Source organism: Mastigoproctus giganteus, chromosome 3 (assembly GCF_048544385.1).
Source record: "Mastigoproctus giganteus isolate SK-2022 chromosome 3, ASM4854438v1, whole genome shotgun sequence".
Lineage (NCBI taxonomy): Eukaryota > Metazoa > Arthropoda > Arachnida > Uropygi > Thelyphonidae > Mastigoproctus > Mastigoproctus giganteus.
Genome location: NC_143577.1, coordinates 80,242,589 through 80,530,946, shown reverse-complemented (window position 1 = coordinate 80,530,946; position 288,358 = coordinate 80,242,589). Strand labels below are relative to the sequence as shown.

The 288,358-nt window shown below is 37.0% G+C and overlaps 2 protein-coding genes across 4 annotated transcripts in view; one reads left to right on the top strand and one right to left on the bottom strand.

The window, feature by feature from the left end:
• LOC150088107 (cyclin-A2-like) overlaps window positions 1-101,210 on the bottom strand; it is a 106,708-nt gene extending 5,498 nt beyond the window's left edge. The window contains exons 1-7 of the mRNA XM_090370023.1: window positions 100,851-101,210; window positions 61,934-62,288; window positions 46,077-46,195; window positions 30,732-30,955; window positions 17,975-18,179; window positions 14,378-14,491; window positions 4,864-4,997 (exon numbers count right to left, since the gene is read on the bottom strand). Coding sequence (XP_090226149.1) covers window positions 4,864-4,997; window positions 14,378-14,491; window positions 17,975-18,179; window positions 30,732-30,955; window positions 46,077-46,195; window positions 61,934-62,288; window positions 100,851-101,021 — 1,322 coding nt within the window. The 5' untranslated portion in view covers window positions 101,022-101,210. The remainder of the gene's footprint in view (window positions 1-4,863; window positions 4,998-14,377; window positions 14,492-17,974; window positions 18,180-30,731; window positions 30,956-46,076; window positions 46,196-61,933; window positions 62,289-100,850) is intronic.
• Window positions 101,211-136,452: 35,242 nt separating this feature from the next.
• LOC150088106 (LON peptidase N-terminal domain and RING finger protein 3) lies at window positions 136,453-286,638 on the top strand. Of its 3 annotated transcripts, none has more exons than XR_016546776.1 (12): window positions 136,453-137,143; window positions 140,965-141,083; window positions 162,246-162,368; window positions 165,198-165,425; window positions 169,074-169,167; window positions 187,549-187,630; window positions 195,754-195,868; window positions 203,328-203,449; window positions 225,958-226,134; window positions 248,365-248,549; window positions 264,149-264,597; window positions 286,413-286,638. XR_016546776.1 is itself a non-coding variant. In XM_090370575.1 (12 exons), the coding sequence occupies exons 1-11, from the start codon at window positions 136,558-136,560 to the stop codon at window positions 264,433-264,435; spliced, it is 2,118 nt and encodes a 705-aa protein (XP_090226701.1). In that variant the 5' UTR covers window positions 136,453-136,557; the 3' UTR covers window positions 264,436-264,468; window positions 286,413-286,638. The 3 variants fall into 3 exon arrangements, 1 of the variants encoding a protein (XP_090226701.1); XM_090370575.1 differs by having other exon boundaries at window positions 264,149-264,468; XR_016546777.1 differs by having other exon boundaries at window positions 136,938-137,150.
• The last annotated feature ends 1,720 nt before the right edge of the window (window positions 286,639-288,358 follow it).

Here is a 288,358-nt window from a genome sequence, read left to right as displayed (position 1 = left end):
CAAGGAAAAGAAGAAAAGAAGTCTCGCAGGTCATCCCATTTTGCATTCTTGTAATGCCAAACAACACGAGGTTGGGAATGGCCATGAGATAAAGGTTCCATTGGAGAAGAGAATCACCAAGTTGTGATCTGAAGTGCCTAAAGGACCTCACTTCGACCATGTACTTAGAAGGGTTGTTTGTGAGAAAAAGATCAAGCGTATTGGCTGTATGATTAGGACTGTCCGGTATTCTTGTAGGTAAATGAACAATCTGTGCTAGGTCATTAGTAATTGCAAAAGCCTCAGCATCTCGATCTGCTGGGTCGGTGTGACTAGAAAACAGAAGCCAGCTGGAGTTGTGAACGTTAAAATCACCAAGGAAAATTACCTCACTGTTAGGAAAGTTGGACTGGAGAAAGTCAAGTTGCAAAGAGAGGAAGTCAAAGAGCCCCAAGTGATTAGTGGAGTAGGGAGATCGGTAGAGACAACAGATGAATTTAACACAATGAGGTAGGGAGATTTTAAGCCAGAGAAGATCAAAGAGAGGAGATTCCAAATTGCCAAGTCTCTGACAGGGAATATCAGAATGGACATATGCACAAGTACCACCTCTGAGGCGAAAGGAATCATACAGCGAATAATTTGGGCATCTGAGATGAGCAGTAGTTGAATCAACCGATAACTGAGATTCTGTCAGAAAAAGTACATGGAGTTTGGCAGACTGCAAGTGGAAATGGACATCGTTGAGATATGAATTGAGACCACGTATATTTGTGAAATGAATTAGGAAGTGCTTGGGAGGTTTAGATCTTTTCGCAGATAAGCTTGCTCTATTAGTTTGACAATTCATGGTGTATTCAATAGTAAGAAAAAGTGGGTGGGACATACTGTATGAAGTAATGAAATTTTTGGATATGGCTTACATGTGGTAAGAATATACCCAGATCCTTGACATAACGTGGCCTCGACAATGCTCCCCCGCATACACACTACTCGGACTCCCTCCAGTCACTATCTGGCAGAGTAGAGGTAGCAAGATTATACACTAGCTGATCTGGAAGCCTCCTATAGTTACCAATAGGTTCGGTCCAGTGTACTAACTAGCGGCCGGCCTGCGAACACCGTTTTAGAGCTGTACCCTTGAAATGTAAGGAATATTGGATCTTGCCACGACATTCGTCAATTGCTTGACTATCAGTAGAACATCCAAGTTTCCCAATCCTGCATTCTTTAATAAACTAGTCCATAGGCAAACTATCACCATTTTTCATACAGAATTGTCCTGAAATCATAGCTGGTTCCCCAAGAATGCCCTGAGGACTTAAATCTGGCAACCTATTGGTTGAAACCACCATCCACAAACACTGAGTCTCTTAGTTCTCAAACACCTCATTTGGTGGAGTTAGGGTTAAGGTGTAATTTCAGAATGGAACCTAATGAATGACTGAAAAGTAGAAATTGTCCAGGAACTGCAGGATCGGGTTACAAACAAAAAAAAAAATTATGCCTAAGAAAGGTGGCAAGCTTATTCCAACTCACAGCAGCATACTGACATTTAGTTCACCAAACCTACCTTCATCAGTGAAAGCTGGGTATTTGAACCGTTACATTCATCCATACGTTCCAAACCCAACAGGATGTTATAAATGTAAAAAATTCGGACACTCACACAATGTTCTGTTGAGGTAACTCGGTATGTCCAAGATGTGCATCAAAGGATCATTCTGAAGCTGAGTAATGCCCAGTCTTCACTTTGCCCAACTGTAAAGGCAATCACCCCACCTTTTCTGAAACTTGTGAACAGTGAAAATTTGAGAAAAAAAATCCAAAATCCAGAAATACAAGTTAGAAAAGAAAGTTCCATATTCAGATGCAAGAAAACAATTACAACAACACATGCCAAGATATACATGTGCTGAAGCCTTCCAAAGATTTCATTCATTCTCTGTTCTGCCAATAATCTCTATTTCTGAATGGGCTTGATCTTTGCTCTCTTTGACAACTAGATACTCAAAGCAAAAGACTGCAGATACAACTAACAATACACCAGTGTCAATACTACCTGCCATTCATGCAACGTGTAGTTACTCTAACACAGCCCATGTATTTACATGTTCCATGATGACCAACAGTCCCCACCCCCCAAGTTATCAGTTTTCCAACTCGCCTTGCACTGCCTCAATAGCATCAGCAAATATTCTTGCACCTCTTCTATTTAAGTGTATCCTATCCCTGTTAAAACAAACTGTACTATTAACAAGCACAGACCACGCTGGGAAAAATTTTACCCTATGAGCCTTGCAGTCTCTCCAGGGCTGAATTGATTGACAAGGCTCTCAACAAGTACTTCTTCCTATCATGTTTTGGCAGGATTGCAGACACTTTCAAATTTAATCCTAACTCAACTTTTTCCCAACACTGCCATGTGCTTGTTAATTAAATCCTCATTGAACCAATGAAAGTAATGTTTTTGAATGATACTTGGTTATTCTAGAGCATAACTCTGCAATCCTGCCTATATAATTTGAAATATACCAGGCAATGTTTCTTTTTTTTCTTTTTGAATTCTTCTCTAAGAAAATTTAATAACTGAGCTTTTAATTAAGATTACATTAATCAAATTTTATTACCGATTTAGACTTCTTTCAGGTAGAAAATTGTAGTATTTTCAACACAAACTATTTTGATAGCTAAATATATTACCATTAAAAACAAGTTTTTTATTGAAGAGGGTTTACTAATTTAACAATCATAGAGAAATGGCATGTACATATTTATATTTCATAAAATTGTTGCCAATTCAAGATCAAATCTGTGAATTGAACAAGTAGTTCAAAGCAGTATTAAACCTGTTATTATATCACATCACTACTAACTACTGGTATCTACCTCCACAATGGGTGTCAAGCTCTATTTTCTGTGCATCACAATAAAAATTATTTATTTTACTAGCATGTGACTGATGTGTACACAGAGTGAATGAGTGAGGGGAAGGCAAGGGAAACTGCCACAAAGCCTATCTAATTTTCCTGAGAGAATGTTTATTGCAATATACAATTTGTGCTTTGTCAAATTAACTGAAATATTTAAATGATTACCCATAATAATGGATATTTTATATCTTAATGTTTAGGAAAACGTTACAGTTCTTGTGTTTACAAGTCATTCTATTAATTTAAAACACTTCTTTTGTCTGGTGAGAATTTGCACTATAGCAGGGGTGGCCAACGAGTCGATCACGATCTACCAGTCAATTGCGGATTTAATTTCGGTCGATCACTACAAATTTTAAATATACAGTCATCCCTCGATTTGTGCACCTTGTGCAATGAAATTTTTGAGATGGTAGATCGTAGCACATTTTGAAGGAAAAAAGTAGATCACATCACAAATTAAGTTGGCCACTCCTGCACTATAGATTATAGATAAATAGTGCCATACCTCACTAGTATTCTCTTGAACCAACTTTGTTGGTAGGTTGGTTCTGAGTGGATTAGCATGGTAATAGTATGGTAGGCTGGTTTTCCATGAAGAAATGGTCACTGTTTATGGAGAAGATTGTCCAGGTTACAGCATTGCACATTGGTCAAATGTGGAAGAACCTCAGTGCATGATAAAAAAATCCCAGGATGCCCAGCAGCTGCTGTAACAGAAAAGTGTTGCAAAAATTGAGGCATTAATCCTGGAAGATTGCCATATTAGCATCAAAGAACTAGCTGCAGAGATCAAAATTAGTGTAGGGTCTGTGGACAATATCATCCATCAACAGTTGCACACAAGTCTGCTAGAGTGGTTCCCAGAATTCTGACCTCTTACCTGAAAAAGGAAGAGCACAATGTGCACATGAAATGTTGTTGATGTGCCAGGAAAAGCAAGAGGAGTTTTTTCACAGCTAGTCACCAATGATGAAATGTGGATCCATCACTATGATCCCGGAACTAAACAAATGTCAAAACAATGAAAGCGTGCAGAATCACCACCCCCAAAAAAGGCGAAGGTGCAACCAAGTGCTGGAAAGGTGTTGCTATCAGTTTTTTGGAATCAGCAAGGTGCAATATAACAGATTACCTTCAAAAGGGCTGTACCTCAACAGCAAAGTATTATTCCAACTTCCTGATAAAGCTATATGCTGCTATAAAAGAAAAAAGATGGGAAAAGCTATCAAAAAGGTGTGCGCCTGCTCCACAATAATGCCCCTCTGCATTCCTTGCATGCAGCAGTGAGGTGTGCCCACAAATGAGGGTTTGAAATAGTGCCACATCCTGCTTATTCTCCCAACCATGCACCCTTGGATTTCTTCCTCTTTCCTTCCCTCAAGTCCTTTCTTTGTGAAAAACACTGCTGCTAATGAGGTGATTTCTGCTGCCAAGTTGTGGTTTGAAGGACAGTCAGTGGTGGGCTTCTACAAAACTGGACTGCAGAAGTGTATTGAAAGGTGGCAGAAATGTGCCATTTTGCTTGTTATGTTGAAATAGTGTAATACACTGTTTGTTTCAACCTTCTATTCAACAGCTACTTCTGGTTGAATAAAAATCTTTTTTGAACCCCTTCTCATACATGCACTCATCAGAAAGTTTGGTTTTTAGTCCAACAAAATAGGCAATCAGATCACAGAATATGTGCAGTTTACAATGTAGTGATACCTCATGGCCTTAGTTGCCTTTGTGAATTCAAAGCCATCTGGTTCTGAATAGGGTTACTGTGAAAAAGCGCTCTGGTTTTTTCAGTCAGGTATGGATAATATGTTTCAATTCACTATTAACCATGGGCAGCCAAAAAGTCAGATCAGATCAAGCAAAATTCAAAACTTTTGGTTTGTGCAGATACCTGATCACCGGAATAAGTGTGCAAAAAATCTGAGAAACACTAATAACAAAAACTTACTTTAAAGCTTTGTACTTTTCACGAACTGCTTGCTGGCAATAATTAGGCGCCTCACAAAAACTTTTATGCAAACAGTGCACACAATCTCGAAAACTTTCTACTGTATATCCACTATAGGCATAAAGTTCTTCACTCTAAAAAAATAAACAGATAGCAGAAATTAACATTGTTATTTCATAACTTTATGGACTTAAATACACTCTGAATGATTCACAACAATGATTAAAATTAGAAGGGGAGGAATACTAGAGTGGTTCAAAAATTCTGTAGAATGACTTAGATATATTATTTGGATAACTTTGAAACTTTATACACAGGAACTATCATTCGCTAGCTATATCACTGTATTAACAATAGTTTTCCCTTTCCTGTGGTGGGGGGATTTTGTAAGCCTCTGTTGAAAATGTCAAAATGCTGGATGCTTCAAACATACACATTTTTCTTATTTCTTTTAAATTTAACTTCTATTATCATAATTTATAGTACCCACAGGATTATAAAAAAATAAATTTTTCAGTAAAATGTGTTCATACATGGTGCCATGGTTGCATTATAAGCTTCAAAAAACTTTGTGTGTAGAAATTGGTCTCCACAACCACTATGTTTCTAGAATTAATAACACTGGACAATGAATTTTAAGCTTTTGATTTTTTTCCCCTCTTGAAATATAGTACATCTCTTATGTTCTGTTCAACTGAATCAATTTTAAATTAAATATTACCTAGCCTGCACAAAATTAGAAGGAATGTAGATAAGCTTTCTGCAATTTTTAATGAAATTTTAACAAGTACTACAATAAATGATATAAAAACATTCAATTTTTTTTCATCTGCTTTCTCTTTTGTAATGATCAGAAGCCTCTTTAATTAATTTCCAGCAAAATTTGTCTATGGTAGCATTATCTTGATGAAAACATTCACAATGTTCATCATTAATGTGTCCAAGGTTATCTGGGAAAAGGTCTAAATGGAAATGGAGGAGGTGTGATTTTAAAGACATATTGAAAATGAGATTTTCATAGACATAATCAATTTCTCAATCAAGATTTTATAGTTTTCTGCTTTGTATTGTTGCCCAAAAAATATTTGCAAACTTCCTTGAACAATTTCCAAGCCTCCTCCTACTTTCAAAGGATTTAACACTTCACAATTAGTGCATCATGTATGAGGAACCACCCACTTCTTGTCCAGATCACCAAATTTGCAGCCAAAATAAAGTTCATATGCTTTCTTTAATAGGGGCTTCATACACTGCCTGTGAGATTTAACAGTATTGCAGAAGTTTTTCATACATTTCAATTAGTTTACAATGATAATTATTTTTCTAAGGTAAGCTATGCTTATGTTTGTATACACTGACAATCATAATTTGTGAAGTCATAGGAAAGTTGACTGAAGTGTCAGTCAACGATCTTCTATGAGAATTTAATTTATTAATTGTCCTAAGCAGAAAGTTGTATTTATTACTTACTAAGCTGCATATTTATTTTTATAGATAAAGCATCTTACATTATTTGTAAAAACAAAGGTCCACTCTAAGTAATTCATTTGTATTGATGATAGCCTATTGAAACCACTGGGGAGATGTCAATCTCAACATTCTCTCTCTCTCTCTCTCTCTCTCTCTCTCTCTCTCTCTCTCTCTCTCTCTCTCTCAGAGATCACTACACAATGACCATTGCATTGTGTAGTGATCTCTCAGAGAGAAGGATTGAATGTAAAATTGTAAAAATTTTACAATTTTTAAAAATGAATGTAAAAATGTAGCAAGTTGGATATATATTAAAAGATGGCTGTCTGAACAAAACACGAAAAAGTAAAATAAAGCTAAGTTAATGCCAAATAAATGTTCCTTATTTTCTTATGGTTTGTGAATTTTTTTTTTTTTTGTCTTGAAGTACAAAATATTAAAAAATAAATACCCATTAGTAATGGCTCCCAAGCATGCACACATAACCATAAGCATATTATGGTCTGTATTAAGACAGCCATCTTTTAATATATATCCAACTTGTTACATTTTTACATTCAATCTTTCTCTCTGAGAGATCACTACACAGCGCAAAAATCATTGTGTAATGATCTCTGAGAGAGAAATGTTGAGATTGACATCTCCCCAGTGGTTTCGATAGGCTATCAATAAAAATGAATACAAGCAAATTTGCAAACAGAATAATTCATGGGGGGAACCCTACACTCTCCACCTGGGTTCAGCTAACTTCATTTTCCAATTGTCAATTTTCCAAATGGGAATTGAACCCAGACCTGTCCAAATGAGTGGCAGACAGCAAAGTAATATGTTGTGCCAACTAGGCTTCCATGAAGGGCTATCCTGAAGTACAAGAAATGAAAGTTACATAACTAATACAATTTATAAAAATGAATGTAAAAATTTTACACTGATCCAAGCCTGAGGCGGGATTCGAAATTAGAAATTTATATTTCTAAGTTTTTCATTATTTTTAAAACTTGTACAATTTCGATGTTTAAAGGAATGCCCCTAGAAGCTGCGACAAATGATGCAAGGCAGCAAACATCATTAGCAAAAAAAAAAAAAAAAAAAAAAAATTTCCGTATCACCTGTCCACTTCTACATCAGATGAAAATTTCCTCAACAATCAGTTACCCTCTGGCTGAAAACAAATTTTGACATATCTAGTAACCATCCTTTCTCAATTTAATAATGTTCACTTATGTGTGTTGCGTGAGCTAGACTAAGGATGTCATCAGCATTTAGTTTACTCAGCCGTAAAACACCTCAATCAGATCTCTTCTAAATGACTAGTTTCAGATACTGCAATTTGCACAACTGACATTCCTTGGTAGGAGCACCTTTTTGAGACGCTGACTAATCTTTTATGGTTATACTTACATATTGAGAGTTTCATTCCATCACACTTGGGTTTTTTTTTTTTTTTTTTGTTAGTTGTTGGTGCACCGGCTTCTGTGACCATAATGCACCTCCCAAAGTTTTTGCATTTTACACTGATCCAAGCCTGAGGCGGGAATCGAACCCGTGACCTTTGGGTTGCCAGGCAGGCACTTTACCCTGGCTAGCCCGGTAAATGCACTTAAATTTAGCATATTCTATCCTTTAGCAGATAGAAATAGGAAATAACCTTGTACAAAAATTTTTAATCCATGGCTGTCCATGGATTTTTTCATTAATAAATTATGTTAAAAATAATGGCATAAATAGATATCTAATAATTTCTGTTGAAGACAGACCACCACCTCCCAGAAAGAAATATCTTACTTTCTTACCATATACCATCAGATTTTGATAAGTTAAAGTCCTTATTTCATATTACAGGCTCCACCCATTATAATGGCGAGAACTTATTGTTATTTTTGGTTTTTTTTTTTTTAGGAGCATTAGCAACTAAGGCCATATTGCTTCGGGAAATGCAGTGGTCATCCCCTGACCTTTCCCATATTTGGTGGTGACGGGCTCGAACCCCGGTCTAATCAAGAAGAGTGTGCTACACGCTGCTGCTCCTTCCCACCTGGCTACGGAGGCGCCCACCAGAATTTATAACCACATAAAATCAGTTTAAGGCTGGCTGCTTGGGAGCTTCCAAACTAGCTAAGCATTCATCATTTTTAATTCTGTGCAGTGGGACCAACTGATGTTAGCAACAGCAAATTCTAAGTGGGAAGCATTCAAAGAATTAATAGTGGAAGCTACTAAGTGTTTCATACCTATTAAGAAATATGGTTCAAGGTTTAGGCCTAAATGGTTGTCAAATGAACTAATGAGACTCGTGGCAGAGAAGAAAAATGAATGAAATGCATATAAATTATCTGGCAACACAGAAGCCTATGATATACATAAGCTATGTCTGTAATCAAGTCACAAAGGAGGTTAGGCGGGCAAAGGCAGATTACAAGAAATCTTTGGCAAAGGATGCTAAGAAAAACAGCAAGGATTTCTTTACTTATATAAACTCTAAAAGGAAGGGGATGAATCTGATTGGTCCATTTGATATCGATGATCCTGCTCAGATAGCAAACAAACTGAATGAGTATTTTGCATCTACATTCACACATGAGGAGTTATTAAGGTTTGAAAATGCCAAAAGGTTATCAAATTGTAATAGAGTGCTTAATGATATTTTAATAACTGAGAACAATAACTGTGTTGAAATTAAACATAAGAATGGCACCTGGGGTGGATGGGATCTATCCAGTTATATTAAAGGAGGCAGCAAAGGAAGTAAGCAAACCCTTAGCCATAATTATGAGAGCATCCTTGGACTCAGGGGAGGTCCCCACAGACTGGAGATGTGCAAATGTGTCCCCAATTCACAAAGGGAGATCGAAGGGTGACACAAGTAATTACAGACCAGTTAGTTTAACTTCTGTTCCGGGTAAAATAATGGAGTCACTGGTTAAAGACTCATTGCAGGATCATCTAGACAAGACTGAAGCAATAATTCAGACACAGCAGGGGTTTGTTAAGGGAAAGTCTTGTCTAACAAATTTGATTGGTTATTATGATGTGGTTACAAAGCAACTGGATGCAAAAAATAATTTTGATATCATATACTTAGATTTCAGGAAAGCTTTTGACACTGTTGCGCATGGAAGACTACTGTAAAAATTGGAGCAGAATGGTATTAAGGTTAAGTTGCTACAATGGATAAAAGGATGGTTGAGTGGGAGAAGACAGAGGGTGGTAATCAAAGGGTTCGGTGTTGGTCCAGTGTTGTTTTGTATATTTATCAATGATATTGATGAAGCTATATAAGGCTTAGTATCGAAGTTTGCAGATGATACAGAGGTTGGCAGAGTTGTTAATGGCAGTGTGTTACTGCAATAGGATCTAGAAAATTTGGGCAGATGGGCTGAGAAGTGGCAACTGAAGTTTAACATTGAAAAATGCAAAGTACTACATATGGGTAGAAGTAACCCCAGAGAAACGTACCACCTGTGTGGTACTACACTTAAGGAGGTAGAAAACGAAAAAGACCTGGGAGTAATTGTGCAGTCAGATATGAAGTTTTCTGAGCAATGCTGGCAGGCTGCCAGGGCAGGTCATGGGGTGTTGTCAATGATATACACTAATTTTGCTAGCAGGGAAAAGGAGGTGATTGTCCCTCTGTATAAGGCAATGGTCAGGCCACGCCTTGAGTACTGTGTGCAGGTCTGGAGGCCTCATTTTGGGAAGGATGTAGATTTGCTTGAGCATGTACAGAGAAGGACAAGATTGGTGAGGGGAATGAAGGGATCCTCTTACCAGGAGAGGCTTAAGTTCTGCAAATTGCAGCAGCTAGAGACTAGGCACCTCCAAGGTGATCTGATTGAGGTGTATAAGGCCTTGAATGGGTTGAGCACGCTGAATTCTGATGGGATTCTTCCACTTGTTCAGATTACGAACCTAAGGGGGCATAAATTGAAATTGAGGAAGGACTGAGGTAGAACAGATGTACGGAAATTTGCCTTTAGCCAGCGGGTGGTTAATTGCTGGAACAAACTTCCATCTGTCATTGTGGAAGTTGATAGGTTAAATAAATTTAAGGAGGAACTGGACAAATATTTAGAGGGGATTGTTTTGTAATTTAATATTACAATTCTTGATTGCCTGACTAATTTAACTATTGTAAATTGCTCATTTCTTTAACATAGCATATTAAAATCCATGAAAGCTCAATTTTGTTGCCTGTTCATTATATCCAGTGTGTGGAACTATACTAACTATGTATGAAAAAAATTTCCCAGATCTTCCCAACCCATCCCTTAATTATAATAGCAAAATTCTGGATGAATAAATGTATGTATGAGTACATGATTACATTGTCTTTTGTTCTGACTTCTCTCACTTGACAACTCAAAAAGTCATAGTCCTACTTCAGGAAGATTTTAGTTTTAAGCGATTGGGCAATCATGTAAATAATGAGAATGTTCCATACTTTTGTTGTTATTGGAAACATTAGCACTGGATATCTCAGAGTTCTCATATTCAATGTGGAAAAATATCAATTATACATAATCAACTTTGCATAACTCTAATAAATAAATAATGGGACTTTAAATTATATTTTCTGTAATTAATAAAATTTTCTGTAATTAATAACAAGATTAATAAAATCTACAAGTCAAAAAAAAAAAAAACTGATATCTTAACCAAGGCTCCAAAATGTAATGTTCTGATCTAATTTCATTCCTGTTCCTTTGGATACAAAATTAATTTTTCAGAATACTTTCTATTGGCAAATTTACTAGTCAAACTTTTGGTTTCAGTTCAGAAAATGCTGCTGCTAACAGCCCATAATAGTTCAGTGTGCTGACAGAATCAAGCAGTTAATTTCATATGCCTTTACTCTTACACCACTTATATATTGACTGCTTAAGAATGACTGCCTATATGTATTATAGCACATTGGGTGCAGTGCTGTGTTGTAATACTTATGCATTACAGTATAACTGTTGAATGCTTATATGCATTGACACAGCAAATGTGACTTCCAGGAAATTCTCAACTAGATGAAGAAAACCTAGTTAACTTCAATCCTTCTAAAACTTGGTCTTCTGTTATTTCTCACAAAAATAGAACTGTCGCTACACATTTGAATAAAAGTTTAATTCCAGATTGCCTTGTTCTTTCTGTGGTAGAGCAAAAACTTTTGAAATATTCCAAATCTACAATTCAAATATAGTTTTACTAAGCTTTTCAAAGTGGTTTGGACATCTTATTAGCTATTGTTAGAAAGAGAGTATAGCTTGTGTGTTGATATCTGCATGATGGCAAAGCTTCTGCTTTGCTACCATGCACGTACCAATCTAATGTAAAAACTATTTAAAGTTGTTAATTTAATTTTTTTCAACTTTAAATATAATCAAAGCATCTTCTGAAACTCTCCACATTGACCGCTTCAAAGTGAATAACTCTTTATAGTGGACACTTTATTCTGATTGTCTGTCACTGCATACTGATCCAATGTAAAAAACTATTTAAAGTTGTTCATTTAATTTTTTTCAGCTTTATATATAATCAAAGAATCTTCTGAAACTCTCCACATTGACCTGTTCAAAGTGAATACCTCTTTATAGTGGACACTTTATTCTGATTGTCTGGTCCACTTTGGAGAGGTTTCACTGCATCATGGAATACTGATCAGCAAGCACCCTATATCATTGTGAAGACAGTTCTGAGAAAATGTTTAATTTTTTTCAAACAAATGGTTTATAAACATGTAATATGTGCAACAAAAGTAAGTTTGCTATGTAGAATTAAGCCTAGGAAGTGGATTACACTGGTGACTGGAATCATATGTGCTTTCAATATGAGTTGAGAGCAGATGTTACATTAAAAAAAATAACAGTTCACTTAGACAATAGCCATAACTCATTATCCAAAGTTCGTAGTTGTCAAAGGGCATCTTCTGCAAATGACATGAGATGGTAAGATAGTCTGCATACAGATACGTTTCTACAGTATATAAGATAATCTGTAATTCATCTGTAATGCTACTAAATAATACTGACTAGAATCCGTAAAACATCTTTATTATAATAAAATAAAATAAGTGCATACTGTTGTACAATACAACTCTATGCTAAAATATTAAAACAAAATAAAATAAATGTTGTGTAACAAGAATAAAATTCAATAAAATATATAAAAGTAAAAGCAATAAAAGTTGTTTAAAACCACTAGTATAGGAGCTTTCGGCAGCAGCGGCCGCCTTTATCAGCTATAGTGGTTGCAGGATGACTGACAATCTATATGTACCACACACATCTCGGCAGGTCTGCAACGTGAACTATGGAGTCTACACACGGTTCACTTTTCATGCATTGGAATGGGAAAATGGACGGGCCACTCTAAACCGTTCATCTCTTCGTAGGATAAGGGCTTCAAAGAGTGGATGAATGCAACAGACCTTATCCCTATTAAGATTATAGCGCTCGGAAGAACATATTCTTAAACTCTCCAGCCAATATGTATACCTGTATACCAATCATTCTGATTGGTATACAGGTATACAATCGGTATGCATGTATTTTATTTTATTTTAATAAAGACGTTTTACAGATTCGAGTCAGTGTTATTTAGTAGCATTACAGATGAATTACAGAGTTCCTGACTCCAGAGGCCTTTTCAATGAGATAATCTGTATCAAATTCGTTATTCAAATTGCAAACAATGTAGCACTTAGTATAAACCATTGAGAAATGCCTTCATATTGAATAAATAATGGGATAGAACATGTCAATAGCAAACTTGAAAAGTTTAGTATAAGAGATTTTATATAGGACATGGTAATTGTCAGAGCAGTCCTACAAGGTGGAGGTCCAAAAGGTTACCAAATCTCACTGCAGTATCAAAAGCTTTTTCCTACACTGAAACTCACAATGGCTAATGTTCATTTCTGACAAATGCACTACGGATATTTGACTCGGCTTTGACTACCACAGATCTAGTTGGGTAAAACTATATCGATTTTCACTTGATAGATTAAGTTTTGCAAGACCAATATGAGCTGCATTCTAAGATGTTGCCTAGGCAACGAGAATGATATCAGTCAACAATTTTGTGGAAGTGATTGGTCTTTGATTACAGATAGGCCAAGACAGACAGACAAACATTGTCAAAATTGCAGAGGGGCCCCCCCCCATTAAGATTTGATTATAAAAAAATCATAGAGCCTTGAAAGATCTATATTTCTTGTGTAGATGGCAAATGTGGACAATTACCATAAATTACATTTAGAACCAACTTTGGGATTCATTTTCATATCTAGAGAGTTCAGGAACACTGCAATAGCTGCAGTGCAGTTACTGCAGGTGTCTAGCTAGAAAGCAGAAGCATTCCTGAATTCCCTAGACTTGAAAATAAATCACAAAGTGAGTTTGAAACATTGTCAAAATTGTATAGAATCATTGAGTTAATTGGACCTCTTTTATAATTATTACTTAGAACCAATAAATGAACAATTTTGATAAGTATTTACTTGGTGAAAAGTGTTCAATAATTTATAGAATTCAAAGCAGTTTCAATGAACTGTTTTAATATGAAGTTATATATTCAACCTAGACATTTATATATTCCATCTAGATCGTGACATCTATGACATCCAACAGTGGTGCTGTTGGATGTCATCATGTTTTTGCCCATTTGCCATGGGAGTTTTTAGGTGTTATTAAAAAATAATATCAAATAATTAAAAAAAAAATGTGCTAAGAATGTTCAAATTTGATCGTATGTTCAAATTTGATGTTTAGAAATTTTAGAAAAATGTGCATGTTTTGTTTACTTCAAAACATAGTACATCACCTCAGTTATGAATTACTCCATAATATAATGCTTAATAGCATTGTTAATGGATTATTAAAATCTTTGAAAATGTAAGCTGACAAACTTTTAATCTGTGTAATTAAAGAAAGAAATATTTTCATACATTACACTTTAAAGAATATGCCACTGAGAAAATGCAGAACAGTAAAAGTGAATATCTTACAGACACTGTAAAAATAAACTTAAATCTTAAAATAAAATGTACAGTACAAACCCATGGTTGCCTTCCTAGAGTGTAATTTGCCAGCGATAATGCAGCACCTGCTATTTCACTTGGGAGAAACTGTAGAAATGGTTCAGATTCCAATAAAGATAACTCACATAAGAACTACAAAACAAAATAAAAGAATTCTTGAACCACATTTTTTAAATCACCAACATTTCAGAAAAATACAGTCGATTCCAGTTATTTGTGACACATTGGGACTTGCATTTTGGCCTGATTAAGCGGCTGCCCCAATTACCCAAAGTTTCACGTAAATAGTTAAAAATACAATGGACCCCCCACTTTACAATTGATTCACTGTACAATCAAATCACGTTACAATGGACTCACCATAGTAAAGTACCGTTCACTATAATGATGTGTAGTAAGCGCCGGTCATTGTGATCACATTTGTGAATTGAATTTTAATTCTATTAAACAGCAATTCTAATTAGCAAAAATAGGAGGAAAATTATCCACAGGCTATAAAAGTAAAGCTTATATTAAGCACAAATTTACCCTTTATTACCTTACCAATTAAAAAAATTAAATGATACGTGAAAATCAGAATAATTAATACGTACTGTAATATGTACATACTAACGAGTTGACATTTCTGTTCACTAACATTTATGGGTGGAGGTTAAAATTTAAAACAATAAAAAAGATAAGCAATCAATAACAAAGAACACAGCACACACACACACAAAGTGCAAGTGAGAACGGAGTAACAAGTTATGAAGCTTTAAAAATAGAAATGAAGAGAAGATTCTGAAAATTAATTTTTTTATATGATTGAAGATTTCATGGAAGTGTAAACACATTTCACCAAATAGCCCACAGAATTCCAGCTGTCAGTATTATCGCAAATTCAATAAGATTGAGTTTATTATCCGTTTATGATAGATTGCACTAACAGAAAAGCCCAATAAACAGGTGACTGCTAATTGTTTTATGGTTGTGACCTCCAGAAATCCGACCGAACCATGTGGTACAGTAGGGTAATCTCCAGTGCTGCTGTCTCCTGCCCCGATTAAACAGCATGTTGTCCCAATTAAGGGAAGTAAACCCTGGCAATTTTCTCGATTGGGTTATGTTTTTTAAGATTTGCCCCAAATAAACGGCTGCCCTGACTAACCGGTGGCCAAAATAACCAGAATCCACTGTACTAATAAATCACTTGACTAGTATCAATACTGATTATCTACAACAGGTATTTCAGTCAAAAATTAAAACCCATAAAAATGTTATTATGCCTATGTTCATATTGTCTGGTCCCAAGAAATTCAAATTCTGTCCCTTTAAGATGTTTTCCCCTACTTAAATTCAAATTACATCCTTCAAAAACAGTTTAAACAGGTTTCACTGTATTACTGAAGCAGAGCATACAAAATTAATCTCATAAAATTCATTTTAATCATGTTATTCATTCAGATTCATTTTTTTTTTCTATAGCCTATGCTTTCTTATAAATAAAAATTTTATTGTAAATTAAAATTCTTATTCATGACAAAATATTATGCTATGAAAGGGGGAAAAAAAGAATTACCATATAAAAACATTTTTGTAAATTTCAGATTAACATCTATAATGACTGAATACAACTTACCAACACATCATAACTTGATGAATTTATTACATTTACATTTATTATTATTATTCATAAATATGTTAAAGCACCTTTAAAGCCTTGATCACAAGGCTTTGGCAAAGGTTTTAAGGACATAATTTTGATTTTTAAGAACGTTATAACTGTTCCATTTGAATGGAGGTATGTAATAAAATTTCTGACAAAATCCAAATATCTGATGCTGCTGAATACTACAGCAAGTTTGGATTCCAATAAGTGCTCATCAGACCTAGCAACCTTTGCTGGCATGCCCACCTGTCCATCAGTTTTGTAGCTTGAAGTTTAGTTTTTGCTGTTCCTGACACTTTAACAGCAATGACAGTTTAATTTTCAGTGAACTGAATGAGTTCAACAATTTTCAGTCAAAAAAAAAATTAAGATGCAATGATTGTGGTCAATAGAAGATAAAAGGTTAAAATAATTTTTTTTTTTTTTTTTTAGTTGTTTACTTTTCAGTGATTAGAATCACTGTTTTTTTTTTTTAAAAATAATGTTCATCAAGGAATGAAAAAACATGATTATCCAATAAAGGCTCACGTGCTGCTTATTTTTTTTTTTCCCCTAATGGCTCAAGCAGATAAAAGAACAAAATTTAAAAAGATAGGTTTCCTCTTTTATTATTATTAAAAATTTGACACTGTTAATTGTAATCACTTTGCCATGGCTGATGAGCACAATGGGCTGCAAAAATTTTCCTCGAAACAGCCAAACATGTGCAGAAGAAAACCGTTTTCTTCTGCACATGTTTGGCTGTTTCGAGGAAAATTTTTGCAGCCCATTGTGACTCATCAGCCATGGCAAATTGATTACAATTAACCAGCTGTTCAAATCTTTCTCATAACTAAGTAAAAGCTAGGTACCTCCTTATATGTTAGTAAAAATTTGAAACATCAATTTGCCATTACCAATAAGTGTATTGTGCTGAGAAAATTTGGTGTGAAACATGGCCACAACACATGAGTATGTAAGTCCAGTCTAACAGCAAGAATGAAAGATGTCTGGACTTTCACATGTAAAACAGCAAAGATTGAAACTAAAGTCAGGTACCGCTTGGAAATTTTTTTTTTAGCAATGATTCCACAGAGAGAAATAAATGTTAAAAGTTAGGTATCCTCTTATGCTGTTGATAAAAACTTGACACATCACTTTATCACTGCTGAGGTGAGCTGCAAAAAAAAAAATGCCATGAAACAATGGCCATAACGTGTGTGGATTATTCATTTATTTATTTATCATACTAGGTGGTCCAAGCCAACTTTCCTGGTGCCCCCAGTTACACTTCTGACACAAATGTAAACAGATTTTATTAATATTTATACGAGGGCAGTTTGTGTTGCCTCTAATTTTTATTCAAATAAAATAATTTTATTTCAAAAGCATGCCAATGATGTTTTCAGGTAAAGCCAAGAGTGGGGAGAGACTTTCCCAAAAAAGGAGCTGATTAAGCAAAATTTAAAAAGTCGAGAAATCTAAATCCAAATGGTAACACTGTCCAATTTTAATTATCAAAACTTTCATACAAACAAAAAAGGTCCGGATGATAAATAATCTAAACCTAAAAATAACTGAGATAGATCCCAGTGCCCATTATTTGAAATACCCTGTATATGACCCATTAGTAATGGCCACATGATGCAAGGAAGCCTATAGCTTATGCTGCACCAGCCAAAAAAAATAATAATAAAATAAAAGAAAATAACAAAATTAAATAAAATAAAATAACAAAAAATAAATAAAATAAAATAACAAAAATAAAATAATAAGAGAAAAGGAAATAGACAACCTATGTGTTTCCCTCCTCCCGTAAATAATTATCCAGCTGCCCTTTGAATTTCCCCAAACTGTCAACCTCTACCACCCAGTAGATAACTTAGTCCAGTAATTTATAACTTTCTGGCTGTTATTTGAATAAAGCAATGTCTAATTATAACACTAAAAATTTTTAAAAATTGAATTTGAAATAAATGTTATCTTACCTGTGATAAAAACTGAACAATTTCAGGAATATGACCTATAAAGCAATATCTTTGCAAAAAGGAATATATTGTTGGAACAGCCAAATCGAAAGAAAGCACTTTGAGTATAAGATGTTCCATTCTAAGCACTTGTTTTTTTGTATATGTATCATCAGTAATATATACAAATTCAGCAATGTCAGGTGGATAAATCTCCTCGTATTTTCTGAAAAATATGAAAACAAAAAGTAATTAAAATCTTTTTGCTTGAGCAAAAAGATATTATCAAAATAATAAATTCTTAAATTTTAAATTGAAATCTTTTTTTTAATTTAATTTAATTCTTTTCAAAGGAGGCTTTTCAAAATGCAACTCAATGAAAAAGAACCAGATCTGATATTACACACAGATGTGAGGTGACCGAGTCGGAGTAAGCTTCTACCGAGATTTCGAAATTTGCCGAATGAAATTAAAAAATTTGTTGATCACAGGGGAAATGATTAATCATCAGCTACAAGATACGGAGTGGTTGTGTGATCTGGCTTTTTTTGTCAAATTTTACCAGTAAATTAAGTGATCTGAATTTGGAATTACAAGGAAAAATAAAAATACCAGTGACATGATTAGTAATATTTCTGCATATAAATATCAATTTTTGGCAATGACTACGGATCTCAAAGGAAAAAAATTAGACCATTTTGCAAATATGCAAGATCATTTGCAAAACTATCCTGTTTTTGATTTTAACAGTGAGAAATATGTTTCTAAAATTGAGAATGTTGTGGACAATTCTGAAACCAGATTCAGTGATTTTAAAACAATTGAAGACATTGTTCAATATATTTCTTATCCATTTAATGTCGGCTTAGATACGAAACAAATTGCAGAAAAAAAAACGCTGCGATTTTTCACATGAAGAAAATAAAATATTACTTGAAAATGAAATTATTACGTTGTGAAATGATATCTTCCTAAAAGCCAGAAAAAGACTTGGAAATATGTTTGCCGAGAAAAGTACCCAAATGTAAAAAAAAAAAAAAAAAAAAAAAAGCAGTGAACTTTTAAATTCACCGTTTTGGTTCCACATACCTATGTAAATCGGCCTTTTTGTATTTGAAACAAACAAAGACGAAGAATCTCCGTACTCTTATGGACTTGCATACAGAAGATTCTTTATGGTTGGCCTTATCACAGAATATGATAAGGGAAACGGGGAATATTTTTTATAATAAAGATAGGTGGAGCAGAACCAGGGTATGTCTGCCGGGAGCAACTATTGATGATGTCACCAACAGATTATCAGATTTTAAAGGGGGTAAAGAAAATATTATTATTCATGTGGGGACAAATGATATTAAACGTACACGATCTGACGATTTGTTAGAAAAATACAGGACCATGCTGAGGAAATGTCGCGAGCTAGGCCATAATGTCTATGTGTCTGCAATTCTGTCCAGACACGATAGGAGGGATTATATGTTAAGAGCCTTGTGGATTAACTCAAGACTTGAAGGAATCTGCAAGGCTTTAGGGGGTAAATTTCTATCAGCATGGCCCACACTTGTAGGTAGAAGGAATTTGTTTTGTAGAGATGGGATACACTTAAAGGTGGTGTAAAAGTTTTTGCCAGTATTATTGAGGATACCTTAAAGGTTCAGGGAAACTGCTAGTTAGGGGGGGATGTGGGTAATACTGACACGCGTTTATCTGATAATATTGGTCAATGTAACTCTTGCACATACCTTAAGAGTTCTTATCTGTTACCCCAACTGGACGTATTATCTAGATGGTCTGGGGGCAAAGACGTTTCACGTGAGCGGGTAGCTAATATCAGGGAAGAGAGCCTACAAAACTTCAAGGGTTGTTAAATATACAAGAACAGTAAATCTTAATTGTTTATACAGTAACGTTAGAAGTGTCGTCAATAAAATGAGCGAATTCGAACTGCTGGTTAAAACAAGTAACGCGGACATAATAGGGCTTACAGAGACAAGGTGCCACCCGGAAATTGGGGATGATGAGTTTCAGTACGGCTTGTATAATGTATTTAAGAAGGATAGGTTAGATAGAAGGGGTGGTGGGATAATGCTTATCAGAAGCAGCCTGAGTGCGACGATAGCTTTCCCGGATTCAGACATTTCAAATGCTAGTATAGAGTCTGTATGGTGTGAGATAGTTGGAAACAAAGGTATAATGCGAGTAGGAGTAATCTACAGACCAGGTGATTGTGAAGATTATGACAAAAGCCTCTACAAGCAAATGGAATAGGCAAGTAAGCATCAATGCCTTATTATGGGTGATTTCAATTTGCCTCTAATTGATTGGAGTAAATGGGAAGGAAACTCGACATGGGGAACAAAATTTTTAAATCAACTAGATGACTGTCATTTGTATCAACATGTCAGGGAAAGTACTAGAGAAAAGAATATCCTAGACCTCATCATCACACATGAATCAGATGACATAACAGGGCTGACAGTAGAGGAACCAGTAGCAGGAAGTGATCACGGAGTTCTACGGTGGATGATGATGAGAGAGGTAGCAGAAGTAAAAGGCAAAGGAATGGGTTTTAATTTCAGAAAAGGAAATTACGATGCCTTAAGGTACTACATGGCCTCTATTAACTGGGTAGATATCGCGCAGAGAATGAATACAATTGAACTGTGGTACGCATTTAAAACATTAATCACAGATGCCTTGAATGCGTATATACCATTATAAAAATACTCCACGAGAAGGGTTCCAAGTTGGATGAATAGTGAAGTTGCCGCATTACTTGTGCAGAAGAAGGTGGCATGGAAAGGTTACAGAGCAATAAAAAGTACTGAAGCCTATAACAGCTACAAGATGATCTATAACAGAGCCACAGAAAAGGTTCGACAGGCAAAGACAGTTTATGAGAAATCACTAGCAAACAGAGCAAAGAGGGAGGATAAAGAATTCTTCACATATATAAATGCCAAGAAGAGCAGGACAAACCAGATCGGACCTTTACGTAAGGGAAAGGGGATAGTAATAAATACACCAGCTGCCGTTGCAGATGAACTCAACAGTTATTTTGCATCGATATTTACAAATGAAAAGCCTTTTGTGGCAATGGGAAATTGTGGGAGCGAAGTTAAAAAATATGTAATTAATGATATTGAAATTTCGCAAGATTATTTAATGAAAAAACTTTCGAGCATACAGACCAGTAAGGCTCCTGGATTTGATGGAATATACCCTATAATCTTAAGAGAGACGGCAAGCGAGTGCATTGAACTATTGAGGCTAATTATGCGAGCATCACTAGACTCTGGGGAGATTCCCTTGGATTGGAAAAGTGCAAATGTATCTCCCATACATAAGGGTGGCTCTAAAAGTGAAGTTGGAAATTATCGACCTGTCAGTCTGACTTCAGTAGTAGGGAAAATCATGGAGGCAACGATCAAGGGTGGAATTCAGGATCGTTTGGATCGAATTGAAATTCTCAAGGATACTCAGCATGGTTTTGTAAAGGGAAAATCATGTTTAACAAATCTGGTTCGCTATTTCGAAAGGGTCACTCACGAACTGGATTTAGGGAATAATTTCGACATTGTTTATTTATATTTCAGCAAAGCTTTTGACTCAGTCCCACATGAGCGGTTGCTTTATAAGCTGGAACAGGTTGGAATCACTGGGAAAATCCTTAGATGGATACAAGGATGGCTTCAGGGCAGGAGGCAGAGGGTTGTGATAAATGGCTATTCCTCAGATTGGGTTGATGTAAGAAGTGGGGTTCCCCAAGGATAAGTATTAGGACCACTGTTGTTTTTAATTTTCATAAACGACATTGATGAAGGGATAGAGGGCGTGATGTCTAAATTTGCAGATGATGTTAAAATTGGTAGAGTAGTTAATGATCACTGTCAAGCTGAGCTTCTTCAGAGAGACCTAGATAGACTTCAGGAATGGGTCAGAAAAATGGCAGCTGTGCTTTAATCCAACAAAGTGTAAGGTATTACACCTGGGAAACAGTAATCCCAAAATAACTTATTCACTTGGTGGAGTTCAACTAAACCCAGTACTGGAGGAAAGGGACTTGGGTGTTATGATACGGTCAGACATGAAATTCTCTGAGCATTGTAAACAGGTTGCAAGGAAGGCCCATGGTGTCCTATCGATGATCTATCGAACTTTTGCAAGTAGAGATAGGGACATGATAATCCCATTATATAAGGCGTTTGTCAGACCACACTTGGAATACTGCGTTCAAGTATGGAGGCCGCACCTAAATAAAGATATCGAGCTTCTTGAAAGGGTGCAAAGAAGTTAACTTGCCTGGTGAGATCAGCAAAAGGGCGTCCTTATGAAGAAAGACTTCGAATATGTGGGTTGCAGAGTTTGGAAACTAGACACCTTAGAGGAGATTTGATTGAGGTGTTTAAGGCTCTGAGAGGCATGAAGTAAAATGAATGAGGAAAAAATTTTCAAGATTATAAATGATGCTAGAACTAGGGGACATAAATTCAAGTTAAGGGGGGAAATATTTAGATTGGACTGCAGGAAGTTTTATTTTAGCCAGCGAGTTATAAATTACTGGAATAAGTTGCCTTCATGGGTGGTAGAGGCCGACAGTTTGGGGAAATTCAAAGGTCATCTGGATAGTACTTTCGGGTAAGGGAAGCGCATAGGATGATAGGTTTAATTTCCTTTTTATTTATTTTTTATTTTATTATTTTTTTATTTATTAATTATCATTATTTATTTAATTTATTTATTTTTTGTTTTTATCATTGTTTTGTTTGGATTTTTTTTTTTTTTTTTGGCTGGTGCAGCATAAGCCATAGGCTTTCTTGCACCATGCAGCCGTTACTAATACTAATACTCCCGATTACGAAAGTTTGGCAGATGACATGAAGACAAAAACTTCGCATAAATTAATTTTATTTTATGAATTTCATATGAATTTAAAATAAGAATTCTGAATTGTATTGAATTTTAAAATTTATAAACATTTTTCAATATATGTTGATTAACTTTTTTAACCTTGGGCAATGAAATTTTTGAGATGGCACATTTTGAAGGGAAAAAGTAGATCGCATCACAAATTAAGTTGGCCACCCCTGCAATATAGTATAATCTAATTCAGAATAAAGTATTAAACGAGAAAATAAAGATTGTACTTTTGCACTCACTGTACGGTATAGTAAGATTAATGTGTAAATTATGTATATATAGTAATAAATACTCTGTAGTTCCAGTTCCGATAATCTTTATTTCCTTCCTTCCTTCCTTCCTTCCTTTTTTTTTTTTAATTTGGAAAATAGTACTGTTTAGTATCCATATCATACCATACTCAGCATGCAATACAAGGATTATTTCCTCTTTTTCGTGTTATTTGTCAAGTTACACATTCGTTGTTGAACAATTATTTGTCTCTCTTATTTTATAAACTTGACAATGGGTCTTTTGGGCACTATCATAAGAGCTTGTTGCTAAGCATTGTAATAGTCGTTTGTATCTCTCTTCTGGGGTGTTGCTAGAACAAGAATGGGTCTGGCCCAATCAGATATGGAGATGGCACCCAAAAGAGAAACATCTGTTTGTAGAGCAACTGAACACTTATTTTGGAAAGTTGCAGGATATGTCAGTTTGGTAATGGCCGGCGACAAAAGTTTTTGGCTTCTTGGTATGATACCATACTATCTTATATTTCTATATCTTTCTTCCAATTTTCCAGCATTCACAGACTTAAGACCACACCAAATAATTTCTGCACTTTGGACATTTCATAATTTGTGGAGTATATTATGATCTGTTGCACTACATTTTGGATTCCCCAGCATGTATTCTTTGAGAAATAATTTGATATTGAAAACTTAATGGTTTGGTATGCAGAACTGAACAAAGTGGCGAAGGTAGCCAGCTTTCACAGAGTTTGGAAGTGTTGGAATGTCAAATGTTAAGACGATGTTGCAAGTAGGAGTGAGATACCATCTACCTTTGTCCTTAATTCTTTTAATTTCAGTAACTTGATCTTGCAGTTCTACATATTCCTCTTCCATAACATTCATGTGGTTCCATTCAGATATGATCCCCTTAGAATAGTTGAGAATGACATCTGTCATGACCTGCATGTTCGTCCGTCTAGAGATGGTTAAGTTAAGTATGATGCAGCTTGCTTGGTAGTTGCAGTTTTCACAAGATCTCCCGAGCATAGTTGCCATTACTACTTTTGGAGAATGTGCAGCAGTCTCACAGTAAGCTATTGCCTTTTGTATAACAAAAGACAATTTTTGTACACTCAATAAATACACCATAGACAACTCTTAAGAAACTACGATGGTAGTGCAGGAGGCATCATTTGCTCTGTATCTCATTTTGTGCTCTTCCTTCACGAGTTACCATGGTATTGCACTACCTCGAATAAGTAATGCTTCACTAATAGAGAAAATTATTGTTACTTATTCTCAGTGAGTACCACCACCCAGACAGCACAGTTTGAAAGCTATTGGCCGATCATCGGTGGGTGCGCAGGTACCCTGGTATTGCAGACAATGACAACCCAGTTGTAAAGATAATCACACAGTATGAAAGATTTTATTCTCAGTGAGTACCACAACCCAGACTGCCATCTGGGCGGTGGTACTCACTGAGAATAAGTAACAATAGTCTTCTCTATTAGCAAAGCATTACTTATTCGAAGTAGTGCAATACCATGGCAACTTGTTGTGAAGGAAGAGCACAATATGAGATACAGCAAATGACGCCTCCTGCACTACCATCGTAGTTTCTTAAGAGTTTTCTATGGTGTATTTACACCGATATTATATAGATATTAAATTCTTACTCTTAACGTATTATGCCTTGTTGCATTTAGTTATTTTAAATATTATCATATAAACCTTTTGGCATCGCTCATATTGTGTGATTATCTACACAACTGGGTTGTCATGTCTGCAATACCAGGGTACCTGCACACCCACCGATGATCGGCCAATAGCTTTCAAACTGTGCTGTCTGGGTGGTGGTACTCACTGAGAATAAGTAACAATAGTCTTCTCTATTAGTGAAGCATTACTTATTCGAGGTAGTGCAACACCACGGCAACTCGTGAAGAAAGAGCACAATATGAGATACAGAGCAAAAGATGCCTCCCGCACTACCATCTTAGTTTCATAGGAGTTGTCTATGGTGTATTTACACCAATATTATACATATATTAAAAACTCTTACTCGTAACATATTATGCCTTGTTGCATTCAGTTATTTTAAATATATATAGTGTACAAAAAACCTCCTTGTAGAACCAGGGGACAAATTCAAACTAAGGGAAAGAGTTATATACTGGATAGTAAAAAGTTTTTTCAGTTTTCCTTCAGCCAACAAATGTTTAATCATTGGAATAAGTTGCCACCATGGGTATTTAGGCCAATAGCTCTCAGAAATTCAAAGGCCAGCTGGTAAATACTTACAGAAATGTGGGGGGGGCTCTTGGGGTATTGTTTTATTTTATTTTTATTTGGCTGATACTGTCACTGGCTTCCTTGAACTATATTGCTAGTACTAATACTGTCCAAAAAACAAAAATTAATAAACATAATAAAAAAATTTCAAAGTTAACATAAAACTTTTCTCCAATGTAAAACACACTGCAAATTGCAGCAGCTAGAGATTAGGCACCTTTAAGGTGATCTGATTAAAGTGTTAAGGCCTTGAATGGGTTGAGCATGCTGAATTCTGATGAGATTCTTCCACTTGTTTAGATTACGAACCTAAGGGGTCAAAAATTTGCCTTTAGCCAGTGGGTGGTTAATTGCTGGAATAAACTTCCATCTGTCATTGTGGAAGTTGATAGGTTAAATAAATTTAAGGAGGAACTGGATTTAGAGGGAACAGTTGTGTGAATTTTTGTTTTTTTTTTTTTTGCTGATGCTACATAAGTTCATATGCTTGCTTTCTTGCATCACATACCACTATTACTACTACTACTAGACTGTACACAGGAAGAAAAATAACAGAGTACACATAAAAGTATTATATTTTATGGTACAATAAAATAATAAAATAGTTGTCCCTTCAAAAATATATACAGTATAGCATGCAAAGCTGATAAATAATTGCAAACTTTAACCGAGTTGCTTCACCAATTTCACTCTTTTTTTTAACAATGCAATCTCCACCTCAAAAGTTAATGACTTCTGTTTTCTTTTAGGTGGTATATTTAAGGGCAAATGATGCATCCAAATTAAGAACAGCTTTGTTCATACATATGGTATGAACACTGAACACAGCCAGTTTAAGATATTTTATTTACAGATAACCTTGAAATGAGACACAAATAAACAATCTTATCTTTGAAATTTTTTCCCTTGCCAATTGGAAAAAAAAAAGTTACTAGTTTATGTTCTTTGCAAATACAATGATCTAAAAGTTGTCTTTTGTGTATGAATTGGAAGCCCTAGAAACTGAGTTCTTCATCACTAATTATCAATAATTCATTAACCTTGTTCATGAACAGCAGCAAATAATCCAGTGACCTTTTAATAGAGTTCCCTACGCCCAGATTATTCTAACAACTCAGATATGCCTTAATTTCAAAATATTACTGTGTGCCCTACAAAGTGTTTGAAATGCAATAAAAATTGCACTTCAAACACTTAAATAACCAACTGATGCTGCTGCTGCTTGGGTCAACAGCCAACCCAAAAACCAAATTTGCAAATTCTCAAGAGATCTGACAGATTTAGGAGAGTATAGCAAGTTCAAAAACAATATACTGACCTAAAGTTTTTCTGTTTCATATAATTAAGTCCAAGAATCATGTAAATACTGCAGCAAAAGAATATTCATTTTGGAAAGTCATATTAGAAACTTGAGTTAAATAAAGCTACCAGAGAAAAATTTGCAAAAACCATGACACTGAATGTATTCCTCTTAACATGTTTATCAAACAAACACCCAACAAATTTAAGAAAACTGGAGTGTTGGAGATGCATACAAAATTGCAAGTATTTAAAAAAAAGAAACCTGTGGAATTTCATGCTTGTATGATCAAGAACCTAAGCAAGTCTTTAAGAACTTTATCCCAGCATAGTAGTTTGTCTAATGGCTCTGGTAATGTTGAAAGCCATTGCACAAGTATCCCTATAAAATGAAGATGACAAATAATTTGTTGCTGTGAAACCACAAGTTTTCCAGTATCATCAATAGTTCTACAGGACATATCTCCTTATGCTGAAGAACTGGATGACCCTTTCTGTACAGATAAGACTGGTTCCATTTGGATAGGTACATTAGTGCTCAGAGTTCTTGGATATGGTCAATAGTTTCCATTATATTTCTTTACAATCTTAAAAAGTTGTATTCTTATACCATTTCTTAAAAGAGACTACATTACTTTCTTTAATGAGACAATCAACAGTGAGTGTTATGCTGCCATCATGCAAATATTTGCTGAAAATGTATTACCAGACTAATTCCCAAGTATGGTTTTCAACAAGACAATACAACTATTCAAAACTCCTACCAAGAAGTCAGATCTTATCCTACCCAGCTTTGTTTTTATGAGATACAGCTGAACCAACCTCCAAGATCTGAAAACCACTTGAGTTGTCTCAGGTTGGCCATTTATCCAAGTGGCATACTAGAGCTTTCTTCCTATTAGAACTCCTATCTTCATTTGGTTTACATCAGCATCTCTAATGTTTACATCCATTTTACTAATGTATAAACAGAGAGAGAGAAAATTGCAGTGTTCTAAATGCAGAAAAAAAAAATAATAAATAAAAAATATAATAATAATTTATTATTAAAAAGATTATATTACTCAAAAAACTCAAGAGTGGAACAATTTTGTAACTTTGCATTGGTTCATCAACTGTTCATCAACTATATATATATATGTGTGTGTGTGTATATAAAGTGTACTGCATATTACTTTTTTCCCAATAAAGACTGGGGCAGCAAATACATATTACCATGTGCTACTATCTATAATAAATTTCAGTACAGAAATGTATTTTTTTTGCATTTTTCCCTTTTTTAATACATGACTGTTATAATAAGAATACCCAAAACAAAAAAATTCCAAAGTCTGGATTTTGGAAATTCCATTGTACTGCAAAATAAAAATCACCCTCATTCACGGAAAGAGCTAATAACATTTCTGCATGCAAAAGATGCCATTTTTGACAGGCACATTACAGTGAGTATTTTTTAACATAATTATCACATACACATATGCAGAACATAATGGCCACTACTTCCAACAATTTTTATAACGTACAAGTAATATCATGTGTTTCTTCCATGGTTGCATTTCTCTTCATACACAAATCTCATTAAGAATGTTGAAATCAAAATATTAATATGTAAACCTGTAATGCTAGAACATCAAATTTGATGCAAAATTCAGGTAAAATACAGTGTGAAGAGTGCAATACTTTTACACTTTTGCAATTTAGCATATAGTACAACTGCATAACAACTACTGACCAATACATAAACAAGTTCAATTAAATTAATCACTCTTAAACCATGTGAAATTAATAATGCTGAAACACCACATTACATACTTAGGTAACTACTACTGTTACCATATAAGAACAAAAAATAATTAACAAACCAATCAAAATAAATTAAATAATTAAACAGCTTTTGTTGTTTAATTATTTAACTTTTTCCATGGTGGGAGTACACTTTTGTTTACTCCCCCCCTTGGAAAGAGTCCCTCAGTCTTCCACACAGTTGATGATACTGCTGCCTCTGTTAAACAGTATTAGATCCCTGAAGACAAATGTAACTCTTGACTAAGAAATTAACTAAAACCAAAGAAAAAAAGGAAAGAACTAAAATAATAAGCAAATCATAGGCTTGATTTCTTCACAGCAGCATCCACTTCAATTAGCCCCCAAAAGTATTAAGAAAATTAAATTACCAAAGAACTAAACTACTAAAGAAAATTTTCTTTAGTTTAGTAACCTGATTTGGTAATTTTATTTTGCATATTTGCATTTGTTTTGGCTCTGTCAGGTCACCATTGATCAACTCAAAAAAAAAAAAAAAAAAAAAATTGTGGATTCCAGTTATTTGGGCCACCAGTTAATCGGGGTAGCTGTTTATTTGGGGCAAATCAAAAACAGAACCCAATCGAGAAAATAGCCGGGGTTTACTTCGCTTAATTGGGATAACATGCCGTTTAATCTGGGCAGGAGACCGCAGTACTGGAGATTACCCTATGATTGTCTCCAACCGTACCACGTGGTTCGGTCGAATTTCTGGAGGTCACAACCATAAAACAATTAGCAGTCACCTGTTTATTGGGCTTTTCTGTTAGTGCAATCTATCATAAACGAATAATAAACTCGATCTTATTGAATCTGTGATAATACTGACAGCTGGAATTCTGTGGGTTATTATGGTGAAATGTGTTTACAGTTCCATGGAATCTTCAATCATATAAAAAAATTAATTTTCAGAATCTTCTCTTCATTCCTATTTTTAAAGCTTCATAACTTGTTACTCTGTTCTCACTGGGCGTATTGTGTTTTGTACTTGCAATTTGTGTGTGCCATGTTCTTTGTTACCGATTTCTTATCTTTTCACTGTTTTAAATTTTAACCCCCACCCACAAATGTCAGTGAACAGAAATGTCAACTAGTTAGTATGTACATATTACAGTATATATTAATTATTCCAATTATCATGCATATTCTTCCTTTTTTTTTCACGTATCTTTTAATTTTTTAATTGGTAAGGAAATAAAGGGTAAATTTGTGCTTAATATATCTTTACTTTTATAGCCTGTAGATAATATTCCTCCTATTTTCGCTCATTAGAATCGCTGTTTAATAGAATTAAAATTAAATTCACAAACGTGATCATAATGACCGGCGCTTACTACACATTGTATAGTGAACGGTACTTTACTATGGTGACTCCATCGTAATGCGATTTGATTGTACAGGGAACCAATTTTAAAGCAGGAGTCCATTGTATTTTTAACATTTTTTTAAATGAAACTTCAGATAATTGGGGCAGCTGCTCAATCGGGCCAAAATGCACTAGTCCCGATGTGTCCCAAATAACCGAAATCGACTGTATTCGGATTTTTAAGTTAGTCTGAAGAGGCTTTGACACTGATGAACTAAACTTGTTCTTTTTGCAGATAAGTTAGAGTTCTGTTATAGATCATATAGGGGCACTAGGTGAATGCTTGGCTGCTTTTCAGCAGCTCAATAGGGAAATATGAGCTTTTGGGGAAGGGATAACAGGTGTTCCCCTGAAGAAATAATTCCTGTGATTCCCTTATAATTTCAAGTCTTACCTATTTTTTTGATTTTAATTAATTTGTTATTTGGGGATGTGCATTTCTCTTCGGGGATGGAATTCTACAGTCTTCTTGCATAACAGATGCAGTAGTATCCGTACTAACTTCGCAGAAGCCCAAGCAGCTTTTCCCATGGTGCTAGTAGTCTTTTGTTGTTTAATTAATTAACCAACTAAATTTTATTTATTTTAGTTGGTTTGTTACTTATTATTTCCCCCAACCTTAATGGTAAAGGTTAGGGGAAATACATACATATCCTAAATATGTAATGCACTATGGTTTCATCATTATTAATTTCACAAGGTTCGAGAGTGATTAATTTAACTATTTATTTACTGGTTAATCATACCATGAGTTTTCTTTTCCTACTTTCTTCAACTTGAAGTTAATTACCTGACCAATGCACACTATATTTTAAATATAAAAATACACATAAGACCTACATGTTAATTTATGACAGGAAGAAAATAAATAAATACTTACGCAGCAATATACATGCTTGCAGTCCCTACAAGCTGAAGTTTACCTCTTAAAACAGACATAGATGAAAGAAACCTGTCAATATACGATATGGCCAAATAGAGTGTTTCTGTTTGTAATTTATATTCCTCTGTTACTTCCACAAGCCAGTCAATCAGAATACTTCTCATGTTTAAGTTGATATCAGGTTGTTTCCGCATATAGAAAGGCTTCGGCCTGAATTTTTGCTAACCAAAATAAATAACTTTTAGAGAATTAATATAAAAACACAAAGAAAAATACTGATCAAAAAGAAAACAAATGTTTCTTGAAACTATAAACTAACAATCTGCATTCAAAAAAGTTAAACAAATAACTGAGTATGTTGGGTTAAATTTCACCACTGTTTGTAATTACTGATGCATATTATTTTCATCATCATGAAGCTTTTCTAATTGGCATGGCTAAAGGTTTTGTTATGATATCTTTCTTACATTTGGTAGTTCCTTTTAGTACAAATATCAGACAATAGGAATAATTCTCTGCCGACCCGGCTAGCCGAGAATTATTCCTATTTTTGTTGGGTTGCCTGCCTGGCAACCCAAAGGTCGTGGGTTCGAATCCCGCCTCGGGCTTGGATCAGAGTAAATGCAAAAGCTTTGGGAGGTGCATTATGGCCACAGAAGCCGATGCGCCAACAACTACCAAAAAAAAAAAATAAATAAATAAATAATGCTCTAATAGAAAGAAAAAATGTTTTCTGAAACCAAAATTCCAGGGTTGTGTTAGGGTTGTTAAATATACAAGAACAGCAAGTCTTAATTGCTTATATAGTAATGTTAGAAGTGTCATCAATAAAATGAGTGAATTCGAACTGCTGGTTAAAAGAAGTAACGCGGACATAATAAGGCTTACAGAGACGTGGAGCCACCAGGAAATTGGGGATGATGAGTTTCAGTACGGCTTGTATAATGTGTTTAGGAAAGATAGGGTAGATAGAAGGGGTGGTGGGGGTAATGCTTCTTATCAGAAGCAGCCTGAGTGCAACAATGGCTTTCCTGGATTCAGATGTTTCACATGCTAATATAGAATCTGTATGGTGTGAGATAGTTGGAAACCAAGGTATAATGCGAGTAGGAGTAATCTACAGACCAGGTGATTGTGAAGATTATGACGAAAGCCTCTATATGCAAATGGAATAGGCAAGTAAGCATCAATGTCTTGTTATGGGTGATTTCAATTTGCCTCTAATTGATTGGAGTAAATGGGAAGGAAACTCTACATTGGGAACAAAATTTTTAAATCAACTAAATGACTGTTATTTGTATAAACATGTCAGGGAAAGTACCAGAGAAAAGAATATCCTAGACCTCAATCATCATCACACATGAATCAGATGACATAACAGGGCTGACAGTAGAGGAACCAGTAGCGATCCCGGAATTCTACGGTGGATGATGATGAGAGAGAGATAGCAGTAGTAAAAGGCAAAGGAATGGATTTTAATTTCAGAAAAGGAAATTACAATGCCTTAAGGTGCTACATGGCTTCTATTACTGGGTAGATATCGCACAGAGAATGAATACAATTGAACTGTGGTACGCTTTTAAAAAACATTTAATCACAGATGCCTTGAACGCACATTTACCATTAAAAAAAACATACTCCACGAGGAGGGTTCCAAATTGGATGAATAGTGAAGTTGCCACATTACTTGAGCAGAAAAAGGTGGCATGGAAAGGTTACAGAGCAATAAAAAGTACTGAAGCTTATAACAGCTACAAGATGATCTATAACAGAGCCACAGAAAAGGTTCGACAGGCAAAGACAGTTTATGAGAAATCACTAGCAAACAGAGCAAAGAAGGGGGATAAGGAATTCTTCACATATATAAATGCCAAGAAGAGCAGGACAAACCAGATCAGACCTTTACGTAAAGGAAAGGAGATAGTATTTAATACACCAGCTTCCATTGCAGATGAACTCAACAGTTATTTTGCATAGATATTTACAAATGAAACCTTTTGTGGCAATGAGAAATTGTGGGAGTGACGTTGAAAAATATGTAATTAATGATATTGAAATTTCGCAAGATTATTTAATGAAAATAACTTTCGAGCCTACAGGCCAGTAAGGCTCCTGGAGTTGATGGAATATACCCTATAATCTTAAGGGAGGCGGCAAGTGAGTGCATTGAACCATTGAGGCTAATTATGCGAGCATCACTAGACTCCAGGGAGATTCCCTTGGATGGGAAAAGGGGCAACGTATCTCCCATACATAAGGGTGGCTCTAAGAGTGAGGTGGGAAATTATCGACCTGTCAGTCTGACTTCAGTGGTAGGGAAAATCATGGAGGCAATGATCAAGGGTGGAATTCAGGATCATTTGGATCGAATTGAAATTCTCAGGGATACTCAGCATGGTTTTGTAAAGGGAAAATCATATTTAACAAATCTGGTTCGCTATTTTGAAAGGGTCACTCACGAGCTGGATTTAGGGAATAATTTCAACATTGTTTATGTAGATTTCAGCAAAGCTTTTGACTCAGTCCCACATGACCGGTTGCTTTCTAAGCTGGAACAGGTTGGTAAAATCCTTAGATGGATAGCAGGATGGCTTCAGGGCAGGAGGCAGAGGGTTATGATAAATGGCTATTCCTCAGATTGGGTTGATGTAAGATGTGGGGTTCCCCAAAGATCAGTATTAGGACCACTGTTGTTTTTAATTTTCATAAACGATATTGATGAAGGGATAGAGGGCGTGATGTCTAAATTTGCAGATGATGTTAAAATTGGTAGAGTAGTTAATGATCACTGTCAAGCTGAGCTTCTTCAGAGAGACCTAGATAGACTTCAAGAATGGTCAGAAAAATGGCAGCTATACTTTAATCCAACAAAGTGTAAGGTATTACACCTGGGAAACAGTAATCCCAAAATAACTTATTCACTTGGTGGAGTTCAACTAAACCCAGTACTGGAGGAAAGGGACTTTGGTGTTACGATACGGTCAGACATGAAATTCTGAGCATCGTAAACGGGTTGCAAGGAAGGCCCATGGTTCTATCGATGATCTATCGAACTTTTGCAAGTAGAGATAGGGACGTGATAATCCTATTATATAAGGCTTTTGTTAGACTACACTTGGAATACTGTGTTCCAGTATGGAGACGGCACCTAAAGAAAGACATCGAGCTTCTTAAAAGGGTGCAAAGACGGGTAACTTGCCTGGTGAGATCAGCAAAAGGGCATCCTTATGAAGAAAGACTTCGCATATGTGGATTGCAGAGTTTGGAAACTAGACACCTTAGAGGAGATTTAATTGATGTGTTTAAGGCTCTGAGAGAGAGGCATCGGTAAAATGAATGAGGAAGAAATTTAAGATTATAAATGATGCTAGAACTACGGGACATAAATTCAAGTTATGGGGGAGGGAATGTTTAGATTGGACTGCAGGAAGTTTTATTTTAGCCAGCGAGTTATAAATTACTTGAATAAGTTGCCTACATAGGTGGTAAAGGCTGACAGTTTGGGGAAATTCAAAGGTCATCTGGATAGTACCTTCGGGTCAGGGAAATGCATAGGATGATAGGTTTAATTTCCTTTTCTTTTATTAATTATTATTTATTTTTTTTTTTATCATTGTTTTATTCGTTTTTTTTTTTTTTTTGTTTTATTTTGTTTTGGCTGGTGCAGCATAAGCCATAGGCTTTCTTGCACCATGCGGCCATTACTAATACTAATACTCTACCAATCTTTATATCATCTGCAAATCTAGACATCATGCCCTCTATCCCTTCATCAAAGTCATTTATGAAAATCAAAAACAGTGGTCCTAAGACAGTTCTTACATCAACCCAATCTGAGGAATAAAAATATATCACAACCCTCTGCCTCTTGCCCTGAAGCCATCCATCTAAGGATTTTCCCTGTGATTCCAACATGTTCCAGCTTATAAGATGACCACTCATGTGGGATTGAATCAAATACTTTGCTAAACAATGCTGAAATTATTCCACAAATCCAACTCTTGAGTGACCCTGTCAAAATAGCTAACCAGATTAGTTAAACATGATTTTTTCTTTACAAAACCATACTAAGTATCCTTCAGAATTCCATTTTGATACAACTGATTAAAATTAATATAAGATTGTCTTCTTTAACTCTTTTCAAGGTATAATTTAATTATTATAGAAATCCAATTTTACAAGTAAATAATTTCTGTATTCTCTTCCAACTTACAGAGATAGATATTATTTATAACCATAGGTGAACACAGATTTTAAGAAGAAAAAAAAAAGTATGTGATATACAGCAGCAATTAGAAGCATAAATATTTTACAGCTCACTTTGTTCAATTCATCAAATTTAATGTAGTGCAGTGTAAAGTACTTTATTTTTTTTATTTTATTTTATTTTTTTGAAAACATGACAAAATACAGTAATACCCCGAAGTTACGCGATAGGTGGGTCCGACGAAAATCGCGTAAGTCGAATTCGCGTAAGTCGGGGTACAACTTTGCATATAAATACATATAAATTTTGCTTAATTGGGACCAAGGACTAACAAAAAGACTAGTTTAGAAGAAAAATATTAATAAAATTGCAGTTCTTTATACATATTAATACAAAATATGTATTAAAAAAACAAATGACTTACGTAAAAAAGTTATTTCGATGTCGATGGCTTCATAAAATCTAACAAATTCGTCTGACGACACAGCACGTTCTTTTTTTCACGCAGAATTTCTTCGTTGCAAGCTAATAATTTTTTTATTCCTTGCTTTGTAGCTATAATGCGTTCTTCGTTGGAGTCTATGTTTTCTAAAATTTTTAAGCCCTTTACAATTGAGCCCTTTTCAATTTTCAACCTGTCAAGTTTGCAATTGTCATGTGCTTTTCGCCGTTGCTTCATTTAGGCCTGTAGCACGTGCAATATCACATGGTCTTTCATTTCGCTCAAAGCGTTTCACAATTTCATATTTTTTCTCTATCGACAGAGGTGGACTGGCCATAAGCCCTACCGGGGAAACCCCGGTGGGCCAGTGTGATTTTGGCCATAAACCATAGTATGAGGCCACTATAAATTTTCCCGGTTAAGAATTTTTGACCCAGTCCGCCTCTGTTTATCGATAATTGCTTTTCTTTTTCTCTCTGAATCTGCAGTGTCTTCACCAGGATGCTTCCTTTTCACACCTTTTAAGCATTTTACTCATTTTTAGGGAATAAAGCACAATTACAAAACGAGGAGGCACGCTTGATACGCATAAACAAAGCTGCGCGCGTGTAGCAACTGAATAAACAACACCATAAAGGCAGAGATACACTATTAACACCTCACATTTCTAGGGGTTACTACCATAAAACAATAAAAATCCAGTTGCGTTTCTGCTAGTGAACTCGATCTAATTGCAGTTGCGATTATACCGATAGCTGGAATTGTGTTGGTTTTTACGTTATTACGGTGAAATGTGTCATAAAAGCAGCAAAGTTGAATTTTGTTCATCTTTCGCTCTCATTCTCCGCCGTCGCACCGCATATCGATAACATATGAAAAACGACCTTGAAGATAGTGGGCGGCCAAACGAAAAAAATCAAGAACCGCGTAACTCCGAGTTCGCGTAAGTCGGGGTAGCGTAAGTCGGGGTATTACTGTAAATGAAAACCAGTGATATAATAATGAGCACTTCAACTCTCTCCTAATAGAAAAATGTATAGGTAACCAAACAGTCATTGGTACTATCATAAAGTTTAACTCCAATCACCTCAAGAACACAAAAATAGGGATCCTTAAACATTTCTTTCTTAGAACTTTATGGACAGTGTCCAGAAAGTTCATCTGACAAAGAACCAGAAAAAGCAAAAAAGAACACATTAACATTCTCTACATCCCCCAAATTAGTGAACAGATTAGAAAACATAGCCAAAAAATATGGTTGTACACCAGATATACAAAAACTAACACCATAAAAATATGGTAAACCCCCTTCCAACTTCATTCCTGACAAAGACCCTTTCCAATAAACATCCAGTGTATACTTTACAATGCAATGATTACCAAATATCATATACTGGACAGATTAGAGGGAAGTTATTCAAAAGAATTAAACAACATAAATATAATAAATAAATTTTCTGTTTATACTTTGGGATGACCAAACGGTCAGAGGAGTTCACAAATTAGATAGAATACAAGAAACAGCACCGTATTCAGTAGTCACGGGCTTGAACCGCGGTCACTCAAGGCACATGTACTTATGCACCCGTGCGCCTGACCACTAGGCTACGGCGGCCTATATGAAATATCCCACATACTAATAACAAAATCAGACCTTGCATTCCACAACTGGTGTGAGGATCACTTATGGAGATTTCAAGAACATATCACTGAAAGCATTAGCATTAGTTGAAGCATACGATGCAAGAAAGCAAACTTATAATACAGCATCAGCCAAAAAAAAAACAAAACCCTCCCATTTCACCCATCCTTTCACTCCAAATGCCTGTCTAGCTCAGCCTCAAATTTATTTAAGCTTTCAACTTCCACAAGAGATGGAAGTCTGTTCCAGCAGTCAACTACTAGCTGGCTAAAGACAAATTTCCACATACCTATTGTACAACTGTCTTTCCTCAATTTGAATCCATGCCCCCTCAGGTTCATAATCTGAGCATGAGGAAGAATCCCATCAGCATTGAGCTTGCTCAAACCATTCAAGATCTTATACACCTCATTCAGATCACCTCGCAGGTGCCAACTCTCCAGGCACTGAAATTTGCAGAACTTATGCCCTTCTTGGTAAGAGCACCCCTTTGTTCCCTTCACCAATCTTGCTGCTCTTCTTTGTACTCTGCTGACGGGAGTCTGCTGACGAGGCTACTAGTGACGGTCGTGTTCAAAGCCGCTAAGTGGATTTTTCTTATTTATTGATTTGAAATTGTTTTTCTAAAACTTTTGATTTAAATTTAGTAGTATAACATTATTTTGTGATTTTTTGATTAATTTGGTGTATTTATTCTTTACTCGGCCTTGTAAAAGTATCGGTAAGGGTTTCCACGTGTTCGTAACTACCGCTACCGTTAGTAACTTTCCCGCCATTGTGATACCGTACTAGATATACCGTAGGTTATATACCGTACTAGATAGCATTAGTTGAACTTCGTTAGCAGTTAAATTGTACGTTTAAATAAATACATATAACGACTTAGATTACAAACTTAATATAATTAATAACATAACATAATTAATTAATAAATTAATAGAATCATGACTCAGACCAGAGCAGCAAAGCAAAAGGCTCAAGCTAATGGAAGTGCTGTGGCTCAGAGCAGAACTGAGGGGGGCAGTTGTCCTCTGACTCACAGCCTTATAAAATGCACTGTTTGCTTGATGTTTGCAGAGCAATTGGGTACGGGACATGATACTGCCAAGGGGGATGTCTTTGTGTGTGCGCGATGCAAGGAGTGTATCGATATCAGGCAACAACTCGGCGTTCTTGTGGGCCTATATGAGAGCTTGAAGGACAGGGTGGATGCCCTCGAAGAAACTAAATTGAGGGGCCCATCAAGCTCTCAGCTGCCCACATCAACTCCAGAGCTTGCACTTGGGCATCGCGTGACACAGAGACAACCCCTAAGGCAGAATGCGCTGGTCCCGAAGGAACTAGTAGTTGTTGGTGACTATTGTCAGGGAAACGGGGAACATGCTTTGTAAAAAAGATAGGTGGAACAGGACCAGGGTATGTCTGCCAGGGGCAAAGGTTGATGACGTTGTAGAGCAAATATCATCTTTTAAGGGCACAAAAGGTGATATAGTTGTACACGTTGGCACTAATAATATTAAGAGTAGGAGACCGGCAGAATTACTTAACAAGTACAGGTCACTGTTGAACAAAAGCCGAGAATTAGGGTTGAATTTGAAAGTGTCTGCAATTCTGCCCAGACACGATAGGAGGGAGTATATGATGAGAGCCTTGTCGATCAATTCGGCCCTGGAAAGATTGTGCAAGGCTCAAGGGGTAGAATTTTTTTCAGCCTGGACTGTACTTGTTAACAGGAGAGATTGCTTCTACAGGGATGGGATACACTTAAATAGAAAGGGTGAAAGAATATTTGCTGATGGTATCGAGGCAGTGTTAGGTGGGTCGGAAAACTGCTAGCTTGGGGGGAGACAAAGACCAATAGATTGACAGTAGCCACTGGCAGAGGCGAAAGAGATTCTGGCACTGCTTCTATTAGAATGAGCAGAAGCCTGAAAAACAAGATGCATGGTATTTCAGAGACTGCTGGGAGCCATTGCGGTACAAGTAAACACATGGGTTGTGTTAGGGTAGCTAAGAATAGAAACAGGTGCAGGTATACTTGCGTGTACACCAATGCTAGGAGTTTAGTAAATAAATTTGATGAATTTCAGGTATTGCTCAAAACATCGAAGGCAGATATTGTTGGGATATCAGAGACGTGGTGTCACACAGATATAAGGGATGCAGAACTGCAATTTGGGGAGTACAACGTCTACAGAAAGGATAGACAGGATAGGAAGGGGGGTGGGGTTATGCTATTAGTTAAGAAACACATAAAAACCAAGGAAGTGAAGCCAGTCGACATCGCTGGACAGTGCAGTGTGGAGTCAGTTTGGTGTGACATAAACATTGGGAGATCAAAATTGAGAGTAGGAGTGTGCTATAGGCCTAATGACTCTGATGAGTATAATAAGGAACTGTACAGGGAAATAGAGTGGGCCAGTAAATCAGAGTGTCTTATAATGGGAGATTTTAATTTCCCAGATATTGACTGGAATTTGGGGGCTGGTTACTCACACACTAGCAGGGCTTTTGTGGATTTATTGGATGATTGTTTTCTACATCAGCATGTTCGGGAGGCAACTAGAGGGAGTAATACTCTTGATTTGATTATCAGCAGTGATTCTTCATGCCTTAAGAATCTGCAGATAAATGAACCACTAGGTGGCAGTGATCACAGTGTGCTGAAGTGGGATTTACTCAAAGAGGTAACTACCATTAAGGGTAAAGGGAAGGGTTATTGCTTCCGTAAAGGCGACTACGATGGACTGAGACAATATTTAAATTCTATACAGTGGGACCAACTGATGATGTTACCAACAGCAAATTCAAAATGGGAAGCATTCAAAGAACTTATCTTGGAAGCTACTAGGCTTTACATACCAACTAAGAAATATTGTACAAGGTTTAGGCCAAAATGGATGTCAGATGAACTAATGAGGCATATGGCAGAGAAGAAAAATGCATGGGATACATACAAATTAACACATGACACAGAAGCCTATGATAGATACAAGTTGATATGCAACCAAGTTACAAAGGAGGTTAGGCAGGCGAAGGCAGATTACGAGAAATCCTTGGCAAGGGATGCAAAGAAAAACAGCAAAGAGTTCTTTACTTATGTAAACTCTAGAAGGAAGGGGATGAATCAGATTGGTCCACTTGATATTGATGGGTCAAGTGTTGATGATCCTGCTCGGGTAGCCAACAAACTAAATTAATATTTTGCATCGACATTCACACATGAGGAGTTATTCAGCGAGGGGAATGCCAGAGGTGTATTCAACTCTAGCAGTAAGCTACAGAATCTTGAAATAACTGGGAGTAAAGTGGAGGAGAAACTGTTGAAGATAAACACAAGAAAGGCACCCGGGGTGGATGGGATCTATCGAGTTATATTAAAGGAGGCAGCAAAGGAAGTAAGCAAACCCTTAGCCATAATTATGAGAGCTTCCTTGGACTCAGGGGAGGTACCCATAGACTGGAAATGTGCAAATGTGACCCAATTCACAAAGGGGGATCAAAGGCTGACACAAGTAATTATAGACCTGTGAGCTTAACTTCTGTTCCAGGAAAATTAATGGAGGCACTGGTTAAAGAAGCACTGCAGGATCATTTAGACAAGACTTCAGTTAGAGCTCAGACACAGCATGGTTTTGTTAAGGGGAAGTCTTGCCTGACCAACTTGATTGGATACTATGATGCAGTCACAAAAGAACTGGATGCAGGGAATAACTTTGATATTATATACTTGGATCTTAGAAAGGCTTTTGATACTGTTGCACATGGAAGACTGCTACACAAATTGGAGCAGTGTGACATTGGAGGCAAATTGCTGCTATGGATAAAGGGGTGGTGAGGGGGAGAAGACAGAGAGTGGTAATCAATGGACACTGCTCATCGTGGACTGATGTTATTAGTGGAGTCCCTCAGGGCTCAGTGTTGGGTCCATTATTGTTTTCTTTATTTATAAATGATATTGATGATGGTATATCCGGCTTAATGTCCAAGTTTGCAGACGATACAAAGGTTAGCAGGGTTGTCAAGGACACTACGGACACTATGCTTCTGCAACAGGATCTGGAAAGGTTGAGCAGATGGACTGAGAGGTGGCAAATGAAGTTTAACATTGACAAATGTAAAGTACTACACATGGGAAACAGCAACCCCAGAGCAACGTATCAACTCTGTGGTACTACACTGACAGTGGTAGAGAATGAAAGGGACTTAGGGGTGGTTGTGCAGGCAGATATGAAGTTCTCTGAGCAGTGCAGACGAGCTGCAAGAGTAGCTCATGGAGTATTGTCAATGATATACAGGAATTTTTCCAGCAGGGATAAGGAGGTGATTATTCCATTGTATAAGGCGATGGTCAGGCCACACCTAGAGTACTGTATACAGGTCTGGAGGCCTCATTTCAAGAGGGATGTAGAGCTGCTGGAACGAGTACAGAGAAGGGCAACAAGATTAGTGAATGGAACAAAGGGGTGCTCTTACGAAGAAAGGCTTAAGTTTTGCAAATTACAGTGTCTGGAGACTAGGCACCAGCGAGGTGATCTGATAGAGGTGTATAAAGCCTTGAATGGTTTAAGCATGCTCAATGCTGATGGGATTCTTCCTCTAGCTCAGAAAAATCACCTGAGAGTGCATAAATTCAAATTGAGGAAAGACAGATGTAGGATAGATGTGCAGAAATTTGCCTTTAGCCAGCGGGTGGTTGGTTGGTGGAACAGACTTCCATCCCTTGTGGTGGAGGTTGATAGCCTAAATAAGTTTAAGGCTCAGCTGGACAGGTATTTTGAACGAACAGAGGGGTGAAGTGGAAGTGGGCTTTTTTTTTTTTTTTTTTGGCTGATGCTGCATAAGCTTGCTTTCTTGCATCAAATGCCTCTACTAATGCTAATACTCGTTCTAGCAACTCTACATCCTTCCTAAAATGAGTCCTCCAGACCTTGTACAACAGGATAATCACCTCCTTGTCCCTGCTAGCAAAATTCCTATATATCATTGACAAGACTCCATGATCTGCTCTGGCCACCCATCTGCACTGCTCAGAGAACTTCATATCTGACTGCACAATTACCCTCATGTCTTTTTCATTCTCCACTTCCCTGAGTGTAATACCACACAGTTGGTACATTTCTCTTGGGTTACTGCTACCCATATGCAGTATTTTGCATTTGTCAATGTTAAACTTCAGTTGCCATTTCTCAGCCCATTTGCCAACTTATCTAGATCCTGTTGCAGTAGCATACTGCTTTACTGTCATTTACAATCTGCCAACCTTTGTATCATCTGCAAACTTGGACATTAAGCCTGATATACCTTCATCAATATCATTGATAAATACACAAAACAACAATGGGCCGAGTACCAAACCCTGGGGAACTCCACTAATAACGTCAGTCCACAAAGAGAAGTGTCCATTGATTACCACTCTGTCATCTCTCACTCAATCATCCCTTTATCCATTGTAGCAACTTGCCCTTAATGCCATACCGCTCCAATTTATACAGCAGTCTTCCATGTTGAATAGTATCAAAAGCTTTTCTGAAATCCAAGTATATGATATCAAAATTACTTTTTGCATCCAGTTCCTTTGTAACCACATCATAGTATCCAATCAAATTGGTCAGACAAGACTTCCCTTTAACAAACCCATATTAGTTAAATGTTAGTTAACTATTACTGCAGTCTTGTCTAGATGATCCTGCAATGCTTCTTTAACCAGCAACTCCATTATTTTCCCCAGAACACAAGTTAAACTAACAGGTCTATAGTTACTAGTCACTCTTTGAACCCCCTTTGTGAATTGGGGATACATTTGCACACCTCCAGTCCATGAGGATCTCGACTGAGTCCAAGGAAGCTCTCATAATTATGGCTTAAGGGTTTACTTACTTCCTTTGCTGCCTCCTTTAATATAACTGGATAGATCCCATCCACCCTAGGTGCCTTCCTTATGTTTAACTTCAACAATTTCTCCTCAACTTTGTTATTATTTTCTCCTCTACTCAGTTATTACAAAATCATTTAGCCTCCCCATTAGAGTTTGATAAACTTCTGGCATTCCCCCTCCTCGTGTGTGAATGTAGATGCAAAATACTCACTCAGTTTATCAGCTACCTAAGCAGGATCAGCAATAGTCAACAGGTACAGGAAATGCACCTATACAAAAAATCCATTATCGGCATAACCAACAATATTAAGTGAAACAAAGATGCAGGTAGGCCAGTGGTTCTCAAACTTTTTTGGTTTGCAGCACACTGTAAAACAAATATTTTCTGGAGCACTTAGCATTCAAAATATATTAATATATTTTAAACTATGAATAAAAATAACTTAAACTATAGAAAACTATTACCTTGTTTTAGTAAATTAAGCATGGTCATGTGAGACATGAGCTTGATGTATTTTTGGCAACCTTTTCAAGGTCAGGACATATATGAGATAAACATACCCTCATTTCATCTTCAATGCACTGGAGTCATTCTCTTTTTTTTGTGTTTAATGTTAGTTAGTGGAGAAAATCCTAGGGTTTCGTCTCATTTTTAAAATATACTTTCATAATATTCATGGCACACATAGCCACCTCTTGGGGCACACCTTTTGAGAATCACTGAGATTCACAACCTCATGCATGTTTTCAAGAGCAGAGTATAAAAAAGATGAAAAACCAAAATACAAACCATAACAATTATACCTCAAAGAAAGAATCCTCCAAACATAATTTTGAATCCACGCACACAATAAGGCTGATCTGGGCAGGCATTTGGAACGAATGGAGGGATGAAATGAGAGGGATTTTTTTCTGTTTTTTTTTTTTTTTTTTTTTTTTTTTGGATGATGCTGCATAAACTTTCTTTCTTGCATCATATGCATCTACTAATGCTAATGCAGGTTAAATAAGAATGCAAGAAAAGAAATTGAACTACAGATGGCAGTATGAGCAGTGCATTAGCATCTCAGTTCACTACTAACCATATAATATACAGAAAATAAACTTTAATTAAAATGAGTAATAAAGAAAATAAGATTGTTGTGATGTTTTTTTGTTTCCATTTATAGTGATATTTCATGCAATTTGGACCTAGTGACACCAAGTGGGAATAGCTAAATTTCTATTAATTGGCATTTTTATAAATTTATATCTGATTGGTATGTTTTATAAATTGGCAATTCTAAATGATTTTTGGAACACATTCCTTTTGAAACACCCTATCTTGATTTATTTCCTTCTCCCTCCCCCTTCTTTTATATTTCAATTGTTATTAAAAGCCATCCAAAATTAAATAAAGCAAATCTTAAAAGATCATAGTATCAGCATACTATGAACTTATGTAATTGCCGTTTGTTTAATTTATTACATTACAGGCTATAAAATAAGTGCTGCATTTCTTCTGTCATGATCACAAAGTATTAAAAAAGTTTGAATAAATATTATACATCATGAGGCAAATGCAGTGAAATGAAACAGTTAATTTTTATGTGTTATTAGTTAATCAGTAACTGATTGGTAACAAGGTGATTGGTTATTTACTTTTCATTTCTATTGATCACAAAAAGAAAATAATTATTCAATTAATTTAAGAAATCAAACATGCCTGAAATGTAATACACTACATACATTACCTAACTTGTTTTCATAATGTAAGTATTAAGAATTTTTTTCCTCTAATTTTTTTTTTTTTTTTTTCCAATTGGAAATAAATATTTGGCAAAAATTATTTTATTGTATAATTATAAATTAATACTACCTACTTACACAGACACAGTATACTTATACTCATATTCACACATGAGTGACATCTTCTTTCAAGACAGAGGATTCAAAGACAAGTAACCCTATCATGGTGTGCACCCCCACCAAAAAAAGTACTGTAAATTGTTTGGATTGGACTGTAAATACATGTTCTAAACAGGCAGTGCTTATATCAGATGGTGGGTTTCAAGATAGTGATTCAAAATACTAATACTCCCCTGCAGTATACCCTCATAAGACCTACAGATTTTTTACAATCCACACTAAACAGATTGCACTTAGAATTCCAGTGGCAGCAAGAATGGCTGTTCCAAATTTAAGCACTCCACTGAATGAGATTGGACTGTAAACACGAGTTCTAAACAGGTGGCACTTCTACTGAATGGCAGCCATCTTGTTTAAAGATGGCAGATAAAAAAAAAAAACTAACTTGGTTAAATTTCAGGAAACATGAACTGTAGCAAAGAATTTCTGCATTTTAAAATCAAAACAGTTTAACACAAATAATCCAAACTGTTTTCTTTCTGACATGACTGAAGACACTCATGATCTATATTACTATGAGAAAAGAAATTAAATATTCTGGCACATTTCAAAATTCCATCCACTTCACAAATAAGCTAACTTATTTGTGGAGTGCATCAACACTATCTTCTAACTTATTTTGAATCAACGCTATCTTCTAATGCAATAGCAGTAATAGTTGAAATATCTATCTCAAGAGTTGCAAATTGATTTTTAACTTCATTTGAATTAGCTTTTTCACTTTAAAACAAAACAAAACAAAAAAAAAAAAACAGCACCTTATGTTTCACATACTTAATAATTTATTTATTTAACTCTTTAGTGGGGGCTCAAGTTGCATACAGCCAATCTCCTCCTCCAATAAATTTAAATATTCAAAAATCCATTAGAATTACATTAATGTTAATTTTAATATATATATCCCATTAATCTTTAATTTCAATCTACATCACTGATTACTTTTTAAATGGAAAAATGTAGCTAACATCTGTTTTTAAAAAACATGCATCACCACCATCCTCTGTATAATTTTTTCTGTATAGTTCAGATTTATACTTTGATTTTGCTCAATATATCACTGTGCTTTGGAAGTGAGGCATTAAGGAAATCAATTTCAAACTTTTCTTCCTACTCCAAAATATAGTCTGCTGCATGCATTACAGTAATATACTTGCTCATGTGACTTTTTCTTTTTCTGCACTAAATGGTTAATAAAAAAATAGAATTTGTACCATGATCAGAATAATTATCTATAAAAACAATTTAACTGGACATGAAACATATACCTCAGCTTCTCTAAGATAGCAATAGACATCCTGAAGATATTCTACATTTTCTAGATCTCTTTCATAACACAATTCTGCAGAATTATCTTCTTTTGACACATCCAATACCATAGGAGAATCTGCAAAAAATAAAAATATTTTTTCTCTTATCCTATGCACAAACACACACTACCTCATAATTCCTTGGTACTTAGTGTAAGAATGAAGTCTTAAAATCAGTTATCGTTAATGCTTGTAATATGCTTCGAAACAATGGTCTGCACAACTTTTATTACAGGTGAGCTCTAAACAGATGGCACTTATACTGAATGAGCTCTAAACAGATGGCACTTATACTGAATGAGCTCTAAACAGATGGCACTTATACTGAATGGCAGCCATCTTGTTAAACAAGATGGCTGCCATTCAATGCTTCAAAGGTGGCAAATACTAAATACCATTCTGTTTAAGCTCTTGAGCACAACACGGCAGTGCAGTGTTAATTCATGGATGTTACTGCTATGCACATTATACCACTATGCCATAAAAAAATATTGCTTAAAATAAGAATTGTAATTTGGGGAGTACCATGTGTACAGACAGGACAAAAAGGGAAGAGGGGTTATGCTGTTAGTTAAGAAACACAAAATTAAGGAAGTGCATCCAATTGATATTGGTGGACAATGCAATGCTGAATCTGTTTGGTATGACATAAGCACTGGGAAAGTATAATGAGTATAATGAACAATTGTGCAGAGAAATAGAGTGGGCCAGTAAATCAGAATGTCTTATAATGGGGGATTTTGACTTTCCAGATATTGACTGGAACTTGTGGATTGGTCACTCGAACACTAGCAAGATTTTTGTGGATTTATTGGAGGACTGTTTTCTACAGCATCATGTTGGAGAGGCAACCAGAGGGAGTAATACTCTTGATCTGATTATCAGCAGTGATTATTCATGCATTAAGAATTTGCAGATAAAGGAACCACTGGGTGACAGTGATCACAATGTACTGATGTGAGCATTACTTAAAGATGTAACTACCACATCAAGGCTAAAGGGAAGGGCTATTGCTTTCATAAAGGTGACTACAGGGATCTCAGACAGTTTTTAAATTCTGTACAGTGGGATGATCAACTGATGATGTTACCAATGTTGAATTCTAAATGGGAAGCCTTCAGGGACTTAATTTTGGAGGCTACTAACCTTTTCATTCCAACTAAGAAATACTGTTCAGGGTTTAGGCCTAAATGGATGTCAGATGAACTAATGAGGCTCGTGGCAGAGAACAAAAATGAATGGGATGCATATAAAGTATCAGGTAACACAGAAGCCTATGGCAGATATAAACTAGTCTGTAATCAAGTCACAAAGGAGGTTAGGCAGGCGAAGGCAGATTACGAGAAATCCATGGCAAAGGATACAAAAAAAAAAAAACAGCACAGAGTTCTTTACTTATGTAAACTCTAGAAGGAAAGGGATGAATCAGATTGGACCACTTAACATAGATGGGTTGACTATTGATGATCATGCTCAGGTAGCTGATAAACTGAATGAGTATTTTGCATCAACATTGACACATGGAGTTATTCAATGAGGGGAGTGCCAGAAGTTCAAACTCTAACAGGGAGCTAAGTGATTTTGTAATAACTGAGAGCAAAGTGGAGGAGAAATTGTTGAAGTTAAACATAAAAAAGGCACCTGGGGTGGACGGGATCTATCCATTTATATTAAAGGAGGCAGCAAGGGAAGTAAGCAACCCCTTGGCCATAATTATGAGAGCTTCCTTGGACTCAGGGATGATACATTTGCACACCTATAGACCTGTTAGTTTAACTTGTGTTCTGGGGAAAAATAATGGAATCACTGGTTAAAGAAGCATTGCAAGATCATCTAGACAAGATTGCAGTAATAGTTAAGACACAGCATGGGTTTGTTAAAGGGAGGTCTTGTCTGACCAATTTGATTGGATACTATGATGTGGTCACAAAGGAACTGAATGCCAAAAATAATTTTGATATCATATTCTTGGATTTCAGGAAAGCCTTTGATACTGTTATACATGGAAGATTGCTGTACAAATTGGAGACGTATGGCATTAAGGGTAAGTTGCTACAATGAATAAATGGATGGTTGAGTGGGAGACGACAGATTGGTAATCAATGGACACTGCTCTTCATGGACAAATATTATTAGAGGAGTTCCCCACGGTTCGGTGTTGGGCTGATTGTTGTTTTGTATATTTATCAAGGTATATCAGGTTTAATTTCCAAGTTTGCAGATGATACAAAGGTTGGCACGTGAAATCTTAACTAGTTCCAGGAAGCAAATGAACAAAAAGAACAATTAAGCAAATTTCAATTTCCTTATCTATATCTACATCCATGCATCATGAATAGTCTAACACTAATGGAACATACTTAACTGAAAAAAGATCAAAGCCTCCAAAAAAAAAAAAAAAAACTAAAACTTTCTAATACAGTTCACAAATATGTGGTCTCTGTTCAAATCTCAATGATAACCATTTCCAACAATCTGCTAAGCCTCTCATTTACTGACAGAATTTAATTCTCAGTTGCTTCAGCTGCCACTACTCATTTGTCCTCACTATTTCCTCTGATATTCCTTGACACCATTAAAGTGTGTCAAAGAATATCAGATTGGGTACATACACAACCATTTATGTGTGTCCACTCTGATACCCATTTTCCAAAACTTCCTAATCTGAAATCTTTCTGATTTCAAATTAGGAAGGGTTAAAACCTCCTCTAGCTTAGTCTCTTTATCCCACTATGCAAAAATTAATTTGTTGCCTCTTGCAGTCTCAACTCCACAAATCACTTAGCACTTTACGATGGATAAACACCACTGCACAACATGCCACATCAAAGAAGATAAAGATCTCGCCCCTCTCCAAAGCCTGGTGGAATCCAGAAATACACATGGCTTTTCTATTAAAACAGCAGCTGCACCAGATTTGGAAAAGTACTCAACAGGTTTCTGACTGTAAATCTTATTCAAGAGCATGAGCACAATTTAACAGGGAGAAATCAACGACAATAACAGCACACCTGGGGACCCAACTTCAAAAAAGGGAAATATCCCATATTATTTCAGATATCCCATATCTTCCCTAGTCAGCTGAACCCAGCTCAAATGTCTACATCATATCACCAAATTCAATACACCCACAGGACAGCCAAACCCTCTTTTAGGTCCCAACCATGAATCACAACAAAACATCCTACATTCCATCACCATCTCTACACACCAACTGATAGCAGCAATAAATTCACTTCCAGTGATTGCAACTGTGGGGGCCGACAAAGTGCCACAATTCACGATAAAATGCCTCAACCCCCTCATCCTCCAACAGCTCAGGTCCATCTTCAAAGGAATTATGACCACAAGAATCTTTCCTAAAGCTTTGAACAGCTACCTTATCAGACCACATCCAACAGTTCGAAACCACACTCTACTTAAGCACTTCCGGCCGACATCTAATCCCAACAAAACTAAAAATCCTGGAAAAAATTATGCTGTCCATCTTAATGAATCACATCCTTGGAGATAAACTGCCACAGATCCACTATGCCATCAGAAACCGGTCCACAGTAACAAACCTCCTTGCAACCACAAGTACTATATGTCTGCTTTTGAATGGCACAAGGAACTCAATATAACATACCTGATATTGAAGCTGCCTCTGATGCCATATGTCAGCACTACTTGGCTTACTTGAAGCCCACTATCTAATGCAAGGTAATATCCTCTGGTTCATAGCATGACAGGGTATTACAGATTGATGCCCATAGACAATTGCACAAGAATGCGATCTCTGCTGGTGTTCTACAAGGAGTCTTATCTGGCTTGTTATTTACAGCCATCATCGCACCTTTTGTCGGTAACATTGAGAAAATCATCATGTATGCAGACGATATAAAAATCCTAAATCCTATTGCTTCCAACAATCACCTTGAGGCTACAGCATGTATCAATAATAGTCACATCAACGTTGCCTCTTACCTAAAAAATATCAATCCTCCTAAATCCTAGATATAAAAATCCTAAATCCTATTGCTTCCAACAATCACCTTGAGGCTACAGCATGTATCAATAATAGTCGCATCAACGTTGCCTCTTACCTAAAAAATATCAATCCTCCTAAAACAAAACCTTTAAACCAACCCCTACAGTAATAGTCCCAGCACTCAATGGAATTCTGATATTTGCCACTCCTACCACACAGATTTAGGAATAGTATTTGACCCAAAACTTCAGTTTTTTTTTTTTTTTTTTTTTAATGAAAACCCCAAACACAAAAGGTATCAAAACCTATAGTACTTAGTACTGTGCATGGGTTGAAGAAGTATGGGGGGGGGGGGGGGCGGAAACTTTGCTCTAGAGACTAAACATGGGTTTCACCACTTCAAGCCTCCAATAAGCAAAGTGGTGGTATTTCACCAGTTGATGAAAGTCATCTACCACCTAAAGAAAGTCATCATGCTCATGTAGACAAGCTCACGTCCAGAGCAGACTCTCTTCAATGAGGAACTAAACAACAATTAATCTATGTTAAGGACCCTCATTTAATTAAGAAATTCATTAGAAGAGTAATTTATTCTCCACTCCTTTATGCTTCTGAAGTATGGGCATCAGCGGCTACTACAACCAATCCTTGCTGCAGAATTCTGGCTCCTTAAATGGGCTAACCGAAAAGCTTGTCTCCCACTGCAGGACAGGACTAACCTTAGCTACTTCTCTGGGGATACAGCAATTACCTGATATTATTGGAGTACAGCAACTGGTAGCCACAGTTAAGATGGTCACAGATCAAATCTCAACTCAATCCATTTGGGATTAGTGTTACTGGCACATAACCAAGCCAGAACTTCAGTCAACCCTAATGCTCTGGGCGAAGCATCAGAGACTTCATATCTCGGATGACTTCCTCCCAAATCAAATGCTAATGGAAGCACAGCACCTCGATGCCGACTTGAATAAGTTCTGCACCAATAAAACCTATGGGAAAAAGGTCTTAAGCAGCTCACACGAATCACAGAACAAGTTCATGCTCCTCTTCACACCATCTGCCAGGCTCTCCTATGCTATAACAAAACTCATTTGCAATGTTTGGGGGCAAGTCTCACCATACCCACACATCTTTAGACATGAGTGCATCAATGCACCTCTACAGAGAAGGTATGAGTGCCATTCCTGTATATTATTGTAAATTTATACCTTATGTGATGCTGCATGCAAATAGTTAACACTGCATTATGTAAGGAATCATGATAACATCAAAATATTTCTCAACTAAATGCCTAAGTGTATGAAAGTTGGTTTATGCATGGGGTACTGCACTTAAATCATTTCTACTACCAAGATAGTATGAATTCATTATTTAATTATATCAGTTGCAACTTTACTTATTCATCTATATTGTATTCATCTAGTTGCAATAAACTCTCACTCTCTCTCTCTCTCTCTCTCTCTCTCTCTCTCTCTCTCTCTCTCTCTCTCTCTCTCTCTCTCAATTGAGAACTAAAATTCAATGGAAACCTTCCAGCTGATCAATGAAAAGGTTGGGTGAAACTGAAGCATTTGCTCTTGACATTTCAGACTTTTGATCCTGTCTAGCATAATAAAGGCCTTCTAAATAATCTTCCATCTCATGGTTTGCCAACTGTTTTTTGTAATTGGGCATCCAGTTTTCTCTCTCATCACTCACTGCTTGTTTGTTTGTTTGTTTTGTTTGTTTGGGTTTTTTAGCGCATCAGCAACAACGGCTATAATGCGCCAAGACTAGGTAATATTTAAAAAAAATTTTAAACTCTCGGTGACCTAATTAGTAAGGCCACCGTGTCCAGATATATAATAACAAAGATATAAGAAATAAATCAATAGAGACGTAACAATAACATGAATTAAATACAATTAAAAACTTTTATTGATTTAAAATAGCTAAAAACAGCAGACACGTTGTCATTGTCGGATAAAATCTGACCGAGTGTATAAGGCTCAGTCAGATGATTAAAAGCGGTAAAACGGGTGCTGCTAAAATCTGGACAGTCAATTAAAAGGTGTCTGATCGTTAAAATTGTGCCACAGGACACACACATAGGAGGGTCATCAGCCCTCAGCAAAAACGAATGAGTTAAATGACTGTGTCCTATGCGGGTCCGGGCAAGAACAACTTCCTCCTTACGATTCCTGCGCAGACTAGACTGCCACGGCTCAATTACAGGCTTTATACAATATAGTTTATTTCCAGTCTGTCTATTCCATGAGTCCTGCCATTGGGAGTGTATGTTTTGGTGTATTATTTGCCTGTAGTCTGTATAGGGGACTGACAGGCAGCGGTTATTATTGGGAATTGCTGATTTGGCTGCGGCATCAGCCAAATCATTTCCCCTAATCCCAATGTGGCTGGGAATCCAGCAGAAGCGGATGTCATATTCGCGTTCATGGAGAACGTGAATCTTCTGCTGAATGCTAGACAGAACTGGATGAGGATTATACCTCACAGATATTAAAGCCTGTAACACACTGAGAGAGTCGGAATATAAAATGAACCGTTGGTACTGGCATTCACTAATGTGATCCAAGGCTAACTCTATAGCATGCAGCTCTGCAGTAAATATACTGCATTCAGAGGGAATCTGCTCCGATGTAGTGCTGTCTGTAAAGACAGCAGCAGATCCCAAGTATGATTCCGACTTCGAACCGTCTGTGTAGACTGGCACGAAGTCAGAATGTTCAGCTCGGTGTGCTGAATGAAGCTGCAGGTAGACACATGATGGAGTGTCCGACTTTGCCCAGTTTCTAAGTGACAAGTCGCATGCCGGGACACGAGCATGCCAGGGTGGAAAGGGTTGCTTTGATGTTTGGGCAACCTTGTCTACCTTGATATTAAGTTCATTGAGTAGCCCTTGGAGACGAATACCAAAAGGACGATTGGCAGTCTTACGGGTATTGTACAAGTTTTCCCATCGTGGCTCAAAAACGAAGGGCCACGTAGGATGGTCTGGCAGGGATTTCAGTTTTAAAGCGTACTTTAAAGACAACTGCTTACGTCGAAGCGATAATGGCGGTTCGTTTGCTTCGACGTATAAGCTCTGGACAGGAGATGTGCAATATGCTCCAGTAGCAATACGTAGGGCCTGATGATGGACGGGGTCCAGCCACCGCAGGACACTGTCTCGGGCTGAGGAATATACCTGAGACCCATAGTCTAGTTTGGATCGCACAAGTGCACGGTAAAGCCAAAGAATGGTACATCGGTCTGCTCCCCAAGATGTAGAGGAGAGCGAGCGGAGAATATTAAGCCCACGTGTGCACTTTGTGCGGAGTTGACGAATATGATCCAAAAAAGTTAGTTTTTTATCGAATATGAGTCCCAAGAATTTTGTGTTCGCTGCTACTGGAATAGCATTTTGTCCGAGCCTTAATTCAGGTTCAGGATGAAGATTACGCTTGCGACAAAAGTGTACGCAAACGGTCTTCTCCGGCAAGAACCTGAAGCCATTAGCGAGTGCCCAGGAATTCAGACTATCAATGGCTTTCTGCAGTTGTCTTTCAATAACCCTCATGTTGCACGACTGGCAAAAAATGCTAAAGTCATCAACATAGAGGGCACTGTTTACAGTTGGAGGAAGTTGTTCTGTGATGGAATTTATTTTGATGGCAAAAAACGTGACACTTAATACTGATCCTTGTGGTACTCCCTCCTCTTGGCTAAAGGAGCGAGAGAGTGAGGATCCCATACGAACTTGGAAAGATCGATTGGCTAAAAAATTTTGAATAAAAAAGGGCAGATGCCCTCTTAGGCCTAGGCTATGTAAATCGTTTAAAATGCCAAATCTCCAAGTTGTGTCATACGCTTTCTCCATGTCAAAGAACACCGACACCAAGTGTTCGCGTTTTAGGAAAGCATCCCGGATGGATGCTTCCAGTCTAATAAGATGGTCCAAAGTGGACCGGTTCCTTCGGAAGCCGCACTGGATGTTGGAGAGAAGGTCATTTGTTTCGAGATACCAAATTAAACGAGAATTAACCATTCTCTCCAGGATTTTGCACAGACAGCTAGTCAGAGCAATAGGACGATAATTGGTGGTGACTTTTGGATCCTTTCCTGGCTTAGGAAAGGCAAGAACGATTGCCTTTCGCCAGGAGTCCGGAAACTGCCCTTCAGTAAAGATTCTGTTATACAGAAGGAGCAGACAATCCATAGATTTTGGTGAAAGATGTTTAATCATTTCATAATGGATGCCATCTGGTCCAACGGCACTTGCTTTGGAAAGAGCGAGGGCTCTTTTCAATTCCAGAATAGTGAAATCCCCATTGTAGGGATAAATGCCCTTAGTTTTAAAGTTAAGTGCCTGTTTTTCGATTTTATATTTCAGGACCAGGAACTCTGGGGAATACGAAGATGTTGCAGAGATGTTAGAGAATGTTTCCCCAAGAGCATTGGCTATTGCAGTTGGATCTGCAATAGCGCATCCATTATAATCTAGGATTGCAGAAGGTTGGGAGGTATATTTTCCCTTCATTTTCCGGATTTTATCCCAGACTACCTTAGAGTTGGTAGACTGGTTAATAGATGATGTAAAACGGATCCATGATTCCTTTTGACTCTGACGACGGATGTAGCGTGCTTTGGCTCGTGCACGTTTGAAGGCTATAAGGTTGTTCGTGGTAGGATATCGACGAAATATCCCCCACGCTTTGTTTTGAGCCTTTTTTGCTGCTGTGCATTGTGAATTCCACCAAGGTTTGGGAAATGGTGGAAACCGGGCTGATGTTTTTGGGACAGCGTTAGCAGCTGCTTGGACGATGATTTCTGTGATGTACTTTACTGCGTCATTGATAGACTCTTGACTGACTGTGCTAAGATCGAAATTTGCCTGTTGTTGGAAGGCAGTCCAGTCAGCCTGATCAATCTTCCACCGTGGTAACCTAAAAGGAAGACATGGTCTCCCACTGTGTAACAAGGTTATCACAGGGAAGTGATCGCTTCCGTATGGATTCTCCTCCACTTCCCAAGTGAGTGAAGGGAGTAGAGAAGGGGAGCAGATAGAGAGATCAATGGCAGAAAAGGTACGGGTAGGCATGTGAAAGGTGTTTGTTCCAGTATTTAGAAGGGAAAGGTCATTGTCATTCAGCATACGCTCAATGACTCGTCCCCTTCCGTTGATGTTAGCACTACCCTACAGGGTGTTATGTCCGTTAAAATCCCCGAGAAGTAAGAAAGGGGGAGGCAGCTGCGTAAGGAGATCATCAAGGTCTGCCTGGGGGATGTCAGTCCCAGGTGGCAAATAAATGGAGCACACAGTTAATAGAAATCCCACTGAAAGGCAAATTGCAACAGCCTCTATGCTGGTTGTAATTAGCAAAGGCTGCACTGGGGTCTGGTTACCCACAAGGATAGCCACTCCCCCATGTACAGGGCCATCCGCAATTCTATCCTTTCGAAAAAATGTGATGTTGTGCATGGTGGGATCATCATTTGCCTTTAGATATGTCTCCTGCAAGCAAAAGCAAACTGGCTCGTGCTTTTGCAGGAGGGCCTTGATGTCGTCCATATTTTGCTGGAATCCACGACAATTCCATTGTAGGAATTTAGCCATTATTTTGGCTTGGTGGGTCCATCAGGCAGCTTCCGAGGTGCTGAGGGCTTACTTTTATCAGTCTTGGATTTATCTTTTTCGGGGAAGAATGGACGCTGTCCCGTGTCCATGTCTTCCTCCGCAAAGAGTTCCAAGACTGATTCTTCGGGTACCTCCTTTTGCTCGACATCCATCTTTTCTTGGGAACTAGGGGGGACTTCCCCTTTCTTATTCTTTTCTTTCGTAATTACCTTTGTTAATTGTGGAGCATTAGGAGGTACCGATATAGGAGTGGCAGCTGATTGGTCCTTCTGTGTAGGTTTTTGCGAACTTAAGAGATACCGCGCGATAGGAGTGAAAGACTCCTTTGGAGGAATGGTCATGTCCGTCTGAGTTCCGACGGAACATCTCCCTGCTACCTTCTGGGCATAGGTAGGTCTGTTGATATTCAGGGGTTTGACCGATTTCCTTGCCTCCTGGTATGATATATTTAGCTCTGCCTTCAGCCGTTGAATTTCTTTTCTTCTTTCCACCTCTGGCATGCTCGTGAGTAGGCCGGATGTTCGCCCTCACAGTTAATACAGGTGGGTTTTGCGGCTGAACATGCTGTTGTTTCGTGGTCCTCTGCACCGCATCGTGCGCATGCAAGGACTCCACGGCAGGCCATTTGAGAGTGTCCATACTTCTGGCATTTAAAACACCGTAAAGGGTTCGGAATGTATGGACGCACTGAACAATTAATGTATCCAGCTTTGATCTCGTCAGGAGGTTTAGGAGAGTTAAAAGTCAGGATAACGCTCCTGGTTTTAACTATTTTTCCATCCCTTCGCGCAGTGATTCTCTTGACGGCAATGACTCCCTGTGGTTTTAATTCGGAGCAGATTTCCTCCTCGGTGACGTCAAGAAGGTCCCACTCCGAAATGACACCTCTCGATGAATTGAGTGTTCTGTGTGGTGTCACCGTTATAGGGATTCCTCCGATTGATGTTACTCGGAGTAGATGTTCAGATTGCCTGTCATTTTTAGTTTCAATTAAGAGGTCTCCAGAGCGGAGCCTCTTAACTGATTTGGGTGAACCTACTAACCCATCTAACCCTTTCTGTATAAAGAAAGGTGACATTTTTCCAATCGGTTTTTCATTGGTGGAGTGCATGATTAAAAACCGCGGGATAGGACCTGATGGTAATTCAGTCCGCTGCCTCTTTGAAGCAATATTGCTGTCAGTGTCTGTATTTTCAGATAGGGACTGGGTTGGGGCCCCTGAAGAAGTAAGTTTCTCAGGATTCATGAAGTTTTTTATATGGTTCAGTGGCCGGGCTCCCCACCCACCACGGAGCCCAAAGGGATGCCCACTACCCGGCATGCAATAAATGCGCTCGGGAGTGGGACGCCAGGGCTACCCAGACACTATACCCGCACCGCCGCCAGCCTGAATCCTGTCCCTCGGACCATGAGGGTAGGGGCGTGGCATTGACACGGTTGACCCTCGCAGGCGAGCCTACTAGCCGATTGATCCTAGCCGGGCCTTCCAGGACCACCCGTCCTGTCGAAGCAGGGGCCAAAGTGGTGTATTGAAGCTGGGCCCCTCAACCACCAGGATCCCCCTTTCCGAATTTCCACGGGTCGCAGCGCACGGCAAACACGCCGGATTCCATTGATGTAAGCCTGGAACCTGGGCTGTGGGCGTTGGATCCCAGTGATGCTAGTCTGGAAGTCCAGCAGCGTCACTGGGAGGTCCCCTCACCACGTACAGGGGCATCACTCACTGCAGGTGATGGTAGATGGCTCTCTGTCTTCTAACTTCTCCACTAATGCTGGTGTTCAAAGTTCAGTTCTTTTTTTCCTCTTATATATTAATGACTTTCTTCTATTAACTGGAAATCCTATCCATAGTTTTACTAATAACAGAACATTGCATTCCACCTTCCAGTTTGATAAAACTTGTCCTGCACAAACAGCTTAAACTTCTCAAATATCCACTACCAATTCCTTAAATGCTGAATTCTGGATAAATCAGCAGTGGAGAAAAGGTAACTTAGTTACCTTTGCCCCACTTTCAATTTTCAATTCCAATTCTTCTAAAATTGAGTTCTGTCATATTTTGAAAAAAGGATTTTTCTGCAAATGTGCAAGTTTAGAGTTCAGGCTCACCTCTAACAAAAAAGTCCACACCCAAATGTCAGCCTGGAAAGTGTTACTCAGGTTAGGTTAGATCAGCAGTTCCCAGCCTTTATTGACTCACAAACCCCTTTCAAGATAATATTTTTTATTGCAAACCCCCTTTCAACGTAATATTTTTAAGGCAAACCACTAAGCCTATATTCTCTGAAATCGTATAATATTTCTGAATTTTCATTACAAAATATTACTACGTTTTTATAAGCGACATAGCATAATAATAATAATTTTTATTATTAAGTATCATTTTTGATTTGTGAAGCAGTTATTAATCAGTCAAAACAATTTCAGACAGGCTAGACAAGAGTAGAAAACTTGTCCAATGGTAGCAACCATTCTGGTCTCTTGCCAAAACTATTAGCTGCAATTTTTGTCCATCTCTGTTCCCACTTCTGTCAAAGCCAGATGGTTCTCTTCAGCCAAAGATAAAGCTGACCTGCTGGCATCCTATTTTTCTTCCAACCCATGTATTGATGATCTTGGTAAATCACATCAAACCATTCCCAGTACACTCCATTCAATGCCTCTTGTGGTCTTCGTTCAAAAGGATGTCAGAAGGATTTTGATGAACCTGATGCTAAGAAAGCTCCAGGTCCTGACAGTATTTCTCCACTTATTCTCAAAACCTGTGTTCCTGAACTTACGTCTGTTCTTTGCCGCCTTTTTTCACTTTCTTATTCCAAAGGTGTTTTTCTTTCTGCTTGGAAATTAGCTCATATCCAGCCAGTTGCTAAAAAAAGCAGTGACAAATCCCTCCCATCCAATTATCGTCCCATTGCAATTACTTTTACTTTTTCTAAAGTAATGGAGAAATTAATTAATCGCCAACCCTTAAATTATCTAGAAACATTCTGTCTGATCAACGATCCCCAGTATGGATTCCGCCAGTGTCGAATCACTGGTGATATTCTGGCTTATGTTACCTATTTATGGACAAATTCAATGGAAAAGTTGGGTGAAACACAAGCAATTGCTCTTGACATCTCAAAGGATTTCAATCGTGTTTGGCATAAAGGTCTTCTAAACAAGCTTCCATCTTATGGTTTGCCAACTGTTTTTTGTAATTGAGTATCCAGTTTTCTCTGTGATCACTCACTGAAGGTGATGGGTAGACAGATCTCTGTCTTCTAACTTCTCCACTAATGCTGGTGTTCCCCAAGATTCAGTTCTTTCTCCCACTCTTTTCCTATTGTATATTAATGACCTTCCATTGACCAGAAATCCTATCCATAGTTTTGCCTATGATAGCACATTGCATTCCACCTTCCAGTTTGAGAGACCTTGCCTTGCTCAAACAGCTTCAACTTCTCGAATATTCACTACCATTTCCTTAAATGCTGATATCCAGTGGGGCAAAGATAACTTAATTTCAATCCTTCTAAAACTCAGTCCTGTTTATATCTCGCAAAAAGGATTCTTCTGCTCCTATGTTTATCTTTGATGACGCTTTGATTTCTAGGCAAGATCTTGGGAATTACCCTGATCTCTCCTGGCATAACGCACATGACAAATATTGCTTCCTCTGCATCTAAAAAAAAAAAAAAAAAAAAAAAACCACCTTGGTTTTCTCTTTTTTCTCTTGGCGTTAACTTTTCTTCGAAACTGTTGTTGACTCTGTAGAAGTTTCAAATCCAGCCTACCACGTAATATTATTCCCACATCTGGGGCAGTGCCCTCAAAACCTCTCAGGCTTCTAGATACCATTCAAAAAGAGAGCAGTTAGGTTAATTAATGTCTCATCTCTAACAAAGGGGGGGGGGGATTATGATATTAGGGTCACCCGTAAATGATTACATCTACCCATATATTTATTGTCTGAAACAAACTAAATCAGCCACGGAGTTAAAAAAGCCCATTAAAATTCCTCGCATCAGTGACGGAATTCGAACCTGGGCCTTTTCCACCCGGTGTGGGGAGGACGGTGATGATACCACTGTGCTACCATGCAACAGTTATCTCCAACAGAGTCTCTCCACTCTGTCTCGTAGACCTTTCTATAGATACTTCCACGGGCACTGTTCTTCTGAATTGGCTTCTATAATTCCCGCTCTCTCTCTCTTTTAAAGCAATCCGAACACATGCCACAACCAGTCAACATCCTTTTACTGTCCAAGTTCAAACTCACAGAACCAACTTTACTTCTTTCTCATTTATTCATTCAATTTCAGTTTTCTGAAACAACGTTCCTTCTTATGTATTTCCTGAAAATTACAATCAACAGAAGTTCAAGTCTAATGTCAACAAGTCTTCTTTCAACTTTTCAACCTATGCATGGTACTAAGTACTATCTAAAAAAAAAAAAAAAAAAAAAGTACCTGTACATAACAGTCCTTGAGAATCAAAAAATAAATAATAAATAAAAATATTTAGTATGGAAAACATTTATTTAACATGATATACTGTAAGATAGTAAACTAATAAGAAATTGTGAAAAATGTGGTTTCTTTCTTTGGCAATTCTTTACTATTTCTTTAATTTGATTTTACTTTGTTTATTATTAGTTATATTTTGTAGTTTACAATAATATACCTATGTAAATCTAAGTAGATGCCATTATAGAATTTTTAGCGCAAACCCTTTTGCAAACCCCTGGGAGTTTGTTAAAGTGTTCCAGGGTTGGGAACTGCTGGGTTAGATCATGTTATATATCTTGAGATCACAAAGGAACAATTCTGAGACATTATGTGTCATGGTTTGCTGTCCACACGTGTTTGTCTATATATCATCATAACACCCATCCTCACACTATCTTTTCTACAGTTAACCAGACACAAGAGATGAAGTTTGAGATATTACCCCAACCTCCATATTAACCAGACTTACTTCCATATGATTATTATTAACTTTTATAGCCACTAAAAGGGCATCACTTCTTGTCAGATAAAGGAATGAAGATGGTGGTGGTGGTGCATGAATGGCTTCAACACAAGCCACAAAATTTCTCATACAGAAATTTCTCATCTTGGCATTAGTGCAGCATTAAGAGAAAGTTTGGCAAACATAAGACTTGAAGACTCACTTGCAGAGTTTCCTTCTTATTTGCAAAATATATTTTTTTTAAATCCTGCAATTTTCATTATACTGGCCTTTGTAAAAAGTGAGTCCATCTCTAACCCTGTTAAATATGTGTGTTCACAGAGATGTTTCCTGCCCTATCACTAAAATTAATAAACTGAATACAAATCCTGTTCTGTTCAAAGAAATTATGACATACAAGACTAAAATTAAGCTAAACCCCAACCTCCATTAATTCTTAGAGATCAAACCTCTATTTCAAGTTGGGATGTGGCATGTTAATCCTATGTACCTTCTTTTGACTCCAAAATCCAGAGAATCTGGATTTTATAAATCTTGAAAAAACTTTCACACTCTGAAACTTTAATTTATCAAAAGTGTTTAGTTTTCATGCTTCCTTTTCACTGCCCAAAAGTATTCTTTGATACCATTATATAAAAAAACCAGAGATGTGAAGTTTCAAACTACAGCATTTGATGGAAATTATAAAACAATACTCCATTAAAGATTTACTCAATGGCAAATTTATAGAATATAGACAAAGAAGGAAAAAAATGTAGAAAGAATGGAAGATAATAGATTCCCTAACTTAGCTTATACATATAGAGCAAAAGGAAAAAGAGACAGAGGAAGACCAAAGAAAAGATGGGCAGATTTGCCAAGTATTGCCAAGTAAGCAAATTTTGCTCACACAAGGGTAAAACTTCTCATCCCATACACAATTTCCCTCTAAATAATTAACTTTCCCACAGTATTTGAATTTGGACTTGTTTACAGTCTCTTCTAACAGTGTAAACTATAAACATGACTTAGGTAAGGCATTTCAACAACATCAGCAGTCATAAAAGAGAACAGAAATGCTTCATACAGTATTTTGGTTTTTCTAATTATTAAATATTATATTGATAAATGGAAGCAAGACCAGCCATTAGCTTAAAGTTAAATTTGTTTTAGAGGCAGTTAAACCACTAAGTTCCATACAGATACAACTCTCATCTGACAGATTGCACCTGTTATTTCTGAAAATCCATTAAATCAAAAGATTTAATGTATATTAAAATGCAAAAAGATTACCTGATGATTTATCATCATTATCTTCATCAATATAATGGAGTGGTTTGGAAAGAGATGTCAGAGCCTTTCTTTGATGTCCATCATATACTGGCAAACGATACACATTTTCTGGTATAAAAATATTTTCTTTAGTTTGTTCTTGAGTACAGATTATCTCTTTGTTTTCCTGTATATGAATGTTCTCTTTATTTCCCTGGTCACATATTTTCTTTTTATCATTTGGAAAATTAGCATATGCACCTTTAACATTTTCTTTGTCATCAACATCTTCAAAAACAGTAAATGGTTGAATATTGGATTCAAATTTTCCAAAGTGGTTGTCATTTGAAACTCCTTTATGGTCTAGAAATTGTCCCTGAAATCATAATTATTAAAAATTAGCTTTTAACAACACAATTCATTAAAATATTATTTATATGGAACTGTTTAATAATGTAGCATATAAATATGAAAAATAAATTTATCATTCACTGTGTATGAAATAAAAATGTTTGCAAAAATTTTTTACTTGTACTGGAAATTACAAGGCATCCAAATTATTTTACTATTTAAGTTTGGCCCTTAACTAGTAGTGTCATTTTTGTTCCAACATCATTTTTCATCTGATGCTTGTGTTCTGCACAATAGGAATATATTTTAAACTACATAAAGCAATGCAATAATATGTAAGTTTGTCATTTCTCCACTGCCATTTTCCATAAAAATTACTTAATTTTGCTTTTTTTTTAAACAGAAAATGTTATAGAAAACACAAAAAAAAATTAAACATTCTGAAATTATCAAAATTTCAATGATTAAATATTAAAAGTTCATTAAAAAAATGAAAGAAAAGGTAATGCACCTAAGAAAATATTATTTACAAATTTAAAAATTAACTACATAAAACAAAATGTGTTAAATACTAATATGCTCATGACCACAAGTAAGCACAAGCAAGAAATTTAATGTCTTGTGGTCTGAGAGATTACAACATACTAGTAGCCTTAAAGTTGCAACATAATAGTGCAAGAAAGCTATACACTTTTGCTGTACCACAAAAAAAAAAAATAATAATAATATATATATATATATATATATATATATATAAGAAAATACAAATTATGCAAATAATGCATATTATTTGCATCATTATGCAAATAATACAAACACCAATAATACATCATTATGAAAATACAAATAGGAGGGACCTAATTAATGTAGATAACTATTTGGTACCTTTGAATTTCTTCAAATATCACCCTAACCATCTACAAAGGCAACTTTTCCATTAATCAACAACTCACTGGCTAAAAGAATATTTCCTAGAATCTAGTCTAAACCTCTTTCCCTGTAATTTGAATTTATGACCCCTGGTTCTGGAATTCCTTATAACATTGAAAATTCTGCACTCATTCATTTCACTAACTCCTCTCAGATAGGGAAGTCATAATCCTACCACAAGGCAATTGTAAGACCACATTTGGAATATTGCATCCAAGTATGAAGACCTCATTTGAAAAAAAAAAAAGACTGAGCTTCTTGTAAGGGTCCAAAGATGACCAACCTACATGGTGAGATCTGCAAAATGGCAACCATACACGGAAAGATTCAGACTTGTTCACTATAGAGCCCGGCAACCAGGCACCTTAGTTGGGACCTGGTTGCTGGGCTCTATAGCCTACAAATCTGAATCTGTCCTCATACAGTTGCCATTTTGCAGATCTCACCATGCAAGTTTGCCATCTTTGGATCCTTACAAGAAGCTCAATATCTTTTTTTTTGATGGTCTCCATACTAGGATGCAATATTCCAAATTTGGTCTTACAATTGCCTTGTAATGGATGACTTCCACTATCTCTACAGGATAATATTCAATAAATCAATGATTGGACACGATGGGCTTTCCTGGCCACCTGTTCACACAGCTCAAAAAACTTCATATCTGCCCATATCATAACTTCCACATACCTTTCTTCCTCTAATGTTTTTAACTTGTTCCTGCCAAGTGAATAAGTTATTTTGGGGTTGCTATTCCCCAAGTATAAAACACTGCATTTTGCTGTGTTAAAACATGGCTGCTATTTTTCTGACCATTTTTGAAACATGTTCAAGTCATTCTGAAGGAATGCTAATTGGCACTAATCATTAAAGACTCTCCCAATCTTTAAGTAGTCTGCAAATTTTGACATCACACCCTTTATCCCTTCATTGATGTCATTTATGAAAATCAGAAACATCAATAGTGCAAGAACCAATCATTGGGGGAGACTCCACTTCTGTGTTACAACAATCTCAAGAATATCCATTAATCACAATCCCCAGCCACCCTTCAAATCCATCTTAGAATCTTTCCAGTAATCCCAATATGTTTTCAGCTTATACAGTAAGCTCTCATGAGGGACTGAGTCAAATGCCTTGCTAAAATCCAAATAAGCTATTGCAATTTTCCCTACATCTAGCTCACAAATAACTGTCAAAATAGCTTTCTAGGTTAGTTAAACATGATTTTCCCTAAACAAAACCATGCTGTGTATCCTTCAGAATGCCATCTCTATCTAAATGTCCCTGGATTGCACTCTTAATCATTGCCACAAAGGTTTTCCTTACCTTAATTCAAATTAACTGGGTTGTAGTTACCAACTTCACCTTAGATTCATATTTACACATCAGTGATATGTTGGCACTTCTCTAATTTAAAGGGATCTCTTCCAAATGCAAAGATTAACATGAATAGTTCAATACACTCTCTAGCCACCTTACTCAAAATTACTAGGTTATTACGAGCTTTACTCGTAATAACCTGCTTACCTTTAGTCTCAAGTTTTTCAAATAAACAGTCATCTGCTATTTTTAAATCACTAATTTCATATGGTTCAGCCTCACTCGTACAGTCTCTCCTCAGCATAAGAGTGTTTCATTAGTGAAGACCAATGCAAAATACATATTCACTTCATCAGCAACATCACCTGAGTTATCTAAGACTTTCCTCACACCAGGTGCAGACAGAAGTGTAAGTAATTCTTGCACTGCTATTGGAATGAACATAACCCTGAAAAGCAAGGTATTACAGATTTCAAGAATTGCTGGAGTCATAATGGAACAAGTAAATACAGGAGCTATGTTACGATAACTATGAGAAATAACAGGTACATATATACTTGCATGTACACAAATGCTGGGAGCATAGTTAATAAATTGGATGAATTTGAAGTGCTGGCAAATAAATCAAATGCAGACATTGTTGGGATATCAGAGACATGGTGTCACTTAGATATAAGTCATGCAAAATTTGAATATGGGAAGTAAATTGTGTACAGAAAGGCCAAACAGGATAGGAGGGAAGAGTTATGCTCTTAGTTAAAAAGTACATAAAATCTAAGGCAGTGCATCCAGTCAACATGGGTGGCCAGTGCAAGGTTGAGTAATTTTAGTATGACATTGGCACACTGGGAAAGGCTGACCGGGCCAGCCGGGTGAGAAAAGTGCCTGCCTGGCAACCCAAAGGTCGCAGGTTTGAATCCACATCTCGGGCTTGGATCAGAGTAGAAAATGCAAAAACCTTGGGAAGTACAATATGGCCACAGAAGCCAATGCACCAACAACTAACAAAAAAAAAAAAAAAAAAAAAAACTGGGAAAGCAAAAATGAGAGTAGGAGTGTGTTATAGGCCTAATGACTCTGTTCAGTATAATGAACAACTATACAGAGAAATAGGGCAGGTCAGTAAATCACAATGTCTCGTAATGGGGAATATTAACTTTCCAGATATTGACTACAACTTGTGGATTGGTCACTTGCACATTAGCATGACTTTTGTAAATTTATTTGATGACTGTTTCTACAGCAGAGGCACGTTAGAGAGGAATAACAGAGAGTAATACTCTTGTTATGATTATCAGCAGTGATTATTCATGCATTAAGAATCTGCAGATAAAACAACCACTAGGTGGCAGTAATCAGAGTATACTGATATGAGGTTTACTTAAAGATATAATTACCATCAATGGTAAAGAGAAAGGTTTTTGATATAGTTAAGGAAGGACATTACATGGTTGTTTTCCATTAAGATTATTACTAAACATATTACCACTCAATACCACATGAAATAATATAGTTTATTAAGCTATTCACCTAAACTACTATAGATTAAAGCAGCATTTCCCAAACTGTGTTCCATAAGATGTGATCAAGTGTTCCGTGAAAAATCATAATTAATAATTAAAAAAATAAATAAAATAAATAAATTTTGCATATTTGTAGTGTACACCACACTGTAGCATGACTAAAAAAGTTTGATATCATATACTTAAATATATGATATCAAAATTATTTTGTAATATCATATATTTAAGTATCATTATAATTTTCAACATCATTTTTTTCGGTTATTAATATACTGGCATAAATTAATAATCAAATAGACTGCGGAACACTTTATTTTGGCAGACTTTTGCATACAGAAGTATGCACAGAGGTAATGACATCTACAAAAAACTAGCAATGTATAGTGATCTAATATATCTTCAAAAAGGCCTCTAAGGTTGGGAGAGTACATATCCAGAATTTAAAACAAATACACCAACCGTTTAATTATAATGGTTTAATACTAGAAACTAAAATGTACCAAACGATACTACACTGTAAAATGATATATGCAAAAGACTGATTTACAAAATAAATATACGATGAAACTTTAATATACAATAAAATATAAATTAAATACTTAAAATACAATAAAGATAAAAGCGATAAAACATTGACTGAAGCTTTCGGAGGCTTCGTCTCCTTTCTCAACAACAATGATGTTTAAGCAACATATCCTTAAGTAACAGGCTCACAGCACACGTGGTTGACCATGTGTGCTGTGAGCTATTTCTTCCATACGATCCAGAACCGGAAGCGGCTCGGGAGCAAGGAAATATAAAATGCTCTTCTTTTGCCAGGACCACAGCTTCTAGTAGGGGGGGGAAATCGAACACCCCTGTCCCTATTCATACTATTGTTCTCAGACGAGCCTATCCACAAACTCTAGCCACTTACGGTCCCAGAACCTATGCGCCCAGTCAAGGATGACTGCATTCACCGGGGAGACCTGATGATGTTTCTCCCAATAATGCTCAGCAATGGCAGACTTATTGAACTCTGCGGTCTGTATAGCTCGCATGTGCTCCCCCAGACGGTCTTTTAGTCGCCGTCCTGTCTCCCCCACAGTCCGGGCATTCGATCTCATATACGACCCCACTACTGGAATCCCCAGGAATGGGGTCTTTGACCTGTGACAACACTGTGTGCAACTTCCGACCCGGAAGCTGCACACAGCGTGTCTGAAAGTCACGTAGCATTCTTGAAACTCGATCTGACAAGCCCGGATAGTAGGGAATATAAACTGTGGCGACTGGAACAGACGGTATTACATGATTAGGCTCCACGCCTCTATTATATTTATCAATGACCCTCTGGGGCCACATTTCATAAGATCCGCCCTAACTCGCCCAATTTCTTTCTCTCTCTCCTCAGAGGTGCTACAATGCGTCCTAACCCTACCCAAAAGTGCCCTGGCCACGCTGTTTTTATGCTGGGCAGTCTGTGCTGACCTATAATGGGTGAGGAGGCGGAAAGCCTCCTTGATAAAGGAGGAGGAAGCCTCCGAAAGCTTCAGTCAATGTTTTATCGCTTTTATCTTTATTGTATTTTAAGTATTTTATTTATATTTTATTGTATATTAAAGTTTTGTCGTATATTTATTTTGTAAATCAGTCTTTTGCATATATCACTTTATAGTGTAGTATCGTTTGGTACATTTTAGTTTCTAGTATTAAACCATTATAATTAAACGGTTGGTGTATTTGTTTTAAATTCTGGAAGTGATCTAATATGCCAATGTATAGTGATCTAAATTACAGTGTCTGGAGACTAGGCACCTGCAAGATGACCTGATTGAGGTGTATAAAGCCTTGAATGGTTTGAGCATGCTCAGTGCTGATGGGATTCTTCCTCTTGCTCAGAATAATTGCCTGAGAGGGCATAAATTCAAATTGAAGAAAGACAGTTGTAGGATAGATATACGGAAGTTTGCCTTTAGCCAGCATGTGGTGATTGCTGGAACAAACTTCCATCTGTCAGAACTAGACAAACATTTGGAGCGAGTGGATGGGGTGAAATTAGATTTTTTTTTTTGGCTGATGCTATATAAGCTTGCTTTCTTGCATCATGTTACTTTACTAATGCTAATATTTCAGAAGAAATAGTCCAAGAATATACATGATTATAAAGCAAGATGAATTGTGATATAAAAAAAATGATAGCCTAGTTAAAACACAAAATTTCATGTTATCTATTAATAAACAGTTTTGCCCACCTCAGTATTGCAGTGTATACTCAGGTTGGCAAATGTAACATCTTATGGGATTTGGAATGTATGCACATTGCGGTTATGGATGTGGTTATTCTCAAGCAACATGCAGAGGCAATGCTATTACCCAAACTGTGGGTCTAGTAACTGCACACAAACAGAATATATTGAAATCAGTTCAGTGCCATTCTAATTGTAGGGAAGCTTAGCCTTACTTTTCTAAAGCATGCGATTTATGGAGGAAAGGGGGAAAAATGTAAGAAGTGAGAAAGAAAGTACAGGTAACTTTGCCTAAATGCATATATCCTTCCATCACAAAAAAAAAAAAAAAACACATCTGTAGCAACTCAAACAGAGGTGTCGGTCATCCCTTACTAGACTAGGAAAATCTGACCCTTCTTAAAACTGGATCTTGTGCCCACATTTCCTGACTGGATCCATCTCGGTTATCACATTTCTCTATGCTCTCCCACTCTGTCCCCATGCATAGGGTGTGCAGCACTGAATGACCTTTCGGCAATAGTAATTTCCTGATTTTCTGCAAATTACAAACATCATCTTGTGCACAGAATGTTACAGCATGATAGAAAAAAAAAAAAAAAAAAAAAACTCTGCATGCATATCCTTTACCAACTAGATCATTCAGACTTAACTTTTAGATACCATTACTGAACACAAAACCAAGCAAAAAGTAGAGGTAAAATGCAAATATGTTACCACTGGTGGAATAATTCATATGATAAAGCCAAACAAGGAAGGAATAAAGTGTGCAGAACTTACTTCACAAACATCCCATAACACTAAATCTTATCAATTACAACAGACTAAAAGCCAAAGAAGAAAAAAAAAAAAAAAACACGCTTGGATCATTTTGTCTGTACTGACTATTTAAGATACAGTTACTAGAACAAATGAATAACAGATACCTGACAAACACCTTCCTCAATCTTCAGTAAGAAAGGGCAGGACATAATTCCATCTGGAGATAGCACATGCCTTTGTTTTACGTTCTGTGATGTAATAGCAGTAAGAACATATGACTAATAGCATTCTTTAGGATGTTTGATTATGATCAACCATTCATGATAACTAAAACTCAAAAACTGTAACCAGAAACATTCAGTAATGTCAAGGGTCCAGATGGAATATATAAAATGCTAAAATAACTTTTTTAGCAAAGACAAATAGGGACAAGTCTCCAAGACTTATAGAAAACAGGATACTAATTTCTACCAGATTGTTCTGTTTTTTTGTTGCCTTAATTTGCTGCATTTTTTAAATTAGTGTTCTTTTTTTCCCATGGACAGTATTGTGGAAAATTCTTATCCACATTCTGTGTATCTTCCATGACACGGTATTGGTTTCATTCCTTGTAACCCAATTGGAGAGGTCTGGTTTCGAGTCCTGTCATGGACTGGAGGAATTTCAATCAGATGTAGTTAGCTGATGTCAGGTGGAGTTGGATTTTTCAGCTCCCACAAACCCAGAGGCTCACATCTGGTGACCTGAGCTGGACAGCATCATTCTTCTCTTTCTTGGAGATTCCCTTCTACCTCTCTCTCTCTCTCTCTCTAATAATTACCAGTATTTCAAAATATTATTATTAAAATAAATGACCATGGATTTGTGATTGAAAATATAACTTAAAAACAAGAAGCAATTACTTCTAGTATCGCAACTGTGGTCGATGAAAACAAACAATACTGTCACACTTCAAGGTGAGGATGAACAATCGCAGCCTTTTGTTCTCCAAAAATCTGAAGTTAAAAAAGGAACCAACTAATAAAAGATAAAAACAAAAGTATGATGACAGTTATTTGAATTTCGGCTTTACATGTGTTGGCAATAAAGATGCTCCTGATGCACTGTGCGCTGTATGTAATAGAATATTAACAAACAGTTCTTTAGCTCCTGCTAAACTTGTTTCATAATTATTCCATAAATATACTGCAAGAGGAAAAATGTTCCACGACTAAAAAATTTGGGAAACGCTGCATTAAGGTAACATTTCAGGTATCTTACGGATACCCCATCATCAGGCCATACTGTTGCAGGGACAAAAATAGAAAGTGCTACTTATTTGAATACAATTACCAATATTATGAATATTACAATTACAATTTGCAAATAAACAATTCTAAGTTTGGATTATTGTTACAATATAACCAGATATTAAATTAGGTACAAAATACAAAGAGATTAAATTCTTACCTGTTGACAGACTCCTCTTGCTGAAGCTCCCAGAAATCTGATGTGCATACAGCCAAGAGGCCTGCCAGCAGTTAATTTATAGGTGAGGGGTTAATTCCAATAGCATTGTGCCAGGATTTTTATCCTCGATCCAGGGTTCTTGTGTAGTGGACTTCTGAGGTGACCTTTGCTCTCCTATTCTGGTTTTCTGTCCTAGAACTGGGCTTTTGTGTAGTGGAATCCTGAGGTGATCTTTGCTCTCTACTCTGCACATCAGGGCTAGTTTGCAGGCTGGTTCTGGTGGTCAGGAAGAGGTTATTTGTGGTTTACTCCTCCGGACAAGTGGCCTATTTTCTTTCCTTGGTTTCTCATTTCTTCTTCTATTTTCTTTTTAAAAAGATGAAAACACTGCAAGTTGAACTCGACTCCCCATTTTCTATTGATGGCTGAGAGTCCAAATATTTTTATGAGAAAAGCTTCTTTGAATTTCCTTCTGTTGTACTGCCTATCTGTAGAAAGGATTCTTGTGTTCTTGAAATCCCAAGTGTCACCACACTAGAAAGTATAGAGGGCTGTGTCGGAATTCTAAAACTCTCCCATATTCTACGTTTTTTATGTGCTCTTTTATTCTGCATTGTAGACATCTGTATGATTCACCTATATATTTACCCCCATACCTACAGTCTATTTTAAAGATAGATCCTCTAGGATTGCAGAGATTGTTGGACTGTTGTTTTACGATCTGCTTTATGGAGGCTGAACTTTTGAAGGTGAAGAAACCAAATTTTTTTTGCTTCTTTGGCTATTTTAATACAACCCCTTCCAGAATACTAGAACCAGCCTGCAAACCAATCCTGATATCCAGAGCAGGAGAGCATAGGTCACCTCAAGATTCCACTAGACAAGAACCCTGGATCGAGGATAAAAATCTTGGCCAATTTTATTGGCTATTGGAATTAATCCCTCACCTATAAATTAAATGCTGGCAGACCTCTTGCCTGTATGCTCATTAGGTTTCTGGTAGCATCAGCAAGAGGAGTATGTCAGCAGGTAAGAATTTTCACTGTTAGAAATGATTCCAGAAATATAGATTATAAAGTCAAATTTGGTGGGGGGGGAGAATCAGTTTAGACTGGATTTTTAAGAAGTTTTCATTCAGTCAACGAGTTGTAAATTATTGGAAAAGCCACCTCCATGGGTGGTTGACACTAACAGCTTGGGGAAACTCAAAGCATAGCAGGGCAGATACTACATGAGAAGGGCATCAAATAGGTGATTTACTTTTTTAACTTTTGTTCCACTATGCAGGATACCACCTTTCCAGAATTTCCAAGCATGTGTCTGCCAGCAGGCAATAAATATTGTTCATTGGTAATTTGTGCTTCACAGTATTAAGAAGGTGTTAGTGAACAGTGTGCTTGTTATACAGTGACAGTGGGTTCCACAAAACTGCACTTAGTGGCACTATAAAGATGCAACACTGCAAAGCCTGATAAGTACGAGTACAAGTTAGCATTAGTTGAGCGAGGCATATGAAGCAAGAAAGCAAGCTAGAATAGCACCAGCCAAAAAAAAAAAAAATCCCTTCCCATTTCACCCATCCTTTCACTCTAAATATTAAGCTCGTTTTCCTCTGAATACCTTGTCTAAACTGCAGCCAATAGACCAATGCACTATCAAGAATTTGAAAATGCACTACTGAAGGTGCACACTTAAAAAAAAATTATACTGAGAATAGAAACTAACCAACCTATACATTCTGTTATAGATTTGTGGATGTGCATAACGGAGTTGGTGAAAGTGTGGAGTCAAGATGTAACGGAAACAACAGTTAAGAATTGTTTTGCTAAAACATCAATTAACAGCGATGAGAGGAATTAACTGCTACAAGACATTGGGGCAGGCTTGGGACAAACTCCAAGCGAAAGGTTTGATCAGTGGGGAAATTGTTCCTGAAGAATTTTTAGTTGATAACGACGTCATAGTAGCTGAATATCCGAGTGACCCCAACATTTTGGAGAGTATTCAAAGAACTAGTGACAATATCGACGATGAGATGGATGAAAATGACGGCAACGAAGGGCAATATTAAACCTTCCAGACATGAAATGTTGGAAGCATTTGAAACTTTGCATAGAGGCCTTCAGTGTGAAGAAAACGTGCCAGAAATTATTTGAGTGTTTAAACAAATGCAAATATATTTATGAATGAAGTACAGTAAAATCCAATGCACAAAAAAAAAGAATCAAATATTTTACAAAATAATTCTTAAAAGTGTACTAATATATTGTGCACATCATGTAAGTAGTCATTTCTTAATATGTATGTATTGATAAATTAATTGTTTTAAAATGTTAGAAAATCTATTCATTCCTACTTATTTCTGATTTATTTTCCATCTTTTACTATATTTCTGAATGTTGAATCACAGTATTTTTCATTGTTGAAAAGGTCATTTCTTTATAAGGAAATTTCTGTTTAACGAATTTTTTAAAGCAAATTTCATTATAGAGAGGTCCAACTGTATATGATATCAAAATCCATTGTAGTATTCAATCAAACAGGTCAGACAATATTTCCCCTTAACAAACCAATGCTGTGTCTGAAGTATAACTGCAGCCTTGTCTAGATGATCCTGCATTACTTCTTTAACCAGTGACTCCATTATTTTCCCTGGAAAAGAAGTTAAATTAAATGGTCTGTAATTACTCATGTGACCCTTCATTAATTGGGAATACATTCGCACACCTCCAATCCATAGGGACCTACCCTGATTCTAAGGTTGCTCTCATAATTATGGCTAAGGGTTTACTTCCTTTGTAGCCTCCCTTAATATAACTGAACTGATACCATCCATGCCAAGTGCCTTTCTTACGTTTAACTTGAACAATTTTTCTACTTTCCACTCAGTTATTACAAAATCATTTGGCTTCCTGGTCGAGTTTACTAAGCTTCTGGCATCCATTTCCCTAAAAGATTCCTCATGTGTGGATGTAGATGCAAAATACTCATTCAGTTTGTCAGTAACCTGAACAAGGTTAACAGTGGAACCATCTATATCAAGTGGACAAATTTGTTTCATACCCTTCCTTTTAGCGTTTAGATAAATAAAGGAGTATTTGCTGTTTTTCTTTGCATCCTTTATCTGCCTTTGTTTACCTAACCTCATTTGTGACTTGGTAACAGACAAGTTTATATCTACCATCAGCTTCTGTGTTACCTTATGATTTATATCCCATGCATTTTTCTTCACTGCCATGATTCTCATTAGTCCATCTAGCATCCTTTTAAGCTTATTACCTTGAACAGTATTTCTTAGTTTGTATGAAAAGCCTAATAGCTACTATGATTAATTCCTTGAATGCTTCCTATTTAGAATTTGCTGACTGTAACATCATCAGTTGATCCCACTATATAGAATTTAAAAACTGTTTGAGACCACTGTATTCAACTTCACAAAAGCAAAAACCCTTCCCTTTACCCCTGATGGGTAACTAGTTACATCTTTAAATAAATCCCATATGAATACACTGAGTAAAAAAATGTGGGGGTCCTAAAGTCTCGAAATTTTATTAGACAGTTGGACAGACAACTTGAGTAGTCGAGACATACTAATTTAGCGGGTCTCAACTACTCAAGTTGTTTGTCCAATATGAATACACTGTGATTACTGCCACCTAGTGCTTGTTTTATCTGCAGATTCTTAATGCATGAATAATCAATGCTGAAATCATATCAAGAGTATTCCTCTCTCTCTTGTTGCCTTTCTAACATGCTGCTGTAGAAACAGTCATCCAATAAATCCACAAAAAGTCTTGCTAATGTGTGAGTGACCAATCACAAGTTGTAGTCAATATCTGGAAAGTTAAAATCCCTCATTATAAGAAATTCTGATTTACTGGCCTCCTCTATTTTTCTGTATGGTCGTTTGTGATACTCAACAGTGTCATTAGGCCTGTAACACACTCCTACTCTCATTTTTGCTTTACCAGTGTGCCAACGTGACACCAAACTGCCTCAATGTTGCACTGGCCACCCATGTCAACTGGATCCAGTACCTTAGATTTTATGTGCTTTTTAACTAAGAGCGTAACCCTCCCCCTTCATATCCTGTCTTTACTTCCTGTACACGTACTTCCCATATTCAAATTCTGCATCCTTATATCTACCATCTACCAAATCTCTGATATCCCAACAATGTCTGTATTTGATGTACTGACCAGCAGTGCATCCAATTTATTGACTATGCTCCTAACATTGGTGTACATGCAAGTATATATGTACCTGTTTTTACTCATAGTTACCCTAACACAGCCCATGTATTTACTTGTTCCGTGATGACTCACAGCAGTCTTTAATCTCCAGCACCTTGCTTTCCAGGCTGCTGCTCATTCCAATAGAAGCAGTGCAAAAATCACTACCATCTCTGCCTGTGACTATTGTTAATCTATTTGTCTGTATATCTCCCAAAGCTAGATTAATTTGAATGAGTATTATATGCTATTGGATACAAATATGCAATGGGAAATACACTCCCACCTAAAATTTTGGAATGACATTTCATTTTTCTTAATTTCAAAGTTTTTATTAAACTAAAGCTAAGTTGTTTAACAATTTTTCTTAAAATATTTTCAATTATGTATAAAAAAAAAAAAAATGGGTTTTCAAGGGGTAGAGACATGCATTCCATAACCTCTCCTACCCAAATGTCAACCTCACCTTCTCTTGACAAACTGACCCATTTGTACAGACGAGGCTCTCACGGCTAAGTCACAGTGGTATAACGGTCCTATTACATACAGAGGAGATGCTGTACCTGTCTAGAGCCTATAAGGTGGCAGCCCCGAACTCGACCTGCTAAGAAGAGAAATGAACCAGAAGAGATGCGTCTTCCAAAGAGCCAGACAGACCTGCCCCCCCCCCAAGGTGGAACCACTCGGGCAATAGTACAGGGAGGTCAGGAACACCTATAATGCGATGATCTGGCAGCAGCAGAAGCTGTCCTTGGAGCACCTGGTCTCTACGGTGGGCAACTCTGACCCATGGAGTATCAGCTATCAGATAACAACAAATAAGCTGCAAAGGGGGAGGTAAACCCCTCCACTATCACCCCCTAGGGTACCATGACCAACAACTGGCACGACACTGTAAACAACATACTAGATGCCACTTTTGTATCCATAGAAGAGCAACACTCCTGAACAGCAACTGCTATGCCAGGCCACGATGCATACAAATGCCCCAGGACGGAGGAGCCCTTCACCCACTAAGAACTCCAAATTGCCATTAACAAGATAAGAAACAGGAAATCCCCAGGACTAGATATGCTCGAGCCAGAACTAGTAAGGAAAGTGGCTGAGTACACCCCAAATCTGCTCCTGGACCATTGTCTCCACTCAGGCTGGTTCCCTACGGACTAAAGGTGGAAAACATTAAATTCATCCTCAAAAACCCATCAAAACCACAGCACAAGCCGGACTCCTATCGGCCAATAGCCCTCCTGTCTGTGCTCAGCAAAGTACTGGAGCAGCTGCTTAGACAGAGGATTGAATCACACTACCTCACAGCTAGCTTAACAGCAAACAAACAATTTGGCTTTAAACCAGAAAAAATCAACCCTCAATGCACTGGAATGTATCCTTAACATGACAGAGAGCTGCCGACAAAAATACTTTTTCCTCATCTCTATAGATTTTGCAGGGGCGTTCAATGCCACCTGGTGGCCAATGTAATCGCAAGACTCTGGGTAGCCCTACTGCCATGAAATCTATACGGCTGCATAAGAAGCTACCTAACGAACAAACTGATCCTGATATAGGCCCCTTACTGCAAGGTAAACCGACAAGTACGCCAAGACTGCCCCCTGGGCTTAGTATTAGGCCCCCTCCTGTGGAACTATGTACTGAACGAGTTCCTGTCCCTTGACTTAGGGGGCATACAAGCATTAGCCTATGCAGACGACCTCTCCCCAGCTTTAACTGCAGGTTCAAGAGCCCAACTGGAAATTCATGTGAACCCAGCATTAAATACACTGCAGGAATGAGGGGAAAGGCAGACTCACCATATCAGCCACCAAGACTCAATTAATTTTACCGAAGGGCTACCTAACCCCAACCAGACCTCTGCAAATAAGGATCCACAATAGAACAATCAAGTTAGCCACTGAATTAAAATACCTGGGAGTTATCCTGGTTTGAAACCTGTCTTTCACCCCGCACCTAAAATACAAACAGGCTAAGATAAAGAACTACGTCGCCATGCTTGAAAGAGTCGCACATCGCAACTGGAGCCTTAAAAGGTGCACCCTAGTGATCCTTTACAAAACAGCCATTATTCCAGCAATCGCATACACCTCAGATGCTTGTTCCATAAAGCCTCAACCGCGGTAAACCGCAGACATCTAGATATCATACATAGACCCATCTTACTGACCCTCACCAGAGCCTGCAACACAATCTCCACCCATGCACTACAAGTGATTACAGGCACTCTCCCTCTTGATCTTGAGGTGACTCTCATTGGCATACTTCAACAACTCAAGCATGGTAAAGCCACAACCTTCCTGGTCCACACCACAGACATGGCAAACAATCGTAAAGCCGAGGACAGGCTGCAAACATACTTAACAACAATCTGGCAACAGCACTGGACGAACTCTGCCAAAGGGGACGTCATTCGAAGATTCCTCCCGAACTTGCAAAGGGTAGGTATACCCAAAATATGTCATGGCTCTGCCCTGGTTTCCATGTCACCTACCTTCTCACTGTACATGAAGCCATCCGCTATAAGCTAAACCTCCTTGGACTAACAGATAACCCAGCATGTGCCTCCCTCGACCTGCTGCATGAGTGGAAGTTGTACGAAGACCTTCGGGGTAATCTCATCACACGAGTCCGCTTCAACCCTAAAAACCAAGAGCACTACCTACTAGAAGACGAGGCAACCTACAATGCCCTCACTAACTTTGCACAGTGCTTATTTGCAAGACAGACTACCTATGCCACCAAACCCAGAACAACCAGGATAAAACGGCTTCTATACATACTGAAACCCCACAGAGTCGGTGGTAGCCTACGAACTAAGTGAACAGAAGCACAATAAACCCAAAAGAACATATGCCACAAGAATGAACATCAGAGACCACCTCTAATTTCACTACTACCACAACAACCTGACGCACCAAGAAAAAGCTGCACCAATCAGCTGTGACTAAACCTCACTTCTAAATATTGACACATGAACAAGACATTGATCCCATGAGAGGATCAATGTCTTGTCCTCTTTAGCTGCCAGACCCCTGCTGAGAGGCCTCAGCAGGGGTCTGGCAGCTAAAGGACCAGAAGAACAACTGTACATGACCCCAATAAATGACATGACCTACATGGACAGCAATTGGGCCTACATCCAAATCCTGGCTGTTTGTCTGGATTCCCTACTTGCCAATCTATGGAAGGAGCCACCACTGACAAGGACAAACCACTGGCCAAAACTGGAATCCAAAACCTAGACCAAAACCTTGGATGGAAACACCCTCACTGGAACTCCTAGGTTCCTGGATGGCACAACCCTGTTGCCTCGGCACCTGGACTGCAGCCTCTTTGCATCCACTCCCTATTGGCAATCTGGGCCAGCCCCCTTTTCCCAGTGGGGGAGAAGACTTTTTCTGTCTCATCCCCCTCCCACCACCCCTCTTTTCCCTCTGGTGGGGCAGAGGCATACCCCACTGTAAACTGGAGTTGTCTTCCCTATGCTCCATACTTCTGTCTATTCCCCCAGTCTTCACACACACTTTCTGTAACCAAGTGTACGACCCACACAAACAAAAATTTAACAAACTAAAATCAACTTCACCCACTTATTTGGCCTTCTCCTTCACCCACCTATTTAGCACATCCCCGCAACGCAATTTTTTTTTTTTTTTTTTAGGTCCTAGCCACTGAAATCCCAGGAAATTAGGTGGCAGGACCTGCCAGATTGAACTACATACTACTGGGTACCTGATCTACCTCCATGGGGCAGAAAGTGGGGCAACATCAGGCCTCAGCAGGGGTCTGGCAGCTAAAGGACCAGAAGAACAACTGTACATGACATTACACATATACAGAGTCCATACACTTTTAAATCTCTGGAATTTCCAGTCAACTGGTACACCTACAAGGTATACTACACAGAGATGGGGGGGGGGAAAGCTCCTGGTGCCATCTGACCCTAAACACACTACATTAGACTTACCACGCGAAAGGCTGGTAACCTGTCCGGGGGACATTCCAAATACTGGAAATAAGCTCAAAAGAAAAAAACTGGACAGATCTCAAGGATAACAACCTAGGCAACAGATATAGGACTACAATTAAGGGCATTAAAGTAGCAACTTGGAACGTTAGGGGAATAAATCATAAATTGGATGAACTGACCATGGAATAGAAATATTGACATAGCAGTCATTACCAAAACAAAAAAGCAGAACATAGGATCCAAAGAAATAGGTAACTTCATAATGATATACTCAGGCATACATATGGGCATCATCGGGGGTTGCTGTTATAATAAGGAAAGAATGGAAAAACAAAATATTAGACTACTCTTGGACAGCACCCAGAATATTGAAATTAAGACTAAAAATTCTATCGTATACAATAATAATCATTGGTATCTATGCACCGGTAGAAGGCAACATTGATGAAACTGTAAAAATTATTTTATGACGAATTACAAGAGATCATAGACCAAACTACCAAAAATGAATACCTTATACTAGCAGGAGAATTTAATGCAAGAGTTGGTGCTCAATCAATAGACAAATGTATAGGATCAGAAGATGAACCATGGTCAACAATAATGAAAGACACTTGATAGACTTCTGCATAAAATTACAACTACTTTTTCAGATAAGAATATCCATAAATTCACATGGGAAGCAAGCAACACTAAGTCTATAATAGGTTATATTATCATTAATGAAAATTCAAATAAAATTGGAGACACGGGTATTCAGAGGCAGTGAAATTGACAGTGATCACTACCTACTAGAAAGTACTTTCAAAATAAAAAGAAATTATCTTAATAAAAATAAGAAAATACTAACAAAAACTACTAAGAAATTAAAAATACATTTGTTGGAAGATGAAAGCACTAAATTCCTGTATGAAAGTCAATTGAAAGATAAACTCAAATCAGATGAGAGTGATAATGTTGAGGAAATTTGGTCAAACATGAAAAAAATCAATTCTGTGAGCTGCTGAAGAAAGCTTGGATATAAACCAATAAAAAATAAACTGACTAAGTACTTGGAATGAAGAATTGAAACAAACAATCAATGAGGGGAAAAAAAAGGCCTATAAACAGTTCCTACAAACTAAAGACCTACATCTACACATAAAATATAAAAAGCTTTGGGCAGAAGTCAGAAAACTAACCTCAACGTCTGTGCATGCACGTGAGAGAATCAAGTGGCTTAACTTAGCACAAATTGCAAAAAATGTGTATTTATAAATAAAGAAAAACAATCATAAAATGCAATACTACGTTCAAGTAGATCATGCACTGATATATTAAAATTTGCAGTACTCGTATAATTAATTTTCTCCAAAAGGATCAATTATTTAATGATGATAATGTTGCAAATGTTTCAGTGATGTGTCGATTATTTGCCTTTGTTTGCCTGCATTTTCCTTTGTAAGATAACATACCTTCAGAAGAATCCAACGAGATGACTGGGATAAATCTATTAAATCCTTAGAAAGTGATATCACAGACCCACAGAGAAGAGGTTTCAAAATTTAAGAAATTACAACTAGATACAAATGATCAAATAAAAAACAATTCCATCTCCCAAGCAGAATGGAAGCAACACTATTCCAAACTCATTTTAAGGATGTAGAGCTGTTGGAACAAGTACAAGAGAAGGGTAACAAGTGAATGGAACAAAGGGTTGCTCTTACAAAGAAAGGCTTAAGCTTTGCAAATTACAGTGTCTGGAGACTAGGCACCTATGAGGTGATCTGATTGAAGTGTATAAAACCTTGAATGGTTTGAGCATGCTCAATGCTGATGGGATTCTTCCTCTTGCTCAGAATAATCTGCCTGAGAGAGCATAAATTCAAATTGAGGAAAGACAGATGCAGGATAGATGTGCGGAAGTTTACCTTTAGCCAGCGGGTAGTTGGTTGGTGGACCAGACTTCATCCCTTGCTGTGGAAGTTGATAGCCTAAATAAATTTAAGGATGAGCTGGACAGGTATTTGGAACAAATGGAGGGGTGAAATGGGAGTGTTTTTTTTTTGGCTGATGCTGCATAAGCTTGCTTTCTTGCATCAATATGCCTCTACTAATGCTAAAAACTATGGTATAAACCCTGGCACTAGGGAATTGGAAGATTAATCTGTGGTAACGGAATATAAAGAAAATATAACAATGGAAGAACTAGAGTTGATATTACAAAAATCAAAAAACCGAAAAAGCCCAGGCATAGACAATTTGAATGTAGAACTATTTAAATATGGTGGCACCTTATTAAAAAACACACTAATAAAATTATTTAATATCATATGACATAAGCAACAGATACCCAACAATTGCGAAATAGGAATAAATCAATTTACACAAAAAAGGCTCCAGAAATAACCCTATCAACCACAGAGGGATAACACTGCTATCAACTGCTTTAAAGCTACACTCTAATATACTAAAGAATAAACTTAATAAATACAGTGAACAATTCTCAGAAGAACAATGTGGGTTCAGAAAAGGAAGCACAATAGATGCCATTTTCTCATCACAACAAATTTTGGAGAAAAGAAGAGAATTTAACCTACCAACATTTCTGCTGTTTATTGATTACGAAAAAGCATATGACAACGTCAACTGGGAAAAACTTTGGCAGATTCTACATGAAGAACGTATCCCAATCCAACTCCAGAAAGCGATACAACACATATATAAAAACTCAAGTCTGCATAAAATATTCTAATGGCCATAATAATTAAAATAATCTAACTATCACACCCAATTAATACCAATGAAGGAGTCAAACAAGGATGTGGATTATCACAGAATTTATTTAATATCTACATCAATAAAATTATTAAATGGAAACAATTCACTACAGAATACAGTTGAACAGGAATAAAATCTAAACTATATTATATGCTGATGATCAAGTTATAATTTCAAAATCGGAAGATAAACTACAGATTGCAGCTAATGCAACTGAATAAAATAAACAAAAAGTAAGAGATGAAAATCTCCACCTCAAAAATAAAATCAATGGGATTGTGTGGAAAAAACAAGTCAAAATTGTTATTGATGACAAAGTAATAGAACAAATATCTGATTTCACCTATTTGGGAAATTTAATATCAAATGAATAGAAACTACAAAAATATAATAAAATGAATGATTAATCATCACTTCAGAAAACAAGTGACAACTGAAACAAAATTACGACTGCACAACATCGCTTCAAAATCAGCCCTGTTATACAGCTGTGTGGCTTGGGTCATAAATGAAAACTAGAAGCAGCACAAATGAGATTTTTAAGGAAAGATTATTATTAGGCTTTACAAGACTAGATCATCAAAGAAGAAAAGCATTGGCAAAAAAAAAACTAGGTGCTTTCATTTAAAGTGAGTACAAACTACCAGTTGATAATTAGGAGGCTGGCAGTTTAAAGTACAAACCACAATCAGGATGACGTTGTTATTTTGGTTTTTAGAAGCATTAGCAACTAAGGCCATATTGCTCCGGGGATATGCGGTGGTCATTCCCTGACCTTTCCGCATCCTTCGTATTTGGTGGTCACGGCTCGAACCCCAGTCTAATCAAGAAGCGTGTGCTACGCACTGCTGCTCCTGCCCACCTGGCTACGGAGGCGCCAATCAGGATGACTGTACGTAACAATGGAAGCACAAGATAAGACCATTTCTATATACAATTGACTTACTGCAGACGAAATCCAAGCCAAGTTCAATTCGAACAGAGAAACTCCTATGTCCACATCTACTGAAAAATTGTCTTAAACAAGCTGAACTTTGAGGTCATGTAGTAGTCTGAAAACCCTTATTAAAACTAGAAAATCTAAACAGTTGGATTGGGACGAGAGCCGTCAACACTGGGCAAATAAAGAGTGGGAAAATGTACTGTGGACAGATGAATCCAAATTTGAAATGTTTGGATCCAAGCATAGAGTTCATGTGAGACAATCAACTGGGAAAGAGGGATAAAAAAAAAAAAAAAAAAAAAAAAAATGGTGCCATATTGTTTAGTGCCAAGTCAAGTACAGTGGTAGTACTGTCGTGCTCTGGGGTTGATTGTTTTTCTGGAGTGGATTATATCGTCAGAATTGAAGGAATTTTAAGATAAGAAGGCTATAAAATATTCTTTAACATAACGCAATATCTGCTGGACTTCAACTTTGTGGAAGAAATTTTATATCACAACAAGACAATGACTCAAAAGCACAGCTCCAGGCTGTGCAGGGACTATCTAGCAACTAAACAACAGAGCAAGTATTGCAAACTATGGTTTGCCCAACTCAATTGACTGACTTAAACCCAACAGAGCTTTTATGGAGCATCTAGACCAGGGATTCCCAAAGTGGTCGGTAGAGATCCTCAGGGGTCTTTTGGCAAGTTTAAAGGATTTTTAGTTCCTAATAAAGTCACTGGGAATCAGTAAGATTATTTTAGGGGTTTTTAAAGAAACTATTTCCTCACAAAGATAATTCTAGAAATCTAGAATTAGTATACGAAATAAGTCGTTAACTCGGGCAGTCAGCAAAGTGGCTTAGGGTGGAATCACACTATTGTCACCTCATGTGAGATTACATGGAAACAAGTCAAACGTCAAATGCATGAGAGAGAGAGAGAGAGAGAGAGAGAGAGAGAGAGAGAGAGAGAGAGAGCGAGAGAGAGAGAGAGAGCGTGCTATATTTTCCGTTTTGTTTATTGGTCGGGGACAAACTGTTGTTACTGGCTGTAGTAGCAAGATAACGCGTTGGCCTTCAAGGCCGATTCACGTCCTCACAAATTCGCAGTTTTTTTTGTTCGAGAAGAAAATTTCTTACGGCATGAGTTTTTCTGTCACGCTGACAGAAGAAAATAGAGAAAATGATAATAGAAACATGTCCAGTCACAGGTGCTCAAAGGAGGAAAATAGACCAACCATATTACAATTTACAAATTTAGAGGAGGAACAAGTCTATCGTTTCAGTTTATACAACTCATTACAATTTCTAACAAGTTCAATTTTTAGCGTTGTGAAGTTGTTTTTGTTATTAAATTTAATTTAAAAAGTTTTGTATTGTGACCGAATAAATCCTTATTCCAAATTAAACTTACAGTATTTCAACTTTCCTTAAACATACAACTAAATTTTTCCTTACCGCTGACTGAATTTCGAAATTGTGTATTTTGCCCTTGTATGCCATCCTTAATTATATTATACTGGAAATTAAATTCTACTTTATTCATCCGTAAGTACATCTTAAAGCGATTTTCATCTTCTTCTAAGTCCTGCAGTAAATGATGGAATTCGCCTTTTTCTGTTCTCTTCCAGTTTATGTTGTGTGGCCATTGCTTACTCCCTTTTGTTTTCTCTGTCAGGGCTGCATTAACGCTACGAGCTTCATTTTCAGTGTATATTTTCTGAAGTAGTGATAAAAAGTTAAAAGGTATATATTAAAGGGGCCCCAAAATTAAATATGGCCGGGGCCTATTTCATTCTTAATCCACTTCTGTTCTCGGCTATAAGAAAATCATTTTCTAAATCTTCAAAATCTGAAGAAGAGGATGAAGTGTGGCAATTCATTTTGCTTCAGCTTTCCCCAAAGAGAACAACATATATATAACGTAGCGTGGTAGTAATGTGTCTCCTATGACCAACTTCACAGTTTACATTGAACAGTGCATTTATGGTCAAATGACACCAGGGAGGGGGGGGGTTCTCCCTTCTCCGAGTGACACGATGTGAGGTGACAATTACTGTGTGCCCTTGAAAACTTAAATAAATTGTTTTAGTTAGTGTCCAAACAGATTTTCGTTTTACAGCCATTGCTGTCATCACACTTCAGTGCTATTTCTAGTGTCAGTAGATATTTTCATTCTGCAGTGTTTGGGAGTGGATTATTCATTTTGTTTTAATAGTTTCTTATTAAAATTATTTTAGTAAGAGATCAAGTTGTATTGAAATAATTTCTTACACAAAACTCCTAATGATCATGTCTGACACAAAAAAGAAGGGTTATCAATATTCTGTAGAATATTTAAATTTCAGGTTTGTGCCTTCTCCCAGTAATGAAACAAAACCAATATGTCTTTTATGTGAGAAAATGTTTAGTAATGATGCTAGGAAACCTTCAAAATTGAAAGAACATTTAAAAAAACAGCATAATGATAAAAGCAACAAAGACCTTGAATATTTCAAGACAGTGAAGGAAAAATTTTTAAATCTTACAATGTTTAAGCCCTTTATAAAATCATCTGCAGTACCAGCAGCCAGTGGTGGACTACAACCATTATATGATATTGCTCTCCTAATTGCAAAGAAATGAAAGCCACATACTCTTAGTGAAGAAATAATTCTACCCTCCATAAAAATAGCAATAGTCAGTTATGAAAAAGGATGCTAATCCAGTTTTAAAGAGTATTCCAATTAGTCCAAATTCCAATTAGTCCAATTATTCCAAATTCCAATTTTTGCCAAATAATACAGTGCAATGGAGGATTGCTGAGATGGCAAATGATGTCTAAACAACAGTAAATTCAGAGCTGAAAGAGGTTATGTTTGCTATGCAATTAGATGAGCCAACATTTGAAAGTATAAATATTTTAATGTAATTTGTACAGTATTACAGTACAAGTAAAAAAGCAGCAATTGATGAATCCCTTTTTGCCAAATATTTAAAAAAAACTGATTGCAAAGGTGAAACAATTTTTAGATGTGTGCAAGAGTATTTTGAAAAGTACGACATTCTCTTTAGTAATATAACCGCAATTGCAACAGATGGGGCTCCACCTATGGTTGGGCGCCTCCATGGCCAGGTGGGAAGGAGCAGCAGTGCGTAACACACGCTTCTTGATTAGACCGGGGTTTGAGCCTGTCACCACCAAATACGGAAAGGTCGGCGAATGACCACCACATATCCCCAGAGCAATATGGCCTTAGTTGCTAATGCTCCTAAAAACCAAATAACAAACAAACAACCTATGGTTGTTAAGTACAGAGGATTTTTAGCTTTAGCTAAAAAAGAAAATCCTAAAATACAAACAGTACATTGTTTTACACAGACAACACCTTGTTGCAAAAAACATAAGTGAAGAATTGCATGCTGCTTTGCAAATTTGTATTACGATAATAAATAAAATAAAAGCAAATGCTCTTAACAGCAGACTGTTTGCTATACTATGTGAAAAAAATGATGAAAATTTCAACCAATTGCTACTTCATACAGAAGTAAGATGGTTGTCAAAAGGTAACTGTTTGCAAAGGCTTGTAGAACTTTATAACTCAGTGGTGGAATTTCTGTCCGAGCACAATCTATCATTTGCTGACAAATTTAGTCAGCATAAAAACCACCTCTTATTTTGCTGATATATTTTCAAAATCCAGTGAAGCACAAAAAAAAAAAAAAAAGACTAATTTATGAAAACAAAAAACATTTGTAATTTATGAAATTACAAATGTAATCTATGAACTAACTGGATATTTCTTTTTATTTAGAAGGCATGACTTCGGTTAATAAATGTGTAATTACCAAATTAAACTGAATTTTACCTTCTGCTGGAGTTGGTTCTTCTGCTACATCTGATACAGAAGTGCTTCATTTAATGATCAGTAGTATAATGCTGGGGGTTATTGCAAATTGCTGCTGTCAGGGGTGGTTCTCCTGACCACACATTATAGTCTTGCTTCAAGGTTTTTTGTGTTTTTTTTTTTGCTGCCTGTGTCAAATTTTTACCAATGGCATAAGAGGATACCCAGCTTTTAACATTTGTTCCTATGTGCAGATCCTTTTTAAAAACTTTGCCAAGCAAGCAGTATGCAACTTTTTATTTTCAACTGGGACTATTTTATGGGAAAAATTCAGGCATGCTTCATTCCTGCCTTAGGAGCTGATTCTCATACCTCCTTTTTTTAACATAAAGCTGTGGTTCATGAAAAAATTTTGCAGTCTACTACACTTTCAGCAACAGCAAAGTGATTACAATTAACAGTGTAAAATTTTTACCAATGATGTAAGAGGAACCCTAGTTTTTAACTTCTGTTCCTCTGCAAGTCATCAGGAAAATATTTTTAAGCAGTACACACACCTGATATTCTAACCAGAAGTGCGTTTCAACCAAAAAGTCAGGTACACTCTCCCTGAGGCTAATAGCACTGCACAGGCATGGTGACAAATCTGAACAATAACCAAGAGGATAACCCTTGAATTTGAAAGTGTCTGCAGTTTTGCCCAGACACAATAGGAGGGAGTATATGATAAGAGCCTTGTTGATCAATTTGGCCCTGGAAAGACTGTGCAAGGCTCAAGGTGTAGAATTTTTTTCAGCCTGGTCTGTACTTGTTAACAGGAGACACTGCTTCTACAGGGATGGGATGGGATGCACTTAAATAGAAAATGTGCAAGAATATTTGCTGATGCTATCGAGGCACTGTTAGGTGGGTCGGAAAACTGCTAGCTTGGAGGGATACAAGGACTAATAGATTAACAGTAGCCACTGGCAGAGGTGAAAGTGATTCTTGCACTGCTTCTATTGGAATGAGCAGCAGCCTGGAAAACAAGATGCAGGATATTTCAGAGACTGCTGGGAGTCATTGTGGTACAAGTAAACCCATGGGTTGTGTTAGGGTAGCTAAGAATAGGAACAGATGCATGTATACTTGCGTGTACACAAAAGCTAGGAGTTTGGTAAATAAATTTGATGAATTTCAGGTATTGCTCAAAACATCAAAGGCAGATATTGTTGGGATATCAGAGTCAGACAGATACAATGAATACAGAACTGGAATTTGGGGAGTACAATGTGTACAGAAAGGGTAGACAGGACAGGAAGGGAGGAGGGATTATGCTATTAGTTAAGAAACACATAAAATCCAAGGAAGTGAAGCCAGTCGACATCGGTGGACAGTGCAGTGTCGAGTCAGTTTGGTGTGACATAAGCAATGGGAGATCAAAATTGAGAGTAGGAGTGTGCTATAGGCCTAATGACTCTGATGAGTATAATAAGAAACTGTACAGGGAAATAGTGGGCCAGTAAATCAGAGAGTCTTATAATGGGGGATTTTAATTTCCCAGATATTGGCAGGAATTTGTGGGTGGGTCACTCACACACTAGTAAGGCTTTTGTGGATTTATTGGATGATTGTTTTCTACATCAGCATGTTTGGGAGGCAACTAGAGAGAGTAATACTCTTGATCTGATTATCAGTAGTGACTCTTCATGCATTAAGAATCTGCAGATAAAGGAACCACTAAGTGGCAGTGATTACAGTGTGCTGAAGTAGTATTTACTCAAAGAGGTAACTACCATCAGGGGTAAAGGGAAGGGTTATTGCTTTCTTAAGGCGACTACGATGGCCTGAGACAGTATTTAAAAATTCTATACAGTGGGACCAACTGATGATGATGTTACTAACAGCAAATTCAAAATGGGAAGCATTCAGAGAACTTATCTTGGAAGCTACTACGTTTTACATACCAACTAAGAAATATTGTTCAAGGTTTAGGCCTAAATGCATGTCAGATGAACTAATGAGACATATGGCAGAGAAGAAAAATGCATGGGATACATATAAATTAATGGGTGACATGAAAGCCTATGATAGATATAAGCTGGTCTGTAACCAAGTCACAAAGGAGATTAGGCAGGCAAAGGCAGATTATGAGAAATCCTTGGCAAAGGATGCAAAGAAAAACAGAAAAGAGTTCTTTACCTATGTAAACTCTGGAAGGAAAGGGATGAATCAGATTGGTCCACTGGATATTGATGGTTCAACAGTTGAGGATCCTGCTCAAGTGGCTAACAAACTAAACAAGTATTTTGCATCTACATTCACACATGAGGAGTTATTCAGGAAGGGGGAATGCCAGAAGTGAAGTAAACTCTGGCAGTGAGCTAGATGATTTTGTAATAACTGAGAGGAAAGTGGTGGAGAAATTGTTGAGGATAAACATAAAAAAGGCACCTGGGGTGGATGGGATCTATCCAGTTATATTAAAGGAGGCAGCAAAGGAAGTGAGCAAACCCTTAGCCATAATTATGACAGCTTCTTTGGACTCAGGGGAGATACCCATAGACTGGAAATGTGCAAATGTGACCCCAATTCACAAAGGAGGATCAAAGGCTGACAAGTATTTATAGACCTTGAGTTTAATTTCTGTTCCAGGAAAATTAATGAAGGGACTGGTTAAAGAAGCACTGCAGGATCATCTAGACAAGACTTCAGTTATAGCTCGGACACAGCATGGTTTTGTTAAGTCTTGCCTGACCAACTTGATTGGATACTATGATGCAGTCACAAAAGAACTGGATGCAGAGAATAACTGATATTATATATTTGGATCTTAGAAGGGCTTTTGATGCTTTTGCACATGGAAGACTGCTGTACAAATTGGAGCAGTGTGGCATTGGAGGAAAATTGCTGCTATGGATAAAGTAGTGGTAATCAATGGACACTGCTCATCATGGACTAATGTTATTAGTGGAGTCCCTCAGGGTTCAGTGTTGGGTCCATTATTGTTTTCTGTATTTATAAATGATATTGATGATGGTATATCAAGCTTAATGTCCAAGTTTGCAGACGATACAAAGGTTGGCAGGATTGTTAAGGACACTACTGAACCTATGCTGCTGCAGCAGGATCTGGAAAGGTTGAGCAGATGGGCTGAGAGGTGGCAAATGAAGTTTAACATTAACAAATGTAAAGTACTACATATGGGAAACAGCAACCCCAGAGCAACGTATCGACTCTGTGGTACTACACTGACAGTGGTAGAGAATGAAAAGGACCGGGGGGTTATTGTGCAGGCAGATATGAAGTTCTCTGAGCAGTGCAGACGGGCTGCAAGAGTAGCTCATCATGTATTGTCAATGATATACAAGAATTTTTCTAGCAGGGATAAGGAGGTGATTATTCCCTTGTATAAGGCAATGGTCAGGCCGCACCTTGAGTACTGTATACAGGTTTGGAGGCCTCATTTCAATAAGGATGTAGAGCTGCTGTAACGAGTACAGAGAAGGGCAACAAAATTAGTGAATGGAACAAAGGGTTGCTCTTACGAAGAAAGGCTTAAGTTTTGCAAATTACAGTGTCTGGAGACTAGGCACCAGCGAGTTGATCTGATAGAGGTGTATAAAGCCTTGAATGGTTTGAGCATGCTCAATGCCAATGGGATTCTTCCTCTTGCTCAGAATAATCACCTGAGAGGGCATAAATTCAGATTAAGGAAAGACAGATGTAGGATAGATGTGCAGAAATTTGCCTTTAGCCAGCAGGTAGTTGGTTGGTGGAAGACTTCCATCCCTTGTTGTGGAAGTTGATAGCCTAAATAAATTTAAGGGTCAGCTGGACAGGTATTTCAAATGAACGGAGGGGTGAAATGGAAGTGGGGTTTTTTTTTTTTTTTTTTTTTGGCTGATGCTGCATAAGCTTGCTTTCTTGCATCATATGCGCCTACTAATGCTAACCCAGTACTGAAACAATATACATACATTAAAACTAAAAGGGAAAGTGAAAAACAAAAAAATAAACAATTTATTGGGTAATCATGGTATTTTTTTTTTTTTTTTTAATTGCTGTTGACTGGTTAAAAAAAAAAAAATTCTAATCTCTTACTTTTGCAGAATAATGTTTTTCAAAGCATCAATGAAAATCAAACAAAATATAACAGAATTTGTATAATCACTTCCCCCTGCCTGCTGGATGCTAGTAAGAATCTACTTATTAGCTTCCTACCTTTCGTCTAACTTTTGTATCAGCAACCTTGGTAAACCAGTGCACCTGATACAAATGTCAGAAGAAACTTTTGTATCAGATGTAGTATCCCATGTTTCCAATCCATACTCAATACACTTCATTTAGTGGCTCACGAAGTCTTCTGACAGGATATTAGAGTTCTGAACAATCAATACCATTTCTCCACTTGTTCTTCAAAACTGTGCTGCCTTTTTACACTTTCTTATTCTACTTTTGTTTTTCCTTCTGTTTGGAAATTTGCTCATATCCAGCTAGGTTTAAAAAAAAAAAAAAAAGAAGTATATATATCTCTATTAGGAACCTTCCCTTTAACCTTTCCCTTGGCACATCCAAGTCACAAATAATGCTCCCTCTGCATTGAAAAAAAAAAAAAACTTTCTCTTTTACTCTCAGCATTACTTTTCTTCTAATCAGATACTGACTCTACAAATCTCAAATATGTAGGGGGCACCCAAAAAAAAAACCTCTCGAGCTTCTAAACTCAATTCAATAGAGGGCAGTCAGGTTAATCAATAACATCCCTTAAAACATCTCTCCACATCAGATGTTCAGTTTCTGCTACATGCTTTTTTTCATAGACACTTCTATCCCACTGTTCTTCTGAATTGGCATCTAATTCCTCCACTCTTTTCCAGACCAGTCCAAACACATGCCACAACCAGTCAGCATCCACTCACTGTCCTTTTCCTCATTCTTCCCCTTCTGCTTTCTGGGACACCTTCCTTCACATGTATTTCCAAAAATACTACAACCTGAAAAAATCCAAATCTAATGTCAACAATTATCTTCTTTCTTAGTCTTCAACCCTACAGTAGTAAGTACTATAGGTTGTAATACCTTTTGTGTTCATTAAAAAAATCCATTGTTCATTGTGGTTTTCATAAAAAAATAAAATTAAAAATTTTTAAAAATAACTTGCATAGCATTTAGCAGCATCATACTCTAATTTTATCAGTGGAACAAACTAGAATTAATGGTAGGATCCCAAGCTGTTCATGGGCTAGCTAAAAGAGAGCAGACAAAGAGTTTTCATAACTAGTCAAAGGGTGGGCCAGTGTAATAGGGATGGTTCCTCTTTCTAAATATATGCATTTTAAGGGCACAAAAGGTGATATAGTTGTACACGTTGGCACTAATAATATTAAGAGTAGGAGACCAGCTGAATTACTTAACAAGTACAGGTCACTGCTGAACAAAAGCCGAGAATTAGGGTTGAATTTGAAAGTGTCTGCAATTCTGCCCAGACACGATAGGAGGGAGTATATGATGAGAGCCTTGTCGATCAATTCGACCCTGGAAAGATTGTGCAAGGCTCAAGGGGTAGAATTTTTTTCAGTCTGGACTGTACTTGTTAACAGGAGAGATTGCTTCTACAGGGATGGGATACACTTAAATAGAAAAGGTGCAAGAATATTTGCTGATGCTATCGAGGCAGTGTTAGGTGGGTCGGAAAACTGCTAGCTTGGGGGGAGACAAAGACCAATAGATTGACAGTAGCCACTGGCAGAGGTGAAAGAGATTCTTGCACTGCTTCTATTAGAATGAGCAGAAGCCTGAAAAACAAGATGCATGGTATTTCAGAGACTGCTGGGAGCCATTGCGGTACAAGTAAACACATGGGTTGTGTTAGGGTAGCTAAGAATAGAAACAGGTGCAAGTATACTTGTGTGTACACCAATGCTAGGAGTTTAGTAAATAAATTTGATGAATTTCAGGTATTGCTCAAAACATCAAAGGCAGATATTGTTGGGATATCAGAGACGTGGTGTCACACAGATATAAGGGATGCAGAACTGCAATTTGGGGAGTACAACGTCTACAGAAAGGATAGACAGGATAGGAAGGGGGGAGGGGTTATGCTATTAGTTAAGAAACACATAAAAACCAAGGAAGTGAAGCCAGTCGACATCGCTGGACAGTGCAGTGTTGAGTCAGTTTGGTGTGACATAAGCATTGGGAGATCAAAATTGAGAGTAGGAGTGTGCTATAGGCCTAATGACTCTGATGAGTATAATAAGGAACTGTACAGGGAAATAGAGTGGGCCAGTAAATCAGAGAGTCTTATAATGGGAGATTTTAATTTCCCAGATATTGACTGGAATTTGGGGGCTGGTCACTCACACACTAGCAGGGCTTTTGTGGATTTATTGGATGATTGTTTTCTACATCAGCATGTTTGGGAGGCAACTAGAGGGAGTAATACTCTTGATTTGATTATCAGCAGTGATTCTTCATGCATTAAGAATCTGCAGATAAATGAACCACTAGGTGGCAGTGATCACAGTGTGCTGAAGTGGGATTTACTCAAAGAGGTAATTACCATTAGGGGTAAAGGGAAGGGTTATTGCTTCCGTAAAGGCGACTACGATGGACTGAGACAGTATTTAAATTCTATACAGTGGGACCAACTGATGATGATGTTACCAACAGCAAATTCAAAATGGGAAGCATTAAAAGAACTTATCTTGGAAGCTACTAGGCTTTACATACCAACTAAGAAATATTGTTCAAGGTTTAGGCCAAAATGGATGTCAGATGAACTAATGAGGCATATGGCAGAGAAGAAAAATGCATGGGATACTTACAAATTAACACGTGACACAGAAGCCTATGATAGATACAAGTTGATCTGTAACCAAGTTACAAAGGAGGTTAGGCAGGCGAAGGCAGATTACGAGAAATCCTTGGCAAGGGATGCAAAGAAAAACAGCAAAGAGTTCTTTACTTATGTAAACTCTAGAAGGAAGGGGATGAATCAGATTGGTCCACTTGATATTGATGGGTCAACTGTTGATGATCCTGCTCAGGTAGCTAACAAACTAAATGAATATTTTGCATCGACATTCACACATGAGGAGTTATTCAGCGAGGGGAATGCTTATGCAGCATCAGCCAAAAAAAAAAAAAACCCCACTTCCACTTCACCCCTCTGTTCGTTCAAAATACCAGCTGAGCCTTAAACTTATTTAGGCTATCAACCTCCATGACAAGGGATGGAAGTCTGTTTCACCAACCAACCACCCGCTGGCTAAAGGCAAATTTCCGCACGTCTATCCTACATCTGTCTTTCCTCAATTTGAATTTATGCCTTCTCAGGTGATTATTCTGAACTAGAGGAAGAATCCCATCAGCATTGAGCATGCTCAAACCATTCAAGGCTTTATACACCTCTATCAGATCACCTTGCTGGTGCCTAGTCTCCAGACACTGTAATTTGCAAAACTTAAGCCTTTCTTCGTTAGAGCACCCCTTTGTTCCATTCACTAATCTTGTTGCCCTTCCCTGTACTCGTTCCAGCAGCTCTACATCCTTCTTGAAATGAGGCCTCCCGACCTCTATACAGTACTCTAGGAGTGGCCTGACCATTGCCTTATACAAGGGAATAATCACCTCCTTATCCCTGATGGAAAAATTCCTGTATATCATTGACAATACTCCATGAGCTACTCTTGCAGCCCATTTGCACTGCTCAGAGAACTACATATCTGCCTGCACAACCACCCCCCAAGTCCCTTTCATTCTCAACCACTGTCAGTGTAGTACCACAGAGTTGATACATTGCTCTGGGGTTGCTGTTTCCCATGTGTAGTACTTTACATTTGTCAATGTTAAACTTAATTTGCCACCTCTCAGCCCATCTGCTCAACCTTTCCAGATCCTGTTGCAGCAGCAGAGTGTCAGTAGTGTCCTTGACAACCCTGCCAACCTTTGTATCATCTGCAAACTTGGACATTAAGCTTGATATACCATCATCAATATCATTTATAAATAAAGAAAACAATAATGGACCCAACACTGAGCCCTGAGGGACTCCACTAATAACATTAGTCCACAATGAGCAGTGTCCATTGATTACCACTCTGTCTTCTCCCCCTCAATCACCCCTTTATCCATAGCAGCAATTTGCCTCCAATGTCACACTGCTCCAATTTGTATAGCAGTCTTCCATGTGCAACAGTATCAAAAGCCTTTCTAAGATCCAAGTATATAATATCAAAGCTATTCCCTGCATCCAGTTCTTTTGTAACTGCATCATTGTATCCAATCAAATTGGTCAGGCAAGACTTCCCCTTAACAAAACCATGCTGTGTCAGAGCTATAACTGAAGTCTTGTCTAAATGATCCTGCAGTGCTTCTTTAACCAGTGCCTCCATTAATTTTCCTGGAACAGAAGTTAAGCTCACAGGTCTATAATTACTTGTGTCAGCCTTTGATCCTCCTTTGTGAATTGGGGTCACATTTGCACAGTTCCAGTCTATGGGTATCTCCCCTGAGTCCAAAGAAGCTGTCATAATTATGGCTAAGGGTTTGCTCACTTCCTTTGCTGCCTCCTTTAATATAACTGGATAGATCCCATCCACCCCAGGTGCCTTTTTTATGTTTATCCTCAACAATTTCTCCACCACTTTCCTCTCAGTTATTACAAAATCATCTAGCTCACTGCCAGAGTTTACTTCACTTCTGGCATTCCCCCTTCCTGAATAACTCCTCATGTGTGAATGTAGATGCAAAATACTTGTTTAGTTTGTTAGCCACTTGAGCAGGATCCTCAACAGTTGACCCATCAATATCAAGTGGACCAATCTGATTCATCCCCTTCCTTCTAGAGTTTACATAAGTAAAGAACTCTTTGCTGTTTTTCTTTGCATCCCTTGCCAAGGATTTCTCGTAATCTGCCTTCGCCTGCCTAACCTCCTTTGTAACTTGGTTGCATATCAACTTGTATCTATCATAGGCTTCTGTGTCATGTGTTAATTTGTAAGTATCCCATGCATTTTTCTTCTCTGCCATATGCCTCATTAGTTCATCTGACATCTATTTTGGACTAAACCTTGAACAATATTTCTTAGTTGGTATGTAAAGCCTAGTAGCTTCCAAGATAAGTTCTTTGAATGCTTCCCATTTTGAATTTGCTGTTGGTAACATCATCATCAGTTGGTCCCACTGTATAGAATTTAAATACAGTCTCAGTCCATCGTAGTCACCTTTACAGAAGCAATAACCCTTCCCTTTACCCCTAATGGTAGTTACCTCTTTGAGTAAATCCCACTTCAGCACACTGTGATCACTGCCACCTAGTGGTTCATTTATCTGCAGATTCTTAATGCATGAAGAATCACTGCTGATAATCAAATCAAGAGTATTACTCCGTCTAGTTGCCTCCCAAACATGCTGATGTAGAAAACAATCATCCAATAAATCCACAAAAGCCCTGCTAGTGTGTGAGTGACCAGCCCCCAAATTCCAGTCAATATCTGGGAAATTAAAATCTCCCATTATAAGACTCTCTGATTTACTGGCCCACTATTTCCCTGTACAGTTTCTTATTATACTCATCAGAGTCATTAGGCCTATAGCACACTCCTACTCTCAATTTTGATCTCTCAATGCTTATGTCACACCAAACTGACTCAACACTGCTGTCCAGCGATGTCGACTGGCTTCACTGCCTTGGTTTTTATGTGTTTCTTAACTAATAGCATAACCCCTCCCCCCTTCCTATCCTGTCTATCCTTTCTGTAGACGTTGTACTCACAAAATTCCAGTTCTGCATCTCTTATATCTGTGTGACACCACGTCTCTGATATCCCAACAATATCTGCCTTTGATGTTTTGAGCAATACCTCAAATTCATCAAATTTGTTTACTAAACTCCTAGCATTGGTGTACACGCAAGTATACCTGCACCTGTTTCTATTCTTAGCTACCCTAACACAACCCATGTGTTTACTTGTACAGCAATGGTTCCCAGCAGTCTCTGAATGGGCATGGACATTTTGCAATGGGTACAAAGAAGAGCAACTAGATTAATCAAGAACACAAAGGAATATTCTTACTACAACTATAAAAGACTTCAGTTCTATCTTGCAGCACTTGGAAACTAGATACGTGCAAGGAAAACTGATTGAAGTGTTTAAGGTTTTGAATGAACTGAGTAAACTTAATGATTATGGAATTCTTATTCTTTCTCAGAAGACATACACAAAGGGACAAAACTTAAGTAAAAGGTTGGATGTAGGATAGATGCACAAAAATTTGCTTTCAGTCAGAGTAATTGATTGTTCGAACAAACTAGCATCTGGTATTGTGGAAGTGGGTAGTTTGAATAGCTTTAAGGATGAATGTGACATATTATTGGAAAGGTGGACAGTTGAGGTGGGTAGTATTATATATATTTTTTTCCTATTGTGGACTGAGTGCATCATTCGCCACTACTAATAGTACAGCAGTTAAGCATTGCTGTTAAACTTTGCAAACTGCATCTTCGAGGTTAATGCTAGTTGCTACTTTCATGTACTTTCTATTGCCAACTTCTGAAACACTTCAGCATCAACCCTATTTTTTATTTTTTTTTTGTTAGTTGTTGGCACATCGGCTTCTGTGGCCATAATGCACCTCCCAAAGTTTTTGCATTTTACTCTGATCCAAGCCATAGGCGGGATTCGAACCTGTGACCTTTGGGTTGCCAGGCAGGCACTTTACCCACCTGGCTAGCCTGGTCAGCCATCAACCCTATACAACAGCAAAAACTACTCAATCCTGCAGTGTCATTGTTGCTTCACAAGGAAGCTCATAAGGGTGACCCTTGTGAGGTTCCTCTCAAAAATGATGAACCTGTGTTAACAGTTGCAGCACCACTGTGTTCTATTATTTTAAAGCAGCACAATACCAAATGAAACTTGTTGTGAAAGCCAAGTTTTTTTGATGCTGTGAGCATAAACACCACTGCATTAAGACTATGAAGCTTGTAATTGCATTTGTTCATAATTCACATATTTGCTTTTAAACCCTCAGTTTTATGGAACATGATTTTAATGGGCAAAAAGAAGTTTCACCAGAGTATAATTCCGAGGTGCTTATGAAATAAAGGAAACCAGGAACTCCTGAACCATAATCAAGTGTCCCAGTCCATTTATGGATAAACTTCCCATCATATAATTAATGCTTGTCTGTGCACTGTTTCTTTATTATAACCTCATTTATGGTGTATCACCATGGCCCTATGAGACTTTGTGAAAAGAGAAAGCATGACATCTGTGTTGCCCAGATATTAAGCTATTAGAGGATATTAAGCCATTATGAGGCCATAATGCTTAATGCTTTAAGCATTAAGCATTATGGCCTAAGGAAAGAGATGCACCACAGTTTAACTTCTCTAATAGCTTAATATCTGGGCAACACAGATGTGCATGCTTTCTCTTTTCACAAAGTCTCATAGGGCCATGGTGATACACCATAAATGAGGTTATAATAAAGAAACAGTGCACAGACAAGCATTAATTATATGATGGGAAGTTTATCCATAAATCGACTGGGACACTTGATTATGGTTCAGGAGTTCCTGGTTTCCTCTATTTCATAAGCACCTCGGAATATACTCTGGTGAAACTTCTTTTTGCCCATTAAAATCATGTTCCATAAAACTGAGGGTTTACTATATTTCCTAATGCACCACATATATTAACTTGTTAACTTTGTGACCACAACACCTTAATATTTATTTATTTATTCAGGTAGTATTAGACAAAGCAAAGAGGAGAGACAAAGGTTACATCAGAAACTGGATTTAAGAGATGGAAACTGGAGTGAACAGAAAGAGAGAAACACCAAAGAAACAAAGAGATAGAGTGAAAGAAGATAGGAGGATATGTGCAGTGACAGAAGATCCAGGAAGGAAGGAAGAATCCAATAGCATTTTCACCAAGGAGATTAAGGGACTTTGAAACCTGAGAAACTCCTATGAAATAAACGTACTAGATGGCAGTCACTTCCAACACACACTGATCTCATCAACACTAAAAAGCTGTTCCATTCCCCATTGCTTATAATAAAATTTCTGGATAATTCTGAGCAGCCTTTCGCCATATTTAATGTTGTATAATCTCCTATACTGTTCGTTGCACAGTAAATAAGGGGAATTAGAACTTTCATTTTTTGGAGTTTAAATTGCTATATTGTATCCAAAGCTTTAAGATATCTTTATCTATATAGTAGTTTAGTCACTTGGAACCAATTTGAAAAGGTCTGATTTCAAGTGGAGGCATGAGGTTTTATGTGAGCATAATTTTGGGATCACTTCCTCCTCTCAAACGGGCAAACTAACCCTAAACATATGCAGACACAAATTTGGATACACAAGAATGCAAATCAATGGTAAGCCACCCATACACGACCTGTGAAAATCTCCAGGATTAAGAACCTGCGTTTGGGAAGAATACTCATCACTTCAAATTAAATGCATCTTAAGGTAGCCTGTTGAGTTTGGTCTCCTATTCAAACATTTAAGTCGTCATCAATGTCAAATATCATATAATACCAAAATTATCACATTATTTCAGGTGTAAAAATAGCATATGTTCCAGGTGATCATGGTAGTCATTAAACAAGGGATACCTGTATGTGCCAAGAAATTTATTTTTAGATAGTGGGAGTTTACATGTACAGCAGTATTGCAGAGCCACGTGTTTTGGAACTGAATAACCCCTTTTGATGGAATATAATCTAGTTCTCAAAATATTTTAAGATGGAACTCAGCAGACCTAGGTCACACTGCAGCTGCATTGAGAATCAGCAAATAACAGAACCCTGTGCTACTTCCTTGGACTACTTCCTTGGAATTGTTAAGTCAGATTCCGTTTAAGTAACCAAAAAAGGTCTATTAATTTAGAGAAGCATACATACACAGAGATGAACTTGCATTAAGAACACCCTACCCATGACATCATGTGTGGCATCTGCTACCACATAATGCACAGTTTTTATTTCAGGACTAGCATTCAGCAGTGCCAATGCTCTGTGCAAAGAATGGTCCAAAGATGCAACCTAATCAAGTCCAAATGACTGTCAGAGCTGCTGCAGACAGCAATGCTTCATCTATATCGAGTGGACCAACCTATGAAAGAACCACCAGGCAAAACAAGTGTTTTTGACAGTCAAACATTCTGTCCAATTGAGCAGATGTGCCACAGTAGAGCAAATGACTCCATAATACAATATGGAAAGAGAGACCACAAGCCATTTCAATACGTACTGTGCACCAGACACTAGCACAGTTGGGCTAGTGCAACTGATGATCCACTAGAACACTTCCCAATGTGAGTATTTCTACTGACATGAAAATATACCAACAATAGGCACAAGCAAAGCCAAGCCACTGAACAGTGAGATCAGTGGAAACAGGGTCCAATGAATCTCACTTGCAACTGCACCATATCAAGAGACAAGTGCACTCACTACAAAGCTCTTGAAGGTATTTTTACAGGGGAGAAGCATGGCGGTCTGGGGTATGTTTGGGTTGGAAATCCTGGATTATAGACAATGCTTTTGATAGCAGCCTTGCTGGACAACTAAGGCATCTTTTAACAAGACAACACTATGTTACAAGCCTATGACAATGTGGGCCTAACTTAAAGAGCACTCCAGTGAGCTGTCTGACCTCCTGGCACTATCAAACTCGCCAAACCTTAACCTCAACTGAACACATGTGGGATGTCAAGGAATGAACCATTTGGCACCTGAATCCAGTATACACTGAATACCTGGAAACTATGAGATGCAGTGTAGTCAGTATGGATTACAATGCCTGTGAGCACCCATCAGTAGTACCCCATGGAGTCTACGCTGAAATGTATCTAAATTGTGCTGTGTGAAGGTAGTCAATGTAAAAGCTATCTCAGTGTATAATTCCAATGAGGATTTACAACTAGCTACTGATTGATGATATTGGAAACTTCACACTTCAATATCATCATTTCGTTTTAACTTAGGACTGCATATAATTCTATTATCACACACAATCAATCACCACAAGCTAATAATTAAATGCGAAGAATTCGAATGTCTTCATGATACTATATGTACACTTATTTTATGTTGTGGGCTGCATAAAATTATCCAGATTATCTGCATAAAAATCATCTAATTATCTAGATACTCATTCTACATTTATCAATCGTGACTGAAGTTATTCAATAGAGTTAATTTTCCCTTCTAGATGAACAGGATCAAACTTGCCACATTTGTCCGAATACTAATACCCAACCACTAAGGTTAAGTTGAATAAATAATAACGAACAATTTTAACAAGTTACGTGGTACGTGTAAAAACGTGAACTAAATTTAAAGTTCTAAATTTATTAAAACGTGAATTATTATTATCCATAACTCAGAAAATTGTGTTAAATACCTAAAATTGCCAATGGCAGAACACCACAGAACTCGCAACACGATATATGCAATAATCTGAAACAATAACCCCTCCGATCGATATTTTATCAGGAAAAATAAAATAATTCTAACAACGAAAATTAAAAACTTTGCAATTAAGGGAAGATAACTTAAAAATCGGAAACTATATTTGGAAGCTGAAAACACAATTACTGATAATCGGGTGTAATCATAATCTACAAATCAATAACTCACTGATTTTGCTTTTAGTCCTCTAGTTGGAAGTCTGTTATTATCAGGTAGATTTGATAATGCCCTTCTTTTCGGAATCTGCTGCGAAACATTCGTTGTTTTAGTCTGATTACCTCCTGGTTTATTTTCATCATCTAAATTAATTTCATAAGGACCGAAGCGGAGGTTGGCCATTCTGGTCAGATGTATTTTACTAAAACTGCGCTACAAGGTGAACAGATGAAAAGCGATATAACTAAAATCCGTTAGGTTTCACTGAAAACATCAGTAGCAGCTAATATGAATGCATCGCTGTCAGATCAATTTATAACCACTGTAACTTATAATCATGCACTCCATCCCATCTCTTCTCACAGGTTGAAACACTTTCAAAAGAAATATTTAAGTATTAAACAGAACAAGAACAGAACACTAGAATATGCATATAACTCCCGGCTTTCCAGCTGGAAAACGTTAAAATCCCCGCGATTCTACAAACCAACCAATAAAGAGGGAATATGAAATCACGTGCCAAAGTGATAGAAACGAAGGGAAGGAGAATGGCGCCCTCGGAGATAAAAATACGGTTAATACCAACAAAAATGTATATTTTATATATGTAAAAATTTAAATATATATTTCAGTAAATGGCAACAAACTAAACACATCTGAAATGCGATTAGCCAAATAGCCAAACATCACAATCCTAAAAATTTGGTAAAATCAGGTTTTTGAACAGTGCCGGTGTGGTATGGATACCAAGCATATCTTTGCAGAATAATTTTCCTAAATGTTTCAATAATTTTTACACGACAGATTTAATAAAAGGTACAGGAAATCGAACATTTTGAGGAGTGGAAAACGCAATCATAATTTTGCTACATAAGAAAGCAGACAAATAATAAATTAGAAATTATAGACCAATTAGCATGTTATCCCACATCTACAAGTTGTTCACAAGGGTCACCACTGACAGATTAGAAAGAATACTTGATTAGAATGCACCATTACCCCTGGGGCTAATATCTGATGAGTATGGACTTGGCACACCCAGGGTCCTGAGTTGCGTATCATCATGAAAGAATATACTATATATATATATATGAAGGAATTCTTCACATATATAAATGCAAAGAAGACAAGGACAAACCAGATCGGACCCTTATGTAATGGACGTGGGACAATATTAGATACCCCAGCTCAAATTTTAGATGAACTCAACAGTTACTTTGCATTGATATTTACAGAAGGAAAAACTCTTTACGTCAATGAGAAATTCTGGGAGTGAAGTTGAAAAAAAATGCAACTAACCATTTTAAATTTCACCCGTTTATTTAATGAAAAAACGTTTGAGCCTACAGGCCAGTAAGGCTACTGGGGTTGATAGCATTTAACCTATAATTTAAGGGAGACGGCAAGTGAATGCATTGAAGCTAATTACTCGGAAGTAATTCCGAGGAAAAGTGCCAATGTATCTCCAATACATAAGGGCGTTTCTAAGAGTGAAGTGGGCAATTACCAGCCGGGTATTCTAACTTCAGTAGTAGGGAAAATCATGGAGACTATGACCAAGGGTGGAATTCAGGATCACTTAGATAGAAATGGGATTCTGAAGGATACACAGCATGGTTTTGTAAATGGAAAATCATGTTTAACTAATATGGTTAGCTATTTTGACATGGTCACACAAGAGCTGAACTTAGGGAATAATTTCGTGGTTGTTTATTTGGATTTCAGCAAAGCATTTGACTCAGTTCCACATGAGCGGTTACTTTTTAAGCTGAAACAGGCTGGAATCACAGCGAAAATGTTTAGATGGATAGCAGGATGGCTTCAGGATAGGAGGAGATAAATAAATATTTCTCATATTGGATCTAGGAAAGCAGTGGGGTTCCCCAAGTATCAGTATTTGAACCACTGTTGTTTTTGATTTTCATAAATGACATCGATGAAGGAATAGAGGGCGTGATGTAAAAATTTACAGACGATGTAAATATTGGTAGAGTAGTTAATTATTGTTGTCAAGCAGAGCTTCTTCAGAATTACCTAGATAGACTTCAGAGATGGTCGGAAAAATGGCAGCTATGCTTTAATCAAGCAAGGTGTAAGGTATTGCACCTTGGGAACAGTAACCCCAAAATAATTTGTACACTAGGCAGAATTGAATTAAAGTCGGTAGTCGCGGAAAGGAACTTGGGTATTACGATACGGCCAGATATGAAGTTCTCCGATCATTGTAGACTGGTTGCAAGGAAGGCCCATGGTGTCTTATCGACGTTTTATCGAACAATTGCTAGTAGAGATAAGGACGTCATAATCTCATTAGTAGAAGGCTATTTTACACCACACTTGGAATACTGTGTTCAAGTATGGAGACTGCTCCTAAGAAAGACATTGTTATTCTTGAAAGGGTCCGAAGACAGGTAACTCGCCTGGTGAGATCAGCAAAAGGGCATCCATATGATGAAAGACTTCGAATATGTGGGTTGCAGAGCTTGGAAACTAAGCACCTTAGAGGAGATTTGATTGAGGTGTTTAAGGCTCTGAGAGGCATGAGTAAAATGAATGAGGTTGAAATTTTCACGGTTAAAAATGATTCTAGAACTAGGGCCATCATTTCAAGTTAAGGGGGGGGGGGTGTTTAGACTGGATTGCGGGAAGTTTTATTTTAGCCAGCGAGTTAAAAATTACAGGAATAAGTTACCTACATGGGTGGTACAGACTGACAGTTTGGGGAAATTCAAAGGTCAGCTGGATAATTACCTAAGGGAAGAGGGAAATGCGCAGGTTGTCCATTTATTTTTCTCTTGTTAATTTTTATTATTATTATTTTTTAATTATCTCCTTGATTTCGAATTCTTAATCTTCTTAATTAATAATGAGTTTGTTGTCATTGTTATTATTATTTTTATGTATTTTTTGTTATTTTATTTTATTTTTATCTTATTTTTTTTTCAAAATGTTTGCACAAAGCGGGACAATTCCTCCAACCCGCAATTGCCGTCCGCAAGCTACAAGCTGTCCATCGTGACACAAACACACGACAAACTTTATAGTTTCCACATCAAATTCTTTTGCAATCATTCTTCATTCGCGCTGGTTTTTTGGAGATTGGTGATACAGTTCTTTTATTAAAGTTTCAAAATCTGCCAACATTAAGATATTATATAAACGTAAAGTTTAAATAATATCTTAATTGCCCAATCCTCCCCCTCTACGTTGCTACTGTCACTAGTTCTTTGAATACAGTGCAAAATGTCGGACTCACACGGATATTCAGCTACTGTGATCTCAGTAAACCTAGACAGGAGAAATTTACTGGAAAGCGTGGATCACATACTTCTCCCAAAAAACATATGCCTGTTTGTCGGAATAAAGAAGAAGCACAACAAAGGTTGACCAGAGACTATTATCCGTGTGGGAAATTTCTTTAATCCTCTTACTGCATATGAAAAGCATATTGACTAGCGCGACTTCTCGGTATGTGACTGCATAGGTTTTACGGACACCACTAACATTGTGAAACGGTAATCCCTTGTACCCTTAATTAGCGTTTTCTAATTACCTAAAGACCGAAAGCGAGAACAATGCATACAGTTGTCTCTCCTAATCCGTTCGTTACATGGAAATTTTCTTCGTTCAACAGAAATTATTTTAAATGCAATTACCAAGGGGAATTAAAAAAAATTCGCTATAAAGAAGTTTGTTAAATAGAGGTTCGACTGTAATTAAATCAAAAATGAAGTAATTTTAAAATACATAAGTGATCGACTCTGCCATTAAAATGCTGGGAATGGGAACCCGCTCTCCCCACCGTAGTTTCGGATCGGAATACTCAATAATTGCATTCAGGATTTCATTTGTAAAATAAATGATCGTCTCAACAATGGGCTCGCAAATTTTCAAAAAAAATAACAATAGGCTCTCGGGAGCCCATTATACCTCACCACTGAGTATATATAAGAAATTACGGGTGGCCCTAATATAATAATTTTAATTTGAGTACCACATAGTTCCTACATTTCTCGGGGGTTACTTCAACCTATATACAATACTTTCCATTTGTTAATGTTAAACTGAATTTCCCACTTCTTAGTCCAATGGCCCAACTTTTCTAGCTCCGGTTTCAGTAGCACGCTGACATTCATTAACAATCTTTGTATCCTCTTCACACTTGGACATTAAGCCTGATATATTTTCATCAATATTATTGATATATATACAAAACAACAAGGGGCCAAACACCGAACCCTGGCTGACTCCACTAATAACATTAGTCAACGGAGAACAGTATCCATTGATTATCATGCCAGCTTTCATCCATTCAACCATCCTTTTATTCACTGTAGCAACTTCCCTTTAATACCATGCTACTGGGATTTGTACAGTAGTCTTCCATGTACAACAGTACAGTGTCAAAAGTTTTCATGAAATCCACGTACATGACATCAAAATTATTTTTTTCACCCAGTTCATTTGTGACTACGTGATATTCAATATCATTAACCTAGTTAATATAATAACAAAAACCCATCAGTTTATGTTTATGCTTTTGATAATTCGCTGTAGACGAATCTTCGGAATTTGAACTAGCAGTATCTCTTTTTACAGCATTACTTTAAAAATATTCGTAAATTACAAATGGGATTTTTTAAAAATGATCAATCTGTTTTAGGAATCTTACCTTTTACAGTTTTGCGTTGTTCACAGTGTGTTACATTCTATTTTAATTTTTCTTCATATAAAAATATAGTAAACACATCTCGCACACATACACTGGTGTTCAAAGAAAGGGCATCACCTAGGAATTTTACATTTCTAAAACTTTTTTTTTCGCAATATTAAGTTACATTAATGATTAGCATCACAAATAGAAATATAAACAAAAGATATTTATTAATAGTTAAGGCAAAGCTAAGTAATATTTGACAGGTGCCCTCAAAATATTCCAAAATGAGCACTTACAACATTTATGAAACAGTTTTGGTAAACACGACAGTTATGGCTGAAATTATTATTATTATTACTAGTAGCCATATAGTGCAAGGAAGCTTGAGGCTTATGCTGCAACAGCTAAAAAAAAATTTCCAAGTTACCCTGAGAGAGAGAGAGAGAGAGAGAGAGAGAGAGAGAGAGAGAGAGAGAGAGAGAGAGAGAGAGAGAGAGAGAGAGAGAAGTACAAGGGAATCACCAAGAAAGAGAAGAACAAGGGAATCACCAAGAAAGAGAAGAATGATGATACCCAGCTCAGAACCCCGGGTGTGCCAAGCCCATACTCACCAGATGTGCGCCCCTGGGGTTAATCTTATCAGAAGCCCTCAATTTGCTTCAGTTTATCATTTTAAATAGATAAAAAATGAAAAGTTCACCAGGTACAAACTAATATTTAGTTGAACCGCCTCTGGCTCTGATGACAGCAGCACACCGTGGCGGCGTTGACAAGATCAAATTCTGAAGAAAATCAACTGATAGTTCGTGGTTCCAAACACGAATTATGGCTTCCTGACGTTCACAAAGAGTCTTTGGTCTTCTCTGTGGCAAATGCAGATTCCACACGATGCCAACAGTTCTCTATATGATTCAGATTCCGGCTGTTTCCTGGCCAGCTAACAGTTGTATTGGACCCTTCTTCCAACCATTTTTAAACCTGTAGCAAATGTAAACACATTACTGTCGAACCTCTAATGCAGAAATGAAGCTAAAGTAACTACAGAAATGCCTGCTTACACTTTTCGCCCGAAGACAAGGACCAGAATCGACTTGAAAGATGCAGTTACTTGGCAGGTTGAAATGGTCTCTAATGGTTGGCAGCAATTTGCCTTCCAATATAGCCAGATATTCATTGGCATATACGGAACCTTTTATAAACTGCAGGTGACCTACTCCGCGATACGAAATGCACCCCCATATCATTTGGCTGGAAGGGAATTTCACTGTACCCACCATACAGTCTGGATGGTATTCTTCACCACGTCTACGGCGAATCGTTTGTCTCCCATCAGAGCCATGCAGGTTGAATTTCTTCTCATCCACGAAAATAACCGACTTGTTCCACTGCTCGGGAGTAAATTTGACATTCTCCGTCTGTCTGCGCGTGTACCACAGTGGTATCGTCACAGTCCTCACGTCACGGTGGAAAAGGCACGAGTTCGAATCGCGTCGCTGATGCAAAGAACTTTAATGGATTTTTCACTCCTCGGCTGAATTAGTCGGTGTCAGGTGTAGATAGCAAGGTTTTTTCCACAGAAACTGGAGTTTTTGGTCCAGCAAAACAGACAAATCGACCATAGAACACATGCAATTAACAGTCATAAGACACAGCACGGCAAATGAATTTAATTATTCGGGTGGCCTAAATATAATATAATTTAATAAAAAAAAATTTCACATGATCTTTACACCAAATTAATCAGGCCTTTTTCATTTTTTGTGTCTGGAACGGCTTCTTCTTAGTAGGACTGGCTACAAGTCCATTTTTTAAGGGGCGTCTTTTGACTCTTACTGCACTTGCTACCACTCCTGTATGTTCTTCCCATTCGCTTTTGAGCTCAGACTTATTCATCTGAGATAAAATACACTGGTGTTCAAAGAAAGGGCATCACCTAGGAATTTCACATTTCTAACTCTTTTTCGCGATGTTATGTTACATTAATGACCAGCATCACAAATAGAAATATAAACAAAAGATATTTATGTGTATTGATAAATGCCTTAAAAACTTTACGGTTTTTAAGGCATGAATGCTTCAAAACTTCGTCCTGTTTAGGTGTAGAGACTCGTTTGCGTCAGGTTCCCTTTTTCCTCTCAACAGAACCAGTATTCTTGAGTTTGGAAAGAAATCTGCTCACTGTCGGCTGATCACAAGACTCTCTGTAAGCAATATGACGGGAAGAAGATCCTTCCGCACGTCAAGCAACAATAGCACTCTTTCTTAGTGGCGTCAACTGCACATAACTCGCAATCCTCACACAAGCAAGGAATGACTGCAACTCTTGCAGAGCGTGCTTATATAGCTGAAAGTAAACCTACGCGTGTCAATCTTATCTGATGCAATCTTTAAGTAATATTGCCATATACTTACGTTATTCGGACGAAAATTACAATTTTAAGAGGTGATGCAATTTCTTTGAACACCAGTGTATATTTTTTCTTTGTGATTCACTCGGGAATAATCACAACTTCTACACTTGATATTCGTTTTATCCGACAATAATGTTCTTTGTAACGAATTGGCCTGGTGTACTGGGGTCCATGGTTCTTTTATAATATTGTTAGTTTTAACGTATTTCTTCGTATAGAGTAGATTCTCATTCTGATCAAATATCAATAATGGGAAAATTTAACCTTTTTGATATTGCTATGCATTAATAGAAATACTGTTACGCTTTTCGAACTTAGGAATATCACCTAGTGAAAAAGGAAAAGGAATACTTTTAAAATTTAATTCATTCTCATATTGTTTATATTTTGGAATTATTTGAGGTGCTCTTTTCCTTCTGGTTGAAAGAAAAGCTACTAATATTCTTCATTTGAAATACTGATCATCTTGATTTTTTACATTAACAATAGATTTTTTACTTTTAAGAGTTTGAGGTAAATGAATATAAGAGCTTTCTCCTAAAGGTATATATATTAATTTTAAAATACATGCAGTCAACACTGCATATAACCCAACGAGAATCATAAAATGTTAGTTTCATTGTTTTCTTTTGCATTTCATTCAACAGTTAATTGTAATAGACACCTTAATAAGTACCTTCTCTAAATCTACAATTATTATTTTGAAATGAATATTCGTTCACATTAATGTTGTTTATAAATTTCATAAAAATATTTGCAAGAATATGTTTTGAGCTATCGAGGCAGTGTTAGGTGGGGTCGGAAAACTGCTAGCTTCGGGAGATGCACAACTAACTATTATATTTAGACCACCCGAATAATTAAATTCATCTACCGTGCTGTGTCTTATGTCTGTTAATTATGTGTGTTCTATGGTCGATTTCTGTTTGCTGGACGAAAAACCTCAGTTTCTGGGGGAAAAACCTTGCTATCTTCGCTTGAGACCGACTAACTCCGCCACGGAGTGAAAAAATGCTCATTAAAGTTCCTCCCGTCATCGACGGGATTCGAACCCGGGCCTTTTCAACCCTGCGTGGGGAGGACGGTGACGATACCACTGTGCTACTCGCAGAGTACGGAGCATGCACAGAATACAAAAGATTAACATGGCCACAGATAGAGGGAAAAGTTATTCTTTCACTGCTTATGTTGGAATGAGCTGCAGCCTGGAAAGCGGGGTTCTGCGGGTTTCTAGGATTTCTGGGGGCCATCGTAGAACAAGTCAATACACGGGCGAGTAAGAACAAACGGATGTATACGTGCATGTACACCAATGCTAGAAGTATAATTAATAAATCTGATGAATTTAAAGTGCCGGTAAAAACACCAAACCCGGATATTGTTGGGATATCAGAGACGTGGTGTCACATAAATATAAGCAGTGCAGAAATGGAATTTGGGAGTACAATGTGCACAAAAAGGATAGACAGAACAGGAAGGAAGAGCGGTTATGCTGTGAATGTGCAAAGACATAAAATCTAAGGAAGGGCAATCATTTTAAAAAGATAGACAGTGCAATCTTGAGTCAGTTTGGTGTGACACAAGCACTGGAAAAGGAAAAATGAGAATTGGAGTGTGTTATAGGCCTAATGCCTCTAATTAGTAAAGCGAACTAGTACAGTGAAATAGAATGGGCCAGTAAACCAGATTGTGTAATAATGCGGATTTTAATTTCAGGATTTTTATTTTTCACTCACACACCAGAAGACTTTTGCGGATTTATTGGATGACAGTTTTCAACAGCAATATGTTCTAGAGGAACCAAAGGAAGTAATACCCTTGATCCGATTATCAGCAGTGATTATTCATGAACTAAGAATTTCGAAATAAAGGAACCACTGAGTGTTAGTGACCGCAGTGTGCTGATGTGGGATTTACTTAAAGATTTATCTACCATAAAGAGAAAAGGGGAGAGTTTTTGCTTTCGTTAAGGTGAGTACAGTGGGATCAACTGATGATGTTACCAACGGGGAAATCTAAATGAGAAACCTTCAGTGAGTTAATCTTGGAGGCTACTAGGCTTTTCATACCAACTAAGAAATACTGTTCAAGGTTTAGACCTAAATGAATGTCAGATGAATTAATGACACTCGCGACAAAGAATAATAATGCATGGGATGCATATGAATTATCAGGCGACATAGAAGCCTATGATAGATATAAGCTATTCTATAATCAAGTCACAAAGGAGGTTAGGCAGGCAAAGGCAGATTAGGAGAAATCTTTGGCAAAGGATGCAAAGAAAAACAACAAAGGGTTCTTTACTTATGTAAACTCTAGAAAGAAAGAGACGAATTAGATTTGCCCACTTAATATAGATGGTTCGACTATTGATGATCCTGCTCAGGTAGCTGATAAACTGAATGAGTATTTTGCGTCTACATTCACACATGAGGAGCTATTCAAGGAGGGGATTTGCCAGTAGTTTATTAAACTCTACCAGAGAACTAAGTGAATTTTTAATAACTGAGAGCTAAGTGGAGGAGAAATTTTGAAGTTAAACATAATGAAGCACCTGAGTTTGTTGTGATCTATCTAGGTATATTAAAGGAAGCAAGAAATGATATAAGAAAAGCCTTAGCCATAATTATGAGAGTTTTCTTGGGGAGGTCCCCATGGACTGTAGATGTGCAATTATATCTCCAATTCACAAAGGGGGTTCAAGGGGTGACATAAGTAACTATACACGTGTAAGTTTAACTTGTGTTCCAGTGAAAATAATGAAGTCACTAGTTAAAGAAGCTTTGCAGGATCATCTTGACAAGACTGCAGTAATAGTTAAGACACTGCAAGGGTTTGTTAAAGGGACACCTTGTCTGACCGATTTTATTGGATACTGTGATGCGGTCACAAAGAATCTGGATGCAAAAAAATAATTTTGATATTATATACTTGGATTTCAGGAAAGCTTTTGATACTGATGCGCATGGTAGACTTCTGTACAAATTGGAGCAGTACGGTGTTAAGGATAAGTTGCTACAATGAATAAATGGGTGGTTGAGTGGGAGAAGACAGAGAGTGGTAATCGATGGCTGCTGCTCTTCATGGACTAATGTTATTAGTGGAGTCCACCAGTATTCGGTGTTGGGCCCACTTTTGTTTTATATATTTATCAATGATATTGATGAAGGTATATGTGGCTTAATATCCATGTTTGCGGATTATTCTAATTTTGGAAAGGTTGTTGACAACAGTAAAGATGGTATGCTACTGCAACAGGATCTAGATAAGTTGGGTAAATGAACTGTGAAGTGGCAACTGAAATTTAACATTGAAAAACGCAAAATACTGCATATGGGTAGCAGTAACCCAAGAGAAACATATCAAACTATACTCAGGAAGGGGAGAACGAAAAAGACCTGGGGGTGATTGTGCAGACAGATATGAAGTTTTCTGAGCAGTGCAGACATGATGCCAGAGCGGGTCATTGTCTCTTGCCAATGGTATATAGGAATTTTTACTAGCAGGGACAAGGAGGCTATTATCTGGCTGTTCAGGCAATGGTCAGGCCACACCTTCAGTACTGTTTACAGCTCCGGAAGCTTCATTTTCAGAAGGATATAGCGTTGCTAGAACGAGTACAAAGAAGGGAAGAAGGTTGACGAGGGGAACAAAGGAGTGCTCTTCCCAAGAAAGGCTTATATTCTGCAAATTGCAGCGCCTGGAGACTATGCGCCTACGAGGTGATCTGATTGAGGTGTATAAGACTTTGAATGGTTTGATCAGGCTCAATACTGATGGGATTCCTGAGATTACGAACAGGAGTGTTCGTAATCTCAGAAAGAACACAGGGATTCTAATTAAGGGAAGTCATTGTAGAATAGATGTGCGGAAATTTTTCTTTAGCCAGCGGGTAGTTGATTACTGGAACAGTCTTGCATCTGGTGTTGTGGAAGTAGATAGCTTAAATAAATTTAAGGCTGAGCCTGATAGGCATTTGGAGTGAATGGATGGGTGAAATGGGAGGGGTGTTTATTTGTTTGTTTTGTGGCTGATGCTGCATAAATTTGCTTTCTTGCATAGTATGCCTCCGTTAATGCTAATGCTAATTTCAACTTTGAAGTTTATATTAACTTTAAAACTCATTTTGCCATGAAATTGCTTTTATTTCTTTAATAATAATATCTCCTTTTTATTTTTTAAGAATATCGTAGGATCTAATTCACCATTTGAATTTCGAATAAATTTTTATACACCCTCATCAGCTGATTTTTTTTGTCTTGAATTTCATTAAAATTATTAACTGAAGCTTTATAAATAGAAGTTTTATTGTGTTCATGATGTTTATCAAGGCTATAATATTTTTTGTATTTTATGAATCGTGTAAAACATTTTCTTATTTTTATTTGAGGAAAAAATTCATTAGCATTAAGTGTCCCAAATAGTCCAGCAAATATTTGTCTTTCTCTTCTCTCACGTTTTTTACTCTTTCCTCTTTTTAATTTTATTCATCATAAACTGAATTAAATCTTCTCTATTTCTTATTCGTGTATAGCAAGCAAGTTAATTTTCATCACAATATCTTTGTCAATTGTCTAATACTTTTATTTTCAAGAATACATTGACCTCTGTTGTTTTTATGTAACTCTGTTTTTCGCATTATCAAATTAATTAAGATTTGTCTATTTAAATTTGTATATCCTATTATTTTCAGTATTTATTTTATTTTATTTATTTATTTATTCCACATTCACACTACTATGACATAATTGTTCTTGTTAACGAGATAATTTTTTGCAAATTATTTTCATACTGTTTGATAAACATCTTTTCTTGTATATTTTTAAAATTCTGAAATAACCTTTTCTTTTTCACATTTTTTGCATTTTTTTTTTAAATTTAAGTTCCATACTATTGCTTATATCTAAATCTGTAATTCTGTTTCTGCAAATAATTTTTTTTCTTCGCTTTCACATTCACATGAAATAACTTCTCTGTTTTGGAGTGATGTTTTGAATTCATAATATTCTTTTTTATATGTTTAATTACAATCTCTACAATATGGGTGAAATGTCTTAAATTCACTTTCAACTTTCTTAGGCGCTTCCGTAGCCAGGTGGTCAGGAGCAGTAGTGCGTAGGACACACTTCTTGATTAGACCGAGGTTCGAGCCCGTGACCACCGGATGCGGAAAGGTTAGGGAATGATCACCGCATATCCCTGGAGCAATATGGCCTTAGTTGCTAATGCTCCAAAATAACAACATAAATTTTCTTACAAACATTTCTTTCAGAATTTTATTTCCATTTATAAAAAGACAACTTTTTCAAATAATTTAAAAATTATTTGAAAAAAATATACATAAAAATATTGAATATTAAACATGCGAAATACATAAAAATATCGAAGATTAGAACAAAATAAAAACGAAGCGAATTTTTAAAAGTATGGAAAATGTGGGAAAAAATAAAGCTCGTATAATTGATTTCGAAGAAGAAAATATGGAAAATAAATATTGTTTTGAAAAAGGGAGACTTTTAAATTATTTTTTGCTTAAACCTACATTATATTCTTAAAATATGTAATAATTTTCATATTTCAATTATTGTAGTTTATTTTTAGGAATATCAACAATTTTAACGGAAACTGGACGTGCTTCTGCAGCGTTTCGTTTGTTTTTGAATTTGAAAAAGTAGAAACGTTCATTAGAATCCCCAGTTCGATACTACTAATTACCCTCTGTCTTTTTTTAATATTTTCCATTACCCGGACTCCGGTAGGGTACACTTGTTATGCTACCACAGTCTAGACCAGGGGTGGGCAACAGTCGGCCCGCGACGATGTTGAATCCGGCCCCCTCGGTAAATGCATAAATATAGAAAATCCATACCTGACTACACTCGCCGTAAACGTTCGGCTTAATTCGGTTCAATCGGGAATCGCGGCCGGTACAACAGTAACCAAGTGATTCTACGCGTCAAAGAGTTATTTCCTAATTATTATTGTAGCATCGATCGAACGAAGTTCCTTTGGGTTTGATTTCTTATTGAAAAAAATAATATTGGTGCGAGATATTTTATGTTTTATGCCTTTTCTAATTATTACAATTTTTAATTTAATATAATGTATAGCCCATAAAATGAGCCAATTAAAAAAAAAAAAAAATTGATGCCGAATGCCGCATTTTCAATGATAATTGGACATTCAGATATTTTTTTTAAAAATACATTAATAATTTGGTAATTCAAGTAATATAACATTTTTTAGGTTCTGATTTTTTTTATTAAATCGTTCAATCCATTCCGGCCTGCATCATGATGCGAAAATTTCATTCGGCCCGCATCATGATACGAAAATTTCATTCGGCCCGCTGACGAAAAAAGTTGCCCACCGCCTGGTCTAGACGTTAGTGTGGCATTACTGCAATACATGAGCAGTACCTTACATTTGCCAATGTTAGTTTTCAATCATCATTTCTCGGCCCATGTGCCTAATTTTCTAGAACTTTTTGCAGGAGCATATCCTGATTACAATTTTTCAACAAAACACGTATGATCATCTGCATATTTAGACATTAAGCTTGAAATGCTTTCATCAATATCTAATAAATCTGTATATATACCTATGTTGATATTTTGTGCCAGTGCTTCTATTTCCACTACACAGCAATGAGAAATTTGATTATCCAAGGACCCCCCACCCCTTATGTAAATGGAATACCTGCTGCGGCTGCATGCTTTTGTACGCCGAATGCAGGGTTTCTGAACCCAAGCTGTTTTCAAATTGTGTGGAAGAACAGCAATAGTAACCACTATTATGGAGTTGCCTTCCCTTTCGGCTCCATATTTCTGTCTATTTGCCCCCCAGTCTTCAGCCTTCACCCCACTCTATCTGATAGCAACGTGAGCACGCCCCACACAATCTAAAATCACCAATCTAAATTAATTTTACCCAACATTTCGGACTTCTAGCGCTCCCCGCGAAGCGTACGCGATTTTTTTTTTTTTTTTTTAAGGTCCTAGCCACTGAAATCTTAGGAAATTAGGTGGCAGGACCTGCCAGAGTGAACTATATACTAGTGAGTACCTGGTCTGCCTCCACGGGGCTAAAGTGGGACAACGTCGGGCCTCAGTGGGGGGGGGGGTCTGGTGGCTAAATGACCAGATGAACAACGGTACAAGGCATCAAATATATACAAAGTCCATACACTTTTAAATCTCTGGCTTTTCCAGTCAACTGGTTCACCCACAATGTAAACTACGCAGAGGTGGGGGAAACCCCTGATGCCGCTTGACCCTAAACACACTTTACACTTTACACTTTACACTTTACACTATTATGCTCACATTGCCTTGGATCTGAGAGAGCCAGGCATTACAATGAATACTAATTAATTAATCTTTATTGTACAGAGGATGTATACAATTTACCCTTCACGGCAGGAATGCCAGGGGTTTCACATTGGCTGGTGTACAAAGGCCTTGAGGACGGGGCCCACATCGAAGTTCGGGTTCGTGCCTCAGGGCCAACAATATAATAGGTTTCAGCTAAATTTCACAGTATTCATAGAAATGTTATACAATATTTTTTGACATTATATACAATATTATACAGACTTTAAATTCATTATACTGCGACATTACTGTGAAGTTTTCCTGGTTGAGTTTACGTCATCAAGGATCTCCCTCCGGTATTTGCGGTCCTTGACAAATTTGTAGAGGTCGCCTTTGATTGCTTGGACTGTGATAAGCATCTGCTTGGGGAGAAAGCGGTCACTAAGGGCTAGTCTGTTATGGTTGGCTATAAGGGTTGGAGCTGATCTCAGTCCGGGTTGAGGGATCCTCCAGCTGCACAGTTCCCATATGTTTGGCTCCGAGATTATTCCAGTGGTCATTTTGACAGTTAGGGTGAGGCGTCTTTCCATTATAAGATTTGGCAGTCGGGCAAAGTTCAGTGCGGTTGCCATCGCATTTGTTCTTTGCTGGGGTGGACGATGATGTTTATGTGTGACCCAACGAAGGAGCCAGTATTCGGAGGAGTACACACGCTTGATATTCGTGGGGGCTGCAGATGCCCATATTTCTGAGGCGTATAACACGACGGAGTATACAGAGGTGTATATGTACCGCCGAGTCACATCCAGATCCTTAACGTGAAGTAGTTGTTGTTTGGTAATCCACCGCATTTTGCAGAATTTTGTTATGAGCTTGTCAATATGGGGCTTGAAGGTCAGTTTGCAATCGAAAACTACTCCCAAGTCTGTATGTGTATTTACCACTGGAAGGAAAATGCCATTTAGAGAAACTTGGACTTCAGTGGGTTGGTGCTTCAACGAAAAGACACTTTGGGCTGATTTTTCAGGATTCATAAGTAGTCCAAATTGATGGAGATAGGATTCTAATTCGTGTAGCTTTCGATTGATCTTTTCATTAATTTTTGAGATATGTTCCCCCGGGTTAATCTGGGTGTGTAACTTAATATCGTCAGCATAGCAGATTATGTCTTCTCTCTCTTGAACAAACGGAATAATGACTGCTGTAAATAATGCTCCGGAGAGGACTCCGCCTTGGGGAACTCCTGCAGTGATTTTTCTTGAGATTATATCTTGATCCGCTGTAAGAACAATGATTCTGTCTGATAGCAGGGTTGTGATAAACCACAACAAGTCACCTTTTATATGGAAGTAATTTTCTAAGAGGTGAACGAGTGCGGGAATGCTGATTGAGTCGAAGGCAGCGTCCAGGTCGACATACGTAACGGCAAGTTCTGCTTTTGCCTCTAGTGCCCTGAGAATTGTGCTGGTTATGGAAGTTAAATTGGTGACTGTGAATCTTCCGGGAATGGCATAGTGAATCTGTGGGGGTTTGTGAGGCATGATTTGATTGGTGATGGTTGAAAGTAATGCCTTCTCCATAAGTTTCAAGAGGCTGGAGGAGCGAGAGATTGGCCTGAACTGTTTAATGAGGGATGAAGATTGGCATTTAGGATGTGGCCTCACAGCATATCTGTTCCAGAGAGGGGGGAAGTAGTGCTGCATTAAGATACGGTTAAAAATTGAGAGTAGTAGATCGATGATAAACGTGCTGAGACACTTGATCATGAATTGTGGCACAAGGTCAGGGCCTGCTGTTTCAGTGGGTGGCAATCTATTCATAGCAGTTATAAGCTGCTTCCTGGTGATGCTAACGGTGGCGAGCATATCCGTTGGGATGTTGTTGACCGGTAAGTTGCCTGGATATGTCGGGGCCACATTGTTCGAGAACCGTGCAATTTAGTCCATCCATAGTTCAAGATCCAGTGCTTTAGGGATTCCTATATGCCGAGAGTCGTAAAATGGTTTGCCTTTTTGTAGGGTTGCTTTTAGATGTTTTTTGATTGCAGATGATTTCTGGCGGTTGAACACTGCCCTTGCTCTGGAGAAGGCAATCCGATCTTGTACAGTGCCTGACTCTTTCCATCTCTTATGGAGATTTTGTTTTTCTTGGAAGGTTTTGTTCAGTGGAGGCGTCCACCAAGCTCTTCAACGGGGAGTGATGCAGACAGTCCTTGTCGCTCCGTAGTTGGCAATGGTCCGGATGCACCTGGTCATGAGGTCCACAGCCAACTGGAGATCGCAATTGTTGAGAACTTCCCAAGGGATGGAGGATGCGGCTTCGAGACATCGTGGTGGATCAATGAATTTGGGGGATGTTATTATTTTTTTCTTTTTTGGGCCTTGAATATTGAAGTTAGGTGCGGCTAAGTGCAGGAGTATGGCAATGGGTTCGTGATCGGATTGAAAGAGATCGTGAGGGTTGTCTAAGAGGTCGCATGGTGCTGAGGAGAATACCAAATCTAAGAGATTGAGTCCTCTCGTGGGGGTGGCAGTTGAGAAGGCTGATACCCAGTGAATCCATACTGCTAATGAGTGTCCTACTAAGATGTGCGAGAGTAGGTAGAAGATTGAAAAATCCACAGACAATGTGCTTAGCAGAGGCGTGGAGGTGATTCACTAGCCAATGGATTACATCTTCAATGATATCACTGTTTGGACCTGGTGGAATATATACTGTTGCTATGTCTATCAAGTAGGTGTTAAGCTTGAGGGACACCATGGCAGCTTCAAATGCAAGGGATTGGCTTACCACAGAATGTACCAATGAAAAGAGGGTGGTATTGTAGAGTATTGCGACTCCCCCTCCTCTACGATCTACTCTAGAGGAGCAGAGCATCTGGTAACCAGCCTGAGGTGCACAGGCAATGGAGTTCTCGGCCATTCCCAAGCCACGTTTCAGCGATACAGAGGACATCCAGGGTTTTCGAGAGTAGAAGCTGTTCGACAGTGTCTAGCTTGTTACAGATACTTCTTGCATTTTGAAAGACAATTCGAATGGTGGTAGCCTTAGCAATCGGGGTTCGTACAGGTGGTAGGTTTCTTTTTTGGGGCCGCATTGGTCTACTGTGCGTTGTGATATGTACAGGGATATTAGAGACAGGTTTGCAGCCTTGGGAATTGATATCATAAACGGCTGGTAGTTGGATTGATTGATATGTGGACATATTGTTTCCTATAGTAGTTTTGTTCTCAATAGATTCATTTGAATTCTTCTGTGTTTCTATGGCTTGGCAGCTTGGTAGTTTTAATTGCTATTGTATTTGTTGATGATTTTGGTGGTTGATTGGAGTTCTTGGCGTCTGGTCTAGGAAGGGTTTGACGAGAGTTCCAGGGGGCCATAGCCTTGGATCCAACACGAAGCTCATCATCTCTGGGTGGCAGGTAAGGATGAAAGATGAGTAAGTTGGGTACCTAGTTCTTCTCTGTCTTACATCAATATTTATACTGTGACGTTCTGCAAACATGGGCTTAATGCTGCCTGGTTTAGTAGTTGGTTCCAGTCGAGAAACAAAGATTTGCCCACGGGTCTGGACCGCTGTGATATTGTACGAATATGAGTGATTCCCCTTAATGGAGTGTTGTGTGCCACCTGTTTTTCCCTTTTGTCTTCCACGTTCCATATTTTGATGGGTTGAATATATGATCCCGGGTTCTTTTGTGTGAACCTGTTGATCGGAGAAAAGAGACTTGGGCAGGGAGTGCATGCAGTTTGTAAGCCTTGCTGTTGGCATATTTTGGATTTTATGATCGTCTTTTTGGCTAGCGACTACTTCTGCAAATGTGGGTATCAATGGACTCTTTCCAGTTTTAATTGTCTGCTCTAACATTTTAGGTTTGGTATTATTTAGGGTCGATACTGTAGAGGGGGCCACCTGAGAGATCTTTGAGTGGCTATCTCCGGTGATGTTAAATGCAGGTTTGGTAGAGTTATCTTCACTGAAATCTGCATCTTTCCTGTTGAGCTGATTAGTGGATTGTTCTCTTTTGCTATTTTGATGGTTGGGTTCTGTGGTAGAAGGCTGGTTCCTTACAGTGAATTTATTTGCAACTATTTGTGCCTTGAGTTGTTGTATTTCTTCAAGTAGGCTTGAGTTTTGGGCTTTGATTTGCTTAATCTCATTAATAAGCATATTCAACTGCGTGTTTATGAGCATTACATAATCATCACTTATCTGCAGGCAGTTTTCCCTGTGCATCAAAGTTGTTACCGTTTGGCAGCACTTTGTGGCCGAGGTAGCTAGATCATATTTTACTCCTCCAGGGCGTCGTGGAACGGGTGTGCTTTGCAACAGAGACGTGGAGGTAGCGCTGTCATCTGTGGGGGAATGATTGTCGCCATCGGCGATTTGTATCTGCTGATCGGAAGTTTCCGGTGTGGTGCTTATGCTGGGGTGTGGTAGGATGGCTTTATTTTTCTGTGCGGATGATGTAGTTTCGGTTGATGTGCAGGGTATCTCAGTACGTTGGGGAGGTGCCCTTGATGCACCGTTGAGGGAGTCACTGTCAGTTATTTCCTTGCAAGAAAGACATGAAAAATTGCGTCTCCGTTGCTTGTTCATCTTTTTTAAATCAATTTTGAGGCATGATCCACAAAACTTAGCGTAGCACGTAACACAAATAATGCATAGGTCCGTGTTTAATTTGCATAATTTACATTCAGCTGTGGTGAAGACTTCATTTATCTCGGTCATATTTGGATGTCTGATGGGAAATGCTCGTGTTTGAAGATTTAACCGGCTGAATTAGTGGTACAGTATTTAGTTCAGAAAGCTTGTCACCGACTTTAGGAATGTAGTTAATCTGTTTCCGGGGGAGGGGGTGAATTTCCAGGAATTAGTAATTGACGCGTATCGCCAGGGCAACTGATCGCAAGTACTGTACTAACTTACAGCAGTGGAGTCTGACCTTGATCTGTAGCCGGCAGCGGTAAGTGGTGCTGGTCAATTCTCCGAGCGTTAATACAGCTTAATCATGTCCGATTATGAGATTCTGTAATATGAAAAGGAACTGCAAATAATAAATACCTGGGTGTCTTGGTCGCTTTGAAGTTGGTGTCTTCTTCTTCGGAGTCACTTGAGGAGTATAACGATACTAAAATCACCTTATAAACTAAGGCATAACTTCATTCATTTTAATGATTACTGAGAGCAACACACATACGTGACTGTACGGTCCGGCGCCACCTATAACTGACTCACCTACTCAAATCTTAATGGCTTCCACAGCAGAACTTCAGAAGGTTTCACATGAAACTGTTGCTAACGTTTGTTGCTATCATTGCATCTTCCAGTTCAGATACTTTTAACATGAAATCGGCAGCATCATGACTCAACCTACAAAGCAAAAAAGAAATACAATATTTTAATGTTTGGGAGGAAGCACCACAAAAAGAAAGCTGATTCTTTCAATAATGAGAAGTGTGGTGACATTTTCTTATTTTCATCCAGGCTCTTGAAACTGCCGTTTTCCTGTGTGTGTTCATAAAGAGGGTAATGAGCCATAGGACAGGTCAGCGAGTCAGCAGTCCCGAGCTTGAACATCGTATAGAAGTTGGGGGAGAGGAACCCAGAATTGTTTGTTTGGCCACCTGAGGAAAAAGCAGGACGGCCTGGTAGGGCCAATACTAGCAGTCGTCGTTGCTATTTTTATACACCGAAAGGACAAGAATTCATGAGATACTTGGTTCTGGGCAACACGATGCTGTCACTCCTCTCGCTAGTGGATGAACCCGCCGCTTGGTAGGTCTATAGGTACATTGCCTCACTGCATTCACGTAGACGGTAATTCAGTGTTAGTGTGGATAAATATCGAGAGTTAACCAACTTTGAAAGAGAGATAATAATGGATGCCCGACACATGGATCACTCTATCGCGGCGGTGGAAAAGAAATTGCACTATCCCCGTTGTTTTTGTTGTTATTTGGTTTTTAGAAGCATTAGCAACTAAGGCCATATTGCTCTGGGGGTGTGCGGTGGTCATTCTCTGACATTTCCTCATCCTCCGTATTTGGTGGTCACGGGCTCGAACCCCAGTCTAATCAAGAAGAGTGTGCTACGCACCACTGTTACCCGGTTCTGGGCAACGCGAACAGTAGGTTCCACCTGGCTACGTAGGCGCCACTATCCCCGTTCGAGAGTATCAAGAGTAATCGGGAATAAGTCATTTTCCAGAATAACATCTGATCGTGGACAGCGCTGTGGGCAGAGAAAGGTGGTGAACGAACGTGGCGGTCAGTGTCTGTTTCGCATTGTTTCAGCTAACCGGAGAGCGACAGTGGCACGAATAAAAAAAAAAAGAAAATTAAAAAAAAAAACTATTATTTTAGGCCACCCGAATAATTAAATTTATTTGCCATGCTATGTATCTTAAATCTGTTATTGCGTGTGTTCTATGGACTTTTTGTTCTATGCGTGTGTTCTATGGACTTTTTGTTCTATGCGTGTGTTCTATGGACTTTTTGTCTGTTTTGCTAGACGAAAAACCCTTTCTATCTACGTCTGAGACCGACTAACTCAGCCACAGAGTGAAACAAGCCCATTAAAGTTCCTCACGTTATCGATGGAATTCGAACTCAAGCCTTTTCCACCCGGTGTGCGGAGGACGGTGACGATACCCCTGTGCTAATCGCACAGGAGACATTAGAAAATATATTTAAGAAGAATTCAAACAGAGTGTCCTCCGGACTTAGATCTCAAATTGTGACAATTTTCCACAAGATGGAAACAATAGTACATGACCAGTACCTTGAAAGTGAGCGAGCCACCACTCGACTTCATGCTTACATAGAATGCGGGGCAAGTAAAATGCCACAGCGCGCCCCGACATATTCTGAAGCGCTGAGGCATAAAGGCGCCACTGCTGCCGATACCATGACCACTACAACTACAAAATCAGCAACTAGGAAGACGCTGCTCCCCACCCCACATCTCGTGCTACTCAAACCGACCAACTCAGATACGCTGAAAACAAGTGAAGATGTCAAAAAAAAAAAAAGTAATTGACTCGCTAACGCAGGAATTTAAAACAGCCAGAATCCGCTCCATACGGAAAACTAGAAACACTGGTGTGATAATCGAAACGGAAAATAAAGAAGACGCTAAATTGATTATCAACAACACCAAGATCCCTACACTCGGTCTCATGGCGGAAACTCCTAAAGAAAAAGGTCCCTCAGTCATCATATTTGGCGTAGACCCGAATCTGACTCCGGAGACAATCTGTAAGGAAATCTTCATGCGAAATCTGCAACAAGACTTCCCCGACGGAGACTACAAAAGTTTAGTAGTGCCCAAACATCAAACCAGGACCAGGGATGGCAGCTCGAACAACTGGGTGGTCGGATTGACCCCTGAAGCGTGGAGAGTCATCACAAAACAGGAAGGATCTACATATGTTGGAGCTCCCACCACTTTAGGGAACACATCGCGGTGCCAAAATGCTTCCGATGTTGCCGATTCGGTCACACCACCCACACATGCGCCCAACAGGAACCAACCTGCGGACACTGTGCCGAGAAGGGGCACAACTATGCTAACTGCCCGAACAAAGGAAAAGAACCAGCCTGCGCAAACTGCAAGTGGCAGAAGCTTCCCCACACGCACTCTGTTCGAGACAACAAATGCCCGGTATACGTAAAAGCAAGAAGTGCACAACAAATAAGAATAAATTATGGGAACTCTCCCTAAAAGGTACAATAACAACTGTATCAAATTTCTTCAACTGAATGGGCAGCGGGCTATTGCTGTAGCAGGTCAAATTAGACAAAAAACTGAAGAAGAGAACCTGGACATCCTTCTGCTGCAGGAGCCCTACACCTACACCTGTCCGGGGTTACCCACTCAGCTACAAAATTGTTCAGGTAGAGGGAGCCACCCCCTGGGCTGCGGTGGCTGTCAGGAATCCCGACATAACTGTGACAAGAATAACACACCTGTGCTTGGAGTGGGCGGCCTGCGCTCACATTGTACTCCACTGGGAGAGCTATATATCATCTCTCTGTACTGCCGCCCAGGAGCAGACATCCAACCAGCCATCCAATACCTAAATCAAGTACAAACAGAACTTGTGGTTTCTAGGATCCTCGTATCTGCGGACCTAAACTGTCGATCGCCATTGTGGCATAGTGAGTCTCCTGAACGTTGAGGAACTAGGAATGGCCAATATATGGAGGAATTCCTGGCTAACAGCAGCTTCGTTGTCCTAAATCGACCAAACAATCTCCCCCACATTTAGTTCCACTCTCTGGGAGGTCACTATAGATGCAATAATGGCTACCAGATCCCTTGCTGGGCACCTAACTGATTGGAAGGTACAGGCAGACTGGACCTCCTCAGACCATAGGGCTATCACCTTCACGATGCACAGATCGCTTCACCGGGCTCCAACAAACAGCTACAAACTCAACAGATATGCCGTTGATAAGGCCAACTGGAACAACTTTAAAGAAGCCATAATTAGGAACACAGAGAACCTGTCTTCCAATAACCTCCACAACCAAACCCCCGATCAACACCAGCGTGCTGTCACTAATGCCATCCTACAAGCAGCGGACCAGTCGATCCGGAGAAGGGGTCCCCCGGCCAGGCGCTGTGTCCTGGTGGTCGCAGGAACTTGACCTACTTAGGAGAGATATGAACAGGAAAAGACGTGCCTTCCAAAGAGCCAGACGGTCATGGCCTCCTCTTGAGGTTGAACCCCTCAGACAACAAACAGGGAGGCCAGGAATAGCTGCACTGCGATGATCAGGCAGCGGAAGAAACTGTCCTGGGAGCATCTGGTTTCCACAGTCGGCAATACAGACCCATGGAGCATCATATATAGAATAACCACAAACAAGTTACCAAGGGGAGAGGTCACGCCCTCCACCATCACCCCACAAGGCACCATGACAAAAAACTGGCACGGCACCGTCAACAACATTCTCAATGCCACCTTCAAACCCATCGAAGAGGACAACACACCTCAACAGCATCAGCTGTGCCACGCCAACAAAACCTACCAATCGGCCCGAGTGGAACAACCATTCACTCTGCAAGATTGACAAACTGCCATACAAAAAATAAAAAACAAAAGAACCCCAGGACTGGACATGCTTGAACCAGAACTGGTAAAAATGGTGGCCGAGTATGTCCCGAACTTGCTGTTAGACTTATATAACCACTGTCTTCGTCAGGGCTGGTTCCCCTCGGACTGGAAAGTAGCCAGCATAAAATTAATCATAAAAAACCCATCAAAGCAGCAACATATACCGGAGTCCTACCGACCTATATCCCTCCTGTCTGTACTCAGCAAAGTCCTGGAACAACTTCTTAGACAGACGCTTGAAGTACATTACACCGCAGCAAATTTAACAACAGACAAACAATTCGGATTCAAATCGGGGAAATCCACTCTGGATGCACTAGAATATATCATGAATGCCGCGTCAAACTGCCAACGAAAGTACCTTCTTCTCATCTCTGTGGACTTTGCAGGGGCGTTCGACGCCCTCTGGTGGCAGAGCATCCTCGCAAGACTAAGAGCTGCCAACCTGCCATCAAACCTATATGGATGCATTCAGAGCTACCTGAAGAATAGGAAGGTCCTAGTGCAGGCTCCCTACTGCAAGGTTGAACGTCAGGTACACAGGGGCTGCCCTCAGGGCTCTGTACTGGGTCCCCTCCTTTGGAACTACGTGCTGGATGAGTTCCTCTCCCTGGAACTGTGGGGTGTGCAAGCGCTCGCATACGCAGATGACCTCTCCCTAATCCTCTCTGCTGATTCAAGAGCACAACTGGGAACGCTTGCCAACTCAGCACTTTCTACACTAAGAGAGTGGACCGAAACTCATCACCTTAATATCTCTGCCACCAAAACCCAATCTATCCTACTAAAGGGATATCTAACTCCTACCAGACCACCGAAGATAAAAATCTACAACAGAACGATCAAGTTGGCCACAGAACTCAAGTACCTAGGAGTGATCCTGGACCGAAATTTATCATTTACACCCCACTTAAAATACATTCCAGAAGAAAATGAAAAACTATGCTGCCATGCTTGCCAGGATTACCTCCGCGACTGGGGGGGCTGAAAAGAAGAACCCTTGCAATACTTTACAAAGCAGCCATCATCCCTGCGATTGCATATGCTTCTGGTGTCTGGCACCATAAGGCCTCTACGGCGGTAAATCGTCGGCTACTCAACATCATTCACCGACCGATTTTATTAACCCTCACCAGAGCGTGCCGCACTGTATCTACTCATGCGCTGCAAGTACTCACTGGGACCCTCTTGATCTTGAAGTGATTCGCCTAGGCATGTTACAGCAGCTTAGACGCGGAAATCCAACTACCTTCCAGGATCACACCACAGATCCAACTGCAAATCGGACAGTGGAGAAGAAAAGACTCCAGATCTATTTGCGATCGATATGGCAGCAGCGCTGGAGGACCTCCACAAAAGGGGAAGTCACGCGGAGGTTCCTCCCCGATCTACAACAAATATACCCACAGTATCCGGTATGGCTTTGCCCTGGATTGTACAGCACGTATCTCCTAACAGGACATGGAGCGATCCGCCACAAATTACACCTTCTCGGACTCGAAAACAACCCAATGTGTGCATAGTGACATAGTGACATAGTGTTTTTTGACAAGCGGCACCGGTGCTTTCGCACAACTCCGCATTTGAATCTCTTGTGAAGTAAGACAGTACAGTACTGTCAAGGCCAGATATCATATGTTAGTGTATGTTCATGTTTGCTTAGTGCGGGTTATGTTGTTCATCTGGCCGCTTAGCCTAGGGTCTGTGGAACACCACAGACTGCTAGTTACCGTCACTGGCACTGGGAGCCGGACCAGGTATGTGGAAAGAGAACTCTGGCTGGCCGACCCTGGGGTTAGCCTGAGCTTCCCAGGGAGGGCCGAGAAAAAAAAAAAATAAATAAAATAAAATAAAATAAAAAAGAATAATAATAAAATAAAATAAAAATAAAAATAATAAATAATATAAAAAAAATAAAAATAATAATAATAATAAAAAAAAATAAATAAAATAATAATAATAATAAAAAAAAAATAATAAATAAAATAAAATAAAATAAAAAAGAATAATAATAAAATAAAATAAAAATAAAAATAATAAATAATATAAAAAAAATAAAAATAATAATAATAATAAAAAAAAATAAATAAAATAATAATAATAATAAAAAAAAATAATAAATAAAATAAAATAAAATAAAATAAAATAAAATAAATAAATAAAATAAAATAAATAAAAATAAAAAAATAAATAAAAAAAAAAAAAATTTTTTTTTTTTTTTTTTTGAAATAGGAGAAGGGGTGAGAGATTGAGGAGAAGAAAGAAGGTAAGCAGAAGAGAGAGGGTGAGGTAGGGTGGGCTCCCCCCCTGGGGGGAGCCCACCCTACCTCAGGAAGAAGAGAAAAGGTTGTGAGGTCAAGTGACCCACAAAGTCAGATTGCCTAATAGCATGATCCTGCATTTGAAAGTCAAATGCCAGCCCCACTCCCAGAGGAGTATTTATATGAATTCCTGCACAAGTAGGAAAATCAGATATTGTCATACACCTTGAAGAGAAGAGGTGCCAGCAAGTGAGTGGTTCCCACAATGGGCAAGGGGCCCAGGGTCAACAATTTAATCTTCTTCATCCAAGGGTGACTTGTAGGCAATGAGCAGTGTCCCACACTGGGACTTGGATAATCTTCTCTTAGGGGATGAGAGGAGGCACATGGATTCATGAAACTCAAGGATTGCTTGGAGTTCTTGTGGCTATTGTAGAAAAGTCCTTTTTGGGTTCGTGGGTTTGTCAGATAGCTTCCTTTGTGAACGTCGAGAGATTCCTGTTAGGTCATGACAAAGATCAATATTCTGTTTGTGTTTTCTTTGATTCCATTCAGGATATGTTCTGTGAATTGAGTTTTGGGTTCATTATAAGATGGGGGTGCGTTGAACAGTTTGCTGTAGGTGAATTTGACGCATTTCAAATACAGTCTGGGCAAAAGTAGTGAAGGCTTTGTAGTTGGTTTCGTCAATTATGTAGAGGTGTTCCTGCCCACTGGGTATATTTCCAGTTTTGGTAATTAGGAGACTTCTGGGTAAATCATAAAGAGGGCAATTATACATGAGGTGAATCCAGTCTTCATTGTCACCGCATGTGCAGAGAGGAGAATCGGTGAGACCCAGGGCATGCAGCTTGGCCCGAAACGATCCATGACCAGTGAGGAAGAACGAGACGTGAAGGCCTGGTGAGTACCACGGAGGAGGTTTTGGTGCAGTTATCATAACTTGTGGAAGAAATCTTTTAGTTGTTTCACCTTTGGTTGTTTGCTCCCAAGATCTTTGCCAATGCTGGAAGAGCTTAGTGTGTGTGCATGTGGCTCTGTGGAGACCTGGGGACACCAGATGTATGACTGCGAATTTTATGAAGATCTTCGTGTTGAATTAATCATCCAAGTGCGCCTTAATCCCAAAAACCGGGAACACTACTTGCTGGAAGATGAAGCCTCATATATAGCGTTCACCAAGTTTGCCCAGAACCTGTATGCTAGACGCTTGACCATTCCTCTGCCTGCAAACACATGTCTGACACATCTTCGAATAGATGTGTCAAACAAAGCTTCTCAGAGACCCCCAACCAGATGTCAGGTTTGACTGCTTGATCCTTCATGCAAGACAAAACTGGAACTCTTATGAGAAGTGAGAAAACTCCACTTCCCAGAACATTGACTACCGGACGGGACAACAGTCCCATGAATGACTCCCAACTGTGACATTTTGCACAACCTGTTCAGCCAAACGAACATTGGATCGCCTCAACTGGGCCTCAAATTTTCTGGATGGTACGGACCTTACCCTGCGGTCTGGTTTGCTCCTATCCATGCACACAGGTCACATTGGCAACCTGAGCCAGCTCTCTTGTCTGGCTCACTGTCTCACCTCTTCCTGGCAGGTGGGGAGGGGATAGTAATCTTTCCCATCTGTCCCCTCCCCACCCTGCCACCCTATTTCTTCCCTCTGGTGGGGCATGCCCCACTGTAAATGGAGTCGCCTTCCCTTCCGGCTCCATATTTCTGTCTCTTTGCCCCCCAGTCTTCAGCCTTCACCCCACTCTATCTGATAGCAACGTGAACACGCCCCACACAATCTAAAATCACCAATATAAATTAATTTTGCCCAACATTTTGGACTTCTAGCGCTCCCGGCGACGCGTAGGCGATTTTTTTTTTTTTTTTTTTTAAGGTCCTAGCCACTGAAATCTTAGGAAATTAGGTGGCAGGACCTGCCAGAGTGAACTATATACTAGTGAGTACCTGGTCTGCCTCCACGGGGCTAAAGTGGGACAACGTCGGGCCTCAGTAGGGGTCTGGCGGCTAAATGACCAGATGAACAACGGTACAAGGCATCAAATAAATACAAAGTCAATACACTTTTAAATCTCTGGCTTTTCCAGTCAACTGGTTCACCCACAATGTAAACTACGCGGAGATGGGGGAAACCCCTGGTGCCGCTTGACCCTAAACACACTTTACACTTTACTTTACCAAGACCATCAGGCGATCATTAGCCTCAGTAGGTCATGAGAACCGCTGACCCACCAGAGTCCCATTGCTAATACCACGGCACATGACTCTACACCGTAACTGGGCAAAAGAACATCGGCACTTGAACTTCGGTGATTGGAGACGGGTCTCCTGAGTCACGTTTCCAGTTATTTCGAGGGATGAGAGGGTTCATATCTGGCGGAAATCGCACGAAGATATGCACCCGTCAAGTCAACAAGGAACTGTTCAAGCAGATGGACTGTCAGTAATGGTCTGGGGTGTTCAACTGGCACTTTGAGACCTATGGCACGTCTAGATGCATATCTGAACGGTCCAGGTTACGTGTCCATCCTTGCAGGCCAGATGCATCCCTTAATGGTCATCGTGCACCTACAGGGCAATGGACTCTTCCAGCAGGACAATGTCTTCTACACAGAGCCGTCTTGATTAGAACATGGTTCGAAGAGTATTCCGCAGATTTTACCACCGCGGAATGGTCTCCCGGTTCACCGGACATGAACCCTGTGGAACAACTTTTTGGATGGAGTGGAAAGGTCCGTTCGAGCTTTGGAAACTACACCCAGGAATGCGACGGAATTATGGACAGCTGTGCAGAAAACATGGATGGAAATACCCGTGGAAGGCTTTTGTGAACTAGTGGACTCTCACTGTGTGACTGCCTTTATCCGAGCAAAAGGTGTATCCGAGTAACCTATCCGTTACTAGGTAGGTATTCCATGATTTTTGTCCACTCAGTGTATAACAAGATGATTATTCAATTTTCCAATGGCAGTTGGCCTGGATAAATAGTATTTTTGTTTAATCTTTCCTATATCATATGGGCATGCTTTGCCAAATAGCAGAAATCTTTGGACCAAAAAAATCGATAGCAGCAAAACAGAAGGCTTTTGTGAACTAGTGGACAAGTTCTTAAAAACAAATTAGAAGGATCAATCAATTCAATTATACGAAACTAATAGAATAGAAGATGTTTTCAATAAATATGTGCATTTATAAGTGACTAACTAAATACTAGTGTAAAAAGAAAGCAAAAGGTTCTGTAGTTTTTTTTTATTTATTCATTTTTATTTTATTAAAACCCCAAACACGAGAGGTATTAAAACCTACAGTACTTGGTATTGCGTTTGGATTGGAGGTTGAGAAGACGAAAGATGATATTTCTGACATTAGACTTGAACTTCTATAGACTGTAATTTTCAGTAGTAGTAAATTCTATTTACTATTAGATAGATTTCTACTCACCCCATCCCTAAAAACTTCGTGTGAATGAAAAATATTTGTTCTCTTTATCAGCAATCTGTACAGGATAATCATTTCATCTGGCTTCCATTCTATTCTAATTTTTGAACAGTATTTCTCAGTTGGTATAAAACTCCTAGTGGCATCTATGATTATATCTCTTCACACTTCCCATTTGGCATTTACATTTTTTAATAACATCAGTTGGTTCCATAGAATAGAGCTTAAAATGCTTGTTCCCATTATAAACACCTTTGTGAAAACTAAATTCTTTCCCCTTATACTTCTAGTAGTTATCCCTTTGAATAAGTCTTATATTAATGTGTTAACAACACTACAACTTGAATGTTTTTATATATGATAAGTTATCACTAATTAGATCAAGAATATTTCTTCGCATTGTTACCTGCCTGACACGTTTCTGTTGAAAGTAATCATCCAGAAATTCAAGAAATAGTAGTGGTAGTAGTAGTAGTAATGGCATGTGATGCAAGAAAGCAAGTGTATGAGCTTATGCAGCATCAGCCAAAAAAAAAAAAAAAAAACATACATATATATAAAAAAAAAAAAAAAAAAAAAATCACACCATTCCCTCCAAATGCCTGTCCAGTTCCTCCTTAAATTTATTTAACCTTTCAACTTCCACAACGACAGATGGAAGTTTGTTCCAGCAATTAACCACCTACTGGCTAAAGGCAAATTTCTGCACATCTATTCTACATCTGTCTTTTCTTAATTTGAATTTATGCCCCCTTAGGTTCGTAATCTGAACAAGTGGAAGGATCCCATCAGAATTCAGCGTGCTCAACCCATTCAAGGCCTTATATACCTCAATCAGAACACCGCGCAGGTGCCTAATCTGCAGCCACTGCAATTTGCAGAACTTAAGCTTCTTTTGGTAAGAGGATCCCTTCATTCCCCTCACCAATCTTGTTGCCCTTCTCTGTACACGCTCAAGTAAATCTACATCCTTCCTAAAATGAGGCCTCCAGACCTGTACGCAGTACTCAAGGCGTGGCCTGACCATTGCCTTATATAGAGGGACAATCACTTCCTTCTCCCTGCTAGAAAAATTCCTATATATCCAGTACCAAATGTTTTGGTACTCGATGGGGTGGCAACCCATGAGTTCCAATCGATATCTGAAATTTAAAATTCCCCATGATAAGACATTCCTTTTTTTTTTTTTTTTTTTTTTTTTGTGAAACCCCCAAACACAAGAGGTATTAGAACATATAGTACTTAGTACTGTGCTTGGCTTGGAGATCGAGAAAACGAGAGAAGGTATTTGTTGACATTTGCTTTGAACTTCTGTAGACTGTAATTTTCAGGAAATACATACGAAGTGAGGTTGTTGCAGAAAACGGCAGTTGAATGAATAAACTTCAAACTTCTGTGAGTTTGAAGTTCGACAGCAAATGGATGTTGGCTGGTGACGACACGTGTTCGGACTGTTTTGAAAGAGAGAGAGAGCAGGTGTTATAGAAGCCAATTCAGAAGAACAGTGCCCATGGAAGTATCTGTAGAAGAGCAATGCAGCAAAAACAGTAGGTCTATGAGACAGCAAGTAGAGGAACTCAGTTAGAGATGAGTCATTAATTAATCTAACTGCCCTCTTCTGAATGGAATCTAGAAGCCTGAGGGAGGTTATGGGGCACCGCACCAGATGTGGGAACAATATTCCATAATAGGGCGGATTTGCAATTTGTACAGAGTGAACAGCTGTTTGGAAGAAAAGTAACGGGGAGAGCGTAAGAGAAAACCAAGTTTTTTAGATGCACATGAAGAAATATTTGTAATGTGCTTGTGCCAAGAGAGATTAGAAGTCAGTGTAATCCCCAAAAGAGATATATCATTTTGCCTAGAAATCGGAGTGTCACCAGAGATAATAAGCATAGGAGCAGAAGAATCCTTTTTTGCAAGATATAAGACAAGACTGAGTTCTAGAAGGATTAAAATCAACTAAGTTGTCTTTGCCGCACTGGAGAATTACCTGAAGATTGGCATTTAAGGAATTGGTAGCGGATATCTGAGAAGTTTAAGCGGATTGAGCAGGGTAAGAAATCTCAAAATGGAAAGTGGAAAGCAATGTGCTATCATCGGCAAAATTATAGATAGGATTTGTAGACAATTGAAGAAGGTCATTAATATACAAGAAGAAAACACTGGTGAACAGAATAGAACCTTGGGGGAGACCAACATTAGTGGAGAAGTTTGAAGACAGAGAGCCATCTACCATCACTTTCAGTGAGCGATCACAGAGAACACTGGATAACCAATTACAAAAAACAGTTGACAAACCATAAGATGGAAGCTTGTTTAGAAGACCTTTATGCCAAACCCGATCGAAAGCCTTTGAGATGTCAAGAGCAACTGCTTGTGCTTCACCGAACATTTCCAGTGCAATTGTCCATAAACGGCTGACATAAGCCAAAATATCACAAGGGCATCGACACTGACCGAATCCATATTGGAGATCGTTGATCAGACGGAAGGTTTGCAGGTAGTTTATAATAGTTGGCGGTTAATTGATTTCTCCATTACTTTAGAAACCGTAGAAGTAATTCCAATGGGATTATAATTGGATGGGAGTGGTTTGTCACCCTTTTTAAGAACTGGCTGGATATGAGAAAATTTCCAAGCAGAAGGAACAACTCCTTTGAAATAAGAAAGTGAATAAAGGCGGCAAAGAATAGGAGCAATTTGAGGAGCACAGGTCTTGAGAACAAGTGCAGAAATATCATCAGGAACTGGAGCTTTCTTAGCATCAATATTCGTCAAAATTCTTCTGACATCCTTTTGACAGAAGAACAAGGAGGCATTGAATGGAGCGTGTTGGGAGGTGTTTTACCAAGATCATTAATACATGAGTTGGAAGAAAAATGGGATTCTAGCAGGTCAGCTTTATCCTTGGCTGAAGTGACAATAGAACCATCTGTTTTTGACAGAGGTGGGAGCAGAAATGGGCAAAAGTTTTGGCAAGAGGCTAGAATGCCCGGCTACCATTAGGGCAAGAAGCAAGTTTTCTACTCTTACCCTGTTCAAACTCTAGTTTTGACTGATTAATAACTGCTTTACAATTGTTGCGAGCTTTGGTGTAGGCAGAAAATGAAACTGAAGAATTGGATACAAGCCAATTACGATGTGAAACATTCTTCTCTTGAACGGCCTTATCACATTTATTGGAAAACCAAGGTTTAGATAAATAACGAGTTTTAAAATTGGAGTGTGAAATAAAGGATTCCATTTCTACAAGAATAATTTCACTGACACGATCTAGCAAACGTTGACATCAGAAGTTTTGAAACAGTAATCCGGCAAAGGAAAATAAGAAAAGAAATCTCGCACGTGATCCCATTTTCCATTTTTGTAATCGCAAAGAACACGAGGTTGGGAATAGGCATGAGATAATGGCTCCATTGGAGAAGAAACAATCACCAAGTTGTGACCTGAGGTGCCTAAAGGACCATTCACTTCGACCGTTTACTTAGAAGGATTAATTTGTGAGAAAAAATCAAGTGTGTTGGCTTGTCTGGTATTCTGGTAGGTAATTGAACAATCTCTGCTAGGTCATTAGTAATTGCAAAAGCCTCAGCATCTCGACCAGTTGGGTCGGTGTTACTAGAAAACGGAAGCCAGCAGGAGTTGTGAACATTAAAATCACCATGAAAAATTACCTCACTCTTAGGAAAGTTGGACAGAAGAAAGTCAAGTTGCAAAGAGAGGAAGTCAAAGATATCCAAGTGATTTGTTGAGTTGGGAGAACGGTAGAGGCAACAGATGAATTTGACAGAATAACATAGAGAGATTTTAAGCCAGAGAACGTCGAGAAAAGCATATTCCAAATTACCAAGTGTCTGACAGGGGACATCGGAACGGACATATGCACAAGTACCACTTTTGGGGGAAATGAACCAGCGAATAATTTGGTCAATTGAGATGAGCAGCATTTGAATCAACCAAAATTGAGATTCTGTCAGAAAAAGTACATGAGGTTTGGGAGACTGCAAGTTGAAATGGACAACATTGAGATTAAAATTGAGACCACGTATATTTGCGAAATGAATTAGGAGTGTTTGGGACGTTTAGATCTTTTCGTAGATAAGCTTGCTCTATTAGTTTGACAATTCACGGTGTATTCAATAGTAAGAGAAAGTGGAGGGTGGCATGTTTGAAGTAATGAAATTTTTGGATATGGTGTACACATGGTAAGAATATACCCAGAACCTTGACATAACGTGGTCTTGATAATGTCTCCACCCCACATACACACTACTCTGAATCTCCCAGTCACTATCTGGCAGAGTAGAGGTAGCAATATTATACCCTAGCTGATCCGGAAGCCTCCTACAGAGTTACCAATAAAAAAAAAAATCAAATTACTATATTAGGGTTACCCGTAAATGATTACATTAACCCGTATTCGTGTCTGTAAATTGCGTGTGTGTTCTCTGGTCGATTTTCCTGTTTTTGCTGGACGAAAAAACCTCAGTGTCTGAGGGAAAAAAAACCTTGCTATCTACGCCTGAGACCGACTAACTCAGCCACGGAGTGAAAAAAGCCCACTAAAGTTCCTCGTGTCATCGACGGGATTCGAACCCGGGCCTTTTCCACACGGTGTGGGGAAAAGTGTTACCAATATTTTGGGTCCGTGTACTAACTAGCTTCCGGTCTGCGAACACCATTTTAGAGCTGTACCTCGAAATGTAAGGAAGATTGGATCTCGCCATTGTGTTCATCATAACCTTAAAAGACATCAGTCTTACTGCATGATTGAAGAGATGGGGAAAGTTTGACCGGAACTTAGCTCTGGAGACTAAATATGGTTTCCACCACTTCAAGCCTCCAATACGCAAAGTGGTGGTATTGCACCGGTTGATGAGAGTCATTTACCACGTAATATTTGCCCGCTAACACAGAGTGGCAGCATTCCTCCATATGGTGCATATGCCATCCCTCACCCCTAGTTGCGTTGGTTCAGATCTGTATGGCCACCCACAGTGTGCTTATGCATGGAATTTATACCAAGGATTAGTAACAGTCCCAGCATCTTGAATGTGCGAGCAGAGGACTTGACTGTCCCAGACCGGCCGGACTTCATCGAAATTGGGTCCACTTGGTTTGAATGTCATCCCTATATCAGTTCCATCAGCGTTTTAGTCTCCCAGGTAGCAAATACAGCTTGTCTGGCCTATATGAGAGAATGTCTGTGGCAACTTCAAGGACCAAAGTTGCACTTGACTTTAAATAAAATATGGAAATCCCCTCTAATCACTCCAGATACAAAAATAAGATTATATAACTGCACTGGTGTGTTATTGTTCCTGTGTGGTGCACAAACCTGGAACGTCTGTACCATAAAAGCTTCTATCATCATCAATGGTTTTGGCACCTCCTCTCTTAGAACTGTTATTAGGTACTCCTGGAGGCAGAGGCGTTGCTATGGTATGTTGCGCCCAGTGCCAATTGAAAATTGGCGTCCCTTTAAATTTTTTTTTTCGTATGTATATAAGTTTCAGGTTTTCAGGCTCCCCTTGAATGTTGGCGTACGGGTGCTGTGCACCCCTTTACTCTCGGGACAGCCCGCCCCTGCCTGGAGTAACGCCAATCCAATAATTTTAGAAGAAAGTCTTGAGGAACATTTGTTGACGACTCTCTAAAAAAGTCAACTGAGATGGCTTGGACACCACCTTAGACATCTGCCAGCAGCTCACTTTATTCCGTTTGCTATCTACAAACCAACAAGTGCGGTAGGAATCATGGGAGTCCCAAAACTCAATTCTGGCATACATCAGCAAATCCTTAATGAATCTGCATAACTATCTCTATCTCTTACTGACATTTACCCATTATCACAAAAGAGAGAGAGAGACATACAATAGACTTATTGTACCAGATCTTTTATGCCAGAACTGCTAGTTTACTTGTAAAAAAAATTTCCTGTTTTTTTATGTATGCTAGTTCCCTATTTACATTGTATTTTGTAAATAAACTATGATGATGGCTTTCGTAAGTTTAATTTCAATATTACTACAATAATTTTTCTAATAAGTTCTAATACATACAACGCTAGTTTAATCAAAATTTATAACTTCATAAAAAACACCGTTTTTATGTAATTCTGATGTCAATTCAAGTTTATTTTTTTTTGTAACTTTGGGAGGATTTTTTTAAATATATATTTTATTAATACTGGGGTCGCTAAATATAGACTTTACACCTTTACTGTCTCGTCTGGAAATCACTGCAGAGGAATGTAAGGGCAATAAACTGTTTCGTAACAGGAAAATGAACAAATACCACGTGAGAGGTCAGGCACGTGGTAAATAGAGCGACTGACGTCTTGTTGTTTGCTTCAATTTGTTACATAAGTGGTGTCTACCATTATACGTTTAATCGGAGTGTTTTGTAATTTATCAGGTGAAGTGATTTTTTGAAAACGTTGTTGGAATGGTGACTGTTAACGTCATATTTGTAATGTGCACCGCTTACAATGGGTGATAAAGCTCGAAAGGCCTTTCTGAATCAAAATTATCGAGAAGCTGCTGAAATATATGAATCAGCTATAAAAGAAAATGGAGCTTCCGTTGATTTGCTATTAGGTCTAGCAGATTCTCTTGTAAACTGTGGTAAAATACGTGAAGCTTTGGTAGTTTATGCGCGAGCCTACGATCACGGTACAGTACAACCAGAGCAATTAGAAATATTGACCGAATCTCTAGTGGAAATTGCTGTTAAATATGGGATTCAAACGGTTGGAAGAACAAGTTCCATATTTTCCTGTAAAGTTTGTCATGGTATTCTTGTTGACCCAGTTACTTTTCCTTGCGGGCATACGTTTTGTAAACAATGTGTTTTTTGCGATACGTCTGTCAGTAGCGTTTGTAAAAAGTGCAGTTTAAATTTCAATCCTACCCAGATCTCTAATTTAAAAACAAATGTTTTAATATCTACATTTTTTGAGAAATGTTGGGAGAATGGTATTAGGGGAGCGAAGCATCAACTGGACGGTGATATATTGTTTGAAAAGGGCGAGACATCTGCAGCACTGGAAATGTATAATTTGGCTCGTCACTGCGGTAAGTTGTAAGCATCAATTTTTATTTCCTTTGTCCTCTTCCCAGCGTGTATAAAATTGCAAGTTTTCTTAAGGAATTTTTACTTGTTATTTAGATAACATCAGATCAGCATTTTTGATATTCTCAGGGAACTACTTGAGCACACTACAGCTCCCACTCTTGCTTACACTCGTTTAACAGATTACAGAACTAAGCGGATCTTTAATATTTTGTTAAAAGAACCAAGAACATTGCTTGGCTTTTCTTTGGCTTTTCTTTTCTTGGCTTTTCTTCTAAAGAAATCTAGTCCAAACGAAGCAACACACTAATTATCCACGTAGATTATAGTTTAAGTAGATTTAGTTTTAAGATAGGGTTACAAATAACAAGAACGTATTTGACCACATAAAACAAAACAAAACAAAACACATTTTCCAATTGTAGGCTAATTGAGTAGTTATTAATGTGTCAAATGATGTAAGAAAGCAACTTATAGACCATCAACAACAACAAAAAAAACACCCTTTTCACAACGCTTAGTAGTTCATACACCAAATGTACTTTTCCCGTGAGTTGTACTTTTATATTTTTCCTGTCAGTTTTTGGGAAAGAAACTTTGCTACTATTGTCCAAGACCAACCAACTAATATTTCTGATGCTGTATAAGCTTGCTTTCTTTCATCATGTGCCTATGCTAATATGCCAGACCCCATTTCATACCTAGCTTCTTAAACCAGTACAGAGGCTGCTGTAATTTACCTTACAGTGGAGTTTTTATTAACAGTCTGTTCTATTTATTTGCCATATATTTCTCATGTGGTTTTTTTTTTTTTTTTTTTGTATTTTCACTTGGTGCATTATGGCATTAGTTGCCAATGTGCCATAAAAAAAACCAAACTAAACCTTTCTGCTTGTAGAGTAACATAACACTGGACAAATGCTGATGATGTTTGTTTAAAGTTTCAGGTTCAACAAATGTTTGTTGAACCATTCTGTAAAGATAGCAGTGGTCATCCAGGCCTTCTTGTTTTGCCATCCAGTGAACAGGCAGTTTATTGATATCTAAACTTTTCATTGAACGTGGGTTTAGGGCTAGATTTACCAGCAGTAGTTTCAATGTACGATCTCCTGAAACATTGGAGGAAAATAATGTCACACAATCCTTAGCTACCTTAAAACCACCAGCAGTTTTCTGTGATTTGGCAACATACGTTCTGTTCGGCATTCGTTTCCAGAAGAAACCAGTTTCATCTGCATTCCACACTTGATTAGGAGTGTATCTTCCATCTTCAATAATTTTTGCAAGTTCCTGCTGGAATACTTTAGTAGTCGATTCATCTGCAGATGCACCTTTAATTTTTATATTATGAAGAGCATTCCTTTTAAGAAACCGTGTCATCCAACCTGTACTCGCAGAAAATTCATACTTTCTGTTTAACTGAGATGAAGTGCTTGGTTCCTTTCTTTAATCTGTGTGTAAATTCTTAGTGCTGTTTGCTTGATAGCATTTCCATCTACTGGTACTCTTTTTTTTTTGTGACTGATCTTCTATCCATTTTACCAGAACCTTTTCCATTTTTTCCTTGACAATATCTCTTGTATATGATGATGAATTAACACTTACTTTTGTTTCAGAACATACCGACTTCCTAATTGCAGCTTCATTTTTTTTTAATAGTTCTTACGGTAACTTCATGTACCAAAATGCTTTCCTACAGACGTAGCCCCATGTCCAGTTGCAAAATGATCTAAAATTTGAATTTTAAGTTCCAAAGAAATCGCTTTCCTTTTCATTTTGTAATAGGCAAATTATTCGACGTTATATAAGGGCTACCGAAAAATATCTCAGTTATAATTAATAAAAAAAGTATGAAAAATTTGTAAACTTACAATTTGACTATTGGCAAAATTAATAAATTTATATGTGCACAAATTTCACTAAAGATTCTTTCACTTTGAAATAAAGCTTACTACTAAATGTCTTCCGAAGATACAATGCACGAATACCGTAGATGTGCACCAAATTCAATAAAAACGTTGAATATTCATAGATACCTAGACGTACACATTGGTAAACAAAAGCATGCGTTTCAAAATGCACACACTAGTTGTTATCCAATCTATTGGTGCATGTAATATAAAAATGATACTAATATGCCACAAATAAAAAAAAAAAAATTTTCTTAGAATTTAGGCAAAAAAATTCATAGAAATCGTGTTAAATCAAAATGACTCGCTTAAAAAGAGAATGAAATATTTATTTTCAATTTGTGTTAAATCAAATTCGTGTAAAAAAAAGTTTGTGCAAAAACAGAATTAGGTGTACTACATTGTTTTTTCTTTGTTAGTTGTTGGTGCATCGGCTTCTGTGGCCATAATGCACCTCCCAAGGTTTTTGCACTACTCTGATCCTAGCCCGAGGTGGAATTCGAACCCGCGACCAGTTGCCAGGCAGGCACTTTACCCACCCAGCTAGCCTGGTCGGCTGTAATTACTACAATGGGCACTGGTCATCTGAATTAGCTTCTATAATTCCCTTTTCTCTTCCAAAACAATGTGAACATGTGTCACAACCAGTCAACATCCCTTTACTGTCCAACTTCAAACTCAAAAAACCAACTTTTCTTCTTCCTCATTTATACCTTCGACTTCTGTATTTTGGAACAATCTCCTCCCTAAACATATTTCCTAAGCATTACAAACCACAGAAATTCAATTTTCTCTCGTCTTCTCAACCCAAGCACTGTACCAAGTACTAAAAGTTCTAATACCTATCCTGTTTGGGGTTTTCATAAGGAAAAAAAAAAAAAAAAAATCAGACAGGTCAGAGAAGATAGTCCCTTAACAAATCGATGCTATGACTGCAGTATAAATGCAGTCATAGCATCAATTTGACTGCAGTATAAATGCATTCCTGTTTATATGGTCGTCCATCACTTCTTTAACCAGTGACTTCATTATTTTCCCTGGAACAGAATGTCAATTGAAGGTGTCATACTAGCACACCTTCAATCCATAGGAACCTTCCTTGAATCCAAGAATTCTCTCATAATTATGGATAAAGGTAAATTACCTCTTTGCTGCCTCCCTTAACATAACTGAATAGATCTATCCCAGGTGTCTTTTCTACATTTAGCTTCAACAATTTACGTTCCATTATCCACCTCAGTTAGCTCCCTGTTACAATTTGATACACTCATGACATTCCCAACCCTAAAAAATTCCTCATGTGTGATTGGTTGGTTCTTGGGTTTTATTGGCGCATTAGCAACTAAGCCTATAATATGCTGCTCATGTGTGAATGTAGATGCAAAATACCTATTCAGTTTGTCAAGGATATGTGGAATTTTATCCAATATTTACAGTATGTGGAAATAAAGTGTTTATTTTAAAATTATTTTATAGTATTCACTATAAAATATGTCTATTCATACAAGAAAAAAATAATTTCACTGCTTTTAATCAGGAGTATACCTCAATAGGTGTCATTTATTGAGATACATTTACATATCTATGATGTACAAATCATGGTTAAAAAAAATAAAATGGTCATGGTCACTGGTTAAAAAAAAAAAAAAAATTTTTTTTAATTCATTTGAGTTGGAAACTTATGCTTATGTACATCTCATGTACATCTTATGTACATCTCATTTAAAAAGATATGTAGTTCATAAGTTGGAAACTTTTTACTTGAATAATAGTATTCTTAAAAAAAAAAAAAAAAAAAATCACTTTCTGATTTAAGAACATTCCCAAATTTATGATAGTCTTATTTCTGATTTAAAATACTTTTTACTTTTAGCAAACAAAGTATTGTTCTTTATTAGTGTTAATTTTATTAGATCCTTTGAATCATCTCGCAGTCAGCAACAGCTCTCAGATTTATCTGGCAATTGGACAAATAGAGGAAGCATTAGAAGATTCTGAGACTGCTGTGAAACTCTGCCCACTTTGGCCCAAGGTTTGTATGTGTTCATTGCTATAGGGATGACTAATATCATTTAGATTGTAATATATTTTAATTAGCAATTTATTTTGAAATATATTCTGTTAAATTTTTGATATCTTGGTATATACCACTATTGCTGTTATCTCATGCCTTGATACTTTGAGACTACCAGAATAAGTCATACTCTGGAGGAGGTAATAGTCACTTGACCAGTATTATTTTTAGTGCTGCTGAGTGCTATTTTTTGTTACTTTTTAATGAATGAAGTATTATGCAGATACAATTATTGCATACTTTATATCAGGAAAAAACACAAGTTCATAACTTGCTAATTGTTTATCTGTTTTAGAGCTTGCTTTCATTTCTACACCCATATCGATGAATGCTTTTGTGATGATCAGAAGCAGTTTCAGAGATAGTTTACTTAATCCAGTTCATCACTATCGTGAAATATCTGCCATTGTTGTGCATATTGTTTTTAGTTCTTTTGAGTAGATTTTTTAAGATAATTGCTATTTTTCATTTAAATCATTGACATTGTGGGTAAGTTACCTACACAGCTTTTACCATAAGGACTTCTCAGAGCCATGGACATTCTTGGTGTTGTGTAATTGCTGTTGCTTGATGTATTTGATGGAATATTGTTACATTCACTTTCTTTTGGTTACTTTCTTTTAGTATTAAATGTATTTGTTGAGATGTCAAAATTTAATTTTAATATTTTTTTGTATTTCAAAAGCACGAAACGCATTCTGTAGAAGTATAGTACACTTAAACATTATTATTACTAGTGGCAAGTGATTCAAGGAAGCAACCCACCTCATCTAATAATTTGTGTAATTCTTTCTTAAATTTATTCAGACACTTCTGCAACACCAGATAGGAGTTTGTTGCCACAATCAATCAATCTTGCTGACTGATGTGCAAAAAAGTTGCTGAAAGCAACTTTTTGCCCATCTGTCCTTCAACCATCCTTTTTCAATTTAAGCTTTTCCCATTATGCATTGTCTGAGGAAGAGTAAGGATGTCATCAGCATTTAGTTTATTCAATCCATTTCAAGCCTTAAGCAATTCAATCAGGTCTCCTTCCAAGTGCTTAGTTTCCAAGCACTACAATTTGCAGAACTAACTTTCTTCATGGTAAAGGTACTAATTTTGTGTCTTTTACTAATCGTGTTGCTTTTCTCTGTACCCAGTCCAACAGATCCACGTCATTTCTTAAAATTAAGCTTCCAGACTTTTATGCAATGCTCAAGATGCAACCATTGCCTTATACAATTGGATAATCGTCTCCTTGTCCCTGGTGGCAAAATTCCTGTGGCAGAATCTTACGAGCTGTTTTGGCAGCCTGTGTGCACTTTGTCCAACTTTGTTGGACTATACAATGACATCTACCCTCTTATTTTCCTCCACCTTAAGTGTGATACTACCCAACTAGTAAATTATTCTGGGGATTATTAACATCAGTAAGACATGCGAGAAAAACAAATTCTCATGGTGCACTTCTTTTCACAGAACAGCTAACAGTCAGTTGTGACTGGCTTGATAGTAGGATGTCATTCTACATTTATTTCATGTACACTAGCCTCCAAAAAGTATGAGTTCACATCAGTTTTGCAATTATTCCATTTTCACTTTAATAGTGTGTTGGTTCCTGTTTGGCTGCTATGGCACACTTCACCATACCAATGGGAATTCCACTGATGAATAATAGATTGCAGTGTATAGCCCTCCATTCCTCCTGAAGCACATTTGCGCTATGAATGTGGGACATACTGGTCTGACCTTACCTGATGTTTCCAGCTCATCACATAGGTATTCTACAGGGTTCAAATTGGTAATTTGTGCTGGTTATTCAAACTTTTTTGCATGTGTGGCATGGAGCATTATCCTCGTTTGAAACAAATGTAGGTCTGTATCAAAGAACTGTATAGTTGTCTGTATAGTTCTTTGGTATACTCATCAGTTGGAGGTGGTAGATGACTTTCATCAACCGGTGAAATACCACCACTTTGCTTATTGGAGGCTTGAAGTGGTAAAACCCATGTTTAGTCTCTAGAGCAAAGTTTCCGGCATCCCCCTTTCTCCTTCAACCCATGCACGGTACTAAGTACTATACTTTTTGATACCTTTCATGTTTGGGGTTTTCATAAAAAAAAAAAAAAAAGTTTCTCTACCTATAATACCCTCCTACTCTCATTTGTTTTCCCATTGCTTATGTCACTGGCTATGTCTGCTTTTTGCACTGCCTTAGATTCTAAGTTCTTCTTAAGCAAGATGATAGCTGCACCTCTCCTCCTCCTATCCTGTCTGTTCTTTCTGTACAAATTGTGCTCACCATATTTAAATTCTGCTTTTATTACATTTCAGTGGCATTATGGCCCTGAAAACCCTACAGTGTCTACGTTTGATAGCTTTTACATCTGGTGAGTATGGGCTTGGCACTTACTTGTTTTCTCTTTCTCTTTCAGGGTAATTCAGAAATTTTTTTTTTTTTTTTGGCTGGTGCAGCAAAAGCCTCAGGCTTCCTCGCACCATATGGCTAATAATAATAACAATATCCCATCCCTGTAGAAATACTCTCCAGTTAATGAGCATAGGCCACATTGAGAAAAATTCTACCTAATGAACCTTTCACAGTCTCTCCACTGCTGAATTGATTAACAAGGGCTCTCATCATATACTCTCTCTCCTTAGTGCATTCATTAGTGAAGTCAGTGGGTATATATTATAAATTTTTAGGCATGTCCATCCATCTATCTGCTCACCTGTGTGTAACATCTCAACTCCCAGTCAAGTTTAAAAACTCCAATTTTTCATTAAATTTTATATTTGGCTCATATAGAAAGATTTGTCATTCCATCCAAGATACCATTGCAGAAAAATAGAAATTCAGCTATTATTATTTATTTTTTCCATAAGATGTTAAGGAAACATGAAAAAGATGTTAAGCTAACAGGTCTATAATTACTCGTCACTTTTTGATCCCCCTTTATGAATTGAGGATATGTTTGCACATCTCCAGTCCATAGAGACCTCTCCTGAATCCAAGGACACTTTCATAATTATGGCTGATGGTTGGCTTAGCTCCTTTGCTTGCCTCCCTTAATATAATTGGATAGGTTCCATTTACCCCAGGTGCGATTTTTATGTCCATCCTCAACAATTTCTCCTCGACTTTCCTTTCAATTATCACAAAGTCATTTAGCTCCCCATTAGAGTTTGATAAACTTCTCGCATCCTCTTCCCTAAAGAATGCCTCATGTGTGAATGTAGATACAAAATACCTACTCAATTTTGCCAACATCTTGAGCAGGGTCAAAAACAGTTAACTAATTAACATTAAGTGGCCCAATGTAATTTGGCCAATTCTTTTTATTGTTAATATAAGCATAGCAGTCTTTGCTGCTTTTCTTTGTATTCTTTGCCAGAAGCTTCTCATCAGAACCATCTCATCTGTGACTTGATTACAGGCTAATTTATATATATATACCATAGGCTTCTATATCACCTTATAATTTATATGCATCCTATGCACTTTTCTTCTTTGCCATATATCTCAATAGTTCATGTAACATACATTTAGGTCTAAGGTTTGAACAGTATTTCTTCATTGTTATGAAAAACCCAGTAGCTTCTATGATTACTTTCCTGAACAGTTCCCATTTATAACTTGCTGATGTATCATCATCAGTTGATCGGACTCCATAAATTTAAAACCTGTCCGAGACCACTGCAGTCACCCTTGTGAAACAAAAGCCTTTCTCTTTACCCTTGACAGTACTTATGTCTTTAATTAAATTCCACTCTAGTACACTGTGGGTTTTTTTAACTGCAGATTCTTAATGAATGAAGGCTCAGTGCTGATATCCAGGTCAAGTATTGCTTCCTCTTGTTGCCTCTCTAACATGCTGCTGTAGAAAAGAGTCATCCAAGAAATCTACAAAAATCTTGTAGTGTGTATGTGTGTAAATTCCAGTCAACATCTGGAACATTAAAATCCCTCATGGTAGATTCCATGTCGTGGCCTAATTTTGAAGATGGTCTCTGCTCAACTTTTCTAGATCCTGTTGCAGCAACGTACTGTCATTAACAATCCTGCCGACCTTCGTATTGTCTGCAAACTTGGACATTAAGCCCGATATACCATCATCAATATCATTAATGAATATGGAAAACAACAAAGGACCCAAACACTGAACCCTGGGGTACTCCATAAAGAGCAGTGTCCATTGATTACCACTCTGTCTTCTCCCACTCAACCATCCCTTTATCCATAGTAGCAATTTGCCTCCAGTGCCACATTGCTCCAATTTGTCCAGCAGTCTTCCATGTGCAACAGTATCAAAAGCCTTTCTAAGATCCAAATATATATGATATCAAAATTATTCTTTGCATCCAGTTCCTTTCTGACTACATCATAGTATGCAATCAAATGGTCAGACAAGACTTCCCCTTAACAAACCCATGCTGCCGAGTTATAACCGAAGTCTTGTCTAGATAATCCTTCAATGCTTCTTTAACCAGTGCCTCCATTAATTTCCCTGGAACAGAAGTTAAACTAACAGGTCTGTAATTACCTGTCTCCCCTTGACCCTCCTTTGTGGATTGGGGTCACATTTGCACAACTCCAGTCCATAGGTACCTCCCCTGTGTCCAAGGAAGCTCTCATAATTATGGCTAAGGGTTTGCTTACTTCCTTTGCTGCCTCTTTTAATATAACTGGATAGATTCCATCCACCCCAAGTGCCTTTCTTATGTTTATCTTCAACAATTTCTCTTCCACTTTGCTCTCAGTTATTACAAAATCATTAAGCACCCTGCTACAATTTGATAACCTTCTGGCATTCTCTTCCCTGAATAACTCCTCATGTGTGAATGTAGATGCAAAATTTCATTTAATTTTGTTAGCTACCTGAGCAGGATCATCAACAGTTGAACCATCGATATCAAGTGGACCAATCTGATTCATCCCCTTCCTTCTAAAGTTTACATAAGTAAAGAACTCTGTTTTTCTTTTTTGCATTCTTTGCCAAAGATTTCTCGTAATCTGCCTTTGCCCATCTAACCTCCTTTGTGACTTGGTTACAGACCAGCTTATATCTATCATAGGCTTCTGTATCACCTGTTAATTTATATGTATCCCATGCATTTTCCTCTCTGCCACATGTCTAATTAGTTCATCTGAAATCCATTTAGGCCCTAAACCTTGAACAATATTTCTTAGTTAGTATGAAAAGCCTAGTAGCTTCTAAGATTAATTCTTTGACTGCTTCCCATTTTGTATTTGCTTTTATTTACACCATCATTTTGTCCCAATGTATAGAATTTAAATACTGTCTCAGACCACCGCAGTCACCTTTACAAAAGCAAAAACCCTTCCCTTTACCCCTGCTAGTAGTTATCTCTTTGAGTAAATCCAACTTCAGCACACTGTGAACACTGCCACTTAGTGGTTCCTTTTTCTGCAGTTTCTTAAGATTCTTAATGCATGAAGAATCACTACTGATAATCAGATCAAGAGTATTACTCCCTCTACTTGCCTCTCGAACATGCTGATGTAGAAAACAATCATCCAATAAATCCACAAAAGCCTTGCTAGTGTGTGTGAGTGACCAACCCATAAATTCCAGTCAATCTCTGTGAAATTAAAATCCCCCATTATAAAATACTGATTTACTGGCCCACTATTTCTCTGCACAATTGCTCATTATACTCATCAGATTCATTAGGTCTATAACACACACCTCTCTCATTTTTCGTTTCCCACTGCTTATGTCACACCAGACTCAACATTGCTTTGTCTCAGGTGCCTCCGTAGCCAGGTGGGAAGGCGCAGCAGTGCATAGCACACGCTTCTTGATTAGACTGGGGTTCGAGCCAGTCACCACCAAATACGCAGGATGCGGAAAGGTTCAGAGAATGACCACCGCATATCCCGGAGCAATATGGCCTTAGTTGCTAATGCTCCTAAAAACAAACAAGCATTGTCCCTGAACATCAATTGGATGCACTTCCTTAGATTTTTATGTTTTCTTAAAAACAACATCATAACCCCTCCTCCCTTCCTGCCCTGTCTATCCTTTTTGTACACATTGTGCTCCCGAATTTCCAAATCTTTCCTGCTTATTTTTGTGTGACACCACATCTCTGATATCCCAACAATATCTGCCCTTGATGTCTTGACAAGCACTTCAAGCTGATAAAATTTATTAACTACACTCCTAGCATTGATGTACATGCAAGTATACATGCACCTGTTTCTACTCTTAGTTACCCTAACACAGCCCATGTATTTACTTGTTCCACTCTGACTCCCAGCAGTCCTGGAAATCTCCGTTGTCCTGCTTTTCAAGCTGCTGTCAATTTTATTTCAATAGAATCAGTGCAAGGATCACTTTCATCTCGGCCAGTGGCTACTGTTAATCTATAAATCCAAGCTAGCAGTTTTCCGACCCACCTAACTGTGCCTTGATAGCATCAGCAAATATTCTTTAACCCCTTCTATTTAAGTATATCCCATCCCTGTAGAAGCTGTCTGTCCTGTTAACAAGCACAGACAAGGCTGAGAAAAATTCTACCCCTTGAGCCTTGCACAATCTCTCCAGGGCCGAATTGATTGACAAGGCTCTTATCATATACTCCCTCCTGTCGTGTCTGGGCAGAATTGCAGACGCTTTCAAATTTAACCCTAACTCACGGCTTTTTTTCAACACTGACCTGTACTTGTTAAGTAATTCCACTGGTCTCCTATTCTTAATATCATTAGTGCCAATATGTACAACAATATCACCCTTTGTGCCCTTAAAAGATGATATCTACTCTACAACGTCATCAACCTTTGCCCCTGGCAGATATACCCTGGTCCTGTTCTACCTATCCTTTTTGGCACCTCCGTGGGCAGGAGCAGCAGTGCGTAGCACACGCTTCTTGATTAGACTGGGGTTCGAGCCCATGACCACCAAATACGGAGGATGCAGAAAGGACAGGGAATGACCACTCCTTGGAGCAATATGGCCTTAGTTGCTAACGCTCCTAAAAACCAAACAAACAAACAACAACCACCACCTATCCTTTTTGCACAATGTTTTCCCCGTTTCCCTGACAATATAATCACCGACAACAACTTTCCTTTGGGACCAGCACATTCTGCCTTGGGGTTTGCCACTATGCTATGTGTAGTGGAAATCCCCACTACACATAGCGTAGTTGCGTGATGTTCAAGTGCAAACTCTGGCATTGATGTGGGCAGCTGAGAGTTTGATGGGTCCCCTCAATTTTAATCCTTCGAGGGCATCCACCCTGTCCTTCAAGCTCTCGTATAGGCCCATAACAATGTTGAGTTGGCACCTGATTTCCTCACACTCCTTACATCGTGCACACATAAAGACAATATGATATTTCTTGGCAATATGATAATATTGTCAAGCATATTCTTGGCAATCCGTTCCTGATTGCTCTACAAACATCAAACAAGCAGTGCATTTTAAAAGGCTGTGATTCGAGGACAACCGCCCACCCTCAGTTCTCTCCTGAGCTACAGCACCCCCATTAGTTTGAGCCTTTTGCTTTGCTGCTGTGGTCTGAGTCATTATTTCTGTTCAATTTCAAATAAAATTCCAATACAAAATATAACCCAAAACTTATATCCCAATGCAGTTATAACACTATATATATGTATTTCAGTATCGAATATTATCTCAGAGTTATGTTATATGACTTTCTTATCTTCTCTCAAGTTATAAGTATTAATTTATAATGTTAAGTTTGTAAAAACTAGGTCGTTATATGTATTTAGTTAAAAAAGTACAATTAAATTGACAGTGATATTTAATAAGATTAGTAAATTTGACTGATTAATTGATTCTACTATACTTGCCATCTAGTTTTCTGTTAAACCTTATGCTATATAGTTCGGGGTGTACTAGATAGCGTAAGGTTTAACAGAAGTTTTAAGGTTTATCGTATAGCAATGGTGGAAAGTTACGAACAGTAAATCTATGGACGCAAGGTATTAATTACTTTCAAAATCGCGCTATCTAAATTCAAAATAAACCGCGGAGCTTGACTAGGTCTAAGCTGATTATAGAAAATAATTTAATCTAATTTAATCTAATCTAATTTAATAATTTAACAATTAAGTCAATAAACCGGCTAAATATAATTAAAAACTTGGTGTTCGTGGGAGCTGCAAAACTTGTTCAACATGTGGATTAGATACTCTTACTAAGTAATAACCCTACAAAATCTAAGTTCAAATTAAACTAAAGTATTGTTACTAGGAATATAAAACAACTCTAGAAAATAAATTAATATGCCAATTTAAGTCAATAAAAAAGCAAAAATTTAAGAAAACTTCTCTATTAGCTGGAGCCGTAAAAACTTCGCCTGTTTACGTGTACTCTCGTTTCCCAAGGTATTTGATAGTGAAGTTTCACATCTCAATAAGGACAGAACTATTGCATTTACAAGAGTGAAATTTTCTGTAATTACTCTGCCCTTTGGTTTAATTAGAAAGGATATATTGCCAATGCACAAAAAGATCTATTTTTTACAATGGGGATGCAAATAACGAAAAGAAATTGCATGCGTTTCTTTAGTGCAAGTTCCCAAGCCTGAAAAGTAGTGTTTATTCAGGATTCCAAGCATAAAGATGATGTTCTATTGGTTTTGAAGCTTGAAAGAAGTTATAACTGCAACAAAATTTATTTAAAACACAATACAACTTCAAGTGAGTGTGAAGATATTGAATCACTGCTTCGTAATGGACTGGAATTTTTCATTGATGGTTGATATTACTACTCCTTGCTTTTTTCCAGGTATGGCCATGATTCCTTCTGCTTTAAGTTTTCTAGCTTTCTTGACCATTCTTTCTGAGACACTAAACTCTTCCATTATTTTCTTTATGGACCAACTAACTGGAGATAGTGTTAATATTTGAAGTTTTTCTGAATGGCTTGATACCATCAACTTTTCTTTCAATTCTTTCAGCAGCTCATGATTTGATTTTGGAGAACACAGTTTGCGGAACATCGTTGACCCATGAGCAGTATTCATTAGCATTTAGCATTAGCATTAGTAGAGGCATTTGATGCAAGAAAGCAAGCTTATGCAGCATCAGCCAAAAAAAAAAAAAAAACCCACTTCCACTTCACCCCTCTGTTCGTTCAAAATACCTGTCCAGCTGAGCCTTAAACTTATTTAGGCTATCAACCTCCACCACAAGGGATGGCAGTCTGTTCATTGTAATCTAAGCAGTTTCCACACTGATAACTTGCACTTGGCTCCATGATGTCATTTGGATCCAAGCCACCAATAGATGCAATTTTACTGGCAATTACATCTTGTACTTGACTTGCCTTCTTTTGGCAAACCTTGTGAGGCTCTCTTAGCCATTCACTGAAATTTCAGAGGAGAAATACCAATAGCTATCAAACTTGTGTTCAAGCTTTCAGTCACATGCATTTTGTCATCATGGTCTGATCCAGATGAAGTTGATGTTCTTGTTGCTGCTTTTCGGCATGATGGGCACAGTTTCTGACCTGGTGTTATGTCTGCCTTTGTTAGGTCTTTCAGGTAGTCTGCCATTGACAAATCAATTGGTTGTAAACTTTTTTTCACCATATGATTTTTCGGCTAAGGTAAAGAAAGCCAACATGAGAACAACGAGAAGCGTCGGATAACTTACGTGGAAAATTAGTTTCCTGACACCGGACTCTAGTGCAGCTCGCTCGATAAACAGACGATAGGTGTTATCGATCTGGAGCCGAAATCGAGAAGGATATATTGATTGACAGGTAGGCGTGGCAAGCGAGGAAATGATTGGTGGTGGGCGCGACAGAGGGCATGCTACTGTGTAGTCATTGGTTGGCATTATAATGTGCATTTATAAGTAAAGAACGGTGCATAATAGTTTTGTAATGAATGGTAAGCAGGTAATAGTAGCGATGAATCTTTTAAAGATGGAAAAAATTTGTAGGGAAAATAAAACGTTGGTTGATTTTTTGACGAAAACTAAATTAATAAAAGTTTCGTTCTGTTCATTTTTATGTTCTTCATTATGTTTTTTTCTCATTATTAAAAGCAGATTTTTGGAGTTAATGAGTTTTTACTGTACTGTTGATTTAGGTTTGGTTATGAAAAAAGAAAAAAGGTTTCTTTACTTTTTGTTATTTCGTAACCTGACCTTAAATGGTAGATTAGGAAATAATAGAAACAGTTTCCTTATATTTAGTGACCTAACCTTAAACGTTAAGTTAGGAAATAACATAAGAAAAGAAAGATTCTATATATATATATATAGATTGAGGTGTTGATTGATGTTATGATACATGTATATCCGCACGAGTGTCTTTAAAAATAAAAGTACAGTAATAAAAAAATAATATTTTGTTAATAAACAATTTATGCACTAGTCCACATGATTCTAAGGAAAAAAGGTTATGTTACCCCGTCCATTTCGGGAGGGGTTCAAGCTCCCATGGGATTCAAGTGGAGGTAACTTGACCTTTTTTCACCATTAGGACATATTATTGAACAAGAGAATAAAAATACATTCATAAAAAAATTTATTTTTTTATGATTGTATTTCTAAATATGACTGGATTCTAAAGAAAAAAGGTTAGGTTGCCCCCTCCACTTCGGGAGGAGTTCAACTCCCATGGGATTCGAGTGGGGGTAACCTGACCTTTTTTCACCATTATGGAAAGCGTTCATTAGGACAAGTTACCATTAGTGCTTCTGAGTTGAGTGCTACTAAAATGATACTAACCCCATGTTATCGTGTGTTGTGTTCGTGCGCCAATCAGCACATAGTTTGCCACGCCTACCTGTCAATCAATATATTGTTCTCGACTTTGCTCCAGACTGATAACACCTACCGTCTGCTTACCGAGCAAGCAGCGCTAGAGTGCCATATTGGGAAACTAATTTTCCGCGTATGTTATCTGACATTTCTCGTCGTTCTCATGTTGGCTTTCTTTACCTTCACTGATTTTTCTTCTGGTAAGGATTACAACATGAATGCTGCAAATATTCAAATTTTGTCAAAAGCAAAGCTTCATGATGTAAACAAATTGTCTTATTCACCCAGTTTTAATCCACAATGTCAGCCTATCGGATGTTGTTATTCAAATTCTTTAAATAATTTTAACTTAGTTTTGCATGAATAGGATAGCACATGACATTTAGAATTATCCATATGACTGATGGTGCATGAGTCCAGCTTATCTGCAGCAAAATCTTCTGATTCCATGGCTTTCATGCTGACCAATAAGTGGACGTTTCTGCAAACAATGAAAACTTAACTTTATTACAGTCAAACAATAAAAAAAATAGAGGAACAAAATAAACAAACTGTTCATCATGAAGATAAAACCTAACAGCATGGTTCAAATATCAGCTGTTTATACTCTTTTGTATGATTCTAGAATGTTCATCTGTTTTGGGTGGGTTTTTTTTTTGAATTCAAGAATTCTATTCAAATTCTTTCAGATTATTCTAAACTTTAGGCAGGATTAAGGAAGTGTTCTGCAACAAAAAAGATCTCACAGAATAACAATACGGCACATAAAACTACTTGATGTTTAGGCTTATTAAGGCCTTAAGTGCAAAGACACAAAACAGATAAACCATGATCCTTGTAGCTGACACTCTGCTCTTTCCAGTGGTGGAAAAAACTAGAGAATTAAAGGTGTCCCACATTAAGATATTTACCCCTTAAGATAGGTCAAATTTGACTTTCAAATTTTGAGGCAATCTTTGAAGGAAAGTATCTCAGCCAGAAAACAAGTATAAGAGGACTAACAAGTACTAACTGATATTTAGTTAGGCTGAATTCATGCAGTTGGTAAGTGGAATTTCCAAAGAAGAAGGTACTAAAGTTTTTTATTTAAAATTATGACTTTCAAAAGTCTTGCTTAAATTTGTCGTGACAGATTTTTGGTGCCAGTTTTAGACCACATTGTAAAAAATGTGAAGGTTTGTTTTGCATTCTCTGCCAAAAGTTAACTAGGTATACCAAGTTTCATAGCACTACCTCTCACCATTGTGCAATAAACTTAAAACTTTGAAAATGTTTTGTGATTTATTCCGCATAACACAAGCAACCTCCACAAAAAGGTGCTGGTGCCTCAAGCATACTATATTTTGAACTGAAATTTTTGCAAAGCTTCATTTGAAACCTATTTAAACATCCACACCAAGTTTTAACAAAATTGAAGATGGCCACTTGACATGGAATGACCCTCATAAGACATTCTGATTTACTGACCCACTCTATATCTCTGTATAGCTGTTTTGTATACTTATCACAGTCATTAGGCCTATAACACACTCCTACTCTTAATTTTGTTTTCCTAGTGTTTATATCCCACCAAACTAACCCAACATTGCACTGGTCACCATGTCGAATTAATGCAATGCCTGAGATTTAATATGCTTCTTAACTATGAGCATAATCCGTCCGTCCTTCCTGTATACATTGTACTCCCCATATTCAAATTCAGATCGTGTCTGAGTGACAGCGATGTCTGCATTTGATGACTTAATTTGTACATCAAATTTATTTACGATGCTCCTAGCATCAGTGTAAATGCAAGTATATATCGACATGTTCTTACTCTGTGTTACTCTTAACACAGCATATGTATTTACTTGTTCGATGATGAATCACAGCAGGCTTGACATCTTGCTTTCCAGCCTGCTGCACTATCCAATAGAAGCAGTGCAAGGATCACTTTAATCTCTGCCTGCAGTTCTATTTAATCTATTAATCTGTGTATCCCCCTTCAAGCTGGCAATTTTCCGACCTACCTATCACTGCCTCAATAGCATCAACAAATATTCTTGCACTCTTTCTATTTAAATTTATCCCAGCCCTGTAAAAACTCTCTCCTGTTAACAAGCATAGACCATGCTAATAAAAATTCTACTCCATGACACTTGCACTTCTCTCCAGGGTCAAATTGATTGACAAGGTTCTCAACGTGTATTCCCTCCTGTCATGTCTTGACTGAATTGTAGACACTTTCAAAATCCATCTTGACTCATGACTTTTTCTTAATATTCCCCTGTACTTATGAAGTAAGTCATCAGATCTATTCTTAATATCGTTAGTACCAGTCTGTACAACAATCTAACCTTTTGTGCTCTTAAAAAATGATATCTGCTCTACAAGCTCATCAACTTTTTCCGCTGGCAAACATACCCTTCTTGTGCAACATATTTCCCATTTCCCTGACATTAGAGTCACTGACATTAACTACCTGCTGTGGGACCACTGCATTCTTCCTTGGAGTTTGCTGCTCTGTTGCCTGATGCACAAGTGTGAGGTTGTGGTATTGATTTGGTCAGCTGAGAACTTGATGGGCCTCCCATTTTAATTCCTTTGAGGGCATTTCCCTACTCTTCAAACTCTCATAAATGTCCATCAGAATGCTGAGCTGACGCCTAGTTTCTTCACACACTGTGCACCTACCAAACACAAAGACATCCTCCTTGCATGTATCATGTGCTGTTCCAGAAAGTCTGCAAACGTTGCACATTTTGTTAGGCCGTAGTTTAAAGAGAGTCACCCCCTTTGGTTCTCCTCTGAGCCACAGCACTCCTAAAAAAATATGTTGCTTGATGGTATATGGCATGACGTGTGCAACTTCAAACATGGATTGCAACAAATTGAACCCTTGGAATGCAGAAGTGTCACTTCCTCCAGTTACTTAACATATTGCACTAGCACCCTCATTTAGTTACACAAGCAATTGTTACTTGGTAGTGTTGTACTTAATAGGAATGACATGGGTTTACTTTTAAAATGAACACCCTGTTTTAAATTATGTGAGATACTGATAAACAGGTTATTAAGATCATATGTGCCAGTAATGTAAATACCAATATGAAGTCATTGAATCACCCCATCTGGAGAATTATCAGTGATATTAGGGAGAATTATCTATACCTGATTACATTAATTTATATATATATATATATATATATATATATATATATATATATATATAAACAAAAAAAAAAAGCACCTAGTAATTTGCTGGGTGTTTTTACATAACTTTCCCTAGTTGTTACTCTCTAGTTATAAAGTAAAAAATCTAATTCACGTGGGAGATTTATGAAATTTTGCAATTAAATATATAAATAGAAATTTAGTGTTATTATTTTTGATATTTAATTTCTTATCTAAGTCCAGGAACTTCTTGGTGATATTTTGATTTCATTCGTACTATTGCATAATTCATTAAATTTTTCTTGATAGAAGTTTTTGCAAATAATATTGTAATTGTTTATAGCTTTGCCAGTGGGCATTTGGACAGTATTCTTGTAGTTGACATGGGTGGGCAGTGCAATGTTGAGTCAGTTTGGTGTAATATAAGCACTGGGGAAGCAAAAATGAGAGAAGGAGTGTGTTATAGAGCTAATGACGCTAAGTACAATGAACAGCTGTACAGAGAAATAGATAGGGCCAATAAATCAAAATGTCTTATAATGGGGTATTTTAACTTTCCCGATATTGACTGGAACTTGTGGGTTGGTCACTCACACACTAGCAAGACTTTTGTGAATTTATTTGTATGATTGTTTTCTACAGCAGCATGTTCGAGATCTCATTATCAGCAGTGATTATTCATACATTAAGAATATGCAGATAAAGGAACTACTAAGTGTCATTGATCACAGTGTATTGATGTGGGATTTACTTAAAGATGTAACTACCATCAGGGGTAAAGGAAAGGGTTTTTGTTTTTGTAAAGATGACTACAGTGGTCTCAGATAGTTTTTAAATTCTATACAATGAGATCAAATGATGATCAACAGAAAATTCTAAATGGGAAGCATTCAAGGAAGTAATTTTGGAAGCTACTAGGCTTTGTATCCCAACTAAGAAATACTCTTCAAGGTTTAGGCCTAAATGGATATCAGATGAACTAATGAGACTTGTGGCAGAGAAGAAAAATGCATGGGATGCATACAAATTAGGTGACACAGAAGCCTATGTTAGATATAAGGTAGTCTGTAATCAAGTCACAAAGGAGGTTAGGCAAGCAAATGTAGATTATGAGAAATCTTTGGCAAAGAATTCAAAGAGAGGACCAGCAAAGATTTCTTTACTTATGCAAACTCGAGAAAGAACAGGATGAATCAGATTGGTCCACTTTTGGGTCCAAATGTTGAGTGCTCAAAGTAGCTGACAAACTGAATGAGTATTTTGCATCTACACACATGTGAGGAGTTCTGTAGGGAAGGCCAGAAGTTTATAAAATTCTAACAGGGAACTAAATGATTTTGTAATAACTGAGAGCAAAGTGGAGGAGAAATTGTTGAAGTTAAACATAAGAAAGGCACCTAGGGTTGATGGGATCTATCCCCTTATATTAAAGGAGGCAGCAAAGGAAGTAAGCAAACCCTTAGCCATAATTATGAGAGCTTCCTTTGACTCAGGGGAGGCCCACGAACTGGAGATGTGCAAATGTGTCCCCAGTTCACAAAGGGTGACACGAGTAATTACAAACCTGTTAGTTGAACTTCTGTTCTGGGGAAAATAATGGAGTCCCTGGTTAAAGAAGCAATGCAGGATCATCCAAACAAGACTGCAGTTATAGTTCAGACACAGTATGGGTTTTTTAAGTGGAAGTCTTGTCTGATCAATTTGATTGGATACTATGATGTGGTCACAAAGGAACTAGATACAAAAAATTAATTTTGATATCATATACTTGTATTTCAGGAAAGCTTTTGATACTGTTGCACATGGAAGACTATAATACAAACTGAAGCAGTATAGCATTAAGGACAAGCTTTTGCTATGGATAAAGGGATGGTTTAGTGTAAGAAGAGAGTTATTATCAGCGGACACTACCCTTCATAGACTGCTGTGATTAGTGGATTCCCCAAGGTTCGGTGTTGGGTCCGTTGTTGTTTTCTGTATTCATCAATAGTACTGAAGGTATATCAGGCTTAATCTCCAAGTTTTCAGATGATACGAATATTTGCAGGGTTGTTAATGACAGTGCTCTGCTGCAACAGGATCTAGAAAATTTGGGCTGAGAGGTGGCAACTGAAGTTTAACATTGACAAATGCAAAGTACTGCATATGGGTAGCAGTAACCTTACAGTAATGTACCAAATATGCGATACTACACTTAGGATAGTGGGGAATGAAAAAGACTTGACTACAATCAGATATGAAGTTTTCTGAGCAGTGCAGACTAGGGCTAACAATACTGGGATTCCCGTATTGAAATACCAGTATTGATATAAAAAAATACTAGTTTTTCGGTACTAATTTAAAAAAAAATACCAGTTTTTAAATACCTACTAATTTAAAAAAAATAATTGTTTATAATTTAATCACATAAAGGTTATAAAATCACCTTTATGTGATTATGATGTTATCTCTACTAGCAAATGTTCGATAAATCATCGATAGGACACCATGCAACATTGCAACCTATCCACAATTCTCGGACAACTTCATGTCTGACCATATGGTAACTACCAAGTCCCGTTCCTCCAATACTGACTTTAGTTCAACTCCACCAAGTGTATAAATTATTTTGGGGTTGCTGTTCCCCAGGTGTAAGACCTTGCATTTTGCTGAATTAAAGCATATAGCTGCCACTTTTCTGACCATCCCGGAAGTCTATCTAGGTCACTCTGAAGAAGCTCTGCTTGGTGGCGATCATTAACTACTCTAGTGATCCTTACATCATCTGCAAGTTTAGACCTCACGCCCTCCATCCCTTCATAGATGTCATTTAAGATAATCAAAAACAACAGTGGTCTCAATACTGATCCTTGGGGAACTATCTAAATGATTCTGAATTCCACCCTTGATCATTGCCTCCATGATTTTCCCTACTACTGAAGTTAGACTGGCCAGTCGATAATTTCCCGTTACACTCCTAGAACCGCCTTTATGTTCCAATTTACACTAATCCAACGGAATCTCTCCTGAGTCCAGTGATGCTCTGATAACTAGCCTTAATGGTTCAATGCACTTACTTGCCACCTCCTTTAAGATTATAGGGTATATGCCATCAACCACAGGAGCCTTACTTGCCTGTAGGCACAAAAGTTCTCATTAAATAATTATTTGAAATTTCAACATCATTAATTACATGTTTTTTTCAACTTCACTTCCATAATATCTCATTGACACAAAGGGTTTTTTATATAAATATTGATGCAGAGTAACTGTTGAGTTCATCTGCAACTTCAGCTGTGGTATCTAATACTGTCCCACATCGATTACATAAGGGTTCAATCTGATTTGTCCTTCTGTTCTTTGCATTTATATATGTGAAGAATTCCTTAACTGCACTCTTTGCTCTCTTCTTTATTCCTTATCCCCACTCTTTGCTCTCTCCCAGATGCAGTAAAGATAACATAAACTAAACTGTTATATTTAGGCCACCCAAATAATTAAATTCATCTACTGTGCTGTGTCTTATGTCTGTTTTGTTCTATGCATGTGTTCTATGGTCGATTTGTCTGTTTGCTGGATGAAAAGACACAGTATCCTAGGGAAAATTATACTTCACTTAATAAAACATCTTTCTCCTTCAGAAAATGATGAACATAATTCAACCACGGAAGACCAACATGGAACAGAACATCAGTGTTCTGCAAATTCTTTCCAAAATAAGAAATTGCGTGGCTGCAATGAGATTTTAAAAGATGAACTTGAGTCGGAAATTAATGAAATACTTTTAACTATTTTTGCTAAAAAAGTTCAAAGCTTAAAAAATATGGACTGAGATTGTCTATGATTATCTCAGTACAATAGTACCAGAATAGAATCCCAAAGGGTGTTTTCTGCTGCTAATCAAATACTGTATGTACCAAAATCAGATCATTTTAAACGATCATACTATTGATTGCATATGTTTCCGAAGAGCTCACTTTATTCGGACAGGTAATATGGATGCTTAAACATAACTAAACTTTGCAGTAACAATATGTATTTTTTTTGTTTTTAGAATTACTGTATTTTAATGATTTTTTTCAGAATATTTATTATTGCAGTAAAAGTTTATTTAAAACATGAATTCAAGTAATTACAATGCTTGTTTTTTTCCTTACTTTATTGCACCTAATTGTCATCAAAATTTATTGAGAAAAACGTTTTGTTTTTGGAATACTGGTATCCTGGTTTCATAAATTAAAAATACCGAAATACTAGTATTAAGATTTTGACTGGTGTTGTAAGCCCTAGTGCAGACAGGCTGCCAGAGCAGCTCATAGGGTCTTGTCAATTATATACAGGAATTTTTGCTTGCAAGGATAAGCAGGTGATTATCTCCTTGTATAAGGCAGTGGTCAGGCCAGGCATTGAATTCTCCGTAGAAGTGTGGAGGCATCATATGAGGAAGGATGTCGAGCTGCTGGAATGAGTACAAAGAAGGTCAATGAGATTGGTGAGGGAAACAAAGGGTTTCTCTTACCAAGTTCTGCTAATTGCAGAATCTGAAGACTAGGCCCCTGCAAGGTGATCTGATTGAGGTCTATAAGGCCTTGAGTGGTTTGAGCAAACTCTATGCTGATGGAATTCTTACTCTTGCTCAGATTATGCACCTGAGAGACCTTAATTCAAATCGAGGAAAGATGGTTGCAGAATAGATGTGCAAAAATTTGCCTTCAGCCAGTGGGTGGTTCATTGCTGGAACAGACTTCCACCTGTAGTTGTGGAAGTCGATTGCTTAATAAATTTAAGGAAGAACTGGACAATCTTTTGGGGCAGATGGATTGGTGAAATGGGAAGGTTTTTTTTTGGCTGCTCCAGCAGTAATTGTATAAGCTTGCTCTCTCCTGCATCATATGCCTCTGCTAATGCTGTTTTGCTTAACTTTTGTATTAGCAATCTCATGTTAAAATCTTTAAAACCTACATTAGATTTCATATGTTCATATGCTTTCCTAATATTTGTAAACAAGTGTAATTTACATATCAAATGTTTTGAATAGGTATCCCATATTTGTAAGAAAGTGTTAAACAAAATTTAAATAAAAGCAAATATAGTAGTCTTATATTTAACTCACTTTTGGTACTAGGCCTAAACTTAAATCCAAAATAACTTACATTTCTCAGTTGATTTTGTTCAATAATATCCTTATTCCCAGTTCCTATATGTTTGTTAACATGTTTGTTTTTTGTTTATTACAGATACAGTTGGTTATACCATCATTCAATAGATTTGTAGACACGCATATTAAACTAAACTATTTATTGTAGCTATGCTTGATAATTAATTTTAAACTGTTAGCATTAGTATTAGTAGAGGCATTTGTTGCAAGAAAGCAAGCTTATGCAGCATCAGCCAAAAAAAAAATAATAAATAAATAAATAAATAAAAAAATAACCACTTCCACTTCACCCCTCTGTTCATTCGAAATACCTGTCCAGCTGAGCCTTAAACTTATTTAGGCTATCAACTTCCACGACAAGGGATGGAAGTCTGTTCCACCAACCAACCTCCCGCTGGCTAAAGGCAAATTTCTGCACGTCTATCCTACATTTGTCTTTCCTCAATTTGAATTTATGCCCTCTCAGGTGATTATTCTGAGCTAGAGGAAGAATCCCATCAGCATTGAGCATGCTCAAACCATTCAAGGCTTTATACACCTCTATCAGATCACCTCGCTGGTGCCTAGTCTCCAGACACTGTAATTTGCAAAACTTAAGCTTTTCTTCGTAAGAGCACCCCTTTGTTCCATTCACTAATCTTGTTGCCCTTCTCTGTACTCGTTCCAGCATCTCTACATCCTTCTTGAAATGAGGCCTCCAGACCTGTATACAGTACTCTAGGTGTGATCTGACCATTGCCTTATACAAGGGAATAATCACCTCCTTATCCCTGCTAGAAAAATTCCTGTATGTTTACTGTGCCTTATGAAAGTACAAGTGCATTCACAGGCTGATCTGAATGCAGAGAGGTTAGTTTAAGACTAGTTTAAGTTAAAATTTATTAAAATAAATATATACATAAATAAAGTATTAAAACAGATAAAAATAAAAGCATTAAAATAAATATATATATATATATATATATATATATATATATATATATATATATATATATATAAAGTAAATGACAAAATAGAAGTTTTCAGGGTGAGGCATCCCTTCATCAGCTCTATATATATACATAAGTAAAGCACTAAAACAGATATAAAATAAAAGCGTTACTAAAGCTGATGAAGAGACCCCTCACCCCGAAAGCTTCTGTTTTATTGCCTTTTACTTATATATATTTTAACTCCTTTATGTATTTTAACGCTTTTATTTTATATCTGTTTTAGTGCTTTATGTATATATCTATTTATTTATTTTAATAAAGTTTAACTTAAACTAGTCTGCCGGTCGTTACTAGAAATTATATAGTGATATGCAGCCCGATGCTCAAGGCCTGTTTTCTAAGATTGTATTGCACAGGTACAATATTTGTACAAGACATTGTAGCCGTGCAAATATTCAAAATTATTGAATTTATGCATTGAGATTTGCTTTCGATCACTTAATTTGGATCTATGTAGATTCCTTCTTAAATGTAGCTCATTACCTGTTTGCACTACTTAATTAATCTGACAATCCATACAGATTAACATGTACAGTATATGGCACCACTAGCACAAAAAATGTAGGTTTATCCAGATTATCAGGTTTTTCCCTCTGGGTGCATGAATGGATGAGTTTTAACTATTTTTATTTCTACACAATTTTCAACCATAAATTTTGTATCATTCAGTTAATTAGTGATGTTTTATAAATATTGCTGCACATGTGTAGGTTTGCATGTTATCTTACAATTCAGTGTTGGTATTCTTATATAGGCTTATATAGGCTATATAGATATAGCTGGTAATATTCTAATTTGTTGATGATAAATTTAGGCTTTAAAAAATTTATTTTTCATTTATATTGCATGTGCATGCATAATTGGCCTGTGGAATTTATAGAATTTTCATCCAGTCTGCAGATAAGATAAACAGCTTGAGTTGGGCAGTCATTGTTGCCAAACTCAGGTTATACCAGTGGATTGTTTTAAATCAAATACAAATTAGCAGAACATTACCATCACACAAGTTTTTCATTTAATTTTCTTTATTATATCCTACAGTAAGAATTTGAGTTGTGTGTGTTTAAACAATATATTTTCTTTTCTAGGGCCATTTTAATAAAGGAACTGTACTAGTCATTAATGGACAGTATGAGGAAGCAATTGTGGCTTATTTATTATGTCTATCATTGGATCCTATGTTTATTTCTGCAAAAAATGAAGTTAAAGAGGTAAGAATAAATATGATTAAAAAAAAAAAAAAAAAAAAGTCTGAAACATACAGATATATACTGTTGTAATCTGAAGCCATTGGCAAGTAAAAATTTAATCCTTTTAACAGATTAACTGGAAGTAATAGATTTCAGTTGAAGTAACATTTAGGTGTTGAAAATCAACTCCCTTTTAAATCTATACACCCAGCTGCAGTCATGCATTACCATTGCAGCCCATCTGAAACATAAAATCTTGCTCCAAGTGGACTCCACTGAATAAAAGAAAGGGTTAGTGTCTGATATTCTTAACCATTAGAGTTAATAAATATCCTTAAAATGACGTTGAATACTAGTGTATCATCAAACAACCTTCACACAGTTAATACTACCATATCATTCACAAAAATTTCAGGAAGCCTTAAAACTGTAATCATAAAATCTTTAATCTCACAGTTTATAACTACAGTAAAAAATTAGGACATTATAAAGGACTCATAAAATTTTGTAGAATATATATGGTTAAAAACAATGTCATCCAATTAAAGCCAAGGTAACAAACTAACCAAATCAAAAATAAAAATATAGTACTAAATATAATGAATGAGATCTTCAGATTATATTTCAAGTCAGGAATAATCTTAAGATCAGGAATAATAATATAATCTTAAGGTCCCATTTATTATATTTAGTATTCTATTTTTATTTTTGATTTGGTTAAATTTCAAAACATTGATTTAAATTCAAAATGAAGACTCAGATTCTCTACAAGAGAAAATCACAATAGTATAGCATCTGTCCGATTTCACAAATATTAGCTAGTCTCGATCACATAAGTTGTCTGCCCAACGTGTCTAGTAAAGTTTCGAGACAACAGAATTCCCATAATGTTTTTATACAGTGTCAATTATAATAACAGTTTGCAATCATTTTTAGATCACTCCAAACCATTAAATGTAGTCTCTCCCAAATCCAATATTTTTATAATTTAAAATTTAGTTTCTAGTGATAAGTTTCATCATTGGAAACTAAATTTTTAATCACTTTAAAGAGAAGTCTTATAAACAGCACTTTAGTTAATTAAAGCCCAGAGTAGGGGTTCCCTTTGTGACCACCAGACAAGAGGATGTATAAAGTGTATCCAAGAAATGGTACATGTTGACTACTTTGATCCATTTTCCTCCTTAAGTATTGAATGGCCATAGCAGTTTACAGTTATGGACACGGAAACACAGGAAACTTGTGCTAGTACAAACAGTTACAGAAGAATTTAATTAAAATAAAATTTAAATTAATTGTAATTAAAATAAAATAAAAAAAATTGTAAATGCTTTGTAGCATTTCCAGTTTGGCCAACAGTCATCTGTTTTCTCATTAATGACAGGACAGTATCAGTTAAAAGTTCAATTTTCAGTAGTGAAATCAAAGAACACACTTTTGAAGGCATGCACTTTGAATTACAGTTGAATGGAAATCAGATTCAAGCCTGCACGAGAAGCACACAAAAGTTCGATGAAATTTACTGGTAAAAGTACTTTGCCATAACGGCATTTGTAGTGTTGCTCGCTCGGTAAACAGACGGTGGGTGTTATCGGTCTGGAGTAGAAGTTGAATCCCACTGGAGCTTGAAACTCTCCCAAAGTGTGTGGGGGGGGTAACCTGACCTTTTTTCTTTAGAATCACTAATTGAATTAACTAATTGAATCATGAACAGAGTCATATTGGAAGTTTTGGTGTCGTAAAAAATGTTCATAACGTAGTTTCACCGGTAAACCTTTTCGAAGTTTGCTGTGCTTCTCGTGTGGGCTTTCTTTGCCTTTTTTTTTTTCTTAATAAACAATTTATCCACTATTCCCTAGTGATTCTAAAGAAAAAAAGGTCAGGTTACCCCCTCCACTTTGCGAGGGTTTCAATCTCCCATGGGATTAAATTTCTACTCCTGACCAATAACACCCACTGTCTGTTTACCGAGCAAGCAACAATACAAATGCCGTTACGGCAAAGTACTTTTACTGGTAAATTTCATTGAACTTTTGCATGCTTCTTGTGCAGGCTTTCATTACCTTTGTCACATTGCTTTATTTTATTTTATTATTATTTTTACAGAGCTGCTCAGGTGCCCAAACACCTGCTAATTGACAACTCATTCCAAGGCACTTGGAATGAGTAGCACTGTTTCAGGGAAACAGAACTTCATAGCCCTGGGGGAGAGTATCAAAAAATACAGAGCACTATAGCGAACAAGCACTGAGTTAGTACTGTGCTATATCAAGGGATAACTGTACCAGCTTCTTGACCAATTTTATCGCTAGACAATTGAGAACTGGTTGAAACTTTTACAGGTACCCAAATAATGCTTTAGTGATTGCAAAGTTGCATGTTCCATAGTTTTTGATGTTCCAAGTAATCCACTTCTTGGTGTTCTTAATTTGTCTTTTCACATTCAACCACTTTTCCAGACATATGGAGAAAGACAATTTATCTCTATATTCTTTAGTAATGAACTACTGTGGTCAAAAACTTGCAGAAAATAAGAACCTTTTATTATTCCTTTATCAGAAAATTATTTTTTATTTTTTGGGGTGGGAGAAATCCTGTTTATCTATAGCCTTTTTTCACTTATATTATGAATCTGTTAACATTGTATAGGCTAATATATGCATATTAATCTAATTAGCCAATATATGCATATAGAATATTTGCCTCTTCTCAAGTATTAAAATGATTTTTCTTGAAGTTTATATGATAAAACATGTGATTCTCCTAATTAATGACTAACCACATTTTAATATGATTAAGTATAGATAGTAATATTTTTTTTAATTAAAATAGTTCTTTCCCATTTTACAGCTCATGCACAAGTTGTTTCTAAAGAAAACATCATTTGATCATGATTATCCAACTCATGAGACACAAGCATTGCACTCACCTAGAAACTATCATATATCACCACTGCAACACTGTAGAGAACTAACAGGAAGTGAGGGCAGTCTTTATAGTGGTGGTAGTACAGACAGTGGATGGCCAGGTAGTGATGATGCAGATAGTGATTCATCTGAAGATGAAGAAGCATTAAAGGTTTGTGTGTTTTTCTGCATTAGTGTTATTTAACTTCTGTGCAGATGAAATCGATAGTATTATGAATCTTTTGTAATCTTTCCTCCCCCTTCCCCAGAATGTGCTGAAGTTTTGGCATCATTGTCGTCAGTCATGATCTATCTGTGATCAGAAATCCAATCCCGATTTGTGTGAAACTTTACAGTCATTTAAATGAGTACAGTAATAGGAGACATCTTTTACTGTTCTATTTCTGCTAAATTATCTAAGCAGTTAAGTATTCCCATTAGCTGTGCTAACTCACTAGTCAAGAAAATTTCAGAGAACCTAAAATAGATTAACTAAAGCATTCAATGATGTTACAAAAATAAAATATATAATTATGCACTGTTTGTCGTAATAAAAATAAACTGTAAAAAGGTGATAAAATTAAAAGACATTAAACATAAATCAACTTAAAATTATCTGAAGCTTTATTTTAAGTCAGTTCTCAGAATGATCAACTATCTGACTATCCATTGTAAACATCCTGTCTTCTGCTATTGAACCATCCATTTATCCATAGTAGTAACTTTCTCCCAATGCCACACTGCTACAGTTTTTACAGAAATCTTTCATCTGGGGCAGTATCAAAAACTACTAAAATCTAAATATGTGATATCAAAATTATTATTTTATTCCAATTCCTTTGTTAGTGCATCGTAGTAGTGTAACAGATTGATCAGACAGGAGCCCCCACTTCAACTGCTGTGATTTCTCTATAATTCCATTCCTCTTAAAATGATCCTGTAATACTTCAAGGAATTTAACCAATGACTTCATTATTTTCCCTTGAACAGAAGTCAGGTTTACAGGTCTATAATTGCTCATTTTGATCCCCTCTCCTTTGTGAATAGGAGAGACATTTTCACACCTCCAGTCTATAGGAAACTCCCCTGAATCCAAGAATGCTCTCAAATGGCTAAAGGTTTGTTTACCTCTTTTGCTACTTCTTTTAATATAACTGGATGGATCCCACTGTCTTTGATGCCTTATTAACTTTTAGCTTCAGCAATTTCTCTTCCACTTTATTCTCAGTTATAACAAAAATCATTTAGTTCCAAGTTATAACTTGTACTTCTGCTATTCTCCTCCTTAAAAATTTCTGTGTGCGTGAATGTAGACTTAAAATATTTTAGTTTGTTGGGAACTTGAACAGGATCATCAGAGTTATGCTATACATATCTAGTGGGCCAATATTGTTTATCTCTTTCCTTCTAGTATTAACATAAGCAAAGACTTCTTTGCATTCTTAGCATTCTCATAATCTACCTTAGCTTACCTAATCCTTTTAGTAACATGATTGCAGACTAGTTCATACTTGTGTAGGATTCCATATTCCCTGTTAATTTATAATCATCCCATGCATTTTTCTTCTCTGCTGCTAGTCTCATCAGTTCATCTGACATCCGTTTTGGTCTAAACTTTGAATGGTGTTTCTTAGGTGGTATAAAAAGTTTAGTAGCTTCTATGATTACTTTCCTGAATGCCTCCCATTTAGAATTTGCAGTTTGTAACATCATCAGTTGGTCCTGTTGCATAGAATTTAAAAACTGTCTAAGACCACTGTAGTCACCTTTAGGAAAGAAAAATTCTTTCCTTGACAGTAGTTATATCTTTAAGTATATTCCACATCAGTGTTTTATGATTACCGTTATTTTGGTCTTCCTTTATCTGGATATTCTTAATGTGTGTTGAGTCACTGCCAATAATCAAATCAACAGTTTTGCTCTGGCTTGTTTCCTCTCTAACATGCTGCTGTAGAAAACAGTCATCGCATACTCATCATAGTCATTTGGCCTATAGCAGACTCCTATTTTCATTTTAGTTTTCCCAATACTTACGTGTCACCAAACTGATTCAACATTGCAGCTGGCCACCCACATCATCTGAGTGCACTGCCTTAGATTCTGTGTCTTCTGGTGACGTCGCGCATTATGACCAGAGTTGTTTTTGTGCCATAAAAATCCAAAAAACAAACTGTCTTCTGATAAAGTGAATTTTGTGTAATTGCTGTTAGGATTGGGTATGGAAAAGGTTGTGAAGCCCTGAATTAAGCCCTGTTCTGTTTTGCTAAAATATAACTACTTTTTGTTTACTGCCCTCTATGTAGGATGTTAAGTGATTAATTTTAGTTTTAATATACAGTCGATTCCGGTTATTTGGGACACATCGGGGACTAGTGCATTTTGGCCCAATTAAGCGGCTGCCCCAATTATCCGAAGTTTCACGTAAATAGTTAAAAATACAATGGACCCCTGCTTTACAATTGGTTCATTGTACAATCAAATCACGTTACGATGGACTCACCATAGTAAAGTACCGTTCACTATACGATGTGTAGTAAGCGCCGGTCATTGTGATCACGTTTGTGAATTGAATTTTAATTCTATTAAATAGCAATTCTAATTAACGAAAATAGGAGGAATATTATCCACAGGCTATAAAAGTAAAGATGTATTAAGCACAGATTTACCCTTTATTACCTTACCAATTAAAAAATTAAATGATATGTGAAAATCATAAGAATATATGTGATAATCGGAATAATTAGTACGTAATGTAATATGTACATACTAACTAGTTGACATTTCTGTTCACTGACATTTGTGGGTGGGGGTTAAAATTTAAAACAGTAAAAAGAGAGGCAATCAATAACAAAAAACACGGCACACACAAATTGCAAGTAAGATACACGCAAGTGAGAACGGAGTAACAAGTTCCGAAGCTTTAAAAATAGGAATGAAGAGAAGATTCTGAAAATTAATTTTTTTATATGATTGAAGATTCCATGGAGGTGTAAACACATTTCACCATAATAACCCACCGAATTCCAGCTGTCGGTACTATCGCAAATTCAATAAGATCGAGTTTACTATCCGTTTATGATAGATTGCACTAACAGAAAAGCCCAATAAACAGGTGACTGCTAATTGTTTTATGGTTGTGACCTCCAGAATTTTGACCGAACCACGTGGTACCGTCAAAGACAATCATAGGGTAATCTCCAGTGCTGCGGTCTCCTGCCCCGATTAAACGGCATGTTGTCCCAATTAAGCGAAGTAAATCCTGGCTATTTTCTCGATTGGATTCTGTTTTTTTAAGATTTGTCCCAAATAAATGGCTGCCCTGATTAACCGGTTGCCCAAATAACTGGAATCCACTATACATGATAAGTTTATGATATTTGATCATGCCTTCCCTGTATTACTATATTGCTTTTTAATAAATCTCAAACTTTGTGGGTGAATAGAAATCATTAACAAAATTTTAATAATTGCGTATTATATCATTAGTGATTGTTATACCAATGTTATTCCTGTAATAAAAATATAATTGTGTATGGATATCTTTTTATAGTGGATATTTTGTTTTGTATATGAAATATAAAAATGCAACATTGCTTATATGAGAATTGTATAGACATTTTAGAATTTCTTGTTTCAGTACAGTTATGTAATATACATGCATTCTGTAACCTTTTTATATTCCTTTCTTTGTAGATTTATTCCCTGTGTAATTTCCATTTAATTTCATGTGAACTGGCACTTTTAAAGTTAGTTTGTTGTGTAACTGTTCTTAGATATATGCATTTTATATGGGTCACAATTTTAATTGCTTCTGAAATAGGACTGGAGTTCACCTGGGAAAAATCGATATAGTGAACCAGAAAGTATGCACAGGTTATTTGATATACTTATGCAAGAAATGGAACGATATAGGTGTAAGTATGCAGTAATTTTTTTATATATAAGTTGCTTTTGTAAAATATTAAACTACAAAATTATAAAAATATGCTGCTGCTGTAAAATGCAGAAAAACTGGACAAAAGATGAGTTTGAGATTTGAATACAGGTAGCCCTTTGTTTACAATGGTTTTTTTTTTTTTTTTTGTGATGATTCACAATAATGATGGCTTTGAAACCTGAAGGCCAAACATATCAAAAAACTATAAAAAATTTCAAAAATGCCCAACTATAAATACTGGATATGATGTAAAGAAACAGCACAGTCAGTCAGTGATGAGAGCTATCCTCATCTAATCCAATCAGGGATGAGGTGTCGGAGATAAGAGGAGAGAAACACCCAGTTCATTTGTTGGTGTACTGTTGTTGGGCCACTATTCTTCAGTGTCAGTTTGTGAGTTGTAATTAAAAATTGTTGATTAAATTAATAAAATAAGAGTCGGCATGTCTAGTAAGAGAATTGCAGTAAAGCCAAGTGAATGTGAAAATTTCGCTAAAAAAAGTCATTTTGAAGACTAAATGCACAAGGCATAATATGTTATGAGTGAAATAACTATATAATATCGGTGTAAATACACCATGTTTACCCATAAATTCAACTACATAAGTAGTGTAATGGCATTGTTTGATTTTATCTCATATTGTGGCTACCTTCACAACGAGATATCAGGTATTGCATTACTTTGAATAAATAACGCTTCTTTAGTAGAGGAGACTACTGTTATTTATTCTCGGTGGGCACCACCACCCGATGCGTTTCGGAGCTTGTTGGCTCACTCATCAGTGGGCGGGCAGGTACCTCGATAATGCAGACATGCTATCACGGTTGTGAAGTTTATTCCACAATCACAACTTTGCAACCATGATGGCATGTCTGCATTATCAGGGTACCTGCCTGCCCACCGATGAGTGAGCCAACAAGCTTTGAAATGCATCTGGGTGGTGGTGGTGTCCACCGAGAATAAATAACAGTAGTCTCGTCTACTAGAGAAGCGCTATTTATTCAAAATAGTGCAATACCTGGTATCTCGTTGTGAAGGTAGCACAAATTGAGATAAAATCAAACAATGCCGTTACACTACTTGTGTAGTTAAATTTATGGGTAAACTATGGTGTATTTACACCGATATTATATATAAAAAAAGTCATGTAGATCTATCATGTTGGAAAAAAAAAGATGGAGGTAATTCATAGAATGGAAGATGGTCAGACACATCCTAATGTGTGTAGAAGTATGAAATTACCTCCATTGACTGAGTACCATAATGAAAAATGCAGATGAAATAAAACACTCAATGCAACATGCTATGACAGTGTGCAATGCAAATGAGTTATAACAGAAGTAAACTTCTAAAAAAAAATGGAGAAATTATTGTCATTGTGGGTGGATGACTTAAATCAAAAAAAAAACATTCTGGACTCAAGGTATTATTACTGATAAGACAAAGTCAATTTTTGGAGATCTTAAGTAAAAAGAGGATGATAATCAGACTTTTTAGGTAGCAAGGAATGGGTCATGCAATTTAAATCTCCAAGTGTCGCTGTGTGAAATTATGTGGCGAGGCAGCTCCAGCATTTCCTGCAGAGTTTCAAGCCATTGTAGAGGAGGGTAATTATCCTCCTGATTTCATTTTAATGTTGATGAGACCAAGCTTTATTGAAAGAAATTGCCATCACGAACCTTCAATGCTCATGAAGAGCAGTCTGCACCAGGTTTCAAGACTGCAAAAGACAGGCTAATGCTTCTACTGGGTGCAAATGTCTATGGCACTTTAAATTAAAACCAATTTTGGCGTACCATTCACAGACACCATATGCTCTCGAGGACCTAAACAAAGCCACATTGCTAGTCTACTGGAAATGGGAACAGGGGGCTTGGGTAACAAGAAATCTTGGATTGGTACACAACTATTTTTGCCCTACTGTGCTCTGTTTTTGTCAAGAGAATGAGTTATTAACCAAGGCGCTTCTCTTGGACAGTGCCCCTGGTCATCTTGCAAACCTTGCTGAAGTCAGAACATCTCTGGATGTCAATGTTGTTTACATGCCACTAGGCACCACTTGAGTTTTGAAACCAATTGACCAGGGGTAATAGCAACCTTTAAAGCCTTACATTACCTCTGCCAAACCTTCATGGAAATGGTGAGTTTTGGACAGGTCAGACAAAATTATCAAGGACTATTGCCACTCATTCGACATTTTGAAGGGCATTAATAACATTAACACAGCTTGGGAGGAAGTATCAGTGAATGTTTGATTGATTGTGGCACAAACTTCTCCCACAATTTATGCACAACTTCACAGGATTAGAGCCAGAGGAGAACATTGTTGATGACCTTAGCAGGCTGGTGCAAGAGGCAGAATTGGACGAGGTTATAGCTGAAGATGTGACAGAGCTGTTGGATAGCCATGGACAGTAGCTTTCCACTGAAGATTTGGCTAAAGAACTAAGCCAACAGGAAGAGAAAGAAAAGGATGAAGAGCCTCCTCTATAATCACTGAATACAAGCAATCTACGGCACATCCTTTCAGCCATGGAGACCCTTAATGGTGATCTCTGTGAGACTGACCACGATGGGGAATGATGTGCAAAAGTGAAAAGGAGCATAATTGTATCTATTAGCCTGTATTCTGAGATTCTCAAAGAAAGAAAGAGGAAACCTCGACAATTAGTGCTGCATGCTTTCCTCAAAAAAAGGGAAGCTCCTCAACCAGGGACTTCAGTGGCACTTGCAAGAACTTTCAGTCTGGTCTTCGATCATACCAAAGTAAATATACAAAATTAGATTTTTTTATTTAATTAAATTTAGTTTGGATATTTTATATTGATTTATATTCATAAAAATACTGTTTTTACATTCATAGCATTTATTTTAGAGCTTTAAATATTATGTTGTGTTAATTTTGAGAGGGGTCTGGAACATAACATAGTTAGGTTCATTTTATGCTGTTTTTTTGGGGGTTTTTTTGCGACAGTTCTTCAGGAACAACGGTTTATGACAGAACCCGAGGGCCACCTACACTGGTATGCAAAACTTAAGGACCAGTCAGGTTTTCACCTATAGCTTCTCATAGGAGTGGTCTGGATATGGGAAAAGCACACCAAAAGAACCTTGTGAGGTACAGAAATGATGAAGGAAACAACACCGACACAACAACAGAAACAAAACGGTACAGAGGGACTTTATTCAAAAATGGCAACATAGCACTGGCTGCCATGATACAGATGCATCACTGCCAAAGATGGAACAAAGGGAAGAGGTGGTCCTCAGTAGGAGATATGGCCACCCCTAATGTCGATGCAGGCTTTGCACCACCTGTCCATATTTAGAACAATGTTGTTGATAAGTTCTTGTGGTAACATCGTCCATTCCTCTGTCAGTGGCATCTTCAGTTGGTAAACATTTTCTGGTGGGTGTGGACATGCCGCTAGGCATCTCCCCAGAGCGTCCCATATGTGTTCAGTGGGATTTAGATTGGAATAACAGGCAGGCCCATCCATACAAACAATGTCCTCAATTTACAAAAGCATATCAACAGCTGCAGTGCGATGGGGGGTGTGGCGTTATCATCCATAAACACGAACTCTGGGCCAATGGCACCTCGGAACAGATGCACATGGGGAATGATTACCCATGATTGTTTGGAGGTCTGATTGAGGTGTTTAAAGCCTTGAATGGATTGAGTAGCGTGCACTGGTTACAGTACCGCCTTCCAGTATCTGGAGTTGTGTACATCCATCCAAGGTTCTCGCCTCCCCAGATGAGAACGCCTCAACCTCTATATCGATCCCTTTCAGTGATGTTTGCGGGGTGATACTGTGTGCCAACCTCTTGCCAGATTAGCCGACGTCCAGAATCGCTGCTGAGACTGAATCTACTCTCATTGATAAAGAGTACCATATCCCATTGCGCAGCTGTCCAGTCCTTGTGTTCGATGCATCACTGTAAACGGTGCCTCCAATGGGCAGGTGTTAAAGGGACACAGCATACTGGCCTTTGGGCAAACAGTCCACCTTTGTGGAGTCGCCTGGCCACAGTAAACCATGATTCCTCAAATAGGCCTCTGAGGTTGGGTATATTCATATTACGTTCTTAGCGTTTTTTCACCAACCTTTCATGGAGTAAAATAAAATTAAAATAAAATAAAACAAAACAAATCTTGATAACTATATTTACAATAACCTGTATTTACAAAATTAATATACGTATTACAATATTAAAAGTATTAAAACACAAGATTAAAATGCATTAAAATATACTAAGTTAAAAGCGATAAAATCCCGTAGCTTTCAAAGGCTCCAGCCTTCTTCTTCAGCAGTACTCTCTATTATTCAGTACACCTTTAAATATCAGCAGGGTAATGGTAGGCATCACATGTTTCCATTCTCACGTGTTCCGCTCTCTTGCATTGTGGAACCGGAAGTGGCTCGAACGGAAGTCGTACGGAACCGTTCATCCTTTTTTAGGATAATAGTCTCTAAAAGGGGGTGAATCCGTACACCCCTATCCCTATTAATGTTGGTTGTAGAGCTGATCCGCAAACCAACGTTGGTGGTATGTATTAATGTTGGTTTGCGGATCAGCTCTACAACCAACATTAATAGGGATAGGGGTGTACGGATTCACCCCCTTTTAGAGACTATTATCCTAAAAAAGGATGAACGGTTCCGTACGACTTCCGTTCGAGCCACTTCCGGTTCCACAATGCAAGAGAGCGGAACACGTGAGAATGGATTAATAGGGATAGGGGTGTACGGATTCACCCCCTTTTAGAGACTATTATCCTAAAAAAGGATGAACGGTTCCGTACGACTTCCGTTCGAGCCACTTCCGGTTCCACAATGCAAGAGAGCGGAACACGTGAGAATGGAAACATGTGATGCCTACCATTACCCTGCTGATATTTAAAGGTGTACTGAATAATAGAGAGTACTGCTGAAGAAGAAGGCTGGAGCCTTTGAAAGCTACGGGATTTTATCGCTTTTAACTTAGTATATTTTAATGCATTTTAATCTTGTGTTTTAATACTTTTAATATTGTAAAACGTATATTAATTTTGTAAATACAGGTTATTGTAAATATAGTTATCAAGATTTGTTTTGTTTTATTTTATTTTAATTTTATTTTACTCCATGAAAGGTTGGTGAAAAAACGCTAAGAACGTAATATGAATATACCCAACCTCAGAGGCCTATTTGAGGAGTTATTTCGATGTTACGGCCATCCAATTATGCAGTGCATCAGGGAGTTTCAGAGACATAGTGTCAAGGAGGCTAAACAGGAACAACATTTGAGGTTTGCACACCGATGTAAGACACACAAACTTATACCGCGAGGCTTTCTAACAAAGCTACCTTTTGAGGATGAGCGATTATTTAACGTCGCCAGATGGTATCATAAGAAGATCTTAAATATATGGATTGGAAAATTACATAGGGACTTACATAATATTAGGAAAGAAAAAAGACAGTGCTTTGAAGGAATAAGGGATATATTGACACCGATGCACCTATCAGGTGTGATTAGTGTAGTGACAGCTAAAGTAAAGCATATTTCTGATAGCTATAAACGGAGACAAATAGGGAAGTTTGACAGGCTTAAAGAACAAAGTAAGGTGAGAGGCAATAATGATAATATTACTAAGGATTTTGTAATTAATATGAGTAATAAACAACTAACTAAAGAGCAGTTGGAGGTCCTAAATCTAGGACCAAAATTTGCCATGGTACCGCCCAGAATACCCGTTGCAGAAATTGCAATGGGTGTGGAAAGGGCCATAAATAAACTTCCCGTAGATATAGCTAATGAAGCTCGAGTGAAAATAGCAGCCATCCTTAGTCAAGCTAAGAGTGCTCCTTCCAATCTTAATGTGAAGCAAAAACTAGCACTAAGAAACCTTAAACAAGATGATAGTATTATAATTTTACCCGCGGATAAAGGCAAAGCAACGGTGGTTCTTAATAAAGAAGTATATAAGAATAAAGCGTTGAGCTTATTAGAAGATCAGACAACCTATAAGGTTATCCAGAAGAGTCCACTTCTTAGTTTGGAGCGACAAGTGAACGGAATGTTGCAGAGTTGGCTTAAATCTAATAAGATTTCTAAAGAACAATATTGGACACTACATGCTACAAGTAGCCAAATGCCAAGGTTTTATGGCTTACCCAAAATCCACAAAGTAGACGTGCCACTCAGACCCATAGTCTCATTTATAGGTAGTCCGACGTATGCACTTTCGGGTTTTCTAGCCAAACTATTGTCTCCACTAGTAGGACTCTCTGAATATAGTATCAAGGATAGTAAAGAATTTGTGCACTTTATTAGGAGCCAGCGTATAGAAGAGGATGAAATTATGATATCATTTGATGTAAAATCGTTATTCACTTGTATTCCTATTGACCATGGAGTGTGGTGTGCAAACATAGTTTTACAGAGGGATACTACCCTAAATACTAGGACGCAACTTAATCCAGAAGATATTAGGAAGGGTATAGAATTGTGCCTCTCAAGTAACACTATGGTTTTTGATAACATTATATATAAGCAGGTTAATGGTACAGCTATGGGCTCCCCCATTAGCGCAATTATAGCAAATCTAGCTATGGAGGAGCTCGAGACCAGAATATTTAATGCTAGTGTTCTCCCTATGCGCCCCTGGAAAAGGTATGTGGATGATACGTTTACATTTGTTCGGAAGGGGAGTGAAGATCATGTGTTGAATATCTTAAATGGCTTCTCCCAATTCATACAATTTACATCGGAAGTTGAAGATGGAGGAGTTCTGCCATTCCTGGATGTGTTGGTCTGTAGGGAAGACCAGCAGTTAAAGACAAAAGTCTTTAGAAAAACGATGTGTAAAGGGCAATATACGCATTATAATTCAGCCCTGACCAGCCATCATAGGAACAGTGTGATAAGAACGCTAATTAATAGAGCGAAATCACATTGCAGTAACTCCGATGATAGGAAAGCAGAGTATGAACGTGTCACGGCGGATCTTACTAAATGTGGTTACCCCCAGAGGATTATAGATAAATTTATTAATGAAAATCAGAGGAGAGATGAATCTTTTATACCAGTATCCACTGCATACATTCCCTATTATCCGGGCTTGACGGATTATATAACTAGAGTATTAAGAAAATATCAGACACGCTGTGTGCAGCTTCCGGGACGAAGACTGCGCACAGTTGTGTCTCAAGTTAAGGACCCCATTCAAAAAGAGGATGCTAGTGGGGTCGTATATAATATTAGATGCCCGGATTGTGGGGAATGTTATGTAGGGGAGACAAAACGTCGTCTCAAAGATCGTCTGGGGGAACACAAAAAAGCAATAAGAAATGCGGAATATGACAAGTCCGCCGTGGCCGAACATTTTTGGGAGAAGCAGCACCAGATCTCCCCAGACGATGCCACTATCACCGATCGGGCGCATAGGTTCTGGGACCGTAAGTGGCTCGAGAGTTTGCGGATCAGCTCTACAACCAACATTAATAGGGATAGGGGTGTACGGATTCACCCCCTTTTAGAGACTATTATCCTAAAAAAGGATGAACGGTTCCGTACGACTTCCGTTCGAGCCACTTCCGGTTCCACAATGCAAGAGAGCGGAACATGTGAGAATGGAAACATGTGATGCCTACCATTACCCTGCTGATATTTAAAGGTGTACTGAATAATAGAGAGTACTGCTGAAGAAGAAGGCTGGAGCCTTTGAAAGCTACGGGATTTTATCGCTTTTAACTTAGTATATTTTAATGCATTTTAATCTTGTGTTTTAATACTTTTTTAATATTGTAATACGTATATTAATTTTGTAAATACAGGTTATTGTAAATATAGTTATCAAGATTTGTTTTGTTTTATTTTATTTTAATTTTATTTTACTCCATGAAAGGTTGGTGAAAAAAACGCTAAGAACGTAATATATATATAGTAAACCGTGATATCCTGCGTCCTGTGCATCTGGTTTGCAATGGATCCCACTGTCTGTTGTTGGTCCCTCTTGGCTTGTAGGAGTATATAGTAGTCATCATTGGGCGTTTGTTTTTCGTGGACGACCACCACTGGTACTTCAAACAGCTGTACCTGTTGTTCTGAAGACTTGACCACACACGTGAGACTATGCTATGGGTGATACCGAACTCTGCAGCCACACTCCTCGCACTTCAGCCTTCCTCGAGCTTCCCAATTATTCAATCCCGAGTAAAGTCATCGAGATGTTGTCTACTGGCCATTTTGTTTTCTGTAGCACCATATGAAACCAGTTGAATGTCTGTAGCAATCGTGCTCACCATTCAGTAATTTGTATATAACTGCTGCTTTTATCTGTTTATGCGAGCCCTCATCACGATTCAAATTTTTGCATGTGCACCAGCTTTCTAACTGAACGGCCACAGTTGTGCAAATCGCCACAGGTTGTTTTGTTTGATTTTGTGGTTGTAACCTTTAGAAATAGTGTTGGTCCTTAAGTTTTGCACACCAGTGTATATATATTCAGGTTTAAAATGTAAAATGCTTAAGGACGTTAATGTGAATCCAGGGAACAACTATTTTAATAATGGAAACATTGCATTGTACTGCATATTTGAGATATTTAATAGACTAATTAAAAATATCTTGTATTTTGGAGCTCTCTGGCTCTTTCATCTGATGTAAATACGTCTGAGCCTGATATCTAAAAATGGTGTTTCTAATTACTGAATTTTGGTGCACTGAAACCAAGTAATGAAAAAGGAGAGTTGTACACTAGAGGAAGCCATTATTGCCCTTCACCCTCAGGCTGATCCTTCAAAGGAACCATGCAAGGCTATTCTTCTAGTAAAGTTTCCAAGATGCCATTCTCCTTTGTCTTGGCTTAGCTTCATTGCATTATGTTACGATTATACTCAAAAATATAGTTATTGTAATCAGTAATTTCGATTTTAGATATTTTCATGATGTATTTACCTTAGTTGAAAAATCCACAGTCTATAAAGGTTGGCAAGGTGGTTAATGACAGTCATCAGAATGAACTACTGCAACAAGATCTAGGAAAATTGGGGTGATGGGCTGAGAAATGGCAGTTGAAGTTTAACATTGACAAATGCAAGGTAATGCACATGGATAGCAGTAACCCCAGAGTAACTAATCAACTGTGTAGTACTACATTCAGAGTAGTGGAGAATGAAAAAGACCTGGGTGTGTGCAGTCAGACACAAAATTCTCTAAGCAGTGCTGACATGCTGTCAGGACAGCTCATGGGGTTTTGTCAATGATATACAGAAACTTTTCTAGCAGGGATAAGGAGGTGATTATCATCCCTTTGTATAAGGGCATGGTTAGGCTGCACCTTGAGTACTGTATACAGGTCTGGAGGCCTCACTTTAGAAAAGATGTCAATCTTCTGCATGGGTGCAGAGAAGGACAACTTTCACTTGCTGAGACTACACACACACAAGGGGCATAAATTTAAGTTGAGGAAGTATGGTTGCAGGATAGATATGCAGAAATTTGCCTTCAGCCAGCAAGTGGTCGATTGTTGGAATGGGCTTCCTTTGTGTTGTGGAAGTGAATGGGTTGAATAAATTCAAGGGAGAACTAGACAAATTCTTGGATGGTTGAAATTATTTTTTTTTTTTTTGGCTGATGCTATTTAAGCCTTCTTTCTTGCATCATTTGCCATTATTATTACTACTACTACTACAGAGCTTCGAAACTAAAGGCATTTCTATGTAAATAGTATCTATTGAAAATCTAAATTATGCTGCTAGTGCAGTATTATCATTAAAAAAAAATGCCAGTCTCTTGTTTCTACTAGTGCATTACAAAACAACTTTGATAAGAATTTGTGCATATTGTTATGAGTGTTGACTGTTTTACTTCTACATATGAAATGGCACAGCAGTAGTCTCTGTGAGTCAAAGAGAAAAGATTAAGTTTGAAGATTCTGGTATTTAAGTATTTTTAGTAAAAGAAATAGAAGTACAGGTCAGTCCTTGAACAACCCATGTGTATAGTAGGCAAGGTTCTTTATTTCTTAGAGTTATCCTGTATTCTGTAGTTCTTATATATATAAAAATCTTTTAACTAAAGCATATTTGGTTTTTTTTTTTTTTTTGTATTTTCTGGGTATATGGGGTGCTAGAGTACATTTAGTTCTGTAGCTAGACTACTAGCCTGTTTTGTACAGTGCTGCAAAGAGCTTGAAGCAGGTTGATATTCACTTATGTTAACTCAGTTTGTGTAGGTGCTATGTAATGTGGCCACATGCATTTGCATAGCCTGGGTATCCAGGGCCATCACAAGCATAGACAAGAAATTATGCTCCCAGATAACCAGAGTACAGACTTTATAATATTCATTCACATACTTTTTGCTTTCTTTCAATACTTTTGGCTGTTATGTTACCGAGGGCAGAAATGTCTATTTTTATGCTAATTCCTTACCAATTCACCTGCCACGAAATAACAAAACTACTAGCCTGTGATTGCATCACAAATAATAGAGACACTAGGCACTATCTTGTTGAATGGGCCTTTTTCTTCATATTCAAAAATTTTTGAATATGACGAAATTTTTGAATTTGATGTTAAAATTTTAGTGTAATGAGCTGCCTTTTTTCTCAGTGGGGAAGTTGTTCCTCATCTTTGGTTTACTCTGATAACATCATCCCTGTGCTTAATAAACATAAACCAATTTTATTTGAAACAGAAATAAAAACAAATATAATGTTGTAGCTTGAGGAAACAGTTGCACAGCTGTTCACAGCTAAATGTGCATACTGACATTTTAGACTAAACTGTCAGAGAACAACTTCCCCATTGAGGAAAAAAAAGCAGTTGAATAGGCAAGATTTTAATTTAGAAATCACACAATCTAAACAGTATATTTGGTCCAGTGACAAAAAAAGATCGAGATGACAGCTTTAAACCTCAAAATAAGAAAGATAGACCACAATGTATTTTAATCGAAACCCCTATATATACATCATGAGCCAAAACATTATGACCACTCCTTCTCCATGAGTGGATACATCCTGCAGCACACCTAAGAGTGATGTGACTGACCAGCACAGCATATATGATGGTGACGGCATGAGTAATGCCTCTGAGTTTGTTAGTATGCACCCCGTGCAGTGAGGAAAGGGAAGGACCTGATGGTATTTGAACAGGGAATGATTTGTGGTGCTAGGATGGCAGGGACCCACATAAAAAAATGGCAGTTGAGATGAACAGTGGTCTGGGATAACAGGTAGCTCGCAATTGTGGGCTGGCTGGGATAACAGCTGGCTCACAATTCCTGAATTAATGGCAGTCTACAAACAGGGCACACAGAGGAACATTTCTGAGTACACCATCCAGCGGACACCCTTGCAGATAGGTCAATGGATAGACAACCTGTTCACATGCCCATGTTGACCAACCATCATCGACACCTCTGCCTGCAGTGAGCATGAGAGCACCATCTCTGGACATTTGACGACTGGAAAAGAGTTGCCTGGTCTGATGAACCAAGGTTCTAGTTCCATCATTTTGATAGATGGGTGCATATTCGATGGTAAGCAGGTGAATAGCTGCAACCAGACTGTACAGTTGGACATAAGAGGTAATGATAGCTCTAAAAAATGGGCCATTTTCAGCAAAAATTGCCATTGTTATCAGTTGCTACAGATGACAGTAATCAAATGATTCCAAGCTATATGCCATAAAGGTGACCTTTTGTAATAAAATAATTGTCAAATTGAAAATTGCTTTTCTCATTGCCAGCATTGGAAGGTGACTACAAGTAAAAAATTAGGCATCTTCTTTGGAACAACCTGAAAGGAATTTGGGATCCCTTCAAAAAACTGTTTGGCACTTAGGATTCATGATGCACTTGTTATGGTAGGCCTATAAACTGGAATAGCAAAGGTATTAAAAAAGAGGAGATTGAGCTCTTGGTGGTAATTGGCTGTCCTTATCTTATTAATTTGTGCACTGAAAAGGGAACTGTATGCTCTCCTGTGAGTTGGGAGACTTTTGAGTGGACTATTGAATGGACATTTACTACCTAGAAACAAGTGCTAAAAAAAAAGCGAGATTTTAAACAATCTCAACTGATGTATGTCACTGAAGTAAAAAAAAAAAAGAATTTTAAGCATGTGTTTACACATTTGCTTTCTTTAGTTAAATGTGTAACTAGAATGTAATGATGACAACCTTTGACAAATATCTTTAAAGAAGTTTGAAGTGGTAACAAAAGCCATGTACTAAATTGAAATTTAATTTGAAAGAAGACAAATTGATGAAAAAGGACTTCTGAGTTGCACTTTATTTAGCATTAGCAGTGGCAGATTATTCAAGAAAGCTGGCTTATACAGCATCAGCCAAAAAGAAAAAGGATACCTCCCTTTTCACTTTTTCATTCCTTCCAATAGTTTGTCCAGTTTTTCCTTGAATTTATTTAAGCTATCAACTTCTACAACAGCAGATGGAACTTTGTTCCAGCAATTAATCACCCACTGGCTAAAGGTAAACTTTTGCACATCTTTTCTGCAACTGCCCTTCCTCAATTTGTATTTATGCCTTCTCATGTGTAATTTGAGCAAGGGGAAAAATCTCATTAGCACTGAGCTTGCTCAAACATTCAAAGCCTTAAACACATCAATCATATCACCTTGCAGGCACCTAGTCTCCAAATGCTGAAATCTGCAGAACTGAAGAGCACTCCTTTATTCCACTCAGCAATCTCGTTGCCCTTCTCTGTATCCCTTCCAGCAGCTCTACATCTTTCATAAAATGAGGTGTCCAGACCTGTATGCATTTTTTAATGCTCCTGGAATAGAGAAGTTTTTTTCTGTTTTATTAGCTTAAATTGGCATATTAACTTATTTTCTAGAGTAGCTTTACATTCCTAGTTATGATATTTAGTTTGAAGTTAAACTTAGATAGAGCTTTTGTAGGTATTACTTAGTATCGGTAAGGGTATCAAATGCACGTGTTACAAGTTGCAGCTCCGCTGAACGAAAAGTTTTTAGCCATATTTAGCCGCTTTATTGACCAATTATTATATCAAATTATTTTCTATAAGTAGCTTATAGACCTAGTCAGGATCCTTAGTTTATTCTGAATTGAGACAGCGAGATTTGGAAGTTAATCAATACTTAAGTGTCTGTAAATTTACCATTCGTAACTTGATGCCATTGTTATACGATACAACATTACATCCCAAACTAGATAGCGTAAGCTTAGTATAGTATAGTATATAATATATTTTCAGTCAATCAGTAAAATCTATTAATTTTGTTAAACTTCATTGTCAATTAAATTGTACTTTTTAACTAAATACATATAACTACTTAGATTACAAACGTAACATAATTAATTAATACATAACTTGATACGGAAGTTATATAAACGGAACTCATAGATAATACTCGATACCGAAAAAAAATATATAGCGTTATAACTGTGTTGGGATACAAGTTTAGGGTTATAATTTTGTACTGAAATTGAAGTTTTATTGAAATTAAATTGAAATCATGACTCAGACCAGAGCAGCAAAGCAAAGCAAAAGGCTCAAGCTAATGGGAGTGCTGTGGCTCAGGGGAGAACTGGGGGGGGGGCAGTTGCCCTCTGAATCACAGCCTTTTAACATGCACTGCTTGCATGATGTTTGTGGAGCAATCGGGTACAGGACATATTGCCATGGGGGATGTCTTTGTGTGTGCACGATGTAAGGAGAGTAAGGAAATCAGGCAACAACTCAGCGTTGTTATGGGCCTATATGAGAGCTTGAAGGCCAGGGTGGATGCACTCGAAGGATCTAAATTGAGGGGCCCATCAAGCTCTCAGCTGCCCACATCAACGGCAGAGCTTGCACTTGGTCATCAAACGGCAACCCACAAGGCAGAATGCGCTGGTCCCACAGGAACTAGTAGTTGGTGAATCTATTGTCAGGGAAACGGGGAACATGCTTTGTAAAAAGGATAGGTGGAACAGGACCAGGGTATGTCTGCCAGGGGCAAAGGTTGATGACGTTGTAGAGCGGATATCATCTTTTAAGGGCACAAAAGGTGATATAGTTGTACACGTTGGCACTAATGATATTAAGAATAGGAGACCGGCAGAATTACTTAACAAGTACAGGTCACTGTTGAAAAAAAGCCGAAAATTCGGGTTCAGTTTGAACGTCTATGCAATTCTGCCCAGACACGATAGGAGGGCGTATATGATGAAAGCCTTGTCGATCAATTCGGCCCTGGAAAGATTGTGCAAGGCTCAAGGGGTAGAATTTTTTTCAGCCTGGTCTGTACTTGTTAACAAGAGACTGCTTCTATAGGGATGGGATACACTTAAATAGAAAAGGTGCAAAATATTTGCTGATGCTATCGAGGCAGTGTTAGGTGGGTCAGTAAACTGCTAGCTTGGGGGGGGGATACAAGGACTAATAGATTAACAGTAGCCACTGGCAGAGGTGAAAGTGATTCTTGCACTGCTTCTATTGGAATGAGCAGCAGCCTGGAAAACAAGATGTAGGATATTTCAGAGACTGCTGGGAGTCATTGCGGTACAAGTAAACACATGGGTTGTGTTAGGGTAGCTAAGAATAGGAACAGGTGCATGTATACTTTTTGTGTACACCAAATTTATTTACCAAACCAGGAGTTTGGTAAATATATTTGATGAATTTGAGGTATTGCTCAAAACATCAAAGGCAGATATTGTTGGGATATCAGAGATGTGGTGTCACACAGATATAAGGAATGCAGAACTGGAATTTGGAGAGTACAATGTGTACAGAAAGGATAGGAAGAGAGGAGGGGTTATGCTATTAGTTAAGAAACACATAAAATGCAAGGAAGTGAAGCCAGTCAACATCACTGGACAGTGCAGTGTCGAGTCAGATTGGTGTGACATAAGCATTCGGAGATCAAAATTGAGAGTAGGAGTGTGCTATAGTCCTAATGACTCTGAGTATAATAAGAAAGTGTAGAGGGAAATTGAGTGGGCCAGTAAATCAGAGAGTCTTATAATGGGGGATTTTAATTTCCCAGATATTGACTGGAATTTGTGCGTTGGTCACTCACACACTAGCAAGGCTTTTGCGGATTTATTGGATGATTGTTTTCTACATCAGCATGTTTGGGAGGCAACTAGAGGGAGTAATACTCTTGATCTGATTATCAGTAGTGATTCTTCATGCATTACGAATCTGCAGATAAAGGAACCACTAGGTGGCAGTGATCACAGTGTGCTGAAGTGGGATTTACTCAAAGTGGTGGCGCATTATAGCCTCAGTTGCTGATGCGCCAATAAAATACAAACAAACTCAAAGAGGTAACTACCATCAGGGGTAAAGGGAAGGGTTTTTGCTTTCGCAAAGGCGACTATGGTGGCCTGAGACAGTATTTAAATTCTATACAGTGGGACCAACTGATAATGTTACCAACAGCAAATTCAAAATGAGAAGCATTCAAAGAACTTATCTTGTAAGCTACTAGGCTTTACATACCAACTAAGAAATATTGTTCAAGGTTTAGGCCTAAATTGATGTCAGATGAACTAATGAGACATGGCAGAGAAGAAAAATGCATGGAATACATATAAATTAATAGGTGACATGGAAGCCTATGATAGATATAAGCTGGTCTGTAACCAAGTCACAAAGAAGATTAGGCAGGTGAAGGCAGTTTACGAGAAATCTTTGGCAAAGGATGCAAAGAAAAACAGTAAAGAGTTCTTTACTTATGTAAACTCTAGAAGGAAAGGGATGAATCAGATTGATCCACTGGATATTGATAGTTCAACAGTTGAGGATCCTGCTCAGGTGGCTAACAAACTAAACGAGTATTTTGCATCTACATTCACACATGAGAAGTTATTCAGGATGGGGAATGCCAGAAATGAAGTAAACTCTGGCAGTGAGCTAGATGATTTTGTAAGAACTGAGAGGAAAGTGGAGGAGAAATTGTTGAGGATAAACATACAAAAGACACCTGGGGTGGATAGGATCTATCCAGTTATATTAAAGGCAAAGGAAGTAAGCATACCCTTAGCCATAATTATTAGAGCTTCTTTGGACTCAGGGGAGGTACCCATAGACTGGAAATGTGCAAATGTGACCCCAATTCACAGAGAAGGATCAAAGGCTGACACAAGTAATTATAGACCTGTGAGTTTAACTTGTGTTCCAGGAAAATTAATGGAGGCACTGGTTAAAGAAGCACTGCAGGATCATCTAGACAAGACTTCAGTTATAGCTGGGACACAGCATGGTTTTGTTAAGGGAAAGTCTTGCCTGACCAATTTGATTGGATACTATGATGCAGTCACAAAAGAACTGGATGCATGGAATAACTTTGATATTATAATTATTGGATCTTAGAAAGGCTTTTGATACTGTTGCACATGGAAGATTGCTGCTATGGATAAAGGGATGGTTGAGTGGGAGAAGACAGAGTGTGGTAATCACTCTGTTGGACACTGCCCTTTGTGGACTAATGTTATTAGTGGAGTCCCTCAGAGTTCAGTGTTGGGTCCATTATTGTTTTCTGTATTTATAAATGATATTGATGATGGTATATCAAGCTTAATGTCCAAGTTTGCAGATGATACAAAGGCTGGCAGGGTTGTTAAGGACACTACTGATGCTATGCTGCTGCAACAGGATCTGGAAAGGTTGAGAAGTGGCAAACGAAGTTTAACATTGACAAATATAAAGTACTACATATGGGAAACAGCAACCCCAGAGCAACGTATGAACTCTGTGGTACTACACTGACAGTGGTAGAGAATGAAAGGGACCTGGGGGTGGTTGTGCAGGCAGATATGAAGTTCTCTGAGCAGTGCAGACTGGCTGCAAGAGTAGCTCATGGTGTCTTGTCAATGATATACAGGAATTTTTCTAGCAGGGATAAGGAGGTGATTATTCCCTTGTATAAGGCAATGGTCAGGCCACAGCTTGATTACTGTATACAGGTCTGGTGGCCTCATTTCAAGAAGGATGTAGAGCTGCCTGAACGAGTACAGAGAAGGGCAACAAGATTAGTGAATGGAACAAAGGGTTGCTCGTACGAAGAAAGGCCTAAGTTTTGCAAAATACAGTGTCTGGAGACTGGGCACAGGCAAGATGATCTTATAGAGGTGTATAAAGTGTTGAATGGTTTGAGCATGCTCAATGCTGATGGGATTCTTCCTCTTGCTCAGAATAATTACCTGAGAGGGCATAAATTCAGATTGAAGAAGGATAGATGTAGGATAGATGTGCGGAAATTTGCCTTTAGCCACCGGATGGTTGGTTGGTGGAACAGACTTCCATCCCTTGTCGTGGAAGTTGATGGTCTAAATAAGTTTAAGGCTCAGCTAGACAGGTATTTCGAACGAACCGAGGGGTGAAATGGAAGTGGGTTTTTTTGTTTTTTTTTTATTTGACTAATGCTGCATAAGCTTGCTTTTTTGCATCATATGCCTATACTAATGCTAGTCAAGATATGGCCTGACCATTGCATTATACAGTGGGATAATCACCTCCTTATCCCTGATAGTAAAATTTGTGTATAACATTGATCAAACCCCATGAACCATCCTGGCAACCTTTTTCCACGAGTAATTCATGTATTGTGATTGCCTCTCATGTTGTGAATGTCTTCAATGTTTCATGAGAAATTCACAATATGAGATGTAAATAAAACAGTGCCATGTAATTAACTTCAGTTGACTTTATACATATAGACTAATGCATTACACTAACTTGTATGTCTAGTACGTTTATTGTAATATGAGGCCTTTAACCCTACATTTTAATGAATTTTAAACTGCTGTACACCATTTAGCATCTCATATTATGGAGTTAATTTCACAACTGGATTGTCAGTCATTGTGCAGCCTGGTACCTTCCTACCCACCAATGAAGGGACAAAAAGCCCTGAAACTGCCATCTGGGTGGTTGTATCCACCAAGAATGAGTAACAGTAGTTTTCTCTGTTGGGTTAGCATTACTTATTCAAAGTATGATAAATAGGCAACTCATTGTGAAGGCAGTCACAATATGATATGAAAATAAAATGTCATGTAATTAATTTTAGTTAATATACTGCATATAGACTCTGTGCAGTGCACTAACTTGTATGACCAGTAAATTTTCTGTAGGCTGAGGCTTTTTGCCCTAAATTTTTATTGCAGTTTTCCTTAAAATTTGTCCGATAATTCTAACCAAATTTTAAAAATTTGAATTTTTAAAAGAATGAAATGAAAAGTCAATTTTTTTTTGTTTTTTTATAGACGTTACTATAATATGCCTACAGTGCTGAATGTGTTAAGACTTTGAATTTTAAGATACTCAAAAAAATTGCATGATGATTGCTATTATTAAATCATAATATATTACTGTCATTAGGCATGGACATTAAGGTCATTACTAGGAGACCAGATCCCTTATTCATTGATAAAAAAGATTTTGATTGTTCGCTCTGTTTTCGGTAAGTTAAAAAAATTTTGTATTATATTAATGTAAATTTACATCATTTTGTATAAATGTTAAGATTTTTAAATGAAACTTCAATTACATATTGCATTTTTAACACATTGTTGCTCACATGGAGATCAATTTGACCCTAATTTGCTTTTTGCACTCGAAATACCATTATATTCACTCTGGAGGAGAAATTAGCACTTTCTGGAATGATTTTTTTGCTAAATTTTATCTGAAAAATTTGAGAAATCTCTATTGAATTGAGGCAAAATAATCCTTGAAGTGGCAATACCTTATATATAATTTCAAATGACTTCTTGATAATTAAGTTTAGTTGTTCAGTTTTTAATGGTACTGCATATCGTGAAAAAAATGTTCAAAGCACATTGGTCTTAAATCTTTTCAGGTAAAAATCTTTCAGTGGCATCGTTGGAGTTATGTAGGCATTCATTTAGCGAGCACACACACATACTCACCCAACTTCATTTGATAACATCAGAATATTTATTATGTGGAATTTATATTGGTAAGGTAAAATCAATTAATCCTCCCTTTAAACCTGTAATAAAAATTTCCCATAATAACTGTTCTGAAGTTAATAGATATAGTGTGTGTATGTGTGCACGCGCGCGCATGCACACACTTTCTCCATGCCCACTTACTACTAAATCTTAAATCTTTTTTGGTTATTGACATTAAATTTGCATTTCTGAAGATTGTAATTTTTGGTATGTTGGTGAAAACCTGGCTTGACCAGATTTTAGATCCAAATGTTTCTTCACTCCTAGTTTAGATAATGAGTATGATAGTGTAAATTGAATGAGAATTAAGTCTTTCACTCCTGTGAAAGATTGATTTCAATATTGCACTTAATGTACAATGAACATAAAATGGTAGTCCATAGAGCAGAACAGTGCAGTAAATAAACATTATGCAAATTATCCCATTTGGAATTACTAGGGCTTGACAAACATGGTCATCATGGCAATTAAGAAATCCATCTTGGAGACTAGTTTGTTTGTTTGTTATTTTGTTTTTAGGAGCATTAGCAACTAAGGCCATATTGCTCCGGGAATATGCGGTGGTCGTTCCTTGACCTTTCCGCATCCTCCGTATTTGGTGGTGACGGGATCGAACCCTGGTCTAATCAAGAAGCATGTGTTACACACTGCTGCTCCTTCTCACCTGGCTACAGAGGTGCCTGGATACTAGTATTTTACAAGTCAGTCTAGCAACTGCATGGTTGAACTGAAAGTTCTTTGTTACGACCACTGTTGCCTGTATTTTGCAAGGATTAATATGACTTTTTGACATGGGTATAGTACGTTGGACTCAGTACAGGTGTTAAGTTATCTAGAGCATTATTTTTGCAGATGTAATTTTATTGTTTGAAGGAATGCGACAATAATAGTCCAACCAATCATGTTCAGTTAGGATAGCACAAAAATTAAGTTACATGGAGAGCATTTTGTAAGTAGTTTTTTATTCAACATCAATACAATAAGCTTTATCCTTTTATGTTTTTTTCCTGATTAAAAAAAAAAAAAAATGTTAAAGATTGTTCACACATGAAAACATCATACTATTTATTTTAGGTTTCAGTTGACTGCAAGCGATTTCAGGTGAATTTCTCTATCACACAGTCAATTAAACCTTTTATCACTGGTGCGATTGGTGTCAAAAAACGAAGCATTACCATAACAGATGGTTTGAGAAAATTGCAAATGAGATGAATGCTTTGATTAAGTAGAGCTTATTAAATAAATATTCATTTAGGAACCATGTGCATTACTACATATGATTTGTATACACAGACAAGTAACATAATTTGATGGGAACAATCTGTCTGTATGTGAGGAAGCTGTGCATGTGTTGGTAATTTTAGTGATCCATTTTCCAGGGATTTCTAAAAATTTAATGCAATGAGAATGTTCCTCAGTCACTTTACTTTCCATATCTGCTGCTAACTTAAGAACATTCACCGACTAAAAATAGTGAATTATTACTATTTTAGAAGCCATGACTAAAAAAAGTGATTGATTGATTGCTTACGATGCTCCCACCTCAAGTGTGTGCATGATACACTTTGATCAATGAGAAATCGCCCGAAATTGCTTGTGGTGAGACAGAAGCTTTGTGGAGCTTTGTTTATATGCATGATAGTTGCAAGTCGAAGAGTCAATTGATAATTTATTATTTCTTGTGCTTTTTCAATTTATGTTGTGTCTGTATGCTGGTAATACTTAATACAGTGGATTCCGGTTATTTGGGCCACCGGTTAATCCGGGCAACTGTTTATTTGGGACAAATCTTAAAGAACAGAACCTAATCGAGAAAATAGCCAGAGTTTACTTCGCTTAATTGTGACAATGTGCCGGTTAATCGGGCAGGAGACCGCAGCACTCGATTACCCTACGATTGTCTCCGACCACGTTTTTCGGTCAGATTTCTGGAGGTCACAACCATAAAACAATTAGCAGTCCCCTGTTTATTGAACTTTCTGTTAGTGCTTCAATCATATAAAAAAATTTATTTTCCGAATCTGCTCTTCATTCCTATTTTTTAAGCTTCGTAACTTGTTACTCCATTCTCACTTGCGTGTATTGTGTTACTTGCAATTTGTGTGTATGCTTATCTGTTTTAAATTTTAACCCCCACCCACAAATGTCAGTGAACAGAAATGTCAACTAGTTAGTATGTACATATTACAGTACATATTAATTAAGCTATGCACGTAAGTGTAAATTATTTTTATTTTGCTAACCTGTGGAAAATATTCTTCCGATTTTCATGTATCATTTAATTTTTTTAATTGTAATGAAGTGTAAATTTGTACTTAATACTGTATATCTTTACTTTTATAGCTTGAGGATAATATTCCTCCTATTTTCGCTAATTAGAATTAAAGTTGAATAGAATTAAACTTTAATTCACAAACGTGATCACAATGACCGGTGCTTACTACATATATCATATAGTGAACAGTACTTTACTGTGGTGAGTCCATCGTAAAGTGATTTGATCATACAGAAAATCAATTGTAAAGCTGTATTTTTAACTATTTACGTAAAACTTCGCATAATTGGGGTAGCAGCTTAATCAGGCCAAAATGCACTAGTCCTGATGTGTCCCAAATAACTGGAATTGACTGTATATCATTTATAATTAATTTAACATATAGATAAAAGTTAACTGTGTAAATAAATTTAGGAGCTTTTAATTTTTGTAGTATTATCAACAGATCATTCAGTATTTACGAGATTGATTGCTACCTAAAAACGTCTTACTCTTATCTAAAATTTTTAGAATTGGGAATAACAATTGGCAATAGCTTGTAAACTTGTAAACATATATCACAAATATTGCTTCTTCTGCCTCAAAAAGAATAGATTTTTAGGCACATTAGCATATATGATAAAGCACATATTGTCTTCACCTTGTGTGTCTTGTCCAACTCGACACCCAATTGATGGATTTTCATAAAATTTTATAATTTGCTCTTTTAGAAAAATTCATTGGGTCATGAAGATTAATTACTATATTTAATAAACCACTATACATTTAAGGTGATGTTCCAGGCATCTTACCACTACCCCATCATCACACCTTGCTGTTAAATGGTAAAAAATAGAAAGAGTTACAAATTTGATTACGATAATTATCACAATATATATTGTGCAAAAACGATAGGTGGAACAGGACCAGGTTATGTCTGCTGGGGGCAAAAGTTCATGAATCAGATTGGTCCACTTGATATCGACGGTTCGATTGTTGATTAACCTGCTTTGGTAGCTGACAAACTGAATGAGTATTTTGCATCTACGTTTGCACATGAGGAGTTATTCAGGGAAGGGAAGGCCAGAAGTTTATCAAACTATAGCGGGGAGCTAAATGATTTTGTAATAACTGAGAGCAGGAAGTGGAGGAGAAATTGTTGAAATTGAACATAAAAAAGACACTTGGGGTGGATGAGATCTATCCAGTTATATTAAAAGAGGCAGCAAAGGAAGTAAGCAAACCCTTAACCATAATTATGAAAGCTTTGGACTCAGGGAGGTCCCCATGGACTGGAGATGTGTCCCCCAATTCACAAAAGGGATCAAAGGGAGACCAAGTAATTACAGAACTGTTACATTATAGCAAGTAATTACAGACCTGTTAGTTTAACTTCTGTTCCAGGGAAAATAATGGAGTCACTTGTTAAAGAAACACTTCAGGATAATCTAGCAAGACTGCAGTTAGTTCAGACTCAGCATGGATTTGTTAAGGGGAAGTCTTGTTTGACAAATTTGATTGGATACTATGATGTGGTCACAAAGGAACTGGATGCAAAAAATAATTTTCATATCATATAGTTGGATTTTAGAAAACTTTTGATACTGCTGCACATGGAAGACTACTGTACAAATTGGGGCAGTATGGCATTAAGGGCAAGTTGCTGCTATGGATAAAAGGATAGTTGAGTGGGAGAAGACTGAGAGTGGTAATCAATGGACACTGCTCTTTGTGAACTAATGTTATTAGTGGAGTCTCCAAGGGTTGTGTGTTGAGCCCATTGTTGTTTTCTGTATTTTTCATTGATAGTGATGAAGGTATATCAGGATAATGTCTAAGTTCGCAGATGATACAAAGGTTGGTTGGGTTGTTAATGACAGTAATGATAGTATACTACTGCAACAGAATCTAGAAAAGTTGAGCAGATGGGCTGAGAGGTGGCAACTGAAGTTTATCATTGACAAATGTAAAGTACTGCATATGGGTAGCAGTAATTTCAGAGTAACGTACCAACTCTCTGGTAGTACACTCAGGGTGGTAGAGAATGAAAAGGACCTAGGGTAATTGTGCAGTCAGACATGAAGTTTTTTGTGCAGGCAGGCTGCAAGAGTAGCTCCTGGTGTCTTGTCAATGATACAGGGATAAGGAGGTGATTGTTACCTTGTATAACACAATTGGTCAGGACACACCTCGAGTACTGCAGACAAGTCTGGATTCCTCATTTTAGGAAGGATGTAGAGCTGCTGGAAAGAGTACAGAGAAAGGCAACATGATTGGTGAGTGGAACAAAGTGCCAAGAAAGGCTGAAGTTCTGAAATTGCAGATTCTGGAGACTAGACATCTGCGAGGTGATGTAATTGAGGTGTATAAGGCCTTGAATGGTTTGAACAAGCTCAGTGCTGATGGGATTTTACCTCATGCTCAGATTACTCACCTAAGGGGGCATAAATTCAAATCGAGGAAAGACAACTGTAGAATAGATGTACCAAAATTTGCATTTAGCCAGCAGGTTGTTGATAGTTGGAACAAACTTCCATCTGTTGTAGTGGGGGTCGAAAACTTAGATAAGTTCAAGGCAAGACAAGACAAACTTTTGGAATGAATGGATGGGTGAAATGAGATTTTTTGGCTGATGCTATATAAGCTTGTTTTCTTGCATCATATGCTAATTTGTACACAACCTGAGTAGGGTCATCAACAATTAACTCATAGACATCAAGTGGCCCAAATGTGATTCCACCTCTTCTAATGTTAATATAAGCATGGAAGTCTTTGCTGTTTTTCTTTGCATCCTTGCCAAAGATTTCCCAAAATCTGCCTTGGCTTGCCCAACCTCCTTTGTGATTTGATTTGCAGACTAGTTTATATCTACCTTCTGTATCCTTATAATTTATATGCATTCTTCTCTGTAACAAGTCTCATTGGTTCATCTGACATTCATTTAGGTCTAAGCCTTGAACAGTATCTCTTAGTTGGTATAAAAAAATCTGGTAGCTTTCATGATTACTTCCCATTTAGAATTTGCTGTTGGTAACATCATCAGTTGGTCTCACTGTAGAGAATTTAAAACCTGTCTGAGATCACTGTCTCCTTTATCAAAGCATGTACCGATTTTTCATAGCCCAAGTTGCTTTGGCATTTACCTTACACAGACAGAAATTGGACCTTGTGGCCATATATTCCTGATCTTCTTTTTTTGCACCTGTATACCTTGAAAATTGCAGTGTTCTTCAACTACTTGTATTCTTAAACCTCTGGCATTTTCTTCACATGAAGTTTACAGTTTCAAAGGTTTTCAGTATGTACCCAAATTGGTATTTTCTAACTCTCTTTACTCTCAGCTGTTGAGAAGTGATTTTTAACTGGTCAGCAACTTGCACAAACTCAGTATGACCAGTTATTTAGCTGTAATTGACAAGAATATTTTCTGCTAAGCCACAAAGTTTACTGAATAAGTAACAGCACTAAAGGATAGAAATGTAATGTCACTCTTTTTGCATGAGATATAAGTATTAAATGGCAAATAATATTCCAAAATATGGATACTCTTTTTCAGGTTATGTACAATTATACGTAACAAACACTTGTTTTAATATATAGTTAGTTGGCTTTTATCCCTCAAGCTGGTGCAATTGTGAAAATCATGAACAGAAAAACTTTTTTGAACTTTATACAAATTCTTGAAAAAATATAAAACTTAACATTCCTTGAGTATAGTAAAAGCCCTCAAACTGCATCATTAATTATGTTTTCATTAGGAGAAATACAGCTGTAAAAAATTCTTTCGGTGTAGTGCACACTTTCCATGTTCATTTTCCCTGGCTTCATTTTTACTTGCTTCTAGACTGAAATTTGACATTAATGCGATATTAGAAAAATAATTTTTTTTTGGATAATAAGACACTTTGTTTCTAAAAATACTTTTTGATCTTATCCAATATGATGTCAGAATTTAAAGAAGATTTTTTTAAGAAATCTGTACTTGTCTGTGGGTGTTGTTGAAGATAACATTGGTGAGTAGGATTTTGTTCGTTTATTAAAGTTATGTAGTTATACACTGTAGATTGGTGATTGTGACCGTATATATTTATTTTCTGTCTTATTTGATTTGGTAACAACTAATTGTTGAAAATAAAAGACAGGACTTAGGTTTAGGATTGAAGACCTAGAGATCAGCAGCTTGTAGCAGATATCTGAGTAGTCATGGCACAAAATTACACAAGATAGTAGAACATGCACTACAACCAACAAAGGTTGGATAGGATTCCAAGCTAGTGACAGGACTTTAGTATACAAGAGGAAAAGAGTGGATAAAAGAACAACTTTGAGATATTCTTGCATTGGTTGAAAAACTAGAAGACAGAGAGATATCTACAATTATATGTATAGACCAGAGAGGAAATGCCAATTTGAAAAGGCAGAAGATAATTGGTATCTGGCCTTTTATGCTTGATATTATAGATATAGTAACGTTTATGTATTCATAACTGAGGAAGAGAGACACACAGAGTCGAAAGCTTCTGTAAGCATTTTATTTTATCAAAAGAAGCAAGTGCAGTGAGCATGGGGCGAAGCACCCTAGTACATCATTAAAAAAGTGCCATCTTTTGTTTTTGGAAGATGTGAAACAGGATTTCTGAAAAATAAGTTTCTGGGCTTCAGGGAGGTTGAAGGAGCTTTGGGACTTCCATAATCATCACTGAATATGTTTGAGTATTATGATGATTGCCATCCTTAAATATTCAGGATTTTTTTTTTTTTTTTTTTCTTTTTTTCTCTTGCATGTTTGGTTAACTTTTTAATAGTTTATTCTTTAAGAACAACTGCACCAGTTTCTGTTATTGTAGAATATCTGGTTGGTATGGCAAAGGATTCATGGTTTGGGATCATCTTCTAAGATAGTTCTTACATCTCTAAACTTTTTTTTTTTTTTTGTGCTATCGAAAAACTGATTCAATGAGTTAAGTCTATAAGGTTTCTGAAAAATTTTATATAAGCTTATTTTAATACCTGTTGCCAAGTTAAATCAAAAACCTGGATCTTATCTTGTCTTTAAATTATCTCATCTTTTAGTCATATGCAACATAGCTTGATTTGGAATAGGCACTATTACACTAAAGCTGGTAATAATAACACTTAATTTTGCATCATACAGAAAATGGTACTTTTCGAGCCTGCTTTTTCATTATCAAGTCTGTGCTCTCTTAGTTACTTCACTGTAACTATTCATTGTAAAGCACTTTTGCAGTTTATTACTAATGTAGAAGTGTGAACTTGAAATTACAGAATATAATATGCTTAGATAAATTGATTTTATTTAATGTATATTAAATATTCATTTATTTGTGTTTTCAGATTATTATGGCAGCCAGTTACAACGCCTTGTGGTCATACTTACTGTAGAATGTGCCTGGATCGATGTCTTGATCATCAACCTTCTTGTCCCTTGTGCAAAACATCACTGGCAAACGTATGTTTCTATGAACTTATACATAAGTAGACACATTATTATTTAGTTTTACTTTTTGTCATCCTTCAATATAATGCATAGCTTATTTCAAATGAAGCTTGTTTAGTGACTCCAGTTATAGTTCAAACAGTATCTCATTAAGTTCATAGCATTTTCTAAAGAAGTATAGTATGTTGAGCATTATTATTCCATGTTAATTCAATATTAGATTATTCAAATTTTGATGTATTTTGAAGCTGTTACCATCCCTGGCCAATATATATAGAGTTTTATATGCAATTTAGTATGGATAATTAGAAATACATCTACATGTCTTATTCGAAAATATTGCTGAAAAAAAATGAAATTAAATATTATAATGATTTTTAAATTTCATTTAAACATTTTTATAACAAAGTCAAATGAAATAACAATTTACTACTGTACAGTGTATAATATTATGATATACATTTCTGTCCACTTCTCCAAGAATTGTATGCAGGATCATGGAGAATTCACATACCTCTAACTTGTGCTATGCGTGAATATGTAATCTATTTTGTTCACACCACTGAAACCAAAATACATTGATCACTAATAACAAAGAGTATTTGCTTAATTGCATCTTCCATTAAGTCGCTATATGTATGCCCACGATATGAGCGATAATAATTTGTGCTTCAGAGAAAAAATACTTTTTCATTGTAGAGGATTAAAACAGCTAACTATTCTTCTTAAGTAATTCACAGTGAGGTTTGTGAAACCTTTCTTGATTTATTGCATGTAATAATGAAGATTGCCAGGTTTAAATTTTGACACCATAATAGCCATGCAGTTCAGATACATTGAACTATATGACCAATATGTATACAAGCTGCATTATGTATAATTGTACATACCTTCTAAGGGGAGAGCATCCATATTTTGGGATATTATTTGCTGTTTAATGTTCGTAATCCATGCAGAAAGTAACATTCTTCACTTTTTAGTATGTTTACTTATCCAATAAGCTTTGTAACTTAGTGCGAACTACTCTGTTCAGTTACAGCTACTAAGCTGGTCATAGTGCACTTACATTAACCAGTGACTAGTTTGACTTTAAAACACCTGAGAGTGAATAGAGATAGAAAAAGCCTGGCGTGTGTGGACACAGCTGGAAAAATGTATGTTTGATTAGAGCTGTGAAATTTTACTTTGGTTTTGTTGAATTAAATTATTTTTTTATGTGCATAACTTATGTTGCTAATTATGGATGACACGAATCATAGAAACTGCATCAGGAGCTATCCTCTTGTTTTCAATACAGCTTTGCTGAGCTAAGTGAAAAGAAGAAGGATATAAATATTTATTCACATACCTCCATATTCAAATTGGAAAATTCTAATGTCATTTTTTAGCATCATATTCTTTCGTTTAAAACCCTTTCCCACTTATATCACTTTCCTTTAAGGTCCCAAGAAGAAATAATCTTGGATATAACCATCCTTCCTCTTGATTTTTAGTTTTGGAAAAGGGATGATAGAGAGTAAATTCTAGGAAATGTGTATGGTGTGGTTTTTCTCCATAAAAATCATTTTCAGTGGATATGAAATTTGTTTATTTCATATTTAACTCAAAGCTTTGAAGGCAAAAATGCTCCTCTTTACAACTCAGTGTTTAGTTCTTTATTAGTGCATTTGTACACCCTATCAGCTTTTTTTTAAATTCAACATTGTTCATCCACTTTACTTGCTGGTATAGTAGTGTGTGTGTGTGTGTGTGTGTGTGTTATAGTGGTGCCTTGAAAAATTTTATACAGAGTCAGAGCTAAGAAGCTGAAGTTGAGATACTGTCGGATCTTCACAGTTAACCTCCTTAAGCTTAGTCCTGCTTTTTTCAATATCTGACATTTCTTTTTTCATGGCATATTCCTCACAGACTTGGAAAACAGATACACCAAAATTTAATTTAACTTTGCTAATAACTTTAATTTCTGTGCATACTCAGACACGCATGCCTTCTCTTTTCACCAGTTTTCTTGGGGATTGCGATGATACTCAATAAGTGAGGTTATAATAGAGAAACAGGGTGCTTAATGATATGATAACAATTATAGTCATGAACAGACTGGGACACTTGCAGGCAGTTGCCACGGCTCACGAGTTTTCCCTATCTCACTATCACATTCAGAATGCAAGTATACTCTAGTGCAGGGGTGGCCAACAAGTTGATTGCAGCTTTAATTTCGGTCGATCACGCCACAATGAATTTTAAATATATATAAAAAATAGATTAGTCAAAATCTAAATGTTGTTATTATTATTATGCACCCCAATGGATACGCTCATTACAAATCCATTGAACCACGTGATTACTCTTGTTGCCACACAGCCGCTAGGCTTGTCTAGTTTAAATTCACACAGTTATGTTGTGGAGAGAAGTGTATGTGTTGAATTCTTATTTAGCTTACTTAATATTAATAACTGGACAGTACTTATATGTTAATTTAATATCCTTTTATTTAAAATGAATACTACAAAAAAGAGTGAAACTTATTTTCATCAAGAGTGGGAACTAGAATACATTTTTTGTAATGATAAAAGAAAAACATTATTTGATTTGCAGTGCTTCCGTGGCTTAAAAGTGCTCTTCAAGATCTGCAATTATCTTGAAATACTGATGTGACACATCAAAAAAATAAGTAAAAATGTGAGCAAACAATTGCATGCTGATATTGCTAATTGTGTGTCTTTCTTTACAACTGGATGAACCTACAAATGTCACTAATCAGCTCAATTGCTCGTTTTTATTTGTGTGGGTTTTGATGATTCTGCCACTAGAGAAGAACTGCTGAATATGGGTACGTTAAAAGAAAGAACTAGAGGTCTTGATATATTTAACACATTCAAAAAATTTTATTGAAAAAATTAAATGACGACTATTTAAGCTCATATCAATAACAACAGATGGAGCCAAAGCACTGACGGGGCATCTTAATGGATTCATTGCATTGTGCCAAAAGGATGATAAATTCCCAGATTTTTTGAGTTACCACTGTATCAGCCACCAACAAGTGTTAGCAGCAAAAAGATTAAATACTAAAAGTGTTATGGGCATAGCTTTCGAAATCGTGAATTCCATCAGTGGACAATCTTTTCAAAGGAGACATTTCAAAATGCAACTTGATGAAAATGAACCAGATCTGATATTACACACACAAGTGAGGTGGCTGAGTCAGAGTAAGTTTCTACAGAGATTTTGAAAAATTGTTGATCAAATGGGAGATTATCAGCAGCTACAAGATGCGGAGTGGTTGTGTGATCTGGCTTTTTTGCCAGATTTTACCAGTAAATTAAAGTGACCTGAAAAATAAAAATTAGTATATATCTGCATGTAAATATCAATTTTTGGCAACGCTGAGGATCTCAAAGAAAAAAAATTCTATCATTTTGCAGATATGCAAGATTATTTGCAAAAATATTTTTTAATTTTATTATTATTAGCCATATGGTGCAAGGAAGCCTGAGGCTTATGCTGCAACAGCCAAAAAAATTTTCTGATTTACCCAGAGAGAGACACCCTGAGTGTGCCAAGCCCATACTCACCAGATGTGAAATACTGTTTTTGAATTCAATAGTGAGAAATACGTTTCTGAAATTGAGAAAGTTGTGGATGATTTTGAAACCAGATTCAGTGATTTTAAAACAATTGAACACATTATCCATTTAATTTTGACTTAGATACAAAACAAATTGCAGGCGCCTCCGTAGCCAGGTGGGAAGGAGCAGCAGTGCGTAGCACACGCTTCTTGATCAGACCGGGGTTCGAGCCCGTCACCACCAAATACGAAGGATGCGGAAAGGTCACGAAATGACCACCGCATATCCCGGAGCAATATGGCCTTAGTTGCTAATGCTCCTAAAAATCAAATAACAAAAACAAAAAAAAACAAATTGCAGAAAAAATTGCTGAGATTTTTCACAAGGAGAAAATATTACTCGAAAGGAAATTATTACATTGCAAAACAATATTTTCCTAAAAGTCAGATAATCAGAAAAAGACTTTTGGAAATTTGTTTGCCGAGAAAAGTACCCAAATGTTAAAAAAAAAAAAAAAAAAAAAAAAAATGCAGTGAACTTTTAACTTCATGTTTTGGTTCCACAGATCTATGTGAATTGGCCTTTTTCGTATTTGAAACAAAGATGAAGAATCCCTGTACCCTTATGGACTTGCATATAGAAGATTCTTTACAGTTGGCCTTATCACAGTATATGATATCCCCGATTTTGAAAGCTTGTCAGATGACATGAAGACAAACTTCACATAAATTAAAAATTTAAGTATATGTTAATTTAAAATAAGAATTCTGAATTGTATTTAATTTTAAAATTTATAAACAACAATTTTCAACATGTGGTGATTAACTTTTTTAACCATGTGCAATGAAATTCTTGAGATGGTAGATTGTGGCACATTTTGAAGGAAAAAAGTAGATCGCATCACAAATTAAGTTGGCCACTAGGTGCAGTCAAATTTTTTCATCCATTAAATCCAAAGTGTGTTAAATTGAGGTCCCTAAAATTAAGGGTTTACTACATTTGTTTATACTGTGTTTACTACTGTGTAAATCAAAAAATTAAAATTAATTAAATTTTTAATGAAATAATGTGTTTTAAGCTCTAATTTAAAAAAAACAAAAAAAAAACCCTATTTTAATGATATACAGGCAGTTCTTGCTTTACGAGTTTTTATTTCCAAAGTATCAATAAAATCAAAAATATGAACATTAATCGCAAAAAATGAATGTTAAACATTCATACATACCACATTTTAAACCACGCGCATAGCTATACAATGTTGAACCCAATAATATACTGTTTTTATTAATTCATTCCATGACCTCGGAAGTTGAAATTTTCTCTATGTAACTCTCTAAAAGGTCATTTTTATGGTGCAAACTATTAGTTACCAATTCAAATCACTAAAGTGCACTACACTTTCATCGTTGTCATATGTTCTGTTATAAGAACCAATTTTGAATGCCTTTGTGACATTTTTCTAAAGCACATTTCTGGAGGTCACAACCATAAAACAATAAAAACAATTTGCATTTTTGCAGTTTATTGGGCTTTTCTGTTACTTCAAGCAGTTATAAATGGATGGTAAACTCAATGTTATTGCATTTGCGAAAATATCGATATCTGGAATTGTGTGTTTTTTTTTGTGTTATTATGGTGAAATGTGTTTGCCCTTTACTGAAATCTTCAATTGTATAAAAAACATAAATTTTCAGAATCTTCTCTTCATTCCTTTTTTTTTTTTTTTTTTTTTTTAACTTCGTAAACTTGTTACTCCACGCAAATTGTGTTAGTTGCAATTTGTGCGTTCCTTTAAAAAATGTTTATGCATCTATTGAAATTTATAAAGAAAATGGAAGATTATCTTGGAAACAAACGCCTCTTGAAGCATTTCTGAAAAAGATGATTCCTTGTGCAACAAACCAATGAGTGCCGAGCCAATAGTAAGTGATCAACGAGTGTGTATTTAGTTGAAGATGAAGAATAAACATTCTTTAAAATTTGTAAGTCATAAAATAATTTCTTTATTATTATAATTTGCTTGATTTTACAGATTGCATTTTTTTAATTTCTTTGGATAAATCAATCATTGTTTAAACATAAACTAATTAGCTAACTAATTTCATTGTTGAGAACGTAACCCCCTCTTTTTAACATTATGTCTATGGGATTTAATTCCCGCTTTATGAGCGCGCTCTAGGAACGAATTAACTCGTAAAGTTGAGAACTACCTGTACACTAATTTTATGCATTCCTCTCTATAGTGTCAAGCTGCAGTAACTTTATCATTGTACACATAGCTGATAAAATAGACTTCTCCTCTTACCACGTGACACACTATGGCCACAGATACCGCTGAGCCTAATAAATCCCCAAACCAACAAAGAAACAAACAATCCTCTTACCACTAAAGAACTGCAAACACTTATCACTACTTAAACACTTGAAACTCTTCATATCCCTGTGCTATTATTAGTAAGTAAAAGTAAATAAAGGTGACAATAAATATTAAGTAGGAAACATTATTTGAGCTAATGCGAGATAATTAATTAGAATCATCATTAAACTTTAAACTGCTAACACTCCTTAACTAATTATCTGATTTTAATGAGACTTGCAAGGAACATCAAGTCAGAATAAAGACTTTTTTAAAACTATTTTCTATGATCAAAATCAAATACATGTTCAGTATTATTTTGTAACCCACTGCAAATTAATTTAAAATCATCTTTTAAATTAAAATTTTTAATATCAGTATCAGATAAGGTTTGACGAAACTTTTATGGCTTATAAATTTGATATAAATTTCTTTCCTTATAAATTTCTGCTATAAGATTAATGCCAGTGTCTTTTTTTAATAGTTTTAAATTTATTTACATTGTACTCAAAGTCTATTCTTAAATCAGTTATTTTTTTAGTAGGAAGGATTTGTGGAAAATGAAGGATAATTCTTTGTATTAAGAATTATCTGCCATTTAATTATCATAATTTTTTTTCCCAAGCTATATTATTTCATACATAATTTTGCTAGCGTATATAAACTAACCTTTTATGATATTCATTTATGAATTCATCGCCTAATGATTTAAAACAGCATCACACCAGTTTATTTTCATTTTGTGTGTATTAATAAAGTCCTCACTTAAAGATTGGTATTTAGCTAATTGTTTCCAGTCTAATTTGTCTAATAGTTGCTCAGTGATATCTTCTGATAACTCCTGATATTTAGTTATAATTTACGTATCTAGTTCATTAGCAAATTCAAGAATTAAAGTGCTACTAAGTCTTTGAAACTGAGTTACTTTTTCAGTTTTTCCTGCTGTTGAAATCAGTACAATGCAACTCCATATAGATAGTGGCACCACTTCTTTGTGAAGATGACTATCAAGGTGAAATAGCTGCCCTCTTTGGGGGTTGACTAGACCATTTACTGATCGTTTTCATCCTCTTGTTCTTTCATCTTCTCGCAATCCCAGCTACAATTTGATCAAATGGATTAAAGTAGCATGCAACAGGAAATATCTACCATGTCACTTGGCAATCAGACTGCTTTGTGATTCATATTAGTTTGCAGGTGATAGCTCTGGTGCTCCCTTAATACTCTTGTAGCCGCTTTGAATTTGCATATTTAAGAAAGCCGTCACTTTTGAGAGAATAGTTCATATATTTAATCGGAAATTTATTATTGTAAATAACACAATCATGTATCATAAGTTAAAGAATTTGTTTTTAATTAGTTTATTCTAATAGAGTTTATGATGCATGCATGCATCTTAGTTATTTTAATTTTTTTTTTTTTTTTTAATTTTGGGGAGGGGGGAACTGATTGAAAATCCTTCGATTATTATCGGTGATTGCACCCTTAATAATAATAATTGAGAGTATGTATTAACCAGCTAAATCTAATATTTGAAGTTTTCCAGGTTCTTGCTGAAGGAAGACACAGTGTAACAGAATTCATAGACTCAGCTATGCAGGTGTTATTTCCTGAAGATTATGCAGAAAGAAAAAAACTATATGATGATGAAATGGAAGAACTTGCAAGGTATATTAAAAAGAAAAATCAATTTAATTAAAAATCTGAATCTGGAATTGAAATCCTTGAAAAATTTTTAGGACTGTGGTCACAACTGAGATCACCTCATTTTTTGAATTTCTACAGTTTATGCAGCAGTTCTAAATTGTGTAGTCTTTGCTAGGTTCATACTTGTCAAAAATGTTTAGGCTTACATAAAAATTGTTCAAAATATGTAATTCTATTATAATTTTAGACAAAAGTTTAGTTACAGCTGTAGCATTTGTTAGCTCTTTGTCAGTTCTAAGTCAGTGTTTAGTGCTCTTAATATTATTTGTTTAGCATTGATTGTTGATAAGGCCACATGATGCAAATAAGTGAACTTTTTAAGCATTGCCAAAAAACAAAAATATAAAGAAATATAAATATAATAAAACAGAACAGAATATTCATACTATTCTCATTCCAATAAGATAACAATCCAATTCTACTTTGAACTTTGCCAGACTCATTACTTCTACAATGTTGGGAGGCAACTTATTCTACTGTTTGAGCATCCACTGCTGAAAAATGAATTTCACTGGGTCCAGTCTTCTGTTATTCCCCAAGATTTTATCTTTATGCCCTCTGGTTCCTTTCTTACCTATGAGGGAGAACAGACCTTCCTCATTCGTTTTACTCAATTCCTTTAGCACTTTATATGACTCAATCAAATCTCCCATTAGATATCTATCATAAAATTTGCAGTCCGCACCTACACTGTTTTTCATATAATGAAAAACAGCTTAGGTGTGGACTGCAAATTGATGCCAGATTGATGATTATTGCAAATCATATGCATTGATTTGCAATAATCATCAATCTGGTTGACCTTTTTTTTTTTTTTAGTCCTCTTCAGTAGTTTCATGTCCTTGTTTAGGTGCTATTTCTAGAGCTGAATACAATATTCCAATTGCAGTCTACTCATCATCTTGTATAGAGGGACAGTGGCATCCTTCTCTCTACTGGCAAAACTCATATAAATCATGGACAGAACACCATTTTTAAGGATGCTCTAGTCGCAGATGAGAACAGTTGGTGGATTTTTGGCGGCTGTAAAGGGATAAGTATTTTTAATGTTTACAGTATTCTTCATTAATTAACATACTACATTGTGTTTTACAGGGATATTAAATAGGTTTAGTAGGGTTCATTAACTTCTTATTTTGAATTTAATCAGCAATTTTTGGAAGTTACGACTTTCGGCGTTGGCGCTGATATTGTTGAACTAGCCACCATATTGTAGTCAATAAGAAATAGCGCAACGTACATATATCTCGAACTGATAGCATAAAGTTTAATGTAAAACTAGATAGCGTAATAATATGAAGCACTGTATTAGGAATCTGTTGGCTTGTTATAGTAAAAAAAAAAAAAAAGGTAAAGTGCAGCCATTATCAACCCACTGCAGGATGGAAGCCTCCTCAACAATTCATGCTGAGGGAAATGGACCATAATCTGCCACGCTGGTCCAGTGCGGGTTGGCAAATCAACTGTATTCAGCAGTCAGGGGCTTGAACCCTGGTCTACTCAAAGAGCATGTGCTACTGCACTCCCGCTCCTGACCACTCGGCTACGGAGGCCATTGTATAATCAGTTAATCAAAAATATTATTAATCTTATTAAATTTCATTGTTAATTAAATTGTATTTAAATGGAAATCATTACCTAGACTAGAGCTGTGAAGCAAAGATCACAGACTAGCGAGAGTGCTGTGACTCAGGGGAAGAAACGAAGGGGGCGATTCTCCAACACATCAGTCTCAAAAAATGTGCGAAATGTGAAATGTTTGCTGAACTTTTTAAAACAGGACATGATTTAGCCAAGGAGGATGTCTTTGTGTGTGCTAGATGCCTAGAGTGTCAAGGAATTAGGCCAACTCAGTGTTCTGATGGGCATCTATGAGAGCTTGAGGTGTAGGGTAAATGCCCTCGAAGAAATTAATGAGGGGCCCATCAAGCTCTCAGCTGCCCAGCTCAATGGCAGAGCTCACTCCCATGGATCAGGCAACACAGAGGCAATCTCCAAGGCAGAATGCGCTAGTCCCAAAGGAACTAGTTATTGTTGGTGACTCTATTGTCAGGGAGACGGGGAATATACTATGCAAGGAGGATAAGTGGAACACGACCAGAGTATGTCTACCAGGGGCAAAGGTTGATGATGTTGTAGAGCAGATATCATCTTTTAAGGGCACAAAAGGTGATATTGTTGTACACGTAGGAACTAATGACATTAAGAATAAGAGATCTGCAGATTTACCCAACAAGTACAGGTCAATGTTGAAAAAAAGTCGCGAGTTAGGTTTGAATGTGAAAGTGTCTGCAATTCTGCCCAGACACGATAGGAGGGAGTATATGATGAGAGCCTTGTCGATCAATTCGGGCCCTGGAGACATTGTGCAAGGCTCAAAGGTTAGAATTTTTTTTCAGCCTAGTCTGTGCTTGTTGACAGGAGAGACTGCTTCTACAGGGATGGGGTACCCTTAAATAGAAAGAGTGCAAAAATATTTACTGATTCTCTCGAGACGGTGTTAGATGGGTCGGAAAACTGCTATCTTGGGGGGATACACAGACTAAAAGGTTAACAGTGGCTGCAGGCAGAGGCAAAAGTGATTCTTGCACTGCTTCTACTATATTGAGCATCAGCCTAGAAAGCAAGGGAATGGAGATTTATAGGAGTCATAGTGGAACAAATAAATACATGAGCTGTATTAGGGTAACTAAGAGTAGAAACAGGTGCATGTATACTTGCATGTACACCAATGCTAGGAGTATAGTTAATAAATTTGATGAGCTTGAAGTGCTAGTCAAGACATCAAAGGCAGATATTGTTGGGATATCAGAGACGTGGCGTAACAGACATAAGCAGTGCAGAATTGGAATTTTGGGAGTACAATGTGTACAGAAAGGATAGACAAGAAGGGAGGAGGGGTTATGCTTTTCGTTAAGAAATACATAAAATCTAAGGAAGTGCATCCAATTGATGTTGGTGGACAATGCAATGTTGAGTCTGGTTAGGGTGACATAAGCACTGGGAAAGGAAAAATGAGAGTAGGTGTGTGTTATATATTCCTAATGAATCTGATGAGTAAAATGAACAACTGTGCAGAGAAATAGTGGGCCATTAAATCAGCATGTCTTATAATCAGGGATTTTAACATTTGAGATAGCTTGTGGATTGGTCACTTGCACACTAGCAAGGCTTTTGTGGATTTATTGGATGACTGTTTTCTACAGCAACATGTTCGAGAGGCAACCAGAGGGAGTAATACTCTTGATTTGATTATCAGCAGTGATTATTCATGCATTAAGAATTTATAGATAAAAGAACCACTGGGTGACAGTGATCACAATATACTGATGTGGGAATTACTTAAAGATGTTACTACCATCAAGGCTAAAAGGAAGGGCTTTTGCTTTCATAAAGGTGACTACAGGGGTCTCAGACAGTTTTCAAATTCTGTACAGTGGGATCAACTGATGTTGTTACCAACGTTGAATTCTAAATGGGAAGTCTTCAGTAAATTTCCCAGATATTGACTGGAATTTGTTGATTGGTCACTCACACACTAGCAAGGCTTTTGTAGATTTATTGGATGATTGTTTTCTACATCAGCATGTTCGGGAGGCAACTAGAGGGAGTAATGCTCTTTATCTGATTATCAGTAGTGATTCTTCATGCATTAAGAATCTGCAGATAAAGGAACCACTAGGTGGCAGTGATCAAAGTGTGCTGAAGTGGGATTTACTGAAAGAGGTAACTACCATCAGGGGTAAAGGAAAGAGTTTTTGCTTTCATAAAGGCGACTACGATGGTCTGAGACAATATTTAAATTCTATACAGTGGGACCAACTGTTGATGTTACCAATAGCAAATTCAAAATGGGAAGCATTCAAAGAACTTATCTTGGAAGCTACTAGGCTTTACATACCAACTAAGAAATATTGTTCAAGGTTTAGGCCTAAATGCATGTCAGATGAACTAATGAGACATATGGCAGAGAAGAAAAATGCATGGGATACATATAAATTAACATGTGACACAGAAGCCTACGATAGATATAAGCTGATCTGTAACCAAGTTACAAAGGAGGTTAGGCAGGCGAAGGCAGTTTATGAGAAATCTTTGGCAAAGGATGCAAAGAAAAACAGCAAAGAGCTCTTTACTTATGTAAACTCTAGAAAGAAGGGGATGAATCAGATTGGTCCACTTGATATCGATGGTTCAACTGTTGATGATCCTGCTCAGGTAGCTAACAAACTAAATGAATATTTTGCATCGACATTCACACATGAGGAGTTATTCAGCGAGGGGAATGCCAGGGGTGTATTGAACTCTGGCAGTAAGCTAGATAATCTTATAATAACTGAGAGGAAAGTGGAGGAGAAATTGTTGAGGATAAACATAAAAAAGGCACCTGGGGTGGATGGGATCTATCCAGTTATATTAAAGGAGGCAGCAAAGGAAGTAAGCAAACCCTTAGCCATAATTATGAGAGCTTCCTTGAACTCAGGGGAGGTACCCATAGACTGGAGATGTGCAGCTGTGACCCCAATTCACAAAGGAGGATCAAAGGCTGACACAAGTAATTATAGACCTGCAAGTTTAACTTCTGTTCCAGGAAAATTAATGGAGGCACTGATTAAAGAATCACTGCAGGATCATCTAGACAAGACTTCAGTTATAGCTTGGAAACAGCATGGTTTTGTTAAGAGAAAGTCTTGACTGACTAATTTGATTGGATACTATGATTCAGTCACAAAAGAACTGGATGTAGGGCATAACTGATATTATATATTTGGATCTTAGAAAGGCTTTTGATACTGTTGCACATGGAAGACTGCTGCACAAATTGGAGCAGTGTGGCATTGGTGGCAAATTGCTGCTATGGATAAAGGGACTGTTGAGAGGGAGAAGACAGAGTGGTAATCAATGGACACTGCTCATCGTGGACTAATGTTATTAGTGGAGTCCCTCAGGGTTCAGTGTTGGGTCCATTATTGTTTTCTGTATTTATAAATGATATTGATGATGATATATCAAGCTTAATGTCCACGTTTGCAGACGATATGAAGGTTGGCGGGGTTTTTAAGGACACTACTGACGCTATGCTGCTGCAACAGGATCTGGAAAGGTTGAGCAGATGGGCTCAGAGGTGGCAAATGAAGTTTAACATTGACAAATGTAAAGTACTACATATGGGAAACAGCAACCCCAGAGCAGCGTATTAACTCTGTGGTACTACACTGACAGTGGTAGAGAATGAAAAGAATGAATATCATTTTACCTGGGGGTAATTGTGCAGGCAGATATGAAGTTCTCTGAGCAGTGCAGACATGCTGCTAGAGTAGCTCAGTGCCTTGTCAATGATATACATGAATTTTTCTAGTAGGGATAAGGTGATTATTCCCTTGTATAATCAATTGTCAGGCCACACCTTGAGTATTGTATACAGGTCTGGAGACCTCATTTCAAGAAGGATGTAGAGCTGCTGGAACAAGTACAGAGAAGGGCAACAAGATTAGTGAATGGAACAAAGGGTTGCTCTTACGAAGAAGGCTTAAGTTTTGCAAATTACACAGTCTGGAGACTAGGAACCGGTGAGGTGATCTGATAGAGGTGTATAAAGCGTTGAATGGTTTGAGCATGCTCAATGCCGATGGGATTCTTCCTTTTGCTCAGAATAATCACCTGAGAGGGCATTAATTCAAATTGAGGAAAGACAGATGTAGGATAGACGTGCAAAAAGTTGCCTTTAGCCAGTGGGTAGTTAGTTGGTGGAACAGACTTCCTTGTTGTGGAAGTTGATAGTCTAAATAAATTTAAGGCTCAGCTGGACAGGTATTTTGAACGAACAGAGGGGTGAAGTGGAAGGTTTTTTTTTTTTTTTTTTTTTTTTTTTGCTGATTCTGGCTTAAGCTTGCTTTCTTGCATCATTTTCCTCTACAAATGCTAACTTAATTTTGGGGGCTACTGGGCTTTTCATTCCAACTAAGAAATACTGTTCATGGTTTAGGCCTAAATGGATGTCAGATGAACAAATGAGGCTTGTGGCAGAGAAGAAAATTGTATGGGATGCATATAAAGTATCAGGTGACACAATCCTATGGCAGATATAAACTAGTCTGTAATAAAGTCATAAAGGAGGTTAGGCAGGCGAAGGCAGATTATGAGAAATCCTTGGCATGTAAAGGAAAACAGCAAAGAGTTCTTTACTTATGTGAAATCTAGAAGGAAAGGGATGAATCAGATTGGACCACTTAACACAGATGGGTTGACTACTGATGATCATGCTCAAGTAGCTGATAAACTGAATGAGTATTTCGCATCTATTCACACATGAGGAGTTATTCAACGAGGTGAATGCCAAAAGTTTATCAAACTCTAACAGGGAGCTAAGTGATTTTGTGATAAATGAGAGAAGAGTGGAGGAGAAATTGTTGAAGTTGAACATAAAAAAAAGCACCTGAGGTGGACGGGATTTTTTTTTTGGCTAATGCTGCATAAACTTGCTTTCTTGCATTGTGTGCCTCTACTTATGCTAATATGCATCTCAACCACCTGTTTATACTGCATGGAAAAATTGCATGTCTGACTGAATCGTAATCCCTTAGTGTTTTTCATCTTTAACCACTGTTATCTTCTCTTCCTCTATCTTATACGTGAATCCGGGATTTCTCTTCCCCAAATGCAATTTAGAAGCATTAAACTTTAGCTGCCGTTTTTCTTACCATATATGCCAGTGATCTGTCTTTCTGAAGTATAATAGCTTGGCTCAAATTGTGAACCATTCTTCCCATCATGAAATCATTAACAAACTTTGACAGGTTTCCTGGATACCTTTGTTAGTATCATTTATCTAAAAATGATAGTGATTTAAGAAAATTAAAAATAGGAGAGGACCAAATACTGAGCCCTGAGAGTCCCCTTCAGACCATAAATGGGCTGAAGACTTTTTTTTTTTTTTTAATGTAAACCCCAAACACGAGAGGTATTAGAACCTGTAGTACTTAGTACCATGCTTTGGTTGGAGATTGAGAAGATGAAAGAAGATATTTATTGACATTGGACCTGAACTTCTGTAGACTGTAATTTTCAGGAAATACGTATGAAGGAAGGTTGTTCCAGAAAACGACAGTTGAATAAATAAACGAGGAAGATGAAAAGTTGGTTCTGTGAGTGTGAAGTTGGACAGTAAATGGATGTTGGCTGGTGGCGGCACGTGTTCAGACTGTTTTGAAAAAGAGAGCGGAAATTACAGAAGCCCATTCAGAACAGTGCCCATGGAAGTATCTGTAGAAGAGGCATGCAGCAGAAACAGTACATCTATGAGACAGCGAGTGGAGAGACTCTGTTCGAGATGAATCATTAATTAACCTAACTGCCCTCTTCTGAATGGAATCAAGAAGCCTGAGAGAGGTTTTGGGGGCACCACCCCAGATGTGGGAACAATATTCCATGGTAGGGCAGATTTGCAATTTATACAGAGTGAGCAGCTGTTTGGAAGAAAAGTAATGACGAGAGCGAAAGAGTAAACCAAGTTTTTTAGACGCAGAGGAAGCAATATTTGTAATGTGCTTGTGCCAAGAGAGATTAGAAGTTCAGGGTAATCCCCAAAAGAGATATATCATTTTGCCTAGAAATCGAGATTTCTAGGCAAAATGATATATCTCTGCACAGATAAGCCAAAGATAAGCATAGGGGGCAGAAGAATCCTTTCCGTGAGATATAAGACAAGACTGAGTTTTACAAAGATTGAAATCAACTAAGTTGTCTTTGTCACACTGGAGAATTATCTGGAGATCGGCATTTAAGGAATTGTTACCGGATATTCCAGAAGTTGATTGAGAAGGACAAGGTTTCTCAAAATGGAAAGTGGAATGCAATATGTTATCATCGGAAAAACTATAGATAGGATTTCCAGTTAATGGAAGAAGGTCATTAATATACGAGAGGAATAGAGTGGGGAAAATAAGTGAACCTTGGGGGATACCAGCATTAGTGGAGAAGTTAGAAGACAGAGAGCCATCTACCATCACCCTCAGTGAGCAATCAGAGAGAAAACTGGATAAACAATCCATAAGATGGAAGCTTGTTTAGAAGACCTTTATGCCAAACATGATCGAAAGCCTTTGAGATATCAAGAGCAACTACTTGTTTCACCGAACCTTTCCATTGAATTAATCCATAAATGGGTAACATAAGCCAGAATATCCCCAGTGGATCGACACAGATGGAATCCATACTGGCAATCATTGATCAAGACGGAAGGTTTCTAGATAGTTTAAAAGTTGGCGGTTAATTGATTTCTCCATTACTTTAGAAAGAATAGAAGTAATTGTAATGGGACGATAATTGGATGGGAGGGATTTGACACCCTAGAAAGAATAGAAGTAATTGTAATGGGACGATAATTGGATGGGAGGGATTTGACACCCTAGAAAGAATAGAAGTAATTGCAATGGGACGATAATTGGATGGGAGGGATTTGACACCCTTTTTAGGAACTGGCAGGATATGAGCAAATTTACAAGCAGAAGGAAAAACACCTTTGGAATAAGAAAGTGAAAAAAGGCGGCAAAGAATAGGAGTAAGTTCAGGAGCACAGGTTTTGAGAACAAGTGGAGAAATACCATCGGTATCTGGAGCTTTCTTAGCATCAAGATTCGTCAAAATCCTTCTGACATTCTTTTGACGGAAGACCACAGGAGGCATTGAATGGAGCGTGTTGGGAATGGTGCGAGGTGTTTTACCAAGATCATTAATACATGAGTTGGAAGAAAAATGGGATGCTAGCAGGTCAGCTTTATCCTTGGCTGAAGTGACAACAGAACCATCTGGTTTGGACAGAGGTGAGAGCAGAGATGGGCAAAAGTTGCGGCCAATAGCTTTGGCAAGAGACTAGAATGCTCGGCTACCATTAGGTCAAGAAGCAAGTTTTCTACTCTTAGCTTGTTCAAAATCTAGTTTGGACTGATTAATAACTCCTTTACAATTGTTGCGAGCTTTGGTGTAGGCAGAAAATGAAACTGAAGAATTAGAAACAAGCCAATTACTATATGCAAAATTCTTCTCTTGAACAGCATTCGCACATTTATTGGAAAACCAAGGTTTAGATTAAGGAAGAGATTTTAAAGTGGAATGTGGAACAAGGATTCCATTCCTGCAAGAATAATTTCGCTGACACAATCTGAGCAAACGTTGACATCAGAAGTTTTGAAACAGTAACCCGACCTAGGAAAAGAAGAAAAGAAATCTCGCATGTCATCCCATTTTGCATTCTTGTAATGCCAAACAACACTAGGTTGGGAATAGCCGTGAGATAAAGGCTCCTTTGGGGAAGATACAATCACCAAGTTGTGATCTGAAGTGCCTAAAGGACCTCTCACTTCGACCGTGTACTTAGAATGGTTGTTTGTGAGAAAAAGATCCAGTGTGTTGGCTGTATGGTTAGGATTGTCTGGTATTCTTGTAGGTAAATGAACAATCTGTGCAAGGCCATTAGTAATTGCAAAAGCGTCAGCATCTCGACCAGCTGGGTCAGTGTGACTAGAAAACAGAAGCCAGCTGGAGTTGTGAACATTAAAATAACCAAGGAAAATTACCTCGCTATTAGGAAAGTTGGACTGGAGAAAGGCAAGTGGCAAGGTGAGGAAGTCAAAGAGCTCCAAGTGATTAGTGGAGTTGGGAGAACAGTAGAGACAACAGAGGAATTTGACGCAATGATGTAGAGAGATTTTAAGCCAGAGAAGATCAAAGAGAGGAGATTCCAAATTGCCAAGTCTCTGACAGGGAATATCGGAACGGACATATGCACAAGTACCTCCTTTGAGGCGAAAGGAATCATACAGCGAATAATTTGGGCATCTGAGATGAGCAGGAGGTTGAATCAACCGATAACTGAGATTCTGTCAGGAAAAAGTACATGGCGTTTGGCAGACTGCAAGTGGAAATGGACATTGTTGAGATTAGAATTGAGACCACGTATATTTGGGAAATGAATTAGGAAGTGTTTGGATCTTTTCGCAGATAAGCTTGCTCTATTAGTTTGACAATTCACGTTATATTGAATAGTAAGAAAAAGTGGGTGGGACATGCTGTATAAAGTAATGAAATTTTTGGATATAGTGTACACATGGTAAGAATATATCCAGATCCTTTATATAGCGTGGCTTCGACAATGCTCCCCGCATACACACAACTCGGGCTTCCTCCAGTCACTATCTGGCAGAGTAGAGGTAGCAAGATTATACACTAGCTGATCCGGAAGCCTCCTAGAGAGTTACCAATAGGTTCGGTCCGGTGTACTAACTAGTGGCCAACCTGCGAACACCATTTTCGAGCTGTACCCTCGAAATGTAAGGAATATTGGATCTCGCCACGATGTTCATCATAGCCTCAAAAGTCATCAGTCATACTGCATGATGGAAGAGATTGGGAAGGGTTGACCGGAACTTAGCTCTAGAGACTAAACATGAGTTCCACCACTTCAAGCTTCCAATAAGCAAAGTGGTGATATTGCACTGGTTGATGAGAGTCATCTACCACCTTGTGCTGCTTGGTAACATAGAGGGGCAGCATTCCTCCATGTGGTATTGGGTGGCCACCCACCATTTACTTGTGCATGGAGGTTATACCCAGGATTACTAACAGTCCCACCATCGTGAAGATGCAAGCAGAGTATTTGGCTGTCACAGACCGTCCGGACTTTGCCGAAATTGGGTCTACTTGACTTGAGTGTCACCTGAATATCAGTTCCATCAGCGTTTTAGACTCCCAGGTAGTAAGCACAGCTTGTCTGGCCTATCTGAGAGAATGTCTCTGACAACCTCAAGGACCATTGATAGTCTAAATAAATTTAAGGCTGAGTTGGACAGACATTTGAATGAATGGAGGGTTTTTTTTTTTAAAGACTATCAACTTGTACTTGAGGACAAGTTGATAGTCTAAATAATTTTAAGGCTGAGTTGGAAGACTGACCATTTTTGACAACTTTCTGTCCAATACCGTCTTATACACATGGGTACACAGGTTCCCACGATTCTATGGGCCCATGGTGAATTTATCGCCAACTGATTAATGTTGATTATCAGTTTGAATTTACTTATAAAATAATTGAATGATCTTCGCAGCACAATGAAGCAGCAGCATTTGAAACGACTTTCACTCTTGTGCATGGAAAACGATATCCTGAAGTCTATTGACTTCAATCTGATTATAAAACAATTCTCAACAAAGAAATTTCTCAAACATTTGTGTTGATTAATAATAAAAAAATTCATTAATTCATACTGTACGTTTACCAATTAATTATCATTTATATGTTGAAATGTTTGTTTTTCAAGGTTTATAATGTTCGAAGTTTCTTGGTTAATCCTCGCTTCACATAATGTTTTTTTATGTTTAAACATTGCTTTTGTTGAAAATATCAATAAATCTAAAGGTTTAATTGTATTGTCCATTTACATTTTTATTCCTTTGAGTGAGTGGGGTCCAGTGCATTACTTTCCCAGGGCCTGCAGTGCTGTTGGGATGGCAATGTTTCTGTCTCTTACCTTTTATCCAGCTGCCAACATCCAGCATAGGACCTTACTAGAAATCCCAGTTTATTCAAACAGTATCAAAAGCTTTATTTGTATAAGTATATAAAGTCAAAATTAATACATGCATTAAAATTGTTACATGCACTGTTTAATGACTATATCATAATGATTATTGTTAAATATATTACCACTCTTATACCACGTGAAATTAATAATGTAGTTTATTAAGCTATTTGCCTAAACTGCTATATATTAAAGTAACATTTCAGGTACCTTACTAATACCCATCATCAGACTTTACTGTTGGGGGGGAACAAAAATGGAAAGGGTTACAAATCTGAATACAGTTACCAATATTACAATTACAATTATGATTTGCAAATAAACAATTCTAAGTTTGGATTATTGTTACAATAGAACCAGATGTTAAAATTAAGTAAATACAAAGAGATTAAATTCTTACCTGCTGACCGACTCCTCTTGCCAATGCTCCCAGAAATCTGATGTGCATACAGGCAAGAGACCTGCCAGCAGTTAATTTATAGGTGAGGGATTAATTCCAATAGCCAGTAGAATTGTGCCAGTACTTTTATCCTCGATCCAGGGTTCTTTTGTAGTGGACTCCTGAGGTGACCTTTGCTCTCCTACTCTGCTCCAATTTGTGTAGCAACCTTCCATGTGCAACAGTGTCAAAAGCCTTCCTAAAATCAAAATATATGATATCAAAGTTATTCTTTGCATCCAGTTCCTTTGTGACTTCATCATAGTATCCAATCAAATTAGTCAGACAAGACTTCCCCTTAACAAACCCATGCTGTGTCTGAGTTATAACTGAAGTCATGTCTAGATGATCCTGCAATGCTTCTTTAACCAGTGCCTCCATTAATTTCCCTGTAACAGAAGTTAAACTAGCAGGTCTGTAATTACCTGTGTCTCCCTTTGATCCTCCTTTGTGGATTGGGGTCACATTTCACATCTCCAGTCCAGTCCATGGGTACCTCCCCCGAGTTCAGAGAAGCTCTCATAATTATGGCTAAGGGTTTGCTTACTTCCTTTGCTGCCTCCTTTAATATAACTAGATAGATTCCATCCACCACAGGTGCCTTTCTTATGTTTATCTTCAACAATTTCTCCTCCACTTTAATCTCTGTTATTACAAGGTTTTCTAGCTTACACCCAGAGTTGAATACACCTCTGGCATTCCCCTCCCTGAATAACTCGTCACGTGTGAGTGTAGATGCAAAATATTCATATAGTTTGTTAGCTACCTGAGCAGGATCATCAACAGTTGAACCATCGATATTAAGTGGACCAATCTGATTCATCCCCTTCCTTCTAGAGTTTACATAAGTAAAGAACTCTTTGCTGTTTTTCTTTGCATCCTTTGCCAAAGATTTCTCGTAATCTGCCTTCGCCTGCCTAACCTCCTTTGTAACTTGTTACAGACCAGCTTATATCTATCATAGGCTTCTGTGTGACATGTTAATTTATATGTATCCCATGCATTTTTCTTCTCTGACACATGTTTAATTAGTTCATCTGACATCCATTTAGGCCTAAATCTTGAACAATATTTCTTTGTTGGTATGAAAAGCCTAGTAGCTTCCAAGATTAATTCTTTGAATGCTTTCCATTTTGAATTTGCTGTTGGTAACATCACCAGTTGGTCCCACCGTATAGAATTTAAACACTGTCTCAGACCACCGTAGTCACCTTTACGAAAGCAAAAACCCTTCCCTTTATCCTTGATGGTAGTTACCTCTTGATGATGGGTATCGGTAAGATACCTGAAACGTTACCACTGCCACCTTGTGGTTCCTTTATCTGCAGATTCTTGATGCATGAATAATCACTACTGATAATCAGATCAAGAGTATTACTCCCTCTAGTTGCCTCCTGAACATGATGTTGTAGAAAACAATCATCCAATAAATCCACAAAAGCCTTGCTAGTGTGTGAGTGACCAACCCACAAATTCCAGTCAATCTCAGGAAAATTAAAATCCCCTATTATAAGACACTCTGATTTACTGGACCACTCTATTTCTCTGCACAATTGCTCATTATACTCATCAAATTCATTTGGCCTATAACACACACCTACTCTCATTTTTCCTTTCCCAGTGCTTACTTAAGTCACACCAAACGGACTCAACGTTGCATTGCCACCAACATCAGTTGGATGCACTTCCTTAGATTTTGTCTTTCTTAACTAACAGCATAACCCCCTCCTCCCTTACTGTCCTGTCTATCCTTTCTGTACACATTGTACTCCCCAAATTCCAGTTCTGCACTGCTTATGTCTGTGTGACACCATGTCTCTGATATCCCAACAATATTTGCCTTTGATGTCTTGACTAGCACTTCAAGCTCATCGAATTTATTAACTATACTCCTAGCATTGGTGTACATGCAAGTATACATGCATCTGTTTCTACTCTTAGTTACCCTAACACAGCCCATGTAACAATGGTACCAGAGCTGCACCAACATTTCCCTCTAATATTTGGTCCATATACCAACAAACATTAAGTCAAAGTGATAGAACAAATAATTTTGCTGAAGAGGCCTGACAAACCTCAGTTAGCTTTTGGTAGTAGTATTACTCACCCTACTATATTTAAAACTAAATTAAGGAAAATTCAAATAACATACAATATAGATATTGCCGGCCATGAATGTCCACAGAAACGAACAGGGTATGAAGAAGCTGAGTGCAGAATTTTAAATAAGATTGATAACTGTAATGGGAAAAATATTATAGAATATCTTTGTGGTATATCCTACTACAAAAGTAAAGGATTTGTAGTTTTATCATTTATTTTCTATGATTATTAAGAAAATTCAAAGATGTATACTTAACTACTCAATAAATTCTCTTCTGACAAATGTATGTTATTAATAAATAACATAATTGCACTAATATATTTGTCCTAACAAATTTCTATTTATAAATTTATAACCCTAAATGAAAATGTATATAATTTTCTTTTCGAAATAATTTTTGTTGTAGAGTTGTTGCATAACATATTGGAATTAATCCCTCACCTATAAATTAACTGCTGGCAGGCCTCATGCATGTATGCACATCAGATTTCTGGGAGCATTGGCAAGAGGAGTCTGTCAGCAGCTAAGAATTTAATCTCTTTGTATTTACTTAATTTTAATATCTGATTCTATTGTAACAGTAATCCAAACTTAGAATTGTTTATTTGCAAATCGTAATTTAAATTGTAATATTCATAATATTGGTAATTGTATTCAAATTTGTAACCCTTTCTATTTTTGTTCTTACAACAGTAGAGTCTGATGATGGGTATCGGTAAGATACCTTAAACGTTACCTTAATGTATAGTAGTTTAGGCGGATAGCTTAATAAACTATATTATTAATTTCGCATGGTAGAAGAGTGGTAGTATATTTAGTAATAATGTTAATGGAAAACAACCACGTAACAACCTTCCCTAACTACATCATAGTAATTTACCATATTGGTTGGGCATGACTTCCCCTCAACAAACCCATGCTGATATCTATTCAAGATGCCATTCTTGTTGATGTTCTTGAATATCATCCTTAACCACATACTCCATGAACTTCCCTACTACAGAAGTCAAGCTCCTCACCTGTAGCTACTCCAGTCGAGGAATCTTCATGGAATTTAGTGATCTCTCGTTAACATTCCCAATAGTTTGGTACACTCACATGTAGCCTTTTTAAGTATAACTGAATATATGTATCATCCTCTCCTGGAGTCTTTTCCTCCCTTAACATCAGTAGATTTTCTAATAAATATTCATTAAAATCATTATATTGCATATTTTAAAGCAATCAGACTCCTACACATTACCCAGAGATTTGAGCTTACCTTTGACTGTAAATATCATTGGGAAAAATCTATTCAAATCTTCAGTCATTTCTGCTGAGGTTTCTATGAACTTTCCACTGTGACCAGTTAAGGGACCTATTTGATTAACTCTTTTTGTTTTGTTTTCATATGGGAGAATAATACCCTGTTCCCATTCTTAGCTGTCTTTGCTAGTGCTTTCTCATTAGCTTTTGCCCATCTTGCCCTCTAGCTTTTTTTACATATTGTCTTATAATATTAATACAGTTTGTAATCATATGATTGTCTCTAACTTCCATTCTTGTTTATTTTGCTCAGTTAAACTCTTGATGTCACTGGTCATCCATTTTACCATCTTATATTTGCAAAACTATTCATATATTTGTGACCAGAAATGCATGGCACAGCTCTGATATTCAACATCCCTTGAATATTTCCCATAGCATATTTGTATCCAACACCATACAATAGTCTGTCCAATTAATGAAGTCCACGAAATATCCTGTTCTATTATAGTCCCTTCTCTTGATAGCATAGGTTTCTTTAGATTCGTCCCTGTGTGAGTGATGTACATTGAAAGGACAGAATTCGTGGGATACCTAATTCCTGGACAACGTGACATTGTCACCCCTCTCACTAGTGGGGTGACAGTGTCACGGACCCACCACTTGGCAGATATATAGGTATATCTGCCAAGATATACCTATACTTATACTATAGATATATAGGTATATCTGCCAAGATATACTTATACTATAGATATATAGGTATATCTGCCAAGATATACCTATACTACACTGCATTCACATAGATGGTAATTAGATGTCAGTATGAATAAACATCACGAGTTACCTGACTTTGAAAGAGGGATGATAGTGGGTACCCAATGCATGGGTCACTCTATTGTGGAGGTTGTACAGAAATTGCACTATCCCCATTCGATCGTATCGAGAGTGTACCAGGAATATGCCATTTCAGAATAATCGTAATTTTAATTGTAATATTCATAATATTGGTAATTGTATTCAAATTTGTAACCCTTTCTATTTTTGTTCTTACAACAGTAGAGTCTGATGATGGGTATCGGTAAGATACCTGAAACGTTACCTTAATGTATAGTAGTTTAGGCGAATAGCTTAAATAGCTGTGCACATGCAGTGCTGTGGGTGGAGAAAGATGGTGAATGAACGTGTCCATTGACATCTTTCTCGCATTGTTTCAGTCAGCCGGAGAGCGATAGTGGCACAAATTGTCACAAAATTTCAACAAGGGAGGTGCCAGAAACGTCTTCACCAAGACAATCAGGCGATCATTAGCCACAATAGGTTATGGGAGCTGCCGACCCACCAGAGTCCCATTGCTATCACCCTGACACGGGACTCTACGCCTCAACTAGGTGAAAAAACATCAGCAATGGATCTTTGATGATTGGAGATGGGTCTCCTGGTCTGATGAGTCCCATTTTCAGTTATTTCGAGTGGACGGGATGATGCGTATCTTGCAGAAACCCCACAAAGCTATACATCCATCATGTCAACAAGGAACAGTTCAGGCAGATAGACAGTTGGTAATGGGCTGACTCTGAACGGTCCAGGTTACGTGTCCGTCCTTGCAGACCATCTGCATCCTTTCATGGTCATCATGCACCCACAGGGCAATGGACTCTTCCAGCAGGACATTGTGCCTCCCCACAGAGCCGTGGTGACTAGAACATGGTTCGAAGAGCATTCCTCAGATTTTCTGCCATAGAATGGCCTCCCCGTTCACCGGACACGAATCCTGTGGAGCATTTTTGGGAAGGTGTGGAAAGGTCTGTTCGAGCTTTGAATCCTCCACCCAGGAATGCAACGGAATTATGGACAGCGGTGCAGCAAGCATGGAGGAAAATACCTGTGGAACACTTTTGTAGACTCAATGCCTCAACGTGCGATTGCCATTATCCAGGCAAAAGGTGGGCCTACCCGTTACTAGGTAGATATCCCATGATTTCTGTCCACTCAGTGTAAGTCACTGTGTGAGTAATTTTTCAATTGTTGAAACAACATGTTCACCAATATTAGTAAAAACTTGCATTATCATATTTTTGGATGGTTTGTTGATAGTCGAAAGATTTGATGTGTGTCTTTCATTAGTTGCTCCTAATCAACTGACAGCTGCTGTCATTTTTTATTTTTTTGGCTGCTGCAATAAAAGTGTTGATCAGTTGCACTGTACCTATCAGGTACCATAAAAATGTCAGAGTTTGCTGTAATTGTGCAGCTGCTCTTAAAGCCAAAGCTGTCTCTCAGGAAAGCATGTCACTGCCTGTTCTGGCACAGAGAATGAACAAACTACACTGGTATGGAGTATTGGACATTACGACAGTTTCAGAACATGATGTGGGATAATGAATCCATTCATGTAATGAAAGTGCATCATCCACCTTGAGTGGCAGTTGATTCATAGATAAACTGTGTTGTTTGAAGTTAATAAGGCACTCAACACCTACATTGGTATTGTTATGTTTATTTCCAGATTGGAAATATGTACATAATGGGGTCAAATGATTTGTGGTATCTTCTTACCACTTCTTCAATGACTGCAAATATAGTAATTAAGGATTATTATTATGGAATTCTTAAAAATTTTTTAGTGGAATTAAGAGTTTTATTAAATCAAACTTAGATCTAATTTGAAGAATTTTGTTTTAAGGTTAATTTTTATATAGTGAATAATAATAATACGCAAACACTTACCAGCTATCTTTGCAATATGATTGACACAAAAGGTCACTTTGGTCACAAGAACTTGTTGATTTGTTTATGGATGAAATATATATGTGATTTACTTAATCTCCTTACCAGGTGGTTTGATGGAAAAGAGTAAGGAATTATCTTTTATAGTCTTGATCCCAGGGTTTACTTGTGCCTTAAGGATATCATTACTTGCAGGTATTGGCTTAATAGGTAATGGGGGATGTTGATACACATTTAAAGATATGTGATAAAAATTAAATAAATACAAATTAAAATTGAATAGAATAAGACAAAATTAAATAAATGAATTAAATTATATAATCTAAATAATAATGTTGGAAAACTTTAAAGTTAAGATCTGTTTCTAGGGTGGTTGATAAGAATTAATATAGGTTGTAGTCTACTTCTTAGTTGAGGTGGGGGGAGCTATTTGGGTGGAGAGTTGGTTGTGGTTAAGAAGTTTAAACTTATTTTTAATTTGGGCTAGGATTTTATTATTAAAGATATGTATGTGACTGTTTTCAATCTGAATTCCTTTGTTGCGGTTAACGTTAATTATGGTTCCTATTAAAAACTCTTCTTTGTAGAGTCTATCATTTTGGTATATGTCTGTGGCCACTACTGATGTTTTAGAAAATGCCCATATGTAGTATTTCACAAACAACAAGCTGGGTGTGAATTTGTTACTCTGCTTTTTTCAGTATCCTTCTTGTGTTCTCTTACTCTATCAGTTGTCACTTTCTTTGTCCTATGTGGGCTTTTGGACAGACTCTGCATTGTAGCCAGTATATATGATTTTAGTGGAGGGCCTTGATGGGGGGGGCAAGATGGGGGTTTAATGTCTTTTATTATTGTGATTTTAGTATACCTGATAAAAAATTTGTTTTTGAGCTGAAAAATAGCTCAAAAATTTGAGCTATTTTTCAAATGCTCAAATTTATTCGCTGGTATGTAGTGCTTGGGGGATGGTGATGAATTTTTTATCCTCATCAGGAATATTGTTGGAGAATTTTTCTGTTGTGTTTTTGATGCCACCCCTGCAGAGGCAGCAGGCCCTCAAGATGAAGCCTTTCAGGACACCCGTTTTTGTGTTTGAGGGATGGTTGGATGAGAAATGGAGGATAGATCCAGTGTCAGTAAGTTTTCTATAAATTGTGTTGTAATGGTGTTTTGTTCTGTTTAGTATTAGTCAAGAAATTATAGGTTTTTTATCCTCTTCTAATTTGAACTGTGTGTGTGTGTGTGTGCCCGTGCGCGAGCTATTGATATGTAGATGAAACCTGTTGAGTTCCTTAATACTGTGGCCAAATGGTAAGGATATCATCTACATATCTGATCTATACTTCTGGTTTAAAGGTAGCTTTTTCTATGGCCTTGTTTTCAAAGGAATTCATAAAAATCTCTGCCAGTAAGGGGAGTGGATTGCCCATGCTTAGACCTTATTTTTGTTTATATAGGCTAGTTTTGAAGCTGAAGTAACCTTATCCTATTGACAAATCTAATTCAAGAATATGAAATATCTAGGGATTGGTTGGGGAAGGTGGTGTGTATCTGGTTGCCTAGTATTTTGAGGAAGATGGTCTTAGTCTCTTCTAATGGGACATTAGTGAACATGTTATCAACATTAGAGGAGACTAGAAGATCTTTGTTATTGATGTTAGTGTTTTCTAGCTGGTTGGGTAAATTTTGGGATTTTTTTTTATCATTCTAGAGTTTGTAGATAAGGCTGGTGTGATTGTTTTACAAGTTGTTGGGCTAAATTTCACTGTCGATGGTTTCTACCATTAACTATGGATCTGATGGGAAAGTTAGCTTTGTGTGCTTTGATATTTTCAAACAACATTGAGGGCTGAGAAATTGATGTTAGAAGTTGTTTGTAAGTGGTGTCATTAATTTTATTCTGTGTGTGAGTAAGAGCTTTAATTTTGTTTTTATCTTTTTAGCTATATAATATAGGGTCTCTTTTGATTGTTTTATAGATATTTTCTTCTGCTAATAGGCAAAAGACTTGATTGTTATAATCTTTGGTTATATGTATGTTACTTAAGTTGTTATGTTTTTATTTAAGCTTAAGTTGTTTTAGTACTTTCCTGTGATGGATGATAGGTTGTTATCTCCTTTGTAAGTTTATTTTATTTTTATGAAGGTCATTTATGACTTCTAATGGTGTTTGTTTTTAATGTTTTGGAAACTAGTATTAAGTTGTGCTAGAAAATTGAAGTATGGGATTTGTTGAGATGTCAGTGCAAAGTTTAATCCTAAACTTAGTGTCTCATATTCTGTGGTGAAAGGGATCTGGAGCTTACATTAACTACATCGATGAATCCCATGTTATTGGAGGGGGGGGGGTTGTGTAACTAACTACTGATGTATTGACAGAAGATCTTAATTGAGAGAGGGTTTAACACTTTGCTGAGTCCTCATTTTATAGAGTTAGGAATGGTCCACCCAGGGGTGAAGGTTCATCTTTATTGGAAGGTCTTGTCTAGGCTTCTCCTAGGTTAGCTGGTGGGCATCTGTTTTTCCTTGTTTGTTTCAGGTAGTGGAAGGATCCATCTGATGGCAGTGGGTCTCCTTATTCTTTTGAAGAGTTTACTCCAGTTGGGATATGGAAAAGATCCTTCTCTGTTTTTTTCTGGGTGTTCTCTTCAGAGATTTCAATTTGCTGGGAGAAAGGTCTGGGTTGGGGAATATTTATTTCTTCATTGTCATAAAAACACCCATCTAAGGTTGGGGTTTTTTTTCTGTTTCTCTGTGTGGGTTTATTGTTGACTTTGTACTTCAGACTTTTCTGTAGATAAACTGCTTCAAGACTGGTTTGCTGATTTTGTTGTTGGTAGAGTGGACTTTGTAGGGAGAGGATTGCAGTAAAGACTTCTTCAGTGATTGCAAACTGCACTGAAAAAAATGTTAAGAAAATACCACAAATCTTTTAATCCCATTATATACATATTTCCAATTCTAAAATAAACATAATAATACCAACATAGGTTTTGAGTGCTCTATTATCTTCAAACGACATAGTTTATCTATGCATCATGCTGCTCAAGAAATACCTTAGATCAGTGGTGTTCAACCTTTTTCTGTACAGGGGTCACATTAAAAGTTAATTTCTTTCGCAGGCTGCACTGAGTGATTTGAGAAAAATTAGTGTGTTACATTTTCAATGAAGTGTACTGCGCATACACTTTTATGCAGCCACCAAGATCAAACAGAATTGGCAACCCAAAGGTCATGGGTTTGAATCCCACCTCGGGCTTGGATCAGAGTAAAATGCAAATACTTTGGGAGGTGCATTATGGCCACAGAAGCCGATGCGCCAACAACTAACACAAAAAAAAAAAAAAAAAGGTCAAACAGAAGGCATGCCATAATTGAAGTCCCAGAACATTTTGATAGCACCTCGTATATATACACACACTTCTGGTCAGGCATGCGCATATTTGATACCAAACATAGATAAAAGAAACAGAATTCACAACATCAACATGAGGCTTTGTAACTTCAACACTCACATATTCACTGCAATGAATGCCATAGTCTTTAAATCCATTTGTTAATAAAGTTATTGATAATTGGAACCAGATTTTTGGTAGTAAAGTTAATATTTCCACTTATTTTTGTGTCAAATGTACTCTGTTCTTGAAATGATTAAGAAATTTTAAAATGCTCTTTCAATTCACTTTCTGTGCAGGCCATATAAAAAATATTCGTGGGCTGTAGGTTGGACACCACTGCCTTAGATCATCCTACAGAAATAGCATCATCCGATCTCTTAATAGGCATGAAAAAATCATCAGAAAACTCTCCAAAACCACGGAACAGTTAAGATACTTAATTACCTGCAGGAATCAAGACTCCACACCCAAAGGACTTCAATTCAAAGATCCCATTAAACTCCTTAATTCATCCAGGATCCTCAGTACTGCCTCAAAAAAGCTCTTAAGGACAACCATCAAACACATCCACTAGTGGCAAAATCAGCAAACCAGTCCTGAAGCAGTTTATCTGCAGAAAAGTTGAGAAGCAGGAAACTAACACCCCCCACCAACTAAGAAGTAAACTACACACTTGCTCTATTATCTTCAAATGACAGTTTATTTATGCATCATGCTATGCACCATTGCATAATTTGGAGAGGGACAGCTTTTTTCCCAGCAAAAGGTAAAGATGACCAGATGCAGCTAGCACTTACAGGCACACCTATTTAGGGTTAAATATAAAAGCATATATAATTGTTATGTACTATTATTTATTTAGAGTTTAATTATATTTCATTATATCACAAGTTCTGTTTGTGTGTATTTTGTATCTTTCTTGTCCAAAGAGACTTTTTTCCTTTCTTTTTTTTTTCTTTTTTCTCCCTTTGGTATAGTGCAGGTAAAGATCCTGAACATGTAATCCCATTATTTGTCTGTACTGTTGCATATCCCACAGTGCCTTGCCCTCTACATGTTTTTGAGCCATGCTATCGCTTAATGATCCGTCAGTGTATGGAATCTGGTATTCATCAGTTTGGAATGTGTGCTGTAGTTGATGATGTTGAACAAAGGTAAAGCCTCTTTTATAGCAATAAGAACTAGTAATAAAAAAAAAATATATATATATAGGAACCAATCAAAAAATTTACAACAGAAACAACTTTTCTAGAGAGAATAATTGCATGTTTAAAGTAATCATATGATTGCTTTAAAAGTACATACAGTTCTTGGACTCAGAGCAGTTTACAATCTGAGAAAAGTACCATATGTCAAAACCAGTTTTACCATAAAAATGATATGATGGAGATTACATTCCTCAGTAAGGATCTGATATGCAAATTTTTATATATGACTACAAGGTGATTAAATATGCTCTTTTAAAGAGCGTAATATACAGGGTGATTCAGGAGGAATAGTAAATATTTTGGGAGGTTATATTATATATAGTATCAATTATTCTGAGTAAAAAAGTTCATATAAACATTTGTCCAATTCTCAATGGATACAGACACAGCTCCCCGAATGAGATGTGACCAAGAAGAGTTATAACCTGATGCTGTTTTGTGTTAGAAGTGTTGTTAAGAATGCTGCACATCTTCACACATGCTGAATATGCAGATATGGTGTTTATCTCTAGTTTTTGTGGGGGAAGTGCTACTGCTGCTTGTAGAGGATACCGTCGATGGTTTCCTAACCACAGAATACCGGATTCAAGAGCGTTTACTAGTGTTTACACCAAACTGTGTGAGACTGGTACAGTTTCCATTGCTCATATTTCTTCTGAATCTGCAAATGAACAGAATGTGGATGAAATAGAACACATTGTTCAGTCAGTAGAACGTAGTCCTACTATTAGCACATGAAGAATTTCTATGCGTATCGGCATTTCACATACAGCAAATGGAATTTTGTCGGTGGGTAAACGCTAATTGCTGATTAATACTGTTCAGCATTGAAGCTACTTTCACCCGTGACATCAACAATACTCATATAACTCGTAGGTGGTCAGACAAAAATCCACATGCCGCTGCAGAAACAAATTTTCAACATCGCATCTTTGTAAATGTGTGGTGTAGTATCACTGACAATCAGTCAGTTGGGCCTGTTGTGTTATAAAGTTGTCTTACAGGTCCCATTTACCTAGAATTTCTGCAAAACGAATTTCCACTACTGTTGGAGGATGTTCCCTTGGCTACAAGGATTGGTATGTACTTTCAGCATTATGGAGCTCCTGCACATTATACCGTCTGGTGATACCATATCTAAATCGAACTTTCCCTGAACAATAGATCGGCTATGTGGTCCCATTCATTGGCCACCAAGGTCTTCAGACTTCACTTCATTAGGTTTTTGTTTGTGGGAATGGATGAAAGAGCAGTATACAGAGAAAAGTTAAATACAAGAGACTAATTGCTCACTTGCATTTTGGATATCACTGCCCTCATAAAGGAATTCCGAGACGACCTCAGAAGAACAAGACGTCATATTATCACAAGAGTTGCAAAGTGCCTTGAGGTTGGCGGTGGGATTTTCGAACATTTATTGTGAACTGTAAAAAATTTGTCAATTATTTTTGTTTTTTATCATTCAGAAAGTCAATAAATACAAACAATAAGTCATTTATCATTCTTCAGTACCTCTCATAATGGCTTTGTGTGTGCCAGTTTCAAGCAGCTGTATCTCCGTATCCATTGAGAATCGGACACATGTTTATATGAACTCTTTTACTCGGAATAATTGATACTATTCCTCCTGAATCACCCTGTATTTAAATTTAGAAAGTTCTTAACTGTGATTATTCTCAGTTCCAACTTGATTGGACTGAATGTTGTACACTATATTAGCAGTTAAGCCAGGAATATTCCTGCTGCACCTGTCAGATGTAGCTTAAAAAGTTTTTTGCAAAAAATGTTTGTTTGAGTTTAATGATTAAAAATTTTCCCTACCTTCCTAAATATAGACAAATTTTTACTGGTTTTTGAAGTGAAATTTATGATTTTTGCAGATGAATTGCTGAAAGACACCTTCCAGTGCAGCTCAAGCATTCTTGCAACTTTTAGTAATTACACTACATCTCATGTCAGTTATTGGTCCACACGCAGAGTATTACAGAATTGCACCGAACAATTGAAAGAGTATATTCTACAGCTAAAAATAAGTGTTCTTATAAACATTCAGTATCAAATGCATCACTTCCACAATACCAAATGGAAGGCTGTTCCAACAATCATTTACTCTCTGACAGAGAAAATTTTTGCACATTATCCTGCAACCATATCAGCCTCCGTAGCCGAGTGGTCAGGAGCTGGAGTGCCGTAGCACACACTCTTTGAGTAGACAGGGGTTCAAGCCCCTGACTGCTGAATACGGTCGATCTGCCAACCCGCACTGGACCAGTGTGGCAGATTATGGTCCATTTTCCCTCAGCATGAATTGTTGAGGAGGCTTCCATCCTGCAGTGGGTTGATAATGGCTGCACTTTACCTTTTTTTTTTTACCTGCAACCATCCTTTCTCAGTTAAAAATTATGCTTCCTTATGTGTATAGTCTGAGCAAGAGGAAGGGGGCCATCAGCATTTCGTTTACTCAATCCATTCAAAACCTTATGCAGCTCAGTCAGTTTTCCTTTCAGGAGCCTAGTTTAGAGATGTTGCAGTTTGCAAAACTCAAGTCTTTCTTGGTAAGAGGCTACCCTTTTGTGTGCCTGACTAATCTTATTGCTCTTCTCTGCACCCATGCCAAAAGATCCACATTGTTCTTAAAATGGTGCTTCCAGACCTGTACGTAATGGGATAATCATGTCTTTGTCCCTGCAGGCAAAATTTTTGTAATCATTGACAAAACCCAATGAACTGGCCTAGAAGCCACTTGGCACTGTTCAGAAAACTACTCTGTCTGACTACACAGTTACCTCTACTTTTTTGTCCTCCACTACCTTAGGTGTGTTAGCACCCAATTGGTATGTTATTCTGGTATTACTGCTACTCATATTATACCTTGCATTTATCAATTTATACCTCACTTGTGACTTCTCAGCCCATCTGCCTATTTCCTAGATCTTGTTGCAATAGCATACCCTGATTCTTGTTACCACTCTGCCAACCTTTGGATCATCTGCAAACTTAGACATTAAGCCCGATATATATATGTATATATATATTCACACATTAATCAATGTTGTTAATAAATATTGAAAACAGTAAGGGGTCTAGCACTGAACCATGAGGGACAACTCTAATAACATTAGTCCAAGAAGAGTACTGCCGATTAAAAACGACCTTCTGACTTCGCCATTCAACCATCCATAGCAGAACTCTTAGCGGTAACTTGCCCGTAATGCCACAGTGCTCCAATTCGTACAGCAGTTCTTCACCTGGAACAGTATCAAAAGCTTTTCTGAAATCTAAGAATTATTTTTGCATCCAGTTCCTTTGTTACTGCATCATAGTAGCCAATCATATTGGTGAGATCAGATCTCCTATTAACAGTTAAATGACAATCTGTGCCACTGAGGATTGCCACTGAACAGGATTGCCACTGAACTGCAATATTGTCCATCTCAGCATTTCTGTCAGGATCATAATTGTGGTGAAGGTTTGCTTACCTCTTTTGCTGTTTCTTTTAATATAATTGGACAGATCCCACAGCCCCAAATGCTTTTAGTTTCAACAATTTGACTTTCAATTATCACAAAATCATTTACCTCTCAGAATTTGATATACTTTTGCTACCCCTATAATCTTCTTCATGTATGAATGTAGATTCAGAATATTTATTCAGTTTGTCGGCAATCTGAACAGGTTCAACAGTCAGCCATTAATATGTAGTACATCAAAATGACTCATCCTATCCTTCTAATATTAACATATGTAAAGAAGTTTTTGCTATTTTTTTTTTTTTTTTTTTTGCATTCTTTGCCATAGACTTCTCATTACCTGCCTTAGAATGCCTAACCTCCTTTGACTTGATTGCAAATTAGTTTATACTTTCTGTAGGTTACTTTCTGAGTCATCAGCAAAACTATGGATAGGATTTCCATTCAGTGGAAGAAGGTCATTAATATACAGGAGAAAAAAAGCTGGAGAAAGAACTGAACCTTGGGGAACACCAAAATTAGTGGAGAAATTAGAAGATGGCCATCTATCTTCATGTGCAGAGAACAGTTAGAAAGAAAACTGAATACTCCATTGCAAAAAACAATTGGCAATCCATAAGATAGGTGCTTGTTTAGATGATTTTTATGCCAAATATAATCAAAAGCATTAGAAATGTCAAGAGCAGCTGTTTCAGATTCACCAAACATTTCCACAGAAATTTTTCCATGGCTGTGTAATATAAGCCACTGACATTGATGGAATCCATATTAGCAATATGAGAAAATTTCTATGTGCTTAGGGGAGTTGGGAGAATGATAAAGGCAACAGATGAATTTGACAGAATGGAATAGAGAGATTTAAGCCAGAGAAGATCAAAAAGAAGAGATTCAAAATTAGTTAATTTTTTACAGGGATTATCAGAGTGAACATAAACACAATTAGGACAACTGAGATCAGGTGGAATGTTTAGAGATAGTTTAGGACTGGGGATCGATGGATTTTTCCATTACTTTGGGAAGTGCAGAGGTAAGTGCAATGGGACAATAATTGAATTGGAGGGATTTGTCATTCTTTTTATTAACATGCTGGATGTGAGCAAATTTCTGAGCAGAAGGTAAAACCCCAGTGGAATAAGAAAGTGTAAAAAGGAAACACTAAACAGGATCAGGCTCAAAAGCAGGTTTTGAGAACAAGTGGAAAAATGCCATCAGCAACTGAAGCGTTCTTAGGATGAATATTGTTAAATTCTTCTTACAACCATTTTATGAAGACCACAGTATTGAGTGGAGTGTACTGTGATTGGTAGTAGGTGCTTTTCTAAGGTCATCAATACAAGATATAGAAGAAAAGTGGAATGCTAATAAGTTGGTTTCATCTTTAACAGAGGAGCGATAGAACCATTACGCTTTAAGAGAGGTGGAGTATAGATGGTTAAAAAGTTGCAGCCAATAACTTTGGCAAGAGACCAGAATGCTTGATTACCATTTGGACAAGAACCGAGTTTTCTACTCTCGGCCTCTTTAAAATCTAGTTTTGATAGATTAATAGCTTTAAAGTTGTTGCAAGCTTTAGCATAGGCAGAAAATGAACCTAGAGGTTTGGATGCAAGTCAGTTGTAATATGCAACATTCTTATCTTGAATGACCCATACCTCGCACATTTATTGGAAAACCAAGGTTTAAATTAAGCATAAGATTTTAAGGCAGAGTGTGGAATGACATGACGATTTCATTCCTACAAGTGTAATTTCAGTGAATACAATCTGAGCAAGCATTGAAATCAAAAAAATTTAAATCACTAATCCAAGCAAGGAAAAGAAGGATAAAAATCTTACAGATAATTCCATTTCACATTATTGTAATGCCAAACAACATGAGGAGAAGAGACCATCACCAAATTATGATCTGATGTGCCTAAAGGACCACTCATCTTGACCATGTACTTTGAAGTGTTATTTATGGGAAAAAGATCAAGAGTGTAGCACTATCCACCAACTCCAGTAGTTTGTCTAGTTCTTCCTTGAATTTATTCGAGCTATCCACTTTCACTATAATGAATGGAAGCATGTTCCTGCAATCAACCACACATTTCCTGACGGCAAACTTCCGCACACCTATTCTGCAACTATCCCTCCTCAATTTGAATTTTTGCCCCCTTGTGTAGTTGGAGCAAGAGGAAGAATGCCATCAGCACCAATTTTGCTCAAGCCATTCAAAGCCTTAAACACCTCAATCAGATTACCTTGCAGGTGTCTAGTATCCAGACACTGCAGTTTGCAGGCAAGAACCTTTCTTGATAAGAGCATCTCTTTGTTCCCCCTCAACAATCTCACTGCCCCTCTCTTTACCTGTTCCAGCAGCTCTAGATCCTTCCCAAAATGAGACCTGCAGACCTGCATGACCATTGCCCTGTACAATGGGATGATCACCTCCTTATTTCTGCTAGCAAAATTCCTGTATAACACTGACAAAACACCATGAGCTGTCCTTGCAGTCTGTCTGCACTGCTAAGTGAACTTCATATCAGACTGCACAATTATCCTCAGGTCCTTTTCATTTTCCACTACCCTGAGTATCATACTACACAGTTCATACATTGCCCTGAGATTACTGCTATCTATATGTAGTACCTTGAATTTGTCAATGTTAAACTTCAATTGACATTTCTTATTTCATCTGCCTAATTTTTGTAGATATTGTTGCAGCAGCATACCTTCATTACTGTCATTAACCACCCTGCCAACCATTGTATCATCTGCAAACTTAGCTATTAAGCCTGATATACCATCATCGGTATTCATTTGAGTGAGCTTCCATCTCAGTTGCCACCCGGATTTTCATCCATATGCAACCAATTCTCATTTAGTATATTAGTCTCAACCTTAGTTGTAAAACCAATATATAAAGACCAAAATGGTCAACTCAAATCAAACAAACAAATTAACATTAATCGACCATTCAGCCTTGTGGTGGGGATGGGCAATCACACCTCTCACCACAAGTTACCGTCCCCACCACGAGGAGGTAGGTCTCTACTACCACCCGGGCATCGCCCGGCAGCGACTATAAGCCAACTTAGCAAATCTTAAAAAAGAACAAAAGAATTCATAATTATCAAAAATATACATCAAATTAACTTCAGTGAGAGCCAGTGTCCCAAAGTCCAACCTCGCTCTTAAATCCTCATATAGAGGACAATATAGCAAGATGTGAAGGCCAGTCTCAGTCTCTCCACACTCACAAAACTCTGTAAGGGTCAACCCCAAACGAAACAGCCTTGACCTCAAGCCATGCCCAGTAACGACGGCAGCAGCTGCAAACCCAAATTGGAGCCAGGAGCATCGCTCCCTACTCACCATATGGACCAAGGGCATAAAGGTATACAAATGACGACCTTTCTCAGAGTTTGTCCATTGGAATTGCCATATGGTACTCAACTCATCATTGATTCGCCCCCTTTCCGCTGTTATATCAAGGAAACCAGCCAACCGCCCCACCGGGCACGACCGGACGCCAAAAATCACTCTGGTAATCCCCCGCTTAAGGGCATACCGTAAAGCAAACTGTGCCACAACCAACTCCGCAGGCATCTTCCCTGCAAGGACACACAAGGCATCTGTGGAAACAGTTCTGCAAGCCCTGGTTATACCTAAGAGAGCAAACCTCTGTGCCGAAGACAAGATTCTACAAACATGAGAATGTTCTATATACCCTCCCCAAGCCCCAGCAGCGTAAGTCAGAATCGGGATAAAGATGTTATCATAAAGTAAATGGAGGGCACCACCCTTTATACCCCATTCAACACGCGTAACTCGCTGGAGCTTGGCATATAATCGTCTCACCTTATCTCGGACAAATGCAGCATGAGCTACCATAGAAAGTCGCTCTCCCAGGACAACACCCAGGTACCTGGTCTTATTAACCACTCTAAGCGAGAGATCACCAGAACGACACAAAGGAGGGCGAGTTCCACTGAGGCGTCCCCTCAAAAGCACTGCTACAGATTTCTCTGCTGAGACCTCCAGCTTATGCTGAGCAGACCAATTCAACAATTGACCTAGAGAAGCAGCTGTACGCTCCTCAAGCATCCGGCGGGACTCTCCACACACCAAGATGACTAAATCATCAGCATAAGCTATTCTGGTCGTACCTTCCACAGCTTGCATTTGTAGGAACTCGTCGAGAACCCAATTCCAGAGAGTCGGCCCCAGAACCGAACCCTGTGGGCATCCTCTATAAACTCTTCTCTCACCATCATCGGTATTATTAATAAATACAGAAAACAACAGTGGGCCCAGCACTGAAGCCTGCCGGACTCCACCAATAACAGCAGCCCATGAAGAGCAGCAGCCATTGATAACTACCCTGTCTTTCCCCATCTAAAGTAGCGGCCTTCCCTTAATGCCACACTGCTCCAATTTGCACAACAGTCCCTCATGTGCAGCAACATCAAAAGCTTTCCTGAAATTCAAGTTTATAATATATATATATATACACACACACACACACACCAACAATATATATATAACTTTTGGAGCAGAACCAGGGTATGTCTGCTGGGAGCAACTATTGATGATGTCACCAACAGATTGTCAGATTTTAAAAGGGGTAAAGAAAATATTATTATTCATGTGGGGACAAATGATATTAGACGTACACGATCTGACGATTTGTTGGGAAAATACAGGACCATGCTGAGGAAATGCCGCGAGCTAGGCCATAATGTCTATATGTCTGCAATTCTGCCCAGACACGATAGGAGGGATTATATGTTAAGAGCCTTGTGGATTAACTCAAGACTTGAAGGAATCTGCAAGGCTTTAGGGGGTAAATTTCTATCAGCATGGCCCACACTTGTAGGTAGAAGGAATTTGTTTTGTAGAGACGGGATACACTTAAACAAAGGTGGTGCAAAAGTTTTTGCCAGTATTATTGAGGATACCTTAAAGGTTCAGGGAAACTGCTAGTTAGGGGGAATGTGGGTAATACTGACACGCGTTTATCTGATAATATTGGTCAATGTAACTCTTGCACATACCTTAAGAGTTCTTATCTGTTACCCCAACTGGACGTATTATCTAGATGTTCTGGAGGCAAAGACGTTTCACGTGAGCAGGTAGCTAATATCAGGGAAGAGAGCCTAAAAACCTTCAAGGTTTGTGTTAGGGTTGTTAAATATACAAGAACAGTAAATCTTAATTGTTTATACAGTAACGTTAGAAGTGTCGTCAATAAAATGAGCGAATTCGAACTGCTGGTTAAAACAAGTAACGCGGACATAATAGGGCTTACAGAGATGTGGTGCCACCCGGAAATTGGGGATGATGAGTTCCAGTACGGCTTGTATAATGTATTTAGGAAGGATAGGGTAGATAGAAGGGGTGGTGGGGTAATGCTTCTTATCAGAAGCAGCCTGAGTGCGACGATAGCCTTCCCGGATTCAGACATTTCACATGCTAGTATAGAGTCTGTATGGTGTGAGATAGTTGGAAACAAAGGTATAATGCGAGTAGGAGTAATCTACAGACCAGGTGATTGTGAAGATTATGACAAAAGCCTCTACATGCAAATGGAATGGGCAAGTAAGCGTCAATGCCTTATTATGGGTGATTTCAATTTGCCTCTAATTGATTGCAGTAAATGGGAAGGAAACTCGACATGGGGAACAAAATTTTTAAATCAACTAGATGACTGTTATTTGTATCAGCATGTCAGGGAAAGTACTAGAGAAAAGAATATCCTAGACCTCATCATCACACATGAATCAGATGACATAACAGGGCTGACAGTAGAGGAACCAGTAGCAGGAAGTGATCACGGAGTTCTACGGTGGATGATAACGAGAGAGGTAGCAGAAGTAAAAGGCAAAGGAATGGGTTTTAATTTCAGAAGACTTCCATCCCATGTCACGTATAGGCATACCAGGGATCACCAGCAGGCAAAGACTTTTAGTGGGATAACAAGAAAACTTGTTATCCCAATAAATAAGGAGAAATGAAAAGGGAGGAACATAGCATGAGAAGTAGGGGTAAGGGAGAGAGAGAAGAAAAGCAAGGGGATGAAAGAAATGGGCATCCCCAGAAGAGGAAGAAAGCAAGAGTTTAACAAGGATGGTAAGACAAAAATTGGCTGCTGTAAAGCATATCGAACTGCATGTTACTGGAATATGACACATACTGAAATATGTAAATTAATAAGTTAGCACAGTGACAACCCAAGAAAAAAGTGAATACAAAGAAAACCACTGCTGTAACTATAGCAATAAGAGAGGATGATATGAGGGGGAACTAAATCAAGAATAAGGGTGTTATAGAAGACTAAAAACTATTAAAGCAGCTTGGTGTTACAGAGAATAAAATATTTATTTTATTTTTTTTTTTTAATTAAGCAGCCTTTTCAAAAACCATCTGTTTATAAAACCACTGTTAGAACCAAATAAATTCAAACAACAATCATATTTATGAGTGTATTACTGTAACAAAAAAAAAAAAAGCTTGTTTTAGCTGGATTGCTTTAACTGGCTTTAAGCACATCAGTGGTCAAATTGCACAATAAAAGCAGAATAGTCCTTAGCTGTAATACCTTCACTGTTTGAACAGTTTTGAATTTTTAACAGCCTTGTTATCAAGAAAGTGCCAGGTCCTGATAGTATTTCTCCACTTATTTTCAAAACCAACTGTTTTTTGTACGTTCCTGATATTACTCCTGTACTCTGGTGCCATTTTACAATTTATTATTCCACTGTTGTTTTTCCTGCCATTTGGATATTTGTTCATATCTAACCAGTTCCTAAAAAGGGTAACAAATCAATCCCATCTAATTATTGTCCCATTGCACTTCTACTCTTTTTTAAAGTAATAGAAACCTTCCATCTGATCAGTGATTGCCAATATGGACTCCATCAGTGTCAGTCCACTGGTTACATACTGGCTAATGTTACCCATTTGTGGACAAATTCACTGGAAAAAAATTTGTGAAACTCAAGCAGTTGCTCTTTTCATTTCAAAGGCTTTTGATCATGTTTGGCATAAAGGTCTTCTAAATAAGCTTCCATCTTGTGGTTTGCCAACTGTTTTTTGTAATTGGGTATCTAGTTTTCTCCCTGACCACTCACTGGAGTGGCACTCTGTCTTCTGACTTCTTCACTAATTCTAAAATTCCCCAAGGTTCAGTATTTCTCACATTCTTTTCCTTTTATGTATTAATGACCTTCTTCCCATTGACTGGAAATCCTATCTGTAGTTTTGCTGATGATAGCACATTTCTCTCCAGTTGGAGAAACCTTTCCTTGCACAAGCAGCTTCAACTTTTCATATATCCACTACCAATTCCTGACATTAATACGGTGTGATCACTGTATCGCACTGTATTAATGTTGGATTTACTTAAACATATAACTACCATCAAGGGTAAAGGGAAGGGTTTTTGCTTTCGTCAAGGCAACTACATTGGGACCAACTGATGATGATGTTACCCTCAGCAAATTCTAAATGGGAAGCATTCAAGGAATTAATCATAGCAGTTACTAGGCTTTCCTACCAACTAAGAAATACTCTTCAAGTTATAGGCCTAAATGGATGTCAAATGAACTAATGAGACTCCTGGCAGAGAAGAAAAATACATGGGATGCATACAAATTAACACGTGACACAGAAGCCTACAGTAGATACAAGTTGATCTGTAACCAAGTTACAAAGGAGGTTAGGCAAGTGATGGCAGATTACAACAAATCTTTAGCAAAGGATGCAAAGAAAAACAGCAGACTTTACTTATATAAACTGATTCATTGGTCCACTTGATATGGATGTTTTAACTGTTGATGATCCTGCTCGGATTGCTGACAAACTGAGTATTTTGCATCTACATTCACACATGTGGATGATTTTCATTTGGGAAGTGGATGCCAGAAAACTCTAACAGGGAGCTAAATGATTTTGTAATAACTGAGAGGAAAGTAGAAGAGAAATTGTTGTAGTTAAACATAAGAAAGGCACCTGGGTAATGGGATCTAACCAATTATATTAAGGGAGGCAGCAGAGGAAGTAAGCAAACACTTAGCCATAATTATGAAAGCATCTTTGGATTCAGGGGAGGTCCCCGCAGACTGGAGATGTGTGAATGTATCCAGAATTCACAAAGGGGAGATCAAAGGGTGACACGAGTAATTACAGACCTTTTAGCTTAACTTCTCTAGCAGGGAAAATAATAGAATCACTGGTTAAAGAATTAATGGGATCATCTAGACAAGGCTGCAATTATACTTCAGACACAGCATGGGTTTGTTAAGGGGAAATCTTGTCTAACCAATTTGATTAGATATTATGATGTCACAAAAGGTACTGGATGCAAAAAATTATTTTAGTATCACATACTTGGATTTCAGAAGAGCTTTTGATACTGTTGTACATAAGACTGCTGTACAAATTGGAGCAAACAGTGTAGCATTAAGGGCGACATGCTGCTATCGATGAAGGAATGGTTGAGTGGGAGAAGACAGAGAGTGGCAATCAATTGACACTGCTTTCTTTGTGGACTAATGTTATTAGTGGAGTCCCCCATGGTTCGTTTTTGGACTCATTGTTATTTTCTATATTTATCAATGATAAATATAGTGATAGCATATCAGACTTTGTCTAAGTTTGCAGATAATACAAAGTTGGCAGGGTGGTTAATTGCATTTATGATGGTATGCTACTGCAACAGGATCTAGAAAAGTTAGGCAGATGGACTGAGAAATGGCAGTTGAGATTTAACATTGACAAAGGCAAAGTACTGTATATGGGTAGCAGTAACCCCAGAGCAACATACCAGCTGTGTAGTGCTAAACTCAGGATAATGGAAAATGAAAAGACCTGGTAGTAATTGTGCAGATATAAAGTCCTCTGAGCAGTGCAGACATGTTGCCAGGACAATTCATGTGGCCATTTTCAATGATATACTGGAATTTTTCTGGCAGGGATAAGGTGGTGTTTATTCCATTATATAGGGAAATGGTTAGGCTCCAACTTGAGCACTGCATACAGATCTGCAGGCCTCATTTTTGCAAATTGCATCATTCAGTCTAGGCACAAGCAAGGAGATCTGATTGAGGTGTTTAATCTTCTTCTTCAAGAGGAGTGTTTCCATTTACAATGGGTTTCCTCAGCCTACAAGTTATTTCTTGTTAGGAATTTTTTTCCGCCATAAAGTGCGGTTCAAGGTGTCTTGGTTGGTTAAGCCTCAGCCTGTCATGCACTCCTGTACTCCATCCATCCATGTCCTCCTAGGTCTTCCTCTTCTCCTTCTTCCAGGAGGTATCCATTCCAGGATAGCCTTTGGATATCTGTTTTCTTGCATCCGTTTTACATGTCCATACCATGTTAGACGCTTTTGTTTGATGGTGTCAATAAGTCTTTCTCACTTCCATTTTTTCCCTTATGTCTTCATTCCGTTTTCTGTCTCTTCTAGAAGTTCCTGCTAAGCGTTATTGATCTCTGCTTGGGATGATCCATCACTTTGTAAGATTGATCCCAGATATTTGAATTTATCGACTTGTTTGATTTTAAAACCTGCAATATTTAGAACGTGTCCTGGCCCTGAAGACAACATTTCAGTCTTGCTAAAATTGATTTTTAGACCCCATTGTTTATATTCCTCAAACAATTGACGACATGCATACTTTGCATCTTCAAAATCTTGTGCTATCACCACCTGATCATCTGCAAAAAGTAAATTGTGAATATAGGTGTTCTTATTAATCGGCAATCCCATTTTATTACATTTTTTTTTACCAGGATCTTAGGCAGATGTCAATATAAATTTTGAAAAGTGTTGGCGACATGCAACAACCTTGTAATAAGCCTTTTGAAGTGTGGAATTCAGGTGACAAAGCTGATCCCACTTTAATTCTGCCTCTATTATTCCTGTAAATTGCCTTAATAATGTTAATCAGTTGTCCATCAATATTTGCCTCTTTCAGTGTTTCCCATAAGAGTTTTCTTGGAATGCTGTCATATGCCTTTTCAAGGTCAATGAAAATCATAAAGATTTTTTTTCCTTTTGATTGGCATTTTCAAGGATCTGTCGTACTGTTGAGATATGATCTATACATGACCTCCCAGCTGAAAAACCACTTTGTTCTTCTGATACCTCGATTCGGGCTTCTAAATGGTTCCTGATCCATTTTCCAAGGATCTTTAACAGCGGGTTTAGGATGCATATTCCTTGTAATTTGAACAGCTTTTCCGATCGCCCTTCTTATAAATTGATGTAATATATCCTGTTATCATTTCTTTCGGTATTTCTTCTCCTCTCAGTATACTATTTAACAGTTTTTGTATCAGAACAGCCACTCCTCTTCCTCCGTATTTCAGAAGTTCCATGTAACCTCCTCCAGGTCCAGGTGATTTGCCATTCCTTCCTTCCTTTAGCAGGAGTTCCACTTACCTAACAGAAACTTTTAAGCCCAAGTCTTCTACACCAAAATCCTCCATCTTCTTGAACTCTTCCCAGTCTTCTTTTAAAAGTCCTTCATAGTACTCCATCCAGTCTTTCAAAGGTATTAATTACAAACCAGCATTGTGTTTATTCTGTTTTCTCAAGTCTTTAAGGACCTTCCACGATTCCGCTGATTGCTTGAAGCCCAATTTACTATTAATAGTTGCGCATTTCCTTTCCCATTCTTCATTTTTCGCTTCTACTACCAACCGATTGGCTATTTTCTTTTTTTCAACATAAATGTTCCTGTATGCATCATTCCTATCACCCAGCCATTTCTGATATGCAAGTTTCTTTTCCTCTACAGCAGCTCTTACTTTCTCTGTAATCCAGGTCTTTTTTGGTCCTTGGCTCTTCTTTTTGCCTAGGATTTCATGAGCTATTTTTTTAACAGTATTTTTTAAATATTCTTTAAAATATTTAAAGTATTATACTATATTTTAAAGTATTTTAAAAGTATTTTAAAGTATTTTTAAAGTAAAATATTCTAAAGTATTAAAAAATATTTAAAATATTTTAAATATTTTTTAAATATCTCTGTTAATTGCAGCATCCAGTCTTTGGGTGTTGTTTCTAATGCTGTCATCCTGGAGTAGGTCAATGTTAAATTGATCCACTTGTAGCATTTCTCCTTCCCTGCATTGTTGGTTGTCCACACATTTTCTTAATCCAGTTACACCTCAGTGTTGTTTTAACAAGAAAATGGTCAGATCCACATTCAGTTCCTCTATAAACTCTGACATCTTTCAATACACATGTCCCTGAATGTTTTGAAATAATGTAATCTATAACTGATCTAATTTGTCTTGTCTCCTGTGACCAAGTATATTTATGGATATCCTTGTGTTGGAAAAATGTGTTGTTTATTCTCAAGTCGAACTGCGCCTCCGTAGCCAGGTGGGAAGGAGCAGCAGTGCATAGCACACGCTTCTTGATTAGACCGGGGTTCGAGTCCGTCACCACCAAATACGGAGGATGTGGAAAGGTCGGGGAATGACCACCGCATATCCCTTAGCAATATGGCCTTAGTTGCTAATGCTCCTAAAAACCAAAACAACAACAACAACAAGTCGAACTGTTCACAAAGATTGCATAGTCTATCTCCATTGTCATTCCTCTCTTTCTCTCCAAATCTTCCAATAACTTTGCTATTTTGTTCAGTTCCTACTCTTGCATTGAAATCTCCCATTAGAAATATCTCTTTGTTCTCAGGAATTTTTTCTATTAGTTCTCTCAGATCCTCCCAAAATTCATCCTTCAAGGTATCGGCGGTGTGGCGCCTCCGTAGCCAGGTGGGAAGGAGCAGCAGTGCGTAGCACACGCTTCTTGATTAAACCGGGGTTCGAGCCCGTCACCACCAAATACGGAGGATGCGGAAAGGTCGGAATGACCACCGCATGACCCGGAGCAATATGGCCTTAGTTGCTAATGCTCCTTAAAAAAAAAAAAAAAAAAAAAAACCAACCAGTATCGGCGGTGTCATTAGTCGGGGCATATATTCCCAAAATACATATCTCTCCCATATATTTTCAGTTCCAATGAGATCATTCTTTCATTAATAAATTGCCAGTTTTTGATGTTGTGTCTCAATTTCTTTTTAACAGCAATAGAAACTCCTGCTCTTGCTCTTTCACTCTTATCAACTCCACTCCAAAAATGGTAGTATTCTCCCATTATTTCTTCTCCACATCCCTTTCTTTGTCTCTGATAACACGACGATGTCTAACTTGAATTTGTGCAGTTCATCCGAAAGAAAGTTTCTTTTAGTTGAAAGGCTTTGAATATTCCAGCATCCCAAAATCATAGTCCTTTTCCATTTGCCGAGTCGTTCCGAAAGTGCAGTCCATTTTCATTTTCACTTGTAGGTCTTTTAGCATTTGTGTATTTTTTACACTGAACGAGGAGCTAGCCCATTGCAGCAACTCCCAACCTGGAGGGCCAGGGTATCTCTCTTAGTCTGGCCCCTACCCTTTGACCTGTCCGGCTTGGGAGGCCCTACCAGTAGCTAAGCTACCGCCAACTTAGCTCTCCGGGTCATCGTGACACGTAAGTCTCCCAACCTGGAGGGCCAGGGTATCTCTCTTAGTCTGGCCCCTACCCTTTGACCTGTCCGGCTTGGGAGGCCCTACCAGTAGCTAAGCTACCGCCAACTTAGCTCTCCGGGTCATCGTGACACGTAAGTCCCCCCCACCGCGACAAGGTGGAGAATACCATCGGGGTGTTTAATAATAGTAGTAGTAATAGCAGCAGTAGTAGTAATAGAGGCATTTGATGCAAGAAAGCAAGTGTATGAGCTTATATAGCATCAACCAAAAAAAAAAAAATTTCACACAACCATTCGCTCTAAAAGTTTGTCCATTTCTTCCCTGAATTTATTTAAGCTATCAACTTCCACAATGACAGATGGAAGTTTGTTCCAGCAATTAACCACCTGCACTGATGTGCAGAAATTTGCCTTTGGGGCAAATTTCTGCACATCTATTCAACAAATGTCTTTCCTCAATTTGAATTTATGCCCCTTGAGGTGTATTCTGAGCAAGCGGAAGAATCCCATCAGAATTCACCCTGCTCAACCCATTCAAGGCCTTATGCACCTCAGTTACAGTTTGATAAACTTCTGGCATTTTCTTCCCTTAATAACTCCCTCATGTGAATGTAGATGTAAAATACTCATTCAGCTATCTGAGCAGGATCATCAACAGTCAAACCACCAATATCAAGTGGACCAATCTGATTCATCTCCTTCCTTTTAGAATTTATATAAGTAAAGAAGTCCTTGCTGTTTTTTTTAGCATCCTTTGCCAAAGATTTCTCGTAATCTGCCTTCTCTTGCCTTATCTCCTTTGTGACTTGATTACAGACTAGTTTATATCTGCCATAGTGCTTATGCTTTGAGTGGATTGAGTAAACACAGTGCTGATGGCATTCTTCCTCTTGCCCAGGCTACACAGTGGGAGAATAAATTCAAATTGAGGAAGGAAGGTTTTAGGATAGATGTGCATAGCTGGACTTAATCCACTGGGGTGGTTGATCGCTGGAACAAACTTCTCTCTGTTGTTGTGGAAGTGAACAGTTTGAATAAATTCAAGGAAGAACTAGACAAAATATTGCAGAGGGATGCTTAGGTGGCTTTGTCTCTTGCATCAAAGAGGAAACTAATTAGCAGAAACTAATACTAATAATAGAAATCAACTTAAATAAACATCTAAGAAAATGTAAATGAGTTACAAAAAAAAAAAAAAAAAAACCATAGAAAAGACATCTTGTCCTTTGATGACCCTGTGTCCTAACAACAAGCAACAACAACTTCTTGAATTAGCACACCACACTCCAATTTTTTGAGAATATAATGGCATTTTTCGAAAAACATGGAGCGTAATTACTCTGTATCCTGCTCTTTTGACTGTTGAAATAACCACTTAAGTGGACCCAAGTTTTATCATTGGAGAAAACCCTGTCCGAAATACCAGTTTCATTTGAAACAGTAAAGGTGCTAGCAACAATAATGCAAGCTTTTTTCTTTATCGTTTTCTCTAAGGTTGTGCCATTATTAAATATGAAGGGACGTGATGTAAGTTAACTTTTTGACAACCTTTTGTGTACTTGAACATGACATACCCATTTGTGATGAGTCTTCTTGGTGATTTGATGATTTTTTTTGGGTGATGGCATATTAAGTTTTTGTTTGCTGAGCAATGAAGGACATCCAGTTTTGTGTGTACTACTTGTTTTGTGTAAACATGTTACCAAATATATATTTTTACTGAAATTCAACTTTGATGTCCACATTAAAATATGTTTAACAACAATTTTGAGCAAAAGTATTTTGCAACTCTAAACATATATTCAGACAGGAAATATGTCATGATACAATAGTACAACCTAACAACCACTGCTCTGCAGTTGGAGGTATGAAATGTTGCCAAAATGAGAGATAGAGGAATTAGATCTTTTATTTTGAGTGGTGCAAATTGTGAATTATTTGTTGAATTTGCTTTGACAGAATATTTCCTTTTCATCTGATCAACCATCTCCATTCCATATTTTGTTCAATTACTTTTATGGAACTTAACTACATTAGGCTGCTTTTTCACTATCTTGATACTGACATGGCAATACGTAAGGTGCATATAACATTCTAGTTTCTACTTTTCTGTGTTAAATTATCAGTAAACAACCATTATGATTCATAATTCTAGTACAATAAAGATAAAATTTTCACTTTTATGGAGGTGGCTACTACTTCGACAAAATTCATGTCAAATTATATTTTTCTTGACTTTTTTTTTCTGTGACTCATTTGGCTTTAGCTGCCAGTGTGCCATTAAATATCAAATAGCTAACCAACTTTGACTTGATTATGAAAGGAACTGAAGTAAAGAAAAACAAAAAAACTAGCACTTTCGTTCTCAAAGGAAAAAGCTTAAACCTGATCAGTTGGTTAATAACAATGGTCTGCACACATTTTTAAGGTACAGCTTTTTTACAAACAGTAAGAATTGTTTTCTTAGATACATACATATTCCATGTATATATATGCATACTACTTCCTTTTTGCTTGATAAGTATAATCATGTCAAGACCAGCAAATCAAGTGGCTGTATAAACCTGCAAAATGGTTCTTCCACATTCATTTGTTTTTCCTGGTACAGTCTTGCCTACCAGTGTCTGCTTCTGATGTGATTTGCACATTCTGTGTCTTTGACAACCCTGTAATTTTTATTTTATTTATTTTTAGTATTTTATATTTTATTAAAATAATTATTATTATAAAAATTTATAATAAATATTTATTATAATACAGCACACTCTCGATTTACCGGGATCAGATTAACCGGGACACTTCAAGACTCCAAAATTTAAAAAAAAAAAAAAAAAAAAAAAAAGAGGGAAAGAGAGAAAACAAATGTTTAGTTTGTTTTAGGTTTTTTTTTTTGTTTGTTTGTTTGTTTGTTTGTTGGCACATCAGCTTCTGTGGCCATAATGCACCTCCCAAGGTTTTTGCACTACTCTGATCCAAGCCCGAGCCGGGATTCGAACTCGTGACCTTTGGGTTGCTGGGCAGGCACTTTACCCACCCGTCTAGCCCGGTCTGTGTTTGTTTTAGTGCATCACGTCGATTATTGTGTTCCATCACACCACAAAAAGACAAATTTTGTTTCTTTATTTATGTTAGGGATGTTGAAATGTTTTTTATAGTAAATATATATTTTTTCTTGTTTAGAAATTGCAAAAATAATGGGTAAATGCAAAAAAGTTGTGCTTTCAATTAAACAAAATCTTGACATTATTCAAAAGTTTGAAAACGGTGCATCCTTTTAATTCTTTAATGAACCATTATAATGTTGATGACCAAACAATATGCGACATTTTAAAAAATAAAGCGAAGCTATTGGATTTAAAATCAACTTCAGATCGTATTGGATGCACAAGTATTGTGAGGTAAATTTTTATCTATTGCCTTATTTTTTATGTAGGTTGCTGAACATTTTTTTTGATACAGTAAGTCCCCAACTTACGTAAATTTTTTTTTTTCACTCAATTTTTTTTTTTTTTTAGGATTGTAAAATTTAAAATAGTAAAAAAAAAAAAAAATTAATAATAATAATGACAATCAGCATGCACAAGTTAGATACAGAATAACAAGTTTAAAAATAGGAATGAAGAGAAGATTCTTAATTTTTTTTTCTTTGTTTTTTTTTTTTTTGTTTTTTTTTTTTTTTTGTTTTTTTATGACTGAAGATTTCAGTGAAGGGGACACACATTTCACCGTAATAATGTAAAGACTCGCAGAATTCCAGTTATCTGTATTATCGCAAATGCAATAAGATTAAGTTGACTACCCATTTATAATAAATTGCACTAATTGAAAAGGCCAATAACCCAGAAAGTGTAAATTGTTTTTGTTGTTTTATGGTAGTGACCTCCAGAAATGTGCTTTAGTAAAATGTGAGCTGTGTGGGGTGATAATAGTGAGTTTTCACCTTAACCCTGTGAAGTTCTTTACAAAAAATTTCATTTTGAAAGTTATCATGGTGCCAACTAAGAAGGTAAGTAACAGTGGTACCAAGAAAAGGAAAGCGATCGATTTGGATCAGAAAATTAAAATAATAAGGATGTATGAAAATGGTTAAACATCAACAAGTATCACAGAGAATTTAGATTTGTCAGTGTCAACAGTGAGCACACTAATAAAGAACAAAGACAGAATGCGAGAAGTGGTGATGGGATCAGCACCAATGAAGTGAGCTTTAATAACCAAGACTACGAAATACATATCAGTTTTTACAGTACAATAACATGCATTCTTTCTTCCTTTTATGTTTTTTTTTCTTATGTGCCACTCTGGCTACTTCACCACTCTCTCAGATAGTTTTTAATTCAACTAATTAAAAATATATAACAAATATATAAAATATATAAGTAATTAATTGAAAAATATATAACTATTTTTCTTCATTCTTCTGAGGATTTATGTGGTTTTTGTAATTTTGGCACATCAGGGATACTCGGTAGTAGCAATATTTTATTAGTCATTCCAGCATTACGTAAGAAGTCCTGGAACATATCTCTTACATATGTCAGGGACTTGCTGTATTTTTGGATTAACTGGGAAATCGATTATCAGAGATTATTTTATTTATTTATTTTTTTTTAATCATCTAGCCTAGAAAATCAAGTCTACTGTATTTTATTTTTTGTAGACTGATTGCAAAATCAGAATTATCAAAATAAAAAAAAAAAATAAACTTCTCAGCCATCCAAAAAACCCTAATATGGATAACGAAAATGAGCAATTTATTATCATTCCCTATGTCTCCTTCCCTCAAATAAGTGAATAAATTGCGACAATAAAAAAAAAAAAGAAGAAGATAAGCACCAATTTCACCATCACAAGGTCTTCCCTGTCTTGCTTCCCGCCCCCAAGCCTAAGACACTAACCACAAAATACCTTGTATACAGACTTTACGAAGAAGTTTTTATAACAGGAATAACATATAATATGAACCAAAATAAGGGTGTGCTTGTGGACCCATTTTTAAGTGCATTGTAATGGCACAGATTAAAATCAACCAGCCAATAGTTCTCTAATAATTTCTCTCCCAAATAAAAAATCCTCTAAATGAAATAAATATTGATATTAACAGCACCAAAGTGTCCATCCATAACCATGTGTTATGTTTGTAGAAGTGTGAAGTCATAGAGCCAAATTGCATATTGCAAACTCACAGGAAAAACCCAACCCCATCCTCATGTGAGGTTGGGCTAATTACATCCTCGAATGAAGATGACTTTTAGAAATAATTCCAGTCATCTACAGGAATTGAGCCCAGACCTCTACAAACAAGTGGCAGATAGTAATCATGCTGGCTAGGCTGCTGCAGAGGGCAACAGAATCGTATAACAACAATAAAAATAACTTAATCCTCAACCTCACACAGAATAATAAGAATAGCTAAAGATACCAAAACAATTAATCTAATCTCTAAATACTCTGCAAACCATCAATGTTAGCCCTAATGGTATAACCACTTAATACTAACACTTGATTGGAACATGGAGATCTAGCCTCTTAGAGTGTTAATACATGTACAAAAGCTGAATTTTGTCATTCATCAAAAAAGAAGTGTAAGTTTGTAATGGTGAAAGCAGAGATGGCAAAAAGGTAATTTCTTTTGAAATTTAAATTCTTTTCAAACTTGTTTTTTGAACCTAAACTTAAATTTTATTACTTAAAACTTGATAAATAAATAAATTTTCTGTTTATACTCTGGGACTACCAAACAGTCAGAGGAGTTCACAAGATATACAGAATACAAGAAACAGTACCATATTCAGCAGTCATGGGCTTGAACCCCAGTCACTCAAGGCACGTGTACTTATGCACCATTGTACTTGACCACTCAGCTACAGCTGCCTTTTTTAATATTATTTGTATCTCTGTATTGCTAATTTGTATTAATAATTATGACATTAAAATATTTTATAAAACGTTTTTAAAAGTATAATGTAATCAGTTTCAGTTCAAAAGATTATCTAATCTTTAAATTCAAGTGTTAAAAAAAAGTAGCATCTTAGATAATTAATGTGCTCATTATTCTGCCCAAACTCCTGTTCTGTTTTAAAATTTCATATTTTAAAAAAAATTGCTTTTGTTTTTCTCTTTAAGGAATCTTTTGATAATATATTTTGAAATGCTTTCATATTCAGAATGGTATTTTTAACACAGTATTGCAGATTTTGGCACCATGCTTGAAATTAGAGGTGTTCGATATTTCCCAGATGGTCGGGCCATTGTTGATACTATAGGAAGCAAAAGGTTTCACATTTTGAGAAAAGATATGCGGGATGGCTACCACACTGGTGCTGTGGAATTTCTTGAAGATATTCCGCTTGAGGGATCAGAAACCATTGGTAAGAATTTTCATTAGTGTATTTGGAAGGAGTGTTATTTTACTTTAAACCATGGAGTCTCATATTTAGTATATGTGTTATCTGGAGCATTCTCATTATCTAGCACAATTTCCATTTTAAGTTTTTGATATGTCTCTTCATCAGGAACCCAAAACTTAACTTTTCTATTGTAAAAAAGGGACTGTTTTATTACCCCACCAATTTGAATGTAGGAAAAATAGGTTGACTCTTGACTTGCATGTCAAAGATAAAATATATATATATATATATACAGGGTGTCTCAAAAATATTGGTACAAACGCTTAGGGGAGGTAGGTAACATCTAAAGGAATGTGAATTGCACAGGAACCAATAACCGGAAACGTCATGGGGAAAGTAGTAGCAGAGGCACAAGAAGCAGAAATGACACAAGACAGTAATTAGTGGCAAACATTTATTTGACATAATATTAACAATGGAGTACGAGATGAATGCATTTCATGATGTTACAACAAATGCTCGAAGGTTCCACCACGAGACGCGATGCATGCGTAACACCAACGCAGTATGGATTGGCAGACATGGTCGAACACACCTAGAGTTTCTTTGACAGTAGCAGCAATGCAGACAAGTCTCGCCACGAGATCCATTTCTGTCTCCACAGGCAATTCATACACAATAGATTTGAGGGCCCCCCACAGAAATAAATCAAGGCTCAATAAATCAGGTGAGCACGGGAGCCAGGCAACGGGTCCACCACAGCCAATCTATCAACACCAAACACGCATGTTCGAATGGTCACGAACCCACCTTCCATAATGGGCAGGTGCCCCGTCATGTTGAAACCAAATGTTGTGTCTCACATTTGCTGGAACATCATCAAGTAACTCTGGTAGAACTTGTTCAAGAAAGATCCGATATTTAGCGGAGTTCATGCGGGATGGTAACAGATATGGGCCGACTAAGCAGTCACCACCATACCTACCCACATATTATTGTGAAGCGATGTTGTGCCACATGGGGGCACACACCGTGTGGGTTGTCGTGAGCTCACACATGAGCATTGTGCTGATTGAATAAGCCTTCCCAAGTGAAATCAAGCCTCATCCGTGAACAAAACATAGCCTGGAAAATTCAAGTCTTGAACACTCTCTTGGAGAAACCGCTGCGCAAAAGCCACACGTGCAGGATGATCTTGGGGGAGCAGTAACTGAACCCTTTGAAGATGAAAGGGGTGTAAGGAATCATCGTGCCAGACACACTGTACTCGGTATAAGGTATGTTCATGTCGGACGGCACCTGGGATTTCTCCCATCTTCACGTGTGTTTCGCTGTATCGAGGACAGTACACTGTCAAGCCAGAGACTTGAAAGTGTGTGGGCTGTGTCTGTGCAGTGTGATATGTTGTGCCCATTGTTTATCCGGCTTGTTGGCCGCCAGGCCCCTAGTGGGCCCCAACGTTGCCCATACCCTGCCACGTGGAGGCTAGCTGGGCGTATCCAGTATCAAAACAAATTGCTGTGGCACCTAGTTTCCTGGGATTTCAGTGGCTAGGACCTATTCAAAAAAAAAAAAAAAAAAAAAAATTGCATTTGACATTAATGCTTAATGGGATTGCTGTTAGGAAATCACTGGTTGGGGTTGAACGCTAAAGAGATGTGTTAAAGGCCAAATAAGTCGGGCAAAATTTTGATGTTATTAAATGTGAGGCTATACGCTAGCTAATAGTGTTAGTTGTCTTAGAGATTTACAGGAAACCGGTAGAATTTAGACGTTGATTAGAATTTGGCGACATTGTTAAGGGTGTACTTCGGTTGATTTAGTTAGAGAGGGAGGGAGACTGAAGACTGGGGAGAAAACAGATAGAAGAATAGGGACGATAGAGTAGGCATCCCCAAAGAGGTCAGTGGAGACGAGCCCCACCAGGCAAAGTATGGGGGGGTAGGCAGGGAGGAGAGGAGACAGAGATCCGTCTCCTCCCTCCCCTGCCTGGGGATGGGGCTTTAAAGGGAACCAGGTTAGAGTACCCAGTTCAGATCGCCGTTGGCAGCAAAGCCGCAGAATGTCTTCGTCGGTGTCATGTCCAAGGAGTGTCGAATCCGGTATGAGGGTTAATCTGCCCATCCCGCTCCGGGGGTGGGATATGTTAGCTGGCAGTGGGGAACCCACCAGGCAAGGGGGTGGGAAAGAGACACATTTACTTCATTCATAATCTGCATTCTCACTCTACTTGCATTCTTTTTTTTTTTTTTTATTTATTTATTTATTTTTTTAATTTAATTTTATTTTTTTTAATTTAATTTAATTTTTTTAAAAATTTTATTTATTTTTTTTAAATACTTTTTTCTTATTTTATAATTTTTTTCCAAGTTTTTTTTTTTTATATATATATATATATATATTTTTTATTTATTTTTTTTTTTCACTCATTCATCTTTTTCTCACACTAGGAGGGGATGCAATGATGTGTAGTGTAAATTTAAATGCTAATTAAAACTAAGGTTAGTGTGTACTTAACTATAGCATTTATGGTTTGTGTTCTTTTTCTCATATGCTTACACTTTTATTCATTCTTCTAATTCTCATCTCATTTATTCGACTCTTACTTTCTGCACTGCACTCTCTGGGCACCTCAACTTACTGTTATTCTTCAGTTGTGATGCAGGCCTAGCCACAAGTTGGTTTTTTTTTTTTTTGTAGGCCAGGGGAGAATGCAGTGATAGTGTTTATGTGGTTAGTAAATGTTTGTTAGTACAGTATATATAAAGTGATGTAAGTTATTTTTAACTTTGTATTCTTTCGGCCAATTACATTTGCTCTTCCACTCATTCCCATTTACTCTCTCTTTCCCTCATGCTAGGTCACTCTTTCTTTCACCAAAACTGCCATTTATTCCCTTTTACCATAATTCTTAGTTCACTCAGTTCCCAGCCTATTCATTGTCTTTCATTCTCATTCATTCATACTACATTGCATCCCTTTGCTACTAGCCGACTGATATTTTTCAGCTAATCTGCTCCCTGTACATCTCCCTCCCCTACATGGTTACTTATTTGGCATGGGGCCCCAGGTTCCTACACATGGCAGGGTAATCCTGGGGAGGTTTGTCATGTCAGGTTTCTGTCAGGGTGCAGAATACTGCTATCCTGACAGTTTTTAAGTCATCGTCTGGGCGTGATGGGAAGCTTGGGCAATTTTACTATTGATTATTGTTTAATTGCTGGGGGCCTGAATTGCCATTCTTTGCATTGCTCTGCGCATTTCAAATACTTTCTGTGTTAAAGATGTAAAAGCTTTATAATTTTGCTCTTCTATGATGAACAGCTGTTCTTCTCCCCTGGGAAGGGGACCAATCTGTGCTATTAGCTCTGTTCTAGGGATGTCATATATTATACATTCATATAGAATGTGTGCCCGGTCTTCACTTTCGCCACAGGTGCAGTTTGGGTCATCGGTCAGGCCTAAGGAGGTTAGTTTCGCCTTTTGGGAGCCGTGACCTGTCAGTATAAATGTTGTAAAAAGTCCAGGGGCATACCACTTAGGTGGCTTTGGGCTAACTATTGACACCCGTGGCAGAAACCGTTTGGTAACCAGACCTCTGGTTTCCTGCTCCCACTTTGTTTGCCATAGCTCGCGGAGCTTTGTGGCCATTCTTTTTCTTTCATCATTGAAGGTGTTGGCTGTGTCAAGGGCTATCCCCAGAAATTCTGTGGGTATGCCCTTTTTAAATCTATAATATAAGCCTCTTTTGGCTACTTCCAGATAAAGTGGGAGAGTTCCAGCCAGCAACTGTAGTGCAGGTTTGCTTACTGTGCGACATGCTCTGGTAATAGTGAGTAGTATTGTCCTTTGTATCGATTCTAATTTATTCCTATTTCTTACTATGGCCGAGCGGATGAACCACGCACTGGCTCCATAGGTGATAACAGGTAGGAACATTGCATGGTATATGATTGCCAGGGTCTTTCTTTTGAGTCCCCAGTCTGCTCGACTGATCCTGGCAATCATACCTGCATAATTTCTCACTTTCTTCGCCAAGTAGATCAAATGGGGGTAAAAGGTTAATTTTGAATCAAAGACCACTCCAAGATATTTTAGTTCTGTTACCATTTTTATAGTGTGTGTGTTAATTTTGATTTGTGGACGTCTTCTTATGTCCAAATTGCCTTTTAGAAGTATTTGTTTGGTTTTTTCAGGCGATATTTTGAGCATGTGCATTTGTGCCCACTCCTGCAGCTGCAAGAGGGCGGCATTTGATCTTTGCTCTACAACCACTCTTGAGTTACCTTTTACAAGGAAAATCATGTCATCTGCAAAGGCCAGGCTTTCCACGGGGCCCAGATCCAAGGCCAGAAATTCATCCAGAACAATGTTCCAAAAGAAAGGGCCAAGGATTGAAACCTGCGGGCAGCCTTTATTCACAGGGCATGTCAATTCCTGGAACCTTCTGCGTACTGAGACACTTCTGTCTGTAAGGTAGCTGTTTATTACCTTATAGAGGTTTTGTGGGGCATTTGCCTGGCGAAGTCTTCTAAGGACACTAGGCCACCAGAGTGAGTCAAATGCCCCAGCAAAGTCAATGGAGATTGCCAGCATATATTTCTCCTCTGTGTTTTTAACTGTTGTCAGTAGGTGGTGCATGGCATCCTCCGTAGAATTGCCCTGCTTAAAACCGTACTGATTGTTGGAATGCAAACCTGCTTCTGTATAATATTGAGCTAATCTGCTATATATTAGTCTTTCATATATTTTCCCTAGTACAGGGAGTAGGGCTATTGGTCTATATGATTTGGGATCAGTAGGGAGTTTTCCAGGGTTTTTGAGGATTAATCTTAACACAGCTTGTTTCCATATTTTTGGGAATATACCTTCTGTCATACAGTTATTATATAGTGCTATTAATTTATGTGGTCTATTTCCGCTAATTTTTTGATAATCTTAACCTCTAAGAGGTCAAAACCTGGGGCATTTATTGTTTTTGGTTTTAGATAGTGCTATTTCTAAGTCTTGTATAGTGAACAGAGGTTCAATATTAGCATTGTCATATTCAGTGTTTTCTTTTATAATGTCTAGCTGGGTGGGGGAATGATTTCCAGTTTCAGTCTGAATGATGCTGTCTAGGATGTTATTTACAGAATCCATCCAACACAGGGTTGGGGTTCCATCTGGTGTGACAGTAGTTTCTAAGACATCTCCTCTTGGCAGCTTGTTGGTCACTATTCTGTAGACAACTCCCCAGGGGTTATTGTTTCCTGTACTCTGCAACGAGACACTCCTAAGGCAGAGGCAACGGCACGTGTGCTGGTAGGATTATTCTGGACAGCATTCAACACACTTTCTTCCATGGCGGGAGTTTGTGTCGATCGTGGTCTGCCCGCACTACTCCTGTTACCTCTAAATGACCCATAATCGCACAAATTTTGATGCACATGCGCAAACAAATGGTGGTCTGGTACATGTCTGTCTGGGAAGTGTTCTCCAGGCTTGTCCATTGCCCTCTGCTAATTCATACACCAGGTGCATGTCTGCCAGCTCACAGTTCATATATTGATGCATGCTCTTCGTGTGGCGACTACTGCTTGAATGAGTAAACAGAAATTTTCCCTCTCGTGAACTGATGAACAGCGCCGTGTGCCGACTTATGGTGCCGTTTCTGGTTATGGGTTCCTATGCAATTCACATTCCTTTAGATGTTACCTACCTCGCCTAAATGTTTGTACCAATATTTTTGAGACACCCTGTATATATAGATTCATTATCAAAAAACAGCTTATGATGAAGGTAAATCTAGACCTTGAGAAAGTGTTTAATACAACATGGACATCCAGAATCCTGAAAGATTTATTTGAATTGCAGAGGAGCGTCCTCAGTTCATTGAGAACTGTCTTTCTCACAGGCACTATGAGGGCTCTCTATCTACAATACATGTACAGAAATGAGTTCAGGCTTATTATTAAATACAACCCTGATTTACCCTTAAAGAGAACAATATTGCAAAAGTTATATTGCCTTTCCAAAAGTTTGCCAAACTACTTTGCAAAAGTTATACTGGAGTGCAAATTGGCAGCAAAAGCATCAATAATTTAAGATATGCAGATGATACAACTCTGTTTGCAGAAAATGAGGATGATCTAATATAATTGATTTTGATGGTTAAAGATGAGAGCGTAAAAGAGGGACTGCAGCTTAACATCAAGAAAACAAAAATTATAACAACAGCTGGGACTGGAGAAGTTAAAAATAACAATGAAGAGATTAAAAGAAGAATTTCACTTGGACACAGCACAGCACAGTAATGAGCATGGAAAAGATCTGGAAAGACAAAGACATCAGCCTTACAATGAACACCAGAATGGTTAATGGTATAGTGTTTCTCATAACTTACAGGTGTGAAAGCTGGACAATGAAAAAAGCAGACAGAAGAAAAATTGACGTTTTTGAACTCTGGTACTGGAGAAAGCTGCTTCTCATACCATGGACAGCGAAAGTTACAAACAGAGACATTTTGGATTGCATCAAGCCAGAAACATCACTGGAAGCCAAGATCACCAAGCTACGATTGACTTATTTCGGTCATGTAATGCGATCCAATTCATTGGAAAAATCAATAATGCTAGAAAAGATCAGTGGAACAAGGAGAAGAGGTCGGCAAAGAACATGCTGGCTCAACACCACCAAGAGCGAAACTGGCATGAGCATGAAGGACTTGAAAGAAGCTGTTGAAGACCGGACAGCATGGAGGCATCTCGCCCAAAAAGTTTCCAAAAGTCAGTTGCGACTGAATGAATGAAAACAGCAACAAACTGCCTTCACTGGAAATTTGTGTGTAGGCAATTGGTCTTTCCAACCCAAATTAAATTGCAAAGCATCGATACCATTGTGGCAGCCCAGTTACCCATAAACAAAATAGAAAGGTGGATAAGAAATAATGGATATAGAATCGCCAAGAAAAAAATCAGTGGTGTACACTTCTGTGAAATTTGTGGCTTTCATCCTGAGCTAGCTTAAACAGTTTTCCTTTAAAACACGTAGGTACTTCCATTTCTCCACGGTGCTCTTTGCGTAGCCCTAGCAGTCTTTAAAACTTCTCTTGTCTGTAGCTTTTAATTGGATGCATCTGAGCCTCTATTACATCTTTGAAATTATCTGCTCGTCGTGTTTGCAGGGTAGACCTAGTGTCTTCACCCTGCCTATTCCTGCATCCATCTGTCCATACACTTACAACTTTACCTCAAGTGGATGGATTTTGATGAAATTTTATATTTGATTTGGGTCTTTTAAAAAATTTATCAAGCTGTCCCAAATTTTATTAAAGACCAATAGAAATTTGGCTTTTTTTTTTTTTTTTTTTTTTTTTGTAATCATAACATTTTGAGTTCTCTGCTGTGATTAATGGAAGTGTTTCGGATATTTGACTCTTGCTTGATAAGAAAATGTGACATTTATACTAGATTGTGAGAATATGTTCTATTAGTCCCTGGGAAGGTTTCAGGAATGCATTTTGTCCACTCCTTTGCTTGTTATGCATCACCAAACCATCTGGCCTGATAGAAACTCTAAGGTTGATTGAATACAGTCAGGGTGTGATAGGCTTAATGAGATCTATGCTGAACGTAGCGTTCACCAGGGTAAATGCTACATTTTTATCGTGATCCGTGGAGGTTAAATTTGGATTTATCAGAGAATATTACCGATTCCCACTGCTAGTTGTCATGTTAGCACATTCTTTTGTCCAAATTAGTTGTTTTTTCCTCATGGATTTTGTCAGTAAGAGCTCCTTACAAAATTTATATGCTTTCAGACTACACATCACAAGCCTTCTGACAGTTCTATCACTTGCATTTACCACAGTATATTCCTTCCATGTGGATTTTAGGTCTGTGAAACTTGCACAACAATCACAGAGATGTAGATGCTTCAGACCTCTGAAGTTACTGAATAAATACTGCAGCACAGTAACCCTGTGCTGCAGTACTTGTTCAGTCCAGTTCCAGATTAGATTTTCTTTTGACATCTCCAGTGTCACATTTCTTTTTAAGTAATCTTGACAGTTGACTGGTTAAAACCAACTTTTGACTATGTGTCAACCAGAGAAGTCCTCCTTAACAAAAGCAATAATTATGCTTTTCTTTGGAGTTAAATTAGTGTATGCCATACCATTTCTAAATAGGAAGTGATGTCAGACAGCAGTAGGAGTTAAATTAGTGTATGCCATACCATTTCTAAATAGGAAGTGATGTCAGACAGCAGTAGGTGGATGCTTTTATTGTGGTGCAGTATCCCACTAGTTCTGCAGGATGATGTAATAATGTCTTGAGATGACGTAATTTTACCTATAGAGGTTATTTGGGAAATAAACTTTAAGAGGACGATGTAATTTATATAGTACACACACACACACACAAGCACGCTCATGTGCGCACGCACACACATACACACAGTAGAGGGTCAGTTATCTGGAATAATTGATGTCAGACCTCTTCTGGGTAGCCAAATTTTCCGGATAATTTTTCCTGTAAGATTAATCTGTTTTTTTCAACTTAACTTAAATAAGATTAATTAAATTAAAAAAAAAATTATAAACCAATCTTAGAAAACAGAAACATCCATCCAGGAATTTCTATGATTTTTATACAAAACAGGAAAATTAGAAAGATTTTTAAATGCTCTCGGTTTTTTCAACTTACCGATGGACAATCTGTGCATCAGAGTGGCATTTGCACATATAGCAATTGTAACTCGCTCTTTTCTCATCAGCCGACCGGGCTAGCCGAGTGGGTAAAGTACCTGCTTGGCAACCCAAAGGTCGCGGGTTCGATTCCCGCCTCGGGCTTGGATCAAAGTACTGCAAAAACCTTGGGAGGTGCAATATGGCCACAGAAGCCGATGCGCCAACAACTACCAAATCAAAATCTTTTCTCATCTTGAAAATTGGTGCAGGCATTTCTCTTTTAGTGGCTAGGGTTTTTCTCGGTAATGCTTTCCACAATAAGCCCATCTCATCAACATTATAAACGTTTTCTTTCTCTTAATTTGCTATAACTGAAGGAAACTTACTTTTCAAAGGACACCACTGCCGATTCGTCTGCAGAAAGTTTCTCACCTTGAGTGTCTAGTTCACGTATACCATGTTTCAGTTTAAAGTTTTTCAGCCAACCTGTGCTTGCCTTAAAATATTTATTACCTTTAAATTTTCGATTAAAATCCAATGCTTTTTCACACAACATTGGGCCAGACACTGGTTCACCTAAACTTTGCTCTGAAGAAAACAAAAAAATTAAGTGAGTGCACTCTCTAAAGCAAAATTTTCAGGTTTTGACATAGTCTTTTTCCTGCTAGATCTTCCTTCACTGTCCATAATCGAGACAAATTCTGTTATAGCATTGGAATTTTTCTTGATGTCATAAATTGCTGAAGTGCCTACATTAAACTCTTTGGAGAGATTTCCTAAATATTCACCTTTTCTAATTCTATTAATAATTTACAATTTTTGTTGCTATGTTAAAACTATGCATTTTCTTTTTGTTCACATTTTGCCATAAAATAGTTGAGAAAAATAATAAATCGCACAGTTTTGGGCCAATATTATTCTTACTGAATCAGGTGCTAAATTAATCTGAAATTCACTCATGGTTTCCAAGAAAACCAAGTAGTCTCTGTGATGTTTTTCTAAAGCACATTTCTGAAGGCCACATAGAATTCTAGAGGTCACAACCATAAAGCAATAAAAAGAATTTTCAGTTTTCAATTTAATGGGCTTTTTGTTTGTACAATCTGTTATAAACAGGTAGTAAACTCGATCCTTTGCTTATTATAATCAAAATTCAATTTGCAAACGTGATCACTATAACCAGAGCTTACTGTACTACCGTTAATAAAAGAAAAGAAGAACGATTAGCCTTTCAAATTATTCCGGATAACCGACGTTCTCTCTCTCTCTCTCTCTCTCTCTCTCTCTCTCTCTCTCTCTCTCTCTCAAAGAATAAGAGAAGTTTACCTCACTATGATACATAGAAATTAAAACGGACAATTTAAAAAATAAATAAAAATCGAAAATATTACATTACAATAAGAAATAATTAATAATAATTAAAAATCAATTTAATGCAATTAAAAATTAAGTAAAAAATTAATTTAACAAAAAATGCAAAACTGTTTTTTTCCTTCCTGAAGCTGACAATGCTTTTCGACAGTATGTCATGATCTCAGGAATGAAAATTCATTCCTGAGATTTGCTTTGCTGCTGTAGTCTGTGGCATGATTTCTGTTTAAATAAATTTAATTTATTAATTGACAATACTACACTGAGCTAATATATTCCTAAATGCAGTGATATATATTAGACTATCAAGTTTTATGTTATACCTTATATACACAGTGTTAAATTAGTTATATCCTTACCAAAAAGTAAAACCCCTAAGCTAAACATAAAAAGATATATGTCCAAAAAGTGATTAGAATCTTTGAGCTACTTGTTTATCACAATTAAAACCCTACTATTCCACTGGCCTACTTGTTACCTGCTACGATATTCTTGCCAAAAACACTGATACAATAGTGGTACAAATATTAAGTCATAACTTACAAAATTTAAAATTTAGCTAAATTTAAAAATAAGCTAATGGACATGACTAGGACTTTTTAAACTATATGTAAAACACAATTTAAAATGTTAATTAATCAAAAAGACTGTAAAATTTTTCAAAAAACTTATTATTCCCATAAGTTTTAAATTCTGTGTCTTGGCATTTATAATCTCATAGTGTTTTTTCATGTATCAGAAAATATTAGATAACTTCATTAATAAGCAGGCTCCAAAATTGTCACATTCATTCATCTTGTGAAGGTGAAGAATCAGTGGGTGTCTGATACTTTAATTTTTTTTTCTATTATATGTATGTAATTTTGTATCATGACAAATTACAAAGTATGTTTACTTTTTTTAAACGAATCTTTTATAAAAAATGTGTTTTTCCTGAGTTTGTTTCTATTGATGTTGGATAAAATAATCTCTTGAATTATGCGAATTTAAAACGTGGAACACATCAGTTTGCCTTTTTGAGGGCTATTTTGGTAGATAGCGCTGATTTTTTTTTTTTTTTTAAATTGCATTGTCTATGAAGCAGTTATCAAGGTTAATATACAAGTGTTTTAAATAGGAGCACTATAGATCTTAAAAAAATGCATATTCATCAGAATGACTGTGGATCGGACAGAAAAGAGTGTTAAAAGTGGGAGAGCATTATAAGCTGGTGCATTACCATGTGTGTATGCGTTTTATTCATGCAGAATTGAGATTTAAATTAAACAAAAACTTGTTGCAGTTTTGAACTTTTATCAGAATGGTTTCACAATTAATTTGTAAAAGAGGTAAAATAATTTCAAAAGTCAAAACCAAATGCAAATGAAAACATGAAAGGCATTGCTATATCAAGCAGCAAAAGCAATGTTGGTACCTTTTCCTATTTTCCATTGCTGCAGCTCATACAGTTTATGGATCAGGGAGTTATATTCATCTGGAAATGTTTGTATTGCAGAAAACAGTTGGAAGCATGGCTAGTTTTTTTGGCAGTTCTGACAATGAGACATGACAGTGACATGTCTCAGTGACAAAACAAGATGTAAAGAAAATGAAGGAAAATATGAAAGAAAGGTTAAATTACACAAAAGTTGCCCTAGTATTTAAATTTGCTAATTCTGATGAGGAATTTGAAAAATATTTTTACACTAAGAGAAATGAAGACTTGTTATGAAACAGCAATGCAGTAGGACCTTTACTTAATAGGAAATTTTAGATTTCTTCAGAAAAGACAATACAATTCAGATGGAACCATCTAAAGCTGCTTAAGAGTATAGCTATTGATGTTTAGCAAATTAAAGTTCATTGTTTAAAAACATTGTATTCTTTCTGTTCTATTTGATTTGAACTGTGTGCACTGAACAGTTATCACAGATTGTAAAACAGATTTGTCTTAACAGATCAGCCTAGTTACATATTTAAAAACAGAGGAAGAATATATGACAAAATGGTTTTAAGATAGTCTTGGGGGGGGGGGGGGATCACAGATCAGAGCTAGATCACCCTTCATATGCCAAAGAGCATGCAAAATAGAGATATGTATAAAGGTCATTAAAATAAAAATTCCAAAAAGTAGTATTTCACAAACAACAAGGAAACTATGCATGCCATCTTCAATGTAATACACATTAGGTTTGACACAGGTCTTCCAAAGCTGCACTAATGTCTGGATTCCTCAAGGGTAGAAGTTTTGACATTGGTATTGATGCCATTTGTGACTGCCATATTGACCCCTTCACCTGATGAGAAATGATATCCTTTTAGTGGCACAAAAAAAGTGAGGATCACGTGGAGCTAAGTATAGTGAATATATGGAGGATGGGATAATACTTCAGATTTTATCTCCTGTATCTGATTCACTGCAGAACAAGGGGGTGTCTGAACTGGTGTTACCATGTTTCAGACACACAAAGAACAGGCATAAAATTATAATAGTTCTTTTGAATTGCTGGTATTAATTTGTTCATAAGCATATATTGCAGTATTTGTTACTCATCACTGTTTTTCATCACTCCACACAATGTTCCAGAAACACTCCTTTATTATCCCAGAATACAAGGCATGGTTATTAAATAATAAGATAGCATGTGTAGCCACTGCACACTATGCACCACCTGTGAAACCAAGGTACAGCAGTTGACCTTGAACCTTTCTCTTGTTGTCTGCCAAGTCAAATTCCAACATGCTCATTTGCTTTGCAGTGAAACAGGTTTACATTACTTTGTGTTTTTGTAGTTTGCCAAAAAAATGACAGACAAAAGAATTGAACAATGAATGATCCTCAAATTTTTTAACAATTCTAAAGAAAACACCAACTGAAAGTTATGCGAAGTTTATTGGGAAGATACTATGTTAAGAGTGCATTTGATTGAATGACATTAGCATTAGTAAAAGAATTTTAGGAGAAAGAGAGAGAGATGTAAAACGATAAAGACCAGGTCACCCAGTATCCATACTAATGAAAATGTGGACCGGGTAAGAACATTGATGAGAAGTGATCATTGTTTAAGCATTGGAATGGTTTCATCAGAACTGAATATGGACAGAGAAATGGTTAGACAAATTTTAACTTAAAAATTTAGACATGAGAAAAGTGTGCCAAGATGGTGCCAAAATTTTTGAATGAAGATAAAAAACTGAGACGACTCCAAGTTTGCGAAGATGTTTTTAAAAAAATTGAAGAAGATCCAGACTTTGAGTACTGTAATTACTTGCAATGAAAGTTGGGGCTGTTATGGTGTGATCCAGAAATTAAAAGACAGTCAGTGCAATAGAAGACAAAAAAATCCCCAGACCGAAAAAAAGCAAGAATATCAAAATTGAAAAACATGCTTCTTGCTTTCTTCAATATTAATGGAATTATAATGGCTGAATGTGTCCCACCAAATAAGACTGTCCCTCATATATACTGCACTGCAGTTCTGACAAGGCTGAATGAAAAAATTTGATGAAAGACACCTGAATTATCGAAAGATGGTTGGATGCTCTATCAAGGCAGTGCTCTAGCACACAACATGCTCTCTGTTTAAGGAAACCCATTTTCAGTCCATTTGCATTAGTAGTAACAAACAGTGCAAGAATGCTGGCTTATACAGCATCAGCCAACAAAAAAGACACTAGCCACAATTGTTTGCCTAGTTCTCCCTTGAATTTATTTAAAAGTAAATAAATTCAAGGGATTTAAACTTCCACAACAGCAGATGGAAGCTTGTTCCAACAATCAATCACCCATTGGCTAAAAGCAAACTTCCACACATCTATTCTGGAACTGTTTATTTACATAGTGACCTAAGCAATTATGTCACTACAGTTTTTACTGTTATCTGTTTTTACTGTTATCTATGTGATGTGGTTTTGGTACATTAACCCCAAGGGCTCATATCTGGTGAGTATAGGCCTGGCACACCCAGGGTCCTGAGCTGAGTATCATCATTCTTCCCTTTCTTAGTGATTCCCGTCTCTCTCTCTCTCTCTCTCTCTCTCATGGTAATTCAGAAATTTTTTTTTTTTTTGACTGGTGCAGCATAAGCCTCAGGCTTCCTTGCACCATATGTCTAATAATAATTATTATTATAGCTCTAGTTGCTGATATGCCATTAAAACCCAAACAACCAACCAATCTGGAACAGTCTTTCCTCAATTTAAATTTGTGCCATCTTGTGTGTTGTCTGAGAAAAAGGAAGAATTCCATCTAGCATTGAGCTTGCTTAATTATTTCAAAGCCTTAAACACCTCGATCATTTCACCTTATAGGTGGCTAGTCTTTGGGTGCTGCAATTTGCAGAACTGAAGCCTTTCCTGGTAAGAGCACCCCTTTGTTCTGCTCGCCAATCTCGTTGCCCTTCTGTACTCATTTCAGCAGCTCCACACCCTTCCTAAAATGAGGCCTCCAGACCTGTATGCAGTACTCAAGACATGGCCTCACCATTGCCTTATACAATGGGATAATCACCTCCTTATCCCTGCCAGCTAAATTCCTGTATATCGTTGACAAAACCCCATGAGCAGTTCTGGCAGCCTATCTGCATTGCTCAGAGTAATGGGAGTAATTGTGCATTTATATCTGACTGCACAATTACTCCCAGGTCGTTCTCGTTTTCCTCTAACCTGAGGGTAGTACCACACAGTTCGTGCTACAGAGTGTAGTACCATACATTACTGTGGGGTTACTGCTACCCATATGCAGTACTTTGCATTTATTAATGTTAAACTTCAATTACCATTTCTTAGCCCACCTGCCCAATTATCAAATTATGTTGATAATAATTTGAGAAAAAATTATCAACCAGTTTAAAAAAAAAAAATTTTTTTTTTTGGAAAAAGTGTATGTGGTATTTCAGTTTAATTTGTTACTCATTATTTAAAAGATTAAGCAATAAATTAAATTGAAATCCATATTAGTTGAGTTCTAAAGTGTATAGATACAGAAGGTTTGTAAATATACAGGTGGTACAAATGCATCATACTATATATGCACATCACATAATGCATGACTGCAAATTGAATTTGCATGTAAATGCATTGTACATCTCATATATTCAAGCAAATCACAGATTATCTTTTTCTTATGAAGAGACATGTAGTTTTATTTATTATTTTTTTTCTGTTTCAGGGATTACTGACCCCTTTATCAGTGGTTAACTAGGTGCCATTGAGGGTGTATACTTTCCTGCCAGTGATGGGGCAATAATCGTGAAAGAGTTCATCTGGACAATGGCACACACTAAGAATAAATAGAACTATACTTTTCTTAATGAGACAGTGCTAGTTTATTTGAAGATTAAGAGTAGAAAACTTTTGCATCATAGTATGTGATGTGAGATGCTTTTTTTTTTTTTTTTTTTCTGTGCAACCTTCAGTTTGTCATTTTAGTTATAAATATAGATTGATGCACTTGCATTGCTTAGATGATAAATTTAAATATTGTTTATTAAAAAGAAAGACTAAAAATAACTCTGGAAACTTTTTTTTTCTTTCTCTCTCTCTCTCTCTCTCTCTCTCTCTCTCTCTCTCTCTCTCCCTCCCCCCCCCCTCTGCTTAGAAGTGAAACTTCTTCATGATGAAGTATATCGTGAGGCTGAAGCTTGGTTTACAAATTTGGAAACAGATACAAAGACTAGGATTCTCCAGTATTTTGGATCTATGCCTCCTGTAGAAGAAAATTATATATCTTCTCCTGATGGACCCACTTGGTTCTGGTGGTTGTTAGCTATTCTTCCGCTAGATGTAAAGACACAATTAGCAGTACTGGCCATGACATCCCTTCGTCGTCGACTAGAATCTTTGCGTCGGGTACTTTGCTATCTTCAGCATCATGGACCTGTCTGAGTGGATTAAAAATTAAGGAGTTACATATCTAAGGTGCTACAGTTGTGTTCGCATTTTGTCATTTCACAGAACTTATTGATGCTTGGTGTTCTATTTATCCTTCCTCTTTCTGGTGCAGCAACATACTTGGGCCCAAATGATTTATACAGAAAAAGAATTGGTGTATGAATTTACTGTTCAATACATTGTTTAGATACCTTATTTTTGAATTTTTATTGTATATTTGTATAAGTTCCTAATTAGATTTATTTTTAGTCCCCTTTTTAATTAAGTTGGTTTGAAGTTCATGATAGTACAAGTATACATTTAAAATTGAATCACCGTTAATCAAAATAAAAGTTTGGTTAAGATTCTTTTTATGACATCTGCAAGTATGTATTTACTGAGTAATTCCTGTTTTCCCACCAGCTTGAAATATTCTCCTTCAAAAGGTGGTTTTTTTTTTTTTAAGATATGCAATAAGTGATTGATTTACCATTTATTATTAGTAAATCGTAAATCAATCACTTATTGCACAGAATAAAATGATTATCCAATGTATTATGCACAGAATAAAATGATTATCCAATGTATAATCATTTTATTCTGTGCATTATTTTAAAACATATATTTGATATTTCTCCTATAATTTTATTAAGAGAAATCTTTGCTGCTAGTAGTGATGGTAGATTTTTACTAAACACTTCCTTCTTTTTGAATATACTCATAAGGACTAAAAGACTCAAATAAGATTATCTACTACATGCCTACTACCTCTAGCAAAATCTTTCACCATGACAGCTCTGAATATTTTGATCTGACATAAACATAACTGCCTTACCTTACACATAAAGTGATATGATAGTATTGCATAGCTACTTTGAAAATTACCAACTTCCTAAAACTGAAACTCATTGTTGATTAATTCAGCAGTGAATTTCAGTAGTAGTGGGCTCTGTGAAGCAAATTTTTTGTGTAACTTTTTAATTTGGTAACCTTTGTGCTAGATGCACTAAAATATTAATGTGTTCTTATCTTTACTTTATTACCCAACACTATAGTAAAATTGACAAAAATCAAATTCAAGTTTTTAAAAATTTCATAAAATTTAGTAAATAAAATCCATTGTTACTCTTTTGGAAGCAGTATCCTCTACATAAGTAGATGCATCCTCTACATCTATTTATGTACTGCTTGTGATTCAGTTTTATGGAATTTTGGATCCGAATTCTGCAGAAATTCCTCATTTTCAACTCTTCAGCCCAATCAGACAACTGGGATCAGCAGTTAGGAAAAACAGATTAGCATTAGTAGTGGCATATGATGCAAGAAAGCAAGTTTATACAGCATCAGCCAAAAAAAAAAAAAAAAAAAAATCCAATTTCAGCTGTCCATTTGCTCCAAAAGTTTTCCCAGATTAAATTGAATCTATTTAATCTGGCAACTTCCACAACAACAGATGGCAATTACAGCAATCAATCACTCGCTGGCTAAAGGCAAATTTCTGCACATCTATTCTGCAACTGTCTTTCCTCGGTTTGAATTTATGACCCCTCAAGTGCTTAATCTGAGGAAGAGGAAGGATCCTATCAGCACTGAATTTGCTCAAACCATTCAAAGCCTCAATCAGATCACCTCGCAGGTGCCTAGTCTCCAGATGCTGCAATTTGCAGCGTCTGCCTTTCTTGGTATGAGCACCCATTTGTTCCCCTCACCAATCTCATTGTAATTGCAGCAGTTCCACATCCTTCCTAAAATGAAGCCTCCAGGCATGTATGCAGTACTCAAGATGTGGACTTGCCATTGCCTTATACAATGGGATAATCACTTCCTTATAACCTGTCCTTTCTGTATACACATTGTACTCCCCAAATTCCAGTTCTGCATTCCTTATTCTGTGTGACACTATGTCTCTGATATCCCAACAGTATCCACCTTGGATGTCTTGACCATCACTTCAGATCATCAAACTTATTTACTGTACTCCTAGCATTGGTGTACATGCAAGTATACATGCACCTGTTCTTATTCTAAGTTACCCGAACACAGCCCGTGTATTTACTTATTCCTCGATGACTCCCAGCAGTTCTTGAAATCCCCAGCACCTTTCCAAGTTGCTGCTCATTCCAGTAGAAGCAGTACAAGAATCACTTTCAACCCTGCCCATGGCCATTGTTAATCTATTAGTCTGTGTATCCCTCCCCAAGCTAGCAGTTTTCCGAGCCACCTAACACTGCCACGATAGCATCAGCAAATATTCTTGCACCCTTTATATTCATATGTATCCCATCCCCATAGAAGTGCTCTCTCCTGTTAACAAGCACTGACCATTCTGAGAAAAATTCTAACCCAAGAACCTTGCACAATCTCTCCAGGGCTAAATTGATTAACAAGGCTCTCATCACATACTCCCTCCTATCATGTTCTGGCAGAATTGCGGACATTTTCAAATTTAACCCCAACTCATGACTTTTTTTCAACATTGACCTGTACTTGTGAAGTAAGTCCACAGATTTGCTACTCTTAATGTCATTAGTGCCAATGTGTATAACACTATCACTTTTGTGCCCTTAAAAGATAATATCTGCTCTAAGTCAAACTTTTGCCACTGACACACATACACTGGTTCTGTTTCACCTATCCATTTTGCACAATATATTTCCCATTTTCCTGACAGTACAGTCACCAACAACAACTAGCTCCTGCCTTGCGGATTGCCACAGTGTTGACTGATGATGAAGTTCAAGCTCTGGCATTGATGTGGGCAGCTGACAGCTTGATGGGCCCCCCCCCAATTTAAATCCTTTGAGGGCATTCGCCCTGTTTTTCAAGCTGTCATAAAGGCCCATAAAAGTGCTGAGTTGGTGCCTAACATCCTAACGCTTTTTACATCGAGCACACACAAAGACATCTCCCCCCCCCCCATTGGCAATATCATGTCCCATTCTTGATAGCTCCAGTAACATCAAACAAACAGAACATTTCTTAAGGCCGTGATTCAGAGGACCCCCCCCCCCCACAAGTTCTTCCTGAAGTCATGACACTCCCAATGCCTTGAGCTTTTTGCTTTCCTGCTCTGAGGCATGATTTCAGTTCAAATTCGATATAATTAAAAATACTACACTAAACTTATAAAGTAATGCCGTAATAATACTATGCACCGGTTATGCAATTAAGCTTATGTTATTGAATATATATATTTCAATATCGAGCTCATGGTATATGTATTTCGTATCTCTTACTTGTTTATGTATATGAATTCCATATCTCCTATCAATTTTATATATATTGCGCTGTAATGTTACTTTTATAAATTCCAAGTAGTTATAATAGACAAAAAAAAAATTTAACTATCTATTGCTAGCCTACATGATTCAAACTCTCGAGCGACCTATTTACGGTACTATATCTACACCAAATCACTGATACTGAAAGCTGTACAAATATTAATGTCATATGTTATGGACTACATGATAAAACTTATAAACTTATAGTTTATAAGTCTCTTCTGATACTGATTACACTGCAGCAAAGTTACATAGAAACTTCCAGTATCTGCTATATCAGTACTAAGACAATAGCAGCAAAATTCGAACGTTCTTATAGATACAATACAGTGCCAGCAGAAATTGGCTGCGATTTTTTTTTTTTTTTTTTTTTTTTTTTTAAGCAGTTACGTAGGGGCAATTAAGGGCTAAGTAAAGAACAAATATACGCTACTAAATTTAAATCAAAAGTTAGAGAAAAACATAATTTCAAATCAATAAATAAAGTTCCACTTAGTGGCTCCCAAAAAAAACGTAGTTTTCTTAGCGACTTCAGCAGAATATGATAAGTGGTAGTAGCACATACTAAATTTTCAAGATAATAAACAGACACAGTTTAAAGCAACCTTTAGAATGTAGATCTACGCATGTTCTCCCTGGAGCCCACAAGTGGAAAACATAGATTTCTGTACGTAGATGATTTATAGAGCTTCTTAATGTACCGTTATGTAATTGACTTAATAATGAGAATAGCAATGAGCTTAATTGACTGTACTCACCTCAGTTGATCTGCTTAGTTACATGGTATGGAAGTGGAAATGAAGAAACGACAGACAACACTTTAACTAACCGCACTTCCCTTAACATCAGCATTTTAGAACTCATCTCGATATTACTTGAGGCTAGGCACTTCCAAGACCAAATATTTGTTCTTCCCATGGGATTAGGAATTTCAGCTCCCTTATCAGAAATCTACTTAGCCACGATCGAAAACCAAGTACTCCAACCTTTTCCTTCTGGTATTAAGCTCTATATGCAGCATGCGGACGACGCATTATTAATAGGAAACAGAGCCACCATTGATAATCTTTTTATTAAATTCAGTACAATACAAGAAAGATTAAAATATACCCTTGAAATAGAAACTGACAATAAAATCAACTTCCTTAACCTCACAATATATAAAATGGCACCAGGCTAGGAACCAAAATCTATAGAAAAGACACACACAGGAAAATATTTGCATTTTCAATCGCATTTATAGAAAGTCCGTTCTTTACAATCAAATCTGCAATGCCATTAAATTTAGTTCTTCCCAGAACAATTTATCCACCGAACTACAATATCTTACAAAGAAATTCATAGCTAAGAAATACCCTTCACATCTAATCCAACACACAATTTCTGTTGCAAGAAATAATGTCGATAACCCACATAATCATAGCACTAAACAGAACACATGCATTGTCCTCCCCTACCACAGCAGACTCGCCAGACAGCTTTGCCAGTATGGACATAAAGTTAATATTTTCTTCATACAATAAATTAGGGACCATGTTTAATACATATAAAGAGACACACGAATATCCAATAAGTTACATCAACAACGTTATATATTTAATTAAATGTCAATCCGGTTGTAACACATGCTACATTGGGAGTACTACCACAAAATACGGCACCACAAAAATTTCCAGTACATGTGCTTATTACCATCATAATAGCTTCAGACCTAACCAAGCCAGCACCGAACTTACCCAACACGTACACTCTCACAATCACAATCCCTTAATCAATTCAGCCATTGCAATTATTAAATTAGGATCTAGTTACAAAATCTTCCAACACGAGGTGCTTGTCATAGAATGGTGTCACCATAACACTAAATTTAATGTTCTAAACATGAAACTGCCAAACAACCTTTCACCAGTCTGGAACCTTACTCACATAAGGTTCCCACATGTCTCAAAATGCATTATGGGAACATAGGAATTCTTTAAATACATAATTCCTTTTCTCCTATCATTGCCAACCGAAGACATTTTACACGAAAGTTGCTTGTTGTGACTTTTGGCTTCACCTTGTTCTCATATTAATATTTTATAAATGACAACCAGGGACGAGGTAGTGCACTTCATCCTTGAGAAAATTTAATTACAGGTTTTAACAATTCCGTATTTATTTATTTTAACTTATTGTAAAGTTCATTTCCACTTCCATACCACGTAACTAAGCAGATCAATTGATCTGATTACCGTCAATTAAACTCTTATTGCTATTCTCATTATTAAGATTTGTGCACATATTGCTGAAAGGGTATTCAATTACTTTCTGAATTGACAGTACATTAAATTACAGAGATAAGGTTTAAAGCACAGTATTCTGTAAACTCTTCATTAAATTGAAATTTAATATCACAATCTGAAATAGGATATGCCTTTGCCCAAAATAAGTAATTTTAATTTAAAATTAAATTAAATTACCTTGGGTAAAAGAATCAATGTGGACAGTAGACGACCTCTTTTAACCAAATAGCATAATATGGCAAACACTGGAGAGGAGGGGTAATTATTGGAGATGAGCTAGAATTTATTTTCAGTTCTCAACAATAAAAAAAAAATGAATAGTCAAGTTACACCAAGTTGTATAAATTAGATAAATTAAACAGTTATAGGAATAGCATATTAATTGATATTCTTGAATAAAAAATCTTTATGGGTTCATCCAAAAGTGTTCTGGTTAACTTAAACATTTATATTTGAATATCTAACTGTGATGAAATATATATATATATACAGCAAGTTAATAACTACTGTTAACAAAGGATTAACTCTGCCTTTAAGACTATTTTCCTGTAACAGGGGAACTTACTTATGCCAAACTTTTCTTCCTAAGGACTTGTTATTCCATATACAGTAGACTCCCAATTAACTGGGGATTGGGGATTGGTAGATGCTGAATAACTGTAGTTTCTTGGTTGCTTGAGAGTTAGTATTAAAACAATACTTAGAAAATTAAGACAAACATAGACAAATTTTACTAAAGAAACTGAGTTTTATTATAGAAACCGCTTTTTGAATACAGTAACTTACAAAAAAAAAAACGCACTCAAAACCGTTGCAGTAGGTAGAGAGTTTGCTGGGTAGACATCGCATGAGGATAGTCAGGCTCTGCTGATGTAGCTGGGACAGGATCAGGAGGGTCTGTAGATGGTTTTGGATCTGCATCAGTAAATGATGTTGTGCTGCCAAACTTGCTTTCAGCATTCTTCACAAATGAACAAATATCACCTTGCTTTGAGGTCTTACGTCTCTCAGACAAAGTCAAGTTATGCGTGATGTGGAGCTACATAAGATGCTGAGAAATGAAGAAGGGTTGCTGTTCTGCAAAAGCTATTAAAGTTTCAAATGCTGCAGTAGCTCTCTGCTAGGATACTTTTCCCATGTGACACACACATTGTCATTGCTTTCTTCCTCCTCTGCAACTTTCATTTTTCCATGATTCACAACAGCTTCTATAACATCTTCCATATTCAGTGTATGAGTTACTGGTATATCTTCATCCACAACAAGCCAGTCGTCGACTTCATCTTAGGGCAAATTCATTTTGTCAAATAACTCACAGATTTCATCATAAACAGTGCTATTGACAGCTGCACTATTGCCTGGAAACTCCTCAAATTCGACGGAGGAGGAGGACTTCTCAAATATCACAGCTGGCCACAACTTTCTCCAACATTTCCGTAATGTTTCATTTCTCACAGAGTCCCAAGCCAACTGATAGTGTAGATAGCATCTTTGAGGTTATATTTCTTCTGAAAATGCAGAATTGTCCCGTCAAAATTAGTCATTTTCCGCATGAAGTCGTGCCTGTAAAACATTTATGTTTTGCATCACCCCCTGATCCATTGGTTGAATCAGACTTGTGACGTTAGCTGGAAGATAACACACGAAAATGTTGCCATTAACTAGCTCTTCAGCAGGAGGATGTGCACGACAGTTATCCAAGAGCAACAAAACTTTACTATTCTATGGTAATCCTTTCTTTCATAAATTTTCTTTAACACTAGGGACAAACGAATAATGAAACCACTTGGTAAAGATTCCTGCATCCATCCAACTGTTACTCTGTGCATGATAATGTACAGGAAGGTTACTTACGCCTTTAAAGGACCTTGGTTTAGCAAATTTGCCGACCACAGCTTTAGCTTATGATTTCCTGATGCATTTGCATCAGGAAATCATATGCCTTTGCCCAAAATAAGTAATTTTAATTTAAAATTAAATTAAATTACCTTGGGTAAAAGAATCAATGTGGATAGTAGACAACCTCTTTTAACCAAATAGCGTAATATTTGGTTAAAAGAGGTCGAGCACAGTTACATGCTCTTTATTTTGCTTAAACCCATGAGCTACCATCTCATTACCACCATACAAAGTAGAATTAGGCAGACACTTCCACATTAGTCCTGTCTCATCTGTTCTGGGGTCAAGTCATTTTTTTCCACTATTTCACTAAACACCTCACGAAATGAAGTGAAATTTAGTTCTTTCTAATCAAGGCTACATTGATCCAGTCTTTTTTTTTTTTTTTTAATTATTATCAATTAAAATGATTATTTTTATATTTATTACAGAGGTTTTTTAATCCTTATATTCTAGAATTATAAATAGGTACTTTTTAATTGTTTACTTGAACATTTTATTTTTGGGCATTGCGGGCTACAAAAATTTTGTCATGGGCCACCAGTTTGACACCCTTGCTTTACAGTACTTCAAAGAAGCACACAAATTAGAGAGGTTATCCTCTTTTTTTTTTTTTTTTTTTTTTTATGGTAACAAAAAAAATAATACTGAAATTTATGGGACTCTTCTACTGTGTGCAGGTTGATGGTTAACAGAGGAAGGTTGTTCAAAGGAATAAGGAAATCATAAGCAGTCTGGTGAGTTTGTTGCACCGTGAATAGATATTTATTAGCTGATGCACATTCAGGCTGGTTTTGAAGAAAACAGTAGCCACAGAAATATCTGTAGAAAAGGATGAAACAAAAACATATGTGTGATAGAGTGGAGTGAATTTGTAATCAAGCAATCATTAATTATTCTGACTGCACGCCTTGGCCTTTTGATAGAGTCAAAGGGTTCAGAGGCAATTTTTGGGGGGACAATATTATTCCCTCAGATTTGGAAACAGTATCTATGGTTATTCCATGGCAGGGAAGATTTGTATAGAGTCTTCGGTTGTTTAGAAGAAAAGTAACAACAAGAGAATGAGAAAACCTAATTTTTTTTTCAATGAAAGCCTAAGTTTTTTTCAATGAAGAAGTAGTAATTGTGATGTGCTTATCCCATTTTGCATTCTTGTAATGCAAAGCGACATGAGGCTGAAATTGGCCATGGAAGATGATGGTCTCTTCTCCATTGGAAAAAAAAAAACCCATCAAATTGTGAAATGGGGTACTTCTGGGGAATGATGGCACTAACATTAACCCTATACTTTGCAACGTGAGGAAATTATCAAGAGTGTTGGGTATGTGATTAACATTGTTTTGTATTCTTATAAGTGAATAAGAAAAGCTGTCATTAATAACAGCAAACATCTCAGCATCTCAACCAGCTGGAGCTAGTTGAGATTCTGGTTTCATATTTATGAAAATCACCATGGAAAATTAATTTACTCTTAGGAATGTTAGATTAAAGAAAGTCAAAGTTCCCAGTGGTCTGTTGAGCTGAGAATTGATGAATGTGTAAGCTTTATCCTACCAAATAAGAATTTTTACTTCTCCATCTTAGAAGAATTCAAAAAATATTTAGCATCTCAAAGTGTCTTCTGTTATTATGTCTACGTAATAACAGAAGACACTTCTGATTTTAGCATGCAGTCATGCATAGTGCCTAAATGTTGATTACACTGCATTAGTACATATTCCCACATGGTTTGACCAAAACAATTAGTTCTCTCTTATGAAGGAGCCATTAATATAAAAAATAATCTTTAGCTTTGCTTTACTGTCTCCTATGATAGGTTTGCAAAATATTAAATCTACTATCAACATAATGTGCAGGCCAGAGATTCCCAAACTTTCTTGGTTCACGCACTCTTATTGTCCCAGTAATTTTTTCACAGTGCACTTAGGCCAAAAGAAATACCTAACATTTCCGTTTATTAAGTAGTTAGGTTCAAACAACTTAATAAGTAATGTTGAAACTGTGAACTACCTCAAGCTAGTAGTTCGCATGGTGTCCGACAGATGTCAGGTATCGTTGTTTCCCCTCGAAAATTTAAAATATCCCGCTGCACCCCTGTGAATTCGCTATGGTGCCGCAGCGCACAGTTCAGGAACTGCCGGTGTAGGCCCTTAACCAATTAACAGTTTACTTTTATTCAAGAAAAGCTGTCATCTTTTTTAAGTCTCCTCAGCAAAAAATAGTTTTTGCCTTATCAAATTATCATGTGTATATCATGTCCCCACACTACTAACATTTCTGTTTGCTGTCAGATCGAAATCAAATTTATCATGCACATAGCTCTCCAATTAGAAAGTTGAGTATCCGAGTGGAAGGAGGTGATTTTTATCTACCATTTTGAAATGTGCCCACTTGAAGTAAAAGTGCAATCTGTTTGAAATGCTTCTGGCTACAGTATACAATCTAAACAAAATTTACAATACAAAATTGTCTAGGTATACTAAAGTTATTTTTATCACTATCTTCTAAACAGTGTTATCTGATAAATTGAAAATACTTGTTGACTCTGAACCTGATTCACTAGTCCAGTGAATCAGGTTACAAAATCCAGTGTAATATAAGAGTAATTATAATTACTCTCAGAAGAAAAGCTAAAACATTTGGCATGAAATGACAACAATTGAACATCCAAATAAACAAGGGCTAATAAATAATGATCGTAATTTTTTTTTTTTTTACAACATACTTTTTTTAATCATCCATATTTTGATGGTTCTTTTCAAAGTAGTCCCCCATTTGATGAAATGCACTTGCTCCAATGTTTCTACCGTTCTTCAAAAACCTGGTGGATGCCATTTTTTGACATGCATTTGAAAATTGCCTCCAGTGTCTTTTAACTTCCTCTAACAACTGGAAACATTTTCCTCACAGCTCCTTTAACTCTGGAAATTTTAAAAAAAAATTGCATGGTGCAATGTCACAGCTGTATGAGGAACTTATTTGACATTAATGCTGGCTAAATACTTGATGACAGTATGAACAATGTGAGACCTTGCATTGTTGTAATGCAGCGTCCAGCCACCTACATGCAGTTATGGTTGTTTGCGAAGAATGAGATCCTTGCAAAGTGCACAGTACAGTGTTGTATTTAGGGTCCCATAACAGTCATATGACATGCCACAACATGCTGATAAACCATTCCTTGAATGGCAAAAAAAAGAGATGACCTGCTGATAAATCATTCCTTGAATGGCATAAAAAGAGATGACCATAACCTTTCCTGCAGAAGCCACAACTTAATGTTTTTTTTTTTTTTTTTTTTGTGTTGGCAGTGATAGACTTTCAAACAGAGCTTTGTTGCTTACTCTCTCATTCGAAATGATGAAACCATGTCTCATTCACCGCTATCTCTGTGAGTAGTTTTGGAACCCAGCATGCACAGATGTGTCATATGCAAATTATCATGGAGAATATCGTGTGTGTGCTTCCTACCGATATTCTCAACATCCCTGCCACTTGCCTTACTGTTATATGATGAGATTCTCTCACAATTGTAGAAGCAGGTTTTGTGGTTAGGGCAGTGGTTGGAGCTCCAGGACTTCTGATTTTTGTCATTGAATTATATTCATTTTTAAACATTGTATACCAACAGAGCTGTTCTATATGGAAGCATAGATTCACCATAAGCCTCTTTTAGCATTTCACATGCTTCAGCTGATGTTTTCTTGAGGCAGAAACAAAATCTGAGAGCAGTAGCATTGTGTTTCACATCTATTGTTATGCAGGTAAAACTGAGCAGACATGAACTTGACTGACTGCCAAGGTCACACCATGCGCATGAGCCAAGTGTGCTGTTGCTATGTGATGCAGCTTGGTTTGGTCTTAAATTGCACAACTCAGCTAGAAATAGCGAGCAGTACAATTGTTCATGAAAAAAATTACAATCATTTTTTATTGAACAGTCTTCATAATAAAAGAAATCTTCACCTAATGCATTTATGGAAAAAAAGCAATCCACATTTTTATATAATTGGATTCATGAAAGTAGAATCCTTAGAGTGCAGTGGTCAGATTGAGATTATAAAAAAATGACATTGTTTTGCTTAGTTGTATGATAGTTCAGCAAATATTGTGTCCAGAACAAAAATATCAAAACACATAAGTGCATATATTACATGTAGGTATATTAATTTTCAGACATATGTCTGCTTGCATTATATGTGCAAGTCAGGCAAATTGTTAAATGTGCATTGTTATGTACATCAGTGGCTTTGTCAAGTTGAATACTGAAAGAGACTGTCTTGTAGTGGTAAATGATGCAAGAAAGGAAGCTTACAGCATCAACCAAATAAAAAAAAAAAAAAACACTTCCCATATCACCTCCCCATCCCATCTAATAGTTTTAATACTTTGTCTAGTTCTTTCAATTTATTCAAACTATCTACTTCTGCAACAACAGACAGCAGTTGGTTCCAATGATCAACCACCTGCTAGCTGAAGGAAAATTTGTGCACAGCTATCCTGTCCTGCAACCATCCTCAGTTTGAATTCATGTCCCATCACATAGTGCAGTCTGAGCAAGAGGAAGACTTCCATCAGAATTGAGCTTGCTAATCCATTAAAGCATTAAACACTTCAGTCAGCTCACTTTGCAGGTGCCTAGTCTCCAAATGCTGCAATTTACAGAACTGAAACCTTGATAAGCCCACTCTTTTGTTCCCTCTCACCAATCTTGTTGTTCTTCTCTGCACCCATTCCAGCAGATCGCCATCCATCCAAAAGTGAGGCCTCCAGACTTGTATGAACCACTCAAGATGTGGCCTAACCATTGCCTTACACAATGGGATAATCACCTCCTTATCTCTGTTAGCAAAGTTCTTGTATATCATTGACAAAACAGCATGAGCTACCCTAGTAGCCTGTTTGCACTGATAAGAGAACTTCATATCTGACTGCCAATGACCCCCAAGTCTTTTTCGTTCTCCGCTGCACTGAGTGTGGTACCACACAGCTGGTACATTAATCTTGGGTTACTGCTTCCCATATGAAGTATCTTGCATTTGTCAATTTTATAAACTTCAATTGCCACTTCTCAGTTGTCTAGCTCTTGTTGCAGTGGCATATCATGATTACTGTGATTAACTACCCTGCTAACCTTTGTATCATCTGCAAACTTAGACATTAAGCTTGATCTTGACCAATATCATTAATAAATATAGAAAACAACAGCGAGCCCAGCACTGAACCCTGGAGAACCCTGCTAATAACATTAGTCCAAGAAGAGCAGTGCCCATTGATAACCACTGTCTTCTCCCACCCAACTATCCCTTTATCCATAGCAGCAACATGTCCTTAATGCTACACTGCTCCAATTTGTTTAGCAGTCTTTTATAGGCAACAGTATCAAAATCTTTTCTGAAATCTAAGTACAGTCAGTCCTCTTATAACACAGTTCCTAGAAACCTTCGTGCAATGCAAAATTGTGCAATATAAACAACAGACCCTATGGAAAAAATAGGGTTAGGTGCCGACCACCCAAGATTAGACACACATTTGTAACCAGAACATTACCAAACACAATAAATAATCGTAATAAAACACTACACAGTTGAAAAATGTAAAATTAATCATTTAAATTTAGATTCTTACCTTAAAAGTAAATGAAGACAGCTTGAGGGACAGGGCTTGAGAAAGGGTTGAAGCAGCGGAATTATGGGGAAAGTGGCGGCAGGTTGTCATCATTATCCGAACTGGGAGGTGGAGGAGATGCGATGAGGACTTTGGACAAAATGTGGTCATGCCAGAACTAGAGGGCTGTGGCTCATTTTCTGTCTCTTGGGTGTTTTCATAAAAAAGACATCTAATTTCTGTTGTTTCGCAATCTTCCTTCTTTCACAAAGCAGCTGCTTATATGGCTCCAAAGCAGACCGAATTGTATGAAGTGCTGCTCTTCTGCTTCTTTCTGCATTATAATCATTATCTTTAAATCATTATAATCATTAAAATGAATTTAAAACTGAAGATAACTCTGAAGTAGAAAGTGGTTTTATGGTGGCGTTCAGGCATTCAACTTTGTCATCTTTCTCATCTTCCACCTACCCTCCAGCAACAAGTTGTTGCAGTTCTTCAGTTGAAAGTTCATCTTCATGAGACTGAAGAAACTCTTCTAAAATCATCTTCCTCCAATTCCTCAAAGCCAACCTGCTTTGCGAGGGCAACACAATGTCCTTTTAATTTAGGAAGCTCGTTTACAGGATCAAAGCCTTTAAAATAACGAATAAAATCTGGTAAAAGAGGCCGCCAAACACCACGTAAGCATTCTTTTGTCACTTCGTTCCAAGCCGCCACAATTATGCAAATTGCATCCTTAATGTTGAATCGCTTCTAGAAGTCTAATTGTTGGTGCATCTTGTGTAATAGTACTTAAAAGCAGCAATTTCTTCTTGGTCAAGTGGCTGGATAAGAGATGTTGTGTTAGGTGGTAAAAACAGGATTTTGATGTTTGGTGACAGTTCAGCAAGGGTTGGAGGGTGATTTGGTGCAATGTCCAAAATAATTAAAATTTTAAAATCCAAATTTTTCTTTTTGCAGTAGCTTTGAAACACATGTAGCAGAAGGTCAGTGAAGATCTGCCCTGTCATCCACCCTCTTCTGCTGTTCCTAAAGTAAACACTCAGGGTAGTCCTTGCGATCCCTTTAAACACTCGTGGATTGGCTGCATGATAAACAACAACAGGCTTCAGTTTCAAGTCGCCACTTGCATTTGCTCCTAACATAATGGTCAACCTATCCTTATCAGCCTTGAAGCCTGGAGCTCGTGCTTCCTCTCTTGAGATATATGTTCATGATGGCATTTTTTTCTAATACAGTCCAGTTTCATCAAAGTTGAAAATTTGGTCCAGGGTATAGCCCTCTTCCTCAATTAGTTTTTTCAGTATCGGTGGAAATGCCTTTGCTGCTGCTTCATCAGCACTTGCAGCTTCACCTGATAATTTCACATTATGGAAAGCGTGATGTTTCCTGAAATTATTGAACCAGCCACTACTGGCAGTAAAGGGAGGCACTTCTTTGAGGGTTTTCAGCTTTATTTCTGAGGTCTTCAAATATTGCCAGCCTTTGCTTTTATCGTAAGCAAACTTGTTCCTGATCTCTTCTTTGTTTGAACTTCTATCCAAACAGATAAAAGACGTTCCATCTCTTCCAGTTCTTTGTGCCTTGATCTAACTGATTTTGTTACACTTTGTGTTGAAATGCTATGAAAGTTGTTTTATTTTTTCTACGTTCTAATTGTTCTCAGCGTTCCCTCATTTAGGCCTGTAGCACGCATAATATCGCATGTTCTTTCACTCCAGTCAAAGCATTTCACAATTTCATATTTTTCTTCTATCGATATTGCTTTTCTTTTTCTCTCTGAAGTATTTTCACCAGAACGCTTCCTTTTCACACTTTTTTCAAGTATTTTACTCATTTTTTGAGAATAGAGCACAATTATAAAATGAACAGAAATGAAGAGGCAAGCTTGATATACATAAACGCACAGCGAACAAGTAGCAACTGAATAAACGATGCAGCGCCTGTGTACAAACTGAATAAACAATGCAGTAAAGGTGGAAACACACTATTCTTACGTATTACATGCTTATGTTTTACTAAAGCACATTTCTGGAGGTCACTACCATAAAACAATAAAAACAATTTGCAGTTTCCGGTTTATTGGGTGGTTCCTGCTACTGGAGTCTTATAAACTGGTAGTAAAAGTCGATCTAATTACATTTGCAATAATACCGATAGCTGGAATTCTGTGGATTTTTACGTAATGTTAAATGTGTTTCCCCTTCCAAGAAATCATAAAAACAAATAAATTTTAAGAATCTTCTCTTCATTCCTACTGTGTTGTGTTCAGTTGGGGTGATTCCGCCCCATTCGACTACCATTTCTTGTAAACACAAAGGCAAATCGTGCATAAGTGAATTACGCTCGTGTTATATGTGACGTTCCCCTATTTATAAATCGTGTATGATCAAATTCTTTAGTGCAAACACGTGTTATACGAGGACAGACTGTACATGATGTCAAAACAATTTTTTTCTTCAGTTAATCATTTATTAAACTTCTCTTCTCTTAATAGTCGAAATTATTGTATGGTGATTAATACCGGTTATATTACCAAAAAAAAAAAAAAAAAAAACTGGTTTACTGATGAGTTCAGCAAGTTTCTTAAGTAAGAACACTTTGCACTCAGGACATTACTCGCTATTTACAGTTGAACTCATAAAGCCAGAAGACAAGTAACTATTGTATATTCTTTTTTCCCCATATTTGTCTTAATAATGCTGCTTGTTGAAGGTTCATATTCATGTTTCCTTATTTTCAATACTTGAAAAATTTCTCCATCCTCACAATCATTCAGAAACATGTTTTTTCTTGATAGCATTGGAAACGCTGTAAACATCTGAACTTATAACTACAATTAGTGATATCAGAGGAAAACATATAAAGTAATGAATTAATCAAATAAACATAAATTAAAATTATTAATATTAATAGTGGTATTAGTAGTATTACCGCTAACCGGGTGGGTCAAGTGCCTGCCTGGCAACCCAAAAGTCGCGGGTTTGAATCCCGCCTCGGGCTTGGATCAAAGTACTGCAAAAACCTTGGGAGGTGCATTATGGCCACAGAAGCCAATGCGCCAACAACTAACAAAAAAAAAAAAAAAAAGAGTAGTAGTACCGGCATGTGATGCAAGGAAGCAAGCTTATATCGCATCAGCCAATTCTGCTGCTTATAAACTCTTGTGACTAAGAAGCTTCTTGAATGCTGTTTGAGAAGGGCTCAGACATAGGATGTGCCAGACTTAATTGTTAGAGGCTGATTCAGTTAGTTAGCATTTTAGTATTAGTATCTAGAAAAATGATACAAGGAAGCAAGCTTATATAGTTCAAACCAAAAATAAATAAATAAATAAAATAAGTAACATGTCATCTTCCTTCACTTCATTTTCCTATTTCAAGTATGTATCTAGTCCCTCCTAAATTTAGATAAACTTCCAACCTTAAAGAGTAGGGGTAGTTTATTCCAACAGTCAGTCACTCTAACTAAAGGAAAATTTTTGCACATATAATCTACAGCTATCTCCTCTCAATTTAAATTTATGCCCTTTTGTGTACATCATGTAAATAAATGTAAAAACTCCCTAAGCATTTAGTATACTCAAGCTTTTCAAAGCTTTAAACACCTCAGTTGGGTCACCCTGTAGATACTTGGTTTCAAAATTTTGTAGCTTACAAAACTTAGTTCCTCTTGATAAGAATACCCTTTATGCCATTAGCTAATCTTATCTCCCTTCTCTGTACCACTTTCCAACAGGATAGTGTTTAGTGACAGTGTGGTGCTTATAAACTCTTGTGACTGACTAAGAAGCATTCTTGAATGCTGTCCACATCTTTCTTAAAAATGGGTCTCCAAATCTGTATGCAATATTCAAGATGCAGCCTAATGATCACTTTATATAATTGCATATTGCAAAAGCAATTGTGTAATTTGCTATTGAATAAACAATATTAATAATAGTTTGGATTATATCATGACTCCTAAGAAAAATTTATGGCCCGCATCCCTCACTTTGAGGACTGTTTCCCAAAATGATTTAAGTATGCTTTTTACAAAACAGAAATTTTCATTGAATAAGATCAACATTACCTCCTCTTATGCACCTTGAGCTTACATGTGCCAACCAATATATTAAGATTTTGTGTGGTTTCTAATTTGTGGAAGGGAGCAGCATTAGTGATTTATTTGTCTCAAAGATGGACCTACAAAAACTGGAGATCCAGAATATTAAGTTCATGTAAGTTCTCAATTTACATCAAAGAAATAAAAGTATCACTGCTGAAAATGGGTGGCTTTTTTGCATACAGATAAATATAAACCCTGTATGTTTGTTAGTTTTCATGGAAACGTCTTATAACTTTACGTGACTACTTTTGTAAATAGATTGATAATTGGGAGAGATGAATAGTCAATTTTGTAGTGACTGGTTTTGTAATTATTAGTTTCTTTAATTAAGATATAAAAAAAAAAGTTCAATTTTATTTTGAAAAGACATCAGAATTTGCATTTTCTTTATTCAGTCTGATTTTTATTTTTTTGATTAGCCATTTTGTTCCTCACCAGTCACAGTTCCAAATAGTGACTAAAGCACTAAGCCTCCTCCTTATGATCAAAATAATGTAGCTTTTTTACTGCTACATGATTATTGCTTAATGATTCTCCAAAACACTGCTTTAGCTCTCCCCACTTCCTTTAGAAAATTCCAGGACCACCACTGTATCTCACCATCATCAAAATGGGTAATTGATTTTCTGTTGTGTTACTGTGGTGAGACAGTTGAATTACTTAGTAAATATGCCAATTTATTTGTATAAGTGTAAGCCAATTTGAATAGTTTTTTACTGCTTCAGTTTCAAAATTAAACTTAGCATGGAATGTATTAAATCATGTGTATATATATGTTCATATTTGCAATGTCATCATCATATTTGCATATGGACCAATAGCATTGAAACTTAATCTGAGCATTTAATGTTAAATCACCTAGTTAGCTTTAACTCTATTATTTTTATATATAAAATATTTCATTACAGTATTGTAGCTTCATAAATCCAAATAGAATATCCTTATTTTCACCAAATTACTTATTTAAATGAAGAATTTTAATTAGAAACACATTCTGAAATGTAAATAGACTTGAACAGGATAGTGCAAGAGAAACAAAAAGAAATTTAATGCCTTCCAAAAAATTCTTCTCATCATTGTAATATTTCAAGTCATGCCCACCCAATTGTTTCTGTAACTATTTTATGAAAGCTTTTTTATCTAGAACTGAACAAATATTGAAAGAGTACTTCTATTTTTTTTTATTTCACAAAATAAAATGGGTTTGTTTAATATATATATATATTTTTTTTATCATATTATGGATTTAGATTTCTAAATAACTGCAAAATTTTAATGATGCTATATCTTCTGTTTTCAGAAGAAATAATTCAAAATTGTATCATCCCTGCATTATTTATAGATGTAGAAATTATCATAACAAAATAATAAGCTCAGCCTTTCAATGTAGTATACCTTGTAATTTAATGGTATTCTTTTCATATTTTAACTGTAGAATTAGAAATATTTCTTTACTTAAACATAAAAATACATACAGTCCTTGACTATCGATCTACACTCATGTCGCTAGTGAATTTCAACCCTGGGTTTTACTTATACTTCAGCAGTCTGACCTACATTTTTTATCATTATTATTATTATATTTCAGTAATCTGTACAAATACTGCACCAGTAGAGGAAAAATAAGAATTGAATTTACACACATGAAAACCATTTTAAAAAAATCAAAACAAAGTATTGCTAACATACAAAATAATTTTTAAAAGGTTTTTAAAAATACTCTTGTAGCTACATGACATTTTGTGACTCAGTTTTGCTCCAGTTCTCCATAGAAATTCGTGACATAGACAGTCAGCAAGTATATCAGTGCTAAATACCTGCGTATGGTATATTTTTAGGGATTTTTAAGAATATTTGATTTATTTCAAAAATGTTTAAAAATGGTTCATAAAAGGAAAGGTTAGTGCCTGCCAAAGTGATAATATCATGAAAATATACATAGGAGAAAGGCTGTTTACTTATACTTCAGCAGTCTGACCTACATTTTTTATCATTATTATTATTATATTTCAGTAATCTGTACAAATGAAGATAAAAATGAAGGTTACCTAGTGAGAGTAATTGTCAGAGCAATTATAATATAATAAACACTATTCCATGCTATATATACATGACTGGTAGTTAATAAAAATTTGTATATCAGTTCCTGTCTGGAAAATAATCTCCAGCCATGTAACAAACTTTTGTGGTACCCAGTACAAAATTTGATTTTCAGGTCCTATTATTAATTTTATTGGTTTAGTATAACATCAGATGCATTTAGGGGTCCTCTGGTATGTTGCAATCATTTTACTATAACTTGGTAATCTCTTATTGTATCATTGTTTCCATGATAAAAAATGCTTATAACACTTTTACATGAACTTAATCTGCCATTACTCATAGAACCACCTCCAAACAAGAATAAGCAACACTTCACTCACATGGTTCACAAAAAACTTTTTACTCTGTATCCTAAGGCAAAAACACCCTCAAACTAATAATATTCTTGTTTAAAAGTCCTAGAAGATCTGACAAGATTGTCTTAAGTGATGTTTCAAATGATCTTTGGATCTATTAAAAGCCTAAAGATTTTTAATTAATTGTACATATTTTTGTGGTTTCTCACTTACAGTGTAAACAAAAATTCAAAATGCATGTAGCTTAGTTATCGTTTATCCTTATTTGCTGTTATATTCAGTTATTTCCATTTTCACTAAAATTTTTTGCTGATATTTGATGCTTTATTTAATTTAATAATTAAAATACTTAAATCGTTATCAGAATCGACTGAATTAACCCTTTTATGCACACGTACATGTACATTTTTGGTGGTTGCTTCAGTTGAATATAAATTGTCTTACTCTTCCAGTATGCACTGCCATCTCTTGCCTGTATTTCCAAGTAATTGTAGACAGTTCATAATAGATGGCATTATAAAAAAAAAAACTGAAAATTTGAAGTGAAAATTGCACATTATCCTGAAAGAGGCCTCTGAGGGCGGGAAAACTCATATCTAAGAAATAAACTCATACACCGACCATTGAACAAAATTTACTGTAACTAAAATTTTTACAAATAGTATAAAAAAAAATATTTACAATAAACTAATGATTGTATATTGCGGAATACTAAAAACTGTAATAAAAGATCGTTTACCATAAAATAAGCTAAAATATAAAATTAAAAGCGCTAAAAACCTGGAGCTTTCGAGAGCGTCAGCTCTCTTCTTCAACAGTAATATGACTTTCTGCAACATCTCCTTAAATAGCAGGTTCACGGTACCTCCACACGGTATTTCTCCACGTGGTTCAATCGGCACATGGTCAGAACCAGAAGTGGCAATGTCTCGGGTACGTGGCAAATAAAATCGTTCATCCGAACTTAATACAATTGTTTCAAAAATAAGATGAATACGCATGCCTCTATCTCTATTCATGGTATTCTTACTGGATGAACCAATCCGTAAACCCTCGAGCCATTTACGCTCCCAGTATCCGTGTGCACGATCCAAAATAATAGCGTCCTCCGGGGAGATTTGATGCTGCTTCTCCCAAAAATTTTAGTTACAGTAAATTTTGTTCAATGATTGGTGTATGAGTTTATTTCCTAGATATAAAATTGCACATGTTAACATCATTTGTCCAATTTGGACTTACAGAAGCCAAAATTGAATAAATTCTCTGGAATTAAGATCCTGAAGTTGATGAATTTGAATAAAGTAACACATAAATATAAATAAATAATTAAATGTGTAGAGGATTTAAAAATATTTTTGAAAAAAGAAGCAATGACAGGGTTTTTTATTATTATTATTTTTTTAATTCTGATCTGATGTTATACAATAATTTCACTCCAACGTTGGAAAATCCAGAAAAAATAAGAAGAAATTAATATTTTAAAGCATTTATATGCAAAGTTTTCATGTTTTACAGACTTCAATATTCCATTTTAAAAAAAAAAAAATTTTTAAATTCATTCACTAGCTCATATACAGCCGACCGGGCTAGCCGAGTGGGTAAAGTACCTGCCCGGCAACCCAAAGGTCGCGGGTTCGATTCCCGCCTCGGGCTTGGATCAAAGTACTGCAAAAACCTTGGGAGGTGCAATATGGCCACAGAAGCCGATGCGCCAACAACTACCAAATCAAAAAAAAAAAAAAAAAAAAAAAAGCTCATATACACATTCAGAAAACTTGCTACCCCTAGTCTATATGCTTTTGGAAATCTCTTGCATGAAACAGTTAATTCATTTCATTCTTTGCATTATTGTAATACAAATCAAAGAGCAAATTTAAATGAGAAGTCAAATTCCAGAATGATCAGATAGCTTCATTTTTACTTTTATAAGTGCATTGTCAGTTTATTACCTGGTTGGTTACAACCAACCAACCAGCTAGCCACATTTTAGATAAAAAATCATTATCAATATTTGAAAATATAAATAAGAATGTACTTCCAATTTTTTTAATTGTGCAGTTATCACTTATTTAATCAATTATCTTTATTTTATATATATTTTTTTAAATTAAATTTTCAGGAATAAAATTTCCTTATTAAACAAATGAAACATTTTAATATTAAAAAAAAATTTTTTTTTTTATTAGTTAGGCAATTTACTAACATCTCAATTATTTAAAATATTTTATGTTTATTATTTCATGTTGTTACCGTACTTTCAGTCATGGTGAAAACTACATTGTCACACTACATCTGCTATGATTCTCTGGCTGATAAATTCATAATGGTATCTCATTAATCTACATTCTTCATATCTATGTGACTGTCTGTGAAGTGCATGTGGTTAAAGATAATGTGTCTATTTGCAGGATACAAAATCAAAGTATCTCCCCATCTGTTTGAAGCTGGCTGACTATAGATTGCAAGGGCCTTAATAGCTTACTTTTGTCACTTAGGATTCGGGTTCATTTGTCACTACTACTCTTTCATTCAAAGGAGTTCAAATGAAATTAGCTGAGTGACACATACTCTACTACTGAAGTCCTGAAAGGTTTTTGGGGTGAGGTGATTTGGCTACTTTGTAATAGTTCTGAATTATTATATACATGAAATTAAATATTTTATTAAAATAACTACTTTAAAACATTTGATTTTACTACTACTATTATTATTATTAAAAAGTCTGTAGAATTAATATGTCCATTTCAGGATATCTAGTATTGAAAATAATAATAATATATCTATTGTATTATTCTGTTGTTTATAGGAAGCAGTTTCTGAGTACAATCATTAAGATATCTAAACAGGATTACATTAAAGTAAACATTAAGTTGGAACTTGCCTTGTAGCTTATTAACAGTATACAGAAAGCTTCTTTCCACTTGATAAGATTCATTTCTGAAAATGTTTTGCAGATTTTTACAATCAAATTTGTATTCTGTTGTATACCAGGTATTTTATTTATTATAAATGTTAATATGTGCAGTGTCTGCCTTCCAGCCATTCCATAGTCTTAACCAATGCGAAAAGATTTTAGATTTCTTTCACTGAATATTGTCAGGGCATTTTACTGCAATGATGTTCAAAATTAAGAGAATTCTTTACTCTGATCTGTGATGAGAAATTGCTTAGTTAGAATGAACAGATGTCAAAGTGAGCAAAGTATGCCACAGATAAAACAGGAGCTTTCTTTTTTTGGTAGACTGAATTGTGCATTTTCTGAAACATGCATTATGGTTCTTCAGATGATAATAATGCTGACTGATTCCTTACCCTTCACAGTAAACACTGTATTCCTACAAATTGCCAATTAAGGTGACCATTATTTTATGCTAGTTTAGTGTTTGTTGTCTTCCCACCTTCTCTTCCCAGTTTTTAATATATATACAATAGGAAATTATGCAGGTAATTTTTCAGTGTTTGGAATTGTAAATGTTGGAAGTAACATTCAGCAACAAAATGTATCATATTACTTTAGCTCATATTTGAAATAAGAGCTATAATTCATTTCCATGATAAAAAAAAAAAAAAAAAAAAAAATTGTATTACTAAAATTTATACAAAACAACAGAGAAAATGTTTCCTCCCTTCCTGCTGCAGCATTTATGAATGGCTTAATGCATCATAGTGTAAACTCAACTTGAAAAACTGCATTACAAACTTTTTTTGTTCTCTTACAAAAAGTTAGTGCTTCATGTTACACAAGGATTGAAACAGTCAGGTAAAAGAGCCATTGTTTCTATGTATACGTAATAGTGTAGCCCCTTTTCATTGTTTAAAAAAACTAAAGGCACAAACCAAATGGTGCAAGAAAGCAAGCTTATAAAGATGGACAATTGCACACAAGATTTTAATGGTTAGCAGTTAATGAGTATGTAATGTGACAGATATTTAAAAATTTTGGCAGTAAAATAAAGATGAGAAAAGTTTGTCAAAAAAAAATCTGTTACTATATGATGTGCAGTAAGCACCAGTCATTGTGATCACGTTTGTGAATTCCTTAACTTAAATTTTAAGGAAATGTAACAGAAATGTAACAAGCCTCTGAGAAAAAGAGAAGAAATTTGTAGGTGTTGAAAACATTCAAAATGTTGCTAACCTCCTTTCTTTATGGAGATTGTGGTTACTTTCCAGCATTAACACATTGTTTCTGTAGTACAAAATAATGTATATAATTTCCTTATACATGTATCTTTAGAATTTATTCCTCTAAATAGCATTATTTTCCTTGATTTTCATAACTGGATGGTTTTGTTATTTTCTTAGGTAAGCATTGTTTTTCAGTAATATATTGGGTTTCATCCATCTATCATAT

Coding starts and splice junctions, on each gene's coding strand:
- LOC150088106 (XM_090370575.1), top strand. CDS start 136,558: ATGGGTGATAAAGCTCGAAAGGCCTTTCTGAATCAAAATTATCGAGAA. Junction 141,084..162,245: donor TCTGCCCACTTTGGCCCAAG/GTTTGTATGTGT, acceptor TTTCTTTTCTAG/GGCCATTTTAATAAAGGAAC. Junction 165,426..169,073: donor AAGATGAAGAAGCATTAAAG/GTTTGTGTGTTT, acceptor CTTCTGAAATAG/GACTGGAGTTCACCTGGGAA.